Below are 288,358 nucleotides of genomic sequence, written 5' to 3' on the forward strand. Positions count from 1 at the left end.
GGTGTTGTTGGTAAGTCGATGAAACGCATGACAGTGTGTGGAGCTGTAGCCTAAGTGCTATAAATAAATAATAAACAAAGCATCATCACAACCCTTCAATTTAACTAAAACGCATTACTGTGTAAAGTCAGTGGTGAGATGACGTCCCTCACCAACTCGCTGACAAAGATTATGATTGCGCTGTCCGACCCCTTCTTATTCACTGCGCGTCGTCAAATAATTCAGAAACATTCTTCCTCTCCTGAAAGATTTGTGCATGTCTCTGTCTCCACAGTGCCATCACAAGCCCCTACTGGCAGCTCCTAACCACCTGAGAGACCTCTCGAGCTGTCTTAAATAACTGGTAGAGTAAGAGTGATTCTTAGCTTTGAGAAATTTGATAATTTGCTTTTATTCTTAAGTTTAAAAGTAGGATTAAATTTCATGAATTCTCAGCACTTAAGACTAAAATGGCACTTTGAGAAGCTTGATAAATACCGGCCCTGATCTCTCCACAGGAACATATCTGAGTGAACTGGGACAGCTGGTGGATTATTAACCCAGCATAAACAGTGACTTTAGCCCAGGAGTTGTGAAATGCCAGAAAATCAGTCCTGTTGGCACTTGCCCTTTGGTCCATGCTATTAACACAAATAAACTATTATCGATCAGATGATCAGCATTAGCGCCTGTTCAATATGATATTGACCCATGTCTGAAATAATTATTTGGTCAAAGTACAGTATATTAACTGCATTGTGATCAGTCAGTGGTTGGTTGTTTGGTAAACTGTGAAAAGGCAAACTTGTTTTTGAAATTCAGGAATTGATAGTATAATACCTCTCTAGATGTTACAAAGAAATACAGCATCAACAGAACTTCAGCTACAGAAAATATGCAAAGGCACCTGCACTTTCTACATCCATTCTCAGCATTTCTTAGCTTTCCACCAAGACATTATATTTAATATCTTACTAGTATGTTAAAGTACTAAAAGGACTTGATTATATGCATGTCAGGTTTAGGTTTTTAGGATAGGTTTAATATAACACTGTTTGTTCTGGGACTGCATGAGGAGACATGTTTAAATAACGAACTGCAAACCTGGAAGCCTTTATTTCTGAGGAAAGGCACATTTTAATATTTTAATATTCCAACTCCAACAGTGTTCATGTTCATCTCAAATTAACCCTCCAATTTGGTTAGGATTAGCTTTTACATTCTTTGTTTTAAACACAGCTCATTTCATTTTAAAACAGATACAGTATACCTATTTTTATTGTAAATGTCTATTTTATTAATATTTTATGTGTAAGATTCTGGACTTGCAGTATCTGTTTCATTTTCTTTTTTTCTGCTATGTTTATTGTGACCTTTATGCACCAAAGTACCAATGGGAAATCTTTTGCATACGAAACCTACTTGGTATAGGCTACTTGTATCTTATCTAATCTCTTAATTAGTATTAAGAAAGATAGGTGTTTAATGTAAGAAAGTGCAAAGCAAGGAACTTCTGTCCACAAAACTGAATGTATTAAATGAATAAATTAATCTGTTGATGTATTCATCCCACTTTCTTCTGTAAAGTTTACCTTGTCTACGGAATTCAGAATATATATATATCTTGTAACAAAACAGAAGAAAACCAACATTTCTTTACAGAAAAAAATAAGAAATTACTTTAAAAATAATCTCAACCCATTGATAGTTTTTAACCCTATTTATTATAGATGTTAGGAAGGGATTTAATATCAGTGATTTATGTAACATATGGAGGCCATACTGTAATTGACCAGAACTGTTCATTTATTGATATCAAACATATTTAATAGGAAGTTGTTGTTTTCTTTACATTGACAAAATACTGATGCTAACATAGGATTTATAAAAATAAAATAAAACTTTTTTTATTTTCTGATGTCTTTATTGCACTTTTTCACATTGTTTTCTTCAAAGAGATTACGCACAAATGAAAACAAACATCTCCTTAAAATGAGGAGGCAATGTAAGCATTGTGTCTGGTCAGCAGAGTAATGTGTCATGTGACATATCAGCAACCCAACATGAGAGAGTGAAGAGGTCAGAGGTGGTGATGGTGGTGGTAGGCACAGGTCTACTTGTTTACTGGGTGCCTTCTCCGAACTTGTTCCTCAGCTTCTCAATTTGCTCCTGGAACCAGTTCCTGAGGAGGAGAGTAAAACCGTTACAAATGCGTTTCAATGAGTTACAAAGGGTCAAAGTGTGCGTGTGAATATATTCGCATATACTATTTTTGGTGAGTGCGCGCGCCTACCTTGAGCTCACTGCAAAGTCGCTGTTTTGGATCTGTGTAATGGCAGCCTTGGTTTTCTCAGCCAGGTCATCGCCAAACTGGGTCATCTGTTCGCCAAACTTAGAGAACCTCTGCTCTATGGTCTCCTCCTGAGCCTCTGCGATGGACAGTGACAGAGAGTTACACGACATGTAAGAAGGAATAAAAACATAGCCGGCGCGTTTTAAGTGCGTAATTAACACAAAACGTAGCCTACCTGTGTATGCGACAAAAGCCAGCACCAGCACGGCAACCGCAAGGTACAGTCTCATCTTGGCTGTGACTCTGTGAGGAAGAAGGACGGAGAGTTAATTTGCGCTAAATGTCATGCACACAAGTGAGAGCAATAAAAAATCTATTAGTCTTCAAAAATACCGCCACTGCACGTCAGCACCACAGCGACTGGACAGCTCCCTTAACGTCCAGTTACAATCAATAACTAACAGCTAAAAGCGCCGTTTCCAACTAAGTTCGTCATTTAATTGTACAAATTATGTTTTTTGTTGTTTGTTTTGTTTTTTGCATATTTACTACTTTTAACACAGCAGGTGTCGCCATTACATCACTATTAATAGATAAGCAACTTTATGTTAACTAACTATGGATAAATACAGTACTTCCCTTTTCAGCTTTTTCAGTTCTAGGAGTGATGCAAATGAAATGTGAAACATACCTGTTTTCGTCTAGAGAAGAAAAAAAATTCGACTGTGTTTGAGTGCTGACGTGTTTTCCTTTTTATAAGCCTGGAGGGTGACGCAAAACGTCAAGTCAACATGTACACGTGGTGACCTTGAGGTGTCACTGTCCCCTTTATTGATGCAGTTCTATCAAAAGATAAAGACACCACTGTAACAAACCTCCTGAACAAATAAGTAACTAATTGCATTAAAAGTGTGTGATATGCAGCACATTGAAGGGGTGTCTAATTATTCCATATAATTTACAAAGAAGAGGGTGTCAATGGAGAGGAGCAGATGGGCAATTTTAATATCAGAAGTGGGGTCCTGTTAGACTTTTAGTAAAAAAAAACAATCTTACAACAGATCCCAGCTTGGTGATGGTGTTAAGAGATGTGGGGTTTTTTTTAAATCAGAGTTTGTCCCTCAGCAACAATGGTCTTAATAAGGTGAGATGTAGAATGAACAAAATTCAGCACTGATTATTACCAGTAGACCTAAGCTATTTGGAAGCTCCTTTGAACCTGAAGTATTGGCCAAGCATGGACTCTTTGTCAAACAGGCTGGCATTTATTGGTGATGGGTTATCAAGATTTTGATGTTAAGCAACTGGACTGCTGCAGGGTCAGATTTGACTGCTCTAGGCCTGACTGTTCAGGTTTTTGGGCATGATGCACATTCTACTGTTTCCCCCTTTCTTATGGGGCTTAACTAATGTAACAAGGAAAGGTAAGACAGGTCAAGTCATTAGCTGAGCCTACAAGTGTTCACTGACCTTCCAGCTCTAGTTATTTCTCACATGTAAATATCATTGTTAGAGAGACAACAGTTAGACTGATGAGGTAGAGACAGTAGCTCAGGCATCAGGCTAGTAGATATCGGTGTTCTCTGGGAATCTTACAAGGCTGAGTCTTACAATAATGTTTACAAGAACTTACTGACTTCACAGATTAGTGTACAATTCATGGATAGTCATAGATTCCAATATGACATAGCATTGCAGTATAAACATCAGATAGATTTGTTCTTCTAGATCAAGGCCGGCTAAAGATGACCTAATAGGGAAACATACAGGGACAAGGGAGAAGATAGAATCCTAAAATCGACCAAAAGATGTTCTCCTTCAGATTTGGTGTTGGCATTTGATGTGTACACATGTTGTATGCTGGCACTGTATCTCCTCAGCCGGGCTCAATAAACCATGCTATGTTAGTCTTCATCAGTCTCCGAAACTTCTTCACACTTGAACCTTGCTCACAACATTTCTTCAGCACTTACCCTTGTGTAGATTTTCCATTTAATTACATTTGTTTTTTCACTTCCATGTCCTCATTTGTTACATATCAATACTGATATTTATGTGTTTTGGCCTATTGTATACTTCATCTTCAGCAGTGTTTTGAGAAATATTCAGATCCTTTAGTAAAGCAGCACAGCCACATTATAAAAGTCCTGTCATACAAATGAAAGTCCTGCATTCAAAATGTTATTTAATTAGCAAAAGTGAAAGTAAGCATTATGCACAATGGCCAGTGACAGAGCAATGTAATTATATTATTATTATTGATGTGTTAACATGTAAGCAATATTTAAAAATTGTATTTGGTCAAGGTGGAGTGAATTTAACTGCTTTATATGCTGCAGGATAGTTTAATCCAGTGGTTCTCAAACTTTTTTCACATATAGGACCGCTTAAATGACACAAATTAGACCACGGACCCCCATTTGATGAAGTGTTGTTCTCGCATCACCCATCAGATAGGATTTCAGCTTTTAGATATTTTATTACAAAAAGTGTGACCAAAATAGTCATATATTCTGCCACTGTGTTACTTATGGATGCAATTATAGTAAAAAATAAATAATTCCCCTTCCCTGAGAACCACTGGTTTAATCTATAACAATGCATTAAAATAAGACATTTTTGTATTTAAAATATCAATCAGAAAAGTAACTATGGCAGTAAAAGGAATTTAGTAAAGTAAGAAGTACAACACATAATATGATATGTAGTGGAGTAGAAGTATAAATTAGCACAAGTACTGAATTCCCACACAGTAAATTTATACTTAAGTTCAGAACTTTAGTAAATGTACATACTTTCCACCACTGTCCCATTTCTAGTAATTCTTTACTCTTTTGGCCAGCTGCTGAATATATATTACCCCTGATATCCTATGACCTACATTTCTAAATGCTGCCTTGTGTGTTTTGTTTAAGCAGCAGAAGTCACTGATGGCTTGCAGCAGACACGTCTGTTTTACTAAGAATTTCATTGCCTGATTTGATGTCTATTTTATCCACACCTTCCCTTTTCCCTTTCTTAAAAGGGAAGTGAGTCAGACAAAGCCATGTGGTCCATCTTGTAAGTTAGCATGCAACAGAAAAACAGTACAGTAACCCCTCATTACAATTGTGACCTCAGTTAGAGACAGGAAGTCTGTGTCTGACTGTTTGAAGGCTTCATCGCTGCTTAACATGTCTGTTTTCACACCAAACAGTCTGCTGCAAACAGCCGAATGCCCATTTGTTGCTGATGGCTAAGGTGCTATTGCTATGATGAATAGCCTACAATTGAGTTAAATGAGCCTTCACATGCCTCAACACTCACACATTGCCTCTGAAAGACCAAATCTCCTTCCTTTTTGTCATGAAGTGACCAGGGGGGTTATGCATGAGCTTGTGTTTGAGTGCACAAAAACTCCTCCTGAATAATTGTAGGAGACATAGGGAGTGAAAGTGCGTGCCTTGCGTGCTCCCAATTTGCAATAACAAGCTTACAAAAGGCTGTTTTTGTGTTTGACCAAGGGCCCCTGTGGTGACTGATGTTGTGTGCCAGTTCTGAAGGGAGGGAAAGGATGAAAAGAAGAGAGGGGGTTGTAATAGGAGGTAAATTCTCTGCAGGGGTGTTTTTGGAGGGGTTACTAGCAGTCATAGGCTAGCTAGCACCTGCTAGTTTGCTGGGACTTTTTTTGTTGTTGTTGCTGGGCAGTGCTCCGAGTGCAGACACCCTATAGGAGTAGACGGAGCAGAAGTGCTGATCTGGCAGGATGCTTGTGGTTTTCCTGTTTTCACAATCCATGACTGATCCTGGCAACAACGGACAGTTCAATTTAGGAGTTCCACTTGTCTGTTAATAGGGGAGAGGGAGGTTCTAAATGAACACTGGTTCCTGAAAGGAGTGATATCATAAACATCTAGTCATGGTGTTAGTCATTCTTTTACTTCACATGCAATGCCCTTTAACACAGATAGAAAGGGTAAACATACTTTTGTGACACAATGAGGTTGTATTGTGGAGAAAAGAAACACCTTGAATTAACAAATAATTGGTTTTCATGACATTCACTAAATGTACTGATATTTAAACTTCAAAACCAAATTTAAAAAAATATTATTTTATGGGCATTTGGCATTTGTTTCTGTACTTTAGAGAGTAAAACATGCAACAAAGGACTCCAGTCTGATTCCAACAATGGTTATGGTTGTGTGATAAAGATGTCTTAGACCGCTAAGGCCACCATGACACCCCAAACAAAGAAATCACTATTACGGCATACTGTGAACATGACTAGTATTACATTGATTCTCGAGTTGTCAATTTATTTTTATTTATAATTTTTTCTTAATTATACCCACCTCCAGGTGATTCTTAAGCAAGTGAATTAGCCATTAATTAAACTGAATCTCAGAGAACGTGTGTTTTGTTCTTGAAAGTCACAGAGTTTGTGTTTCTTTACGAGTTCAATGTAGTTTATCTTCGAACAAAGAAAACACAGCTGCATCTTCGTGCTACATGGATTCAGGTGAAGGGTTCATAGGAGAGGAGATGAACAAGGGACAAATGGTGTCCTCTACTGGCCTCTGCTTTGCACTTCAAAGGAAAGATCCTGCTGAGTTTAATAAGCATAACTATTTAAACTTTTTTTTATTGGAAGAGTGAGTGATCTCTTTTGAGGACATTTGTCACCATATTTTCCCCTTAGGCAGGTCCAGATGTGTAGCAAATCACAACTTCTTACTTACATCCTCTGCATCTATTGTAACTGAAACCAATATAGTGTAATGTGTTTTCAGTTTGTGGTGCAAATATGTTTCCTATGGTTGTAAGACATGTCAGAAAGATAGTCAGTTTTTTTGTCCTTTGTTTTTTACATTTTTGCTTTCATTTACAGCTGATAGTGTAGAGACAGACAGGAAACCCAGGGAGAAAGAGAGGGGTAAGACATGAAACAAACAGTATAGTTTAATGATATGCATCTTAACCACTAGGCCACCCATATATATACATGCTTGCTGACATATATGTGCAAGTGGACACACTATCTACAAACAATATTTGTGCATGTATGAATGTAGATGCACTGATAAATGCCTTCAAATATGATCTGAGCCAAAATAAAGGTAGAAAAGGTAGGGTGTTTCCATAAAGAGAATTCAATCAGGGGCACAGCATGTTCCCAAACACCCACTGGGATCAAGGGAAAGAAATCTGGGAACAGATCTTAACAAGTCTGGACTAGAATAACAGTAGGCCAAGAGTTGTGTGAGTGGCTATGAGGAGAGCAAATGGGAGAAATAAGAGGATTGGGGTGGAGTACATGCACAGAGAAAAGAAGCAAAGAATAACTTTTTTTCAAACTATTAGTTCAGTTAATTACCTCAGAGGGACGGTCAATTTAAGACACAATTCAGCAAAGAAGGAATGTGACTGTGGCAGGGAGGTGTTGAGAAAGTGTTCAGAGGGGCCTTTATATAATTAGCCCCTGAAGCCTTATGTAATAACTGCTAAATGTAAGCATGTAAACATGATGGGTGACTTTTCAGGGTTGAAGCACTAGGGAGCTTTAAATATATTAGAAGTTTTAAGTATATTAGATGTTGTGGGATGAAACTCTCAGTACATTTGGTGAGAGTCATTCTTCTAGAATATTTTAGATGTTTTCAACATTATATTCAAACTGCTATAGAGACTAAAAGTACAGTGGGGATCACAAATAGCTTTGTGAAGTTTCCACTTGCTAGCGTAACTGAGGCTCATCTTAAATAATAGATTACCTTATAATGTTTGATCAGAAAAGCAAACCAGTGGAAACAGAGAATTTTTTATAGGTTGTTTATTCACTCAGCACTGTTCAGCACACTGCAGCCACAGGCAGTGCACTAACAGTGAGCAGCATGGTGGGCATATCACACAAGGGACACTCTATGGTCAGACCGAAGAACAGACAGGCAGCATTACACTTTACTCACTGATTGTCATAACTGCATCAAGTAATTTTACATTCCATTTATGTGTGAAGCACAACAACAAGAAATGCAGACAATACAGAAGTGCACTTGGTGGTTCACTGTCACCTCTAGAAAAAATCAGTGCATTTATTGAAATGAAAGACACTTGTGTTTGGTGCATTTAGGGATGATACGGGCTGGAATCCCCAACCAAACTCAGCAGTTATATTTATGACCAAACAATGTAGGAAACTCAAGACAAAAACTCAGGGAGGTTGGGGGCAGCTAGAACAGTTCTATAAATGTAGAAAAGCTAAGCATATTACAAATAATTGTCTCCTGCTGTTATCAACTAGGGTGCTTATGTTCAGTGATCAAGGGAGTCAATAAGAGAAGGAAGAACCCAAACAGACATTTATCTGCTTATTGCTGTAAAAAAAAAACACACCCCATCTTCCCGTCTACATTTCATCAACCCCCTTACCCTGAACAATAGAGTACCCAAGTGATATCATCTGTAACTCAACTCGCCCCTTTGCCAGGGTATTAAGAAATCAGTGGTTTACACATCCCTCCTGCTATAAACAGTGGACCACTAACCATCTAAAACCCTTAAAAAAAAAAACCTGAGTCTTTCTTTATGCGGTGGCAGTCTCCTTAACCTTGTCCATGATGTTCTCAACCTGCTCACGGAACTGGGCGGCATAGGGGGAGAAAATCTCGGTCAGCTCGTCAATCTTGCCTTCCAGGGAGGTGCGCAGGTCCTGGGCGGTGGACTCCAACTGGGTCTTGAGGCCCTCGGCCTGAGTCTCCAGCTGCTGGCCCAAGCCCTCAGCCTGTGTCTTCAGGATGGAGGAGATGTCACTCAGCTTCTTGGTGGCGGAGTCGCTGGCCTGTTGGACATAGGGCTCAACATGGTCCTTCACAGTGTCCAGGTTCTGGGAGGTGCGGGATTGGAGCTCACCAAGGTAGGTGGCCACAGTGCTTGGGGTGAAGAAGAAAGAGACATTTAGGTTTCACTGTAACAAAGAGAGTCTGGTAAGTGTCTAGTAAGAAAGTAATTCATGTGTGAAAGCCTCCACCCCACTTACTTGCGAATTTCCTCTGTGTCCTTGTTCAGGCGCTTCTTCAGCTTGTGGGTGTAGGCATTGATGCGGCTGTGGACATCATCGGCATTCTGCTCCACCATGGTCTTGAGCTCACCCACATACTGAGTGCTGCGCTCCTTGGCATCCAGCATATCCTGCTGGAGTTTGTTGGCCAGAAGCTGCAGGTCCTGAGTGAGCTGGCCAGTGGAGCTCTCAGTGTAGGGGCTCAGCTTGGTCTGGATGTCATCTCTGTACGTTGCCAGCTCTGCCATGGTGTCAGTGATCAGTGTGCTAAAAGCAGAAGAACAGGGTCATGGTCAGATATGAGGACAAATTTGAATTGAAAGCATAGTGCAAGGATGAGAGGTTAGAAAGATGTAAGTACTGGAACTAGGGAAACTATGAGTGGACTAGTTTCTGAAGTTCACTTACTCTAGCTCCCTGCTGAGCTGTGAGGCCTTGATGTCCTGCACGACCCCATCGGCTTTTTGGTTCAGTTCAGAGATATACTGCCAGAAACGATCCACAGTGTCCTCCCAGCGGGCTGGGGTGGCATCAGCCTGACGCACAGCACGAGCATTGCAGCCTATTATGGGCACATGTGGAAAGCTTGGATAAATATAAAAACATTAAACCCAATAAAAAATGATGTTGGTAAATCCTAGACCAGCAGTGAACTTACCAGTGATGACTGCCAGAGCAAGGATCAGAGCTACAGCCTTCATTGTTGGTAGAGACAGATACCTGTCAAATTAAAGGGGGGAAAGAGTAAGCAATCCACAATATAATGCAAACATATCTAGCAAAATTTCACACGAGATTTTAGGTATTTTAGAGACTAGGAACGTTTTTAAGACGAAACTCATAAATGTGAATAGCCTACATAGGCTACAGTCACAGCCAATAACTGAGCATTCAAAGTAGATAAAATTGAATACAGATGGAATAAGCAGTAAGTAGTTTCTGTATGCTGGTATTAAATAAGGAGGCACGCCTGCGCGGTCCTTTCACTCACCTGGGGTTGAGCTTCCTCCGTGCTCCCCGAGCGGTGACTGAGGGCTTTTATACAGTCCCGGGAGAGTGCTGCTGCGCGTGTCGCGGGGGAGGAGAGGGAGTAATTGCTCGCGCGCCCGCGTTCACATGATGGTGATGGGGATATTTGTCTGAACGGATCCCTCCACGCAACGTGGGGACACCGCGTCCGAAGTTCTCGCAGGTTTGCATTGTGTGAGCGAGTGATTGCGCAATCTGCCTTTCACAAGAATAACATGCTGAACGTTTCACCTTCAGTGAAAAATATGTATATGTTTATTCTGTTTGCATATTGTTCCCACATTTGAGTTTTTGGGTGTATGCTTCTTTATTCTTATACTGAAATAGTAGGCTATATAATAGAAATAGTGGGAAATCAGATATTTTCTTTCAGTAAAAGTTGCCCTATTACAATGTAAACCATTCAATTACAAGTAAAAGCTGGTAGAGACGAAGATTTCTAGGTTACTGTTAATTAGACCTACTACCCAACATTATATAGGGCTTAACCCTATATACTAAATTATTTTCTATTATTTTTCTAAGTTGTTTTCATGTTTTATTTGTAAAACCTGCATCTGTGAACTCATAGCTATGGCTGGCAAATAAAGATAGTGGAGTATAAAGCACATGTTTCCCTCTGAAATGTAGTGAGTTATAAAGAAAGAGAAAGTATAAAGAAATATAAAGTTTGTACTTGAGTAATTGTACTTAATTACATTCTAGCACTGCTTGTATTCCACTACATTTCTCAGATGGCTGAGTTAGCAGTTTAGTTAGTTTAGTTAGTTAGCATGTACTTCTATGCCTATACAACAATATATTATGCAACATCTCGACAGTGTGTAATAATAATTGTAATTTAACAAGAGAAATTGGTGCTTTTGATACTTGGGTTTATTTTGCTGCTAATTTCGTGCTTTTACTGTACTTTAACTTTACTTTTTATGTGGTGGTATTGTTACATTTACTCAGGTAATCATTCTTCCACTGCTGATTATTGCAGGTTTGGTGTTAACTGGCCACAACTTTGCAGATTTTTCTCTGATCTTTATCATCAAGTGGTCGTATTTGAATATAAATCCTCATGGCGCCAGGATGTAAATTAGCCTTTCACACATTTGAATCTACATGGTCTGCCAGTGCTGACCCCCCACCCCCACCCCATTGACCCCTACAGCCACATAGCCTCCAACACATATGGCATTTTTGCTTGGCAATCCGGCTCTAATAATCCAAATGGTGAATATACCACGAGTGACTTTCTGTATGCACACCAAATTTCATTTTCTATTTCCTGTACTTGCTGCACTGTACTGCTGCACCCCATAGAACTATAAATTACCAGTACATGCCTGTTGTGTAAATAAGGTGTCAGCATTACAGGACGGGCATGCTCAGGCTTGGGGACACTCAGGTGCAGCAAGCCCACTGTACAAAAGAAGGATTACAGGTAATACAAAACAGAGAACATAGACTATTTTATTACATGTAAAAAAAGAAAGCATAGCAGAACAAAGCTGGAATAATATCTGGTTTTATTTTGAAGGTTTTCAGGACAGTTATTTCCAAGAAATTTACAGGATTTCGAAATTGGCATGGGAAAGGGGAAATTTTGATGCAGAAAGAAAACAGTATACAACAGCTTACTTATCACAAGCCCTGGTTCATATTTATGTTGGACCACCGCCCACATCACACACAGATACATACTTGCCCTCTCCATTCTGTTCCTATTATGATTTAGGTTTTAAAAGATCATTGCACTAGCAGTGAATCATACACATACTTCCCTATTATCAATAAAAGCTTCACCACTGAACCACAAATGATACCAATCCCAACAACTGGGAATTAAATCCCAAATCCTGAGTAAAAGCTATTTTTTAAGCATAATAAAAAAAACCTGTGAATTTAACTTAATAATGCACCCCACTACTTAAACTTTGGTGATTTAATTTCATCCTGTGTTGAAGTTTGTAGGCATCATGTTGTATAAAAGCTGGTGTTTTATTGCAAAACAGGGGCTCATCATGCTGTTACATGGAGACACCTCTCTGTAAATGTAGAGTATTTTACCAGCATTAGACAGACAACAGCTTAGGCCTCTTGTTAGTAGCCTACCTATATTGAAAGTAGGAACAATACTACCACAGTTGTTTTGAAATTTGGTAAGGTGGTAAGAGAGCTTACAACATGTTTATTTTAACACCCTCATTTTACAAGTCACATATAAATAATTAAGCCATACCCCACTAGCGATGACATGGGTGTTTGTTTTTGGTAGCATTAGTTACGATAAAACAAAACTCTGATTCCATCACTGACCATGTGTAATGACCTTTACCCTTTAGGACTTGGTCTCTTTGTTGTCAACTGAACAGATTTCTCTGTTCTGTCATTTGTCACAGAAACCAAACTTTACACAGGAACAAAGTTTAAATGGGTTGGTCTGATCAGGTGTGAGAACATGATAACATTGGCGTGTGATAAGCCAAAGAGGTCAACTGTGTGGTAAGTGATTGGAAGACTGTGTCTACCGCACATGGTCTTTTCTCTGTTAAGTTGGCAATTAATCAACAACGAAATGAAAGCAATATCTCAGTATCTTGGTGTCACTTTTCTGTTTAAACCAAAAGACCTTTCACCTCGGTATTATACGACAGTAGTGAGTAGTGTGTGTCACTGCTGGAGGTGTGTCGCAGAAGACTTTATGTTCAGCTAGATACGCTCCAGTTCAAACACACAAACAAATCAAGGACAATAATTTAATCCCATCATTCTGCATAGAACATTGTCACACAGTGATTTATTTGTGTTTACACATAAGGATGTTCTTTTTCCGTCTTTTTTCACATTTCTAGAAAAATGTTGATGGATTTCCATTATGGAGATTACAGGCTACATATTTTGTATTATGCAGAATTTATGGACCAGAGAGACCAAACTACACACACGTGTAACAACACAAGTCACAGGCCAGACCACTCAAACCCACAATGTTGTGCCTTCCTTTGCTGAGACACCAGCATAAAGGGACAAACGGAGAAGCGAAACAGAAAGAATTAAGAAGAACCGTGAGGTAATACAGTAAAATATCTGACACGGTCATCTAAATTACAGCTGCTTCTCCTTTTGTTTCTCAATAATAAAGGCAACGTCCAATTTTCATCAGGGGAGGGTGTGTGAGAGTGCATTTTTAGATGGTGTGAACAAAAGTAACCCCAGCCTGATGATGTTGTTCTCTGGAAGCTGGTTTGAAGAATTATGGTTTTCGGTTAGGTCTGGACGATCTCACCCCTCCAAACAGGCAAATGTTTCTTTAGACGAGTCAGCAAGGTTACTGCAGTTAACGCCTGTGGGTTAAAAGTCAACTGAGTTTTTTTTTCTTGCAATAATATACCATCATCTGGTTCTGAGTCAGAGTGCTATCAGCTGATGGTGACAAGTGCCGGCAGAGCCAAATGTCTAAGTAGAGTTTAAAGCACCGTCACTCTGTAATGAATGAGTCACAGGTTTGATGCATGCTGCATCTACTGTGTGTCCATCAACAAAAGTAACCTTAAGTCAGATCACTGCCTTCTGTCAGTCGCTGTGTGACTCTCAGGGTGAGATGCAAGCTGATTCTGTTGTTATCCTTTTGGGCTAAAGTACAAAAGCCTTATGGCTACTAAGGTTCACACTGTGCACAAACTTGGTTGGTTGGCAACATGTGTCTTTTTGGTAACACATCTTTTATTTGGCCAAGAATTATTTTAAATCAGTGTAAATGGCGTCTCATTAAAGGATTAGCTTGACATTTTAGGAACAATGCAGATTCACTTTCTTGCCAAGAGTTAGATAGTAAGTCCAAGGAAAATTAAAATCAAATGCAAATGGACTTGGTTAAAAATATTCGAAAACGTTTCGTCTCTCATCCAGGAGACTTCTTAGATAGTAAGATACCAATACCAATCTCATGCCTGAATGTTAAAATGAAGCTGCAGCCAGGAGTCAATTAGCTTAGCACAAACACTGAAAGCAGGGGCAAAACACTAGCCTGGCTCTGTCTAAAATTAAAAATTACGTGTTGAAATTTTCCTTTAATGTATTTCCCTTGCAGGTGAAAAAATGAGATGAAACTTCACTGAATCAGATGCAGTCTTAGGTTGATTATGACAGTTTGTAACATCAAAACATGTAAAAGCCCTTTAAAAGTCACGATCTTGCCAATTTTGCCACTCTGCTCCAACAATTAAAGACATGAATTTCTTACTTTGAGATGCACACTGCGAGGTGCAGTCCAGTGTGAGCTTTGATCCAAGTCCATCAACATGAAACACATTCTTTACCATGCATTATTCACTAAACATTTTCATCTGTCTTGTCTTCACAAGTAGTTATACATAATTTACAGTAAATACATGTAAATCAGTGTAGCTCATAGTTTGTTTTCGGTCCATTATCTCTTGTCTAAACAGTGTAAAATATTAAGTAAAAATAATATTTTGTTTTTGCTTTTCAGGATCTATGAAGATAAGGTAACTTTTTATACATTGTTATTAATTTACTTTGATAAATAGCCTATAACTGTGTTCATAACCCATCAACCATGTTTTCTAAATGTAGGTACAAAAGCGCAAACTCTAATCATTAAAAAATTGTGATAGAGTAGAACAAGAAAAGTAAAAGAAAAGGGGAGAAGATGGGTCTTTAATCCAGCGAAACGCAGTAAGCATTCATATAAATAAATTGGAAACGGTATTACAACTACTTCATTTAAAACATGGAGATTAAAAATATAACCAAAAACCTTCACATGATCAGACATAATAAGAAATCAGAGCTGTGTGTGCATGGAGGGTTAATGGTAAGCATAGTCTGTGACAGCTGGGGGCAGAACAGAGGAATGTTGTTTGCCACTGGGTAAGGTAGCGTGGGAGCGATCTGGCATCAGGCATGGAGGCACAAGGGAAAACTAAAAAACAAGGTGGAAACGGGATGCGCTTCCAGACCTGCAGAGACAAACCTGAACATGCCCTATCCAAGACCCACAACTGAATCGTACGGGGGCGTGGAGGAGATGGGGTGGGATTTTGCAACCAGAAACAGAACAAACAACAACTGCTTTATTCTCCACTTTTTTGTGTGCCACTAATATAAAAAGTTTCTTGCTTTCTCATAACTCTCATAACTTTAACGCATGCATTGAAAATGGCTTGTCAGTATGGTGGTACATGAATAATTACGATGAAGTGACTTCATATGTTCACCAGGTGGCACTAATTCTTTTCAAAGATTCTTGTTGCATCCATTCAAGTCCAAAAAGAAAACCAGTGCTTTTATGTTTTTATTTATGGGACATTTGTGAAGTGCTTATGATTTATAAAATTATGATTTATTGAACAGCTAATTTAAATGATTAAACCATTTAATTATGTAGGCGTGAGTAACCACGCTAAAGACTATTACCACATTTAGGTAATGATGTGTGTAATTATTGTTTTCACTTTTATTTATTTATTTATTTAGTTTTCATTTAATTAAAAAAATAAACAATATACTGTAATCTCTAAGTGTGCAAGAAAAACATTTGGCATCCTCAAACCTTACCAGCACTCAAAAGAAAAACAGACTCCCAAGTTTATGTTTTGCTTTTACTTTATTGCCATAATATAGAAAAAGAACACAGTGCGTGGTCACAGACCAACACTTAATAATTTTTTTTTTTTAATACTTTAAATATACTGTATCTAAAGACATCCTCAGCTTTCAAAACTGGTGAGCTTGTGTTGTCATACTGTTATTAACATGAACTTGTTGATGAGAGAGGTTAGCATGAGGTGGAGGTTGGCTTATTTGGCTTTGACAAAGGACTCGAAGAGCGAGGTGAGACGAGTCTGGAGGTCCTGGGCGTAGGGGTCCAGCTTTTCCCTCAGCTCATCAACGTAGGGGGTGGCCAGTTCTTTCACCTGCTGGGCTCTCTGGGACAGCTCACTCTGAACCTTCTCAGTCACAGGCACCATACGCTCCTTGAAGTCCTGCAGGTGCTGGTCCACCTTCTGCTTCAGGTCATCAGTGTAGGGCCCCAGCTGAGCCTGCAGATCCATCACACTCTGATCCAGGTTGGTCTTCAGCTCCTCGCTCTTCTGCAGCAGGGTGGTCCTCAGGGCCTCAGCGTCCAGGGTGTCTGCGTAGGTGGCCAGCTCCTGTTTGAGCTGTTCCACTCTCTGCTGGATCTGGGCCTTCATGTCCTCGGTGTAGGGCTCCAGTTTGTCCTTGACAGTGCTGAGATCCTGGTTCAAACGCTCTCTCAGCACGTCAGCCTCTGTGGTGACTTTGGTGATCAGGTCCTGGGCTGCAAGGGGAAGCTGCTCCTGGAGGGTGACTGCATACTTGCTGGCCACGTCTGCGCTCTCAGTCAGACGAGCACTACACAAGAGAGTGAACAATGAAATAAAGTTTTGTCTTTATTTCATATTCTAGTTAGGAGGAATTGCATGTCAGTTACCACTATCGATTTTTTCCTCCACATTATTTGTGTGTCACTAGTGGTCACAATGGTATTGTCTGACCCACCTGACGTCCTGTCCAAACTGAGATTTCCTGATCATCTGAACCGTCTCATCAGCTGTCTGGGTGGCTTTGGAAACATAGTCCCAGAATGCATCAGTCAGCACTTCCAGCTGTGGCTTGGGTGCATCAGCGTAGAAGAGATTGGCATGACAGCCTGTTGAATAGACACAGGAACAATTTTCAGCCATGCATGACAGTCTGATTTGAGATATTAAGACATTTATACTAGTGCAAATTTACCCCCTAGCAAGGCTTGCTATACTTTATCTTGAGCATACCAGTATACTTTTTCATGCTCCAAAAATGATGAAAGGATTTTTTGCCATCAAACTCACCGCTGAAAACAGCTAGGACGAGCACAACAATGACCTTCATGGCTGTTCGACCTTAAAACAAGGAGATACAAGCTGTTTAGCACAGCATATTCGCCAAGAAGTATTTTTTTGATATGGAAAGCTCAGCTGCTAGACTGAGCCAGCCCTTTGTCCTCTTACCTGAGTTTGCAAGTGTATCTGCAAGTCCACTTGGCAGCGCTTGTGTTCAGCTGGTGAGGTTCTGCAGCTTAAATAGCAAACCAGAAAATTATGATCCCAAAGTCCAGGTGCTAGTGCCTTGCTGTCACCTTGCCTCACCCTGTTATCATCACTGACGTTGTGTGCCAGAGAATCCATGCAGCACACACGTACAAGGCAATACTGTTACACCAATGCACAAACCCGCTGAGTTCATGACCCATTTCTTTTCATATATATCCATATATCAATTTAATTATAAGGTGAGTAATAATTTACCAGATACTAATTACAGTTTGCATTCATTGATGGCCTTGCTAGATATTATTACATAAATGCATAAATGTATATATGATTCATCTGTGTTAGAGAGTGACAAAAAGTTTTAACCGTAAATGAACTCTGTCCTCACAAGCCTTTCTGTAATCACTGAGCCCCAGATAACTCTCTGCCAAAACAGACAAAACCTCTTAATTTCATTGATGTCCAGCTTTGATTAGATATACAGTGGGTGTTTAATTGTCTCTATTAGCTTGAATTTTTTCAAGCTCACATCACACCAACTCATGGTCTAAGAGTCATGCCAATGTTCAACGACTGTGTGTCACTCTGGACAAGGGTTAGCAGCACTGTCAGCTTCTGTAGGACAAAGCAGCTGCTGTTTCACATCGGAGTTACCATAGTTCACTTTTAAAGAGTAGCATTTCAGTTTCATTTATTTTTCTGCCAGTTGTGATAACCTTTTCCTCTTACAGAAGGAAAGTATGTACACAGACTTGAAACTAGAACATTGTATTGAAAAGATTTAGACTATTTTGCCCTGAGAGTCCTTGAAGACATCTAAGTGCATGGAAGAACAATTTGATATGTTCTTATGTCCTTCTTCTTTTGGTATTAAAAAATTGCATTATCAGAAATAGTTTGGCAAATTTATGCCAACCTACTTACAGTTTGAACATTAAAGCAGTTTTCAGAAGACCACTATTTGATTTAATGCTGACATGAAACACCTAAAAAGTGCTGAATATTGACATTACCATGACTTAAAATATTTTGGCTACTCTGTTGACCTCACTATTCACTCAGTAAAGGTTTAAGACAGAGCCTGGCCTTTGCTTATGTTTCTAGAAGCAAACAGTATTGGGCAACAAATTAAATTATAGCGATTATAAATCAGAAAGAAAAGATGGGTTACCATAAACAATAGTCAGACCAAAGGTGTTGACAAGGAATCTGCTACACATGGAGTCCAGAAGAGTAAAAGGAAATAAAATATATGACAGCTACTCAATAATAAATTATTGATAACATTGTATTATGCTGGGTTCATGTCATATTGTTTAAACTGTTATTACAAGCAGACTCCAACTTGACAGTGACAATATCTCCCACCTGGTGAAGTGTCAACAGCCCATTGGCAAAATGGCAGCAAAGCCACCATCATTGGCAGTTACATTTAAATAATATCCAACATTGACACTAACACAATTTTCTCCTCTAATTTAAAAGGAGCAAAACAAAGTTTGTCTGGTTCCACTTGTTAACGGTCCAAATATGTAAATGTAGCAAATTTAGACTATTTCAAATGATATGACTAAAAGGCTAGCAGTGGGGGAAAACAACGGAATAATGTGACGACACTCCCAAGTCCGTAAAATGAGAGATTTTCTTCCTATTCTGCCAAGATTGTGTGAATTCAGCATTAGCAACAAATTAGCCTCAACAAGAATCGTTGTGGAAGTGTGGTTTTAGCAGCAAACTGAAAAAACAGATAATAAATTACAAAGCATCAATAACAAAATCTCACAAAGCTACAATAAAAAAGAGTGCCTTATATATATGAGATGCAAATTAAATATGTTTGTCAATATTTGCTTGGTTACAGATCAGAGCATGAGTTCCAGTATGAATATTATCGTCTGAAACAAATCATACCTGCTGGATACTGAGCCCTTTTCAATAAAAAAAACAATCATGTTGCTTGACTCTAATACAAAGTCCACAAGTGTTAGAATACCAAGGTTATCTGGAGTTATCAACAGGCTGTTAGCACTACACTATGTGGACAGTTAATTACTATATCTTAAATACCTTTTAGGGATATATCAGAGGAGAACTGCTGCCATATTTAGTTTGAAGTAAGATATGTTTTATTGTTAGGACATTCCTATAAGCCCCATAACCTTAGTATACTGTAAAGATTGTCTGCATTATAACCCAAACTGTCATGTGAGAGTAGCCAATAGAATCAGCAGAAACAGGAAGAGAACCATTATGACAACATGGCAGGGACTCCTGGACTTTGGGCTTATGACTACAACTGTCCCCTGGCTTCAGTATATATACATGGAAGCACCAGTCTGACACACTTACACATACGCCAAACACTCAGCGATACACAAGCCAAAAGCAGGTGAGAATTACACTGCATTTCATAAACAAAACATTAGGAGCTAAATATAAATGTTCTGACATTAAAAACGCAGCTTGAAAGTAAACTAGATCATAATTGTTTTTCAGCTTGACGCAGTCATGAAGGTGTTCGTGGTACTAGCCGTTGCAGTGCTGTCTGGTAAGTTGCAAGCTTTTTGTTTTTCACTTGTGTTATTTCTATATAGCTTAGTAGAGGCTACAACATGCAAAAATGTTTCAGAAACTAAGAGCAATCAAAATGAACTGGTTGTCTGAAAATCTGCACTGTTCTCAAGCTGTTTTTGTGTGCATCCAACAGGCTGTCATGCCAATCTCTTTTATGCTGATGCACCCAAGCCACAGCTGGAAGTGCTGACTGATGCTTTCTGGGACTACATTGCCAAAGCCACCCAGACAGCTGACGACACCCTCCAGATGATCAGGAAATCACAGTTTGGACAGGATGTAAAGTAAGTTGTGTGACACACAGGACCTTGGTAACTTGGTCAATATTAGGGGCATGTGTCACATGGTGATGGTATTCATACACACAACTCTGATGGTCTAATCATTACTTTGTCTGTCTTCTAGTGCCCGTCTAACAGAGAGTGCCGACTTGGCCAGCAAGTATGCAGTCACCCTCCAGGAGCAGCTTCCCCCTGCAGCCCAGGACCTGATCACCAAAGTCACCACAGAGGCTGACGTGCTGAGAGAGCGTGTGACCCAGGAGCTCAGCACTGTCAGGGACAAACTGGAGCCCTACACCGAGGACATGAAGGCCCAGATCCAGCAGAGAGTGGAGCAGCTCAAACAGGAGCTGGCCCCCTACGCAGACACCCTGGACTCTGAGGCCCTGAGGACCACCCTGCTGCAGAAGAGCGAGGAGCTGAAGACCAACCTGGAGCAGAGTGTGAAGGATCTGCAGGCTCAGCTGGGGCCCTACACTGATGACCTGAAGCAGAAGGTGGACCAGCACCTGCAGGACTTCCAGAATAGCGTGGCCCCCATGACCGACAAAGTCCAGGTTGAGCTAAGTCAGAGAGCCAATCTGGTGAAATCAATGGTGGCCCCCTACGCTGAGGACCTGAGGGAAAAGCTGGACCCCTACGCCCAGGACCTCCAGGCCCAGCTCATGTCCCTGTACCAATCTTTTGTCAGCGCCATCTAAGTCAACATCCACACCTGCACCATCAGTCAATATGTCAACCCTGTTTGGTCTACCTCTGTTTGAAGCGTGAAATATAATAATTTAAACATCTGAATTGTACTGTAAACCAAACTGGGTGTATACCCACAACATTATATTTATTGCAAGGTGCAAATATTGCAAAGCAAACCACTGCACTTGTCAAACATGTATATACTTTTATTGTGTGTTGTGAAGTTGGAAACTGTAGCTTTTTTGTAATTTCTGTAAGTTATCAAAATAAATATATGAATCTGAAAAATATGAATTTGACCAATGGTTGTATTCTTTGAAGCATAAATCTACAAGAAATCTAATCACAAGAAATAATTTCACAAGAAACATCTATTTCTACAGCATAGCCTATTTTACAGCATACAAAATATTCACATGCCATCTTGAAGGTACACAGCAATGACAAAGTGCTTACTACATAAACATATAAACATACAAAGGGACCACTATGGTCATGGACGTGCTGCTTTTATCCCAGAAGGGCAACAAGTATTTTCGCTTCATCTCCCGTGTCTTAACATGTCCTGGCTCCTGTCACAGTTTTGTTTCCTACTTTTTCCAGAAGCAAACTGTTGTTCTTATTCTTGTACTTGTCGACGCTTGCCGTGAAACGGCACCTTCCTGGTTTCTACACTAAATGGCTGTGAGAAATGTGCATGACCAATGTGATGCCTAGACAAGTCATTTATAGATTTATTTATTGATTCTATTTAAAATGACTTATTTGTTTTGAAGAAATTCTTTCTGTCATAATAAACTAAGATTTTGCAACCACTAATTGTTGTAAATATACAACACAAAACCTCAACCTCCCCCTGTTGACAGTGCCAGCATCCAACGTGGAGGGTTAGAGTCCAAAGACAATACTGCACACACACTCCCATGCACACACACACACACAATGCATATTTGTTTCCTGGTTTCATCAAAACAGACACTGCTAAAACTGATATGAAAAATATGTATATGGGTCATTCTTGAGATATGTCTCAAATAAAGCTCTTTTTTGAGAAGACCAATGTATTAACAGAGAAAAGATAATAACCTTTGTTATTGACTGATTCTTCATAAAGTTGTAGTGAGTAACCCACTAGCTGAGATGCAACGGCATAAGTTATTTTATAGATATCAGCAGTTCATTCAAATGTATCTGGGATTCATACACTTGAAGGACATAGCCTGGGTTTGTACTTTTTATCTTAATTGTAATACCCTAAAAGTCAATCTGCCCTTTACATATGCACAGCAGTTTGAAGTGCTATGTTCAGGGAGACACAAACTAGTCAAACTGCTGCAAAGCTCCATGAGACTCTACAGATGCAAATCTGATCTCACACTTTCAGGCCCCAGCCTGTTTTATACCTGATTAGCACTTGTGTGGGCACCCAGAAGAACTATTCATACTGCATTATGAGTCAAAACAGCCAAAAGGCATCGTTAAGGCCTTGATCCCATTGTCCACTTTTCTAATACTGGAGGCTAGATTGATGTCAGCCCCATTCAAAATGAAGACACAGACCCCTGAGAGGAGGGAGTTGTTTGGCACACACTAGTTCCTTTGTACAAGACACATCTTGCCTTAATCACTGTAGTAACAAACAGATTTAGTGTTGTTTTGATGTAGATAAGTTGTTACCAGACTATTGCTGCTGGTTTGATAAGCAGATCAGTGCCTGTGGAGATGAGAAGATGGCCAAGCTGTTCCATGTCAATGCCTTATTGTCAATGCTCTCAGGCTATGTTGTTTGCTCAGCCTTACTGTACTGGTTGAAGCAGTAAACTATTGCAATAATATCATCAAGTGGTGGAGTGGTTCTCCTTTAATTATAGGAAGTGGTGGAAAGATACTATATAAATTAATTAAAATATTTGGTAACACTTTCTATGAAGTTCATTGTTATAATGACTTATGCATATATTTATAACATGATATAATGCGTCCATAACACATTATAACAATTGTTATAATCACATGCATTAGGCACTATAGCAAAGTTCATAACGTATTATGACCTTTCGATTTAATGTTTTATAACTAATAGTAATACCAGTTTATATCGTTGTGCGGCAAGAATCTCCGACCATGTTCCATAACACATTATAACCACTGACTCTGCCTCGTTATGAATACACTTTAGTCACAATTTAGAATTAGTGATATAAAATGCAATAATAGCCTATAGTAATGTTTAAAGTTATATAGCACGTCTTTGTTTGCTTTAATTAAATTGTTAAAATGTCCATCCCTGTATAATATATTACAGGTGGACATAATACCATATGAACTAATTATAAGACCTTATAACACGTAATTGTTGTAAAGTGACACACATTTTTCGAAGGAAAACAACTTTTATTTATGTTTCTTCACTTTATGAACAATCTGTATGGATTTTGAACATTTTGCAGTTTAGCACAAAAACACAACATAATTACATCAAGGAAACTCATTCTCTGGGTAGTGAGAGATCGCTCAAGAGGAGACCTGTTGCCCACCAACATCATGTAAGAAGAGGCTCAGATGTTTTCACAGAGGAATGGCGAGCCTATGGACAGGCCCTAACAGATAAAGACAGTTAAAGACAACCACTTCACAAAACGTATTAAAGGACATTTAAAAGTAATTGAATGGGAATACTGTTTGGGCAGTAGGGATGAGAATCTCTTGGCACCGAACGACTATTTGATTACGAATCAGAGGGCAGCGATCCATTTTGATGCATCTTTTTTTTCTATGTGATTTCTGGATAATTACTAAGCATTTCATTTGCACATTAAAATCTAAAAGAAACGTCTCCTCAATTGCTTAGTGTCCTTCCGGCCAGTGTCTTTCCTTTAACAATCAGCAGTCAGACTCATCTGAAAGCTAAAATATAGTTTAAATAACAGGATGTACTGTATGTGAACTGGACACCAGTTTAGCTCGAACCCGATGTTCTCATTCCTCGACAAGTTAGGTAGTAATGAATAATTAGGCTACTAATTTAGCTAATGTCACATTGCAGCCAAAAAATAGAACAAAGTGCTTTACAGGGCAGATAAGATACAGACTTAATGGACACACTGTGACCTACACTGCACATGTTCTGCCAAACTGACAACTTACTAAGAAAATTAAATATTTTCCCCCGCTAACTTTCACCGTCAGTTGTCCCCGTTCTGCACACACACTGCCTTTGCACACACAGGAAGCCAAAACAGCGATGAGTATATTGCTGCACGGTGTGCCAGTGAAAATCAATAGTGTCGCGGTCACATTGATGAGTGTGTGAAATTTTAGTAGCGTGGTCATTCTTCCGGCACATAGACCGTATATAAAAGTCCGGCAGCGGCGGAATGCGTCGAATACAGGGGCAACACTGGTCTCAGACCAGTAACAGAGATCACGGGTCTCTGTTATGTGCACACCCCCGACTGTCCGGGCGCTGCACTTCCGCAGTTCCGCCATCTACATTATCAATGAGTAAAGCGATGCGGACGAGGAAGGTTACTCTGTTGTACTTTTACGTTGTCAGTCTGCGAAACAGGAAAATTCCTGCGAAAAATGTGTTACAACAATTATGTTATAAGGTCTTATAATTAGTTCATATGGTATTATGTCCACCTGTAATATATTATACAGGGATGGACATTTTAACACTTTAATTAAAGCAAACAAAGACGTGCTATATAACTTTAAACATTACTATAGGCTATTATTGCATTTTATATCACTAATTCTAAATTGTGACTAAAGTGTATTCATAACGAGGCAGAGTCGGTGGTTATAATGTGTTATGGAACATGGTCGGAGATTCTTGCCGCACAACGATATAAACTGGTATTACTATTAGTTATAAAACATTAAATCGAAAGGTCATAATACGTTATGAACTTTGCTATAGTGCCTAATGCTTGTTTGTAAGTGATTATAACAATTTGTTATAATGTGTTATGGACGCATTATATCGTGTTATAAATATATGCATAAGTCATTATAGCGATGACCTTCATAGAAAGTGTTACCAAATATTTTTCTTAAATACAACTTTGAGGTGCTTGTAGTTTACTTGATTACTTCCATTTCATGCTACTTTCATATTTCATACTACTTCACTACATTTCAGAGGGACATATTGTATTTTGTAAGTCACTACATCTTATTACTTTTCAGATTAAGATTGTATATACCAAATATAAATGATCAGTTTATAAAACATTTTACATTACAATAAATGACCCAACAGTATGAGTATTGGTGATGATGGCGCAATGGATAAGAAACATGCCTTTGGTGTGAGGGACTCGGGTTCAATTCCCCTAGTTGCTCCAGAGGTGTGCGACATCTGAAAATTGTAAGTCGTCAGCTAAATGAATAAATATAAATGTAACCAACATCACTAAACCCAAATTGAACGTCAGTGTTCCCTGAGCAAATACAAGAAGCGAGACTACCACCCAGCGGTGAAACTGTGACACAGCCGTGTGAATAAAATAGTGTATCGTCATGAAGGCACGTGTAGAACGAATGAGCAGGTGGAGTTCCAGTTGTCCTGCTTGTCCATTTCAACGAGTCACGCGACTAGAGTTTATTTACAATAACATTAACCATGTGACCATTCAAAATCACTTTTTGTTGAAAATATGTTGTCGGACTGCAGTTCGGACAAATTAGCACAATTCTGTTGTTCATTGTTGTCTGCAAATACGTCATACGTGGAAGCAGGGAAATAGATTAAACAATAATTAAGTTTTTACTCTGGGTTGTTAACTTATGTCTCTTCCTCATTTAGTCAACGTTTTTTGTATTACCCTACTTACTGAACTGGAAAAGTGAGAATATTAGTTACATAAATTTTACTACTTTAAGATTGATGAAAACTTTTTCATGCTTTTTTTAACTGTACATTCCTATGATAAGAGAATTCTTTGTTGAGTGTAATTTACTTTCATCTTTGTACCAAATATAATATTAAAGCTAGGGTAGGCAACGTTGGAGAATTAGCAAGAGACAGCTAGATTTTGAAAGGATCTAACCGAAGAAAAAAAACATCCCCTCTCTCTAGGCCTCTCTCCAAAGCCACTTCCCCAAAACACATTTTCATGTTCAGTGAGTGCATGGGCAGACAGCCAGTAGGTAGGCCTTGCTTATTACAGACCTGCATCAGCCACAGTATTTTAGTCAGAGTGTATGATCTTTTGTGATGTAAAGACAACGTCAACATATATACAAAAATGCTTCTGAAATCGATTGCCTACCCCAGCTTTACAATGAGCCTTAAGAAATTATTTCATTATAAAGAATACACAGATTTTAGAGTCATGTTAATCATTCATTCTGCTGACTTATTGCACTGATGTTGACTTGGAAAGAAACATTAAACTGAATCTGCTAATTTTTTGTTGACTGTTTATATCTTGTTCACACTTAAAGGGATCAGAACCATCTAACCCTAACTGATTGTGCTCTCTGGCTTACACAACACATGGTAACATATTGCATGACATTGTATAAAGGCTAAAAACAGCTTCTTACTATGAGTGTTATGGTCCTGCATGAATATAAACACATGATCTCCCAAAGCTTGAATCGTTTTACTTACTTCACATTTTGTCTGTGCTCTTCTCACAGTTTTGAGGCAGGCAGGGCCCATCCACACAGACCTGATGAAGCAGACTGGCTGACTTGACCCCCTGAAAAGGGACTAGTCGAAATATCACCACTACTACTTGTAAATTAGTAGTTTACAGTGTTGGTCAGTGTTCAGAGCAAATGAACGTCCTCCCTTCTACTCATTCGCATACCCTGTTCTGTCAGCTAAAGTTAAGATGGCATTTGTCCAATTTTGGATTAACCATCTATCTATCTATCTATATTTGATATGGGCCCCTCAACAAATAATTTCTCATTTACGGTACAGCTGCTGTGTATTATATCCTTTAATTGTAATCTCAAACTCAATTATCCCCTGTTCAGTTATACATTGTCCTAACGGATGTGTCTGTGTCCCTGTGGACAGCAAGGCAGTGTGATGGATTCACTGTAATACTGTACAGTGCTGTGCTGTTATCACATCATCTGGTTTCGAGTTTTTCACAGATGTGCCATATCGTTCAGTTTTTCATCAGTGTTGGTTTCCATTGTCATTTCTGCACAAAAATGTGTTTGCTACATGTTTACCAATTGCAAGATCACTTTAGTATTTAATTGTGTGTTGGTGGAGGCTTCTTCATGCGCTGCAGCACAGCTTCTGGAAAAGAGGGGGATGGTGTCAAAATGCTGAACAGGAGAGCGGATCCAACGAGACAGGTTCAGTGCCTCCAGTTTGTCTATTTTCACTGTGGGAGTGATGAAGACCAACTCAACATCTATGAGATAATATGACAGGGAAACAATGGAAAACATCTAATGACCTACATCACAGGTGGACTGCATCTATCTGTGAGGAACTGTATGTCAATACCATTGTAAATGACACAGACCCTGAGTCACAAATACTTATTACAATTTCTAAACACAAAACATGATCTACAAATAGATTTGAAATCCACAAACTCTTCATGATCTGCAAAGACAAAAAGTGATTTACAAATAGATTGAAAATCTTCAAACAAACTCTTCATGATCCAGAAATATAAAATATGATCTGCAGATTGATTCAAAATACACAGATAAACACATCATGATTCACAAACAGCAAATTGTGACTTGTACTTGAAAACCAGAATATGAATGAATGCAAGTTGATTTGTCGTGGGTGAGGCTCATATTCTATTTGTAGATTATTTCACATTTGTTTTCAAAATTTTTCGCTGTTTTACGAATAAAAAAATATCTACAGATGCACTCTTTACAATTAGTACAGTTTAACTTGTATCAAACCACTGTTTCGAGACGTGTACAAATTCTGTGCAAAGCTGCAAAATGTCAAATCTATGTTTGCAAATAACAGTGCATTTGCAGATTGCTTTGTATGTTTCCAAATTATTTTTGACACTGATTTACTGCTAATATATGAAGGTAAATCGATGTCAGTGTCTTTGTAAATGCACAGACTATGAGTCACAAATACATATTACAATTTGTAAACACTAAACACTTACTCTAATCAGATTTATTATTAAGGAAATATTATTTTTAGCACACAATGTATTAAAATGTATGTACTGGGTGTATTTCTTGTTATATTTATTTTGCATAATGTTCATTTTCTTGTTAAAATTCCCTTTAAATTAATATGCATTGTTTCTAGATATCTCCAGTCTGCAGCATAAAAGCTCTCTGCCATGTCCAAATATTCCAAGCAAATTTACAACCTCCTACCCAAACGACTATGACAAAGACCCATGTGACAAAGCATTCAAGTCTTTATGAAATATTCAATAAGTGGACATGTACAGTAGATTGGTGTCCATCTAACGAGCATCAGTGAGGTGTCTATGCACAGGGTACTAAAACACAGCACCCGCCACAGCCTGTTCACCCTGTTCTTTTCTGTATATAAATTTATAATTTTTGTATATAATGTTTTTTAAGTATGTAGTATAAAGGATGACTTTATCAGTTGTTTCTTTTTACCAATCAAAGCAGTGTGTGTCCAAATCTATCCACATTAGACATTTTTTCCACCAAAGCTGCACTATAGGATTGCCATGATATTTTGTACAGACATCGGTGGTCCTCAAAGGGTGAATCTAATTGAGTTTGGCGATCCCCTGACCTTTCTCCATCACCAGGTCAACATTTAAACATTTCATACAATACTTCAAATACCTGCAAAGCTAATGACATTTCCATTAGCCTCATCTGTACTTTGTGTTTAGTGCTAAAAAGGTTAACATTCTAAACTAACATGTGACAATTTATTTGACAAAGAATTGTCACAACATGATTTTTATCTTGACAGCATTACAACCAAGACAGCAATTGTTCAAACATTTGAGAGGACTTTAAACACTGCATAATTTACAGCCAAAGCTTACTAAATGAAATTGCAATGTAGAGTAGCTTTATTACATTTCAGTAATAACGTATCTTTGAAATGTTCATGCTCAAGGGCGTCACTTTGTAATGAAATGTGGTGGGGACATAAGGGCTTAGATTAGAGGTGTCATGACGTGAGGATACACGAGAACAAGACGAGAGGATTTTTAACACTATTATGAAGAAATATGCAATGCTGAAATATATAAGTTTGGGGGTCCTCCCCCAGAAAATTGGAGCATTTTACACTTCCACTTCAATTCCTGCATTCTGGAGACAATTTCTGCTACAATTTCTGGTGGAAATATCTGTATCTATATAAAGGGAAACTCAGCTGGTAGGTGACAATTCATAAATATAAAAAAACAACAGAATATAATGCAGTAATCATCGGTTTGTTTTTTTAGCTTAAGTTACTTTTTTTGGACATTGCACATTTGTTTCTTCTATATTTAAAATGCATTGCATGTTTTCTTATTGTGCAAATAAACTTTTCTCAAAGCATTTTCATTTGTTAGTTGATATTTTTTGGCACGAGGTATTTTCAGAACCTTTTAACAAATGCTTTCAAAAAGTCATAGGGACAAAATCCGCCATTTTAAAATATAGTGGGTCCATGTCCCCAGTGTAAATGACACCTATGTTCATGCTTCTTCATATAATCTCTGTAGTATGATTTCAGTTTAGTCCAAGACACAGTAAAAGGATGAAAGGCTTTATTGTCCTTGCTGTGAGCTGGGCAGTTTTATCACTCCCCCTAAATCCAGAATGACTTTATTCATGGTTGTACTTGCTGCTATTCTCACAATAAACGTACATTGACTTTCTAATGAGTTTCCATACCAATTGCTTAATTAACGGAGGATTTATTCTGATGGAAATTTGGACTTTACACTATTAAGAAAGATCTGAAATACTGTGGAATCGTGAGCACAGATACTGTAGCAACCTCCTACTTATTGAAATTGTTTATTTTTGAAAGGCTTGTTACCTTTTATTTGGAAAATAAAGCCTCTTACATGGCCCCTGGTAAGCTTCTGTTAATGCCTGGACTTTGTTTTGAAAAACGGCATACTGCCAGGTCCCCTGTGAGCTCCTGTTACATCATTGAGATTCTTAATTTTTCAAAGGTAAACCCAGCGACTGGAAAATGTGGGTGAGTGTCAGTATGCGTGTCTCCCTACAGAGGTAGTTTTGAATTCAGAATTAAACATAAAACAAAGGTGGTCCCAATATGTTAATGATAATAAAAATTAAAAAAGGAAGGAACAGTTAAAGATGTGGAAGTTAAAAGGGTTATAGTCAGTATGTTTGAAACAGCAGAAGATAATCATTTGGCTCTGCCTACTGCTTTATATATTCCATATTTTTAAATTGTGTTTATATACTGTAACTCCAGGAATGGAAAAAACAACATCATTCAGTTTTACAAAAAGTAATCACATTTATTTCAATCCATCATACATGATCACCATATATTATTTCTAACCACTTACTTAGATTTTCACATCACATGTTCTCATGCGTCACTGATGCCCTCTGATATACATCTCTCTAGCCTCTGGGTATATCCAATACACCAAAAAGGAAAGACATTTGTGCTACAGAATGTAGGCATGGCTTGGCCAGTCCTGGCTCCTTGGTAGTTGTCTTTGTCTCTCTGTCTGTCCCAGAAATCACAGTTGAAAGAGAGTCTCTGAATCCAATTTCTAAGTCTTAGTCCAGGTTTCCTGTGTGTCTCTGTGCCGGTCCAAGCTGTGGCCTGCGAGCTGACTCCAGGCAGCCCCCGCACCTCTAACCAATGGTGACACCGAAGCCACACTGGAACTTGTTCTTGCGATGGTTGAGGAAAGCCCCTAAGGCCAGTGTGAGAGGCAGTGGCAGCAGTTTTTTTTCAATGGTTGCCCCAACCACCCAATTACTATCAACTGTGCCTGTGGAGAAGAAAGGTGAACAAGTGGGTGACCACTTTTGAAGAAGAAAATCTAAGTTTATTTTGTAATGTTCAAATGAATAGTCACTTCATTTCAGTGGTGGAAGAATTATTCAGATATCTTACGTAAGTAAAGTAGCAATACCACAGTATAGAAATAATCTGTTAAAAGTTTTACTTAAGTAAAAGTACATTTGTATTCGCCAAGCGAGAAGCTTCCGGTCAGAGACGTGAATCAGCGACTCTTCTGGTTGCAAAAAGAAGTCCAGTTCCATTTGAAATAATAGTAAAATGACCCTACTTCTCACCAGATTTATTACCTCAGTAAACACTTTCCTAATGAGTTTTTACAATACATTCATTTTTACATCACTTTAATGATGCAGCCAGAAAAGGTGATTACCATTTTCATATACATCATAATGTACTAGTTGGTTACATTTTGTCAAATAAATGTAGTATTGTAAAAGTACAAATTTCCCTCTGAAATACAAATGACTACAAGTATAAAGTAGCAAAGGATGGAATTACTCAAGTTATTTACAAGTACCTCAAAATTGTACTTCAGTACAGTATTTAGTTAATTTTCATCACTGCTCAATTTATGTGGCTGTGGTTGTTTTTTTACCTTTGAAGAGCAAGTTTGCTTTGGGAAGATCCAACTGGTAACCAAAGGATGTTGTGGTGTCTTGCATCCTTGTGCTGGCTTCAAATTCAACTCCTAACTGCAACTTTAATAGAAGACAGGAGTGAAACGTTTTTTCCGAGTCCATCTTAATACACTACTTACATGACAATATGCACATGGAAAGATATTTGTGGTTGTTATTTTTCTACTGTCTGTGTAAGAGAAGGGGGGTAAAAACCCACAGGCCTGCCTCAGTACAAAGATGTATTCAAAGTCTAGCTAAAACAAATATAAGATTCCAGCAGTCAGACATTTGAAGTGGCTACCTTCCAATGTTTTGGTACTTTGTAGTACAAGATTCCCTCTTCGTGTTTCTCTGGACAGCGGCCATGCAGTGGAGGTATAGTAAAACAAAGAAGGAACTTTGTACTAAAAATAGTTTAACTTGATGGACAATATGGCCAGGGCGAACAATTACAATGACCAAAAACTGTTTTAATGTACATTTGAGCATTAGGGCTGACCCCGAATAGTTGAAGATTCTATGCTTTGATGGGCGTAGCCTGATTCGACTATTAATCTCACAGTCGAAGCTTCGCAGCAAAACAAGGATCATGCCATTTTGGTGATATAGAGGTTCTCAACTTCTGATTTTACATAGAACTTTCTCCCAATAACTTAATATACAGCCTATTACAATATACATTTCAACGTTTAATGCTGTAAATAACCATGCAAAAGGAAAAAAAAAAAACTTTCAATAAATGTTTTTAAAGTGTGTAAATAAATCCAAAATTGTAACTAATCCTGGGGCGTCAGTGCGCATGTGTAGGCGTAGCGTGTATGTGTGTAGGGGCAGAAGAGGAACACTTGCTGAAGAGACAGAGCCACAGCTTCACTGGTGTTGTGCAGAGTTGTCCACACCTCACGGGACTTTCGGATAATTTATCACCGTTGATGAACCACGCAAAGAATATTATATCGTTTCTAAATAGCCGGCTACTTGAAATAGATCCGCGAGGAACCGAGTAGTGCATGCAGTTGTTGGCAGCACAGCATGCACGCAAACTGCATAAACAAGACCGATGAATGACAGGTGCATGCGAGCGAGCGAAAAGGTTCAACAATAAGCCTTTCCTAGCTGGAAATTTACAGTGTAAGTTAAATGAATAGAGACTGCAGCTCTGCAGCTTCTCAAGAATAAAATGGAGCCACCATGTGTCCCCCCCAACCCGGCTCGCAATTGCTGTGCACAAACACACGTGATTCAACTATAGGAAGGACTTGATGATTCTGATTCGACTATGTAAATCCTTAGTCGGGGACAGCCCTAATGAGAATGTGATTATTGTTTTAAGAAAGACTTCAGAAAAAAACAACTATCCTTTACGCTAATATGCAGAATTTGAACTACAATTCTTCCTTTGAACATTTTTGGGAGACAAATAATGACCAACACACAGAAATATATATACACACACACACACTCTTTTACTAATGTTAGCTACCTGATCATTGGCTTTGTGGTAGTATGTAGCATGAGCTCCTGCTCCTCCTAAAGTCAATGTAGCCACATAGTTTTCACCTGAGGAGAAAAAGAACAATGAGATGGAATTAGGCAGCACTTTATCTTTAGATAACTGGTCACACTACAGAAAAGTGAATTCAATACTTTGCCCTAATGAATAAACACTTTGGAAAATGGTAGCTAAATATATTTTTAAAAAAGCAAGATTGTGGACAAGACAGAGTGGATTTTACCTGTGTATCTGCCCAAGAGAGAGGTGACCGCTCCTTCCTCCCCTGGTCTCCTGTGGTACACTAGCTCACCACCCATAGCCAGTCCTGGTGTGATAGACTGGAGATAGTGGGCAACTATAATGCCTGAAGACAAAACAGTATAAGAGGTTACATTATACACACTGTATAGCCCTGTTTCATCCCCTAGTATTTCTCCAGCTTTTCAAACTCCTCTTCACTTCTTGATGTTAATGTCAAATGAAGTGCTACATATGGCACCACTGCTGTATTTCGATTAAACCTCAATATTTTCTTGGTACATCAAGTATCGAAAACGGCCATACCAACCGATTAGCACTGAGTTGTCTGGCCAGATAAATTTTTTAAAATGTATTCTTTGATCAGAAATGTCCTTAGTTAAATTCTAAATTTGATCCAATTTAAACTATTTAGGAATATTTCTTGTACGGCTTTCTTGGTTTAGACAACATTTAATATTTCAACATTCTTTTGTTAAATTTAAACAAAATATGTTGTATTATTTGGTCTATAAAATAAAAGTACATTGTTTCTATAATGATAAACTGAATGATCCAAAGAATTGTGGAGTTGGAACTAGTTATGTTATGCAGTTTTCTTTAAAAATGACATTATTAAATCAAAAAATTATTTTCTGATGTTCATAACTTAAGCTTATAAATTAGGACCTTCAGTATTTGGATTAAGTAGCCTGTGGGGGAAAAAGCGGTGTCAGATTTAGTGGGTTCCAGCTGTAATTTCCAGAACCTCCTGTTCCACAACTGATCCTCCCCTCACTCACAAAACCCTTCACCACCAAGCCAACCTCACTACTACACTTCTTCCCGAAACCTCTGCTCTTCTGACACCAACCTCCTGTCTCTGCCACTCAGGACCAACTCATGGCGATAAGAGCCTTTTCCATAGCTGCCCTCTCCCTCTGTAACTCTGCCCACACACATCCAAGACTTTTCTGATCAGATTACTTTTTTAAATTATCATCATTTCCATGTGTTCGATACATATTTAATCAACACTGACATAGGCCTTAGTAAGTATCGGACTTTGTATCAACAGATACCAAAAGGACTGGGACCAAAAAACCCTGATCCTTATATCTAATAATCTATTATTGTTGCGACGTCTCTTAAACCCCTTAGTTGAATTTGTTATTGTTAACGCATACAACAAAACCTCCACTACTCGTGAAAATCATCATACCAGATCCAACAAGTATGTCTGGATTTCCGAGCGTCACAGCAGAGGTGAAGTTTTCGCCCCGATACTCCAGGTCACACTGCCAATTCACAAACTTATGCTGCTGAGTCTACAACACACAAAAAGTAGAAACTGGAATGAAAATGACTGGCACTACAAAGCTGAGAAAAAGTATGTTCCAGCCACAACTCTACATACCTGGATAGCTATTTTGGAGCGCACAGCAGTCGTGAGCTGGTGGATGATCTGGGCATTCAGACTGCCAGTGTTGTCCATATCTCCAACCAGGACTGGGAATGACTAAAAGGAAGAAAACACAGTTTCGTCAGCTCTAAAGTCTTTTGGAACTTTTCTATCTGTACTAAAAATGTAGCCTAGAGCAATGTTATAGAGCCATGGGCTGAATAGCTTCCTGCGTATAAGTGTAAATGTTGTTGAATTGTATTTATCAGTTGTTTATGTGCTCTTTGTGTGCAAAGTGTTGAACCCCGATGAAAACAAAACAAGCCATTAAAAAATTATCTAGCTGAACTAACTATAACTAATAAAAATGCGTAATACTATATCCATGGCATTTTCTTGCTATTTATGCAGGTTCCTGCAGTTCCCACAGTCAAATAAATATATTTTTATAACTGTCCAATGGCAAACACACTTCCTTCCTTATCTTGATACAAATTTCCAAACTGTAAGACAACATAAAGAAAGCAATTTTACATTCCAAATAATTAACAGGCTGGGAAAATACAGTTTTAAATCATAAATGATCACATGAAAAAAGCCTTCATTTATGAGTCAACCTTGTGACCAGTTAGTTGGCTGTGCAATTAAAAATGGAATTGATTTTTTTTTTTTTTCCCCCTTCATGGACTGAACAAGCAACTAAATGTATACATCAGACAATATTCAGACTCCTGCCATGACCAAGAAGATTTACAACCAAAGCTCAAAATGTGTGTGATTCATTTTAGTGGATTGTTGAAGTGATGGGAAAATGATCATTACCTCTGCTGGTCCAGTCTGTTTACTGCCTACGTAGGTGGAACCAAATCGATAACCAGAATCACTCAGGGTACTGAGGGTAACAGTATGGCTGACCTGGAAGTGGTTACTCAGGCCCTTGTTGACCACTAACCGCACTCCTTCCATCTGCAGTGGAAACACATCTAAAAAGAAAAAGTGCAAAACAATATCCATGTAATTCAACAACAAACAAACATTTAAACCCCTGCCAATATGACAATACTGACACTGTTATAACAATAACTTTTATTATTTACAAATTGAAAAAATGTCATGTGTGAGATGTGCATCAAATAATTTAACAGCATGTTTTCTAACCTTTACATTTACGGTGGCACTCCTCATATGTGCCTGGGTTTGGAAGCGGGGACTCTGCATCTGCTGTCTGCTGGTCAGATCCAGATGTCGCAGGGACGGAAGACACTGAGGGCATGGTGAACCCTGGAGGCACGGACACCAACCCTGGGACCCCTTGACTACCTCCAGCTGCAGCTGGGGCAGGACTGGGGGACGCGGCAGCCAACACACTGCCCATACTCTGAGACTGTAACAGACTGAGAAAGAAAGTCTTTCTTGAGTCTGTCTTGAGAAAAGACAGTGGATGAAAAATGTATCTAATTCATTAGATTACATCCATCAATGTAATGTTATCATACAGATGCCGGATAGTGACCGTTAACTCACACAGAAGTGCCTTACTGTTTGTTTATATTTTCGGGATTTGTGGACGCATAAATATTTTTATGCTTGGAGCTTGATTGATATTGTTGCACTCTACAGTGCATCTCCACTGTTTCCTACTTTGTAACTGCACAACAATTCTCTCAGGATAAAGTTGTATATTAATCCCTGACAAGGAGCCAAAATTGGTATTGGTGTCATTTAGCACACATTGGCTTGCATGACTTGCAATGTTTGATATAGACAAAGTATTACCCTTAGCGTATATTAATACACTCTTCACATAGTATATCCAATGCACTTGGCCTCAGTTAGCTCACTTACATGAATTTAGCTATCATTAACTTGCCTAGCTACAATGAGTAATTTGTCCTACTAACGTTACCCCGGCAGCGACAGTAACGTTACAAACGGGTTGGTTATGGCTAAGGCCCATGTTTGTCACACTCTTGACATGTATAATACCTCACAATAACAGCTGGTAACTACACGATATATCCAACTGTAGCTTGTGGTTCGCTACAAGGCCACATTTGGAGATAAGCCAGCAGCGGCTATCCGCTAGCAACATTTAATGTGTGAAGGCTACTGCAAGGTAGCAGGGTTGGTTGGTTGGTTGGTTGTTAGCTGGGAGGCTAGGTAACGTTAGCCATGTGGAGTCGACCACGAGATCTGTTCGTCTTCACGTGGAAATCACCGCAATTAAGAAAACAATGATTTGGTGAATTGACGCCATCAGCTACCCGTCGCTTACAAAAGTAATCGTGTAATTGTGTGGGTTGGTTACTCACGCTGACGGTATGGGTCCAGGGGTAGTTGTACACCGGCAAAGTTCACGACAACGTCCGTGACCGTAGTCGAAAATTGCCCGCCTATTTCCTGTAACTCCATCATGGATTGGTTAATGAAGATCTCACTTCAACCGCCATTGGCTGAAATCAGAACTGGGGCAGCCTCCTCCTGATGACGACTCACGGGCTTCATTCGCTCAACATTCGTTTACTGAATGACATTCCAAGGGTACTCCTACTCGAGAGGTCGTAGCGCGATTACAGTTACAAAATATACCGTCATATTTTATGTAATTAAACCTAAGTATGCATGTACATTGTGGAGGACCTATTCATTTTTGTATATACACACACCAAATGTAATGTAATTGGTTGTATAAGTCATAAAAATGCTACATTAAAATGCATGCAAATAACTCCTCCAAGATCTGTGGCTTTAACTCAGTCCTGTTATCACAAAGCAATAATAGTTAGATGGTTAAGGACTATGTGGAAAATCTTCACCACTCCCAAATCTGAAACATGAATCCAACTACAAATGCTTTTTGGCTGCCTCTGTGAGAGAATAACGAAATCACTATTTAAAAATTATAATAATAAAACAATATTCCACAAAGTGTACACAAATAACAACTTAAACAGACTAAAAAGATAGTTAGGCAGTTGGACTTTAATTTGATTGTGGCGCTGGCATTAACACACACAGAAAATTCTTGCCTGTCTGTCTTTCTGCTCAACAGAGAATCTGGTCATGAAGTCATTTCTTTCTCCAGAATACTGTGATGGGACAAAATAGTCTCAAGTCACCAACTCACTCAGAAAATGCTCCAAATGTTTGTTTGACATGCATTGATTGAAGTGTTTCCTGCACTGAAGCTAAAGAACTGGGGAACCAAAATCTATCATCAAAAAGGGCACTCCTGAGTCAGACCTAATTACTACTATAGATGCTTCAGAAGAGAGCAAACACACACACAATGATTCCTTTCCCTGGTGGTGCTAGACAGTAATGTATTGGTCAGCTAAAGAAACAAAAAAAAGTTGGCTGGAAATTTCACAGTGTTAATATTTTAAATTTGAGATACACATCTTTTGTGACATTGTGCTGAAGTCAACAAGGCTGTAATACATTCAGACAAGAGCAGTTTTAGCTGGTCATATTTACAATTTGTTATAAGAAATGCATTTGTTACAAATAAGGAAAAAGTGCAATTCCTTTCTGACGGTAACTGTGCTTTCAAAACAGATTACCTAACAATGGATTGTTTGCCATTTTACCTAAACCACAAAGTTGGAACAAGGGCCTTGGCAAAGTAGAGGTCTGACGTCAGACTAAGGCACTTGGAGGAAGATGTGACATAGAAACTACATTAAGATGACAGAACAAGTTGGCCGGTTTCAACATAATCTTAACTAAGCCCCTCTCATCCTGTCATGTTAATGACTGATAACCTCAAGACCTGAGAAAACGCTGCCCATTGCTATGGCTTTAAAGGGATGAAAGGGAATTTCACAAAAACTGACTTATTATTGTTTTTTGCATCTGTGTCTCTGACATTACACTCATATACCACCACCACCCCCCCTAGCAAATTCATTGTCAGAAACACCTTTTTTTTTGTAGTCTGTGCCAGAGCACCACAGCAGCCCTCTTTAAAATATTGTTCAGAGCAAATTGGTCACATTTGTTTCTAAAGCAATCTATATTCTCTGCAATAAAGTTTGTGGCCAAAATGTTTTTTATAACCAACAGGAACGATGGCCAAAGCTTAAAAAATAACTACACTTAGTGGGCACATTATTGGGTACAGCAGAGGTGTGCAAAGACAACTGGGGAAAGGTGATACAGGCTCCTTAAAACTGCACAGCAGTTAACGGGAAAAATGGTAGTGGTGGCAGTTTAAATATTTTAAGAATATCTTTTTGGCACACTTTTGGTCATTTAACATTAACTGAGCATTGTGTAAATGCCAGAGCCTGAGTACTGCTGTGCATCCCTTTATAGCCACAGTCATTTCTTTGCAAAATACCATGTCACATCACAGAGCACACGTCATCTCAAACATGACTGACTCCCCTACAATGTTCTCCATGGCTACCAGATCTCTGTCCAACATAGCAACTTTGAGATGAGGTTAAACACAAAATCCACAGCATGAAGTGGCAGCTGATAAATCTGCAGCAACGGCATGAGGCTATCACGTTAACATGAACCAGTTAGGAATGTTTCCAGCACCTTGTTAAAATCAATTCCATAAGGGAATTCAGGCTGTTTTGGGGGCAAGGCAGAAGAGAGGTCTGTTTCAGTACAAAAAAGTTTATCAATTAAAGTAGCCACTGAGTGTAGATTTGTTTTCCTTTAACGCATCTGCTGAAAAGGCATGTCAGCAGGATGTGAACATAGCCATATGTAGTTCATCTGCACAGCAAGCATGCAAGCTGGTCTCTATCCTCCAAGTCTATCTTTGGTTTCACATTTTCATTGTTACAGCAAGGTAAAAAAAGAAAAGCTAACAACGTTCATCTATTGTCGAAAGCGGGTGAGTTCAACAACTTGACCAATAGCCCAAATCACACTTGCAGTGACCATTTCTAGCAGTGTGGCAGTAATTTAATGTGGTTTAAGTGGTGGTTTTCTGTGGGGTAAATAACACTATACTAGCTTATGCACATACAGACTGCTGTAAAAACTGGAAATGAAAACAAATGTAAAATAGACCATTTCGGTGGCAAAGTGGGGAACAGAAATCTTCATTGGAGTCTTGTGTCCTGCGCTGCTAATATTGTGTGATGAATGCCAGGCGTCATGATTCTCCTGAAAAAAACCCACAAAAGCAAAGTTAGAATTTCTTAAAAAAAACAAAACAAAACAAAAACCTGAATCGGTCACAGCTTTAGCAAACCCGTAGAGCAGACAGCTGGTTGTGTGTGCTGATTAGCTCTGTCCAAATCTATGTTGACTACTGCTGTTCAGCCTGAGGATGGCAACCCTCAACCTTTAAATCCTATAAAACTTCAGTTAATCTTCTTGATAAACAGGATTTTATTCATTAACAAGGTTGCTAGTATTCGCTCTCCTTCAAGGAAGAGTGCTCGGATGTTTCCAGGGTTATGAATACATCAGGTACTAGGGTTGGGTATCGTTTAAAATTTTACGAGACCAGTACCAAAATCAATTATCTATTTTTTTTTTTTCTTGTTTCAAATAACTAATTAACAAGTAATTGTTACATAAAAGTATTGGGAAATTGTATCAGATTGCCCCTCATCCTAATTAGTTCATCCTCACGGGTAGTATCATAAGCAGAAAGACTGCAGCTTGAGAGTTTTTTGAATGAGAGAGGAGCGAAATAGTTTAGTGACCAAATAGGTTGTGGGAAACAAATTGAAGGAATTTTTGATAGATGTTGAAAGTAAACTTTCGTTCAATAAACTTAATTGAAAGATCTCTGCGAGTGCTTTTTTCCTTTATCGGTGAGTCGCAAACCTCCTTCAAAAACGACATTCACAAGTATAACGAGTAAGGAGTCAGTTTAACCAAGTCACTTAACTACACTAAAAGAGAGGAAAAGAGAATCTGCATGTCCAGCCAATCAAACCAACTACATCTGAAGCAGCTGCAGCCGGAGGCTCCGTGAGTAAAATCAGCTGATTGCTGCTGCGCCACAAAAGCGTTTAATTGATGTGATGGAACGCAGCGATTGATCGGCGACATGGTATGTGAACAGCAAATAAAAATGTACAGAGAAGTGTTAAATGATACTAGAAGATGAAACCAACTGAAAGCCAAGCTTGTAGAGAAAAACTTGCAACAGTGACGAACATGTCAGCAGCCAAAGGTAGGTGGCTATTAAAATCAAACAGACATTCTTTATTTATTTTTTTCAATAAAAAAAACAAACAAAAACAGTTTATAATGCAGGCATATAAGGGAAAAAAGGCGTGTTCTTCTCTTTCTTTGGTGTGCTTCTTTTGTGTTGCTTGCGTGTTTGGCTGCAAGCAAAACCATAAATTTTTTTGCACAATCTGGCTACAAAAAGTATCGAATGAAGTACTGGTTTGACTGGAGACATTTCGAGTCTACTCGATACTGGGCTGTTTCGATAAAATGCTTCGATAAAAGGAGTCTAATTCGACTGCCAATCTTAGTTTGATCTTTGCAGATGCATTATGACACGAGGATCATGCCATTTTGGCTATATGGCAGTGCTGAATCTCTGATTTTTAAAAAGTTAATATACAGTCTAATATAAATAAAAATAATGCTGTAAATAAAATAAAAATGTGAAAAATAAGATCTTAATACATTTTTAATGTGCATTAATAAATCCTCAATGGTTACCCTAAGCCCCTTAAGTGGGTGGGTGGTGAAGGGTGTGGGGGGGTAGACAGAAGAGGAAGTGAGACAGAGCACCAGCTACGCCAGTGTTGTGCGTGCACCGCACGGGACGTTGAAATCATTTATCACAATTGATGAACCACAAAAAGAAAATATCGTTTTTAAACAGTAATTGGAAAAAAACCTGCGAGGTGCGTGCATACAATTGTCAGCGGGTGTGCACAACTCTGCACAAGACCAGTGAATGGCAGGCAAGAAGAGCGAAAAGGGTCAATAAGCATAATTTTATCTGTCATTGTACAGTGCGTTTCAGTGACTAACGAACAGAGACTACAGCTCCGCAGCTTTTCAAGATTAAAGCGGAGCCAACGTCCCCCCCCAGTCGACTATAGGCAAGACTTGACAATTCTGATTACTGTTTTCTCTTAGTCGGGAAACCCCTAATACACCCAAACTCAATCTGAAACAGAATGTGGAAATTAACAGTTTTCTCTAAATGTTATCTTCACAAATATTCACCCATTTATCAAATAAAGTACTTTTAACTTGTAAGTGTGATTATAAAGAAACTTCATCTTAACAGTTTATTTTCAGTCATGGCTGGTTTTCAAGATGCTCAAAGAACTCACCATTCATTCAGGCTGCTTCCAGTTCTTCGTTTCCATTGTTCCCATCATCATCATCATCTGGGTCAACTGAGTGAAACTCTGCCACGTATAGGCTCTTATCAATGCTTCCAGGGATGGGCTTAATGTCAGTAACCAGTTGATCCTCAATATTCTTCAGGTTGTAGCGGTCCTCTGAAGTTATCAGATTGATGGCCAGACCCAGGTGACCAAAACGCCCTGACACAGAAGAGACGTTATATATTAGTACCATTATGTGCTGTTAGTGGTAGTGTTATGAAGTGCCTCTTGTTGAGTGTGTGAGACTATATAAATAGGCCAGTCTTCACCTGATCTGCCAATGCGGTGGAGGTAGGTCTCTGCACTTTTGGGGAAGTCAAAATTAATGACCACATTTACTGCCTGGATGTCAATTCCCCGAGTGAATAGGTCTAAGGGAAAATGTGTTTATTAGTTTACCTGCTGACCATTCAAATATATTCTTTACATTTTAAAATGCAGAACTCGCTTCACCTACCTGTGCAGACCAGGTTTCTGCACAATCCATTCCTGAAGTCATGGAACACACGGTTCCTGTATTCCTGCATCATCTTTGCGTGAATGTAGAAGCACGAATAGCCCAACTGGGTGATTTTCTTGGCCAGAAGCTCAACCCTCTGGGTGGAGTTACAGAAGATGATTGACTGATTGATCTGAAGCTGTAATACAAATATATAGACTTATTATTATTGATCACCAAAGAAAATACCTTGTAAATGATTTAGGCTCTTTGATATCCTACCCTAAGCAGCAGATTCTCTTATTTTTAATGATTAATGAAACAAAACTGCACACTTCAGTGGAACAACCACATGCCTTATAGCTAGGGATGCAGTGTTTCCCCACAGGATTTTAAGAGACTATGGTGGGTGGGCTTGAACTCTTGCCCCCACCCCCAGAAGAAAATTGTGTACATTTTAAAGTTAAATGCATTAATTTGGTGCAAAATTAAGAGGTTATCTATAAAGAACTTTGCATTCTTGTAACAATGTTGTGCTACAGTAAACTATTTGATCATAAACCCATTGTATAGCTATAAACCGTGATGAAACAGCAACAAAAGTCAACAAATTTATTTAATGTTCTTCTAGCAACCCTAAATCAAAGAATAGAATAAGTAATTTCCCTAACATTTTATTGTTGTTGGGTTTTTTTTACTTTTAATGTACACATGTAATACGTTTTAGACTTTCTGTGAATATAATCCAGTTAATCTTATTTCCATACTGTATAAACACCTTATTTTGAAAACTGGATGTTGTCACATGTGTATCCTCGCGCTAAATTCATCAAGTCTGACCCAATTTGATAAATTATGTTATATGTTGTTCTCGTATCACGTAACATGAAGACTTCACAGCCTCTTTTCAGGTAGGACTCAAATACCGCAACACTTGTCTTTGTAAAGACTGGTCAAGGGTAAAAAAGGTGAGAAGGGTACGCAAGCAGAGAAACGCACAGAGACAGTGTAAGAGGCGTCTGGTTTTAAGCCTACATGTTTTATAGATAACGTGCATTAGTCTACCGCAACAAGAGAAAGACACCGACATGCAAGTCATCACTTTGTGTTGAAAAGTAGTGGGAACATAAGGGCTCAGATAAGGGGAGTGAAGATACACTTAGCTTACGAGACGTGGCGATGGCACCTTATTGCTGTCACAAGAACAAGATATGACAATTATTTAACACAATTTAATAGAAGTCATCAATGCTGAAATGCATGAATTTGGGGGTCTGGGGGTCCTCCCCCAGAAATTTTGGGCATAAAACACTTCATTTGATAGGGATCGAGACCCGGTTCCAAAATTTCTCAAAACCCAAAAATCAATAAGGTTCAAGCTTATCGATACTGCTATCTAGACTTGCGGGTCCTATGATGTAACGTTATGTCTCGAGTGTCAAATCTGATTTAATCTGAAACGCAATGGATAAGAAAATCATCAGGATGCAGTCTCTGCCTGCTCTCTGTCGGCTCCCACACACACACACACACACACACGCGGCAGCAGAGCGAGAGGCTTCGCCGTCGCGGTGAAATACGGTGAGGGTTAATTTAGCTCCAAACTACTGTAACGTTAGTTGATGACAGCTACGCTTGTTACTGTAAGTACGTGCAATAAAACCTTCCTATAAGCGCCACTATAATAGAGAGCATTCTGAAGGACTGCTTAGGCTGTGTGTTATCAACAACGCAAAGACTTTAACAGCCAGTGACAGTTTCAGGTGGGAAAGGGCGTCACTCTGGGGCTCAGATTAGAATTGTGACAAAACACTTAGCATATTCGATGTGACAATCCAGAATATTGGGGTCACGAGATCAAGACTAGAAGATATTGTAATAGTATTTAAAGAAATATTCATTGATGAGTATGCCATTGGAGGGTCTGGGGGTCCTCCCCCGGAAGATTTTGAGCATTAAACACTTAATTTCCTGCATTCTGGAAACATTTATGGTGGAAATGTCTAATGTTAATCACCATCTAACTCAGCCAGTTAAGAGCTACATTTAGCCTTAGATGTTATGAGTCTGGTTTTATCAGCTGGCAATTTTCAATGCACATTTCAGAGTGCAAGTTGCAACTATTAACAATAATGGAAAGCTGAGGCTTTTCAGTAGTAGTAATAATAATGAACATAGGCCTATGTGCGGTGAGTTTACATACAAAGTCAATGCAAAGACGTGCAGAGCCGCGTTTTCCTGTCCGGCGGCGTGAAGAAATTCGCATGACACTGTGTTGCGATAGCCTATCAACGTTGAGATTGTCCGTACGTCACCGACAGTTTCAGAGCGTTGCGTGGAGAGGGCCAGGCAGAGCGGGGCGATTGAAAATCTGCAGCCCGGCTGACAGCTGCTAAACTTTCTAAATGCTTTCTAAACGTCACTCACTACTTGTGATGTCAGATAAAGTTATTGAGTTACTTTACTGTTGTAAAAATTAATGTTGCTGCTCTAGAAACAACAGTTAGCTGTATTTAAAAAATAAAAAACCAGGCAGTTAATATGTACACTTCAATATATGTTTATCGCAAGTGATATGTCATCTCGATATATAATGTTATCGCACATTAAATATTTTCCTCATACCTTGCAGGCCTACCTCATGCCTGTTGGGTCTGGTCTTACTAAATAACCACCACTAAATAATAGTAAAGTATCGATAAAGAATCGGATCATTAAGCAGTCTCAATAAGGGTATCAATATCAATAAAAATTAACGATCCTCAACCCTACTTAGTTTCCTGCATTCTGGTGAATTTTCTGTTCTGCCTTTCCTACATAAATTTATCAAATGTTTTTATTTATGTAAAGGGAAACATTCTGCCTAAATCTGTCAGTTGTTACCGATATTAAGTGACATTATTATGTTAGGAAAAGCCTAAATAATAAGCTATTATAGTTTTACCGGCAATAACAATAGTTTTAATGAAAACAATAATATATAACCTAATCATTTTATTTAGCCTAAATATAGGCTATAACTTTTTTATAGCAATAGCAACATTTTAGAAGAAAAGATTTCTTTATTTCAGCACAAACACGATTATGAATGCCTTGGCTGTAAATGACTTCAAGGTCTTGACAATAGCTCAGTGCAATGAGTGGCTGAGCTTGAGAACATCTACTGAGACAGACATGGGTATGGGTTCAAAAACCCATGAGTTCTCTATTTATCTTTGTTATAATGGCAACAAAAGCTCTCAAAGATTTATTCATTACAGTACTTTCATCAGGCATGTGATTGGTAAAAAAGCAGGGAAAATATACTGAGACCACCCGACACCCCAATTAAACTGGCGGCAGCTCTGACATGGAAGTTAAAGCAGGACCCATGACAATAAGTTATTTAATGGATGTGGGAGTCAAAGACAAGGGTCTAATCCACTGCACCATCGAAACCTCTCTATAATTCTTGTTATTTTGTATTAATTTTTACCAAACTTCAACAGCTAAATGTGCAACATGAAACAATTGAGTCTATAACTAAATAATGTAACTACTAACTTTCAAATTAGTTCAGTTGAAGTTAATAGATTATTTTTAATGAATAAGAGACAGCAGCAAAGGTTGTTGCCCGTTTAAGACCTGGTGGCCTGACCAGGAAACTCAAACAGCTGATCAGTCTCTATCTGTTGGAAACTGTAGGAAAAAGTTTGACATTTCAGCTCTAGCAGCGGGCGGGCGTGAGACGAGAACGACCGCGACAGTTTAACGGGATCGCGCCAGTCACACAGAAGCCGTTGCCATAGTTACCTCGCGGAGCGCTTGTTTGATGAGGAGCGCGGAGCGACCCGTGTGAAAAGGCCTTATATATAAGGCCTAAACCTTGTCACAAGCATTCACAAGAAATTAATTAATAATGTGCCAAAACCTTTAACATAAGGACGACTTAAAAAGCAACCATTCACACAGCAAAGTGTATAGGCTACATGAGCGATCAATAGACAAAGTCAAAGTAAACATTAGACATAGCCTCCAATAAGCAATAATCAAAACATTCCCAATTTATCTGATCCTTATTGTCAACTCAGTGTTAGGCAAGTTACTCAGAAATAATATTACCTACTAGTTACTTAGCATAGGCCAGTGTTTCCCCAACCCTCTCCTGGAGGCACACTAGTCCTGCATTTTTTAGATCTCTCCCTGCTCCCACACAGCTGATTCAAATGATCATCTCGTTATGAACTGCTAAAGCTGTTAAATCAGCATTGTGGGAGCAGGGACAGCTCTAAAACCTGCAGGACTAGTGTGCCCCCAGGAGAAGGTTGGGAAACACTGGCATAGGCTATAGACCTACTCCTTAAAAAGTAATATTAGCTACTCTACTTAGGCCCACTACTGGGTGATAGCCTATTATAACACAAGAGCCACTCTCTCCCGATGAGTCCAAGCATCACTGGCAGCAGCGGGCGGAGTTTCTCTCTGAGTTTCACATTGCTGTGTTGCTTTAGCTGTTGCTTCAATTAGCCTGAGTATAAATGTAGAACTGTTCGTGGTTGAAAACTTTTTGCTGGTCACACAAAGTTTACAACGGACGACAATGTTCTTTGCATCTTAGACTGTGACACAGTAATGGCAATAACATTACTTACAGCTGTCAAATACCTCTCTCTCCCTGTTCTCTGTGGTACACACTGCGCAGGTGTGGAATTGGCAGCTGAGCGTAAACGAACATTCTTGATACTTTACACACGTCAACCTAGATCCTTTCCATTTCGTCCTGTACCCCCCCCCCCTTCCTTTTTTTATTACAGATCTGCATGATTCACGTGCATCACATTTTCAGGTCGGAAAATCAGGAATTCCGGATTAATCCAGAGAAATCACATCCCTGTTTCATAGATTTCATTCTGTCCCTTTTTATATTTATGTTTGTAATGAAGACTAGTGAACTTTTTTTTCCTTTCACCTTTGTTCTGGGTGACTAATATTAAATAAAGTTATTGTGAAGAGAAGGTTAATCTGTGAGAAAAACACCTGCTGTTTGTAGATGGTCTACGCCGAATGACTTAGTACTTAATTAATGCAACCCTACCCATGACCCAACAAATACATTTAAAAGTACTTTTACAACTACATTTTTTAAAAAAAACTTCACCTTAAATATTTGTTTGTACAGCAAGATTATCAAACATCAACCTGCTTAAGCCTTGTTCACACTACACGATTTTTAGCCCGCAACCGTTGGGCTGTGATATGGGGTAAATAAGTGATCGATCGGCGGTCGCCAGTCGCTGTGTGAACTACTCAACAACGCATCAAAACGGCTCCCTGACACATTGGCAACGCTTGACAGATATCTAGCATGTCAAATATCTGGAAGAGTTGCCCGACTTGACATCCACATCCTGCCAATGACAGCAGGCAGCTGGCAGAGCAGGCAGTTATTTCTGTAGCTCAGACAATCCCTGCTACCTGCGCGTGTTAATCCATTCTTTCACCCATATTCTTTGTCTTTATATTTGCTAGGTTTGCGCACAGCCAGTGGTAAAGTCGCAAAGCTCGTGCTAGACAGGAGGACTCGGTAGATGCCTTAAATGCTGTCTTAGCAACGACCGACTTCAGGTCATTTTTAAACTATGGCGGAGCAAATTGGACTGTGGCCGGCCGCCATGGTCTCGTTAATTAATGGGAGACACTGAGGGATGCCACGAGAACCGATAATTCAGTCGCAAGTCGATGCCCTAATTCTGAAACCATGTCTGTACTTGTTTTTCTGTCTTGCTAATGTAATGTAAACATAGCTCGTAGCAGAAGGCTGCTGTCCTTACCATTTCATAGGTCATCTGTTTGTCACCATGTCAGTTACTTTAAACTACTGCTTGCACTCCAAGTAGAGGTGGGTGTGTGTAGCCTCTGCTGGTTGTTTTTTTTTTTATAGTTATTGAGCTACACCTAATAATTATATAAGAAGTGTATGTTGGAGTACATGGGATTTATTATTTAGTTTTAGAGCGTGGTATCGAATATCGTGGAATTTCACTAGTATTGGTATCGACTGCTAAATTTGTGGTCCTGTGACATCCCTACTTATAGCTAAACAAACATTTCCTTATATTTTCCAAGTATGATTATAAGTCAAATCCTCGATTACAATGTATATTTACCATTACTATAGCTGTATCAGGTTACTCTGCAGTAGGCAGTAACACACTCACCCTAGAAAAGAGTGTGTTGAGACAGTGGACCTTCTGTCTTTCAGTCACGTAGGCATAGTACTGAGTGATTCCCTTCAAAGTCAGTTCCTCCATCAGGTTGATCTCATAAGGCTTCTGCAGGTGCTTGTTCTGGACAAGACATTCACAGTGTTTTATGAAGTGCAAACAAGATTTTTACCTCTTTAGAGAATAAAATTGCTGTTTGAGTTACTTACCATGAATGTTTGCACACTGATGGGGAAAGTGGCAGAGTAAAGCAAGATCTGACGACCCTTTGGCAAGAAGCTGATAATTTCTTCAATCAGGACCACAAAGTCCTGGGACAGCAGCTTATCTGCCTGAATAAAAAAAAAAAAGAAAAAAAGATATTTAAAGAAAGCCTGTTCATAAAGCAGTCAACACTGAAAAGGAAATTCAGAAATGAATAGCCAAACCCACCTCATCCATGACCATCATTTGGGCCTTATCCATTTTTGCCACACCCTTCTTCATCAGGTCTAGTATCCTGCCTGGAGTAGCAATGACTACATGCACTATTACGAGAGGAGGAGGCAAAATCACAACAAGTTCCACTGAGAACAGCTGCACAAATACATTCCTAAACTGAGGTAAACAGAAGTGTTTAGAAACTCTAGTTTAGAAACTATCATCTTTTAATTTAATCAAGGCTGGCATTGACCTGATGCGCATCAGTCGTCACTTCAGAGTGACAAGATAAAAACCTCACATGAAACACTGAACAGTAGCTTCTAGGAAAGCGTTATCATAATCTGCATTCTTCTTTATGGAAACATCCCTTTGTTATCTTGAATATTAACGGCACAACAAATACCCGTCTCATCAAGACGCATGATGTCATCCCTCAAGTTGGTGCCACCCGTGGTAGCCATGACCTTGACTCCTCCTAGGTGCTTGCTGAGCTGAATGCTGATCTGGCTCACCTGCAGGGCCAACTCTCTTGTTGGCACCATTACTATAGCTGATTGAGACAGAAATGGCAAGGGCTGATGAAATGCAAGGGTTGATGAGATGCATGGAGAAAACTAAATAAAGTGATGCCCACAAAAAAATTTAACTTTACATATTCAGAGCAAAAACCATGTTCACCAACAGTAGAAAGTCCATGTGCTTCAGAGACTGTGACCCAAAAATATAAATCTGTGTCAAACATAAGCCAGACTATTACTTCTTCATGGCACTACACGTCTGGAGACATCTATCTGGAATTATTTGTGAAAAGCAGCAAAATCTGCAATTGACAAACCTGTACAGCAAACTTCTCCTTCAAATTCTGTCTGTTTAAAACTGGGTTTATTGTTTGTTAAACATTATAAAATGTTTAATCTAAAACTCCACTATTGTTTTATAATAATAAAACCTTCATAGTTGAGTTCTTCATAGATGTGTGTCACACTGCAACGGTTTCAAAATTAGCACTAAAAGAGGCAGCAGCAACTCACCCTGGATGTGATCCTTCTTCAGGTCTATCCTCTCCAGAAGAGGGATGAGGTACGCTCCACTTTTTCCAGTGCCATTCTTCGCCCGAGCCAAAATATCTCTGCCCGACAGAGCGATGGGGATGCTTTCCTCCTTTTGGCAGACAGACAAGTCCAAACAGTACAATGGTTAAGGTCTTTTTTTGGAAATAAATAATCATGAACAACGACATACTTGACTATTTAAAATCTGCAATCTTACAACAATATAATATGGGTGGGTGGGAGTGGTGAGAATGATTAAAAATTCAATAATCTGACATTTCTGCCCTGTAAAAACATGCGCAAGGTGCAGAAACAGAGTCTCACGATGGAGCCTTACTGATTTTCTCTTCCTTATTGAAAATGTGCCATTATTTGAGTGCCTTAAAAGACTGAAGTAACACAGCACTGTTATAGGTGAGTGTAGTTATGCAGCTCATCTTATAATTCGGAGTAAATGTGGTTTACAAAAAAAGGCTCGCTTTACATATTCAAGAGGACATGGGAAGTTCTAACAGCTGTATTTACCTGGATTGGAGAGGGTTTCTCCCATCCCATTTCAAAGATTCCCATTAGAAGTTCCCGCTTTAGACAGTAGTCTTCAAATTCATTTCCCTTTGTTGACGTCACATCCTGGGAGACCAGAGAAGAGATTACTGTTTAACTGAACATGGCAGTTGATGTGACTAAATTAAAAGACAACATACATTCAGTAAGTCTAACACATTTAAATTCTCTGTTAGTTAAGAACAGTGAATCTGAATGTCCGCTATAACTAATAGTTACCTTACCGAAGTTTTCATCCTGTTGTCTTTTGGAGGAAGCTCCAGGCACTTCTTCCAGTCATCGCCAAACCTTTGTATATGTTAAAATTTGCATTAGGACAAGTTTAAATAAACAAAAAAATAAACTCTGACAAAGGGCTGTGAAATAAATCTATGTTTTTGTCACCCCAAAAGCAATTTTTCCATGTAAATTACTGGGGTGCTGGCTGGGAAAATAATATTATTTTTATTCACAAGTAATGGGATTTTCTAGAAGTACTAGCCATGTCAAATAAAGTTCACATCCTTACACACTTGTCTTCTTTTACCATTGTTAACACAGGTTTGTGGTCAACATTGTGAAAGAACTAACATTTACATTTTTACAGATTACTGTACCTAGGTAACATTTCTTTCAACACAGAAGTTAGAGAATATGTAGAACTGGTAGCTTACTTGATGCCCCCACTGCTTTGAGGAATACTGGTCCATTTCTGGGGGGCACTGGGTTGTTGGGCACTTGAAAGGAGTAGTGACTGTTGTCCAGCTGGCTTTGCCTGTCCTCTGAACTGCCCATTTGCAGGTTTGTTTAATCCAATCATTGTTGCTGGGTTTGCTGTTCTTGCTGTAGCCATGGGTTCAACAACTTAAGTGGCAATATTCCTCAGACTGTTATATTTGCCTCTTTTTCACTGATCTGTTTTGCTTAATGCACCGGTGTGTAAAAAAGAAAACTAAAAGATGAAAAAATAAAATATTTTCCTCAAATCTTTCCTTTTTAAAGAATGTATTGTGTACACAATCTGACATTCAGACCTCTTGAAAAGAAGAGGCCTATGTATGAATTATGTCTATTTACATGCCAACTCTCCAAAAAAGAGAGAAATTTACATTCATATGAATAAATAAATCAAATGTGTGACCAAAACAAACTCTTAACCTTGCTGCAACGATGATCCAGAATTTTCTTTTCTATGTTCTTCGAGTATCTTGGCTTTTTATATCCAAGTGCTGTGCGTATACATTCAAAATGGTAAGTAGCAAAATATGATCTGCTTGGTCATGTCTCAGATTATCCTTGTGATTTGTTCCTCTGACACCAAATGTCTTCAAAACATCTTTGCTGGGGCTTAATACTGGCTCAAAAAAAGCAATCTGTGCTTAAACATGGAAAGTCCACTTTAAATGTCTGTGATAATCTTGTTCCAGTTTACTTCTGCAGTAAAGGTTGAGGTGGCAGTCTGCAAAGTGCTTCAGAAATTGCCGATCAACAAAACATCCAGGTTACCTGCCAGGCAATAAACAATCGTGGGTGGTTATTTTAACGTTAGATGATTAACAAGTGAGCAGAAAACAGCACCCTCAACTGTGAGAAACCCAAACTTACATTACACAAAAGCACTGGAAATCAATAACATACATATTATTTCTTCAATGTTAGCAAAATCAATTATTTGAAAGCAACAGCTTAATTTGGACGTGAAATGGCAATTAATATAAACTTTGCTTGTGCGGCTTTGTTATGATGCTATCGGGACGCGCTAACATAAAGCTAACTTAAGCTAACGTAATAACAGTTGCAAGCTAACATAATTCAACTAACATGCTAAGTTGAAGTAAGCCAACTTAGTTAGCCACTGGACATTTTGCTTTGTTTAACAAAACATAAAGTAAGCAAACCGTCAGGGTATTGCCCTGTGGGTCTCTTCTTTCATGAACACTTATCGATAGCAAAGTTAGCTTGAAAGAAGTTAGTAGCGCGCCTGTGTAAGCAGCGTTAAAAATGTATGTATAGCAACGTGGCTTTGACTGTCCAGTTAACAGCAAGCTAACGTTACTTCTTGTTCCTGTTGGTAAATGTGACCTTGTTTCCCGTTCGTCGGGACACGATGTGTAAAGAAAACCCGACTATCTTCTCAGTTTGCACATGTTACTCCAACACTTTTATTCAACATGATCAAAAACTACGTTAGCATGCTAGTGTTAGCTTAATGTAGCAAGTATGTGCTAGCATCAACGGCACTGTCAATCAATATGCTTGAGAAATGACTCTTTACCCAGTCGGAGACAGACGCTACATCCACCCAAAGCCTTCCCCGTTGTGCCGTTGCTTAAAGTTATATCGACAGTTTAATTAAGTTTGGAAAATACTCGCTGTTTCGAGAACTCCACCGAGTTATGACTCTTTTGTCTCCTCTTTTAGAATCTCAGCAATTCAACATGGCCGCGCGCTCGTTTTGGGGCTGGTTGTTGACCTCACACCGACCAATCACAACACCGCTTTCAAATTCGCCAAGGCTACTGTGGGGTAGGCTGATAAAACAAGACTCCACTGAATCTTCTGGACAAATTTTATATAAAAATATCTACAACTTTTGACAAAAAGTGATAAAAAAAAAACACGCGCACAGCCACATAATGCACACAAACAGACCTGAAATGTACTGTGAACATAGATTATTAAAATGGCAGAAGAAGGAATTTTGCAATATTAATCAGGTCATGTACATTGTCTAGCCTTACAATAAGCAGACTGAATACATTTACTTAGGGTGTCAAAACATCCCCACTTCAAGTCCAAGTGGGGACATTTGTTAAATTTAATCCCTACCTCCCCTTCATTTGCTGTTATCTCTACTGTCCTCTATTTAACGCTAAAATACTTTAAAAAGGGAGTTGTGAGTTCACTAAACTTAGGTTCATGTCCATCATTTACTGACATATCTTTTTATACAGTTCTTTAAGTTCACTCTTGATTGCATGCAGTGACACATTTCTGTTGCTGCATAGAAATCCAGCTGATCCCTGCAGCAGCTTGTAGGTCACCAGTTTGCTCCCAGTCATAAGGGGAGTTCCCACAACAGCAGCTGGATGAGCAGAGATGTTGCAGTCAGTGTGTCCAGGCATCATAGCCCAAGGAGGGATGCCAACTATGAGTCTGTCATGGAGTCCAGGAAAATAAGGCCAGCTTGTCTTACTTCAGGTGCAGTCTTTTGCTGGTCTGCTATCCTGTTTGCTGAACGTTCTCCTGGATGACATTTTGGCAGCTCTTTGTTGGTTGGCTGCGTGGAGGTAGTTAAAAGTTGCACTGGACAATAACTCTGAGCTAGTAAAATGGAAATACAAGCGTAGATGGAGTCTTTGGAGAGTGGGAGGTGCTATGGTGAGGGGTGTGTGGTGTAGTCAAAGGCGAACATCCACGACTGTGGTTGGGAGATGGGGACCCTAAAGCAGAGGCAAAGAGTACAAATGAAACACTGTGATTTCATGACTGTGTGTATGTGTGTGAACTTGACACCTGTTCTTACCATTTTCCGCTAAGTTGTTCCCATGTGGTGAGACAGACACACAGTGTTGATCTTGAACTTTAATCTGGTTTGAGCCTCTCCCTCGTAACACATCTGCTATCTGAAAAAGATTTACACTCTGTTACCACTTTGTCTGCTTGACCTTACGTGAGTTTCACAGTGATCTACAAAAAATGAGTCAAACAACAATATAATAATGGTGGGGAAACATTGCACCATTCAGGTCTGACCTCTAGAGGGAAGGATACACACACACTTTCACTTTGCATTTCTGGCTCCAATCCAGTCTTCCTACTATTCTAACCAGAGCTAAGTCAAGTAGAATTTGCAATTGTTTGCATTCGTTCTCACATAACTCAATTAGCAAATAGTTTAGAATTTTCCATTAATACATTACAAAGAGCCCCGTACGCAGGATAAGCGGTTGACGATGGATGGACATTACAGAGAGTGATTTCAAATTTGGACAACTACAAGGAAGTAGTTCACTGTCAATTTGATTTGGTTAACATTTGTCTTGACACAATCTGACCAGAAGCAGCAACTCACAACCATAAAAAGGCTACAATAAACAACACAGTAAGAATGGAATTTCAGCAAGGTCTGTGTTATTATGCATATTTTCTTTTAATGTCATGTCCTTGCTCACTTTCTTGTTCTTGGCTACCATCACAGGTGTGTCATTGTGGTAGTTCTTGAGGCTGCTGTCAGATCCACTCTTCAGCAGCAGCCGCACTGTATCCACCTGCCCTCGTCCACAGGCGCTGTGCAGGGCTGTGTTACCACTGTATGATTGGCTGTTGACATCACAGCCACTCTGCAAGAGAACAGAAGAAGTTGACACAGATGTGATTCATAAAGAAAGCCAGACACAGATGCAGTTCAGCATGGAAAGTGAAACAAAAGATAGATCCACGGAGAAGGTGAGTTAGATCAGATAGGAGAGATGAAGAAGAAAAAAAATGCTTTTAAAGGAGAGGTGAAGGAAGGAGAAAAGTTAATTCTGCCCATGTACATAACATTTGCTAAGCTCTGATAATAAAGATTAACTATGAACATTTTGCTCCAGTTCTTTGAAGGTCTTATCTATGGGCTAGAAAAGAATAGAAAAGTCAGTATGCAGCTTATGAGCTGGAAAGAGAAAACCAAACTTATCAAATACAGCTGAGTCACCGCCCTTCCCTCCCTACCCACACACATCCATTACCTCAATGAGGAAGTGGACCATGTCTGTGTTATTGCTCTCCACCGCGTGCATGAGAGGACTCTGACCACTTTTGATGTCCTGATTAGAAAAAAAGCACCATGGGAAAAGTCAGGGGATGCAGAGACGGTAAATGTGAACTTTGTGATGTTGTGAAATAGCACAGGGACTGACCATAGCGTTGATGTCAGCTCCTGCATCAAGCAGCATTCTGGCCAAACCTTTATGGCCACGCAGCACAGCCAGATGGAGAGGGCTCAAACCTGAGAACAGGGACAAAGCAGAACCGGAGCTTTACAGTGAGCAAATACATATAAACACATACAGTATGCACAAATCCAGGTGAATTCCTATATCTAGGTATATTCCTATATTGCCTATATTCTCAAAGACATAGGCAATGAAATATATAGCACATTTTCTACATAAAGACAAATTAGTGTTTACATAGTATTAAAGTATCACAGCTTGTGCTGCCTGAGTCGCCATAAGCTACTTTGGAAACCAGATCTCTTCAGCTCTATCTAGCCTACTTGTTCCTTTAGCCAAACCTCACCAGCCTCCATCATCCTTGCACCTTTTAGTTGATTAAAAAAGCCTGTAAACGTTTATCTGTTTCCTGTGCTCTGTGTCCGCCCTTGGGTCACCCATAAGAGCCATAACATAAAGGATGTTATATGAGTATAAGTACAGCATAAGACATAAAGAAAATTGAAATACATTTAAAACACATTTAAATTATTGTCAAATTTTAAAGCGATTAAAAAGATGAAATCGCAGGCAGTGCAGGATGCTAGTGCAAGTCATCTTCTGGAAGTGTTTTTCCTGTTATGCGAAGCAAAATTAGTAAGCTGCTTCTCTGTGTTTTGTTGGGACTGATTAGCAGACTGCTACTAGATGACATGAGAGACCAAGATGTTTCTTTCACTTAAAGCATTTTAAACGGACAAACCAGAAGCCAGTACAGAAGCCTGAGAATTTGTATGATATGTTCACTTTTCTTAATCTTTGTTAGGACTCTTGAAGCAGTGTTGTTAATGAGCTCAGTTGCCCAAAACTCTTGGACATAAAAGTCCCCCAAACCCATGAATGACATGAATCCTCTGATTCTATGCCAATAAAATCATAGTAGGCAGACTTTGCTTTCACTTGAGGTGGCTCTTGTGTTATTATCTGAACCCTACATACAAACTCAGCTCCACTAAGATAATACCCATTGTAGAAAGAGGAGACTGTGTGTATTTTGGGGGCGTTCACCTGTACCCAGACTTGTTACTTTCATACTACAGTATATGTCTACTGTATGGTGACATGACACACAGGCGTACTGTGGAGATCTGGCAACGTGTCACTACACCAGAGGAATATATAACACTTTGAGTGGTCTGGTTACCATGCTTCACTTATTTTACCATTTTACTGTTTGCACATAGTGCCAATTACTCTTACTTATAAATGTGTCACAAACACAGGGGGTTTAAAAAGGCAACTGATAACAGTGCCCAAAAAGTTTTTTTTATATTGAAACAAAGTTTAATTTATTCATCCAAATGATGTCAAATACTCTTAATTTCATAATAGCTTTGTATGTTTTCATTAATTGAATCTCAGGGAAAACACTGAGCAGGAAATGGTTACCAACAATCACAGGGCTTTATCATATTAAATGACTTAATGAGAAGAGCTAATGGGTCATACTTGGTCTTTCTTCATCAAGAATATCTTCAGTGCAGTACCAACGAGCTTACTTGGTAGACCGCAACTTACCCTCATAGTTTCTGATCTCCAGGCATGTGGAGGATGAGGAGCAAGAGAGCGCAACAGACAGACAATCAAGCTGGTCGTATTCGCAGCAGAGGTGGAGCGCTGTTTGGCCGTTACGGTCCAAGGCAGCAGGGTCGGCCCCGGCTCTCAACAAAGCCTCCACCATGTTTGCCTGCTGGGTTATCACTGCCAAATGGAGGGGAGTCTGAGGGGGAGGATGAGAGCAAAAATGACAGTTTAGACAAACCAGTGTATTCAGGACTGTAACCACAAAAGGCAATACACTGTCTTTTGAAAAACGTTTTCATTTTTCACACTGTAGCACACACTGGGTGGCATTCAGAATGTGAACTCTCCACTAATGCTGCACAATGCTCCCACTCTCTGCTATCCTCAAAGACATCATTCTTAAATAGGGAAATACACTTAATTGCTTTCTGGTGGAGAGTTAAATGAGAAATTTATACCACTAATGTCTGTATGGTGAATATGAAGCAAAAGCCAGGAGACAGTTAGCTTAGCTTTGTACAGAGACTGAGCTGGGAAACAGCTAGCATGGCTCTGTCTGCAGGTAACAAAATCCTTCCAGCAGCAACTCCAAAGCTCACCAATTAACATGTTATATCTTGTTTGTTTAAGCAGGACATTTCTTGGTGGTGCTGGTAGGCAGATTTTGTTACCTTTGGACAGAACATTCCTAGCTATTCCTCACTGTTTCCAACATGTATGCTAATGCTAATTCCTGTAATCTTTTTTTTGAATATTCTGCTGCTAGATTGGTAGGCAGACAAATTAAGAGTTACAAAATCATAAGCTCCTTTGTGGAATCTTGGATAATTGACTAGGTATACATTTACAAAATCTTAAAATACCCACATTCTAGTAAGTGAGGTTGGAGGAAGAGTGTTACTTCTAGTAAAGGCCTCTTTTTATTTCTAACCTGTTCTTCAGGTTAAAGGTCGGAGACAATATAACAACACCCTTAAGCTCAGGCCAACGCCTAAAATAAACAAACAAGGAACTATGTCTGTAAGATTATCTGTATTACACATCAGAAAATCATGGGATACAGGCATGAGTATTACGTGCCTATTCTCACATAAACACAAAAGTACCTTGCATTTGCACACACACAATGCCAAAATTCCTAGTTGTCACATCAAAGTGACTAGGTGAGACCTTTGCACCATATATCACGGAGCAAACATTAACAACCCTAGCATGGAACTGTGTGATTAATTCAAAACGAGGGAGGGCCGGTTCTGAGACACAAACGGTCTGCAAGGACAGGAAACACAAAAATTTCACATAGTCCAGGGGCTTATCGGGATGAATCAACTAAGTACTGAATGAAATCATTTGAGCAATCTAAGATGTTCCTTTGGGTTAGGTCAGCATGTATCATCCTGTTGATAATTACATCAACTATGGCAAGGGAGGGCACTGACAACCTGCTGTTTAAACTAAGCATTACAAAAGTTCAGTCATAAAGGGAAGTCTTTTAACCTGGAGTTTTTAGCTGCTATTCAAGTCATACAATAAGGAACAGATTGTTGCTCCAAGTTTCACTTTTGCTATATTACTATTGCGTTTGTGTGTGTGTGTGTGTGTGTGTGTGTGTGTGTGTGTGTGTGTGTGTGTGTAAGCTGGGGGTTTGTTCCAGTAAAGACTATAAAAAAACTAGTCTAGCAGTGGGAGAGCGTCTTTGTGGAATTCCTCCACTGTGTCAATGCCAGTGTTCCTCCCTTCAGCCCCTGTTTCCCTGAATCCTGTGACTCACACACACACTTACGGACAAAAAACACACACAAATATCCACACACACACACACACACACACACACAATCATATTCACTTGTAAAATGTACGTTCTTTGAACCTATAATCAGAATTAACTTTTGAACAAACATTGTGAAAAGCAGCCATGTTACTATTTTATAGCACTTATGGAACTTCGGTCATTTCCAGAAACTTTCACGACTTTCAGGGCCTTCATAATAGACTTCTCAGAGTTGGCAGAGTCTAGCTGTGTCTTCCTGTAAAGGATTTCAAAGTGACTTAAAAACAAATCCAGAGCAAAGATAAGAGGAAGGGAGTGAGGGGATCAGGGTGGAAAGACGGAGGAATGAGGAAGAAACGGAAGCGGTGGAGGGGAGTCCAGGGGAAAGACAGGATACCAAGGGAAAATCCCTTTTCTTTCCCCTGGGTCTGTCCTTGCACACTTGCATTCCTGCAAAACGAGCGGATCAACATGAGGGAGGTGAAAAGATGAAAGGAGAAGAGAAGAGGTTTCTTGGCATGAAGAACAGCCCCTGGCTATAAGCAGTGCCAAACACAAAGAAAGGTAGAAGGCAACACTAAGAGACAGAGACACTACAAGGTAAAGTCAGACCTGTTGCACAAATAAACACCAAACTCTCTTACGTCAGTGTTGTTGACAGTTACACTGATAGCATCAGTCAGTTCATCAGTTATGGTTAGAAACACCTTTATGCTCTTAAGATATATGCAGCGAGATATATGAAAAAAGAAACAGCAGTGAGAGAGCGAGACAGATAGAGAGACAGCATGACAGAGAGCGAGATAGAGAGAGAGAGAGAGAGACACGCGCAGGAAGGGAAAGTCCCAGTAAACTACCCTCTGAACCTCAGTGCAAGGTATGTTGAGAAACAGCCCAAAGCAAAGGGGGGGGGGGGTCATGTGACTTCTCGGAACAAGGATGCTAAAGCACACACAAACACACACAGATGTCTCGCTCATGCTCACACATGCACACACACTCACACTAAAAAGAAAAAATGGCATGCTACCAGCATCAGTATGCACATATACAAAATGAAGTAAAGTAAAATGAATTGACATGAATCTCAATAAAAAGATTTCAACAGTACAGCGAGTGTGACTATTTAAAGAAACGTCTTTAAGGAAGGTAATATTGAAATGCTGATCATATGCATACTGCTTTGCAGTAGTAACACATGCACTTCGGAGGATGTCTTTAACCTAAAGCACATGACCATTAGTGCATGTTTTAGTGTGGGTGGCCCCTGGGGATTCAGTCCCCAAACCCCACTAGTGTCAGTGCCACGCGCCCATCAGATGGGGCAAGAGCAGCAAAAGACAACAATAGTGTGTGTTTGTGTAGCTGCAATGATAGCAAGACCAGTGTAGGAGTATCAAACAGCTGTCTCTACCATCTCAGTAGTGCACTGTTGTTCAGCTACAGCGCTGATAGTAACACTCTGTCAAAAAGTTACATATGCAAAACCACAGAAACTCAGGATTTGTCATCAATATTGGAAAAGATGTATTGATTTTTTCTTTGTCTCTGGGAAGTTGGCCAGTGCCAGAAAATGAGTTCAGGTCTGTGTCGTAAACTTTATGTTTTGAAAAATAAAAAGTTCCCTCGCCTCATTTTAATAAGTCTGTAATTTATGCCCGGTATTCAGCTAAAACCACTAAATCTGGTAGGCAAATGACTGTGACGGGACCTGTGCTTGAAAATCTCCCCTTTTGGTTATACCTGCATATGGCATGATGTACGTGAGTGTGTGAAAAGAGAGTTTGTCTATATGTGTCGCGTGCATGCATTTTCATACACAGGGCAGACACAGGATATCACAAAACCTATGCTGTCAAGCCTCAGCAATGAGGAAAGACAACAACCGGTGATAGCACCAGCGTTATTTCTGGTAAGCGGGCCCGTGGTGTCCTGTGTGGTATGAAACCCCAGCCTTGAGAACTAAAGCTCTGCACGGCTCAGGTGCTTTCTCTGCTGAAGGATGAAAGAGAGAAAGCTGGCAGAATGCAGAGCATACGAGCGAGGAGGTGGAGACAACAGAGGAGAAGAGAACATGGAAATGTTTACTTAACGCCAGTGGTTGGGACAGCCCTGGATTGGGAAACACTCAAAGGCAATTTCTTGTACACATTCCAGTTAAGTACACTGTAGTGTGTCCCTTATGTTGAGGTTACTATGTAAGGAGTTAAAGGGCACAGTAACAATTTTCATTAGAAAGACACTTCAGCAAAAGTTTATTGGGTCAATTTGTCCATTCATATCATTGTAAAAGCCAAAGTTGCCCTGGACAAAGAGTGTCAGTCAGATTCTTTAAATGCAAGGAAAAAGCGACATGTGCCATGCCATTTTCAAGCATGTTCATGTTTTTTTTAGTCAAGGCCAAGACCTGAGATTTTGAGTGCAGGGTTCATGAGAGTTTGTGGGAGTGACACATTGCTCCACTTAATCATCTTGGCTCTCTCCACTGAATTTCACAACATGGCAAATCCAAAATGCAAACCCTGAAAAATCCCATCCTATAGAGAAACTTAGCACCACACAAACTGTGTACAAAATAAAACAGAATGCTGGAAAGCACACTTTGTCCTTCCCAGCATGTGCATGGCTTTGGCTTGCGGCAAGTACAGGTGGAGAAACCAGGAAGGGTGAATTCCACTGCATAACCATCAACCGCCATGACTGTATGAGCATGCGATAAAGCAGAGTAAGGCAAGGAGGAAACCAAGGCACTTCCTCTTTCATTCTTTTCCATGCTACTGTTATCAGAAGGGTCTGGCAGGGGAATGTGTTTTACGTGTGCCTGTCAGGGCAGAAGTCTCCCATTTTGCTTCTATTTTATGGCTATCTCTCATCATGTTAAACTGATTAACGCTGAGACCTCTTTATAAAATATAACTGGATCTGGAAAAAATATCTGTGTATTAGATGGCTGCCAAATTTGAAAGGAAGACAAAATTCTGCCTCAAATGTCAATTCTGCATTTAATGGACAGAAATGTTACGTGTATTTAAAGTGTATTTGTTTTACCTGCCAGAGGTTGTTGTAGATATCAATGTCTCTGTGAGCCCATATCAGAAGTTGGATCAGTTTGTAGACGACGGCCAACTCCCCCTGCACCACAGCTATATGCAGAGCTCTGTAATGAATACAAAAAAACAAAACAGACACATAAAGATTTTAACACTAAAGTTGAAAGAGAAATATTGCAAGGTTAGTGGTTAGTCCTAGGTTTTATTGACACTGTGACCCACTGACACTATACCTCTGGGAAATGACTGATCTGACAACTCATCAGAACTTACATGTGTATAGTAATGTGTGTACTATATATAGATAGAGATAATATATATGTACAGTAAATGCAAAATATATAGGTATTCGAACTGCAATAATCTCTACCTGGCATTAATTTCAGCACTCTTTAGTGATGTGAATATGAGGATGTGCTGCATGACTAATTGTTATTTTGAGGTTTTGTTCAAAATTTAAGCATGTGAACTATTAAGCCCAGTGCACTACAAGTCACTTTCCCACATGGTAGCAATAGTTAGTCAATTTTAGGAAATGCACTTATTTGCTCTATTGCTGATAATTACATCTTCATGTCTGTCCATTAAATATAAAGCTACACCCAGCAGCCAGTTACCTTAGCTAAGCATTGAGACCGTAAAACTGGTTCTCACCCTTTTTTGGGCCTGTGTCCCCCCATCCATTATCTAGGTCCCCATCAAATAAAATGTAAGCTAATTGTCTTCCTTGAATATTAATGTTGATCATTCTAATGCCAAATAAATTATTTGATTTAAGTGAACAGTTTCATCATTCACTCTATAGCTCGCTCAACCACTGCTACTGCTCTCTCCATCTCGTTCAGTGAGCTGGGGAGGTGGGGGCAACTTTGAATGATGTGTTTACAAACAGAAACTGACAAATCCTACTCATTCTGCCTTAAAACAAACGCCCCCGAGACCACCTAACCTTACAAAAATATTACTTCCTACTCCCCTGCCAGCACCTCTAAAGCTCACATTATATCTCATTGTTTTATCTGTGAAAAGAAAGTCTAAAAACAACATGTTGTGCTTTATGGGTTATGTGCTGCAAATCACTAATTTGGGATGAAAAATCACACATTCTCTTCATGGCCTATAAATTTAACCTTGAAGGGCTTTTATTGTGATCAGAAACAGCAAATTCTACATGATCACTTGATCTAAATGATCCCACTGACAGTTGAACTGAGGAGCTCTACAGATGTACAGGCATGACTCACATTACTTTTATCACACCCTTATCAAGACTAAAGGGGAAACCTCTATCTGTGGTCTTTACATGAAGCGAAAGAACAAACGCAGGCCAAAGTTTAGGAAAGGTAGAAAACAAATACTGTAGAAAACAGTATAGCAGTTTTCACATTATGCTCTTTTATTCTGTCAGAAGAAGCAGCTTCCAGTAAGAGCCAGACTGGTTTTATGTCACTTCCTGTTGTCAGTAACAATGGCAGCATTCTTTATCTTGCTCGGTGTGCTGTGAAATCCAGCCATTAAGCTATATGGTTTCTGACAGGGGCTTTCTGTAGGTTAACTCAGTCAGCTTCATCCAATGGATAAGTCATAATAAGACATACAGAACAATTGTACAACAGGAAACAGGGACGCTTCTTGAGAAGTTAAAAGTACGCTTGCACAGAATTTGAGGTCAGAAAATAAGTTCTTACAATGAGAAAAGCACTTGCAACACTTCCTCTCAGCAGTGTGTCCCACTGACACGGAGTCATTAATAACAGTAATTTCCTTCCTGAAAAAATATTGTTTGAAGACCTCTCAAACAAATCAAATAACAGACGCTCTGACGTACAGTGTCAAGTGCAAGAACTACACCTTCTTGCCCATTTTAGCAAAACTGGTATGCAGTTCAAGGAAAGGTTCTTTGGTTATGTATGTATGTACTCGCCTATCTATCTATCTACCCAGTGTCTCATTACTCTAATGATCTCTTCCAATCACATTAAAAGCAAACATCTTACATAATCTCTACATTCAGTAGAAACATTCTGATTCTTTGATGACTTGATAAAGGCAAGTATGAACAGTATAATGCCTGTGGCCTGTTAAACTGAAGCCTAAGCATGTGCTAGCCTTCACTTGGTGGTAGCAGGGGGAAAAAACAAAGTCATGCTCTACTATGTCTGTGTATATAATTAAATGATTTACCAAAAAAGAAATGCAAATCGTGGATAAACTGTGTGTACATGTGTATGCAGTATACTACATACATAATTCTTGCACATAGTGCATGAGTAAGCATACAGTAGATATCACTCTACAGTGTGAGTACAAAACTAAAAATGTATGTGCAAGAGTAGGTTGGAACTGCAACTAAAATAAAATCAGATGATTTGCTCCTGACATCAGATTGAACAGCAGAAAAAGCAGAACTGTATGTTGGAACAGGAGTGAGCATGGTTGTTCTTTCCTCAGCTGGTCCCTGTTCCTGTAACTGAAGTCAGCCCAGTGCATAAATCAGTATCAAAAAAGATGATGTAGTAATCATACTGTACATGCCATCAGCTAACCATATTTGCCTTAAAAAGCCCCTGCAGTGTCTCAACAATAAATCATACAGTGATTGGAGTGACCGATCATTCTACAGTATTTCCACAGTCAAATACAGTATACTGTATACAAATACTGTTCAGGTATGGTTTGTGTAGTATTTTGTCATTGAGCTCTGACGAAACTAATAACTAAATGTATAACCAAATGTCTCTTATGCAGTTTTAGAGTGAATTTCTATCTTGATATAATCTATTATACCTTCATCCATCTCTCTCTTTTTCTCTTAAGATGAAACTATACAGTTTCTAGTTCCTGGAAGTGGGGCAGACCACAGCCCCAGATAACCTCAGGCATCAGCGGCATTGACGCAGACAGGAGTCCCAAGCTTGCTGCATTAACACAGACAGTCCCAGTGCAAGTGTGTGTGTGTGTGTGTGTGTGTGTGTGTGTGTGTGTGTGTGTGTGTGTGTGTGTGTGTGTGTGTCTGTGAAAAAGAGAGAGAGAGAGAGAGTGTCAAAAACACAGTGTGAGAAAAGAGAAAAAAAGAGAACGCAGAGAGCGATGGGACCATTGTGCAGTATCCTTTTTGGTATGGAGAGTGAGGGTGCAGCCAAACTGAATGATCAGCCTAACATATGCTGTGGTCTGCCGACCAGCTGAGCAGTGATGAGGTGTTGTGTCAGTGTGTGTGAATAGTAAACAAAAGAGACACAGAGACGCACCACAGTCCAGTTAACAAGAAATGATGACTTCACATCACATTGTATAATCTGCTGTGCTCGTTACAAAGAATGATGGGGTTGGAATGTGTCTGAGCAAAACTGGATGAGCAAGCAGTTTATTGTTTTGTGGAATAATTTTTTTCTACAGCATTTCTACAGTCATCATAAGGGTAACATGATGTCACTCAGTCAGTCAGTCAGTTCACCACTTTGGTCCAGACTGAAATATCGTAATAATTGGATGGATTGCCGTGAAATTCGGCATTCAGATATCAATGGCACCCAAGGATATATCATAATGACTTTGGTGATCCTCTGAATTTTCCCCCAGTGCCACCATTAGATCAGCCAATGTTTGTCCGATTCTTTGGTTTATGCCCAAATACCTCAAACCCAATGACATTTCCATCTTCCTTAACTGTACTTTGTGTTTAGTGCCAACTAGCAAATGTGAGCATGCTAACACGCTAAACTAATATGGTATACATGATAAATATTCCCGGCTAAACATTTGCATGTTAGCTCTGTAATTGAGAGCATATTGCCAAGTTGGAGTTAACACTTAGTTCAAAGTATGCACCCCTGTGTATAGCCTCATAGACCAACTAGTATGGCTGTAAACTATTAGTCTCGTTTTCTATTCTTTACATAAACAAAACATTTAATGTTTACATCTGGTTCAGTGCATGTGCAAAAGTACTGGGTCTACATACTGTAGTAATTTTAAATGGTTCAAGTTCAATAATCAGAGTTTTGCCAAAATCTGCATATGTTGGTGTGTAAATGCACAGACAGCATGTACAAATTAGTAGGAGCAGTAAGAAAATATGCACATTACACATCTAGTGTGGCTAAGCAAGTGACACATAAAACAGAAATGGAGAGAGAGAGAGTGAGAGAGAGAGAGAGAGATAAAGCTGATAGAAAGAAAGCGGTAAATGAGGAAGTTAAGAGCGGATGTTTGGGTTTTTTGAGCCCATTCATTTAAAAACACAGAGAAGAAAAGAGAGACAGAAACACCTGAGAAAAACCGCAATCGTGTTTAAAAACTGAGCAACCACTGGTTTTCCCGAAACTAAGGGGCTCAGAGGCGCTGAGAACAGAGGATGATCACCACCGTTGACGTAAGAGAAGGCGCATGCTCGCATCTCTTGACAATGTGCATACATACACACACTCATGTACATACAAACAGTGTGAAATGGACAGGGGGGCTGAGAATGTTTCTGCAGAATTCACACAAAGTTTTATATAACCACAAAACAACAAGTAGGTACTACGTAAGCTAGTCGAGTTCTGAAGTTCATTACAAAGGGCCTAGATTTTGTGAAAACTCCGACACTGCAGCTTTGTTGCATTAAGTCAATGCTAATTAGACAATGTTCATGTCAGTTTTTCATTTTGTCTTTGTGTTATGGATAACATAATTGCAAGACGCTCCAGAGAGGAGTGTCAACAATATATACAGCAAGAGAAGATAAAAAATAAAATCAGGTTTTAGGGCGCCGATGTTAAAAAATATAGAGACTCATAACTTTGCATGTATAACAAAGAAAAAGTACTTTTTATGTCTATTCTGAGAGTCAACATCCGTTGCATTCTTCTTATTTCTTTGCCATTATCTGTTTATAGCAGACATGTCATAGTGATTATGAGCCTCTGAAGCAGATGTGGGACAATACACAGCTGTGACATATCACGGGACTTACGGCTCCGCTAAATGTTGGTCATCACGAGTTTATTTCAAATGAATGCAAATATTGCTGATACTTTTTGAAACCACAACATCAAAGTGGCATTTAATTCTTGGACATGCTATGTTTTCACTCACATGACTTTGTGTGTGAGTGTGCATGTGTGTGTGTGTTTGCGTGTGTGTGTGTGTGTTCTTGTATCAGTTTGACATTTCAGTTAGTGTGTGGGTGGGCGTTAAACCTTTACACAAAGTAAAGTAACCATGCGTTAAAGTTTAATATTTGCATTCATGTGGTCTATGAAAACTCCTCTAGTTTCTTGTGTACAGTATTCTCATTCCCAACCCCCCCGATCCTACACCCTGAGAGGCTAGTCAACTTAAAATTATAGGTTGCTCAACACACATACACTAACACATACCTGCTCATGCAATGCTCATTTAATCCAGCAGCTCAGAGTCAATTGCTACAGTTTCCAGGCTAGTGTGTTAGAACAAAGTCTCCATTGCCACTTAGTAAATCATTCCTGATCTACGCTAAACCACTTTCCCTTATAGAAAGTAAAAAAAAAAATTGGTTGGATACGAGAGGGGCACTGACTGTACCTCTTCAATATGCAGAATCACTTGAGTCGTGGAGATTATAACAAATAAACAGAGATGATACAGACATGACACAAACCACATCCAGGTTGTGGAACGCCAAAAGTTTTGTTAATGAGGTCACTTGGTGAGACTTGTTTGGGTCCAGCCCAGCGAATCCCTTGTATTCACTTTTTTATTTATGTGACCAATTCAGTTTCACTTTTTTTCATTGGCTGGCGAGGAACTATGAGACAGACTAATATGTCATAGGACTTTTTCATGCACAACATTTTAACATTACATGACATATTATGCATGCTGGCTCACTGTCACACTGGGACATTTGAATTTGCTAATCCCACAAGTCAAAATGTCTACTGTGAAAAAGGCCTATTGGTTCATGCAAAGACAAATTTGAGAATGCAACTCAAGAGACAGAAATGCAAGATCCATGAATGGGCAAAAACACAAAGATTGTATGTGAAAGCCTTCTAAGTAGGTGGATAATTAAAAAACTGCTGGAAAACAGCTGGGTTGGATTATTGATATTTTGTATCATCTGTTTACATGTTGCTGGAGGTTAAGATATCAATTACTTATATCAATTACTTCTTGCCACCATAGAGGGCATCAAAGTACATAAAGGTATGTACAGTACTGTGCAAAAGTTTTAGGCAGGTGTGGAAATAATGCTCCAAAGTAACAAAGCTGCCAAAAATAGACATGTTAATCGATTATATTTATCAATTTACAAAATACAAAGGGAGTGAACATAAGAAAAATCTAAATCAAATCAATATGTGGTGTAACTACCCTTTGCCTTCAAAACAGCATTAATTCGTCTAGGCATATCATCAGGTGTATGATTAAACAATCATACCAAACAAGTGCTAAAGATCCCCAGTGCAGTGTGTAGGTTGTAACATAATTATTAGCTTAAACAGCTGCGTAGTAGGAATACAACTGGGTGAGGTTGCTGAAGACAGTTTACTGTCTTATGTCATACAGCATGGCAAGACTGAGCAACAAGACACATGGTAGTTAGACTGCCTCAGCAAGGTCTCTCCCAGGCAGATATTTCAAGGTAGATGAGGGTTTCTATATGTGCTGTCCAAGCTCTTTTGAAGAAGCACAAAGAAACAGGCAACGCTGAGGACCGTAGACATAGTGGACGGCCCAAGAAACTTACTGCAGCAGATGCATCATGTTTACCTCCCTTCGCAGTCTGAATATGTCCAGCAGTGCCATCAGCACAGAACTATCAGAAAACAGTGGTACCCTGATACACACAAACACTGTCTGGAGAAGTCTGGTCAGAAGTGGCCGTCATGGAAGACTTAAGGCTAAAAAGCCATACCTCCGACATGGAAACAAGGCCAAGTGACTCGACTATAGACAGAAACACAGAAACTGGGGTGAATAAAAATAGCAGCAGTTGCTTGGGTCTGATCAAAATACTACAGTCAAAATTTTAAATGTTTGGCTCTATCAGAGAAGTTTCTTTGCCGAAGGGCTGTAGAGCGGTACAAGATACATGGTACATGAATGTCTGCAGGCAACAGTGAAGCATGGTGGAGGTTCCTGGCAAGTTTGGGGTTGCATTTCTGCAAACAGAGTTGGGGATTTGGTCAGAATTAATGCTGAAAAGTACAGGCAGATATGTATTCATCATGCAATACCATCAGGGACGCATCTGATGTGCATGACAATGACTCCAAACATACATCAAAAGTCCTTAAGAGCTTCTTCAGCATAAAGAAGAACAAGGAGTTCTGGAAGTGATGGTGTGGCCCCCACAGAGCTCAACATCATCAAGTCTGGGATTACATGAAGAGAGAGAAGCAACAGACACTGCCTAAATTCACAGAAGAACTGTGGGTAGTTCTTTAAGATGTCTGTTTTGAAGGCCAAGAGTGGTGACACCAAATATCAATTTGCATTCTTACTTTACAGCATTTTCCACACCTATTTAAAACCTTTGCACAGTACAGTATTTCAGTTTTAAGCAAAAGAATATTAATTTTTTGAATCTTTTAGAATAAAAACAATGTAAAGAAACACAAAATGAATCCAATTTGTTCTTACTGTGAAGCATTTAGTTTTTTTGGACAGTTCAAATTAAGTGCAACTTTGGAAAGTTTGCAACAAATGAGTCACCACTTCCAAGAAAATAGGAATTTTTCCATATTAAACTGTTAATCTCGGGCCCATTATGTAAGTGGATCACTAGTTCAAACTCGTGGTCTGTACAGGTAAAGATGTGATGTCTACTCAATCCAAAAAAATGAAATAAAATACTCAATCTGCCGGGAATCTCATGAATATTTATGAATGTGGTAAGATTTCAGATCTGTGAATTGTGCCAAGTTTCAACTGGCAACACACCCGTCTGACTGAAATGTGATGACTATGAAAATGCCTGGATGAATCATAGTAATCTTTTAAGTTTAATGAATGCATCAGTGGCTTGGATATATGTGTAGTGGATGGATGGATATGAGTGATTAAATCATACACAAAGGAAGTGGCAGACTATCTTCCACTGTAAGCCATTTTAAATACATCAACATACGTGTCTCCATCTTCATCTTGACGTGTAGCCAGAGCGACACCAGACAGCAGGTGTCCAGGGTGGGCCAGAGGGTTTGGCTCTGGGGCAGCAGCCACACAGTACAGTCGGCAGGAACCTGAGCACGAATGACACAGAAAGAGAGGCAGAGACAGTACAAGAGAGAGAGAGAGAAAAAGACATAGAGATCCAGGAAGATTTCAATAGAAAGTAATGGAGAAACATACAATAAAGAGGCTGGCCTGGTAAAGTCATTTTTGGTAATAAGGAAGTGTGCAACTGTGCATGTGTGTGTGTGTGTGTGTGCGCGCGCGTGTGTGTGTGTGTGTGTGTAAGAGTAGTATTCAGTTATGAGTTGACCCACTAAGCAACTTTTGTTAGTGCAAGAGTCTGACTGAAGAGGATAGCTGCAGAATCAGAATGGCTGACTGGACATTTTCTCATTGATTCAGCAGCAGCTGTACCATCAACTGTGAAGCCACTGTCTTTCCTTCCACCTGTAATACATAGTGACTAAAAATATTGAAGGGGGTGGGGGAGCTGTGTAGTGTGTTGCTACTGTTTTAAAAACCAAAATCGTCCATGTAACAGGCTATAGCCTATACCAATTTATTGTGCCATGCTCTGTCTTTGAACCCTAAATTGTGTGTCTAATAGTCTTACTGAGTGTACAGACAGATGCACTAATGCAACACCCAGCTTGATTGTTTTGGCCATAATTGTTCCCTTGGAACTACTTCAGATGAGAACTTTATAGAAGCAAAACTTTGGCGTGTAACTAAGTTTATATAGGCTATTATCATTTTATTATTATCAATATTAATATTAATGTAAAATAAAGAAAGAACGCTTACCGTAATCAAATGGGTACATGAAGCTTATAGGATATCCATCTTGGCTCTGTCCTGCCTCTTCAACCTGCCTGGGAGTCACCTGTGCTGCAACGACCCTGCTTTCGTCTGTGGCTTGTCCCAATCTACCGGCAAAACTTTCCCGAATTGTGATGTCCGTATCTACCGCAGGGGAAAAGCGGTCTACACTTTCTGGTGGCGCCGGTGACTGCGTTTGGGTCTCCGGCTCGACAAGAATCGGGCGTTTCCTAAAAGGAAGCCTTAAGGAAGATTTGTCCGCTGGTCGTTTGCGAGCAGCGCCGGATTCTGAGCCCGGTGTGCCTCTGACCGAGGGGCAGCGTATTTCCAAACTATCCGTTCCTGTGCACGCAGGGGGTGCAGGTGAGCCGCCTGTTACCCGAGCGTCCCTGACACGACCTTTGCAGTCCGGGATCCTTGACCCGGCGCTCCCACGCTCTCGGTTAGTGGTGCGCAGATCCAGCGGCGCTGTGGCAACCGACTGGTGGTCACCGTTCATGGTCATGATCCTCGGCATCAACTGTGGGCGAGGCGCTCAGGATCTGAAGAAGTTTCAGGTGTGTGCGCGTGAAGACAACTTCTCGACGTTCAGTGACAGTTTAGTGGGATCGGTCCATCCAAAGTGGCCAATAGTGCGCTATTCCCATCCCCATGAAATCAAATGGGCAGCGATCAAATCATCACTCTGTTTCCTTTTGTGTCACTGGTGTATTTCAGGCCGAGCGACAAAATTCATTGACTCGGAATGCAAATTTGTTTTTGAAGAAGAGTTACTACAAGTTTAGTGCAGATAGTGTGTATCCTTGCGTACCTAGGCTAACAACTGCAGGTGAGCTACAGTGCTTCACACAGTGCATCTGCTTTTAATGAACGTACTCACTGTGACACAAGCGGTGCTTTCCCTTTAAATCGAAAGAAAGCGAGTGTAGCATTTAAGGGCAAATTATACTGAGTGAGAGAGGGAAAGAGAAAACACTGCCTTGAATTCACAATAATTTCTGCATTTCCGAACTCTTTGACATCTGTCTGTTTTGCATGCAAGTTCAAAACATCTAATGGGTCTACTGAATTTCTCAAGAAGTTCACGGATCGGTGCTTTTGACGCGGTTCTTGCAGGGCAAATCTATGTGCAAAATGTGCAAGCAGGTCAGAGAAAGGGGACTCCCTCTAGCTATTGGCTGCACTGTAGCTGGCTACCCCAAATGTATTTCAATGCACGCTCAACTGTTAACTTAGAACACGCTTACAAACCGAACATTTTTTACGAACATATTTTCATTGTAATTGTCCTTTCTTCCATTTTTTGCGTGCAATCTTGTTAATAATAAAGGCTTCAATATTAGATTTAGACTCAGGATGCTATTTCCGAACTTGAGTAGCCTAGCAGTTAACATACAACTGAATACCGCGTGAAGAGAATGGATAAAGGTTCAGAATCAGTTTAAAGTAGCAATAAAGAGCTGTGTCTTTTATTTCCTTTATTCTAAAAGCTTAACGGACTGTCCCACTGTATCGATCAGAATGCTGCAAGGAAAGACTGACTTCAACAACTTGCAATGTGCAAATTATATAGGGTAGGCTACTTTTAATTAATTACCATTTTGAGGTGACTTCCTTTTTGAACTTTCCTGTACCCTCTTAATGATGTCATGGAAGGGATTTGTTTGTTTGTTATTTTGATCACATGTTTCAGTGCCTCAGGTCAGCAGACATAATTTTTTATTTTCAGTCCATAAAGTTACACAATGTCCCACTTTTGTTGATCTCATTACAGTATAGACGACAATTTTGTTCCAGTTCTGGTTCATTACAGCTGATTGTTGTATGACAGCTTTCTGGCACTACTAGCACGCTGGACTCACAAAATCACATGTGATTTTTGTATTCTGCAAATATGTGAACTTATAACATTTTAAATACACAAGACATGACAGCTCCAGTAATCCTGATGCTTATTTCTAGATTGTTTATCCCTCTGGTGTTGTTTTGCAAGTTGCAGTCCATCACATGCACAGTTAGTCCCTTCATCTGTCGCCAGAGCTGAGCTTGCACTGCCTAAAAGGAGTAAGGAGAATAAAGGAAGAATTGAGACAGAAGTTGCTCTATTCAGACTGACCTGTTTTTACCATGTCACAGATGCCCTGCGTGTCGCCAGGTGACCTGTTCACAAACATATGTATACCAACCATAACTGTGCATACACAAGCATGCACGCGCGCACACACACACACACACACACACACACACACACACACACACACACACACACACACATCCGCTCCAAGTGCTTATGGTGGGAATTGTTCGGTCTTTGTAAATAATATTACAGAGTACGGTCTAGACCTGCTCTATATGAAAAGAGCAATAAGAAAATTTTTGTTGTGAATTGGCACTATATAAATAGAATTGAGTTGAACACACACAAATCACACCTCATCTCCGTGTCTTTCATCTTATCCTACTCCACCCTCAGACCATAGGCTCTGATTACCAGGGTCAATTTGGGACTTTCCTCTTTCCACTGAAGTGTGGCGCTGGCAACGGAAAGTCAAGCTTGGTGTCTAAAGTCCCTAAAAGACCCTGACACTACACAAACATGCTCTGCAGCTGTCAAAGCACTCAACCATTATGGGCTGCTCTAACATTAGGTATCATTGTTTATGAACACAGGCTTACCTCTTTTATGGCCAGTCTCATCCTGAATACACACAAGACATAGCTTATTGTTTAAAGAATGAGACATTGACTGAGGTTCTGTGATCTTTAAGAGCATGCACATAAATGTAAACAGAAAACATCACATAACCCTTAATTTTGGGGCTCAGTATTCTGAGACTGCATGGTAAATGCAGAGAGCAGTCCTCAGTGGCACAGACCATGAGGTGACATATCCAGATACAAGCCAATGAGACCAATAAAATGAGGCCCCCTTGTGCCAGGAGAGCAAAGGTGCCACCAAACACTCAAAAAACGGTCAAGGAAAACTCTAAGCATTTGAAATCTCCAAACAATTAACATATTTGGTGAATACAGTACAAACTAACGCAATCTTTGGATGCTGAGTAAGTGGCTTTGACATGTGTCTTTTGCAGCAGGAAGTAGGGCTACTACATCATGCACAACTGCTATGTTAAATATGTTTAAAGCATATATATACTCTTCAGTTAAGGTAAACCAGAAAGGCTTCAGTTAAGGTAAATTAAGCTGGAAACTGACATTTAAATGGTTAAAATAATCAGCTTTCAGTGACAACACTAAACTGACTGTCCAGTGCAGTGTCTCCCTCTTGTGGATATTAAAGCAGAGGTTGTCAGTATTGTCATTGTAATAGTGCAAATTGTGTGCCAACAAGCAATACGTGTGAGAAATGTTTCCTCTCACTCAGAGTATTAAGAAATAAATAATTTATCCATTGTTGACAACTCCTGATGAATACATATATATACAAGTCCTGGACACAAAACATGTAGGCTAATATTATACTGAATATATTATTTTATATGAAATGTGCCATTATTAATTATGTTAATATGTCAGGTATTTATTTCCAATATATTTGTAGTAAATACATTTTTAGTGTCATCTCTTATTACCATTTTGTAATATTCTATTTGGCTGGAGTGAACGGTATGGGCTTCTAATAGTGTTGGCTTGGCTGTCAGTGGTAGAAAGTAAAGTTGTAAGTACATTTACTCAAGTACTGTAACAATTTGAGGTACTTAAATATTCAAAAATCACATTATGATGTAGCCTATTATAGAGTAAGAAAAAACTTTGTTGATCCCAGGGAGGATTTACAAGCTTGAAGCTACCCAGCAGATACAAGCAAGTAGTTAAAATTAGGCTATTCTGCATAATGAGTTTTACTTTGGATAGTTGAGGTATATTTTGATGCCATTACGTTATTACTTTTACTTATTTGAATGGATGACTTGTACCATAGTAACATAGTATGTCTACACTGTGTTTTTGCTAACTTACTCCTATTTTTCCAAGAACTGAGTAACGTTTTGGGCGTATGTAACAAGTTAAGCTACTTCTGAGTAGAGACATATCCTTCTTTCTTCAAACTGAGATAGACACATCAAATAGTTCTTGCACACGTACTAAATAACTGATTAAACAAAATCACATTTTTGTTTTAAGTCACCTCCATGCTAGCAGCTGTCAGGGCTGCACCCACAAAGTTAACGTGAGCTTGCTAACATGCACACAATGACAATGCTAACGCACAGATGCTACACTGATAACTTAGTAACAGTTAGCTAAAATGTGTACCATGGTCACCATTTTATCATAGTTTAGTGCACTAGCCTGCTAGCTAACTAGTTAGCATGCTAGCTAACTAGTTAGCATAAACACAAAGGCTGATAGGGCTGATGGCAACATCGTTCGTTTTAGTTACTTTGATAAAAACAAACATATTGGACAAACTGAAATATTGGACCTGATGACGCTGCTAAAGATAAATAATCTTGTAGTACCCCAGGGTCCATGTCAGACACCTGCAGGGCCGTTCTGCTGAGGGGAGAGGAGACATCCAGCAGGTGAGGGAACCCATGGCTGACATCTAGTTACATCTATACACATGAGAAGGACCTGTTAGTGTGAAAATTGTTTTTGAAACAGATATTTGCTTTAAAGATATTCATAACAAACCTTACAGAAAGCCACATTAATTTCCCGTGTTTTTCCACATGTGGTAGTGCACAGGCGGTGACATGTAAGCAATGTGTTACCATGTAGAATATATGGGGAGCGCATCAGTTTCACATGTCATCACATAGGTTCCACACATCATGCAACGAAAATGTTCTAAAACCACATTTGCCATGTAAAAAGTACATTTCTAACATGTGCAAAGCACCTGTTTCACATATTTCACATTGTGATGTGACATGCTTTTTATAGGTGCAAAACCACATGTAGGCCTACATGTTGTCATGTGATTTTTCCAGCCAGCTTTATTTAGCTTTTTAACTTTAGGTGTGTCACTCAAAATGCAATAGGCCTACATACAAAAAAGGCTGTTATGAATCCTTTCATAACTATGTTCTTTGTATTCATAAAAATAACTCTTTTACAAATTCTGGTGAAATTTCAACTAAATCCATTTAATTAAATATTGTTCTTTGTTGACAGTCAGGTGAAGATGATGATTTGTCTTATATGCCAGGAGCTGCTGGACTTATTTTGACCTTTGAGCATCCTGTCTTTTAGTAAGCAGCCATACCTGTCTGGATACTAAATGTTACTCAGGTCTTGCAGCTTTCATTCTTAGTAAATGTTGAATTCTGAGTGCACATCTCTCTGTCTCCCTCCCTCCCATTTCTCTCTCTCTTTCTTTGTCTCTCTCTCTCTCTCTCTGCTTGCCTGAGCAATAGAGCAAAGAAAACAAACCTGTTTGGCTGGCTGTAACCAACCAGGAAACTAATCAAAGGGTGAGAAAGCAAGTGAGAGGGTGACATCAAGAAAGAGAGAAAAAGAAGAAGCAGCAGCTTTTCAGCCAATGACAGAACATTTTTCCGCTGTGCTGTGAATACATCTCAGCTCTGTTGATCCGGAGAACGTGTGACTGCTGTGCTCCTGAAATGTGCTCCTGAAATGTGCGCATGAAGATTGGTAAGCATTGCACTGTGCTTAACAGGGGGCAAGAAAGGCTGAATGTTTAAAGAGTTCTCTGTGGGAGTGGGGTAGTAGAAGTTGAAACTGTTTCATAGCATGTCTCAAACCTTCCTTTCTTTATTTATTTAGTTCACGCTTTCTCATGGTTAGCCTCTTGTGTTGTATTGTATTGTTGTATTATTGCTGTTGTGGAAATCTTAAAAAATCAACCTTTTTATATAACTGATCTTGTATTTTTGTATTTTTCCGAAGATCTGACAGGAGGGAGACTACAAACGAACAGGAGTGGCTGTTTTGGGAGGAAATGCTTAGCCTAGTGCATTTTTAGAAATCCTGTAACTGAACGTGCTATCCTTTATTGGATAATGTAATGCTGTTGGATTCATATATGGATCAAGGGTGGATGCTGTTTGACGAGGCTAAGATGTGTGCTTTTCAGATGAAGCTGAGAACTCACAAAAATCATTTTAAGGACAATAAACACCAGCTTAAACACTCAAAAACTTGAGCCTGTATTAATAGCTGTTCCTATTTCTTCTCATAAACTTTCACACGTTCAAAAATTAATTCAGCTTTCACATCACAAACAGGAGCATAATAATTGATTGTAACGCCCCCACACATGCAGACAGACTGACATTTAAGGCCGTTTTTGATTTGCATCGCTTTCAAACACAGCCAAACAATGGCGGCAGCAGGTTCAGGAGCCTCCAGGAGCCCGAAATTGAGCTTCCAGACCCCTAGCAGTGGAGACTTGCGGCTAGTGAACAAGGCCATCAAAAGACTGGATAAGCTCCACGAGCTGTGCACTAACCCCCGGCTGGGCCTGAGGAACAGTCCGCCATACCTACCAGACCTGGTATCTGAGAGCACAAGGCTGCTCGTGCAGGTTTGGGAGCCCTACAGAGGCTCAAGGCCGGCAGGCGGTCAGGTACCCCATGGAGACCAGGCCAAGTACCTTAGAGTCCATGTCAGAAATCTGCTGGATAAGACGGACAGGGCCTTGCTGTTGTTTAAAGAGGGACGGGAGAAGATATTTGAGGAAACATCAAGCTACAGGTAAGAAGGGCACTGGCTGACCTCTACATCTATACACAAGAGCACGTCTTAGTGGATGCCATACTTACATGGTTACTTCAAAAAAGGTTCATATAAATCCTCATGCTTGATTCATTCATTCAGGATTATGTCCTCTGTCCTATTTTAAAATAGCTGAGTGACCAGTCATTTCATCATGTTCAGTCACATACTGTCACATGTTTCTCAGTTTGGAGTACAAATCAAAAAGCTATTCATATATTAGTTGCTTGAGAGAAAATTTATCAGCAACAAGTTTGATAATTAACCATTCAGTCATTTGTGTAACCGGAAATGCCGAAATGTGCTAGTTCTCACTTCTTAAATGTGAGATGTAGTTGTTTGGTTGTGTTTTGTATCATTGTAAATTGAATATTTTTGCGTTTTGCACTGTTGGCCGGAAAATAACAAGACACCTGAAGACATCACGTGAGGCTCTCAGAACTTGTGTTGGGCATTTTTATTATTTTTGATTACTGATGAATCTAATAGATAATCTACAGATTAATCAACAATGAAAATAATTGTTTGTTGCAACCAACATAGTTTCTCAATTTCCTGTAATGCTATCTTGTTTTATTTGCCCAGGTTTTAAATAATGTCCGTCTGTGATTTCTGCCGCATCCTCACTGTACTACATGGACAGTTTGAATGGAACTGCTAATGGGAAAACTTTTTTCTAGCAATATATGTTGCGTTCGAATTTCTACAATTCTGTGAGCACCACAAATTCAATTCCGTTCAAACTTATTTAAACAAACTGAATGTCAGAGATCTCACAACCTGAACAAATAAAACCAAAACTATCTGCATGACCAGGTACCACCCGAGGTAACCGGCCATTTAAGGATGGGTTCATATTGTGTTCGCCATTTTCTTTACAATTCAACTAGATCATGTTCTCAGACTGAAAATATGATTTTTTTCCAGGCAAACTCATCTCAGTAACCCGCCCTTCTGTAAGACAAATAAACTAGGTGGCCTCAGAAAGAGGCCACATATCCCTTAAATCTTTATTAAGTACCATGGGACCGGGGCTTGGTCTCTTACAAGAATCCAAAAATAGTAGTCTTAGTATTTGCATGGCTAGAAGAAAGATTCTTAACTTAATACTTGACAGTTACGATAGAGACTTTGACGCCTCCTTGAACACTAAATTAAATTAACTGAAATAACTGTTTTATACCATCTATAGCTGGTATAAACTGCAGTAAAATAAAACTTCCCCGGGTCCCACAAGCCAAATATAGACTTATTATGTACCAGGGGGAAAACTGAGTTTGCTGTTTTGCTAAAGTGGATATTTTAGAACAGCTAAAAAGAGTGACTTTTTTGGGGGGAGTTTGGGCTGCGTCCCCTACTCCTGTTGAGACTACTAATGATGGGCATGGAAAAAGGGCCAAACCTGCATCTTTGTCATGCTAATGTGGGGGAACTAGGCAAAAACAATTACAACCTCAGTATGTGAGCATTGAACAGACATCCATCCATTTTGTCCCCAGGCCAGGGTATACACAGATATCCTCTGCTTTTATTTTACTGCATCTTTTAACCTGCATGCAGCCTAAATGCAGGACTGGATGAGCATTGTGTCTAATGCAAATGTATTGCGACAATATACAACATACAGGAGGGATCTGGAGCACATTGTCATGAGTAAAGTTGTTTACTATCTATCTATCTATCTATCTATCTTCTATCTATCTATCTATCTTCTAATTATCTTCTATCTATCTATCTAATTGATATCTATCTATCACAATTCGAAATATATCGATAAAGTAGATATCAATTCAATAGATGGATCCATCTATTGAATTGATATCTACTTTATCTATCGAATCGGGAGAATTTAGTTATATCATATTATCATTCTCCACAATATGTTTTGAAATTGAATCTAAAAACAAACAGTTATTTGGTTTTTAAATTGCACGCATGTAGGGCTTTTTGATTTATTGCACTCAGTACACTGCATTAAAAAAATTAATAGGTGACATCACTTACATTTGCCGTATTTTTAATATATCAATAATAGAAGATATATTCTTACGCAGTAATATTGTGGTATTACTGTAATTTCAGCTACATCACCCAGCCCTACTCAATCTTTTGAGGCAACGCTGAGCTCCAATCTGGCCGATGCATATAGATCCCTCTCCACTACACTGTACAATCTACTCATTGTATTAAATTCGTTACAGACTCCAGCTTATATCAGACATTTTTATTTCAGCGGAATCTGAAAATCACATAAGCCATATTTGAAGATGTATTGCGTCATCTTCAAGAATCTTTTGCACACAAGTTAACAGATGGCCTTGTCACCGCAGCTGAATCTGCATGGGCAATCATGTGGAAAATTCATATTGTGTTATGTGTAATGCGGCTAAGATGTCAAATTGAGTAAATATCCTCTTTTGTGTATTTAGAATGTTGCTTCTGTAATTTCTCTTTTTTGCAGCTTGTTGTCACAGACTATTTCTAATAACATTGATGTCTATTTCTAATAACATTGATGTTGGATGGTTAAAACAATAATCTCCCTTTGTAAGTGACATTTATGGCTGGCTATCATGTGAATCTAAAAACAGAACTGAGATCTGATAGGCAACAGAAACAGACAGAGGAAAGTTTAACAGCTGGAAGATTGACACTAATGTCTTTGACCTCTTCTGACACAAATGCAAATGTTCAGATTCTGATAATTATATGGTACATAGTCAATACCGGTAAATTAATAACATTAAATATATAAATTTTGCGTATTTATACCAAGATTTCACCTAAACAAAATATTAAACTGGTTATGCCCTAGAGTACTCTTAGCGACTCATTGTGTTCAGGGTTAGGGTTAGAGACTGAATGTAAATTTCAATTAAAGATTGTAGCACAGACTTATCCTAGATGTCAGTGTATTTTAGGATGCAGAATTGATCTGTATTTAGAGAATATGAGTATAATGTTTAAAGGCAGGGGCACTCAGAGATAGCTTCAGGTTCTGGGTGTTGATATTTAAAAGTAAAAAATAATTATCACATTCTGCTTAGTGTCATTCACCACTCCCTACCCCCTATGTAGGGAGGTGAATGTAGAGCACTATATAGTGAGCTCACTGACATTATTAAAACACTTTCGGACACTACTCCAAACGTTATTTCGGCACCGCTAGTTACGTCATTGCCGTTGGACAATCAGTTTTTCTATCAACGCAATGCATGATGGTATATGCGGCTTGGTTAGTGACCATCTGCTGTACACTACTTTTCAAAATGCATTCTGGGATAAATTGAGTGGACTATATAAGGTATAATAATCATCACTATACATTTGGACAGCACTACAAAATGGCGAGCTCACTATTTAGTCCACCATATAGTGAGTAGTGGGTGATTTCAGACACAGCCTGACTCTTGATGTGTGAAAGTGATACATACGTATCTATATGTTAAGATATATGTCAAGGACCAGCCAGAGCGAGACATGTGGCTTAAACATTTCTACGCACATTAATCTCTCCTCCTCAACACCATAGAGGTGTTCTTTTTTCACAATGAGGTGGAAAGTCTATGACCATCACCCACAGAGTCTGCTGGACAGATGTGCAGAAGATTTCCATCGATGCATCGAAAATGTCTTGCAAAAGAGGAAAATTCAAATTCAATAGATATGACTGACTAGTAATGGTATACTCTATATTCAGTATCAGTATATTTTAGGCCAAAAATATTTGCATATCAATATATTCTGTTTTTTTTTATAGAAGTAGTAGATGTGCTGGAATATTTTCTACTTTTGTGGGAAGACAAATTAGACATATTTAGTTTTTCCATAATGCAAAAGCGTTATTGTTGTCAGCGAGTGTCTTCTGCTGGTGTTATAGTAGATTAAACTGGTGAATGTAGTGCAGTCCACCAAGCTGCATGTTGGCAAAGAGACATGTGTATAGACAATTTAAAAAAGTAAACTCTCAAGTTGAGAAATATATAATTGTCAAAAAACCTACAAATGCAATTTACAAATGACCCCAGAAGAGCCTAGAAAGAGAGTAAAGACTGGTAACGACTGGCCTAAGGTGACACACTGGCCAATGGAACGTTTTGTGGTATTTACAGATGCATGCAACAGAGAGCATCCTGTTTGCTAGCTGGACTACCTGTTGTGTGTGTGTGTTTGCATGTGTTTATGTGTATGTTTGTGTATCTATGGAAAGTATCAGCATTGCTTCAGCAATGCTTGTTTCAACTGAACAAAGCAGTGGCATATCAAATGTAGAACACTTAAAGTGATGGTTATAGATTTGATTATTTCATTTGATTTCCACACAGCCTATTCATAGCCAACCCCCAGTGTAAACCACATTTGTCACTGCTGAACATGCTTACCTAGTTTGACACCCATGATTTCACACACCTACACTGCAGTTGGAGTCTTTCCTCTTAGCTTGCAAAAGCCCTAATGATAAACGTGAGATGAAAAGATTAATGGGTTTTTTGCAGGAACAAATGTCCCTGGCCTTTGAAAACTTTGAGCTTAAGAAAATTATAAGGCAGAGTGTGAGATGAGGGTTATTCATTTAAGGCAAATGAGTTATTGGCTCACCAGATGGGTTTATATGCATTAGATCACAAATAGTTGTCACAAGCAAACTTTCACTCCTTCCTTTGTGCATGTTTGTATATTTTGTAGTTGTTTCTACACTACGGTGCCAAAACATTGAATATAGAGCAATGTATACCCGTTTCTATTTCTGCAACCAGAACTGAAAGTCTGCTGTGTTTTTCATTCTCAGGAGGAACCTGACCAAACTGTCCTTGCTGTTCAGCCACATGCTCTGGGAGCTGAAGGCCATGTTTTCAGGGGAATTTTTTCAGGGTGACACCTACAGGCTGACTAAGACAGAGGCTGAGGAGTTTTGGAGGAATTCATTTGGCAACAAGTGAGTGTGGAAAAAGTGTCATCATTTTGTGATTTCATTTTGTTGGGGAGTTTTTTGTGTGTCCGCATTCGCTACATGTTAATAATGTGTCTTGACAGGTGTATAGTGCAGTGGAATAGTTTTAAACAGCAGCTGCAGAGCGTACATCCATTTGAGGAAGGGATGGAGTCCATGGCTCTGAAGTCAACTATAGATCTCACCTGTAATGACCACATCTCCGTGTTCGAGTTTGACATCTTCACTAGACTGTTTCAGGTAAGGTGAAATTTTCAAATCAAAGGTAATAAGTGATCACTTAAAGGAATAGTTTGACATGTGCTGTGAAAATTCAACTATAACCAGGCTAAAGTTTTGCCTCTGTTTCTAGCTAAGCTAAGCTAACTGACTGTAGCTTTAGCATGAAAGTGGTATCTTTATCATCCATAGTAACCCCTATCAAGACAGCGAAAATGTGCACTTCCCAAAATCTCATTTAGTGATGAAACATGATGAAGATGAGTGCACATCCTGATTCTCTTTCCTCTCATTTTAGCCCTGGAGGTCACTCATAAGGAACTGGAACCAGCTAGCAGTGACTCATCCAGGCTACATGGCCTTCCTCACCTATGACCAGGTTATAGCTCGCCTGGAACACTACCTGCATAGACCTGGGAGGTGAGGATGAACACAGCAACAAACTCTGACTGAACTAAGAAAAGCAAAGCTGATTTATGTCACACATATCTCAAAACTCTAACAATCACTAAATAGGTTGTTGTACTTGAGCTACATCAAATCTGGCAATTGATCTCAGTTGTAAGAAATTGGGTCCTTAAGCAACAGCACTCCAATAATTTTAAGTGCCTGGCTATTCATGATGAAAGGGGAAAATGGCTTCATTTATTACTTTTTAATCTAATTTGAAGTACCTTGATTTCTTTGCCGCTTGGGTTTTTGGCATATTAGCACTTTATTCCAGCTTTCCATCTCATGTTCAAGAGATGATGTTGTTGTGTTAGTACAGCTTAATGACATTATGTAGATGAGAAATTAGCATGGCCCAAAGTGTCATACAGTGAGTTACTTGTACTGTAGCATCAATTTTGCACCTGTAAATGAGAGGATTAATTGCACTGATACAAATATAGAACCAAATATAGACCAAATCAAATGATTTGCAAGAGATGACAACTCAAAAACAAATAATATTCAAGTGACTTATCTGTAAACTTTAATGTATAAACTTTCTCAAAGTTTATTTCAGTGTTGATTTTCTGTCTTGTACAACAAATGTGATTTGCAAGGATCTCTTTCCCTCCCAGCTATATCTTTCGCCTGAGCTGCACAAGAATGGGCCAGTGGGCTATTGGCCATGTGACAAAAGAAGGTAGCATCGTCCAGACCATCCCCCAGAATACACCTCTCTACCAGGCACTCATTCAGGGCTTCAAGGAAGGCTGGTTAGGACAAAAACACACAGGCATCTGGTTTATTTTTTCTATTTTTGTTCCTTTTCTCTATTTGTGTGTTTCTGTGCCTGCAGTTACCTCTACCCAGATGGCCGCGATGTAAACCTCGACCTGACAAGTTTGTGTGAACCGGCCGAGAGGGGCAAAGTCAAAGTAACAGAAGTATGTGGATGCACTTTATATATTTTTATCAATTCACTGCCAGTAGCATCCTGAAGCTTTACCAAGACAAACATAGATCATATCCTGAGATGTTCTCTTATCATTTTCTCTTGTTTCTCTGTGGACCCACCAAAACCGCCACTGTAACAGGAGCAGTATGAGCTTTATTGTGAGATTGGCAGCACCTTCCAGCTGTGTAAGATCTGTGCAGAGAGGGATAAGGACACTCGTATCCAGCCCTGTGGGCATCTCCTGTGCAAACCCTGCCTCAGAGGCTGGCAGGTATGAACCCCTATGCACATTGTAGCCTACTGGACAGTATATCCACCTTTATTTCAAAACACATGCTAATCTCCAGCCTACTGACATGGTGATGACTTTTACCGTAACAGTTGGTCTGTGTTCAATGGAGTGAAACAGTTTGGGCTGACTAATCTAGACAACCTGAAAATCAGCGCTGCCCTGATTTGGTTGTTGGTTATAGCCCCACCATACTGTAACAATGCTTGGTATTTGAATGTGGTTTTTGGGTTGATGCCAAAAATATGCTCTGTGTTCCCTCCGGGCCACAAAAATACTCCACACTTAAACCCTCTTGAACCGATTCTTTGCATGAGAAAATCATTTGATATCTTACTGGAGAGACAAGGGCAAAGCTTGGCTCAATGGTTCAAAAAGAAAAAGGCTGTGAAATTCACAATATCAATGACAGATGCTGTCAGTATGTAAACTGACAACTGTATAAATGTAGATGCCTGATCACATCTACATAATGTCAGAGGAAGATACACAGAATGTCATACAGTGGTCTTTCAAAAATCATTATATTTGACCACTTTATATGGCACACAAGTCACAAAAGTCATTAAATAATAATGCTGTCGTCATGTGGACAGCATGCCCTGTGTGCAACGGGACAGCCCCAACTTCCTACTTCCTCTTTTATTCACAGTTGTGACATTAAAGACGAAGTAAAGCTGCTGCTGGCAAACTACAGCTTCATATTCTACTACTATTTCTTTCAGCCAACAGTAGCCTCCCATCTGTTCACGAGGGGTCTTTACAAAGGTGCATAGCTAAGTCCTGGCATTTGGCTGAGGATTCCTGTGTGAGTTCAGACTAACATCCTCCTCAAACTGTTTTGTTCACATTCACTTTGAGCAAAAGTTTGAGTGAGAGAGTGAGAAGGAAAGACAGACAGACAGGAAAAGAAAATTAGATATGCTTTGTGGACGTCAGACCGCAATGGAAAAGTTGTAAGTTAGTCTAGATTGCGGTCAAGCAAACTCCCTCATCAGCAGTAAGTTTACAATACAGCATAATGACCTTTGTAAATGTAAAGAAAAACATTTGCAGCTGAAAACAGATAACAGGATGCGTCAGCTTAAATAAAGGTTTAATTTTCATGATTTTCAAAGCAGTTTGTGCAAGTAAAGAGTTTGAAATAGGCCTAATAGTTGTCCAAATTATATACTGTATATCAGTCAGACAAGCTACAAATTTAGACAAGGGGAGCAATCTGAAAAATCGTGTCAACAACAACGACTGCAAAGAGGATGACCGGAATCTACAAAATGCATGATATGAGTATCAGAAAACCTTGAGAAACTCAAAGCGTGTATACTAGAGCAATGAAAGAAAATGTAACATCTTCATCATCTTCATCTGGTTTACATTTGTGAAAACCCGCAATTTACAATCTGTTCATAGTGGTATTTTCCACCTCCTTCATCTTTCAAAAAGCCTAAAAAGCTAGTGGCTTTTTTCTTTGAAGATGTTCCACTACATGCAGTTCAAAAGAAATGAAGCTGTTCTCATGACAATGGCTGATAATGGGCCTTTACATTCATAAAGTGTTTCCATTGCTTGCCCGTGACCTGTCATCGATAATTATCTAGCAGAAGTCAGCTGGCCACACCTGCCCATACTGTCGTTGCGACATCAGAGGAACAGAGTCCATCTTCGTCGAGCCCTACCTGCCAGGCAGCGGTCAGTGGGAGGAGGACGTTGAGGATGACACAGAGGAGGAGGACCATGAGGACATTGAACTGATAATAAAGGAAATGGCTGCCTTGAGGAAGGTGTGTGAATACATTTCTCTAAATATGCCCATTTGTTTTGTATATTTTTAGCCGTGCTAGCCAATAGAAATTCGGTTATCATTCGATCCTCCACTTTGATCCAGACTGAAGTAGCTCAACAGCTGTTGGTTGGATAATTAGACATTTAGTACACACAATCATTTCCCCGCCAAGTGAATTGCTATAACTTTGGTGATCCCTCATCTTTTCCACTAATGCCATCAGCTGGACAAAATTTTAAGTTATCTTTGGTTTGGACAGAGCAATAGCTATAACTATGTTAATTTGCTAAACTACGATGGTGAACATGGTTAACATTATACCTACTTAGAATCAGAATGTTAGCATTGTCAATGTGAGCATGTTAACATGCTGACTTTAGAATTTGGCAAACTTTGAATATTCAAACAGAATGACCCTTAAGTCGGATTTCCTACTTGAAAAGTCGGGAGAACCTCAACCCCCACCTCAAAATGTTACTCCAAGCTCCAACAGTAGTGAAAGCTTTAGTAATCAACTGTTTATCGCACTTCTGTCTTATTTGTGTCTCATTAAAAGAGTCGTACACACAGTACTGTCCAGTTTATATCTGTGGACATGTTGCTTCGGTGTTTGTATGCGCAAAATAATGTTTAATGCGTTGTCATCAACTGGTACACTAACAATGGCTAGAGGGTCAGTCTTGGTTTTCTGACTTAAATCTGTTGTTGTACTGGAATGGGGTCAACTCGGTGTGACGTCATTCTCAGCTCTGAAATTCTGAGGTAAATGGAACCCAGCATTAAAGCACCACGAAGTGCAACTAATTCAGTCATCAAATGCTTGTAGTTCAGTGATTTAGCTGGAAATTTATCTTAAATTCTGGGCTCCTCATTTGCATCGTGCATCCTCATGCTCATAGTAACTTTTTTGTTGTTTGCCAATGAAGAAGACAAAATCCCCACTGACTGCCTACAGTCTCTCTCAACAGTTCTCAAGTTTGGATTACCAGGTTCCCAGCTCCCACATCAGCGCTCCACCTCTGCCCCCTAAAAACAGCACAGCCCCACCATGTCCATCTATCTCCAGCCAATCACAGACATCAGAAACAAGGACACCACCTAAACACTCTCACTTGGTAAGTTGCCACCAACACTCAAGCAATTTGCATATTGTTGGTGTGACCCTCCACAGACACTTAAGTTATTTCATGGTCAGTATTGCAGAGACTCTCCAGTTATAGTGTGAACATCTGTAGTAGGTGACGCCTGCACAATCATTGTGGCCTTTTTTCTTCTTCAGCAGGCTCACAGTGGTAATGAAGCACATAGAAGACACAAACAACACACAAACAGGTGGGACACTGTTTAAAGGTAAAGGGGAAAATGCAGTTGTTGTCTACATGTATACTAGAAACCTTCAGAAGTCTAATTTGAGCATGCTGCTAATGCTCTACAGAGTGACTTCTTTTTACTGAGATAAGGAACTTGATATTGCAGCTTTATTTATACTCTACTGATAAAATAAGTTCAAAAGGAAACTAAGAAAATACTGAAACCGTAACAAGTGTTCAACATAATTCTGGGAACACACAAAATGACTTTAAATATCTGGATCAACAATGCAAAGATCAGCATTTCATATGAAATAACTGCACTGGTTGTGCAGTTTGTTTTGTGGTGGTTATGTCTTTTTGGTTAATTTTGTAATGTATATGTTTCTATGCACCTCTGTTTATTGATGTATTTGTCTGTACAATAAAAACCTAACCCTTCTAATAATCAGACATTTAACTGTTAAGGTCAGGATTCATATTATTGTTAACAGCTACTGCAAATAGACACAAATATTTGTATTTATATATTAATTATTCTCTGTGCTAGCTGATTAAAGGGGTAATCCCTAATTTGTTCTCTATTTGTTGTATTGTGCTAGTGACATATATACAGTGGGTACGGAAAGTATTCAGACCCCTTTAAATTTTCACTCTTGTTTCATTGCAGCCATTTTCCAAAAATCAAAAAGTTCATTTTATTTCTCAGTAATGTACACTCAGCACCCCATCTTGACAGAAAAAAACAGAAATGTAGAAATTTTTGCAAATTTATTAAAAAAGAAAAACTCAAATATCACATGGTCATAAGTATTCAGACCCTTTGCCGTGACACTCATATTTAACTCAGGTGCTGTCTATTTCTTCTGATCATCCTTGAGATGGTTCTACACCTTCATTTGAGTCCAGCTGTGTTTGATTATACTGATTGGACTTGATTAGGAAAGCCACACACCTGTCTATATAAGACCTTACAGCTCACAGTGCATGTCAGAGCAAATGAGTATCATGAGGTCAAAGGAACTGCCTGAAGAGCTCAGAGACAGAATTGTGGCAAGGCACAGATCTGGCCAAGGTTACAAAAACATTCTGCTGCACTTAAGGTTCCTAAGAGCACAGTGGCCTCCATAATCCTCAAATGGAAGACGTTTGGGACGACCAGAACCCTTCCTAGAGCTGGCCGTCCGGCCAAACTGAGCTATCGGGGGAGAAGAGCCTTGGTGAGAGAGGTAAAGAAGAACCCAAAGGTCACTGTGGCTGAGCTCCAGAGATGCAGTCGGGAGATGGGAGAAAGTTGTAGTAAGTCAACCATCACTGCAGCAATCCACCAGTCGGGGCTTTATGGCAGAACGGCCCGACGGAAGCCTCTCCTCAGTGCAAGACGCATGAAAGCCCGCATGGAGTTTGCTAAAAAACACCTGAAGGACTCCAAGATGGTGATAAATAAGATCCTCTGGTCTGATGAGACCAAGATAGAACTTTTTGGCCTTAATTCTAAGCGGTATGTGTGGAGAACACCAGGCACTGCTCATCACCTGTCCAATACAGTCTCAACAGTGAAGCATGGTGGTGGCAGCATCATGCTGTGGGGGTGTTTTTCAGCTGCAGGGACAGGACGACTGGTTGCAATCGAGGGAAAGATGAATGCGGCCAAGTACAGGGATATCCTGGCCGAAAACCTTTTCCAGAGTGCTCTGGACCTCAGACTGGGCCGAAGGTTTACCTTCCAACAAGACAATGACCCTAAGCGCACCGCTAAAATAACGAAGGAGTGGCTTCACAACAACTCCGTGGCTGTTCTTGAATGGCCCAGCCAGAGCCCTGACTTAAACCCAATTGAGCATCTCTGGAGAGACCTGAAAATGGCTGTCCACCAACGTTTACCATCCAACCTGACAGAACTGGAGAGGATCTGCAAGGAGGAATGGCAGAGGATACCCAAATCCAGATGTGAAAAACTTGTTGCATCTTTCCCAAAACGACTCATGGCTGTATTAGATCAAAAGGGTGCTTCTACTAAATACTGAGCAAAGGGTCTGAATACTTATGACCATGTGATATTTGAGTTTTTCTTTTTTAATAAATTTGCAAAAATTTCTACATTTCTGTTTTTTTCTGTCAAGATGGGGTGCTGAGTGTACATTACTGAGAAATAAAATGAACTTTTTTGATTTTTGGAAAATGGCTGCAATGAAACAAAGAGTGAAAAATTTAAAGGGGTCTGAATACTTTCCGTACCCACTGTACATGGGACAAGGTCCATACATTAACAGTTATTTTAGAAGAACACATAACATGGGGAATATAAAAATATGGTGTGCCCTTTCAATTTAGGTGTCAGGGAGAGGAGTCATATAGCAGTGAGGAGGAGAACTCTGGTGGGCTGCCTCCGTCATACCAACTCTCCCACAGGTGAACGACAGCTGTCTCCATTTAGACTTACTACAATAAACAAGTCTTTTTCACCAGACCCTGGATGCATGCAGTGTTAATGATAATCAGAAAAAAGGCTATGATGTCACAGCCGTATAGTGGAACGCTGACTCACATGTTCTTACTCAGTAGCTAATTCACCTATATTTCCAATTTATGTTTTAAACAGTGCTGAATTCCTCACAGAAGCAATGTTTTCTTCTTCCTCTCAGAAGGATGGCAACAGTAAGTAGTTGCATGTTGTAAGCTTGTATTCTGAACTGTACACATACATTGATGAAACTAAATAAAAGTGAGATTGTTCTACACCATGCAGAGGATCATATCCTAAAACATGTTAAGAAGCCTGGGGTTCCCAAATCATAGCAGACGTGTCATTACAGAAAAGTGGATGGTAATGTTAACGATGGCTCACTTCCAGCAGTTATTGCAGTGTGATGCAGCAATTAATACTGTTATTAGTGACCCCTTTGTTGACAGGTCAAAGTGTTTGCTGTGTAAAAAGTATATTCATCATTGGATTCACTCCAGTTCTTACCCCTCTGATCATGCCCACCCTGCACTGGCTCACTCTACTTTGAGAGCTACTTATGTAGCTTAGGATTCAGCCTTTAGTCTTAATTCTGCTCAACTCCTGTAAAGTTACCACTCAAAACTTCATTGGTAACTCACAATCTAATACTAGTCTCATGCATTTATCAAAACATCATTTTTTTTTTATTAAAAGTATCTTACAGAGTTCTCTCAGAGGTCAGGGAACATGATTAAGTATCTTATATTTCCTTAGACCTTTACACTTTTCTTGTGAATTGTGTATTTTAGTATGACCTCTTCTTGTGTTTGTGTGTAGGAGCAGCATGGCTCGGACCTTCCAGCCCAGTCAGACAGAGACGAAGATATAAAGAGAGGGAGGAGAGGAGAAAAGAAAAATATGGCCTGGCAGAGATGACAAGAACAATGTCGTCCTGACAGGGGGAAAAAAATGTCATCTAAAGACTCTTTAAATGAAGTGAGAAATACCTGTGTGACTAAAATATCTTCATTCCAGAAATCAGCCCTCGATGTAAAAATAGTTTTTGTTGTCATGGCTAACTGTAAATGACCGTGTGTCAGCTGCACTGCTGAGTTGAGGTGAGTGGGCGGGACTGACAGGAAAATTGCTCACTGACGCCTCCTACTGTTCAATAATTATGCTGCCATTTTCTCCACAGCAGCTTCAGTACTGATTCCCAAGTCTAGTAGTCTAGTGCAATAGTCTTGCACACCATCATTATCATTTAAGCCTTTTTTGAGCCTCCAAGAAATAATAGAAATGAATGAAAGGCTTGATATTTGAAAATATAATTATGGACAAATGAAGAGGGGCAATCACATCTTTGGGGTGAATTTATGAAACAATAGAGATAAGCAACCTTTTCATTTAACACACACAAGCTTGTTCTTATAAAGAAGTTATCTAACTCCATCAGACAGTCTTATATGGTATTAAAATCAAACAAATAAACCTGTAACTAACATATACATAGCTTCCAAGTAGTTTCATTTGGTGTTTTTTCTTTCACCCATTGTGGATATGAAAATGAGCAGACAAATGAAAAATGAAGATATCCTGTGTTGGTTTTATTTTTGTTTTCTATATTCTTGGGACATGCATGTTGAGTCTGGATGGGGGGGGGGGCACTAGAGAAGGAAAGAAAAATAAATGTTTGGGAGTGGGAGAGAATAGAGGGGGTGAAGTGAAGGAAAAATGGGTAATTTCTTCAGGGGTTGGCTGCCAGGGTGTCCTCAATCCAGTAGAGGAACTCGCACACTTTGACGTAGACTCCGGGGTAGTTAGGCATGGCACATCCCTGACCCCATGACACCAGCCCGTGGACCTCTCCAGCACACACCAGAGGGCTGCCGGAGTCACCCTGACAAACACAGAGGGATTGAGTGTGAGCAGGTAGGCAATGATTCATGGTAGGCAAAGATTCATTCTTTCATGGATACAGAGATTGAGAAATTTACTGAAAACTCACATTGCATGCATCTCTGCCCCCATCCATGTATCCGGCACACACCATCCTGCGTGTGATCATGCCAGGATAAGCGTTTTCACAGTCCTGGTCGTGAACTATGGGCACGTTCAGACACTGCAGACGGGTGGGCAAGTAGACTGTATAAGGTAGAACAGAGATATACATATAAGCTTCTGAGACTAAGCAGATAAATTATTTTATAGGATAAGGTTTAATTTTGTAACTGTCAACACATTCCATGAAAACATAAAACCAATTAAAGCTGAAAGCAGCATTTGACAGGCCCTCGCACTGTGAGGCACTTTGGGGTGTGACATATATAGCTGTAGCAAAGTGGCCGGAGGTTGGGAGACATGACTCTGAATTATCATGCATTTTGGACTGAGAGGTTAAACGTCACTTCCTGCGTCCCCTATGTGGGGTTAGAGACAACCTCTAACTTTATGTTATTGTACCATACTGCTATGTTGCAGGGTCACTTCCTGTTGCCAGTAGGTGGCACTGTGAGTATGAGTGAATATTGGCCTGGAGACATGTTCAGGGCATGTCTCTTATCAAACAACTGAAATTTGGTACATGGTGCATGTACAGTGAAGAAACAACTTCCTGTTTCATGGCAAAGCATCGAACTTCACCGCCACGCCACGGACAAGCCGTTACATGAAAACTCACAAGCTTCACAACATAGCATCATTAATGTCTTATGGCTCTTCTGAGACTGTTTTAAGGCAGGTGTGGCTAACCTGCTAGGAGTAGGAGGCGTCATCACAGCGTAAAATATGACACTTTCTTTTTGCCAGTAGGTGGCACTCTGACTTTGAGAGAAATTTGGTACATGGATGTGTTCAAGGCGGTACTGTCATCAAATCTGTACAATTTGGTTCGGATTTAAGCATGTATAGTGAAGTTACAGCAACTGTTTCCTGGAGAATTACCAATTTTTGATGCCGTGCCACAGGCACACCCATCAACGAAAACTCACAGATAAAACAACTTTTCATCATCAATGCCATTAGATGGCAACGTGAAAATTTGAAGTTGATCCCAGTGCTTTAAAGTAAGTCACGTTGGGTTTACGGCATCGCTCCCTGAGGCTTTTTTGTAGTTCTGGACCTAATATATCTGCCACAAACATTTCATACAAATTAGTGAAATGTGGCCCAAGGTGAACCTTTAATCAGGGAATCTTAACAAACAGGTCTATAAAAACAGGTCTCAAATATATACCAGTACATAATTCCCTATAACAGCTGGACACTGTTGTAATTTCGGCAAAAGTAAATCAGACACTTTGTTGGAGACTATCTTCAGGATAATTCACAGTGGCTGCACAGGCAATACTTGTTTGTAGGATCAACTCACAGCTTTTTTGGAGCTTTTCATAGGATTTGTTGACCCTACCCTGCCCAGCTTGGATCGGGGGACTAGTTTGAAAGCAACATATTAACTACACCAGTTTCAATGGGTTGGGATTTTTACAGAACATCTGCCACATTTGTGCACTGTAGCTGTATAATTTAAATCACTGTTATTAACCCACCCTCGCCATTCATGGCCGTGTTACCCCAGCCAGACACAGAGCAGGGGAGCCCCCCCATTGGGCAAGCTCTCTGGGCAATGGGATGGGTGCGACTGCCGCAGTCACCTCTACTGGGTGGAAGAGCTTGATCAGCATGATGTCATAATCCAGAGTCTGGTAGTCGTAACTGCACACAGAGAAATATAAAAGAAGCTTTAGAGTTGTCTCTGCACTGTATGAACGGATCAGATGATCATGAAACCGTACAACGGGAACAGGATTCCCAGACGGCATGGTTCTTTTCTTTAACTTACCTAGGGTGCCAGATGATGTTTTCAGTCTTCATGAGCTGCTCTGTACCCTCAAACACTCGCACGTCGTGTTCTCCCAACATGATCTGCATGGCATAGGGACTGAGAGAGGAGGAGAATTATTCTAGAAAAATATGAATGCAGAAAAAGCTTCCAGCAATTTAGTACTAATAATTCTAAATAAGTCTTAATCTCTCCATTGTCTTTGCTTTGCAAATACTGCAATACTTAGATAGATTTAACAGATGTCCCCCACATATGGTGTAGATTGAAAAGCATTAGTCTTCCACCTACAGATGTTTTTTTTTGCATTTACTTGTATTTCAAAGTGGGGAAAATGCATAAATGCATGCTTACTTGTACCAACAGTGGGCAACAGAGAGAACCCACTGACTGTTGATGAGAACCCCACCGCAGAAGTGGTAACCATAGTTAAGGGAGGCCATGTATGGACGAGAGTGAGGTTCACAGTCCTGCCCACCAATGATTCTGCCATCTTCGCGGGGAACTGCAGCTGTCACACAATCACAGAAAGAGATAAAGGGTAACAACAACTTTCAAATCGCTGACTTTACAGTACACATATGTGGCTGTATGTATGTGTGTGCGTGCATGCATGCATGCGTGTGTGTTTGTGTATGTATTTTTGTAAATATGTATGTATGTGTGTATGTATTCTTGTGCCTGTGTGTATTTCTGTGTTTTTACCAGCAGCTCCAACCATCAGCAACAGAGCCAGCAGTCCCATGGTGAATAGAAAACACCTGGACACACCCCAGCTCATATTTATATGCTACCAACCCCACTGCTGTGCTCAGCTAAATCCCCCCACCTCTTCTTGTTGACCCATCTGTGTCCTCACACTCTGTGTAAAAGTGTAAACTCAAATGTACTCTCTTATCATGCTCCTATTTCCATGTTTTCCCACTTCTGCCCCATCTGTGCACCTCATTTACAAATGTGGATCAAGGTCTCCACACATTTAACACCTGCTCATGGTTCTCTCATGGGTCACTCATTGTTGGCTAGCTACAACTGTGAAAACAGTTATACAACCTTCCTTTAGGCTTGAACCAATAGGAAAGAAATGTTTGTTGCTTTTAACAAACAGACTCAATTGGCAGACATTTAACGAATCATAGTTTACATAGTCGATTAAAAAAAAGAAGTCCACGGGTCCACTTTTGGTTGCCCTTGAATAAAAGCCAAGAGACGTGAGAAAGAAATCATCTGTTGTCTCTGAAGCAGAAAACTAAAACATGCTGTATGGTGTTTTTCCGTGCTGTGCCGTGTCAGACAGCAATCAATAGCATTTTAGCACCAATAAGTGCGGATAAATCCATTCTGTTCTATTGCATTCAATGAATATGTAATAACACAAAATGGCTCGTTACAATAACTCACTGAGGTGTCTGCCAAAAGGGGAGTTGGAAATGTGTTTCCCATAAAAAGAATAGACACATGTATTTAGGTGACAGGTGCAGAAAATCTACAAAATAATCAGTTAAAAACCGATCGCACAAAAAACTCCCCAAGGCAACAAATATGTAAGACATGGCTCACTTATTAACTGAAAGGATGAATGTACCACATACGATAAGGTTATTTTTCAGGGTAGGGAATGGAGAAGGAGGAGTGGACAGAGAATCAGGGGTGGGTGGGTAGAATTGGGTGGATGGAGATGTGGGGGGTGGGTTGCATGGAAAGACACAGAGGAGTTTAGGTATAAATGCAGTGAGTGACGGATTATTCTCCTCCAGTCTGGTCTTAGGAAGGCTTGAGTCAGCCACGAGATGATTGGCCTGATTGTTCTCACACTCCTGGGTGCTGCAGGTAAATCACATCTGCAGTATGTACAGCAGTTTAAGGGTAAAATAATAATAAATAACTATAACTCTGATAAATATGTATTTCCTTTACACAACAGCTGCAGCCCCTGTGGATGACAGGATTGTGGGTGGCTACCAGTGTGAAGCCCACTCAAAACCCTGGCAGGTGTCTCTAAATATCGGCTATCACTTCTGCGGCGGTTCCCTAATCAACAACCAGTGGATCATCTCTGCTGCACACTGCTGGCAAAAGTATTACATTTGTATTACGTGAGAGTGTTCAAAAGTCTCCGTATGAACTCTAAGAGAATTATAAATTTTGAATGAAGTTTATGAATTTTGTTCTTTGTCTCTATTTCAGCCCATTTTCACAGATTGCTGTCTTGGGTGACAACCACATCTGGATGAACGAGGGCACAGAGCAGTACATGTCAGTGGATGCCATCTACTGGCATCAGAGTTATGATTACCAGACCCTAGACTACGATATCATGCTGATGAAACTTGCACACCCTGTCACCGTGAATCAGTATGTCAAGCCTATCGCCTTGCCCAAAGCCTGCCCCACACCTGGGGACATGTGCACAGTGTCAGGATGGGGGAACATCTATACTGATCAAGGTGAGGTGCACCTGATCTTGATATTAACCCGCTGGAAACTGACAGCTATTTGCCCCATAACAAACGCCTAAAATAACATACCCAAAATGAATCAGGAATAACTTCTCAACCATTTGGCCTAGAGTCATACTTCTGGTCTCCTTTGAAAGGTCAGAAGCTAAGGAATATAATTCCCTGGTAAATTAACATATTTATTTTACCATTACAGACTAAATGGAGATGCAATAAAGAAAAAATAGGATATTTTCATCCTTGCCAGGTAAAGCTTTGCTAAGCCCCATCACCCTTAATTACTGTCTACTTGCCACTTTCCACTGTCCACTTTACAATGATAGCAGTGACAGATTCACCACTTGACCTTTTTTAGTAATTTAAAAAAAATAAAATAAAGGGTCTTACATACACATGATAGACAACCAGGTATCTCATTTCAAGCTGACAACAGTGGATCTGCTAAAATGATGCTTGCTAGCAGATTTTATCAGCTCTAGCTAAGCTAATGTAGCATCAAAGCAAACAGTCTCCAGACGACTTAAATGTTGTCAGCTCGTTCTTTTTAAAAAGTGAAGCCAGTAAAATGATTTTTTAAATTCCTTTGATGGCTATATATTTGATATAATGCTTAAAAAGGCTTAGAAATAAATATATAATGATAATGTCATTTGTTCTAACATAACCCTGAAAACAGCATGCTTTACTAACACAGGGGGAAAGCGAGTATGATGAGTTTAGCAAACGTAACACTATTATCACCATTTAACTCCTTCCTTATATCTTTGCTCTTGTGTTTTTGGTTTTGGAAAGGTGATAACAAAAGACTCCACCCTCCAAATTCTTAACAGTCCCATGCACAACATGCGGAAAAATACAAAGCTTGCCAGGCTTGTCAATCACTATTCGAGAGTGGGGTTTTAGCAAACTGTCAGTTATGGCAAATAGCTGTTGTTTCTTAGCTCCATAAAGATGGACATTTTGGAGAGCCACTGAGGTCTGATACACTATGGTGATGGTTTTTTTATCTTTCTTTCTTTGTTTCCTTCTTTGTTTCTTTCTTTCTTTATGTTATCTGCAGTGTTCAATCCTTTTTACCTTCAGTGTGTGGAAGTCCCCATTCTGTCTAACAAGGACTGTCAAGGTTCCTACCCTGGCATGATTACTGATCGCATGGTGTGCGCTGGATACCTGGAGGGAGGCAAGGATTCTTGTCAGGTATTTCCACAGAATTTTACAGCACATAGAATAAGGCTTGGTGCTCTATGAACATGTAAATAAAACATTTAATGGGATGAGGTGATTTAAGGAATTAACGCTTTCTCTTTATCTTCCCTGCTCAGGGTGACTCTGGTGGTCCTCTGGTGTGTAATGGGCAGCTGCAGGGTATTGTCTCTTGGGGCCAGGGCTGCGCTCAGCCTAACTACCCGGGCGTTTACACCAAAGTATGTTCTCTGATGCCCTGGATCAACGACATTCTCTCCAGATACAGCTAGGCAGGGATCTCCCATCACAGAACTATGTGAGAGTGGGGAAACCGGAGAAAGATTGAAATTAAAGGAGACAGAAACAGGAGGTGGTGGTGGGTAGTGTCAGAAAGAAAAGCAGCAGGAGACTGGCTGAGAGAGAGAGAAAAAGAGATATGAAATGTGTTTAGTCCGGGAAACAATCAATAAAATTTATCATTCCGTGATACATCAGTGTGTTTATTATTGTTGGCAATACTGTAGTCCTGAATCTGCTCTCCACCACTATGTTACAGTAAGACATTTCTGAATACTCTATTTCAAACAATTACAGTCAGTGCACTGTAAACATTCACAAGTTTGCATCAGCTTGTGAGAAAATCCAACGTGTGTGTGTGTGTGTGTGTGTGTGTGAATAGTGTTAATAAGGTTTTGTCAGTCTTTTCATTTGTAGTACATGAACACTGGCCCCATTGTGATTTTCTGTCTCCTGAGTGCAGAATGCTTTATGCACCTGGAAAGGAAGGGCATATATGTTTCAACGGCCCATTGATCAATGTCAGTATACGACAAGAATCTGAAAAGGAGTTCAACTTCCGTTTCCAACTAATCCAATGATTTAATAAGAACTGAGAGGTTGGTGTGAGTCCTTTCTTTTACAAAAATCTAGTAGCAGTTATATTCAAAGAAAAGAACAATTTTATTTTCCGTCAGAATAATAATAATAATCCTTATTTGTAGAGCACTTTTCAAAAACAAGTTACAAAGTGCTTTAACAAGCGTAAAGAATAATACAAAAAAAAGATAAGAGCATGAAAATTTAATATAAAATTAGTAAAATACAATAAAATAAAAGGGATAAAATAAAGTCAAATAAGATCGGGAAAAGCTCTCCTATAAAAGTATGTTTTAAGAAGGGACTTAAAAGAGTTCACTGACTCAGCCGACCTGATTTCCTCGGGCAGGCTGTTCCAGAGCCTCGGGGCCCTGACAGCAAACGCTCTGTCCCCTTTAGTTTTCAGTCGAGACTCTGGAACAGACAGCAGACCTCTGCCCGAGGATCTCAAGGTACGTGCTGGTGCGTATGGGACTAAAAGGTCAGAAATATAACAAGGCGAGAGGCCATGAAGAGCTTTAAAAGTGATCAATAGAATTTTAAAGTCAATTCTAAAACATACTGGGAGCCAGTGTAATGAAGCTAAAATAGGAGTAATGTGGTCATATTTCTTTGTTCTGGTTAAAAGCCTGGCAGCTGAGTTCTGGACAGTCTGGAGTCGATCAATAGATTTTTGGGTTAAACAGGTGAAAAGGCTGTTGCAATAATCCAGGCGTGATGAGATGAAGGCGTGTAAAATGGTCTCGGTGTCCTTAAAAGTTAACATAGATCGAATTTTAGCTATATTTCTAAGTTGATAAAAACATGATTGAACAAGCTTTGTGGTGTGCTGCTCGAAATTTAAATTACTATCAAACCAAACACCAAGGTTCTTTGCCACAGGCTTAATGTGATTTACTAGGGAACCAGCAGATGGCAGTATTTGATTTGCCATCTGCTGGGACCCGATGACCAGGATTTCTGTTTTGTCTGAGTTCAGCTGGAGGAAATTATTTGACATCCATTTTTTAACTTCACAAAGGCAGTTGTTAAGTGAACTCAGCATTCCAGGGTCTGTGGATCTGACGGGCAAGTATATTTGTGTGTCATCAGCATAAATATGAAAAGAAATGCCATGTTTATGGATAATATGTCCAAGGGGAAGCAGATACAAGGAAAACAAAATGGGTCCTAAGACCGACCCCTGAGGCACACCATATTTAACTGGACAGAATGAAGAGACATAGTTGTTTACAGACACACAAAACTTCCTATTTGACAGGTAGGATGAAAACCATTCTAGGCAGTACCAGAGATCCCCACCCAGTGCCTCAGTCTGTCTAACATGATGTTGTGATCAATGGTGTCAAAAGCAGCGCTAAGGTCCAGGAGTACAAGGACTGAGCACATACCTTCATCAGCAGACATTAAAAGGTCATTGGTGACTTTAAGCAGGGCAGTCTCAGTGCTGTGGTACTTCCTAAAACCAGACTGAAACTTTTCAAATATTTTGTTATTTTCCAGCACAGTGAGCAGCTGTTTGGACACAATTCTTTCTAGAATCTTTGCAATAAAAGGCAGTTTTGAAATTGGTCTAAAATTTTGTGGGAGGGAGGGATCTAAACCAGGTTTCTTTAAAAGTGGGTTCACGCAAGCCGTTTTAAAATAATCAGGACACAACCAGTAGATAGGGAGCTGTTGAAAACAGAGATCAAATGGGGGCCAACAGAATCTATTACTTTCAGTAAAAATTTTGTAGGTATTATATCAAGTGGGCTGGAGGACACTTCATTTGTGATATTGTTTTTAAAAGCTCAGACAAGTCGATGGGATAAAACTGGTTAAAACTCTGTTGTTGCTGGTGAGGGACCTCTGAGTAAGAGGCCACGGGGGTAATAGAGGCTCTGATTGACACCACCTTATTGGTAAAATAAGATAAAAACAATTCACAGTCATCATTACTTCCAGCTGAGGCACAAGGAGGGGTTGGGTTTACCAGCTGATCCACAGTCTTAAACAGAAACCTGGGATTGTGTTTATGTGTAGTAATGAGTTCAGAGAAATAGTGTGTTCTCGCATCCTTAACCAAGTTATTGTAGTTAATTAATAAATCCTTCAGACTGAGGTAATGGACTTGGAGATTGGATTTTTTCCATCTGCGCTCTGCTTTCCTGCATTCCCTTTTGAGGCTGCGAATGCTGTCATTTATCCAGGGTTGTTTACTAGCTTTAGACGTAGGCCTAACCTTTAGAGGAGCAGTAATATTTAGTGACGACAAGCAGATATGATTGAAGTGATCAACCAGATTGTTGGTGTTGGAATCAGACAGGTGTTGGCTTTGGCTCTGAAAGACTGCGCAAAACTTTGAAACACTTTGTTCATTAAAGATGCGAGAACACACGGAGCTTGGTGAGGCGGCATGAGTAACAGACGAATCGCAGCTAAAAACAATACATCTGTGGTCAGATATGGTCATTTCCACTAATTCCACAGAGGAAATGCTGACACCCAGGGTAAAAACCAAGTCCAGTGTATGACCACGGTTATGTGTTTGCCCATGTCTCCCTTGTAATCTTTGTCGTAGGTTTTGTGGCTCAAAAGTCATGTTACAGGACAGATTCACTCTTTTTTTCCATCATGTCATTAGATTTTTTTGACAAGATCTTCCTTTATTCTGACAAAGTCTAAAATGATTAACATGATTTAAAGGTCTAAGTCAGATTTCTTAAAAATTCAATGTTGCTTTTGGATATGAACAAAAGTGTGCCTGGAAGATCTTAACTCTTAACTTTGGGATGCTGGCATAGTTTCGGCTCAACCGTGCATCCTCTGTCATTATCATGGTTCAGTCCAAGCAGAACATTAAAACCAAGGACCAATTCCGGACTCTTTTAAGAGCAATATCCAGTCTGAAATGAAACGAACGTGACATTTTTTTCATAGTTTGCTAAGGGGAGTTTTTTGGTGCTCTACTGTACTTCATGAGAATGGGGGAAAAGAACATAAGCTCTTCAAGTCACTTAAGGCGTCAGTCAGTAGGAAAAAACTCAATTTCATCACCCATAACTATTGTCACACATTATGATGCTCAAAAACTGCAATTATGTTTACTCTTCAGATTATTCCTCTTCACGAGTGACGAAAGACACAAGAGATAAGATGATGAAATGGAATATGACAGGAAAACAGATTAGTAAATGAATCACTACATGTAAAATTTAAAGCCCCTTTTAAAACTCATTTTGCATATCCATTTATAATTAAGTTATTCATAATTCAAATGCTGGGAAATAAATTTGGATTATTAAACGGCATCCACCACAGCAGGCATCCCTTCTCTAGTTGACGAGCTCTCTGACTTCTAGTACTGTATAACGCTGAAGTACCTGCCGTCTATCCAGGTCTATTGACCTGCATTATAAAGCCACTCAAATACTGTCAAAGATTGCTAAAACAAGTTGAGTTAAAATCCTAATGTGGAAGGGTTTTCAACAAAATAGGGGATGTTTTTTACACAAGACCCCAGAAGAGCAATATTATTTACTTAGGCAAACCATTTAGTAGTGTATAAACATTTTTTTAGGAGGAGGGGTTGCTTTGGAAACATGTTGCAGCAATGGGCGTAGCATTTGCCACCAACATGCAAAAAGAAACCCAACAATACTTCTGATTCTAAATTTATCAGCATGATCTAAATAAATTGTCAATGTCTGATTCAATTTATGATATTTATGATTTAATTCAATGTTCAACGTAATTTAACGTTTTAGATTGGGGCATGAGTTAAATCTGAGGCGACATCAATCAACATTATGTCATAGTCAGCCAATAGTAGACAGTGGGTGTGACACCCATTTGATATGCTCTACTCTTTTCTTTACCTGTAAATGAATTATTTTGATATATATTAACAAAAAGAAAAATACTTGATGAATTTAGTTTGAATATAAACTTATTATTGTTGGGTAAACTAATATTATTAATAAACAATGTAAGGAACACTATAAGCAACAAATAATGCTATTAATAATGTTATATAAAGTTTATTCGATGTACATTTATAGCTTTAGCAGCCACTATTGCAAAGCCTTGTTAAACATGTTATTTCAACCAAAGTCTTAAATAAAGATTAAATAAAATATTTTAAAAAAGAGTCACCTTTCTTGAACTACACACTAGACACACTAGAATCTGTTCTTTGAAATAGGTTCACATAAAGTAGACCCAAATTATGTGCTTTAAATGGTTTATTTGTCACATTGTCCAGTACAAAAGATGGAACACAAAAAGCAATTGTTGTTAAGCTGCTTGACTGGACTTGTTGTTTGGATCACTTAATAGCTGGCCATGGTGCTCTCCAGCCAGTCACTGAAGATGCAGACCTAAAAATGGAAATAGACCTGAGTTAGAACTGTGAATCAGCATAGCATTGCAGCTCAGTCCAACAGAACAAACTGGACACAGCGTGTTGATTAAATAATGTTTTTTAAAAGTTACCTTTGTGTAGACACCAGGGTTGTTCTTCTGAGCACATCCATAGCCCCAGGACACAACACCCTGCAGCTCTCCGTTGCAAACGACGGGGCCACCAGAGTCACCCTGAGAACACAGAGTGTGAAATTACTTGAATGACTGACCATACCAGGGATTTCATGCAGTTATTGCTGGATTCTTGCCTGAACATTGAATTACATACCTGGCAAGAGTCCTTGCCTCCCTCCAGGTATCCAGCACAGAACATGGAATCAGTGATCATGCCAGGGTAGGAATTGTTACAATCGGCAGAAGACAGGATCGGGATGTTCAGGCACTGCAGCTTGTTCTTGTCAGCAGCTGGAGATCAATAGAGTAAAAAAGAGATTTAACTGGAACTATACTGCAGTGAAAACATTCTGAGAGCGCAATGCAAAAGTTAAAACTCACTGGAGCTCATGGTGTTGCCCCAGCCAGAGACTTTGCACATGGTGCCAGCGGGGGCACAGGCGGTTGGAAGAGCCACAGGCTGCACAGACTTGGTGAGGGTGGCGGGCTTGCTCAGCTTGATCAGCATGATGTCATTGTCGATGGTGTAGGAGTTGTACTTGGGGTGGCGGATAATACGAGACGAACTGATGAACTGCTCATTTCCCTCGGTGACCTTGATGTTGTGCTCTCCAAGACGCACCTCAATGCGACTTGAGAGGAATGAGAGGATTAGTGGCAGCTGAGTTTCATGATGTCTTTTTAAGCAGATACATTCCTGCATGCAAACCTTTTGTCTTATTATCAAGGAGTGACATACGATTGGTAGCAGTGAGCAGCAGACACGACCCAGTCCTGGCTGACCAGGGAGCCCCCACAGAAGTGGTAGCCAACGTTCAGAGACACCTGATGGGGCTGGGAGTTGGCCTCGCACTCATGCCCTCCGACGATCTTGTCGTCCTCCGTCGCAACTACAACACACACGTTAGCAACAAGTTAGTAGTTTGCTTAACCCCTTAATGCCTGAATTTTTTTTACAATCAAAAAGTAAAAAAAATTATTTGTGTTTTCATTTGCTTTCAAGCTGATGTTGAATTAAGTGAAGATTGTTAATTTGTCTATAGAACACTACAACACCAGTAAAACATTTCAACTAAGCAGACATCTCTGAATATAGAATGTCCTTTTGTGTGTTTTTACTTAAACCCCAAAGTGTGCGTTATTCATTTGAGTGCTGAGGATGGTTAGAGATCAATCAGCCATTCTCAAATTCAAAACCCTCACTTTAGGTAAATGCCAGTGGTGGACAAAATACACAAATCCTGTAGGCCTACTTGAGTAAAAGTACAGATACTCTCGCTAAATATTTCTCCACTACAAGTAGAAGTCTTCAGTTTAAAGTTCTACTTGAGTCAAAGTGGCCTACAAAGCACATTTTTTAAAGTATTTTTAAAAAAGTAATTTTTTTAAAAGTACTTTTAGCATGGTTATGTTTGTCAGGAGTTTTTTTTTTTTTACAGTATAGGCAAACTTTCCTATTTATTAAACAATGGCATTAATTTTACATATGTTTCCCTTTCAATAATAATTCAAGTTACTCAGTTTTATATGTATATGTGTGTGTGTGTGTGTGTGTGTGTGTGTGTGTGTGTGTGTGTGTGGTGGACGAGATATTCAGATCCTTGACTTAAATAATAGTACTAATAGCTCACTGTAAAAATACTCTATTACAAGTAAAAGTCCTGCATTGAAAATCATAAATGTATGTAAATATAATCAGGAAAATGTACTTAAAGTATTAAAAGTAAAAGTACTCAATGCAGAAAGAAAAATGTCCTGTGACGGTTATACTATTATTATTATTATTATTATTATTATTATTCATTAAATTAATGTAAAAGCAGCATTTTGTTAATCTTAAGCTAATTTTTAACTACTTTGTATCACAGTGCAACTAAAGATTATTTTCACTACGGATTAATCTGCTGATTATTTTCTCCATTAATCGATTTTCAAAATTCTGAAAATAGTGTGAATTGCTGCCACAATTATCCCAAAGTGACACCTTCACAATGCTTGCATTGTCTAACTAACAAAGCTCAAAGTTTTCACAAATAAATTAAAATAATTAAAAGAAAAAGCAACAAATCTTCACTTTTGTTAAGGTTTAACATAAAGTGACTAGTAAAGCTGTCAGATAAATGTAGTGAAGTAACAAGTAAAATGTCTCCGTCTAAGATGTAGCGGAGTAGAAGTAGAAAGTGTCATGAAAAGAAAATACTCTTGTTCAGTGCAAGCACCTCAAATTTGTACTTTAGTACTGTACTTGAGTAAAAGTACTTAATCATAACCACTGGGAGATGCTATGGTTATTCTGGACAATGTTCTGGCATAAAGGCCAACAGACTGTTAGCAGAAAGGAAGGCGATCTGCAAGAAAAGAACTTGACACTCACAAGCAGCTCCGATGAGCAGAACGAAGACCAGAGACCTCATGGTTGCTGTGTGATCCTGTTGATGGAAGGACCTCACCTGGAGCCCTGGTTTATATCTACAGTCAGGAGCGCTGCCCTGCTGTCCGGCCTTCCCCATTGGTCAGTGAGGACCCAATTGCAGGCATTGGGGTTAGGTGATTCATTTCCAAAGTTACATGAAAAAACACTTTTTTTTGTAAAAGTAAGGATGGCTTTCCTGTCAGCAAATTCTTGATAATCATACAGGAAAGTGTAAATACAGATCATATTGGCTCCTGTATTATGTATTTATTTTATTATTACACTAAAAGTAAAACTAATTCTTCTATTATCCATAATATTTAAACAATGTGTATTTGTTATGGTCTCTAACTCAAATAAATCATTTGTGTCAAATTAAAATTTTCCTAACTAAATTAGATCAATTAATTATCAGGAGTGGCTTTTATCATGACTGCTATGATGACAGAGAGGTTGAACATTTCCTTATTCTTTTAAGAAATCTCCTGGTTAGACCTGAGAATTAGTACATTGTAATTCAGAGGTAACTTTTGTTGTTTTTAAATCAACTTCATCCGTCTATCAGCTGTAGATACTGTGTAGATTCAAAATAAATGACAAGCTCTAACATGTGATTTATTGCAATTTAGCAGTATATGTAGCACCACTTTACTCGATATAACATATAATGTACATCAGGGGTTAAACAGTCTATAACAGTCTCACAATGACTACCACTTTTTTACTTTTACTTAAAGATTTGAATGCAGTATTGCTACTTTTATTTTAGTAAAGATTTGAATCCACCTTTTATTGAAATAGGTTTGGCATGTGTTTTTTCTCGTCAAGTTACTCAGGTACACAAGTCACATTTATATTTAGACGTGTGTAAATACAGTATCTTACAGCTGTGAGTTTCTCAGCAACTGTTACCTAAAAACCAAATTCAGATAAGAGGAGTGAGGCTGCCTTCAAGAAATAAATGATAACATCAGTGGTGGATGAAGTACTTACATCCGTTACAGGTAAAAGTCCTGCCTTCAAAATGTTTTATTTGTATTAGTATCACCAGATGTATATACTTAAAGTATCAAAAGAAAAATCAGAAGGTTCATTTTGGAATATTAAATTATGGAGCCCACAGGCCCTAAAAGATCATACTTCTCTAATGTTTTGCACACAAATTTCATTGTAGGACAAGTCACAATTGTATCGCTTGATAATAAATGGTGACCTCATGTAAATCCCAGAAGAGGTATTTGGGTATGCATAGCCTTATGTATAATAATGCATCATAGTCATCTAGTTAATTTTGCGTGTAAAATGAAAGTAACTAGTATCTACACCTGTCAAATACTTTTCCTTCAAATCTCTCATTAAGACTTATTGGCTTTTTCTCAACTGATGGTATTTGTTGTAATTGTTTAAATAAATCATGTCAATTCTGGATCTTATTTGCTTTCATTATATTTTATTTTGAAGCACTTTGTAACTTTTTTATTAATTTTTAAAGGTGCTGTATAATTAGAGTTTAAATTATTACAAATAAAAAAGTATATATATATAGTAAATATATATAGTAATATAATAAAGTAGGTAAGAAAGTTAATGGCACAGTCTAGTGCCATCAGCACAAAACAACATGAGTTAATATTGGAAAGAAGAGACAAAAAGCAACAAAAACAAAATGTGTGAACAGTTTTTAAAAAAAGACGATTATAGAAACACCTGTTCTGGGGAGATCACTAATGATTGTCTCACATTTATAAGGTTAAATATATTGCACCATTGCTCTACTGGTCTCAATATCAACTCATGACCAATGGATAAACAGTACTGGCCTGTAACCTACTAAACCCTTTTAATTGATTGTCTAAATGAGCTATTTATGTTACAGTTGCATTAATCAGACAATAATTTTTTGATAGAAACAATAATTGTGCAGAAGAACCAACCATTAATTTCAAACACTTTATTTGTTTTACTTCAAAAACAAAGTTGTTAATTGGACAGTCAGTAGTGTCAGATTTGATGTGGAGGTTGGATGGCGGAGTTAATAGCTGGCCATTGTGCTGTGCAGCCACTCAGTCTGCACACAGACCTGAAAATGGAAAGATAATAGTCAGTTTGTTGCAGTGAAACTACATTAAGGAGGGTAATAGTTATATTTTTGATGCAGTGAAACATTGCCTTGGAGTAGACACCAGGGTGGTTCTTCTCAGCACATCCGTAGCCCCAAGACACAACCCCCTGCAGCTCACCGTTACACACAACGGGACCACCAGAGTCACCCTTAGAAAGAGAAAGAGAACTATTACACTCACATTGATTCTGTGGATTCTTTGAAAAGGCAGTTGCCTGTTTAGGCGTTGAGTAACCTGTATGCACCAGGTCTGCATCTTATTGCATCTTGTCTGACTCTTGTCTGTGAAAAGTGCTATACAAATAAAGTTTACTTACTTCCATAGCAATATTATACTTAATTATGGCATGTCATGGCAGGGGAGTGAAAAACTGAAGTCCATTTTGAAAAAAAGTCAGAAATACACAGAGATACACACCTGGCAGGAGTCCTTGCCTCCCTCCAGGTATCCGGCACAGAACATGCTGTTGTCGATCATACTGGGGTAGGAACTGTTACAGTCCTTATCAGACAGGATGGGGACGTCCACACACTGCAGCCTGTTGCTGTCATCAGCTGCAGCAAGAAGACCAAATGGAAGCGTGCAGTAGGGATGGATTGTTGGGGATTGCAGGCAAATTATTTTCACATGTTCATTTACACACACAGTTTGTATGTAATAAATGTTTTCTACTCACTGGAGCTCATGGTGTTGCCCCAGCCAGAGACTTTGCACATGGTGCCAGCGGGGGCACAGCTGGTGGGCAGAGCCACAGGCTGCACATACTTGTTGAGGGTGGCGGGCTTGCTCAGTTTGAGCAGCATGATGTCATTCTCAAGGGTGTTGCGGTTGAAGGAGGGGTGTTGGATGATATGGGAAGCACTAATGAACTGCTCGCTACCTTCGGTGACTCCGATGTGGTGCTCTCCCATACGCACTTGAATATGACTGAAAGTGATAAAAGATGGTAGAATATGGATGCATGTTTATTTCCCCATCAGATGAATAAATGAAAAATATCTTGAGTGTGCTTACGACATGTAGCAGTGAGCAGCAGACACAACCCAGTTCTCACTGACCAGGGAGCCACCGCAGAAGTGGAACCCAGAATTCAAAGACACCTGGTGGGGCTGGGAGTGGGACTGGCACTCGTACCCACCGACGATCTTGTCGTCCTCCGTGGCATCTGAAAACAGATGGAAGACACGCATAAATAGTTATTAGTTTGCAACTGTGTAGTAAATATAGACATGTGTACAATGCATGAAAGGCAACCTGCTCAACAAGTACTGTATTACAAGCAGCTCCAATGAGAAGAACAAAGACCAGCGACCTCATGGCTGCAGTGTGTGATCCTGCCAGTTCACCTGAGTCACTGTTTTGTGTCTATTCCAAGCTGCCTGATTGGTTCAAAAACTGCCAGTCAAAAGACAAAACACAAACCTTGATAGTGAAGCCATGTGATCCAATAACATTCAACCCAATATAGCTGACACATCTGGATTATTCACACAGGCCTTTACTCAAGGCTGAGTTACTGAACTAGAAGAGTCAGCCACGGTGCATGACACTTTACTTATAATGAGTCATAGAATTGGTGTATATCTTATAATGAAACTAAACAATTCAGAGACCTTTATTTTCATGTTCATCTCTTGCTGTTTGACAATCTATTTAATTGCTATTTTTCATTTTTGATGTCATTTAAGTACATCTATAAAAGTGAGGAAAACTATTAAAAGTCCTGTTAACTAAGAAAATACTATATATTGTGGATTCTATCTCCTTCTAAACACTGAATCTTGTGATTCAGTGTGACTCATTTGAGGAATCAGCACCTGTTCTTAGTCATTTTAATAATAATTAATAAATGTCATTTAGCTAACACTTTTATCCAGAGCAACTGACAATTGCTGACAATTGTCTTATCCACTACACCATCGCCACTTATATCCATGAGATGCATGCGTATTTGTCATACTAAATTGCAGGAGCTCCAATATAACAACTAAAAACTTGAATGTACTGCAGGCTGACTCAAACTTCACCAACAGCAGATTTGCATTTTAACCCAGATATCAGGGTTATGTCATAGTTTTTGATTACTTATAATTCTTTCTCTTAGTTCTTTCAAATTACCTTCCATTGTTGCAATTTTATAAAATTATCATCAGATTACTTTTAAAGGAAAAAAGAAGTTAAACAGTCACTTGACAATGACACTCAAACCCAACAATCATGTACAATCCCATTTAAAGTGTATTCACTGAGAAGTGTACTTACGGGTGATTACATACAGTAATAGTGTCATTTTGTTTCTGGGTGTTTGTCTATTGTCACTTCACTGAATTGATGTTTTGAAGTGTTCTATCTAAAGACACGTGGGATGGTTTTCCTGTGAAAGCCACATTGAACAACTGTGGTTGTGAACCAGGCCATCTGCAGAGCTGCAACCATGTCTTCACAGCACAACACACATCTTCTTCAAGGTTTAACAATTACCGAACAGAACCTGTGCTAAAATTAAATGCAATCCCATAAATAAAGTGTACAAAAATGTCACATGGAATGTTCAGTTTAGAAAAAATAAACAGCAGAAATACAAGAGAAATTGTAGTTTTTGTTCCTTAGATAAGTGGGGTTTTTTTAAAGGACATACACGCATCATGCACTCAGATCAATCTATCCATGTCTTATGAATGATGTTTTTTCATATACAAATTTGTTACATTGAATTTCATGCATAAAGATTTACAAATAATACAATTTCACCCATGCAGCATGTCGGTGCACCCAACCCCACGGCCAACAAAATATTTGCTTCTCCAATACCCAGAATGATTTTTGCAAGACCCTCATTGATCAAAAACAGCCTTGGGGGTATGTTCAGCTGGGAACCATTCCATATAAACCACAGCTCCAAGAAAATTCTCACAATGACAGAATCACACAGCAACCATTAGATCTATGGTCTTCGTTCTGCTCATTGGTGCTGCTTGTAAGCATGTCTTTCTGTTTGTATTCATTAGTGTGTTCTCAGTTGCCAAGGAGGATGACAAGTTCTACGGGTGTATGTGCGAGGCCTATGTCCAGCCCCTTCAGGTGTCTCTGAACTCTGTCTACAACTTCTATGGTGGCTCCATGGTCAACAACAACTTGGATGTGTCTGCTGCACACTGCTACAAGTTTTATGTCACTCCTTAATATTATAAAGACAACATTTGCATGCAGGAATTAATCTGCTTTAAACAGGCATCATGAAACTGAGCTGTCACTAATCTTCTTTCCTCTCCAGCCATGTTGAGGCTTGGTAAGCACAACATCATGGTCACTGAGGGAACTTGGTAGTCCATCGGCTTCTCCTGTGTCATCTGCCACCCCCAGTAAAGCTCCTACAACATTGACAATGGCATCATGCTGATCAAGCCCACCACCCTCAACCAGTTTATGCAGCATGTGACTCTGCCCACCAGCTGTGTCACGGTTGAGAGTACAAGCAGCAGGGGAAGGACCCAAATGAAGATGAAACAGGCAGACTGGTGCAGATCAATGATTCATTTTACATAAATGAGCTTGCAGGCAGGTACAGATAGGCAAGTTCCAGTACTGGCGACTGGCAGGCAAATTCAGGTCAAGGACCAGTGTCAGAGTGTGGTTCAGGTTGCTCAAAAGCCAAAGTACAAAGCACATGGCAACTAGTATGTACTGGCAATGAAGAAAGGAAGTGAGCTGCTGGTGTGTATATGTGTGTGGGTGTGTATATACATATATATATATATATATATATATATGTATGTATATCAGCAGCAACCTGTGTATATAAACTGCCTTTATAAAATGGCAGTGAAGTGCAGTGCGCCTGCATACGGAACATGGTTCAAGGCTTTTTTCAAATTTTTTACATAAGTTAAATAAAAGTTCATCCTTTAAGAGATACAGTATGTGACTTAAATGCTTAAAGTGCTACAGCTGGTGTTCAAATTGGTTTAAAAGCCTCATGTGAACAGACTGAATGCAGAATGTCCTTTATGATATATGTTGGGGGCACCTGGAGCTGAATGTTCCACAATTCCACAATTTCTTTTACTGAATTTTGGATGTATTAATTTTTTTTGTTAAATGATGAATTCTCATACTGAAATAACTTATGACTTAGTTTATAATTATTTTAGTCTGAATTACTTCATCAGCTCTGCAAACAGCCCGTTATCTTGACAGTCATGTCAAGTCAATTTATTTAAAGAGCAAACAACAACCCCTGCAGAGAAAGAAAATAAACAAATGCAACAGACAAAATAAAAGCACTGTAGTTAATAACTGTGAGAGAATATGATGTAGCAGAACATGCTTTCACTGATAACAGTCTGAACAAGACAAGATGACACAAGCAGTCCAGGAAACCCAAAAAGGAAACAAACATGCTATTTCTTTTCAAATGTGACAAGTAGCCTATGATTATATTGTAGTAGAATGTCGTAGAAATTTAATTTGGTAGCATGTCTAGCGGCACAATAATTGATTGTATGTCATAAACTGAGTCAAAGTAAGTGAGAACATCCCACTGAATGTGACAAATAATGCTGCCTCAGTGTGCTGTGTTCAGTGACAATTACTGTTGTGGTTTATTTTACCTTTTACCGCCATTTTTGATTTAACTCATTCTTCCCTTTGGAACTTTGACAATATTGTTCTCATGACATGATACATTATCATGCCATTAAAGTCGCTGAACTGCATTGTATGGAACTAAATATATACATTTTGAAGTAGATGCTCTGGAGAGCTTTCCCTGCAGTTTTTATTTGCGTAGGCCAGAGCCAGTGAGTCAGTCTGTGGGAGAAGCTCCACCTGGCACAGCATCTGGAGCCAAATCAACTTCAGGATGCAGATTACAACCTGTATACTCAAAGAAGGCCAGAGCAACAACGGATCAAACAAAATTAATTCACACGGTTTCAGAATAAAGCCCCATAATGGCCACATTTGTATGGTAACATTTTCCCATCAACACATTTTGAGGGTTTTAATTAGTCAGCAGCAGATGATGCCAACTAGCTGTCATAGGCTAAAGCATTCAATAAAAACCCGGCATGGGTCTAGGAAAGTCTTTCCATCTCCATCTACCATCAACCCATCATGAGGAGAGTAACATTTTTGTATAGATACCATTCATCTTTGTTTTCAGTTGCCACAGAGGATAACAAAATTGTTGGAGGGCGAGAGTGCACGCCCCATTCTCAGCTCAGTCAGGTGTCTCTGAACTCTGGCTACCATTTCTGTGGTGGCCCCCTGGTTAATGAGTACTGGGTGGTGTCCGCTGCTCACTGCTACAAATCGTGGGTGCTGTGCTCCACAGACATCATCTCCAAAATAACAAAAAGCACTTGTCTCTTAAAAGTAATCTCTCATGTTCTCTGTTCTCTCTGTGTCAATCACAACTTGTACCTGTCTTTCAGCAAAATAGACATTGTCCTTGGTGATCACAATCATTGGTTCATGGATGGCAATGAGCAGATCCTTCTTGCTGCTCTCGTGATCCCTCATCCCAAGTACGAGTCCTGGCTGGTAAACAATGACATCATGCTGATCAAGCTTAGCAAACCTGCAACCATCGGCCTGTGGCTCTGCCAACTGGTTGTGCCCCTGCTGGCACCATGTGTATAGTCTCTGGATGGGGTGTGACCATGAGCTCCTCAGAGTATCCAAAGTATACAGGGCTTCTGTTCTTCACTCTACATGTGTCCATCCGTAATTTGTCCTTGTGTCTCTGGTTCTGCATCTCCACAGCTGCTGATAGTAGCAGGCTGCAGTGCCTCGATATCCCTATCCTGTCTGATGAGGACTGTGACAACTCCTTGCATGATCACTGAGGCCATATTCTGTGCTGGATACCTGAAGGGAGGCAAGGACTCCTGCCAGGTGTGTGTCTCTGCTGTTGCACAAAGGGCAACAATGTATTTTTGACTTGTTTAGTATCTTCAGCACTTTGTTGAGACTTTTGTATATGTTTAGCTTTGTTTGCCCCACTCTCAGGGTGACTCTGGTGGTCCAGTTGTGTGTAACGGTGAGCTGCAGGGTGCTGTGTCCTGGGGCTTTGGGTGTGCACAGAAGAACCACCCCGTTTTCTATGCCAAGGTAAAAAAAAAAAAAAAAGGTTTCTCACAGCATTATAATCTATTTCTCTTTCATGACACAAAAAGGTTCTCAATGCCTGACATAAAGTTTTCAATATGGCGTTTCCATTTCCCTCTCTTTTGCATCAGACCTGCATTTTCACAGACTGGCTTCAGAGCACCATGGCCACTTACTAAGTATGTACGACCAGGCTGGGGCAGTTAGGCCTGGTCCCCACCTTCACCAACTTAATAAAACTTTGTCAAAAAATACTCTATTAAATCTCCACAATAGTCAAAAAACTTGCAGACAAGAACTTCTCTGGAGACGGTCAAGAGTCGGTGCAAAAGAGTTTATTCCAAAACAGGACACATAAACCTGTACAACATCCCAGCAGGCTGGAAGATGAAGTCCATCCTATGGTCTGCAGACAGTCTTATATATATCTCTTCTGGGCTGGTTTGCCCCCTCCTTTCCTCATGATGAACTTCTTTTCCTCTGTTATTGTGTTGTTTTTACCAATTAACACTGTTCCCCAGCTGTCATTTATAACTGTATTGTAGACTTTCTACATCTTTATACTACTGGATAAGAAGTTCATCATTTACATTTCAACTTCAGTCTCACCGTGTTTTTTAAAGGTTACGCATGCTTAATTTGACACATAATTGTATTTTTTAAACAATTAATATAAGAATAAGATAAGTAAAGTTGCATTTTCCATTAATGCTTGGGTTCTTACAGCATTCTTGATGTTACGCTGGCTGCTTTCTGCTTTCTGCCGGTTTTTTGGTCATCCTCTGTCGTGTTTTTGCAAAGCATGAATTCCTTGAGCAAGTTCACTCAAAGTTCACACAAGTCATAAGAAAATTCACTCAAAGCTCATACTGGCTATAATAACCAGAGGTTGGAAGTTGACAATCAAACCCTCTTAATCAGTAATTAAGCATGTAGTCTTAATGTTAGCAGATTAACACCTTAGCAGTTCCTCATGTAATCACAACAACAGTAGATAACAGTAGACCAAAGCATGCACTGTCACAGTGTCTGCAGATCTTGCACACCTGCAGCCTCTCCTACGGTCATAATCTACAGTAGATGACAGTTGGACAAGGTAAACCACCTGCAGCCACTTCCTGCAGTCATTCCTCCCACTCAAGGATCTAACCACAGTGAGCTTGTTTCTGTGTTCATGACTACAGTTCACTACTTATAAGTAAAACCCAAAGCATATCTAGGTAAAAAGAAAATGATTAAGAATGATTAATACTAATAAAATGGTTTAAAAATTATGATACAAGAATGATTACTTACTGATTAATGAAAATAAAACTGATTAAAATGATTAATAATGATTATTAATATTGATTTAGGATAATCACTGATGACTGTTTCTTGCCTGATTTCCAACTTTTTGTCTGCAATGCTCCCCCTCTCTGTGTCTTAGGCATGCCCTCTGCTGATCACGCTATTTTAACCAAAACCCTGACTTTGTGGAATAAGCTGGTGTCTCTTATGCTGTGTGCTATAGACAGGATATTCTTACTGTATTGATGTCTGTTTTGTAACACAATTTTCACTAATTCTGCTTCTACATTTTCCTCTGCTGGGGTTTTTGATGATGCCTTGCTGTGCTACTGTTACTGCCGCAGCTAGACACAGAGAGGACCACACACTCTCAGAGCTATAGAGTTTCAGCGATGTGATCTTAACTTTACCCTATAAAATAACTCTTTAACTGGTGACAAGAGCTTTAGAGTTTTGACACTGTGATCCTAACTTCTACCCTCTAAAATAATACCTTAAACGATGAACGCTGTACGTAATGGAATGATGGCAATACAATTAATAACAACAATTCAGGCTGTAATGTTCTAAACTAATTTGTGACCCATCACAATCTGCTACAGCTGTTTCTGCAAACTCCTGTGTCAATGAAACTGCTTATTGTAATAGAGAATGCAATAAAACAAGTGTAACACCTAGATTATGTTTTTATTTTCTATCCCTCTATCTGTCTCTTTCTTTGTCCTTCTGGTCTGCCTTGCAAGCCTACATAGTGAACGAAATTAGGTAAAATTAAAAAGACATTAGATTACTTAAAACCTTTGTTATGTTTTACATTTTATAATTAAAAATCATATAATACAACATTGAAGTCAATACCAGACAACAAATACCAGATTAAACAGAACAATACCATGACGAAATAGTTTTAAAGTAATGAAAAAGTCTGTAGAAATTAGGAAACACTGAAATAAAAATAACTCACCTATATAAATACCTTTGTAATAATTAAATAAGGATCCAACCAAACAGTGTAACAAATATATATACAGACACCAAAGTGTTCTCTATCACTTCTTTTTAAGAATGAGAATAAAGTCTTGATATTTTTGCTGTGGTTCTTGGTTTTTATCATCTCTGGTGGTGGTTCCTGTGTGTTTAGCGGAACTGTCCTCCCCATCCCCATGACCAAGTCGGACACAATTGACGACGCACCACCAATGTCAAACCCAACCCAGAAAACTTCACATTGACTCAACTGACCTCACGTTATGTTTTTACATTGAGGTAACAGCCCTACAATCTGGATAGAGGACGGTTTGAAGAGAGTAAACGCTTAACTCGGAAACATTTCCCTTTGTGTAGTTTTGTTGTCTTTTTGTGTGTCGCGGTTATTTGCAGGCGAATCTAACCAGACAAGATGCGTCTCACGTTGCAAATGTTGATCTCCCACGGCCGGGTGGCCCGGAAGATGGGCATGGGTCCACAGTCTCGAATCAACATGCTGCGGAACATATTGACAGGACTGGTCCGACACGAGAGGATAGAAACCACGCTGGCCCGAGCAGATGAAGTCCGCTTCTACGCCGAAAAGGTAACGACGACCTGGTGGTGCTGCTAGCTAGCTAGCAACAAAACGTTAGCTGGTAATTAAGCTAACTTAACGTTATACAGTATTAGACGAGTCCTGGGGTGAAGCCAGTTATTCCACACTGGAATATTTATCTGCACAGAAGGTCCTTTCTCAGTCTTAAATTTACAGTATCATTAAGTTAATTAACAGGATAAACATTTTTTAGTGGAAAGCCCATATTATAAATACACAGTGTTTTGTACTGTACAGACTTGCCCCACGCACATGTTCCTTACTGTGAGTAAATTTTGTTTCAATCTCTTAAAATACTGAATACTGAGAATTTTTGTAACCCCTGGCAAAAAAAGTCAGAATATGAAAAATTATTTATATTTAATAAGAATTAAAAGAACAGAAAGACCCAACAGGACTGCAGCACTCTGCATGAACTTGTAAACCAGTACAATAAATACACACATGTACATTTTAATGGTTGATTAAAATATAAATTACACACACAGGTAAGACATAAGGCAGTAAAAAAAAAAGAAAAAGATAAGAATAGACCTAAATATATATTTAAAAAATTATGTGGTCGAGATGGGGCAGTGGATGAGACAAATGCCTTTGTCTCACCACTAGTTGCTCTGCCCTCTGACATATATTACAATTGTAAGTCACTTTAGATGAAAGCGTCAGCTAAATTACTACTAATACTAATACAACTACTAATAATAATTATATTATTATAATTATTATCTGTACCACCTATCACAGATGTCACAGCCAATGTGAAAATTCAAAATGCACATTAAAGTTTAATAATACCAGCATTTATTCACTTCCTTTTTTACTGTGTGCATTACTACCACCACACTACTAGAATGCTATGTTACACACCCAAGGGTCAAACACTGTCGCTAGCTCGTATTTTGTGCTGTTATGACTTGACATTAAGAATTTCATACATTTAACACTCACCTGGTCTAAGAAAGGAAGGGATGCAAATCTCGGCAGTTATTGAATCAGTATTTTCAGACACGTGAGTGTCAAACACTGTTACAAGCTCATATTTAGGGCCATTTTGACATTAAGCGTTTCATACATCGAACTCATATATGCTGAGAAAACAGGTGGATGCAAATCTCGGCAGGTACAGAATCAGTATTGCCGAATAATACATCCACCTCCTAAGTTTGTTTTCAGATGCTTAAGGATCAAACACAGTTACCAGCTCATACTTTGGGCTGCTTTGACTTGACATTGAGAATTTCATATATATGATTGTCTTCCTGGCTGAAAATATTGGCAGGTAGAAATCCAGTTTTGCTGAATAATGCATCCACCCCTTAAGTTTGTTTTCAGACACGTAAAGGTCAAATACTGTTACCAGCGCATATTTTAGGCCGTGACTAAAAATTTGACTTAACATTAAGAATTTCATACATGAAACACAATAATGCTCAGTACAGGACACTTAACTGTGACAGGAATCTGATGGTGTTACTGGTACTGACAAAGTTAATTTCCTTCATTGAATCTGTTATCCTGCATCTAGACTAAGAATTTAACATGATGTGCACACACATTAAGTCCAGAAGTCCGCTCTAGATGTTTTATATGAGCATTACAAAACCATGGGAATTAAAATACTGCTTTAACCGCCTTCACTCTTCTGGAAAGACTGGATTTATTTCCCATTCAGCCACAAGAGCATTAGTTATTTCAGGCACTCAAGTTGAACTTTAAGGCATGGCTTTCAGTCTGCTCTCCCGTTAATTCCGAAGGTGTTGGGGTCGAGGTCAGGATTCTGTGCTGGCCAGTCTTGTTTTCCATATCAAACTGAGAAAACTATTACTTTATGAACCTTTTTTGCATGAGGTCATTGTTAGGTGGAAACAGAAAAAGGACCGATTGCTACAATGTTTGAAGCACAGTATTGAGTAAAATATCAAAGCATGCTGTAGCGTAGCAGGATTTCCTTTAGTTTTGAACTAAGAGCCTAATCACAAAAACAGCCCCGGACCAAATGTACCAAAAAAATGGGTGGACAGGGGTGTCTAGATACTTTTGGCCATATAGTGCATATACTACCTTTCATCACAATATAGTTGGATCACTATTCGATACTATAAATGTTTTGCATATGCAAACTGCTAGTGGTTGTAATGAAAGGAAAGCTGACACTTTAGGATCCCCGTACTTAGTGTAACAATCACTGCATCACATGCCAACTTTAATTTGCTTTGTCGCTAAAATTTACAGCCCACAATGTCTAACTTCATGTATTTGCACTCACCAAATCATTTTAATGTAAAGACAGTCTAACAGCATATTCTGATTTAAATTTCTCTTTCTTCCACACACAGGGCTCTGACTGTATGTTTTCTTATTTCTTTTAACCCAGCTAGTTGACTACGCCAAAAAGGGAGACACTGATGAGAAGGCAATGAAAATGGCTAGCTTTTGGCTCACGGTACGTGTCTGCAGTGCTTCTCAACTGTGTGAAGTTTCACGCTGTGTCCCTCTGAATGTAAAACAGTCAAAGTCATTGTTTAGTTTGTGTCTGCTTCTTCTTCTCCAGGAAAAGGATCTGATCCCAAAGCTCTTCAAGGTCCTTGCGCCACGGTTTGAGACTCAGTCAAAGGACTACACACGGATAGCACGCCTCCCAAACAGACAGAACCTGGACAGAGCTAAGATGGCTGTCCTGGAGTACAAAGGCAACCCCTTCCCACCTCTCTATCCTGTGAAAAAAGAGAATGAACTCACTCTCATCAACCAGCTGCTCAAAGGCTACAGAGAAGAGAGGGCACAACAGTTAGCTGCAAAAAATTAATTAACACTATCTTAGTGTTGGATCAGTGATTGTGGTCACTGAAGGATGATGTTTGGGTGCTGAAATGCTTCTGAAGAGTCACTTGCAGATTCTGCAGATTGTGACTTATAGACTGATACAATTCATCACCAGAAGAACAGTTCCAGCTCCAGAGTCAACTGAGGGCAAGGAAATAGCTGTAAAAGGACAATCCAGAATGATTTTGTGTTAATAAATGTAATTTCTAAACAGAAGTAACAGCTATTAGCTTTATTTCTTTGAACACTTTGTTAGCAGGTTTGCCCTGTTGACCAAGGGAGACAGCAGCACACAAAATTAAAATAAAACATGCTTTTGTGGTACATATTAAAGGAGTACTTTATTGAGTATTTCACTTTCATAAAGTTGGGGAGCTTATGAGGCAGATAAATATAAAACAAAGACTGTAGAATGGCGCAGTTTAACTAGATCCTACATTTCTCATAATGCAGCTGCATAGCATCTCTCATTAGTGTGTAACATGTTCTTTATATGCCTACTTCATTCAAACTCCACACCTCCAGTTTGGGGTGCAGTGATTCTGTCTGTAATCTTTGATCACAAGTGATGACATCACTGACATCTGTTTTTTTTCAATTCTAATCTTTGGAAAGCTCCCTGCGGTCACAGAAGACAACTGTTTACCACTACTCCTCGTGACGAGTAACAAGTGCATTTGAAAAATTGGTGGAGTACCCCAATTAAATAGTGATTTCTTTGGATTGATAGCAAATAACTGGACAGATAAGAATGTGAATCTGTTTCTTACACAATTGAAAAGCCTCCCCTCACCTTTTTCAGAAAGAATTTTACGAGTGTGGCATTTCAACTCTTGTGTTTTCAGGCCACATTTTTTGGTTCAGTTTGTACAGGATAAAAAAAAACTAACGCCTTACTACAATACTACTTCACAGCAGACATTTTGGCTTGTAGGAGGAGAAGCACAGGTGTAATTGATACCATTCGGGACGCCTCCAGTCCAAATACATAAATGGAATTGAACCATCATTAAAGTTATTAATTATACCTGTGCTGTTCATGCTATGGCAGGTTATCTGAAGGCCTTGAAGTCTTAAAAAGCATTCAATTCAGTTCTCTCAAAAGAAAGGCCATAGAAAGTATTACAAAGAATATTTCTTCTTGCCTGCTGTAGACATTAACTTTTTTTGTATGTGCTTGCAGGCAGTCATGAGACGTTACACATCTAAAAACTTAAAGTGATTGCTGCGACAGTGGATTGTGCTCGCAGGAGGCTGTTAATCCTGTGAGCACAATCAGTCTGCCATCAGACCTGCAGCAAACAGTGTTACTGCTACTACAAGCCACAGTAGCTCAACGACTCTTAGTGAGTGATCATTTTAGCAAAAATGTTAATGAATTATTTTTTAGTTTATCAATCTATCCATCAATTTCTAACTCTTATTTAAGTTTAGGTCATGTTAACTTATTAATTAGATTATTATACTAGTAGGAACTATTGTTAGATACAGCTGGGAAGTGTTGACAAAAATGTGATATAAATGTCAATACATTTGTGTTCTTAATAATTGTAGGCCTAATTGTCCTGACTGGTTTTCTGACATTCCCAAAAGGTAATAAATTGTGTTCTACTTGGGACTGAAAAAAAGGCATTAGAAAGTTTCACATTTAAGTTGGTGTACACTGAAGAGACTTTATGACAAGTCAATGTTGCTATATATTTTTTTTTGTCATCCTGGTAGACTAACACAACATATGAAATTGTAATATTTTATGATTCGAAAGCACGAGCCATGTCTCAGCAAAGTTGAACTGGAACAGATTAGCAAAGACCGTTTTTACATGTTATGTTAGACTATTGTATTGGGTTGAATTCAAATGTATAGGCAGATGTACACAGTTGAAAAGGAGTTAGATTTTTATTTTCTTCATCAGAAATTAACTCCTGAACTCAACACTACAAAATGCTGCCAAAAAATGTAATTTAGACCCTTTCTGGAGATCGGACTGGCACATGGACATAATTAGGCTAGCCTACATCAGATTGTGACCAGCCTGGAGTGTGTCCCTGTGGTGTTTTACTTTAATAGACTCTTGTAATGAGAACAGTTTCTAAATATGATTTACAGATATTAGATTGACTCCTTTGGACCCATGCCCTTGTCCTAACTAGAACACAGACACAGTAGCCAAATAAAACACACGCTCAGACAAGGCCTCTAATAAAACCTTTTTTTTTTATTTTGGCAAAAAGTGTATATGTACAGCGTATTTAGAATTGACACCATTAAAATGCATTAGATCAGTGCTCTGGTGATGTGCTCTTAACCAGATCTCTCTGAGTCGCCTAAAAGCTGTGCTGTTTTCTGTCATGCATACATAATCTCTTTTCTTTAAGTTCTGTCCCTTAAGAGTGTGTCTCAGTCCTGTAATTGTATGTCAGTATACACAAGGTTGAAGCTTTGATACAGTGTCAGTAAGCTTGTCTGTTAGTCGAGTTACCCAGCGTCTATTCAGTCAAGTCATGGCAACCGTAACAATAGGCAACAGCAGACAAAATGGCAGACATGCCTAATATAAACCAGACATGTAATCAGAAATCGTTCTGTTTCACAGACTAAGTTACACCTCTGATAAACTCTCACAAGTTATACACCACAGTGCTAACATCTTAAAGTACTCCATTACTGCAGGATTGCCATAGATAAATCTATTAGCTGAGTACCACCATTTTTAGAAATCAATGAAGGCTCAAGATTGTTTTCAGTTTCTGAACTGCAGTGAGCTGGTGGAGAACTCACATGACTTATCATTATGACTTTTCAGTAATTCAATGTTAAATTACGCTAATAAGCATGATACGTTCCCTAAAGTGTCCGATCAGTTGACGACATTTTCAGACTGTATTTACAGGTGTATGCATCTGGAATAGATGACATCTCGATGTGGTGTGAATACAGGTTTCAAAGCAGTCTTATAAGGTGACATCATCACAAATAAACAGACTAAGACCAGGAACATTAAAGTGCTCCATGCAGGACAGACAAAATGTACAGTTGTGTTGCCGTTTTCACAGTTCAGCTACAACGCTCTTTTTTTTTTTTTTGTCATCGATCAATGTCAAAGCTTAGGGATACAAAACCACTAATATTTGTTCAGCTTTTCGCACACTTTAAACATTAAAGTGAGATAAAGCTAACGAATACTCATGTTTCAGGTACTAGACAGGGGTGAGGATAAAGTTACTTGTTTTTGGGAAAAGGCAGCCTCCTGCACTTAAATCATGGATGTGTTGGAGCTGGAAGCCAAAAAGAAAGAAAAGAGAGTTTGACAAAAGGTATTGTTCTAGTTATTCCAGTAACTTTAAAATCACCCCTGTCCTTGTGCTGTATTGCATCAGTACATTCACCAACGTCTACATACACAGAAATGACATTTTTGAGCAGGTATATTCTGCACTCTTCAATTAAAACCAATATAGTGTGATATTGGTTTGACATTGTGTTTCAGACAGCGCAAGAGGGTTTTGATTGGAATAACAAATAACAGAATTTATCCAGTCAAAAATATACTAAAGCCTATTGTATGTATTTACAAAAGTATAGATTTCAATACACACAATAAGCGAATATTGTATGGTCACATGAAGTACATTTATCAACTTTTTGGACGGGAAATACAATACAAACATGCGTGTTTTACGAGTACCTAGAAGTGCCCACAGTAAACGTGACATTTTACATTTACACATCAGCATATCAATCCAGAATAACCAGCTGCAATGAAGGCATATAAGAATATAAATTAACCCAACAAACTCCATATAGAGTAAATATCTATACTTTATCAAAATGTGTCAAACATAAAAAAAAGTTTTTGTTTTTTTTAAATGAATTGGATAAATGTAATGGCATGAGATTATTTTGATGGTCACAGCACCAACTGGAATTTACTAATGTGGAGAAAGAAAAAGCATGAAAACTTTTTTTTTTTAAATAAAACTATATAGATTTGTAGCTCTCTCCAGTTTTAGCTATTTACAAACTCTTCCAGGCACACCATCAATGCCTCATGAATTTTTGAATAAAAGTATTTCAAGAATTGTGTTCATTTCCGCATCGTGCACAGCTATCATTCTATTGCTCTGGCTACATCCACTTTGTCATCTTTCTCCCTGTGTGCCTTTTACTGGTCAGAATCAAATATTTATTGCTTCTTTATTCTTTAACAAGCTCAGCACTCCTATCTTACAGCCATTTCCCCCTCAACTCCTCCATTCGGGTTATTTCCATTCACAGGTGAAAAGGGACCGTTTAGGGATTCACTTTTCTAGTGATTTCTCCACTTCGTCCATCCAAACTTCTTACGCCCGTCCCTTTGGTCTTTAAACAGTAACACCTTGATTCCACTCTTTACTTTGTACTGTCATTCTCTCCCTCTGTGCTGCCCTCTGCTCCGTCTTTCTCTCCGTCTTATGCTTTTGTTCCGAACCCCCCTCCTCCTCCGCCCTGCATGCTGAAATACTCGGTGAAGGAAGGGAGCCGGGGCGGCTGCGGGGGCGAGCGTGCGGCCGGACGTGGTGGTATCGGGGGCGGAGGTGGGGGCAATATCGACGTCAAGTCAGCAGCAGTGGTGATAATCTTCTGCTCGCTGTTCCTTGGCACTTCGGGTCCTTTACGGGCCACCGTCTCCTCCACCGTCTTCACCGGATCCTGGAAGGAAGAAGATGATGGATTTACACTTATGACCTGCTCCGGCTGTGGGTTCCAGAAATGTGCTGCCCTGGTCAGAAAGTGACCATGCAGACACTGCGCCAGTACCACCATACTATTAATCACATTTTGACAGCCTCCTCCACAGCTCATTGATGCTCTGGTGGTTGTACAGGACAGGGTAAATTACACATGCACTGGGTTTCATGACCTCCAGTTCAGTTACTTTACTCTCCACAAGCTACAGTTTATCAAACCTGACCCTGATGTACACGAGTGTTTAATGTATGGCTGAGCTTTTATGTGGACATGGCAAATATGGTTCAAATCATTTTCAAGATATTATGGACACTTTTTTTAGATACACATACGTATCACAATATGTTAAATGTATGCAAAATCCAGCGCTGAAAGTAATGATTATTTTTATTATTGATTAATATGTCTGGTCTGATAAACATAAGAAGAACAGTGTAAAATGTCCGTCAAAATTTCCTAGAGCCCAATGTTACGTCATCAAATATCTTGTTTAGTCTGATCAACAGTCCAAAAAAACAAATATATGAACTTAGTGTACTATATGACATGGAAAAGAAGAACATTCTCACATTGTAAAGTACTGGGTACTGGGTTTCACTGTTATGCATTACAGTGAATTAGGCCAGACTTTTCACATATGTAAACCCAACATGTTAGGAACTAGTTTTAGTCAACAAACATTTGCTAAAAATATAACACAAGATCACTTAATTGTGGTTTGATTCTGCTGAAATTTGGTAAACAGTCATTTAAATATTGTCCAGCCTTACCTTTGTGTTGTCTATGTAAACATGTTAACAAAGTATCAGAAATACCTTCCTGATGACTTGGATTGTTCAGCACAATTCATCTCTCACTTGTCTTTATTGTCATTTGATTCTTTGTTTTCAGTTACATATACATTACTTAGCATTTCATGTGCTGCAACCTATGAATGGCTCATCACGCATTTCACCAAATGTACTGAAACCCATGGTTACAGAATTTAGCCCCTTAATCCAAAGAATCAATATATGCTTTCAAAACAAAACACAGTATTTAATAGTTTAAAAAAAATCTTGCCTATCTTGGGATGACTAACGGCCAATTTGTTTTATCTGTAAGTGGTTTTCTAGACAATTTTCAATCTGGCTTCCAACCACATTATAGCACAGAGACTGCTTCAATAACCTCAAAATTCACCCTTTAGGCCAAATACTGTAAACAATAAGATTGCCTGCCATATTGTATACAGCTACGGAGACAACACTCAGATTGACTTTGCACTTTGACCAAATCACCCCGGTCCAAGACACTCACTGTGTCAATGCAAGTAATCATGTGCAACTACATTTTCTTCACTTAAAAAAGAGTGAGTGCATTCTATCTGGCAACAATGAAGAGAGACTCTTATTGCCCACCTTTATACTACAGAATAAAGACTAATGGCGGAGTTGGAAATCGTGGTGTTTTATTGGTGGTGTCTTCAATCAGAAGTCTGCAGCAAATGCAGCAATTCTGGTGTTATATTTCTAACCTAAGAACCAGGGGAACTAACTTTACACTGGCTTCCAGGAAGATAGACAATTAATTCCTAAGTGCTAGTACTAGATTGTAAAACACATAATGGCTTACATCAGAACATCACAAACAACTTCATCTTAAGACACTTTTAAAACTTGTAAACTTGTCTTTCCTTGTCATGACTTTGTGTCACTTGTCATACATTTTGTTAACTTTAACTGTGTATTTGGGTTGCCTCTTTGTGTTGTATTATTCGTGCTACTGCCTGCAAATTGTATGAGTGTAGTTGAAGATTCAGAGCTCATCTTCTGTCACTCATTTCTGCATTGTATGAAAAAGCAACTTCCATAGATATGCAAGTTCCCCAAGCTAGACAATTCATCACTGCAAACACAATGCCTTAATTTGGTCTTGTCAGACTTTTTATTTAATCATTATTTCCTTGTGCCCAAGTGTTTTCATATCAGTGCGTGTGCTATGTTAGGCTGTGCTTACTGTCATTCACCTGAAGCCCACAGGAAGAGATGGTGGTTTCCGCCAAGAAATAATCCTTAAAAACACAGTGTTACAAACTGTGTTGTTACGCTGATGCCTTCTCATTTGAGGCATCTTTGTTAGATGAGACAGCAGATCATTACATGGTCTATAATTCTCATTCTGATGCTTATATTTACCTTTTACCTGTTTCTGCACCTCATTTACTTCTCTTGTTCATGAATGTGGCAGTGTGCATTGAAAAACATGTAAAGTTAGACTCACTGATTGGATGGAGAAGAGTTCAGTGAAGTTGGGTTGAGAGTCTCCCAGGAAGGAGCTATTTCCGTAGGCATGATGGGGGAAGCTCTCCGCTCCCTCGCCTGCTTTCGGACTAGACAGCAGGATCCCAATCTGGGACGTCCGAACATGATATGGGAAGTTCTTATTGGCTGCTGAAGGTCGTGTGATAACCTAAGGACAAAAGGATGAAAAGATATGTATGGTGATTACATGCATACTCTGTACAAACAGTATATATAGTAGCTAACACATAGCCAGATCATGTAAGGGCCAAGTGAGAAATGAGAATTGCAATGCATGAAGTGAGCATGAATATAAAAGGAAATTTGCAGGAGCAGTATGGCCCATTAGTAAAGAACAATGTGTCGAAGGTGAGGAAGAGGTAGATAATGATGTGTGGAGGAGACAATCAGCATGAGGCAGTTATAACTCAAGGATAGTGAATAATGTATGACAGACAGTGGAAATAATGACTCTTGAATAATGTGAACTACGTAGACGTGCAAGTGTCTGCATGAGCGTGTGTGTGTGTGTGTGGTACGAACGAGGAAGACGATGTGAGCGTAGAGGTGGATGCCGAGCTGAATGCCGTTGACGATCTTCTCCCGGGCCCAACGTGGAATCCCAAAGTTGGCGATCAGAGCCATCACTGGCACTGCAAAAAACCTGAGGAAGACAAGTGAGTAGATTTAGGATAATGGTGTGGAGAAAACACATTAAAAGAAAAGATGAGAACAGAGTTTGATGATGAGAGAAAGAGAGAGTAGAAATAGATGTAAAGCACTGAGAAAGATAAAGATGGGGGAGAGGAGAGGCGTAGATAATGAGGCGAGAGATAGTGACAGCAATGACAAAGAATTGTGGAGATAATGTTAGTCTTTGTAATCTACCCTTCATTTCAAGCTTGTGCTATTATATACAGTGAGTGAAGGCCAGAGAAGCTGAGCAGAGTATGTTGAAGGTTTTTTTCAGGATTGTGTAAATGAAAAATATTACTTTCCAGTACAAAGCTTTAAACTATCTACACACATATATGGGCGCATAAATTATTCTAATAGAAGAGACCTTATCAACTTAGCAAAAACAGATATTTTCCTCTAGCCATCATTCGTTCAAGCTCTACAGTGCTAGTAGAGCACAGAGGTTGGGCACACAATGTTGTAGAAGGGTGGTGTAAAATAAACAACTTTTCATTCTCGGACCGCTGCAGCATCAGCTATCTCATGCACATTTTTACAGAGCGGCATAAATTATTCAAATTGAAGAGACCTCAAACAGACAAATGTGCATTTTCGTACTCCTGCAATCTCTCACTCAGGTGCTATTATCCGCAGCGAGAGCAGAGTGGGGGAAGCTGTGCAGGTCTCACCATAGTGTGTACGTGGTGAAGAAAGGGACGTAGAAGGGCTGTTTCTCAGGGTAGTGTTTTAGAGAGACCAGCACGGCGTAGCAGAACCACACGTAGGCCAGCAGCTGCAAGCCCATCAGTCCGTAGCCTGCAGGGCTGTCGTAAGCGTATAGCACTTCACCTGGGTCAAAGAACTGGCACGGGAACATAAGAAGTTACACCAAAATGAAGACACACACTCTTAGCAAGCTAAACTTTTATACAAAGCAGATTAGAAGCATCTATTGGCTTGACTACACTTTGTAGCCTGTGCCCTAATTACTAAGATGGATTGCTCATGGTTCAGCATGCGCTGTGTTGACAGAGCCAAGAACTTTGCTTGTAGCATTCTGTCTTTGACATTGGCGCTTGTTCTCCACAACTAGGTCGTCAGAGTGTGTGTGCACTTTTGTGGGTGTGTGTGGGGCGTGTGTGCTTGCATCTGCGGATACTAGATTGCATGTCACAGTCCAGTGACTAGATGGCGTCGGCCATACAGGGTTACCCTTGCTACATAATGCATACGTCTGACGGCTCGGTGTGGAGCTTCTTGGGATCCAGCCAGTCAACTAGAGCCTGTCAGATTTCCTAACTGCAGGCCCAGTACCAGGAACACTCTTCATGTCTTCATTTCAGTTCCAATTGTAACCTAGTTTGAGGTATTTTTAGCAGGAGCTCCCCTGAGTTCTGAGCTCTTTAATAGCAGGGACCATGCAAGAGGGCAGCTAGCAGATAAATTACACTTCTTCAGATCCACATATTGGAGCGGGAGAGATGGCTATAGGCTCCAGCATTAAATATAACATGAATACTTCCACTGCACTATTCCCACTGGGTCATTACCACACTGCATTCAAAGACTGTAATCCAAATGTACCATCATTACATCTGACTGTGCTGAAGCCTCTGCAGTACGCAGAGATGTATGTAGCTCATTAGCGTGTTATTAATTCATAACTCATTGGTCAAATTCACATACAGAACACAGTATAATTAATGAGAGTGGAGAGCTCACAGTGTGCTGATACTAGTTAGTAAATCCCAGGAAACCTTAAAGAAACAGTCAGTGATCTAAGATTCATGATCTCAAATACAGTACTAAGTACTGCAAATCTCTTTAGTTGTGTTTGTAGCTGGGAAATGTCTGGTTGTTTCTGTCAGGATCCATAATTTGTAACTCATCCAGGAATGTATTTTTCCCCCTTAACAATCAACATGATACATATTCATAATAAGCAGTGTATTGATTTAATGAGAAACTTGGCAGAAAAGGCCATTACAGCACATGTTGATCTGTGGGCCCAACTCTTCTATGAATCTTAATGAGGTTATTCAAAAAGCTAAAGAGAGCAATAATACAAGTGCAGATACTGAGTCAAGCATTGTCACGTCACACTTACGAGTGTCCAGTGATCTAAATTTAAAATGAAAATAACCTAATTGTTCCAGACTTTGCCTGTAGTAACTACAGACAATTTCATTAGTGGGAAAATACAAAAGAGCATTTTCACTGCTGATTATTTGGTCATTTGTCAATTAATTGATAAATCTTTGGCTTTGAAATGTCAGAAAGTATCCTAAACAAATCTTCATATTGTTTGCTCTGTCAACACACTCCAAATTTACATAAAATAGGCAGATGATGGTATGATGGTATAATAGATGGAAAAGCAACAAATCTTCACATTTGAGAAGCTGAAACCACTGAATACTTGGAATTAAACTCAAAACGGCTGTTAATTAATTTTCAGCTCTAGTGAAATTTTCCCAGTTGGCAGCTCATATTTACAGAAAACCCAACTAAACATGAATGTGGGACAATTCTTTTCCATCTAGCTGTTGGTGTGGAAAGTGGAGGATGGAGTTCAATCTTGACGAGTGCTGAAACAGTTAGTCAATTGATATATTTGAAATTAATCGACAATCATTTTGATAATAAATCAATGATCCTAGTTGGCTTTGAAGGTGTCAGCTTGAGCTGTTGGAATATGTGATGGACATTTTTTTTTTACATACAAGATTAAATAATAATTGATTTAATGAAGGAAAATCCATAGATTAAACAATAACTAATTATTAGTTGTAGCCCCAGTGTTGACTATAGGGCAGTGTAGGTAATGTGTGTGTGTGTGTGTGTAATACTATACCTCTGCCTCGTAGATGAAGAGGATGACATAGGTGATTGTGTAGACTGTCATGTAGATGCTCAACTTAACCGACCCACTGTGACTGATCCTTGCCCTGACACACATTTAACACACCAAGCATACACAAAAAGTGTGTAAGAGATCGCACAGAAGTTAGCAGAAGATAAGAAACAAATACACACACACACTCATGTATTATGATATACCACACAACACAAAGGACTGTGCTGAACTTTATAAATATAAAATGGCTAGAGAGTCATGGCCGTGAAAAAGTCTGTCTGAACTCACAAAAGCAGAAATCTTTAGTTTCACAGCAGCAGTCAACATATAGAAGCATTTCAGCATTAAGCCATCATCAGCACTTCAAACACACTTTCGCTCAGACTAAGTCAACACCACACACACCAGAAAAAACATATCAAAAGTTGTTGGGTAGTTATCTCCAGACTGTTAACTTATCAGTTACTGTAGATAAACCACGTTTTTAGCTTGATGGCGTTGCAGTTTTAAGTTTATTCACTGGGGTTTTAAGAGGGTTTAATAAGTGAGTGAGATCACAGAATCTTCTGAACCCAGAGGAGGATGTAATCCTAAAGTCAAAAAAGCCAGCTCATATCTTGCAAGCTCAGTTTTTGCTAGAAGAGTTTGGAGAGTCTGGAAAAAAACATCCACAGAGATTCAACTGAGCCTGAAGCAAGATCAATCTTCAAACTATGAGCTGTAGTTTAGATGATGATTCACCACGAATCAAAACTCAAAACCTCATGAACGGCCAGTTATTTTAGCTGTTTAAAAAGCATGATTGGGTCCTTTCTCACATAAAACTGCTGGGGATAGAAAACAGAAAACATTTCAGCTGGCATTTTTATTAACTGGATTTGGAATGGAAAATGGGAATTGGACAACTGGAAAGACTACTGACAGTTGGGCATTTGTCCAGTCAGGTGTGAGATAGATACATGCTGATGTTCCAGTAAATCATCTATTGTGCATGTTACCTGAAATGACGGCTGTCCTAAGCAAATGTCACTTAAGCCTTGCCAGACAACAAAAGCAAGAGCAAACCAAAAATGTATAAAAGAAACACAAAAACAACATCAAATTCACAACCCAGCAGCATCAGTCTGTCACATTCCCCAGATGTAGCAGTTCATCCACACATCAGACCCAGTGTACTAACTGACTTTTTGACTGACACCTAACATTGTCATATATTGAGATAGTGACTGTCACAGTGTGGGCCTCACACTGAGAGACAGTGGTGGCATAAACATACACACAAGGTGACAGGCTTCATAAACGCAGAAACACATAGGCTTGAGGAAATACATGTATACACACACACACACACACAAGCTGCAAAAAAGTTCAAACCCCTACCTGGTGACAGTGAAACCTTTGCCCAGCAATATGAGCATCAGAAGGAACACCAAGAAACTGACGGAGAATAGTAATTTCCCTGGAGAGAGACAGAAAGTGAGAAAGAGATGACAGAGAGGATAATTAGGTTGTGGTTGCTGAATATCAGAGGGGAAAGAAAAAATCAGGTCGCCACACACAATTCTGTAACCATTCTAAATACTGTCACCATACCAAAATATTTGAATGTATTGCACGAAAGGCCTAGTTGGGGCATAATTTGGTAATTGTGGATGAATTTTATCTGAATTGGCTGAATAATACATCTTATTTATCTCAAGGTCAGTAGTAACCTCAATTTATCCCAGGTGATTACAGAGCCCACTAGGCCAAATTTGATAGACTACTCATCGTCTAGACTAATTGATTTCATCTTTCCCAATAGGATTAACAACATTATGGCCTGCGGTGTCTGTGGCCTAGGAGCAACATACACTATACATCTGAAATCCCAGATGTTTAACACAAAGACCCCCCTCCCAGTCATTAACAAACATGCACCATTCAAAAAGCTTAGAATAAAAGATAGATTAACTCCTTGCTTTTCACCCAAATGATCTGCTTTATTTAAAGAAAGGAACAGAGCCTGGTCACTTGCCAGACGCTCCATCCAATTGGTCATCATTTGGACGGCTTAGAAATGCACATCATTTGTGAGAACCAGTAAATCTAATTATTATTTTGACTTAAAACGCTGCAGCATTTTGGAAAGCAGTAAACTCAAACAAAATCCTGCACATATTAATTGTGGCTTGATATCTGAACGGAAAGACATTTGCCTTGTTCTTAATAGACATTTTGCCGATGCTGGGCATTTATTTAAAAAGGATTACACGGGGCCCTTATTAATGATTATGTTTGTACCATTAACCACGTTTCTCATTTTACATTTCAGCCCCTCTCTCCAAGTATATCTCCTAAAAGTATTACAAGCCATTGATACCAGGAGTTCAGCTGGAGAGCATATACTGGATCCTTTTTTATTTTTTTCCACTCCATTTAGACACAGAGCAATTAACACATATTTTTAATCTTTCTATCACAACAGGCACATTTCCTAATGTTTGGAAGTTTGCCCATGTAATTCCATTACATAAAAGGAGGTGATAAAAATGATCTTTAATTACACACCAATCTGCAAATTAACTTGTCTAGCAAAAATCCTAGAAATAACCAACTCAAGAAGACATTTCTTTGAAGTCACTTTGTTTTAACTCTGAACCAAACCAGATTTAGAACCACTATTTCAAGTATTACATTAGTTACAAATAATATATAGTATCCACTTTAGAAAGTAAGACAAACGCATTTGATACAGTTGATCATACTTTGCTCTTACAAAGATTATGCAGTACTGGCTTTGATGGAAAGGCTTGTGATTGGTTCTAGAATTATTTGTTTGATAGACTGCAATGTGTGAAGTTGGGGCATGTCTGATTTCTTGCTGCTAACAAAAGGCAAGGTTCAATTTTAGGTCCTCTTCATCATTTATATTAATGATACAGTCTCTCCACTAAGTGGCTGGTAAGTCCATCTTTATGCAGATGACACTATTGTCCACTATATTGCTGATTCTGTACACCTAGCCATTTAGAACCTAGAACTTTCCTTTAATGCCCTTCATGACACTCATAATATGAATTTGGAAAATCAGCCTTTTATTTTAGTGCCTCAAATTCCTGGAATGATCTTCAACGCACACTAAAAATCAATATTCTACTAGCCTACGGACAATGTATAACAATGATCACAAACCTCCCTGCCTCAACCCTGCCTCAACTGTTTGACTCATTTTTCTTTATTCTCATCTGTGTTTGTCCTATTTACTTTAACTTGTATGTAACTTGACATCATTACAAATTAAGGCAAAGTCAATGGTTCTTCAAAATCATTTATGGTCTTGCACATGCTCATCAAACCAACTGTTGCACTTTTTCACGTGCACACACGTGCATCATAGTCCACTGATTCATTCTGCTCAGGCAGCATGGGATTTTCCAGTGCAGAGGCAGTTTCAGTCAGTCAGTCAGTCAGTGGCTGATGCAGGAAAAGAACTCACCAAGTATTTTCAGGCTGCCGTTGCCGACTCCATCTCTAGCATACAGGCCCCAGTAGACACAATGGAACAACAGGCTGAGCACTGCCAAATGGAAAGGATGCAGGGAAGAGAGAAATGGGAATAAAATCAGAGAGAAAGGGAGAAGGAGGGCGAGGAGAAGAGAGAAAGGTGGAAAGATATGGCAGAGCAGTAGAATGGGTTTTTGGGGAAAAAAAGAGGAGAACAGGTAGAAAAGAAGATGTAAGAGAGAAGAAGTAAAGAAAAGATAAGGAAGACAGTGAGATGAGAACGAGTAAAGAGAAAGGGGGAGGTGGTAGGAGAAAGGGAGAGAAATGGAGAGAAGAGAAAAGAGACAGAAAATAATTGATAAAAAGAGATGAAAAAGGAGCAGCAGGCTTGAAAGAAGTGGGAGGAAAGGGATATAATTTAGAGGTGGCAGGAGAATAGAGAAGGGATTTGAAGAGGGGACAAGCAAGCGAGAAGGAAAAATGCGAGATAAGACGAGGGAAGAAAAAGGAGAGGATAGGGTGAGAAGAGTGAGGGGGTGTTCGTCAATAACAGCATGCTCCACTGAACACTGTAACGCAGCACGGCTGTTTGCAATAGTTCCTATTCACAGGCTAATAAGGGCGATAATATCTTGGCTCTTGAAGTTGGGATTAAGGTATGAGATGGTGCGGCTGTGCAAGAGTCTCATTGTCATCCTGATTGTGTGTGTGTGTGTTCGGGACAGAAGCTCTCACCCTCCACACCTGCCGCTGTCATAAACATTTTGTAGGTTGTGTGAAGAAGCTGTCTTCCCTTCAGATTGTCTGCAGGGAGAAAACAAAACACAAAAATGAAATAGAGGTGATGGATGGGATGTGCGTGTGTTGGTGGGAATAGAGATAAAAAGGATGGAGATATGCTAACAGATGGCGAAGGAGAGCAAGAGTGAGATACAGAGTGAGAGACAGAGAGAAGAGAAAAAAGAACCAGGGAATGGGCCAGATAAATAGGGAGGGGTGAGACCATTAGTATGCATCCATCTTGTGATGCGGGTCTCTAGATGAGACGTTATACATCTTCTCTATCCTCTCTCCTTAATCTGGGAGGAAATACTTTTAATGCGTATTTAAGCAGGCAATTTTACTACCAAAATACTCCTACAAACAACAGTGGCCTGGGGGGGGGGAATTTACAGGGGGAGGAAGGGTCATAAACGTTCACGCATGCACTCACAGCTGCCCTGTATAACGACAGGCTTGGCAAGCCAAACGCTGCTGGATCCTCCTGTGATTTCCTCAAAGGCACTCGGGTGATGGCTGTCAAAGGAACATTCCTCCCAAGAATGAAAATACGGTCATCTTCTCCGGACTTCAATTTTTTATAACCTTTCAAATCTTTCTTTCTCTTTCATAATCTGCATAAATCTGTGACAATGTGAATATTGTTTTCAATTAGGTAGACGTTATGAATATGTCCGTTTAGGCCTTTTCTCCTCCATTTCTACAACATTGTCATTTTTTTGTCTTTTGCTTGATTTGAACTCTTGCAAATTTATAAAACTCAAACTCAATTAAAATCAAGCCTCTACGTGAGTGAATATTCCAGTATACATACACATGGTGAATAAGATACAACAGTTCATTCAAGGCCTTCTCCTAATCTGCATAAAATCATAAAATAAGTTTCAGCAGAATCCAAGCGTCAAAAGGTGAATTTGCGCCTCATTATGTAGCCTTGCTCTGCAATATGGCAAGGAATAAACTTCCCCCAACCCCCTGTATTTAAAGTCAATACAGGTCCACTTTCATTTCCAAATATTATATGCACTTTTGGATACATTTGACTCTAAAACACTTAAATGAAATTGCAGTTTTTTAAGGTTATTTTATGCAAATTTTGGAGCTTAATATTTGTAAGTGTGTTGATAAGGACCCGTGAATTAGACAGTTTTCACTTTTATTTTGAGACATTCCTGTCAGAGACTTCTAACCTTCATGGTACTCACAGCAGTAAAAACGTACATTTTCATTCCTCATTACTCTGTATAATCACAGACCAAATAAATAGTCCCAATAAAAATTGAGTGTGATCTGTTGATTATCCAGAGAATCTGTTTCTTTTTTAATTGTAATATTTTATAGCCGTGGGCACAAAAACAAATTCAATTCACCTCCATTGTATGTGGGTGGCTGCAGAAATCTCAGGGACACATTTCTCAAAATCTTGGCAAATAAAACCAAAACTATCTGTACGGCTAGAAATTGCTAGGACAGATATCATCCCTCCATGGGTTCTCAAGATGAGGATGAGAAAATTTTTTTCTTGTTAATACTGGAAACTTTCACCTCATCAGGCAATCCTTAAAATTTTGAGGAGGGAAAACTAGACTTAAGCTGAGCTGCTAATAATACAAGTTAAGGCCATAATCTGTGATGTTTAGTTACAAGCAGACACTGCTTCATTTTAAGGGGGCTACAAGCCAAAGAGATAGGGAACCACTGCACAAGAAAATAGGGAACCACTGCACTAGAAAATATGTTTTTTGTAATTTAGGTGAATCAGCCCTCTACTAGTTTGGAAAAAGGAAGATACGTGGCTGCACATGATAACCTTACGTGACGAAAGCAGGGAATGAAGAGTTTTCATCCAGTGGGTAAGTCATTCCTTGGAGCTTTTGTTCTCAGCTGCTTCGGGTTATGTGAGCTGTGACCTTCGTGTGACTAACTCGCTTCAATAACCTTAAGTCTATACCTTCTCCATTCAACCGTTAACCTTTACACGAAAACCAAACCCCGCTCTTGCCATCCTCTCACCCCTGCTTTTTATGTTGCTCATTCTCTGTTCTGACAAACTCCAGGCCCCAAGAAAAAATAGGCACATGCTCCACCTTTACTTATCAGAGGAAACATGAAGACTTACTCCTAGCCCATCAAGAAAGCATGTAGATTTTTATAACAGATCTGAGGAAAAGGGCACTTAATGACTGCTGCAGACTTAGAAATTCAGAATTGGTTTGTTCATAGAAGAGGGAGAAAGAGAGATACAATAAGTGGAAAAGACAGTACTTACAGGCAAAGTAGCAGGAGAGGAGGAACACCATGGAGAAGATGACCAGGAACGTAATGTCTGTCTCCAAGATTCCTGTGAATAGGAGATGGAGAATGTAGAGGAAACAGAATAATTGATGAGAATGAAATATGGGGGGAAAAAGGTAGGAAAGGGAAAAATGAAGATGCAAGAGAGGTGGTTGAATCAAAACCAGAAAGTAAAGCAGTCAATGAGGTTCACAGAATATCAAGGTGAAGAAGACACGTGGAAGGTAGAAAAATAAAGGGATGAAAAATCGGAGAGGCAGGTACGTGATGAGGATATTGGATTAGTTAAGAAACAGAGAGAGAGAGTTCCAGTAGAAGGAGAGTGGGAGAGAGACAGAACATTGAAGATGTAGGAATAATTCATTTAGGAGGTACTTGGGCCTCTTCTTCTTTTCATCCCTTACTCTCAGTTCATCTATCATCATTAATTCATTCAGCCGTTTCTTCATTATTGTAATTTGTTCAGTTCAGTGTGCTTTATTGGCCGTGCTAAGTGGTGTTGGCGTGTGCCATCAGCGATTCGTTCCATAATCTCTCTCTTTCTGTCTAATCACTCTTACCGAACTCATCTGCAGAAAAATGCTGCGTCCAGAATGACTGGCCATTGGTCAGTTTCATCTCATACTCCAGCCGCAAGCCATCGCCCTGCGAGAGACGGGAGAGGAGCAAACGTCAACAGAGGGAAAGAAAGAGCAAGGAGGCAGGTGAGATTAAAAGTGTATTCTCTTGCAGTGTTACAGGCTTTATGATCTTTACACTGCAGGTTGAAATGTCAGTGAAAGGTAACTCTTTAAATATATTTTTGAAAATTATTCCTTTGACATTTTACTTTTTCATTATAAATTTGATGATGGAGACCTACAGAACCTTTTGGGAGAGAAAAAAAGGTGTTAGCTGGACTTGAATTTTGTGTTTTGGAAACTGTATGAACCTCAGAGTGCTGTGTCACCCAGACATGATTTAAATCCAAATGAAATTAAATTACAGATTTTTTCTGCTACAGCATATGTATCTGCTCTGTAAAGCACGTGCTGCATTCGTTTTTGAAAAATAAAATCATAAACCAAAAGGGAGAAATTAATATTATATATTTTTTCATTTCATGATGGTACTTCATTAAACTGTCAACAATCTCCTTCCAGGCTTGAGGTAGAATTTCTTGGTTTTCTTTGACATGTTTTGGTATGAGTTCCAATACAATTGCAATACCTTACTTTATCATCTTTTTTTGTTATTTAACAAAAAATGCCAACATTCTTAAAAGTTAAATATTGTCTAAGCAGCCACACAAGACTGCTAACTCAGTTGGTACTAAAAATGCACACTAAGCAAGTAGAAATCATTACTCAGAAAGATCACATACAATCAGCAATGCAGCCTTTAAAGAGGCCAGAATGTTTGTTTAAAACATAAAAAAATGAAAGAACATTATCAACAGAATGTGAATAAGTAACAGTTCTGACGTCATGTTAGACATCATTGTATTGTGTTGCAAATATATCTACTGAAGCTTCTGAACTCATAGCACTGTGCTAAGTTAGCTCCATAGCTAACTGAGCTAACTAACTAACAGCAGTTAGCAGCATTTTGGAATATGTCCCGCTATCTCATATCACAATGTCAACACCCTGCTTTAACTTCTACAATCAGAAACCATAACTGCACAATCATGGTGAAAAACATCTTACATTGCTGCTGATCATTAGACAGGTTTGTGTTTTGTACTGTAAGATCGCTGATTATTCATTTCCTGCAGCACAAATTTTCCACTGATGCCCATTCTTCACACCAGACTGTCAAGTGATTGAACAGGGCGAATGTACCGCATGTGACTTCAGTGGATGGGCTGTTCTTCTCTGTTGCAGCTTTGGGATTTAGTTTGATGAGTTGAGCGTGTTTTAGCATAAAATTCATTCCAACCACAGCTTGAAGTTTAAATAACTGCCCAGATATCCTCAAACTTTGTCCTGATACAAGAGAAGGAAAACATCCACATCCTCCTTGGTGAGGGACATATAGTCAGTCAGCCCCAAAGCTGGCCTGAAAGTGCCTCGGGATCCCCCAGGTGTGTGGAGGAAGTTAAAGGATAAATAAAATGAATCTAGGCTGCTCTGCCTGCTGTACTTCCAATGAGAAGATGACCCAGATTAACAGGAAGCAAGGATGGATGGATCACATCCATAGCGGTTTCCTCTGATTTACTGAGTATTCTTGTTTTTCCATTATTGATAGTTAGTGTCTGATATAATTGTTCTGCATTGCAATGTCATGAAAGAAAGCACAGAAAGAGAATATTTGGGTACTATAGGTAAGTGTGCAGGAAAGGAGAAATACCATGGAGAAAATGAACGTACCTGTGTGGTAAACCACAGTCTGAATGATGTTAATTTTTGGCAGTCACACTAATAAAAAAGTGTCTTTGGGAGGTGAGAAAAAAGAGGGATGGGGAGCAAGAACAAGAGAGGGGGGGGACAGAGATGGGTTGACAATCAGAGCACAGAGAGCTCATTTCACACACACAAGTTCAAAGCCGATAGAGTTTGCGCATGTTGCGGTGGAGCGAAGGAGAAGAGAGGAGGAGGAAAAAAAGACTTTGATTTCATTTGGCAGCCTGAGACTCCATCTCACTCCCTCTATCAAAAAGGGCGAGAAGCGTGGAGCGTGCACTGCCACAAAATCAATACAGACACAAAGAGCAAGGAGACAGAGATAAAGACTGATAGGTAGAGAGAGAGAAAGTTAAAAGGAAAAAAACAGTTAAGGAGAATGGCAGAATGAAGAAAAAAGAGCAAATGCAAAGAGGGAAAGAGGGATGGATGCAGGAGAGTAAGGATAGATAAGGGGTGTGATGAAAGTACTACTTCACACAACAGGGATTCTCCCTCTGTGGGACTGACAGGGAGTCACAGGATGATTTTAGGGGGTTGCTTGTTGGTTTCACTTATAAAAGGCATCCATTTCTGATATACTGTACTGATGTATCCCACGCTGATGGTGTTCTCACCCAAACACCCCTTGTCTGTTGTTTTGTAAGGGTGGATCTCATCTCTGGAACATTAAGTGTTTGGTTCTAACTTACAATTTAGGGCACCTACCTAAGTGTTTCTCAGAAAACTGACCGTGGACAATTAGTTATGCACACTGGATATCTAAACAAAGTATATGGACACCCAAACATTACATCCATATGTTATTGTTTAATATGTCATTCCAAAACCATGGGCATTTAATGCATAATTTACTAAATAATGGTCAAAACTGAAGCAGCAGCAATCCTCACTTTTAGTCACACTGGATCCTACATTTACAAGAATGCCTTAAAGTGTAGAGCTGACAATAATCTGAAAAATAAATTCATTGAGAAAATCACCAGATAGATGATAACTGTAGCGGATAATAAAAATAATTCTTGCAGCCCTGACAAAGTGTATTTTAGAATAATACACGGTACAAATATTGTAGCAGAATCACACTCTTAAGTATTGCCCTGTATTCACACTGTGAGTAACACAATCTACAAATCATCAGGTCTGTTTATTTCTTAGAAAAGGTGGGTATCTCTCCCAAAAGACTCACAACAGTGTCAAATACTCCTGTTATTATGTCTTATTTATTACATTAAAAGAGCGCAATGTTTCAAGGCCAACCTGACTCCCCATCTGGCAAAGAAAAATATAATAATGATCCATCTTCAGTATGTGACTGTCAAGCCTTAATGAGAGATATAATATACAATTTTAAAAATCAGAACTGGAGAAAATACAGCAGATGCGGGCATGTTTCAACACTGTTTGGATGAGTCACCTGGGCAAGTAGACAGCGGAGAAATTTTGGCCATTTTAGTTGCCTGTGTCCATTAACAGCCAGTTTAATTTTTTCAGTGCTTCCTTGGCTCCCTACTGAGGTAATTTTGTTTCATTAACAGCAGTTCAGCTCAACATAATAAAGCAGAGGTTGATTACACCCATTCAAAGCTTTCCATTTCTCCACTTCTGTTTCAAGGATAAATGCCTCATAAACTGTTTATTTTTAATTAATGGTACGACTAGTTATACCTAACGAGTTATATTACTGCAAATTCTCAAAACTTTGTGGCTGTACAGTGCTGCACAGGTGCAATTAGAGCTGGACTGTACAGTGTGATGTATGTCTGTAAAGAAAGCTTTTAAAAGTTTTGAGACTTTAAATGATCAAATTATTATTCATGCAAAGGCATGTGCTGGAGAAAAAAATAACATTCAAGCCTGCTAATTTTAGTGCACTTTGGTTACTCTGACAATTTACTAGTCTGAATATCCTTCATCCTGGCTGCCAGAGGTCCCCTGCTCTGTAATTTGTGATGACCTGAATTTTATTTATAATGACTGTCTTTTTTCTCCTGATGAAATAATGATTATTTGCAGCCTTGAGGTTTCCTGCTATAATTAATCAAGTGAAATTGCCTGGAAATGTTGAATAATGCTCAACCTCACATTTTACCATTTTGTGCAGGCAAGTCTAAATCTGGGGAGTGAGAGTAGTCATCCTCTGGTTTTAAGAGCTTATGAGCCGATATAGATTTAGACCCACTTCAGCACAGGTAAAGACTGAGATGGAAAGCACATGAAAGGAGCGCTGGATAAGAGAGAAACAGGGACAAGGAGAGGAAAATATGTAGTAGCACATAAAAGTGTTTAGAAAAATGCATGGAATGAGCGAGAAGCAGAGAAGAAATGAGACCAGTGAGATGGCAAGATGGAGGGGAAAAATGCAATTAGAGACAGGCTGACAGAGAGGAGCAGAAGACGGAGAGGTAAATAGATATGAAATGGCATGGAGTGCGTCATAGCTTGGTGACAGAGAGTTGAAAGAGAGCGGGGACGTAGCCAAAGATTGTGAGCGACAGAGGTAGAAAAGACAGATAGGTGTGAAAGCAAAAGGCAGGCAAGGGGTGGAAATTGGATGCGGGGAGAAGCGTGCATATGTCCCCGGGAGTGGAGAAGAGCTTTTATACTTTAGTTCAACAGCATTAGGCAGCGTGTCTATCAGCGGATGCTGGCGTGACACTAAACCACACTCTGCGGGAAGCATCCGTTCTAATCATATCCTTCTTCAGCCAGCGCTCTCAACCGACAGCACAAAAACAAACCCACAAAAAACAATTCTCTCACACACACGCAGAATCATGTCCAGGAGCATGACACTGATGTAACCCAGAGAATGACACTGACAGGCAGGCAGACATTCAGTTTCCACATTCAACAGGAATCTTACTTATTCATTATTTTCCTCCTCCACTTTCACAAACATGAAAACACTGCAAACATAAAAAAAACAACACACACACACACACACATATTCCTGGGATTTCGTCCTTGACTGAAGCCCTCGGTGTAGGAGGATGCATCATCACTAAGCAGAGCTATCATTACACATGGTCATGATTTCTTCACCGAGTGCCCCAGTCCAGACTCACATCAACAAACAACACACTGTAGCTACCACTTCGCTCTTTTTTCTCCTGGTACACCATTAGCACAATACTGAGTCCCATTATAAAACAACACACTGCTTAAAAGTCCCTGAAGCTAGCTAATCAATAGGCTTCAGTGGAATCCTTGTAAGGCATGTTTAGCACAGTTTAAGCAGAGAGTCACATATTAAGAGTCTTTGTTGCACAAAGCCCTGTAGCATGGGAGAGAGATAAAACGCTTCATGGTGTTCAGAGGCAATTCATAGAGAGATGCACAGATTCAGGGTCAGCTGTAACAGATGAAGTGAGTAGGGCATGGGGATGTGAGGGGCATTTTGGAAAAGAAAGCATTACTATTAGCTATACTACATTTAGAATTGAGTCTGGTGGTCTGTAACATGCAGCAGCATTTCAAATTCTTTAGCAGAATATCAATATTTTCTAAATTGGAATCTTTACTATCTATCTATCCATCCATCTCATTTAATTACTGTAAATCACATGGTTAAATTTCCTTATTTTGCCTACTTAGATTACTTTATTTCTAGAATTTAAAATGTAGCCTGTGCAAACTGCTCAAATGGGAAAGCACATACTGGGACAAAAATTATGTTCAAGTTGATTTAAAATTTAAAAGGGAGGCAGCACAAAAAGTAGCCTTAAAACATCCAGGGTTTCACAGAGCCTTCCTCGGGGTATTCTTGGTATATTTTTGCCTGAGCTTTTAAGCTAATATGCTTTTAAGATGCTGCAGCTTGCACCTGAAATCTGTTTTTTTGCTTGACTGCAAAAACTTAAATGTTAAAATAACTCTTCAAAAAATCTGCATTGCAATATATTTATAAATATCTAAGAAAGTACACAACTCTCTTATCTCTTATCAATTATCCTCCTAAAGAACAATCTGTCTTTAATTTTGAATGATTTTTGGATAGATGATGATGCTGACGATGGGGATGTTTGTTTTCTTCTGATCTTCAGATAAACAAACAGTGACTACACGGGTCTGTTTGCACAAGAGCCCTCTGAGTCTGTGTGTGCGTCACCATGGAAACCGCCTGTTAGTACACCTGCCCTCATATAGAGGAAGAGTCAGGGTGGTCAGGGAAGTTACAGGTCAGTGCTTACCCCACACTTGCTGAGAGCGATGTACCACCATCTTTCCCTCACAGAGCGAAAACTACGGCCGCCCACGCAGCTCAGAACCTCCTCGTTCCCGTCTCCCTCAACCTGAGAGAAAGATAAAAGAAATGCATGGGGAGGGGGTGAACAGCGGATGTCATTAACCAAAACATCAGCGTGTTTTACCTAAGAGACAGACTGAATTATCACAGTAGAATGGGAGCCTGATACATCAAGATATAAACACATTTCACACCTCAATATAGACTAAAATGTGGGAACAAGATCACAACAACAGAGTCACGCTGGCACTGACACTTCCTAATGTGTTAAACACACACGTTGTGTTGTTTATTGAAAAAAGTTTTTCTGTTTTTTTAAAAAGGTGTTACAGGAGAGAAATATCTTTTGGACCTTTTCTGGCTGACTTGGATGCATCATCAAGAGTGGAAATGTGTGAATCAGTAAAATGTTACAAAAACACATTACAGGCCATTAGCGCTCTCTCTCTCGCTCGCTCTGTTTACATCTCTTACATATTAATGTTCCTTTTTTGCATTACAAAAGAATATGCAACAGGAAAGATGAAAATAAGTTCAACTGTCTGGTGATAAAAGGAATAATGTGATAGTCTGTAATGCGCACCTCTCACAACACAGAGAGGTCAGAGGTCAACTTGAGTTACAGAGCAGCATCCCTGCATTAGATTCTGTAGGATTCTCAGCGACACACAAGTGTTTGTATAAATTTGTGCGTGTGCTCTTACCACACAGCCCGACCAAGTGTAGCGTGTTGTGAGGTTGATGACCTGGTTGTTCTCAGGCCTCAGCACCGCTTCCTTCTGGTAGCAGTTCTGATGGCAGAAAACACAGTAAAATCAAAATAGGAACAACATTTAAAACATTCAAAACGGCCCTAATTGAAATTTCTGCTGTATTTTCTTACCCTCAGCCACTCTCATCTATTTCCATTTTCACACATTTCACAAAATATTTTTCAATAAAGCTCAGAAGAAGTGCACAGACTTGTTGCATGCAGCTGCAGGTTATACCTAGAATATGTAATGTAAATGTAAAGTAATAACAGAGCAGGAGTAAAAGCATAAGAGAACATTTTTCCAGTCTGGAAAATGCAATGTGTGTTTAATCAAAATGTAATTTAAATTATGGCTACATTGCCTTCTGGTCCATTGCAGCTGCTGTGATTGGAATTAAAATTGATATTTTTTGTCTCTTCTGTGATGGATTTCTCCCTGTGTCCAATGTGCTGAATATTAGTGTGAAATGGTGAGTGTAGAATAAAGGCATCGCTATTTGTTTCTAGGAAACTGACACAAACTCTCTTTGTAACTGTGCTGAAAATATCTTAACATAGTGTCACATTTGGGTGTCAAAAGACATCCGCAAGAAGAATACACCACCAAATCATCAAATGGGCCAAGAAATTCAAGGTTTTTGGTCAATGTTGTTCTTTATTTTTTAACTCTGCTAGACCATACCATGGATTTTCCTATATAGTTCACAAAACACATCATAACCCTAACTGTATTTGTAATAACTTACAGCTACATCAAATGTCATGTGTTGATAAAACAACACAAGGCTGTTTAAGCACAACTTTTAAAATGAGTGAGTGTAGGGTACCAACATATGGCTATAGTAAATGGTCGCATCATACATTATTCATGGTTGTGGAAGCAATTTAATGTTGGTTTTATTGACTGTATCATGTTATATCTTATAGTACCAGCTGACTGTGGCATATAAGACACAGATTAACGATTCATGAATGGGCCAATGGGGCCAATATTACATGAATCCACACTCTATAAAAAACAAAAATCTCAGACCTAAGACTTAAAATTATGCAATCAACCTTACGTTAAATGTACACTGCAGAGATTGTGGATGGGAGAATAAGTTTGCCAGCTCACCAAAATAGGAATTACTCAAAATGCATACAGTGCAGCCGGCATGGAAAAAGACGCATTTTCTATTGTTTTGGCTCTGTATTCAAGCAGACTGGATTTGAAATAAAACAATGACAATGAGGCTGAAGTGCTGACTTTCAGTTTTAAGGATGTTCAATTATTGTTAACCTAATGATATTGTTGGGTGAACAATATCAATATTATTCATAGCACATCGAATCCCCTTCTTTTGAACAGTGCAGCTGTACAAAGACAGGGATGTATTTCCTAAAATGTTCACCCAATAGGGATATAATTATCTTTAAATAAAGGCACATTACCCTGTATTGTTTTTAGGGCTGGGTATCGAGTTCAATACTTTTTAGGAAACCGACCAAATTGCCTCAATACCATCGAGCATCAAAAACTGTCTTTCGGTACCAAATTCCATACCTAAAGGTTCTTGGTAACGTCAATGAGCCAATAAGCATGCAGTATGCTTGATGGCTGTGGTCATGTAAACACTAGTTCAGGCCAGTTATGCACAGAGACGTTGCTCGTGGATGTATAAGACGTGGAGAAAATCAAAAGTGTGGCTACATTGCACCAGGCTTGATGCAACAGCGCAATGCAATATTTGTGACGTAAGATAATTGCTGCCAAGAGCGGCCACAAGACCTGGTGAAGCCCTTGACTGAGCATGGAATAAACTTAAGAGCAGAAAATTACTCCATCTTTGATGTCTCCAACAAGACAGAGCTTGCTTCAACATGCTACAAGTAGCGCCATTACTAGTTTCCATCCATCCATCCATCGTCAACCGCTTATCCTGTGTACAGGGTCGCGGGGGGCTGGAGCCTATCCCAGCTGACATTGGGCGAAAGGCGGGGTACACCCTGGACAGGTCGCCAGTCCATCGCAGGGCCCCCTTACTAGATTAACTACCGTAAAACTTTGAATAATAGCCCGGGCTTTTATTTGCTAAAATCACTGAATTGACCCTGCCTATATTTGGGACAGGCGTCCATATGGGACAGGCCTTTAATTATTTTTGCACAAAACTGAAACTACTATGAAACCGTTTTTATTTCAAACAGAATAATACTTATGTAAAAATTATCAAATATTATGAAATACACGTCATTCGATCTAGCTCCCACAGACGGCTTTTGCGCTTTTATTTTGAAGGCAGCAACCTATCGAAAACAACAACACGGTGCAGGATGAGAGAAGTTAGCAGACAGAGAGCGATGGACTTCACATGACAGGATTCACAACTTGGATAAATTTTTCTGAAAAGCTGTTTTGATTCTTTTGATCGGTGGACCCTTACAGACTAAAGGAATATATTAAATAATAAGAATTAGACTTTGGGTCTTGTTGTTTCCGTTAAATACCACTTAGTGAGTGGTATTGTGGAGAATCTAACTTCTATAAAAACCAGACCAAGGTTTGTCAAAATGTGTTCCCACACCAGGCCAGTAAAGGAGGTAGGTGGCTATTTGGGACTCGGCTATTAATTGAAGTTTTATGGTACATTTCTCAGTAGCTTGGTGGTGGCGTCGCTGTTTCGTGAATCAAATCAAAACAAAGGTCTTTTATTGACCGAGTAGCGTCCACACACGCTACATTTTCCCGAGCATTTCTGAAGGATCAGTAGGTGACGCCACCGCGACACACGCACCTGTATGTGCAGCAGGCGGAAGCGCTTCTGTGTGAGGGTGACATCACGTACCGATCCTGTGACTTTGCTGCAGTGGAATGAAGACACGCGATTGAGTTTACTTTCTATTGTGATAGTTGTTGCCTGGCCACCTCTTCCTCTAGTGAGGAGGAAACGTTGATATGTTGTGGCATAAACTTGTTTCCATGAGATGAGAGATTTCTCTCTCTCTTTCTCTCACGCCTATTGCCATGAATGTTTAGGTTACAATGTTGCCAGAGCACAAATTCACATTTAAACAATAAAAATATATAATTAATAAACAATAAAATTACATTATAAAAACTACAGAAAGAGGAATAAAAACAACAAAAACACAATATAGGCATATACACTGAAAATATGTCTTGCTTTTTGACAAGCAGTAGAATTTTTCAAAAGGAACAATTATTAAAATAACAAACAATATTAATGATAATAATGTGATAATTAAGTTACTTTATACAAACAACAATGGTTCTCAGTTTGTTGAGTATAAAATTGGTATCCAAAAAAGTATCGTTTAGGACCCGGTATTGAAGTTGAGGTATTGCATCGATATCAAAAATCTTTGAACGAAACCCAGCCCTAATTGTTTTATTTAGGATGTAATGTGTTCGAGTACTGGGCCAAAACCAAAAAAATGTATGACTGTCCAAAAACTTTTCTATAAATGGCAGTAAAACAGCTTCCGAAGCAGAACATAGACATCTATCTGCAGAAAATCTTCCCACTGTCATTTTCTAAAGAGCAGCGTCAGTTCAAGCAGAACTCTCTGCTGTCTCAAGACGTGTTCATAAGTATGGATTGTACCATCCTTGATCACTGCATGTATCATCAATAATAAATCATTGCCTGTGTGTGAAAAGCCTTTCAGGAACTGTGAAAGACAGCTTTGTTTTATTCTGAGCAGCATGAGCAGCGTGTGATCCTTTAGTTCAAGTTAAAATGGGAAAATTAACTAAATTGGAGTCACAGGGCTTTTTCATTACAACAGTGACATGCAAATTAGTAAATGAAGCTGTGTGTCTCTTTAATTTAATGGCTTGGCAAAAGACATGATCCAGACGGTGTCAGTATCTCACCTTTTCAGGCCTCTTGTACACAGCTGGCCACTGAGAACTGTCATCAAAGTAGAGCAATATGTTCTGACAGCAACGAGACTGCATAGAGGAGAGACAGAGAGAGAAAACAGAGAGTGCATAGATCCGAGAGGAGGCAGTGAGACAGTTTGAGATTTATACGACAAAAACTGTTTCCAAAGTCTGCAGGCTACAACAGTAAAGCAAGACACGGGTAAAAGAAGACAGAGCGGAAGAACAAAACAGACGAGTAGAAAGATAGAGCGGGGGAGAGAAAAAGGAGTAGGGGATAGAAAAAGAGGACGAGGTGGGTACAGCAGGAACAGCCGGAGGAAGGAGAGCAGAGAGAAAGAGCGATGACATCAGTTTAGATGTGGTAAGAGGAAGGAAAGAAAGAAAGAAAGACAGAGAGGTAGTTGAGAGGAAAGATAGAAAAGTAGAGAAAGAAAGGATGGAGAAAGAAGAAAAGTAAAATGCTTATGTTGCCAGAGAAGATAGGGTGACAAGCTGAGGCAATGTGGAACATTTATTGAAAATTATAGATGTAAAACATTCACAAACAAACACAGCACAGCTAACAGTAAGTTATCCTACCTTTGGATAGCGGAACCGGAAGTCCAGACGTCCAAAGTCGGTGAGAAAGCAGAAGCGAGTGAGGAAAACCCAGTCCTGGAGTTAAAAACGGAAGAGAGAGGGAAAAAAGTGAAACAAAAAAACAATTAACATGGATGAAGCAAAAACATTTGTCACCTTATACCCAGGCTAACTCAAGTCCCATGTTTCCATGGTAATAATCAGTATTACATGCTGACCAATGGCACCAACTGACAAAAAAAGAGCAAAACATGGCTCATAATTTGTGGTTTACTTACAATGTGGAGCAAAGCAAAGACATTGCAGTAACAAACTGGAAATATACTGTGCCTGACTGGTGAGTAAGTGGAAGAACTCAGCTCTGCTACAGGTCTGCACTGCGTTAAGATTTTATGCTACTGGATGTTTTTGGCATTGTTTCACTCTTTAATGAATTTTCTCATTAAAATGTCCTTGTAACGGTTGAACTTATCCAAAAGCCGAACATTTTCTGAACATTTCTGAACTGAGAGGTTTGGCGCGGTTGCTTGGTCAGACATGTGTTTTAGTATGGAATAAAGTCTTAATTTACCCAGAATTCATTAAATTATTCTTACTTACAATAGTCATGAAAGAAACAGCTTTGTGCAATGAATTAATGTACAGTCTGACTATTTCAATCAGAAGAGAGTTAATTTGGTGAGTGGTCTTTGGCAATTAGACTCAGTCATGACATCATCATATTTTTAAGGGGTTAGTAAAGCCATGAGTAGTATAGGATCCACCCCTGATGGAGTCTAGATACTGGTGGAGTTGGTAATGGGATGTGTGACAGCAACAATATGATTAGCTGAAGGAGATCATGACAAAATCTAGTTGATTAAAGAGTACCAATAGTAAGCTGATTACAAAGAAAGCCAGAGATGAGGGACAAAGACAGAGAGAGAGAGTAGCATAGTTAGTTTTCACTGAGGTTCATTAGTTAGATCGGTAGTAAGCCATTCGCAGTCAAAGTCTGTCTTTCTGAAACCACCCCCTGAAGATGGTGTTAGGTGAAAAGTCAAGGGATGACAAAAGTTATATCAGTTCATCCTGAGAGGCTGTCTGTACCAAATTTCACACCAATGCATCCAAGTTGTTGAGACATTTCACTCAAAACCACAAATGTCAGCCTCGTGGTGGCGACAGAGCAAAAGCCAGGGGATTACCAAAGTCAGTATCAATTAATGTCTGAGGAGCATGATGGTCTCTCCAAATGTTTGTGCAAATCCATCGAGTAGATGTTGAGATATTGCACATGATAAGTGAGAACTTTGACTTGCTGGAGCTAAAGGAAAGGTCAGGGGAGCAACAAAGTTATTATTTTTTGGGCATCGTGGTTATCTGTACCAAAACTGAACATGAATCTATCCAATAGATGTTGAGATATTTCAGTCTGGACCAGAGTGGTGAAGTGAATGACAGACCAACATTGACATCCCGAAAGGCACAGCACTTGTGGCTAAAAAAAGGTGGTTGGGAAGCATACGGAGGTTAAAGATGTAGAAGAGGGAAGGGGAGCAATAAGGAAGAGAAGAAATAAACATTGGAGAGGACATAAACATGGCAATAAGGAAGTGAAAGAGAGGAGAGGGGGAAGGGATGAGTAGAGTTTCAGAAAAGTTAAAGAAGAGGTGGAGGAGAAATAAAAGAACAAGGTTTGGAGAGAAGAGAAAAAGAAGGGAGGTAGTGCCAAGAGGGTAAACCTCTAGTAAGGGTGAACACTTTAATAAGGGAGACAGAACTATCCTTTCTTAATATTATTCAGCCATAAGCTTGGCAGCGTGGGACCAGATAATAGTGCTGATGGTGTACTTCACTGAGCTTACATAAGGCACTGCAGCAGCATGGTGGTCTGTGTATATATATATATATATATATATATATATATATATATATTTTATATTCTATACAGCTGTGGGCAGACACATTCTGTAGATATGGATCATAGTGCTGAACACAGCACTAACACCACATCACTTGTGCTGTTTACACACACTATCTGAACTGGACTGCCTGGTATGAGTAGGCCCTACAGAGGCAGCTAGAATAAATGAAAAGTTTTCACGAGAATGAGAATCTTACAAAAGTACAACAAATGACAGAAGACTTATTTAGACAAATGACACTAGAGTTTAGAGTTGGGTTTAAACCAAAAACACTACAGATTTGCCTTTTAGTAAAGAGGAATCATCTCCTTTTATCTCTGCAGAGGATTAATTCTATTAACCATTTTGCTACTTAATTAATATTTGTTATTTTTCAAGGTCAAAATGCCAAAATTCCAGCTTCTCAAAAGGTGTAAATTTACTGTTCTTCTTAGTAGAGTTTGATAGTAAACAGAACATCTTTTGTACTGTTGGTCAGATTTAAGCAATAGGAATATGTCATGGACTAAATGATTAATAAATTAATCCAGTAAGAAAAATCAGCAGAATAATCTATAATGAAAATATCATTAGTTGCAGTCCTAATTAAATATCCCAAAACTCCTACTGTAATAGAATAAAATTCATGTTATCAACCCTAATTTTAAAATCTTTCTTTATGCATAGTTCGGATTTTCTGAATTCAATTAGGAAATATCATAGAACAAGTAAACAATATTAAGAATGTGTTCAGGCATTCAACGCCAACTTTCAATACTTTTTTTACTTACTATTTTTGCTACAGACACAATTTTGTTGGTACTCAAATAATGAGGTATGTTTTCTTTCAATACAGATGTCAATTCTACGTACAGCATACAACAACATACAGTGTTTTGGTACCATTACTGAAACAATATTTTTTCCAATAACGTTAAAAAAATAAACACAAAATGCCTTTATTTAAGATAACATTTTGGGGCTTTTGAGCTTTATTTGATAGGAGCAGTTGAAGAGAGGCACTGAAATGTGGGAGTGAGAGAGGGTATGACACGCAGCACCTCATACTGTTGGGAGACCATACTTTCTCTGCTCTGTCTTTCTATTGCAGATGAAATTAAACAAGCCTATTCAGTGCCAATTTGACTCTAGAGCCAAATCAATCAGTCAATAAACCATTTAGTCAATCGATGAAAAAACAATATATAAAATATTTTGATATGTGATTTATCATTTAAGTTATTTCTCAAGCAAGAATGCCAAATATGCTTCTCAAATGAGATAATGTGCTTTTTCTTGTCTATATGACAGTAAACTGAATATCTTATCTTTTTGACATTTGCTTTGACAAAAAAAAGACATATTAAGACTTTCCCCTGGGTTTTAGGAAATGGCGATGGGCATTTATTGAAATTTTTAAATACTGATAATTAAAATAATCATTAGATGGCGCAGTGCCTTTAATAATAATGATAAGACGCATGCCTTTGGTGTGAGAGACCCTGGTTCGAATGCACTGTGAGACACCATTGTGCAACCATAGTTGCTCCAGAGGTGTGTGACCCCTGACATATATAGCAATTGTAAGTCGCTTTGGATAACGTTGTATGTAAATGTAAATCTAAGGCTGATCCCCAATAGTCAAGATTCGATGGGCCGAGCCTGACTCGACTGTCAATCTCATAGTCGAAGCTTCGCAGCAAAACAAGTATAATGCCATTTTGGCGATATGGGGGTGTTCCCCCCCCCCCGCTCGCTATCGCCGCCCACAAAAACACACATGATTCGACTATCAGTCGACTATAGGCAGGACTTGACGATTCTGATTCGTGACAGCCCTAGATGCATCTTATCAGAATGAGTAAACACTTAGATTTTTTTTTTATTTGATACCCTATACAGCAGACAACTCAAAAAGTACTGAGCTTCAATATTCAGCACTACCCTGAATGATTTGATGTATGACTTCCCAGGCTTTCCCAATCCTAACTGGAGTTATCCGTTGTAAGTTATCTGGATATAATGACAAAACAGGTATTCATTCATTCACTTGTGAGTGTAGCTTTTTTCAGACCAGAAAATCCCAATTGCACAGTGTATCTCATCTAAGGATATGATATTAAATAATAAGGTAATATTTATCAACCCTAAAATCAATTGTACGCTTAAAATAAGCAGATCTAAAACATGGCCACAACTGCATTCACACACTATGTTTTGACTTGTACACAAGAATCTTTTGCACATTTCAGCCTCTTCAAGTACTCGAGCACAGTTCTCCTCTTCCTTACCAAAACCAGCCTTCAGGTTGGTTGTTATGAACTCTTGATCTCCACCCAACCAGCTAAACTCCCCATGCACCATTATACTGTAATTACCTCTGTCCTGCATTCTCCCTGCATAAACAAACAGTAATTTCTGTGGTGAGAAATAAAGTGCGACCAGAGCAGTGTAGCGTGGCTTGCACTGCTGCCTCCATATATCACAGCAAACAAAACCGCAACCATATTTCAGCCGCTGCCAGCCTGCTTCATCCCCCAGAGCCTCTGGGTTATAATTCATGGCAGACTCCAGAGACTTGCACCTCTGTGTGCTGTCCCCTGTGACGCTTAAGGTTGCAACCATGACAACCAGGGCAGCAGAGGGAAGCACTGACCCAACGATGACTCCCTGGGGAGAGGAGAGAGACATGGTGTGGTTGGGATGGTAGGGTTTATCATTTAACTGACCATAGGCTCGGACTGTGAAAGACCCCCTTGTTGGGCAAACGCACCACACAGAATTACCCACGAGCATCTGCCACACACTCTTACACACACTCTTACAGCATTCCATGGCAGGTCTGAAACAAACATGCATACCCGAACTCATCCACACCACTCCCCCCCCACCCCATTGTCATAGCAACCACAGCATGCCTTAGTTTGCAGCTGCCATAGAAACATCAAAAGGCCAGGCTGTTCATTCAAGCACACATAAACACTTATATTTTGTCCAGCTCTCGTACGCTTGTCCTTTTACATTGCTTTCTCTAAAATCAAGTTACAATTTTCAATAAATGTCTATATTCAGCCAGTGACATCTAGCCAGAAGTTAAACCAACCAATTGGCCAGCAGCCCTGTATCTTTAACTGGTTGTATACTGTGATTATACAAGACGAATATATCAGAAGCCAGCCAACATGATGATACATGCCAAAAAGTATGTAGTCCCAGAAACAGTATACCCATATGAGAACATTTCATTTCAAAGCCATGGACATTAATATGCTGCAGCCTTCACTCTTAAAGACAGGCTTTCCACAAGATTTTGGATCCCAGGGATTTTCTCCCTTTCAACCACAAGAGCATTAGTGAGGTTGGGTACTGATGTTGGGTGATAAGTCTCGGCTCACAGTTGGCATTACAGTTCATCCAAAAGGTGTTTGATGGAGTTGAGATCAGATCAACAAACCTAGAGAACACAGAATTTCTTTATGGACCTGGCTTTGTGCATGGGGGTATTGTCATGTTGAAATAGGACAAGGTCTTCCAAACGGCTGCCACGAAGTTCATTATATCATTGTGTGCAGTAACAATATCCCATAAATGGATCTCCACTGGAGCTGAAAAGATTAGTTGATATACCAATTAGTCGATCGACAGAAAAATAGTCGGCAGTTATTGTGATGACTGATAAGTAATTTTTCAAGTTAAAATGTCACACATTAATGGGTTTCTCAAAAGTGAGTTTTTAAGAAGGGAAATTTCAATGCACATTTTTCACAATCTGACATTTGATACACTAATCAGCTAATTGTTTTAATAAATAATTGCTGACAAATTCTTGATGAAAATAATCATTATTTGCAGCCCTAATCTAAACCACAAAAACAGCCTCAGTGCACAAATACTGTCCACATATTTTTGGTCATATAAATTATTTTAAGGTAAAACTGTTGATATAGATTTTCATATAACCCAGCCCTATTCATTTACAACAATTTTAATAATCAATGAATCATTAATCATAAGTCATTTTTAAGCAAAATTTTAAACATTCAGCCTTATCATTAGTTTCTGCACAATAGGGACTTTAGGTCAGTGGCATGTTTAGCTTAAACACATAACTCAAATTACATCATTTCAATTTTATTTATATAGTGCCAAATCACAACAACAGTTATCTCACAGCGCTTTTCATAAAAGAGCAGGTCTAGACCGTACTCTGTGATGTTATTTACAGAAACCCAACAATTCCCACCAAGAGCAAGCACTAGGCGACAGAGGCAAAGAAAAACTTCCTTTTAAGAGGCAGAAACCTCGAGCAGAACCATGGCTCAGGGTGGGCGGTCATCTGCCTTGACCGGTTGGGGGTGAAGGAGAGAGAGGGAGAGAGAGAGAGAGAGAGGGGAGGGAGGCAGCCTACACAATATACACACAGAGGTACAGACAAGGTAATGTTGCTATAGACTGAATGAAAATTGGTACAGATATTTACAGTAGTGTTAATGATAATAATCGTAATGTTAATGATTATAATAACAATAATAACAATAGGACTAGTAACAATAGTTGTAGCAGAGAGTGTCGAGCAGGAACACGGGGGGCAGCAGGTGACTCGCAACCACAGATCCAGACTACACAGCTCCAGAGCCAGAAACACCTGCAGGAAGTGATAGGAGGAGAGAGGAGAGGGACGAGAAAGCACAAGACTACGGGAAAGGGGAGAAGTTGAGTTAGTAACATGCATTAATGGGATGAGGTTGCGTAGAGAGGGAGAGAAAGTAGAGGAGAGAGGACCTCAGTGCATCATGGGAAGTCCCCTGGCAGTCTAGGCCTATAGCAGCATAACTGGTTCAGGTCTCACCTGAGCCAGCCCTAACTATAAGCTTTATCAAAGAGGAAAGTCTTAAGCCTACTCTTAAATGTAGAGATGGTGTCTGCTTCCTGAACCCAAACTGGAACCTGGTTCCACAGGAGAGGAGCTTGATAGCTGAACGCTCTGGCTCCTAGTCTACTTTTGGAGACTCTATGAACCACAAGTAACCCTGCATTCTGGGAGCGCAGTGCTCTGGTGGGGTAGTAAGGTACTATGAGATCTTTAAGATAAGATGGTGCCTGATGATTAAGAGCTTTGTAGGTGAGAAGAATGATTTGAGGCAGATTTCACACGGCTCCCTCTGGAGCCACAGAAGGTTTTATACAATTTTTTTTCACATATGCAGTAGTATCCCAAGACCTGTAAACATACTTTAATGTGTAAAGTCGGTGGAGCTCCCCTTTAAAGGCAGACCACTGAGTCTAACAACAAGGCCAAGACGGTGTCAACAAGCCAGCATGGAGCTCAGATAGCTGTTAGCACAATTCACCACCTGACTCAAGCTATTCCATTGACATCAACAACTAAGCCAAGCGGAATCTAGTTAGCCCAGTGCAGCTTGGTGTGTGTATGTGTGCATGCAAGTGTGTGCATCAGTGGAGAGTAGAAAAGAAACTGAGCGCTGCAGAACACCAACAGTGGATGAGGTGTCTACCTTAATCCCCTTTTAGTCTTCTTATTTCCCCATGGCCACTGCATTGTGATGCAGAATCACTCAGCCTCCTCCCCAAGCTTGTGTGCGTGCTTGCACATGCGCGTGCGTGTGTGCATGTACACCCCATTAATCAAGTGCTATGCCTTGATGCAGTATCCGGTCAATTCAGCATCTCTCCGTCTCATTCCCTCTTTTTGTCTTTCTTTCTTCCTCCCTCATAGTCTGTCCTTTCATCTCTAGTAGCTTTCTGTCTTTTTCCTCTTTCTCTCCAGATCTCTGTTTGCTTGCTAAGCCTCATTAACAATTAATTACCAATCAGCTAGTCAAGTCACCCCTGGACCGCTGGGCTTCTCAATGATTCATTAGTCAGGGTTACACAACACTGCGACGCATAAACACACTCACGCATCGACACACACAAACACACTCAAGCACTGTCCCTCTCTGTCTCTGTGGGTGTTTCAGACATGCAAACACACACACACACACACACAAACACACACACACACACACAAAAGCAAGCATATGGACCCATGAAAAACACTCTCTCACATGCGCACACACCTGCACACATACATGGTGCCTGTATCTAATCACAATGTCCTCATTAAAAAGAGATGCAGGAAAACTGATTGAGTTGGAAATTCTATGCATACGGGGTTTCCAAAACTTACTTCAATGTCAACTTTAAAGATTCTTCACTGACTTTCAAAGTCTTGTTTGTTGAAATTGAAGAATTTAGAACTGGCATATTTTAAGATAAGACATGACATTAATTAAAATAAGACACCACATACTAGGCCTCTTAACTTCATGATCCCATTAAGTCTAGAAATCCTGGTGAAATCCTTCATTTCAGAACTGCTGCTATGCCAACCCCGACATCCATCATAGTGTTTTTCCTCAGGATGTGAGATGTTGATTTTAGGATGGAGAAAGGCCCACAGAGCTGAGGCACGCTGATGAATATGGGAGCTAGATTTTTAAATTAGAAACAGAACTTTCAAGGGCATCTGTTCATTTTCATTAATTTTCAAAAGACTAAAGTTTAAAGACCTTTCTGGTCTAATCCACAAATTTTCATTAACTTTGGAAACCAAAGACCAATAACATTTTAACCTGTCTATAGACACATTTCACAACATGAATATTCAGTGATGAATCTCTAAACCCCCCACCCTCAATTCCCAAGAGAATGCAGAATACTACGGCTGAATGATTGATTATTTTTAATATAAAAATTACAATTTGAAAGAGCTGCAAGTTTGACAATATGTTTAATGCTCAAAAGCATCTTAACAAGCCGTAGGAACCAAGTTTAAGCTGGCTAATGTTGTCTTAACTACTTTTAATCAACTTAATTCTTGCGTTGGCCAAAAACAAAAGGAAACTCATCTGTTTCATGGTTAATAAACTCTCTGCATGAGGGTGTCTTTTTAAGTTGGACTGAATGTGGGCTACTTCTGTATGTGTTCTATAGTCTTCTTTGCATCATTAGCCAAGTTCACTTTTCTCTGACTAGTTTGAAAAAAGAAAATTCTGGGACAACCTCTACAACAAGCAACTGCATTAATTATTATTTTTATATGATTCTATCCATGAAGAAAAAAAATAAGCTTGGTACAAATAAGGTACAAATTGTACCTCAATTAACACTATGTAGACCACAAGTACAGGCCTTATAGAAAATCATCCCAATTTAAATTGCAATCACAATATTGGTCAGAATATATCAGAATTATTATTATTGCATATTTTCCCCAAATCATGCAGCCTTATTGGAAACTGAGGTTGGACCCCTGTAACAGCAAGTAGATGCTGTCAAAATGTAACTGAGCAACACCTCAGCCCGACCTCAGGTCAGAGGAGGACTATGCTTTTGTTGAATTTTAACATTGGTCTGCTGCAAACTGCTACAGCTTTATGGACACCGACACAGAGGATTTACTGCCTTGCTCAGGGGTCCTGCTGTTGGCTGCTGAAAAGGCGCAAGATTTTTTTCTTTCCCAGATTTTCCCAGCTGGATTCAAAACAGCAACCTTCCTTTGACCTCAAAGCTCCTGCCCCTCAAAGGGACATTTTTATCAGTGCCTCCACACGCCATGAGCCGCTAAAGCTAATTGTGCACATCAACCAGCCTGAATAAAGCTGTTGACCAGTCTACCACGCCGATGCCTTTGGATAACTTTGGTGGCGTTTCTCTTTATTTCTCCAGCCCCTCCACAGGTTTCAACAGTTCATCCCTCCCAGTGTGGTAAATTACATTTATCAATTTACAGCTCTGCACAAACTCTGCCTTCACCTCTGCAAACATTGATACAGCTATAGCATCATGTTGCTGTGTGTGAGTGCTGGGATGTATTTTGTGTTTGTGTGTAGGTGTAAATCTGAGAGAGAGGGGAAGTGGAATGGAGTTAGTAGGTGACCTTGGGGCAAGAATGCACAAGCAAGACTGATGATGTGTTAAACTGTATACACACACACACACACACACACACACACACACACACACAATATCAATATGTCACGGCTGGTCATGCCTGATGTTATTCAGAGTGCTCTGTTGTTTTGCTTAGGTTGTCAAATGATCCCTGAACTGTTTAGAAGCACAAGAGTGAGACGAGTAAACCAACCACAAGGTTCAAGATAAATTCTGAAAAGCAAGAAATAAAGCACACATCTCCATTTTATTAAATTTTTTTATTTACATTTTAGTAACTTAATATCTTAGGATTTTTGAGCGTTGTTCAAAGACATCACCTTCGGCTCTAGGAAATTGTCAAAATTCACTTTTTCCTGAAATTTCATAGATCAACCGATTCTTCAAGAAATAATCAGATTGATCAATAATGAAAATAATTGTTAGTTATAGCCCACAATGCACTTTAAGTTCAGAATGTACTTTTCATTTTTATTTACTGTTTATTAGTTTTCCTTTACTAGTACAGATGACAAGGACAAACAATGCTTCCCCTCACCCCAATTCCCCAGATCCTTCCCAATAACACAAAAACAAAACCTTAAGCTACCAATAATGTACTGTATAGCTTACAAAAAAAGAAAGAAACAACACAGCAGTACCAAAATAAATATACTAACAAAAACAAAAAATATATGTATTAAAATTATTTCTGCACTCTAGGTAGTACACACAATGCCATGCGGTGATCATTTTTAGGAAACTATAAGATTGTTGCTTTATGTTAGAGGATCTCTAAAGCTTGCTGATTAGAGAGGGATATAATAAAAGGTTTCCAGATTTCCTCAGACAAATTTTGTCTATTTTTCAATCTTAAAGTTGCATGATGCCATTTCATTGATCTATTTATTTATCTATTCTATCTGTCATATTTGTTTTCTTCCAATTAACATCAATAAGCAGTTTGGCTTTGCAAGATCCACGTCTTTTGGTGTATATTCCTTCCTCCTTAGTTTTAAGCTTGAAGGGTATAAATTCAAAATGAAAATCTTAAGTTCGAGAAGACCCACATAGGTCATTCTGACTTCTTTCAAAAAAATCCATTATTTTACAATATTCCCTAAAACAATGATGCAGAGTTACTTTACATTCATTACACTTAGTGCATGTGTCTGGCATGTTGTTGTCAAAATTGTGTAATTTTATGGTGTTACATATATACGCACGAGCCAATTATAATGCAACAGCAGGCATATTAGATGATTTTTATAGTTTCTGTGCATCTTCACAAACCATGTTCCAATCCTCCCACATTATTTCCTCAATCAAATCCTTCTGAATTTACTTATTTATGTAAAACCTCTTTTATTTGTGGTCTTACATAACAAGACAGGTTGAATAAATCTATATTCTTGTTTACTGCAGAGGACTACAAAAGTAGTCAAGAGGTGAATTGTCTCTCTCTCACACTTCGAAGTTGCCCAGTGCAACCTATTGCAGTCCACTGAGCAGCTCCAGTGGAGCAGGTGCAGATTCAGCGTCACGTTCAAGGGCATCTCAACAGCAGTGATGGATGGATGAGTGCCTCTGGTTCAATTTATCCATTCAGATCCCCTTCGTCATCCCGGGGATTCAAGCGGGTGACTTCAGTCTCTCAGTTCATGACGCATTTTTTTTAATTGACTGTAGTCAGATTTCAGGGAATGTGAGCACAACAAATCAGCAAGCTAGAGTGAGAATTAAAGCTTGTTGGCTCAAGCTGCCTGGTGTCTGACAGATTCAGTTCTTTGTTTTTTGGGGGGGAGCCAAGTAAGGTGATATACAAGTAAGGTTATATACTGGTGCTCGGTAGCAAAGTATTTCAACGTCTGTTTGCTGCCAAGTCACATTTTGGCAACACATGAAAATCTGTGGTACGTGAAACACCTGAGTACACATGGTTGGTGCAAAATATTTATACTGTGTTTCAATGGAGGGATATTTCTGAACATGCTGGCTCTCTTTTCTCTTTTTTACAGTAACACCTTCCATCACCTTGTGACCTGAGCTGAACAGTGCAACAACACAGTCCTCTCCCCTGCTACTGATCACTAGGCAGGATTTCAACTGCTGACTGTGCTCATGTTAAAGATGAAACAATTCAACAAATGATAAGAATCTTATTTATCAAGCAAAAACATTTGCTGGTTGTAGCTTCTCAAATGTGAGCAATCGCGCTTTTTTTATTGGTTATATCATTGTAGGCTGAATTGTCTGGCAAAACAATAATACTGATAATGAGTACTTTATCTTTCCCCTTAAGGAAATTCATTTTTGTCACTCTGTTATTTTTTTTACACACACACACACACCTGAAATACACACACGCACACACCAGACTTATAGACATGTCTTAATGCGGAGAGATGCCACAATAATTGAGCTGCCCATAGCATAGCACCTATAGCAGTTAGGGCTTTGGTGCCTTGCTCAAGGGCACCTCAGCAGTGCCCAGGAGGTGAATTGGCACCTCTTCCTGTTTTCAAGCCAAGTGCCTACATAATGAGTTACTACCACCCAAACAAAAAAACCTTGGGCTCTGGGAAATTGTTTCATATATATTCTCTTAATGTTTGCATGATTCATGAGGCATGTTTGTAAAACATTAATTTTCTTTACCTCTGGTTAGACTCTCCAGGCATACAGCTGCTCTCACAGACTGAAAGGTCAAGTGTGTCCTCTGTTGTTTAAGAGATAAATACTGTGGCATCCACAGCACAGGTTTTGCAGAAACAGAATTACCACAAACGACCATGAATAATTTGAATTAAGTCTTATTTGCCAGTGTTGTTATAGATGCTACTTGTCTGCATAGTGGCCTGTCTTGTGGTCGACAGCCGCTGAACAACTCATGTATGTCCAACTTGATCCGCAAACTCGTGAGAATACCAACTAGAGATGTTGAACAGCAGGTGGTAGCCTCCTGAATTACAAATGGCCCAGAGCTACATCTTCCCAGCTGTACATTAAACAATTCAACTCGCAGATCCTGTCAGGGCAGCGATGATGTCGATGCTGACATGTTTGAAAACAGACCAAAACCCTGAGCAGAATGGACTGAGGCCAGTTTCTCGAGGAGCATCACAAATCCAGCGCTGCGCGCCAGAAGCCATATGACGCACACCTGTAACGAGTCCTCTAATCATAAACAGAAATCCCGCTGATAATTCACATTTACGCGTGGCAACAAAACAATGCACGTTAAGCTGCATGTGATTTAAAGAGGAGTAACCACTACAGGAGGCTCGGTTGGCGTTAGCTGTGGAACCGGAGAGGTGCCGCTTACTGGGGCTACAATGATGCCAAAGACTCATAATGGGGGTAAAATATACGCCACAGATGACACACACGCAGATGCCGCGCAACAGCAAGGCAAAATAGAGGCGAGTGTGTTTCATATGGCAGCATGTACATATCCAAGGCAACTTAGAGGTGAATTGGTGATAGCCTCGTGGTCTATCTGCGGTACAGCCCACCACAGATACACCTGCGTGCGGATACGCAGTTGAGTCCCCACTCCTCTCAGTCTGTGGCGGTGTCATTGTCGAAGTGGCAACTAATTTAAAAGAAAAAAACAGCGCTCACCTCTTTGGTGTTCACGATGCCTTTGACGTATTTCCCTAGGACTGAATCCACGCAGAAGACGCTGGACAGCACAGCCAGGCACAAGAGTCTCTCCCCGACCCTCACCTCCATCTTTCTCTCTCCCCCGCTGTCGCTCGTCTGCTCTCCGGGCTCTCTGAAGCCTGTCTCTGAGTGGGAGCGCGCGCGGAGGAACGGCTCGAGTGCGAGCGACGGTGAAAGAAGAACCAGGCGCGTTCACGTTGGTCCCTTCAATGCATGTGGGCCCCCCTCCAGCAGTGGAAGCTGGATGGTGGATTCTGTGTGTGGTTGTTTGGGAGGAGGACGGGAAGGGGGGACAGAGTGCGCGCTCCCGGTTCCGCTCGTGCTTTGAGAATGCGACACGTCCACACAGTAAAAATGCCATCGCCGATTGCAATCATGTTTTCATTAGAGGTCACACACCTCTAATGAAGTAGCACTAAGACAGATGATGCCTGGCCTCCTGGCTCAAATTATTATATCACTAATCAGCAGGATGTATATCAACAGGAACAGGATCTAATTGGCGTTATTACTACTGAATTCCCTTGAAAAAATACTTTAACAGCTTCTGTAATTCTGTGTCCAATTTAAAAACAACAGTGGAGGAAGTAGGCAGAGCCCTTGATCAAGCAAAAGTAGAAGGCATTGTAAAATGCAAGTATAATCCCTTCATTTGAGTCGAAGATGAGCCAACTATTACTAATTTATATGCAGTTTAATTCATACAAAAATATCACATTTTATAAGACCTTGTATAATCCAAGAGATACATCTTTAACATTATCTGTCAGAGGAGTGAAGAGTACATTGTTTTCCTCTTAAATGTGGAAGAATAGAAGTATAAACTCGCATCAAATGGAAAAACAAGTACCTCAAAAGTGTACTAACAGTACATGGTTACTTTCAGACTATATAGAGAAATGATAAATGAATAATATCACAGAGAGCTCTCTGCATTTTGTATTTTTGGGATGTCATCCGACACTTTTTATGTTTACAAAAGGTCAACCTTGTAATTGACCTTTCCCCTCGTTCTGACTCACTGAACTCAAGATGTTAGTAAAAATTCAATTACGATTTTTTTTTGGTATTCCCAAATTCAATCATAAATCATAATCAAACAAAGAAAATCCAAAGCCACCAAATATACTGACAATATCTATCCAGGTAGATTGAATTATAATCTCTATTTTTTTTAATCTACGTGACTTTCAGTTAACCTTTAGGTCGATCAATGCAAAGAAAAGGTTAATTGATGGGCTTGAACACAACAGCAGGTTCATGGGAGAATATATTTATTTAGATAATAATCATCAAAGGAAGAAAACAGCCTACTCATGGTGTGCCAAATACAATGTTCTTAGGAAACCTGCAAAGAAAATGCAGTCAAATCAATCAGCAATCAATCTGATTAACAAATCTGAAAGTAAAAATATCTACATGAATCATATAATGTTTAATACAGGTACATTCTTTTTTTTATTCACAGGTTTGCACTTGTGGTGTTTTGGATGAAAGAAAAAAAAAAAAGACTTAAAAAACAAGTAAACTTTTAACAGTTGTGTTTCCAGTCTATGGCTTCTTTCTTTTAAAAGGATAATCATATTCTACATCAGAATTGCTTTTTTCAGTGCAGAGCAGTTTGCATATGGAGTGCAGACAGACTATGACACTGGCTAGCACCTGCATTTTCAACGATACCAGTTAACACAGCAAAAACTAAACAGCAAGTACAGTACATCTATTACAAGACTGTCTGCAGTCTTTGGTTTTGCTCAAAACTTTAACCATACATACATACATGTAACTGATTGACCAAATGAGTATTTCTCACAAGAAAACACTTCTGAGGAGTGGTTGAGGTCAGTCTAATGCACTGATGCATTTGTGAAAGAATTAGCTTTCCAGGAATCTTGTTAGATATACCTTAAAACATTTGGTGTGGTATTTGGATGTGTATACCAACTATGAAATCCAACCTTGAGGTGATTCAAACGCATTGCACAACAACAAACACCACAGCTCCGACTGAGAAAACGGAGAAAAATGATGTGATGTCAGTGTGCAACTGCATAACTTTACTGTCAATGGTGACCTAATCGTTGAAGCAGCTAGTGTTTATAGCAGCATTTCACTTTGCATTGCACCTCACCAAAATCTGCCTGGGGGAAAGAAAATCTCAAGTGAGAAGAGCTTTCAAAGAGTAAAACTAGAGGTATGCTGTACAATCTGATAAAAAAGCAGCAAACTAATACAGCTAGTTTGTACTCACAAGGACAATTTATGATTATAAAGTTGGTCTGTGGATCATCAACAATTAGACACTATATGAAGCAGCTTCTCTAATTGAAACTGAAACGAACATTTCAGCTCTTTATTGCAGGCAGCATATAAGTCTCAGTGGAACCCCCAAAATAAAGAAGTGGAGAAGCTAAAAGGTAACAGACCATCCCTGTAAACTCATCTGTTCAAAATACCAGATGGCCTCTCTGGTCCATCACCTGCACTCAGGTTGGCCTGATGCATGAGTGGTCTTCAAGGGTAAGAGCCATACGATGGCCAATAAACAGCAAATGGGTGAATTTGACACTTTTTTTTGTTTTCTAGTAGCTCGCATCATTTATACAACAAAGTGCCAATGAGCAGTCAGTATTGCTGGGCTTCACAGGCGGTGGTGTTTTCAGTACTGATGAAGTCAATGTATCTATCACAGACAGAGTGTTGTCCCATACAGGCTTGACTACATCAAACAGGTTGCTCCCAACAACAGATGATTAATACTATGAATAATCTCCTGACTATAAAGTGGCGTTTGCCTTTATGTGAACACACGACACAAACAAAGAGGACGTGCCCACACTTGAGCTCATGTTTCTCACACACCAAAGGAACTACTCAGGTCGCGCGAATGCGCACACGCAGACACTGGAGCCACACATACAGGCACCAAGGGGGGAAAAAAAAAAGAACACTGACATGTATACAAGCTCAAGCTTAAAATACACTTGAACGGATCAACTACCACAAAAGTGCAGCGTGAGCATAAACAGCAGCTAGTAAAGCAAGTACAAACTTCAGCCCAGTATCTCCGAGGGGATGAGTGTATTACTTTCTTCCTCTTCACGGCCCTGGCCCTCCATCAATCTGACTAAAATATTGCAGTAAGTACTCCAAGCTGACAGAACTGAGCATGGTCTAATCCTGTAGCATGACTTTGCAGTTGAAAATCCTGCTCTTCTACAAGGTGGAGGATTTTGGAGAACGGAGCTTCAACTAAATCCTATTCATCACACAGCATCCCTCTCTACAGACCTGGCAACTCTAGCTGGTAACAGACCAGGCAAGGGCAGGACAGTGCCAGCATTGTTGGCATCTATATTTAGTTGTGGGAATGACCCCACGAAGGACATTTTTGTGTACTTCAAAGTGCTTTGGTAGCAACACATTCAGAGCAGAGTCCTCAGGTTATCGAAAACACAGTCAACCCCAATGTTATGATGGGGAGCCAAACAATCTGGAACTCGAGCCACTTTTAGTTGGCCAAATGCAAGTTCATTGGCATTTACACAGCACACTCACAATCTCTGTTCTTGGTCAGGCCACTCAAGCTTGATAGTGGAGGGTTGGGCTTCTAGCTGCCCCTTCCTCTCTTATTTGTACAAAAGGATGTCAAGCAACGGTTTCTAGCCTTAAAATAATAATAAAAAAGACATCTGACAGCTATGATTGTTCATAAGATGTATCAAGATGGGACCCAAGTTTTTAAGCAAGTGCTTGTCCTCAAAATAATGCATCTTCAGTGCATCTCCACAGATTTCACCGTAGCAATCAATAAAATGCAGTCTTTGCATTAGTAATATCAGCACTAAGAAAAGCACCAGGCAGCATCTAGATAGGACACTGTGTCCTTGTGTAAAATTCTACATTTACTCTATCCTATCAGTATGCATTACTGAGAATATGATACATGTTTAATTGGAAAGGCCAGGGATGTCAGAGCAGCGGTGCCCAAGGAGGAGAGGTAAATATTGAGCACATAAACATGGAACAAACAGCATAATATTACATTAAACAAATAATACAGCATACAAATCAACATAATAACCTGTAATGATTCAGGGATTAAAATATAGCAATAGAAAAAAGATAAATAAAAGTAATACTACTGCATAGTGTTAATAATATGATTAAAATCTGTCAAAAAATCTCAAAAAACAAGTAAATCAACTCGTCCAGTTTAGAGCCTTTCAGTCTGTTGCGTTTCAGCTCTGTAATTCTATTGGAGAGAGAGTCAACAGAGTTACTATACACAAAGTGAGCTGTATTGACTGCCAAACTGGCATAATGGAGAGCACAATGTAGAGTTATTAAGGGTGATTTAGAGTGGCTCCCTAAAGGACAAGTGGCCATTTTGATGGGATGACTCTATACAGAAGCACATAGTGTGCCTACCACTATCTGATTAGGCCCTCAAATGCCTGCCTTGGCCTAGATGAATCACCCATTCAGGCCTCGTGTCAAGTATCACTGTGCAGCTTTATGTTCTAGCCTCCGCTGCCTAACGGCAACTCTTTTAAGTATGTGTGCCACATGTGTGGGTGAGTGCTGGTCTTTGATCTAAGTAGCTGCTAAATTACCATTTTATTCTAATACATGACTGTCTTTTGTGGGTGTGCTCGTTTTGTCTGCCAGATTTGCGTCGGTGCATGATGGTGCACAGACAAATGGTAAGAATTGTAAAGCAGAGGAAGTTGTATTTCAATGCTCCTCTTAATTTTTAGTTTCTTAAAAGCTGGGCAATCTCATTTTCTGTTTCTTTTTAGGATGCTTTCTCTCTTCCTTTTAGGCATTGCACTGCCTTACTTTGTCTGACTTTCATTTACTTTCTTTCTCCCTTGGGTGAATTGCTGTCCTTTTTTAATCTAACCTTATTTAAGGCCCGATACCACCAGTGTCAGAGTTATTCTGGGCTGCCACAGCAACTAAGCCCTCCTCATCACCACTTTTAGCACCTCTCCCAACAGTTCGGTCCGCTCCCTGAATGGGACTGACGAAAAGAGAACCGACTTCACCAGAAGAGGCAGACACACCCCTATCGGTCCGCTCCAGCTTGCGGTGCTTGCGTGGCTCCGGAGGTGTGTCCTTCTGGTTGAAGACGGCGCGAATTCTCTCCACGCAGACATTGGCTGCCTCCCTCGTCTCCTTGGAGAGCTGAGATAGGCTGAGGAAGCCGTGGGGGAGGTCGTCCACCACGCACAGAGTGACAGGCTGGTCTATGTTCCGCAAACGCTTGGCAAACATCACAGAGTCATCCAGCATGGGGTCTAATGCACAAGCCTGAGAGGGGAGAGAGAGAGAGAAGAAGCAAGAGGGAGGGAAAGGGGTGGGAATGGTGAAAGCAAATTAGGATTCCCTTCACACATGTCAAGAATCTTAATTAAGGGATGAAGAAAAGGAAACCAAGCGCCCCAGTCTCTTTTGTCCCTGCTTTCTTTACATTCTCGCTGACTCACTCTAGCCACTTTAAAATCTGCACAAATTTCTTCATTTTCCTATTAAAACCCTTCTCACAAGTGAGAGCAGGCTTCAACCTCCGCCTTATCTGCCATCACACGCTGTCTCACTCTGAAACAATAATGTCTCACTCTGATACAACAATGTAAGCAGTGAGTCCTTGGTACTCTATCTCTTGACATTTTGAGGCTGCCTAGTTCTAAGGTCTCAAACCACCTTTCTGGTCCTCCCCTCTCTTCACTATCATAAGCAAACAATCCTAGTCCTGGGGCCTATACTATGAAGCGGGATTTGAGGTTAGCAAGGTAACTTCATGTTTAACCCTGGGTTTTCAGTCAACGGTGCTTTAACTTGTGCTGAATGGCTAACCTGCTCCAGAGCAGGTAATGTGGGTGAGTTTTCAGTAAATGGTGGGAACTGAAGCCATGGTTGCAATACAGACAAACACCGCCCCTTTTATGTGAACGCTCATGGCTGGATTGGGAAACCCTGGGTTGACTTACGAAGTTGATAACCAGAGTTGTGTGACTGCTTAGCCTGATTGCGATTGTTAGGGTTAGTAAAGCCAGATAATGAAATGACATCCTGGGATTGTTGGGCTTGCCTCATAGTTTAGGCCCCTGGTCTGCTCCTGCATGCTAACAATATCATATCTGCCAAGTTTAAAAGATGTTGAAGAAACATAACGGTCAGCTGTCTCACAGAGGATCATACATGCAACCAAATGCAGACAGTTGTACGGACTCAAAGGCTTGACCTATGTGTATTTAATTGTATAAATGCCCCCCTTTCCTATTTCCCTACTGCCCTACATTATCCTGCAAATTCCTCCAACAGCTGCTGCTTCTTCTTACCACTATATGCACAGGTGGCAGCCCTTTCAGCATGCTATCAGGAGCCAGCAGAGGAGAGCAGAAAGGATCCTTGACAACTGGAGAGCTCTCCACCTTCATCTCAGCCAGCTGCTCTGAGCGCAGTGGCTCAAACCCCAGGGGAAACTCCCTAGGGTGCTCCAGCTCTGATCCCTCCTCGCCAGCAGGGGGTGGTATGGCCACTGAAGACAGGTCGCTGGACATGGTGGGATCGGTATCCTTGGAGAGGAAGAAATTCACATCTTCTGGCTACATAAAAAAAAAAGAATAAAAAAAGGGAATAATTCAGGTGAGGTGAGACAGCACTGACTTGTTGAAGGAGATGGTAAAGTAAAAAAATATTTAACGAGGCAAAATTGATAAGAAATACACACACAACTCTGTTCTTGTGAATTTCTTCTAAAAACCTCAGCTGTGTGTGAGAGTCTTGGCTGAACAATCCCCATTTCAAGGAGGAAAAGCATATTTAAAATCTTACGTCACCTCTGCTTGCCCCCCCCCCCCCCAAGCCAGCCACTAATCCAGTCTGCCTGTGTGAAAATACATGTGAGGATAATCTGCAATACCTAGATAGTTCTCACACAACCAATAAGTTTTGATATTCTGTCAGCATTTTACAGCCAAATCTGTTTGAGGCACGGGTGAGATAATCTCAGCGGAGTTTGTCGAGATGATACATGCACATCACTGCAGGGTATACTGCATTGTATGACAGAGGGCCAAAATATCTCCATGCTTATAAACTGATCAACCTTTTAAAAAGGCTAGAACTGTATGCTAAATCTCCTTAATGCAAGCTGTAGGAAAGCAGAGATAATCTGATCATAAAGAGGAGGCTTGTGTGATCTCTTGCACTGCAATGGTGAAATAATAATCATCAAATTACAGACCTTTCCATAGCCACAGTATTTAATTCCCACAACAACCCCCACAAACAGCCCAGTGTTCTTTTAAGCAACAACACTTGTTGTTTAATACTGTTAAAGCTAGGGAAGGCAAAGTTGGAGAACTAGCAAGAGACGGCTAGATTTTGAAAGTATCTTACTGGGAAAATCCTCCTTGTCAAGCCACTCCCTCAAAACACATTTTAATGTGCAGTGAGTGCGTAAGCAGGTAGGTAGGCAGATAGACAGCGAGGTAGGCCTGCTTTTTACAGTTCTGAGACAGCCATAGATAGATATTTTTTTTGTGCCAGAGCATTTGATTTATTAACTGCTGTTGGGGTGTAAAGAGAATTTCAACAAATACAACAACAACGACAAAAAATGCTTGCGAAATAAATTGCCTACCCTAGCTTTTAACTTCTTATGGATAAGAGCATAAACTGAGAGCATGCTAATCTCAGTGTAAACATGTTCAAGCGTGACATACAGTGCACTCAGAGAGCAGCGGTGGACTCTGGGAAGAACAATTGCTATGGGATCCCAAGTCCTGGCAAGTCTGGCTCTTCACAGATAATTTCCTGGTGGGAAACTCTGAGGGATCGGAGGGTACAGGGGGGTCGGCGTGAGGAGACGAGATGGACGCCTCTGAAATGCTCTTCCTCACTGTATCTAAGAAATGAGATTGAGAAAGGGGCAAAGAGTGACGAATGACACACTTTGCAAAACAAAATTCTAAATGTTTGAGACAGATAACGATTAATCACACAAAGTACAGTATATGGGGTATAAGGGATACAGACAGGCCACTCAAATTTACATGGGTTCAATATCAGCTGGAGGACACAGGAAAAAAAATACACCAATAGTAGTACACAACCACTTTCACTTAATTCCACAGTTTCCACTTATCATATGTCCTCTGGTTGACAGCCAACTGTTAAAAGCCTAAAATGCAAATTGGGATATATCAGGAAGAGAGGAGAAGTGGGTGGAGGAAATTCAAATAGTGCTGTCATGGCGATATCATCCGCCCGCCCCGAGCCGTCAAAACACAGCTATAAGAGTCATCATGGCTGGTCTCTTCACAAAGCGCTTTCGATCTCCCATCTTTTTAATAATGAACCATCTTAGCACCATGATGGCCTTTTAATAATGCACACCCACCAATGACACTCTCATTAGTTTGGGATTGCAGCTGTGGGGGTGTCACCTAGCTAAGGGGACACCAGGGAAATTACGATTCGCCACCAGATTTACAGTGGCTACAATTAACAATTACTGTCGAAGCCCTGCTGCTCTAAAGAGGTGAATTGATATGAATGGGGCTACAGGAGTGTTACGCAACAGGGTGGAATAAGGCAATAATTGGTCATCTGAATGCTGAATAAAGGGGATCCATGTCAATAATCTCCTCCATATGGGATGTAAACAAACTTTGGACCAGTTGATGTTGTTGCACTCATAACACTTAAATAAATTGGCTTACTGAACACACTGAAAACGTGGGCGGTACATACACACATGCGCACACACGTACCTTCAGCAAATAGATGTGATCAAAGACATGAGCAGAATGCACCTATAATAAAAAAAACTTTGAAGACAATAGGCTGCCAAAAAACACAACCACATCCATGCCACCCACATCTCGTCTAATGTTCCAACCTGACCGTGCATATGCACGCACAAACACACCCATACACACAGTGATAGTTGCTGGTATACCAGTGGCTGCTGGTGGTGCTACTGCAGGAGCACTGGGGTAGGCGGAGGTTCTGTTGGGATCCAGCAGAGAGTGGATCCAGTTGGAGGCTCCTTGTCGGAAATCTCTTAGCAGCAGGGCTGTGTCTCTCCTCACCAGACTCAGTGTGCTCACTTTCTCTACCCGCGTCTCTGTCTGCGGCGCGTTGCCTGGAGAAGGAGATGCGGAGGACAGGTTAGTATGGAAAGATGGATGTACAAGAGAGATGAACGTGTTTTTGTTATTCTTGAAGAAGCACGGATGAGTAACAACACAATAATATACAGATTAAAGAAAACCACCGACAGACTGGGTTCAATACAACTACAAATAGTAATACATAGTGATGACAGTAGGAGCGAATAGAAAATGATAAGTGTTTTAGTGTTGCCCTCTTCCTCTTCTACATTAATTAATGAAACATATGAAAAACAATCCATATGCTAATAAGTTTAGTTGTTGTTAGTCAAGGTTTTCCAGACATGATGCAACACGGCTATACTTTCCACTGGAGCAAGTATTTTGGAAAATTAGTATTTTCGTAATGTTTCTTCAGTCTATTGTTAAACATACCACTGAAAGCTTATTTGTAATCGATAAAGATTTATGATTACAATTGTTGTATTATGCACTCTGTGTCCTACATAAAGGAATATAGACAGTGAGATCCAAGATGAGAGCAAAAAGAGTTTTATGATTAATATAAACATTATTACTGTTATAAGACTAAAAGATGGGCTGTGCAGACATTAGCTGAATAATTGATTAGTCGACACAAAATCTATAAAAAATTGTGATAATCAGTTGTTCTAGCTGTTGTCAAGGCTGCTTTCTTTTTTTATCAAATTGAATACTGATACTTAGCTGCTGGTCAGACTTGTTTGAAAACATCACTTTGTGCTTTTTTTTTTTTTTTTTTTAAATAGTGAATATCGTTATGTTAGTTGATCAAATGAAATTATGATAAGGAAAATAACTGTTATAGCCTTGAAAGAAAAAAAAACATCTTTACCTAATAAGTTGATAATTTATGCCACACAAGCAGTTGTCAGCATCATTACTCTGAACAAACCTACAACTACAGTCCAGACCATTTTATTAAGAGTTGAGTATGAATGATGCGAAGCAGCAGACGGCAGAGAAAATCAATCTAAACTAAATTCACAACTTCACACCAAAAAAACCAGACACTCATTCCTACCTGCGTAGGCGCTGAGACACTTTGAGAGCACACTGAGCGGCAGCAGGGGATCCATAAGTGTTAGCAGACGGGAGGGTGATGCGTAGGCGGTCAGCAGGGTAGCCGGGTAGGCTGCCACAATGCCATCTGGCATTCGCACACCAAAGGCAGCAGCGCGCATCGATGTAGTCACACTCAAGTTGCCTCCCGCGCTGTCACCAGCCAGACACACTTTCTCCCCAGTCCAACCTGGAGAGACAAAAATAGGACAGTGTTGATAGAGGTGAAGGAAAAGAGGGGGAAAAAAAAAAAAAAAATCAGTGGGGGAACATAGGGAAGTGGAACACAAAATAAAAAGGAGATACGAAAAAAATAAATCCACTGAGGTAGCAAAAAGCAGTGTGTGACAAGCATCAAGTAACAGTATCCATTGCAGTGCAGTGATGCACTGCTGTATATGTGGCTGCTGTGACTGTCTGCCTCATGGCCGTGATATTGTCTTCTTGTACTACAACACTAGCATATTACACTGCAATCACTGTTAATTTGACACAGTGTGCTTCAGCAGTCGGATGAAACCCAAACCGACCAGATGTCTTTTGTTTTCTGCCTGAATACTGAGCATTACAATTTGTGTGATATTGCCCAACAACGGGTACAGTGCAAGACATCGTGCTGCAGCATAATTACTTTCAAAGTGATGAATGAATCCCTTTGAGAGGTACAGGGAACGTAGCTCACCTACGTTCCCTGACCTACGTTCCCTGGACTTACTGAAGCAGTCTTCAGGACACTTTCACTCTGAAAGGAGTGAGTTTTACCCCTTGTTGTTGTGCCTGCTTGTTAATTCTAATAAACCACATTCTTTTACCTGCCTACTGTTTATATAATTTCACCTGTATATACATTTTCCATGACATTGAAAAGTAAACAGAAAAAGTACAAAGGAGTGAAAAAGCCAGCACTCCGCTATAAATAATGCTGTGTGGTGTGTGTGTACCTAGTAAGTGGTGGTTTCTCAGAGCCCAGCAGTAAGCGTAGAAACACTCCTCCAGGGCTCTTGGGAAGGGAGCTTCAGGGGCCAGAGAATAGTCTACTGACAGGATGGGGACACCAAGGTCCTGGGACCAGCTCTTTAGATAGGGCTGCACATGACAGAAGACAGGGGTATGGAGGGGGTGAATTTATGAATGGAAAAACCCTCAGTTTCACATTGAATATATTATAGGTTGTTAAATTTATGAGAAACAACAGCAGCCACAATAAAACACAGAGGCAGGGAGACAGAGAGATTAAAAAAATGTGTTGAAAGGGATGCGTGGGGGTGAACATTAAGGATAAAAAGTTATGAAAATGATGTGTCCTTCTGATGTCATCTGTCTGCTTTCTGGCTTACTGTCTAGACAAAGGGAGAATGAGCATTGCCCTCACATTCACCTCCATTTCCTTTCTTTTCATACAGTAATAGCAAAGGTGCCCACATGTCCTAGTTTGCTGGGTATAAAAGGAAAAAGACCAAGATAATGGGACAGTGTGGATTTACAGGGATTGTCTACAAAAAACAAACTCAGAATACTCCTAGAATACTGAGTTTTTCTCTTTTTCTAGTTCCTATCAGGTTAAGTTATGGCAACTTAAGGCAAGTACTTTACTTCACAACTGCAATGCGGTGACCTTGAAATGGGAGAGACATCAAAACTTGTCATGCCAAAATATTCTTTCCACAAAGCATTTGTCATGTCCTCCTCCTGTTTATCTTCTCCCAACACGTTTTAGACTAGCTATGACAGGGCTGGCACTGAAAGAGACAGCTCTCCATTCACAATGCTAGGAAAAGCATGTGTGCGTGTGTGCGTGCGCGCACACTTGCATGTATGTCACTTCACCGACCAGTGATTCAGTATGAAAAAAAAAAACAGTAAGCAGCAAAAGTAGCAGCTCCAGCAGTCAGGTGTCTTAACGCCTTCCCTGTCACAATAAATCTTAAGAGTGAGAGCGCTGACAAGTGAGTGTGCATGCAGTTCAAACGCTGTTCAGGTCAGCGTGGGTTTGGACAAATCAGAGGTGTGTTTGTGTGTTTGCAACTGTGTGTGAACAACAGCCATTGCTGACAGGGTACAATGAGTGTCAACATATGCTAGAGTCCGTGTGCAGGTCTGTCAGTCAGACAGTTCATCATCTGCCTGCAAAAAAAAGGAGCAGAGAACTCACAACAAATGGCCCACTGGGCAGAGAAGAGGTACGTGTGTGTGTTTGTGTGTTTTTGATGGGCTGGGACCAAGGCTGGTTAATTTTACATGACTCAGGAAACTCTTTTCGTACACAAAAAAAAAAAATGCCCACACGTATCAATTCATAAGGTCCCAGAACTGGTCTCAAAGCAGGAATTAATGGGAGATGCAGTCCCACTCAATTTTAGACAGACAGAGCAGTTAATCTGCAAGCTTATACCTCTACTGGCAAAACATTTTGTGTGTGTGTGTGTGTGTGTGTGTGTGTGTGTGTGTGTGTGTGTGTGTGTGTGTGTGTGTGTGTGTGTGTGTGTGTGTGTGTGTGTGTTCATGTGATCTTTGCATCATTGGGCACTGAAAGCACCAAAGGCCCCTGCCACTGAAGTACAGACACTTAAGTGAACAAAACAGATTTTTTGAGATATTCGAAAGATTCAGGGAGGATATAATAATAAAAAAGAAGAGCCCAGAAGAAGGAGAGAAGGATAGTCTGACACGTCTTCCATTAGTGCCCGGGGTAATCTTTCTCTGCGGGGTTGTACAGTTCTCCGCTAATTCAACATGACAGCCCTGTTCACCCCCTTCTCTGATTGCTCCCTCACATCCTCTGGTTACTACTCAGCTGCAGATCAAGGATGCCCATGTCCTTGGCGATTTCACAGAGCCCTGTCTTGCAGTTGCTATAAGTAGCCTGAAGCCACATAAAGACTGCACACAGCTACATATGACCAGATCAGTGTACAATGAACAGGGAGAGGTGGGATCACAAAGCTTGTTTAAATAAGCTTTGACATTATGATGAACTAAGCAGGTTGAATGCTTAGTTCATCATAAGGTTGCTTCATTTCATGTACTGTCACTTGTAAACTTAAAATAAAAGAGCAGATTTTCCAGAGCACTGACAAGAAAGATGTGTGTGTGCGCGCTGGTGTCGTGTCTATTTTTCTATGACAGTGATCTAGAAATTAAATCTAGGACACTGGCTCCTCCTCTCTAAGAAAAGATTCTGCTTTGTGTGCATCTTATCAGTAAAGAAGGCATGGAGGGAGGGCTAAGTGTCTCGATTAAGTTTTCAGGGATTAATTACAAAATAAATATCTTAACGTCTCATTACGTGCCATACGATTAGCATAGGAAGGGACTGACAGGTAGCCCCTCTGCTTCTACGCTGTCAACTAGTGTCCTTCTCCTCAACACTTTAATTAGCTGGGGTTCAATTACAATTAGTTTGAGAAAACACAGCCAGAAGTTGATGCATTGAAGGGATGAGAAGGTGAACTTGACCGCTGTGGCGATACTGGCTCAAATCCTGGAAAAACATCATCTGAGCCAGGCGTCTAATGGTGGAGGTGTAGTGTTGTCAGTAGGGCTGGGCGATATGGCCCAACATGTTATCATGATAAAAAATTTCATATAATTTGATATCGATAATTATCACAATAAATGCCAAATCATTATTTGGCTCAAGTTTAAAGGTTCAGTGTGTAATATTTCTGAGGCTCTATCGACAGAAATGCTATATAAAGATCCATTACTATGTTTTCAGCGCTGTGTAAAGACCTTACATAATAAACCATTATGTTGAATATGTACGTTAGAAGAAGATGATGTAGGAATAATATACTGCAGGGGTCGGCAAATAAGTTTTGCATTGGAGCAATATTTTCAACCATTAGATGATGTATGAGAATGTAAGTCATAATATTGACTTGCATTAATATGTTGTTCAGTTAGCTCAGTCACTAAGGACTTGCAGGACTTGTAACCCAACGGTTGAGTCTTCAGTCCCTCCTCAGGGTAACTCCCCCCCCCTCTTCAACAAATGGATTCTGCAGTGAATGTTTCTCACATCACAGCATCTACTGCACTGTTTTTGTTTCGGTGTTTGATCCACATCCATCATCCTACGGACGGTTTTTCATATACCCCAATATCTCCAGGCAGAGAACATTTTAGGGAATCCCGTTTTCTGATGGCTCTTTCAGAGGTATGTCAAGCAGGCTACAGACTCTTTTAATGTCGTTCAGAATTTTTCAAAGTAAAAGCTTAGTTCAACTCCATATAAAGTATTAGAGTAAACAAGCTTCTTGCACTTTTATTTTGTAGGAAAAACCATTAAAGAGGAAGTGATTATGTGAGTAACCGTTGCTGCCATGCTGATCTATTTCAGCACCGCTATCACAGCATAGATTTTTTTTTACTAGGCCTATTTAAAATTATATTTGATTGCAGAGCGCCATAGCGTGCAATCAAATACAATTTTAACAACATCCAACAACATCCTCTTGCTCGTCCCTCTCGCTCTCTCCCTCTCCCTCATAAACACAGCTGCTCGCTGTCAATGTCAGACACCTAGCTTAAAAAAAAAAAAAGTTATTAGCAAGCATGTAAGGAGCCCAGCTAATAAGGAGAGCTAAGTTAATGTTAGAAAACACCGCGGGCCAGATATTATTGTCAATGTTTTAACTTAATTTGTGTGGTTTATAATGTGGTGTAGAAACAATGACAATGATTCACACTCTTGGCTTACATTTTCCATGTTGTCTGTCAGTGGACAAGTCACAACAACATGGTTTTACTGAATAACTAAACTAATAACTAAATATAATTTCTTAATAAATATACCTGAAGAAACCTCATTTCTTACTGGTCACTCTCTGCGGTCTCAGAAGAGACACCTTGTGCGCTGTGTCAGCCACCGTAGCTGTCCTACGCTCTTTGAAAGGTTAGGGGGCAGTGGTAGACTGGACATATGGTTGCAATTCACAACCTTCACCACTAGATGCCACTAAATCTTACACACTGAATCTTTAAAGGCTGACTTTTGTTCCTGAGTGAAAGTGTAATTGTGGTTTTAAACTATTTTTTATGGTCAGACATGACCAACACTTGATGCCAAACAGTGAACCACTTAACAAATCTGAGGTAGAACATTCAAAGCAATTATGATAAAATCTTTTTTCAGTCCCTTTTCCTCAACAAAATAAATATCTTAATAGAAAAAGTGCTAATCTGTCCGTGATTCAAATGAATTAAATCAAACATTTATTGAACATTTATTATATTGTTAATGAGGAAAATTATCATTATTGTTTTATTGCCAAGCTCTAATTGTCAATACTTGGGATATGTAGGTAAAACATAACATATTATACTAACTTTTTCTGCATTTTTGACCATTTATGTCCTGAAAAAGAAAGAAACTACTGGTGTACTGAGCAACAGATGTCGAACAAGTCAGCCAAGGAAAACAACAGTAGTGGATGACAGAAATATTGAGAGAGCTGTGAAGAAAACCCCCAAAACATCAGTAAGTGACATCACCAATGACCTCCACAGTGCAGGGGTGAAGGTATCACAATCCACTGTTCGAAGAAGACTCAGAGAGCAGAAATATAGAGGCCACACCACAAGATGCAAACCACTCATCAGCAGGAAGAATCAGAAGGCTAGACTGAAATTTGCAAAGAAGTACAGAAATGAGCCGCAGAAGTTCTGTACCACAATCTTATGGACTGATGAGACCAAGATTAATCTCTACCAAAGTGATGGAAAGGCCAAAGTGTGGAGAAAGAAAGGAACTGCTTATGATCTGAAGCATACAAGCTCAATTGTGAAGCATGGTGGAGGTAATGTCATGGCTTGGGCGTGCATGGCTGCTTCTGGAACACACTCATTAATATTTATTGATGATGTAACTGATGATAGTAGCAGCAGAATGAATTCAGAAGTGGACAGAAACATTTTGTCTGCCAATTTACGGAGAAATGCATCGAAGCTAATCGGGAGGAAGTTTATTATGCAGCAGGACAATGACCCAAAGCACACTGCCAACAAAACAAAGGACTTCATCAGGGGGAAAAGTGGAAGGTTTTAGACTGGCCAAGTCAATCACCTGACCTTAACCAAGTAGAGCTGCATTTCACCTCTTTAAGAGGAGACTGAAGTGAGAAACACCACAAAACAAACAAGAACTGAAAGAAGCTACGGTAAAAGCCTGGAATAGCATCACAAATGAAGAATGCAACAGTTTGGTGATGTCGATGGGTCGCAGGCTTGAGGTAGTTATTGCAAGCAAAGGTTTATGGCACAAAATATCAAATGTTATTTACTTTAAGATTATTTGTTCCATTACTTTTGCTCACCTAAGAATGCTGTGGTCTAATACAAACAGTGATATGTCAGTTGTTGATGTGAATACTGGGAAATGAGAGCTGAATTTCTGAACTATTGTCACATACTCATCTTTTGATCCTAAACCCAAATGTCTTCAGTGAACAACAAAGGAATTTGCCTTACCGTTCCAATACTTTTGGAGGGGACTGTAGGTCACATACAGACATGAGTCAAAATACTATATGACAAACAATTGTCTTTTGGATTCAGCTTTTCTTGCAAAATATAACTAATCACATTGCTTTTCTGGTCAGAGTAGGAAAAACTTCAGTTGGAGAGCACCATCTCACCTCATGGGACTTGGAGGTCTGGGCCACAAAGCCTCCCCCATGGAAGTGGATTAGGAGGCAGGGAGACGAAGGGAGGCACCTCGTCTTCAGCCCCAGCGATAGTGAGATGGCTCCCCCCTCAGAGCGGGAGAGAGATAGCAGAGCCTCGCTGTCCTGGAGAGAGTGAGACAGACAGGTGGACAAAAAGGAATGAATGATCAAAAGGAGAGAAAAGTTCACAGACAAATAATCACGATCAGCTGTTTTTGTCTAACAGCTCAAAAAAAATTGTTTAAATGACATGATGTAATGAGAGGTTTGCATCACTCCAATAGCTGTCCACAGACTATACATTGCAAACAAAGCCTTGTTTTCATTGTAAATATATTTTCTTGCCAATGTTTGCAACAGGGTTCCATTGAGAGAGGGATTAACTAGCTGTTCTGCAGCAGCTTGCTGCCAGCCTTTCCTGCGCCTGCATGAACGCACACTAATTCCCATTCATTAACAGAAACATGGTGGGGGTAGGGGGGGGGAGTGCTGAGAGGGAGGGTTTCCGCTGATGCAGGCTTGTATTTTGTGACATTAAAAAGGACAATGTTGTTTTGTTGGAGGGTGATTAATGGCTGAAAGTGTTTGTTGATAGCATGTCTGGTTAGATGCCAGGCTACAAAGAAAGGAGGAAAACAAGCTCGGATGGAGAGATTGAGTCTCCTGAGAGAATTAGGAGGGGAAGGCAGAGTAGAAAAGGTGACAGTGATACCTATGACAGAGAAATGGAGAGAGAGATAATGAAGGGGATTAAGTCTATGATGATGAGTCGAAGCTGTCGTTTACTCAAGCAGTTGAGAGAAATAGCAGATATGGTATTACATATTGTTAGAATATTTTAAGAATTTGTATGACCGGTATATGCAAGGTGGTATAAAAAGAGCCAGTGGAGAAAAAACATCAAAAACTAGGTTAAATAATAAACACTAATACTCAGACAGACTACAAGGATGTAGCGTGAGACAAGTAAACACCAAAAATAAGATCTAGTCTAGTTTCGCATTACGTTTGAGATTTTGAAGCTTTTATTTTGCATCCATTGTGCCACTATGGTATAAACAGAACAAGGATGCAAGTACCTGTCCTTCACGTAAGTCATAAGAGATGAGCCTCATCTGAACAGGTGCGGTGCCGATGTGCGCTGATGGTGGAGCTATAGTTACAGATGTCCTGTGGTTGGCCGCCAGGGGAAGGTCAAAGGCCACGGAGGGTACGGAAAGAGCCCGGTTCACCTTAACTTGAGTGGATGTCATACTGGCAAGACTCTGGAGGATGAGAGGTGATGGAGAAAAAGAGAGAAAGAGATTGGCATAGAGAGAGCAAGAATTGAGACAGAAAGGCATAGAGAGAAGAGTGCAAGTTACAGAGCGAGTCAGGTCACTGGAGAGAAAGAGAAACTGGATGAATAAATCATGAACCCCATTGAATAAATCGAATTCCACTCTATTATTACTAGCGGCCTGTAGGCCAAAATGCATAATGATAGAAAGGTACTTTTACCAAAGGAAAGTAAAATATCACTGATACAGTTTTAAAATTAAAAACAGGACAGCACATTTATCTGTGCGCATGGGTTAGTGGTGACAACATGGGTAGATTACAGATGTCAGGAGTGTTTGTGTGTGTGTGTGTGTGTGTGTGTGTGTGTGTGTGTGTGTGTGTGTGTGTGTGGTGTGTGTGTGTGTATAAAATGAAGCATTCACAGTCTACTCACCGACAGGACTTCAGTCTCAGTGATGTTCCAGAAGGCCTTCCAGAAATGGACGTCCAGGTTCTGGGTGATGCGTTCAAATTCTGCCCCCCTTAATTCTGGGTCAATGGCGTACTTCCCTGAAGTAAAGAAAGAGCTGGCTGCTACACCTGTGGAGAGGAGGAAGGACGACACAATGAGGAGGGTATAATAATGCGAAGGAGACACCAGAGATGGGGAAATGCAAGAAAAGGAAGGAAAAGAAGAACATGTATGGTTGAGGAAGAAGTGTAAATGGAGTAGACAAGTTATTGACACACAAAAGACAAAAGCTCAGGAATGAAAACAGTTATTTCATAAAGACAGAAACAGTAGGAAGGAGGACAGGAATGAGGGAATATTAAAATTGAAGTAAGAGACTGGAACCTAGCACATAAAACAACACTAGAAAAGGCAAAAGAAGGGAGTTGGAAAGAAAAAAGGGGAAGAATGAAATAGAGGGCTAACCTCTATTTCGTTCTTCACCTTTTTTCTTTCACAGCAAACCTCAGAGATGTGGCTACAATTGAACGTCAAACTCAGGGTGAATTGGCTTTTATGTACTCACAGCACTATAATCTTATTGCCACACAGCTGTTTCATGTGTACTGTGCTAGTGCTATGTTGAAAAAGAAGCATTTCATTATATTGCATTCCATTTCCACAGTGAATTCAATGTTCTGCAAGAAGTCAGGGATAGACAGTTAAGAAAAGGGGAAGTAACTGCATTTTCAGATAATATTACTACCTCAGACTTAAATCTCTAAACCAAATAACAGACACATGACAGCTAATTCAGCTAACAGTGCTGTGTGTAGAACCATTTAAGATGATAGGAGCTGTAGGACAGAAGCAACTTCTTTATATTGGCTTATAGCCTCGCTACAGAGGACTATGATGAAGGGGTCCTAGTACACTCACCATATGGTGCAATACCTCCTGCCTCCACTGTGGTGCAGCACAGAGCACAAAAAACCACAAGCGTCAAACAGTTTTTTGGAATGTTAAATATTTACATATTTAGGAGTTGTGCTTGTGTGCAATGTGAAAATGTGTATATGATGGTGCATGTTCTTCTATCTCTGCCTCTGTACATAACTGTGTGCATGTTCAAAACATTCTGAAATATGGAAGCACACCAGCTAGCCCTCGAGATTCCAGAGGATGAAAGAGCATCTACAATCCAAACACACAACATCAAAAGGTACACAGTCAGGGGCCAAGGAGCAATGTAGAAGACACGTGGGGATGAGTACAATCTATGAATGAGAATCAAGTGGCTGGATGATGAGAGGGCACAGCTGCAGACAAGACGATGCTGACCTATTCCTGACTGATGCCGTTTGTAGTTTTCTCCAAAGGCCACAAGGCCGATAGCGATGGTCTGGAGACAGGGCCGAATGCCTGGAGTGAACTGGAGGGCGGAGGGAGGAAAGGACAAAAACAAGAGACAGGCTTCATATCCATTATCCCTGGTCCATTTAAAACAAGAAATAAACTACAATTAAAACTGCAACCATTCAACTAGAGAAAGTGCAACATAGATGATAGATATCAGAATAGCAAATGAGTCTTAGCCATTATAAATTGATGCAGACAGTCATCATTTTTTCCCTTTAGTTTGATTTTGCTCTCTGTCCGCTGAGGGTTCAGCCTCTCTAATGAAGCTCAACTAAGAACAGAGACTATGGCTGTAAAAAGGAGCATTCTCTCTGCCCACCCAAACCCTTTACTTGCTTTATTTAATCTGCAGAGTTGAGCAGCAGGAACAGTTTGTAGCTCTGTATTTCTTTCCTGGCTTTTACATACTACATTTCTCACTGCTATTGCTCTCTTTTCATAGTCAGTGCCTCTAGTCGGAGATATCAGTAGTTTGATTGATAGGCTATGGGAGACTTATGTGGGGAGCTTATTCTGTACATGATATGTCCTAATTTAATAACAAATATAAAGAAATGTAGCTAGAAGCTGTAAAATGTAACATGGACAGGAACAAGTAAGAGTACCTTTGCCAGAAGTGTAGATGTGCGTACATTCAGTTGATTGTATGTGTCGAGTGAGGATTGGTGCGTTTGAGGTTGTTTTTTTAATTACCTTTTCTCTGTATTGCAGTGAGATGTTTTATTGTAGGACATCAATATCCTTCTAACACCCTGATTACCTACAACAGGTATTTCCCATTCTTTCTTCCGGTGCAGCTACTTCTAACCCTACCCTTTCTTCACTTTTCCTATATTTTATCTTTCGCACTGCTTATACCTGTGCCACGCAGCTCATCTCACCTGAAAGCCAAGGCATCGGCCATAGAAGCACCCCTTGTGCATGGATGAGTATTCGCGGACAAAGCTCTCGCTGAGGCCATTTTCATCCTGGAAAAAAAGGTTGCCATGGCTGTTGTCATGAAGCATGCGCTGAGCCAGATAGAGCAGGGCGCGCAACTGGCACAGAGCGCTGCAGTAGGCCTCCATCTCCCCCGCATTGTGTGCTACTCGAAAGAAGATGCTGCGACGGTTGGCAGTGATGTAGCGCCCCTTCTGGATGATGTGAAGAAGACAGCAGCGTACCACCTAGAAAAGTAAAAGGAATGTCTCAAGAAAAGTTTTGGGGGAAATAGATGTGTCTTATTTCAAATTGTGATATCTACCACGCCACCTTCTCCATACACCATATTAAAATCAGCGTACCTGCCTAAAAAGCAAGGTCTATTAAATTAATTTTTTTTGGGGTAATTACAGATGTTTTACAAAATGATGTGTGAACTTTGGGCTATTTCTACTATAAAAAAAATGGTAGAAATAGCATTTTGCGTTATAACAAATCAATTTATTTTTCCTATAATTGTGCAATCATTAAAAGGTACATGTCTTTTCGGTATGCTTAAATTGTAATTGAAATTTGCGTGGTAAGCTGAAGGGGGGAAAGCAATGAATTGTAGCATTTCTGAATGCTAACATGTGAAAAGCTTGCTGCTTCACTGGGGTGTTACAGATTAGTTGGAGTAGCACTGTGGGAACAAGACGGATTATAAATGTGGAAATCGAGAGGCTAGAAAACAGAGCAGCATTAAAGTGTTCCTCTGCTAGACTCATTCAGTTGTGGTGGGCTGCAGCCACTGAAGGTCATGAAGTTTCATCAATAACTGTGGGAGATAAAGTACAGTGGGTATAGTAGGCGTAGATAATCTGCAGCTGGAGGAATTTATCTAACCTGATTTGCAACATAAAATCAATCTGTAAAACAAATGGACTGACCTTGAAACAAAGCAATTTCAAGGCAAAGAGGGGCTGGTGAGCAGTTTCTCACAGTGTGGAGAGAATATTGATAAGAATGTATTACGGTAGGTGGGCTTATTATTCTCCAAGCTGCACTGGGTTGAAAGGAGAACACGGACACAGATCTATGACTTCACTCATATACAAAGACTTCAAAACATCACACAGCCTACCTTGACCAGTGAGCGATAGCCATTAGCAGGTATGTGTGGGTCAAAGTCAAAATGATGGTAAACTGAAGCAAAGCCGGAAATAACAGGCTCAAGACCACGGGCGTGTTCCTTGATCAACTTCATGGCATCCACCAACCGCCGCGCAGCATCACCCTGTGGCCCCTTTGCTCCTCCTGAATAGAAAGTGGCATTCTCCTCGCACACGCTGTACACGGCCGCAAACACTGCCTTGGTGTCCATCACTAGGAGCAGCGAGACAGAGAAACAAGAAACAGAAATCAGTTGTATGTAGGCAACGGTGCTTGTGCATACTAATATTTCCAACAATTATTAATGTAATTTGTTCTGTATTCTAGTGGGGAAATTCTCTTTTCATTAGGCAGATGATAAATGACATACAGGCGTATATCCTAATACCAATCAGTGATCTCCATATTAATTGTGCCACCTAGCTGACCCCAGTGCATACTTCATTTGTAAAGAAAAAAATATTGTACCATTATTTTCTGTAGTTGTTAAAACTTGACTGTCTGCTGGTGTCTGGTCCTGCAAGAATAAAAAGAAGCACCCTGATTCCTATTCTGCGTCGGCCCACTCTTGTTATCAGCATGTAGACACTGTACCAGGTGAGGTATCATTGGATATATCCTACATAATGTTCTCTTACTCGTATTAACTAATACCCCATAGTTTGGCGCATAGGAGCCCATTGATTGAAACGTGTTAAGGAGCCTTAAAATTAAATGATGTAAATCCAGGCTAAGCAGCCATAATCCACCGAGATCTGGGCAGACATGCGTTGAACAGGAGGAGAAGGCAGAGGCCCTTTGCTAACGTCATGCTGCTGGGAACAAACGCAGATTAGTCAGATACTGAAAACAACACATAAACACACTCACATAAGAGTCCCAAAGGGAGGTATACAGCGGACACCACACAGCTGAGTGTGTTTATCAAGCGTGCCCATGTCCCTGCCCTAATGCAGCATAACAAAGATCCAGCGCTATGTCCCTGTTGGATTCCCACTGTTGGTCTGTGCACTTCTCCAAAGTCACCTGAGAACAGTTTCCACAACACCTAAGTCTGGGAACTAGCTGGTACTTCATGTATAAGGTGACTGGCATGCTGAGAGACAGGGGAAAGAGGAGACGGCACTCTGGACACACAGAGAATAAAACAAAAGGAACAGAGCCAGCAGTGCTTCCCTGACAGATAGAATAATTTCTTTGTAACGGATGGGTGTTAACCAGTTACCTTGCAGGACTGAAGCACATTTAGCGGTTACAAATAATGATGAGTTCAAAATTACTCTTCAAGAAAGACTACGCTGTATTAAATCATCTTTATTTAAATCATGTATACCGAATTAACATCCCAAAAGACATCGGCCGCCCCTGGAATTGCCACAAACCCATCCTCAAACTTTTGCAATTAAAATTTCACCAAAGGCTAGTGCAATAAAGCAATCCAGAAAAATAATTCCTCACAGATCCCCGAAGCAACATTGTGGGATGTGGCGCGGAGGTTGCCTATGCATGTTATAATGTGAAATATTGTTTTAAGGGTCAAAGAAAAAAATGGAGTCCTCATTGCACAATTATTCTGCTATTCCCTGCCATTCAGGAGGAGTAATGGGACAGGCGATTTCAGTTTGCAGGGAGGAATCGCAACCCTCTGACATCTGGGAAGAGACATTTATCAGCTGGATGACTTCTAGCACACACATACACTGCATGAAACATCTCTTCAGCCTTCTCTTTTTCTTGTCTTCTTCTTTGCCTCTCCTTTCTTTTTCAGGGAGAGCATGACGGCCCTCTATAGGCAAATTTTTTACATATTGGATGCCAAGTTTAGCAAGGGATAATCGCATCCTGTCACAAAGATTTCCTCCAAAATGTTTTGGACATGACTAAACTTAACACTGTCCACTTTGGCATTTAGCGCTTTGCTTACTGGCTTAGATTATGCTAAAAATGAATGGGACATATAACCTTACCCTATCGGCTTCTTCCATCCAGCACTGAAAAACATACCTCATCTGAATACACCCAACTTCAAATGCAAATGTTACAGAGCTGGGCCTTGTGACATTCCAGATATCAATGACCTATCAGAAATATAAAAATACACTTATATATATCCCCCATTTGTTTATGCCACAAGCCAAATTGTTATAATTATCTGCAAAGCAGAAACCCTATGTGTAAACTGTGTTTAATGTTACCATCAAGCCCATGGTGAATGTTCCATTGAATTTAGGAGATATTTGTTGGCCCCTGGGGTTTAGAGATAGACTGAAACAAATCTGCAGAGCCAAATGAGCAGACTACATGGAGCAGCACTGCAGAGGGTATCTGTTTTTCATTACAATATCATGTTCTATGTATTCCAGCTAAGCTTAATAACGTAGCTAGGGGCCTAATTTCACATCGATTCAATGTGAAAGGAATTCCTTCCATGACTACAAGGGAAACTCCACAATAAAACAAAATCTGCATTGTGCTACTGATATTAGACAGTGAGGTTATGATCTACAAATATAGCCAACTGTCTTAAACTGCCTCTGAGCATCAAGACTTAAATTTGTGATCTCTGGGGACACTTTTTTCCATTTTATTAATTGACATCAACACCCTGGGCTGGGCTCAATTATTTTTTCCACATCCAAATTACATTTCTTGGAATTCAGAGCTTATAACTGTAAAAATTTACAAAAAAATTACATTGTAATTGTATTTCCTTAATTTAATGTCTTTGGAAGAACTTTAGGATTTGTCACTGCATGACAACATCCCTATAGTTTGTATTTCAGCAGTTCACCTTAGAGAGACTTCCCAACAAAACAGAGCTGCACAGGATTATGGTGAATAATGAGAATTACATTTTTGGGTGGATGTTATCTTTCCTCAAGTCTCAAAGGTTGCAGAGGTGGGGCAGAAGAGAAGGATCAGGGAGTCAGAAAACATGAGTAAATTTGACACACACACACATATGTAATTCTTGGAGTGTTGTTCCATGTTAGGATTTGGATAAGAACAAGCGGAGTCTGCAACAATTGCAAATTTTCTGAACCTGACAACATCGGAAACAGTTACTTCATGTGAAACAACTCATTACATCAGCAGAAAACTGGAAACACCAGTTGTCAAGAGATGCACACAAAGAACATCTGAAAATACACTATCACAACCACAATCAGCAGTGTGGCCTTAGGTGAACACAAGCAGTCTCCAGAATGCCGAGCTGCAGGACCAGTTGAAGCAGTCAAACCAGTCTGGGCGAGGAGCCAAAATTAAAATTACGTTTCTTAATTACAGCAGGGGATACGACTCTCTCAACTGGGCAAGCCAATAGGCCGACTGAGTAAGCTAGGCGTGAACTTTACGCACACCTGGTTCAGAATAAGCTGCTCTAAGACTTGCTTAATGATAATGAAGTCAGCGCACATTACACCCCACGATAACTGCAGGGAGTATATCCTATGCAAATACAACGCAAATGAACACAGTTATGTGCACCAGTACAACCTTACTGAGAGCTCACTCAAAACGTGCCATGGCCCAGTGAAGACTTTATCTGACATAATGCCTCAAACTGAGAAACAATTAAGCTGCCACTACACTAACGCCAGGATAGCTGTCAATCTATCATCTATGGGAGTCACTAGAGGAAAAACATGACTCACCTGCTTGCTTTATCGCTTCCGCCTTTGGTGCATCAGCAAATATTCTACATATCTAAGATACTCTAGCTATGTCAGTAACAATGTTAACTATGTTTCAGCATTATCACATTCTGTGTTACTGACACTTGTGGCCACTCTAAGCCCACTGCAGCCATTAAGTTGCACCTGTTCTCTCCACATTAAAGATGGATGAGAGTGAGCATTAATAAATCATGTAGAACAACCAACACCATTGACTTTACAGACATACAAAGACTCCTGCTGGGCCCACATTCATTGTGAATTGAGTGTATACTAAATACAGGCTGCTTCTGGTATAGCACACAACTGATGGTATAAACTGCTGAAAAGCTGGAAGAGAAAAAAGTTTTTTTTTACCGGTGTCTGAGTTCAAGGCTCTGTCTCTGTTTGCCTCCTCTCTTCCACGAAAGCAATGGGAAAAAGAGAGAGATAGGATGAGATAAAGAGAGGGAGGGAGGTGTGGCAAAGAGGAAAGAGATAGGGTTTTTTTTCGATTGGTTTTGTTCTCGCTCTTGCTGTCTGTCGCTCTCTGGTCTTTACGATGTGGCTCTTCCCTCGTCAGCCTCTGTACGTCAGCCTGTCACAATCAATTCTACTCACATGCAATGTGTTGTCCTTTCTTCTCTGCTCATCCCTCCCATGCTTCTTTTTAAAAAAAAAAAAGGGTAGGGAAGCTACAGACAACCCCGGCCCAGTTAACTTTCTCCCTGTGACAGTGTGAGGCTATTTTGCTATTGGCTATTCAGCTTGCAACTCCCTGTGACCTTCAACCTAATTGGCAGGTAGACAGATAATGTCAGGAAGATGATAACAATACTGTTATACATCATATTATTCCATCTTGAGTGCTTCATTCCATAGTTAATAAGGTCAAAAAACACAGGTAAACAAACAGAAGTAAATGAATAAATCATCAATTAATCTACTCATTGAAAGTTGATCAAATATAGTAAAATATAAAATCATCAACGCATTAGTTATCAGAGCCCACAATGTCTTAAAATTCCTTATTTTGCCTGAACAACAGTCAAAAAACAAAAAAAGGTTTGTAAATAATAATAAACTAAGAACTACGAATAGAAATTCTATCCTCACGTACTGCTGTATCCAGTCCAGCAGATGTGTGGAAAATCCATTTAATATTAGATAATCAAAATTGCCACTGTTCAATCAACTAATTGTTTCATTGCTAATCACTATGTTTATATTTTTCCATCCATCAAGGTCGGTTATCTTTTGTGTTTTCAACAGCATTTACGTAGCACCTTTGAACATATATTTGTTGTTTGTGTATGCAGCAGAAATGTGCTGTATGTGCCAACTGTTGAGAAATATTAATGTTTGGCAGGCAATGAACATGGACAACACGTGCACAACCAAATAGATGGGTGAAGATGTAATACGGGGAAAATCTATTCCAGGAGAAAATATGACCTTAGCTTTGCCTTCTTGCCTGAAATCAGAGATGACAGTTCCATGACTCAAAGGAACTCAGACATGATCCCTCACCCACAGAGACACACAACATACCCAGAAACACTGACACAGAGGGAAATGTTTGTGGTTTTGGTTGTTTTTGTTATTAAATACACCAAGAGGGTTTATTTCAGGAATGACATTTTGACATGTCACAATAGGAAATGCACAGGGGGAAATAATAAAATGAACGATGGCTGACTTACTTCAGTTTCAGGGTCATGGTAGGCCTGGACCATAAAACAATAACTATCGCAATATAATTTTTTTCAAATGTTCAATAAATGTTTGACTTTATTCACTTGAATCATACAAAAATTAGGACTTAATTTTTTTATTAAAGATGTTTATTTTGTTGAGGAAATAGGACCGAAAAAAGCGTTTACTTAATTTTTGTCGTGGATATTTGTTGAGAAAGATTTTATCGTAATTGTTTTGAATGTTCTACCTCAGATTTGTGAAGTCATTCGCTGTTTGGCCTCAATTGTTGACCGAAAAGAACAGTTTAAACCATGTGGTTTCTTCAACTTTTACTCAAGAGAAAACTATCAGCCTTTAAACTCGAAAGAAATATGATTTCAAACTTATTGTGATAATTATCAATATCGTAAAATATGAAACTTTTTATCATGATAACATTTTTGGCCATATCGTCCAGCCGTAGATCATGGTAATCTGCATGCTTGCTCACAGTGAGACTATCATGATTTACTAGGACACTTTAAAGAACAGTGCCATCGTTAATGTTATCAGTGACACCTGTGGTTTTCCTGTTGTGACAAATCAAACCATCGGCTAGTGAACTGAAGAGAAGTATTTTCTGCAAAATAAAACCTTTTAATAAAACTTCGTAAAATGTTAGGCAATTATCTATTAATCCACCATTATCTGTAAATAACTGGTCACCCAGTGTTTCCCATTAATTAACGAGTCTCAAAATTAACCGAAAATGGTTTTACACATCTCATAATAACGTTTCAGACGTCTAACATTGTGTTTTTTGGGTGCTGCTGTAAACTCGCACGCTCTGGCATCCGACTCGAGACAACCACTTTTCTTTTGAGGTAACGTTAACGGCCTGTTTCTGTCACTCGTTTGTGAGACGGCAATTAAGCCAGCCGCGCCTACATTTGGAGTGCACACGTATTTATGCTAAATCCACTGTAACGGCCCAGTGCGAGCTGACGGGCAGGTTAGCGAATTTATCTTGTCAGTTTCTCTCTTTACAAAGACAAGTGTTGCAGTATGAGAGTCCTACCTGAAGAGAGGCTGTAAAGTCTTCATGTTACGCGATACGAGAATCACATTCAACATTATTTATCAAATTGGGTCGGACTTGATGACTTTAGCGCGACGACAACACATATATATATATATATAAAATTGGATCATATTCACAGAAAGTATAAAACATATTACATGTGTCCATAAATAGTAAAACAACAACAACAATTAAATGTTAGGGAAGTTACTTATTATATTTTCTATTTTTGATTTAGTGTTTTTGGAAAAACATAATAAATTTGTTGACTTTTGTTGCTGTTTCATCACTATTTATAGCTATACAATGGGTTTATGGTTAAATTTATTAGAGCAAAACATTGTTTACAAGTGTACATTTAATTTTGCACCAAATTAATGCATTAACTTTAAAATTCAGAAAATTTTTGTTCTGAAGGGGCATGCCCCCCTGACCCCCCAACAGGGCCCGAGTCCCACCCACCATAGTCTCTTAAGATCCTGTGGGAAACACTGGGTCACCTGTATCAAATTATCATCTATCAGTATGTATATTTTGGTGCAGACCTATACCCCCTCTCAGATTGGATAAAAACAATCTCTATCAAGAAATTAGAGTTGAGCTTTCCTTCCACACAGAAACCTTACAGGCGCTGCTCTAGCGGTCTAGTTTGATTAACTGTGGTGATCTTGTCTAGGCTGTTTCTAACACATGACTCTTGTGTTTCTCTTTATCCAGCCGATACAGATCCACTCTGGGGAAATGTGAAGTTTGGGTAAATGTAGGTTTCTTAAAGTGGAACTTCCACAATGTCCTTATCCATCTATGCAAGTAGTCATCATCAGTCATGCCAAATCCAGGCAGTGTTAAAAGGTAAAATTATTTTATGTTTTCATTCGAAAAGATAGAGTATCTGGTCAGTCTTTTTGGACTTTCTCAGATGTCTGATACTCTACAAAATGGCATGTCTATAGGAAGCAGGCTTTAAATATAGCAATCTTGTGCTGTGCACAGGGAAAAGGAAGTGCCAGCAGAAGGGGCTGTGTATTGTTGCCTTTAGGAGGCTTTGACCCTTCTCCCAAACTGAGCTCCTTTACACAAGGCCAAACCGAACAACAGGAAACTAGCAACAATGAGGCTCCACACCCCCTCCAAATGTAACACATGAGGCTTCCCTTCAATTTTATAATGCAATGCCTTTACTGAACACAGAAAATAAATAATCTGATCCTTATGTCTGATGAAAACTAAGCATGTTAGTAACCTCGTGTAACAAGTAGGATTAGGTTAAAACTCTTATTCTCTTAACTCTTATTATCTCATTACAAAAAGGACCACTTCTATTATAAAACACACCATTCATAAACAGAAACGTAAACGTATTTTATTTTTATAGCAAAGACACAGACACTGTCCCTTATTGTTAGGCTCCTGACAAAGCTAAAGAAATATTTTGAAAGTAGTGGTGGTTTTGGACTGATTGGATTGTTCCAGTTACAGTGAGAGTGGCCTAGTTAACAGGTGAATAGAGCAACAGAGGGGGTTTGTTTGGTCAGAACAGCTGATCCACAGTGCCCGCAGGCAGCATCCTGTTAAATCTGCTACCTTCTTTCCCAGACATTCGTCACCATGGGTCAGCCTGCACCCATGTCACAGGAGCGTCACCAGTTACCCTATCTATTCGCTTAATCGATTTATGCAGTTACAGGGAGTGACACACTAGGTTAATCTAGTTTAACTCCATCCCCTCCCTTCCCCTCTTGTTATGACTGAAGTACCTGTTCAGGTTGGTCCTGTCAGTGTCAGCGGCTGAGATTGTTAGGGGGTACAGAACGTCATGAGGTGAATATAAATACAGCGTGGAGAAATGTGTTAGTAGTTAAAGTCTACTACAGCGATAGCATTACTACGACAGCTACAACAAACTGTAAGTTACAAATAACGTTATTGTAACTACCACCGGGTGATGCTCTGAACTATGGCTATGACAGCAGCGGAGGAGGTTGACAGGGGACACTTATTTCTATGCTTTCAAACTGTTCAACGTCACGTATAGATTTTCTCAGTGCCTCCTCGTTTTGATGCCACACAACAATCACAGGACCGAAGCAGCTGAGGCAGAACCAGAGGCTTAAATTCTAGCTCTTCATTTTGACTACATGAGGCCAGCTAACGTAGCTGCTAACTGATGCTAGCGGGAGGTGACAGTTCGGTGCGCGTAAAAAAAAAACAAAAAAGGAGGGGACGTTATTAAAGGGGAAAGCGACAGGGAGGCTGTGACGAGGTTGGCACGGCACCGACAGACTCACCCACTGGACCCTCTTTGTGTTTCGATGAGCGCCTTCCATTCACACCTTTCTCATATCTGCTATTCCCACCACTCTTCTTGTTCGACGCCATCTTCGCCCACTCTGTTTACGCACCGCCTCTCACATCTCTCCTACATACCTGCCTGGGACGGCCAAGGCCCCGCCCACGACAAATACGAAAGCCAATGAACGACTGCGTCGCGGTCCAGTAGCCAATCACGACACTGGAAAATTGACAAGCGCCCGCCCGGAAAGGCGAGTACAGATTAGAGGGGCATTAAGGTCTTTAGAGAATGTATGGCGCAATTTGTAGGATTTATTACACAACTTTATTCTTTGAGCACACAAGCAAATACACTGTAATACACAAGAAAATCATCCAATAAAATGCAAGACATTCTTTCTATATTTTTAAATGAATATTAAAGGAGCCGACAACTAAACAGTCTCACCACCAGGTCCACTCATGAGCAGTTCTGGAGCTTTCAATCACATCACACGACCTTCCTTAGAAGATGGATTTTTCATGATGTTAAAAAGAAATGGACTCAGACCAGCTACTGAGTGCAGGCCTCTAGCTACTGTTGAAGCCACAGAGTGCATATCCTCTGTTTATTTAGGGACGTGAAGGATAGTTTCATTTTCATCATTTCAGGATAAAACACAGACATTTTGGAGTTGACCACACTGTTTTTAAATGCATACACAAAATAAAATACACATCTGAATGTAACAGACATGACCTGGGGTGGAGGGGCTTGTTTCAATTCTGGCTACTGCCCTGAATGAAGAGGCAAGACTGTTTTGTCATTTGCTGTTTCCAAGGTCAAAAATAAATGTTTAATCTCAAATTAAAGAAGCTGATAAAACAATGTGTGGTCAGATGCTAAAACTATAACTGCAGGCTATGTACACAACTCAAAAGTCCAATGTGTGAGCTAAAGAATGAACCTGATATTCAGATATCACACACTTAAACTTCAGCTCTTGACATAGGACTTAGTACTCTCCCTTTCTTCCTTCCCTTTTTATCTCTTCTCCTTTCTTTCAAGGTTTCTCCAGCTGAATCTCCTCCTCTTCCTCTATGATGTTGCAAACATCCTGGTATGGGCCATGTGCCTGGGAACGTTCGATTTGATCATATGTGGTGCAACAGTCGTCCAGATTTAGCCCCTGGTGTATGAGATAAGGAAGATGGAAATCAGATAGACACACAAAAATCAATGAAACATTCATGTTAAATTGATTAGTAGCACAAGATAACATGTTCATACACATGTTTCTTCCTGCTGTTTCTTATATGCATGCCATGACATGTGTTTGACTCTGAGAAGATGTGACTCATTTCAAGTTCACCTGGTAAATGTTTTCCTCTTCCTTCGTCACTTTCTTCTTCTCCAGTTCACTAAGTCTCTTTGACTGTGAGGGGAAAACAAAAGTTGGTAAAGCTATGAAATGGTGCAACATCCCAAGATACAATAAGAAAACTAGAACTGCAAGCAGTTATAAGCGGGGTCCAAGCCTCCTGGTACAAGCCGCCCCTAATTCCCAGAGAAGTTGCGAGTCGGCCCGGGCCCGCCATGATTAATTGTCCCATAATCACAGGCCCCCGAGCCACGGCGGGGCCCGTGGAGAATAAATGACCAGACTTATAAATGAAAGGAGTTTGCAGCCGGTTACGGAGATGTGAAATGAATGTATGTCTATGGGAGTGTTATTTCATTTCCAATTAATAGCGCCACCTAGAGGTCGCTTGACGTCAAATTTCACACAGCCCCTCTGCAGGGTGTGATAGATAAGGTCCCCAAGTTTGGTGTAGGTCGGCCATTGCAAACGTAAGACCTGACATGACATCCTGTTTTACCGTTTGCGCAAACATTTGTTATCTTATAATTCGGACGTTTTTTAGCGTATCAAAATTCCATCTACAAACTTTTATTGGCTTGGTCCAGAGATGGTCTCTGCCAAGTTTCGTGCCGATCGGAGTTGCGGCTTCGGAGGAGTAAATTAAAATAGGTTTTTCAGTTTTGGCAATTTAGTGAAATGAAAACGTCATCGCACAGAGGCGTGTCCTATACCATAGGAATCGGCAGCCTCCCCAAAACACGGAGACATACCTTTTGGCTGAATTCCACCAAATTTTTGAGGTGTCATCAGGGGTCAATGAGGAACATTTGTCCCAAATTCGGTGTTAATCGGACTTGTGGTTATGGAGATATAAAATGCATGTAAGTCAATGGGATTTTTTTTGACATCTTTAATCTGCAAAAACAGCGCCACCTATGGGCATATTTGGGTCAACTTTGGTGCCTGTAGTAAGGGGACCATGCTGAACAATTCGGCTCAGGTTTCATGTGAATGTGCCTTGTGGTTTTAGACGAACAATTTTTTTTGTATAAATAGTGCCACCAAGGGGCAAGTTGCACCAAATTTTGCACAGGACCTCAGGGGGGCGTCCCACATTATTACTGCAAATTTGGTGTGGATTGGCCTTTCCAAAGCGAAGATATTACATCATTTCCTGTTTTTAGCTTTTTTGCAAATATTTTCTAGCATATAATTGCGACATTTTTAGTTGAATCAACAAGTTCCCAGCTCCGCTGATACTGGGAACCGAGATTGCAAGGCATCGTGGTTCCCATTTGAGAATAACCATTTGAGAAACTTATAGCTGCATGTGATACAGTCAAAGTAATTTCTGGTGTGTTGACATGAGTGAAAAGGCAATACCACTATTGAGACATTTTGGAAATTAACCATGGCTTCAACATCAATGCTATGGGTCTGAGGTAGTTGATAGATCAGTGTATGATACATGGACAGTCAGTCATAATAATGTGACCTTCTGACCTGGAAGATAAGGCTGGCAGAAGGCACAATCACACACAGCAACAGTAAGATTCCCTCGGCTGTCAGGATCTTGTTTTTGGTACTTTCTCTGAGGCTTATTGTCTTCTCCAGTGGTTCTAGGCATATAGTCAGGGTGAAACAAACAAAGGTGAAACAAACAAAACAACAGTTGTGCATTGTAGATGCTAGAGTGTTTAAAATACATTTAAAAAAAGAATCAGGCTAACTAAATGTTTTTTCCTGTTTTGTTATATAACTGTACTATTTAGTGTAAAGAACACTGTCTAACATATACGTGACTGATAGTATTGTTAGGTAAGGGTAAAGGTGTTCTTGTAAACAAATGCAAGTTATCTCACACATAATCCTCAGAGGTGTTTAGTGACATTTCCGCATCTGCCATCCGTATTTAATGAGATAGTGATGCAAAATGGCATTTCAGTATGTCAATGCCTCCACACGTTAGCTTGATTGCAACTTGACTTAATCTTGGTGCTATTTAAAGGAAATGTCTGGGCAGCAGACTGTAATGAGACCACACTGATGTGCACACAGCTCTTTGGATAGACTGTTAACAGGATTTATGGCTTATTAGGTGTTAGCAGTGCTTAGAGCTACCTTGACTCCTATCTCTCCATATTAAGCACACATACACTAGCATTTCCATTTGGTTTGCACTGCAATTAGGGTCCCTGCCACCACCACACACACAAAACACTCACCATAGACCTGCAGGTAGGTGCCATGCGTGTAGTCGAGGATGCTACCGTCAATCAGCACACACCAGTAGAACCCAGTGTCATTTAAACGGGCTGATTTTAAGGTTAGGATGCCACAAAATATGCCATTGTCCTCTGTGTTATTTGTAGTCACACTGTCTGACAATGGCAAAATAGGAATGCTTTCGTTACGTTTGTGTTTGGCCCAAGTCACGTTCTTCACATTGGACTTGTAGCAGCATTTCAGGATAGCGGTCTCAAAGAGCTTCACCCTCAGAAAGGGCCTGTCCGCCTCTAAACTCACCTCTCCCTGAGCAATAACCACTGTGGAGGAAGCAACAATTAGCATCATGTTATTTTGTGCATTTATTATATGTGTACCCCTATTTGATATTAACCCAACATTTTTCAAATGATTTAATTATGATCACATTGCATAACCTGTATTTACAATGTGGTCTTAAAAGCTGAATAACATAAGCAGATCAAATGAGCTTTAAATGTATAGCATAATTAACCAAAATGAATACAGCAAAAATGCAACATGATAAGCACAGCCATCTGCTTTGACAGGAGATATGGTTCACTGGAGCAGAACTCAAAATAGCCAAAAGTTTTTATGTAAAAACATGTAGGAATCCCTATTTCCTACAAAATACAGAAGATAATTACACAGAAAATTTAAAACAAATTGTTCTTGTTAGTATTTATACACTATACAATAAGTTTAGATATTATGGTATACTTAAAATAATTTGATCTGACTCACCAACAATGCTGCAGAGAATAAAGTTCACAACTGTTCCCATTGTGTTTACAAAGGTTTAATCCAGAGATCAAAAAATGGACTAAAATAATGTAGATACAATTATTTATACAACACTGGTCGCAGTCCTCACTGTTTCTGTACTAACACACGGGTGTTCACACACACGGCTTTTCTCTCAGTCAGGATTTCCGCTTCAATGAATTTGGACCATCTCACATTTGCATAAAAGTTATATCTGCAGGCATTTATACAATATATTTCAACATGCAAAGGATCCCAGAACAATCCATCTAAACCCTTTGTTTACCCATGAAGAGTCACACCCAGCTAACGTTGAACCCCAAACCTTTTACATTTTAATAACACAGCATTTTCAAAATGACAAAACAGGCATTTGTTTCCTCAATTTATTTAAAAAATGAAGAATTAAAAAACAGAACGTACCACAATTTTCCTGAAGTATACATCATTAAAAGAGCCTCTTACAAAAAAATAAAAAGCCAAATACACAGTATAGTTCTTGCATATTTCTTGTTTATAGATAGAAAGATGGCAGATGCCTTGTAACAAAGAGCAGTGTCTTTTCTATACAGGGCGCTGGCTGGCTAAGTTGGTGGAGGGCTCAAACCCTATTGCTAAAAACAGAATCCTGGGATGATCTCTCAATGCTTATTAGTGACTGGGTCATTGTCTCTCACTCTCAAAGGTCAATTTCACAGTCCTCCATGAAAGACAACCAAACAACAGTGATTGTATTGCAGACTTTAGAGCCCTTTATGACAAAAACAACTTGATCATCAGAACAAGGCACCACTCTATAAATACATTTTCTATGCATCTAGATATTTGTATAAAGAATGCAAGAGGAAAAGCATCTGGAGGAGAGAGAGAGAGAGAGAGAGAGAGAGAGAGAGAGAGAGAGAGAGAGAGAGAGAGAGAGAGAGAGAGAGAGAGAGAGAGAGAGAGAGAGAGAGAGAGAGAGAAGTGCCTGTAGTAGTCATTCAGCCAGTGAGTGAAGGGATCACCATAAGCTGGTGTTAACTGAGTGTCACCTGCTGACTATTGCAGTCTTACAGTTAAAAATCCCTGGTTGAGATGATCTGAATCTGTATCCCATTGTTTAACTGGATAGCCACAGTGCAGAGCAGATTTTACTCTTTAACATGCACGCCACAAAAATACAGATACAATATTTGCATAGTTGTTAAATTCACTTATGCATTGACAAGTTACAGACAAGTCCTGTCTCTCTCACCGTTATGGCCAAATGCATATACATAATTACAAAAGCTTGTTTGGGGAAAAAAAACCCAAACCGTAACAAAAACCTCCCCGACCCGTTTAAGAAAATTAAATGAAATACACAACAACATATAGTAAAACTGCGGTAGGAAAAGGTGATCATGCTATGGAAAGTGAGGGTGTTTATCAAGAAGTTCATGTGGCTAATAAGCATAATAAACACAAAGAGTGGGGTTAATTTATGCTTTCTCTACTTTTTTTCCCCTTCAAGCTAACATCTATGTACAATGTCTAGGAGGGATGACAGAATTGTTCAAACACAAACTTATATAATTTAGCAACTTGTGACATTTGAATGACTAATGAAACCATCATTTGCATAATTTCATACTAAGGTTTTAATAGGGTCAGAGGGGGCATTTGTTGTTGTGGCAACAACAATGAGAATGCAAATCAGGAAGCGTTCATGATTACAGTACTGGGAGAGAGACGTTGGAATGAGACTGCAGTCTTCCTTCCTCCAAACCTTCAATGTTTCCTTTGTATCCTCATCTGGCTCCTCTGTCTTGTTGTCCTTTTTCTGCTTGCTGAAACAGGTCCCATGTGTTCAATTTAGCACCAGAGGTGTTAACAGTCCTCTATCCAGGTCAGAACAGTACAGCTTATGGCAGTCACACTGGCTTTTACACTTATTGACCCAGACAGACACTGAAGTCACTGAAGTGTATGCAAGAAATCGCTCATCTACAGATTCTGTTTGGGTTCGCTCACAAGGCTAGAGCAGTCCGACATTCTTTGCCTCAGTATTTACTTGTACATTTACGAGACAATTGAGACCAGGTATTTTTATGACAACTAGTGCTTTTGAAATCCCTTCACTTAAGTAGCCAGACACGTGTTGGAGTTTCTCCAACACGTGTCTCCGTCTCTCCTGCATCAGCATTAAGTGACATGCAAATATACAGATGAAGCGTGTCGTTAAGAAAATTACAGCTCATGTTGAGGATCTAACGGTGCTTTGTCTTTGGTCCTGTGTGCAAGGCCACAGTTATGCCACTACTCAGAAATTATATCATCATAATTATAATTACAGTCAACTGCTGAATAAAATACACAGACAGAGCTCAATTTTGATACAAATATTTCTACCAGGGAAGAATATAATCTTTTACTAACAACATGTGAATCTGATGTCCTATAATACAATTTATAACCTCACACTGCCAAAATGATGCTGGCACTGAAAAACCTTTGTGAACACTTCTGTAGCACTGGGCTCTCAGTGTTTGTAGGTTTGTACATGTGTATGTGTGTCTATATTTTTCTACAGTACAGTGAGCGCAAATTCTAATCTCATGTTGTCCCCCCCCCAAATCTCCTGATGACCGTCTGGTTCAAGCTTGCTTCAAATAAACCAAAAGCAACAGCCTCTAACTCTCTCCCCGACCCTACATTTCTCTTCTTCACCTCTACCTTGATCTTTCTTACACATTCCAGGTTTGCCTTCTTATGATTTTTTTCTCTCTAACACATTGCTTCATCTCTTTTTGGCCCAGTGCTGTAACAGTTTCACTCAGGTGAGGCAACTCACTGACCCAGCAGAACTCAGTGGAATAAATAAAAGCGGTAAATACAAACAAGTCTCCATTATTAACAGCATGATTACCTATGGTGCCACTATTTGTAAATGTTTCTTTGTGACCTAATGACAGTAAGGACCCTCCAAACAAGCACGTCCTTAATTAAAAACTTTGTGTAACACACATACACACACTTTCTTGCATGCAGTATTTTCAGTAATGAGGGCTGCCTACATGAAGCCCAACAGTTAAAAAACTGTACTGAATAGAAAAACAACGTAATACATTTTGCAAAAGACAATGTTGGTTTCACTTGTTTTGATTAGAAAAAGTGCATCTCTGTGGTACTTTGGCATAGACTAGAAATAACACTATATATCAGCAGTAGTATCTCAATACATCTTCAAACCCTATACATTGGCCCTTTAAGGCTTCCACCTGGTTATAGCTAACTTGGCAGGCAAACATAGGATTTCTCCTTTACTGTGCATCTGCTACTGGCAATAATGTAAATTATTTTCTAGCGTGCATGTCTCTGGTGTGCGTATGTGTGTTACAGCAGATCGCACTCACTACATTTTGTTAGGCAGCATCTCTCTCAGCAAATATATTGCATAATTTTTTTGGCACCTCTCTACAAAAACGAGCTCCCACTCTAAAGTAGGATGTCTCATTTTTTTCTTTTCTTTGTATACCTCTCTACCAAGCACGCACGCAAACAGACACACATACACATGCACATATGTCCCATCCCATGTTTCATCACTGAACCACTGCACTGTGCACTCCAATGCAGCAAAGGGTCCAGACATGACTTATGAGTGTAGGAATTTCCAGGGAAGCCTCCGAAAGTCACTCTTGCACTCCAAACCAGCACCAGTAAAAATCTAAACAGAAGAGAAGACGAGGGAAAGGTTGAATGAGACAACTACATGTCAAGTTAATGAGATTGACGATGAACAAGGACGTCATTTCCACTGGGGATGGGACAGGCATTTCCCCTCACTTTACAAAATCCTATTCCTTTCCTTTTACAGTTTCAGTTCAATTTTGTCACTAAAATCTCTCTAAACACTGTCCTACCTCTTCACAGCAGCAAAGAAACAAAAACAAAAAACGCCTATGAGAAGAGCTGAAAAAATAAAATTGATTTGCTTATCAGTGTTGTCTTCAGTTATTACATCTACAAGTGTTTTGGGGACCTTTTTGCCTTGACCTTCGCCTTCCAGGCTACATACAAGCTGAGTGTTGTTTTTGTCCTTTAAAGCCTGGCAGGAGGACTGCAGATAATTCTCAAAGCTGAAAAAGGTGCTTCTGCTTCTTTTTCATGTTTTCTGTGTAGAAAAATCATCTTAAAACATTATTTTAATTTACAGATGATTTTCTCTTAAATGATGCAAAAAGTGACTATCATGTCTCTATAAAGTAAACTAAATATGATTTTAAGAAGGTTTAGCACATTAATAATCCATTACATTAATATGCACGTTAACTTGATCTCCACATTTAAAGCACTTTGTAACTCTGTTTTGAAAAGTGCTTTAGAGATAAAGTTTATTATATTTATTATTATAGAAAGCCTGATAACCAATTTCTTTTTTGGCTAGATTGATGCTGGAAATAAGAAAAACATATTAGCTCCACTTCTGAAACTAAACCTATGACCTTGATGATGATTGATGAAACTTCAGAAACATTAATTTAAATTATACTTGATTGTCACTTCGAGTAGCTAGTTCTCACCAAGTGGCCAGCAGGTGGCGTGGTCTCACTGGAAGTTACCCCCCCCAAGCGAGAACTTGGAAAGGGCCTCCTGCAGCCTGTGGTGCTCCTCTTCTACAGTCTGCAAAACACAAAATCAATTTTCACGTTAGTAACTGAGGACAGACACACACACACACGCACACACACACACACACACACACACACACACACACCCCCCCTCCACCTCTTAACATCCTCTCTTCGTCTCCCTCACCGCTTCTCTGACACATCCCATTCAAAGTGCTGGACATAATAGCCATTTTCTGAGAAGTCCAATTTCACAAGGCAATTTTCAGCCAAGCAATAACAGCAGTGGTTAAATGGTTTTCTATTCTCTAGTTTCTCTTTTGTGCCATTTTGGCCCCATTTGTCTAAAGTATACCACAGCTCACTCCTTACTTAAGTTATCCTCAGTGAAATCCTTGATGTCCAACTATGTTTCTTATTCCAGTCGGCTCCCATCTTTTGTTCTGTCTCTCATCTTTATCTACCCCCGTCACACTACCTGCTCGCAGTTTCTCTCCCTCTCGGTCCACCTCACCTGTAGTATCTTTAGTTGTTCCTCCAGACTGTGAAGCCTCCTGCACACTTCCTCCATCCTCTCCTGGGACAGCACCAGGGGCGCGCTGATGCTCCTCTTCTCCTCTCCCTTCGCCCCTGCACCTTCTTTTTCGTTCTCCTCCCACGCTCCCCTGTCTGTGGTCTGGCTTTCTTCTGTGGACGAAAAGACTCAATTTGAATGTGTCATGAGTCAGCTTTGCTTTGAATTTCAGTAAAATTCAAACTATAATAACAAAATCTTGGATTGTAAAGCTCCCTGGTCATAATGGAACTCCTAATATTGTTGACTTTCTATGTAATGTCATTTTAAGCTTTCAAAGTCTGACTTACAAGAAGAAAATGGATTCTGCCATTATACCAAATAATTATTTTGGGAAATGTACGCTATTCATGTTTAATAACCCTTTTGAATATAAAAGGACAGGCTTGACAAGAAAATGGTACATGTACAAAATATGTGAAAGAGAAACGTGTTTTTTCATATTTTGATGAGAGAGGAGAAAATGTTTTCCATTCATGAAGCATTGAAGCAAAATATTTGGATCAGAAGCTTCCCTTAACTAAAATTAAACGTGATGTTTAAAGGAATAGTTAGAACATTTTTAGAAACACATTAGATCCATACAACTCTCATATCCCTCCATTAAATATGATCAAAGAGCCAGGAGACAGTTAGCTTAGCTTAGCGTTGAGACTGGAAAGAGGCAGAAACAGCTTTCCTGGATACATCCAAAGTGCCTTTAGCACCTCTGAAGGTCACTAATTAACACGTTATATCTTGTTTGTTTTGTCAGTCCAAAAAACAAGGAGGAAAAGCAAGTTGGAGTTTTACAGAGATTATATGCTAGACAACTTCTTGGTTGTGAGCCATGTCTGGTAACGTTAACCTCACGGCAGATGATAAGACTTCAGGAAGTCACTACTCAATCTGGCATATTACCTCCATAAAACTGCAACATGGCATTTTCACACTTTATTACTTTAACATGTAGAGATAAAAACAAACAAGATAAAATGTGTTTACCTTTTAGCAGTTTCCCCTATCTTACGATCTTTACGCTAAGCTAAACTAACGGCCTGCTGGCTCTAGCTTTATATTTAGGTTAATAGTTTTCTCTATCTGCTGATGTACCTCTCTCTCTTTTTAAAAAAATAAAAACAATAAAAACAAAAAACACAATAAAAAATAAAAACAAAAAACACAAAAGCCTACCTGTCGACTGACAGCTCTCTATTTCCTGACTGGGCCTCTCTGATGGCTCTTCTCCATTTTCTTCATCAGGCTGCGAGTCTTCCGATAGACTGATGCTGCCGACCAACAGTCTTTTCAGCGAAATGACTAACACAGGAGACACGTTCAGTGGTTTTGTTAGAAGGTTAAAAGCTAATATGAAAGAAAGACAATTGTATAAAAAATTATCTATAGAAGTACAAGAAAGACCCTCATTCACCTTCATCCAAAGCACTGTTGGCCACCTTCTCCTGATAGCTGTTGGAATGGCCTATCAAGTCGAAGCCTTTGTCTGACAGGAAATCAATCAGCCTGTGCCTGGGGTCTGAAGACTTGTCATCCATCAAGCTGTCCTTATCGCGATCTACAGACAGACACAAGGCTTAACTTTGGCTGGAGCTTTCAGAAATGTGTAACAGTAACAAATTTGTACAATTTATTAAGTGTTGAGGTGATCAAGGACTGCGTTCTCACCACTGCTGCTTTTCAAACCTCCATTCTCAGTCGGGCTCAAAGGGGCAGACAGCCTGACAGAGATAAAATGACAAAAGAAATTAGATTTTGAGATGAGTGAACTCTGGCAGGCGATGAATATGTCTTGCTCTTTCAACAGACGTGTATGCACACACGCACGTGTACACACACACAAACTTTGACACATACGCAGTAGGACTGAAGGGAGCTCCTCCAACAAGAGGCAGCGGCAACTTAAGGGGTGCTCCACTCTTCTTCAGATCATCCACAGCTGATTTTATCACATCAGTCCAGCTGTGAAGACACACAAATCACATTACAATTCATCCTATAAATTACCTTCTGATAACAAACATGATATTTATGTATTTCTCTCTGATACTTACATTTTCCTCTCTCCAACAGACTGAGCCACCAGTTCATAGATCTGAGCACCGCTGTCCCAGGTAAATATCACATAGAAGGCCTTTCGATCTGACAGAACAGATAAAAAACAAAAACAACTGGTCAGCTGAATGATTAATCTCATGATGAAGTTACTGTACTTGTCTGTAAAACAACTGTGTGCGGCTAACCTGTGGCCACTTCCCGTAGGAAGACCGAGTCCAGCTTGATAATAGGGCTCAGCATCTGCTTGCCCTCCTGCACGGCAATGTTACTCTTGCTCTGGCATTTGAGGACCATCTTATCATCCTGCCTCTGGAGGAGCACCAGCAGGTCTCCAAGCAATACACACTGCACCTCTGAGAGGCAGGGAGGAGAAGGGTCGGGACAATGAGGTGGAAGAAAGCTAGATAGAGAGGTCGTCTGCTATCTGTTTTCTACACAGGGAATGTTTTATGCATATGGTTTCATTACTTTTTTATCATTATATACTATTATACCAATTCCACAAATCGTTATATTAATACTTATGGCCTTGATTGTTTTGTGATAAACAGCAGTTTTGATTTCTTCTCATTTCTATTGTGTGTGCATCTGTTGATCCAGGCAGTAAACTGCTGCATACAATTGCCCATATAGGAATAAATAACGTTGAACGTTATGTTATTGTACTGAACTGGATGTAAAAAAGGGAAGTCAATGGGGCAAATGAGATCTTAAAAAAAAAAAAAAAAAAAAGCACCTACACTGCAGCTGGGTTTCATTTTGTAGCAAATTTAATATACAAATTTGAAAACGGGAAATGAAAATAGAAAAATCTGATAGCGATTTTCTCAATATCCCAAAACAAACCTGCATTTGCCTTTTGGAAACAGATAAAATGCAATCTAAGGTTTTTTATATTTATAAATTATATTTATTTATCAGATAAAGGAATAACCGTCCAAAAATGAACCAGCAAACGTCTAAAATGTCAAAATGTTTGTCCTTGTTTCTGCAGCAGAACAAGTAGGACTAATCCCTGGCACTTTTCATGCATGTGATGTACAAGCAAGCATATATTTACCAATTGCCTTTTCCTTTGTGACTTTCCAGGTCAGAGGACCTTCATATAGCATCTTCTTCTGAGTCAGGTCGATGTTCTAGGAAAGACAGAGGCAGAATAATGAGAACATGTCTTAAATGTCCATAAAAATCTTGAAGAACTAAAGTCTGTAGATTGCAGAACTTACACCCACCTTATATTCAGTATAAAGCTCAATACTGGGTTTGAGCCCTGATGTGTCCAATCTACGCTGGTAGTCCTTCAGATTCTGGGAATAGAGAGAAAGGTCATGGTCAGACAGAGGACAGACAGCACGGCTCTGAAGTATAAGTAGTCTAACAAGCAGAGACCTTCAGAGGTCTCAAAATGAATTTGCTAGAGTCCAATTGGTGCTCAATCACAACAAAACAGTGTGTTGAGTGATGGATTGTGTGTTTCTCACCAATAGGTTCTCCATCACTTTGACCTCCTCATTGACATGGTTGAGGATCTTTCTGCAGCACTCTGCGCTCTGCTGGATCCTCTCCCTCTCTGTCGGGTCCTCTGTGGAGAGACAGAAAACACAGAGTTGAGGAAAATACAGCTTTCACAGCAGAGCCCAAACAAAAGCCATAAATCATGGGTGTACACAAAAATCTGGGACAAACTGCAATGCATTGTTTAAAAGTTTTGCTGGAGTGCTTAAGTTAGTTGTACAAATATTGTCCACATTTATCCTGTGTCATGATATAGATTGGCACATATGGCTTAAAACATTAGCATAATAATAGTTTGCATTTTGATTTAAAAATGTGTCACTGACTCATAATTTACATACTTACACAAACACATGGATTATCATATGGCTGCCATATGCCATAAAACATTTAAGTCCATGTCTCAGCATGCAAAATCTATATAAACACCGGATGTGGAGACATTAGTGGATTATGCACCTTTCCCTTTGCCTTTTTACACAAACCCAGATTTATAGGAAATATGATGATATATACCATGTAACAATATATAACAATATTGTTTATACTGTAGTTGATATCCCTTAAACATCAGTGGATGTATAATACTGCTGTGGGCAATGCTGCAAATTGATGAGCAGGACTGCTTTAAGGTAATATTGGATATTTATATGATTTTTGCATCAAATATGTAATAGTGGTGGCTTGATTGGTCAAGTATTTAATTTGCTGAAATATCAGCTATATCCCTTTTACTCATTGATCCATTAACAAATTAGCCAAAGGTTTTGTAAAAAAAATGATTATATCACAGTATTCATTATAACAATACCATGAAATAAAATTAAGCATAAGAGGATATTGCACTTTATACATTTTAATAATCAGCAATAATTAAGTCACCTGTCATCAGTAAAACACATGATCTCATGTTTACAATTCTGCCAGGGCCATAGTGAGCCACAAATAGGCATAAGACACACACACACACCTGTGCTCTTGGCAATATTCTCCAGCAGTAATGGATATTTGGTCAGTCTCTGCATCTCTATGGGAATTATGTCTTTAAGCTGCAGCCTGCGGCACTGGGGCTTACTCTCTGCCTCCTGGGATTAAAAGACACGCACAAAGTCAGAATGAGAGCACATGATTATGACCACTTTTGTGTCTTCTTGCATGTCCATGCATATGTGAATGTATCCATGAGCATCTTTCTGTTTTTATATATATATATATAAACTCTAGATCGTACCAGTATGAAGGAGTTGAAGCGTGGCTCTCTCCTCTGTCTGCTCTTGATCTGGTCCAAGGCCCACGACTGGTGACTGCAGAACCGGGCTGTCAATTTCTGAAACCACTCCCCCTCTGTACCTCCAAACTAGCGCACGCATGCACACACACAGACAGACACAGAGACACACACACACACAAAATAACAGTGTTGTGCTGGCCAGAAATAAAGACCAAGAGGAATAAAAAAAGGGCACATGGAGATATAGTTGGAAAGACAGACTAATATAATGGTCTAGCTCTTATAGCATTTATATAGATAAAAAGCTTTCAGCATTTGTTAAAGCAATCTGATTTTGGCAAAATTACTGCCAAATTATGTTGAATTTAATTGTCAGCACATATCAGTTGGAGATTTCCTAAAAGCAAAACAAATACAGGGAGAAAAGAGAAACAGGATGCTATAAAGAGAAAAATTATGATGACTCACTCTGTTGAGCACTGTGGTACTGATGGATTTGACTATGAATTTATCTTCCAAACGCAGTTTCTTCAGGTTCTCGTAGAAGTTATCTGGATTCACAGCCAGAGACAAACAAATAAACATTTCACTTTTAAAATACAGTCAGCTCTTCTTCATACAAAGGTCACCAACCACTAAAACACTGTTCTCTGTCATGGGCAATTTTAAAAAAGGATATTTTTGTGAGTGATGTAACTGTTGTTGACTTCTGTATTATTCTCGACTGTGCACCAATTTATATCCTGTTCAAAGAGACAGGTCGTCCTTTATCTCTGGCAACTAAGCAGCTTCATATTATCTGCCCAAATGGATTTCAGATTACAAATTTGGATTCACTGCATAAACGTTTACTTGTTGTGTGTAAGAAGAGCATTAGCTTCCCAGATCATCTGTCTTACTCTGGGAGCATTCAAAAACATGAGTAAGAAAACGTCTCTTTGCAGCAGTGCTCACAGTGCATTTCGATTATCTCATCCAGGTTGGGGAAGATGGCGGACAGCTCAGTGGAGGTCAGGAGCTCCTCTCTCTCCAAAGGCTTGGAGAAGACCATCTGAAGGACACTTAGCATCCGCACATGGGCATGCTCAGTTGCAAACAACTCTGCGAGGGGAAAGGGAGTAGAAACGGAATAAGAAATGCCCAAAATATCTTCACAACAGGATGACCTGCAACCTCATTTTATCTGCACATCTGTTTCCTTTTCATCATGTGCTGCTTCATCTCTCTACTCACCATTGATGACCTCCTGCCTCTTGGTCTCTTTCTTGCTGAGACTGGACAGGCTTTCAGAGGAGGCCAACTCTCTCCAGTTGGGCGGGTCCTGCTCAAACTCCAGGAGGCGTGGCTCTATCTCCTCCAGCTGTGGGGAGGGGCTGGTGGGGGAGTGGCCAGGCCCTTCAGGAAATAAAACCGGTCCATCGGAACTGAAGAATGAAAGAAGCGGCAGAGCGATTAATCTAGACTGGTTACTATGACATAATTTAAGTATGACCCACGACGTAATTCAAGTACAATCCAGGGGGCTATCAAGTGATGTGACACACACTGTGGCGGCACTAGTGGAGGTTGTTGACTATGGAACAACAGAAGCTGAGAACAGCTGGCTGTCTTAATTATTGTCTCAACATTGTCTTACCATTAGATAATGGAAGGATGTTAAATAGCTAGCTAGAGGGTATAGTGGATAAGCTATCGATCAATGTCCTGTTTTTATTTCTGCAGCTTAGATACATTATCAAAGTAGAGCCTCACATGAGCAGCAAGTAGTTACATGTTAAGATTGTTCCTCAAAATCAGCCAACTAACTCGCTATTGATAGCTTACAAAACAAATAACAGTTAATGGTTTAGTTTTCTGTTGCATAGTAACCATCACATGATGGTAGCTCTAATCCACCCCACTAAAACTTTGTGTTTATTTTGTCCTGTTATTTTGCCTTGTTAATCTACCAGTCTTGTACTTTGGAAAGCTTCTCTCCACTGGGCCTACATGATGATAGCAGCTGCCATTGCAAGGATTGCTCAAGAAAAAATACAAAGAAATGTATTGAAATCTTTGAATGAACTTGACTTCTGTTGGCTTACACAGAATCCTTTACTGTTTTAACTTCTGAGTCCTGACAAAGTCCAGCTAACTATTAGTATTAGTATTTATACTTATCTAACAGCAAACTAACCCTTGATAAAGGGTAAGCTGATGCTTACCCAGTGGTTAGCCCCCTAAAGAGCTAAATGTCTGACATTTAACTGAAAATGGAGAGTGCTGTTTAACTGTTAGTCGATCCCTGTCGGTCACAGCACAGTTCAACTTTTACAGACAGTGTCTGAGTCAGTAAACCTGTCGGTCAGATTGATTGATTTAGTTCGTCTACAGGAGACAATGCACAACTGCCCGTTAAAAATAAATCGCTTACACAAAGATTAATTGAAATATACAAGTGATCTACCAAATGGTTCCGAATAAGCCAGGTTTGTTTGATCCATCTATCAATATTCTCATTACTGTCTTACCAATTATTTTGTTTAACTGCCTTCTGCTTAATTCAGGACTGCTGCACTCATTCTGTTTTATCCTGTCAGTGTTTGACAGCCTGTCTTTCCCTGCTGTGCACCTCTCCAATCAGAGAGCCATTAAGAGGGGGTTTGTCCATCTTACGGATGGAGAAGCTGGGGGATGAGCGGGGCAGGTGCTGTTGTCAGAGTAGACGGCGGCTGCAGGTCCACATCACTACGGGAGCGAGACTGTTTGGCCCGGGCAGAGCCACGGCGCCGAGAGGAGTGCCGGTCCACACGGGCACTCTCGCTACGCGCCACTTTCCTACTGCAGGGAGGGAAGGTGGGAGAGGATGGGGGAGGGATGAGAAGATATAGGGACAGAAGAGAAGCAAGGAGGAATTGGAATAGGAAAAAGAAGGTGGGAAAAAGGAAGGACAGATGGATGGGGGGAAAATGAGGCCACAGGGGGGAGAAGAAAACAAGAATAAAAGTATAAAAGGAGGAAATAAAGAGATGCCACAGAATGAAAAGATGAGATACCAAAAGGCAATGAAAATAACACCAGTCATATGCAGTCAGCATGCACAGACATTGGTGTTATATATGAGGGTAAAGAGGAGGATTAATAATTTAAGGTACAGCAGTACAGGATGTATACAAAAAAAGAAGTTGATCAAAAAGGAAAAAGATGGAGAAAGAGAGTAAATGAGTGACTATGCAAAGTGAATATGCATGACATACATACTAGTTAGACAATGAAACATATGCTTCGTATACTGTAGACATGACAACAGTATGTTAAGAAAGAAGCCATGCAATGTTTCTACATGATGTCTGTTTTAAGTTTGGCAACTTTAATGGTAATTTATGTCAACAGTTCTCCAAATCCACACAAGTTGCATTCACATCAACTATAAATAATCCAACTGACCTCAACAATCAAACGTATTCTACTTCCTTCACAAGCAGGTATGATACTTAGCCACATACTGTTTGTGTTATGCATCAGGATAGCAGGGCTCAGTGTGAGGGGTGTATGCGTGTATGTGTGTGTGTTGTGTGATCAGTATATGGCCTGAAGCATGTCCATGACTCTGTCAAGGCGCTGACACCCACCTTGTCTTCCGTCTGTAAAAACACGGGACACCACAGCGTTACACACTCGCCTTTAAACAACTATTGTAAGCCACAGTAGCAACCATAACATGCAAAATACAAATCCCAACACGATATACTAAAGATGTTTTCAGAACCACTGTCAGAGTAGCATGCCCAATACGATGCCAAAGCCCCTGGTACGACGTGTAACCGCACACACTGTGGAGACAAGCAGGACAAAGGACGGGCCGTCGCCATAATAGACACAGACACCTTGAAAAGCACACGGGGCGAGCAACAAAAACAAATTAAAACTCATAGTTCACCTTTGACTAAGTAAATAGCAGCACAATGTGAAGATAAGCTACTTTGTAAAACTTAGCTGTAGACTAAGTTGCTAATCTTCACATTTTTTTAAAGCTTTGCCAAATTTCAGATGAAATATTAACATTTTTTAGTAAGCTAAAATTGCTGACTTAAATGCCAAACCTGTTTACTGGGTAGAAAGTTGCAGCATAGAAAGGCTCATCTGTACTCAGTGCCATATAACCGTTAACAATTACAAATGTCTCAGTGTAGGAGAAATCGCCAGTGTACTGAGCTACATGTACCTGAATCCAATACAAAAACAAGATAGTCAGAACTGCACAAACAATGCCTATATGCAACAAAAACTGCAATGAAGCTCTGTTGTAAACATTACGAGATGCACAACAGGACACACACAAAAGAACACGAACGGGACAGAATGATATAGGAATATATTAGGAAGAGAGCACACATGCCGTTGTGAGAAGAAAAAGGAGAGGGGGCATGAGGGAGAGGGAAGGCAGAGGGCTGGACGGGAAGACTAGGTCGGAGTTCACCTGGTGAGGGTCCTTCTCAAAACTGCAGGCTCTGTTAGCTAGCGAGCAACGGGCAGCATGACAAAAGCTTGCACACAGCAGGGACAGACTGCTGGGGGAGTTTTACCACGCTCCCTCAGCCTGAGCACTACAGACACGTTTCACTTCCCCCTTTCCCCTGGCTGTTTGGTCTACACAGTCTTTACACTGAACACCTCCCATCCAGTCTAATTATAATCCCATTACAATCTCTAATCCTGTCATTTCTTACTCTCTCTTACTGTGTCACCTCCTGGATGCAGTCGTATTTATTACCACCTCACCTCTCTTTCTCTAGATTTTCCTCTGTGGTAGTGTCGCTGGGTGAGAGGGGCTCCCCGACGGTCACTCCTCCTCCCAGCCCGACAGGGGACACATCACCCCCGTCTGACAGGGTTGGAGGCTCTAAACGATTGCTTGAGAGGTCTGGAAAATTAGGAAAGGGGGCGAGAGATGAAATGTATTGTAATTTTTCAGCTGAAACATCATTAGTTGGTGCTTTTATGCAGTAAATTAACAAATGTAATAAAGGTAATAAACTAACACATTTAAAAGAGCAATTATTAATTGCTTATTCAATATTACATTAAATTATGCATTTGAAAAAAATCAAGAAGATCATTCTATTTCTATTTTCCTAATCTGTGTTTAAATGATAAATTAAAGATGAAATTTTTGAAATGGAAATGCACCATTACTTTTGAGGAGACGTTGAAAATGTTACTTTATTTAAGTACCAGTACATAAGTAAAGAGAGTGATGGGGAACGACATGCAAAAAGGTCTACAGCCTCATGTGAACCGATAAGCCTTTAATTATACTCCTTAACCAATCAGAGTTCCTAATGCCTCTGTCTAAAATTCTGAATGTATAACCTCAATAGAGGCAAGGCTCTACTGATGACAAAACCGGTTAATCCACCACTTTGGTCCAGACTGAAATATCTTAATAACTCTTAGATGGACTGTCATGAACTTCTGTCCAAACAATCATGTCTCCAGATGAAGAATTCTACTCTACTCTTTGGAGACAGTGAACATGGTAGACATTATAACTGCTACACATCAAAGTGTTAGCATTGTCATTGTGAGAAAGTTAGCACGCTGACCCCAGTACAGCCTCACAGAACCTTTAGCATGGCTACACTCTTGTTTGATTCATCAATTTATCAACTGATTATAATTAACACACACACACACACACACACACACACACACACACACACGTAGCACAGTCTAGTCAATAAACAGGCTTACTATCAGTGTGTGAAGTCTCTGGGATGTTGGGGATGCTGATGTTGTTGCCTGAGCCGTCACAGATCTCTAACCCAGGTACGGAGGCAGGGGCTCCACTGGGACCAGACTTCTTGCTGGGGAGGGAAGGGGCCGCAGGCTCAGTCAAGGAGCCTCTTCCGGAAGCTAGACCCTTACGCTCAGGATTTACTTTCTCCTTTTCCACTGAAGAGGGTTGGGGGAGAGTGTGACAAGTTTACCCAAGCTGAACTATAGGCAAAACAGGTGCAGAAAAAAATGACCCAAAAGCACTTTAGACAGTGAAAAAGGTGCAGAGACTTTGTGAGATAGACGAAGAGACAGGATGATTATGGTGCAATCAGGGCATCTGTAGTAAATGAGAGGGTTAGTTTGGTACAAGAGGACACCACAACCCTGCAGATGAGATGAGTGCGCAATGTGTGAGGTTTTGTGGTGATTATAAAATATACAGTACCACTAGATCTAACCACCCTGGGACATAGAATTGACTAAACAATGCTCCACCCCACATCCCCTCCCAGTTTGATTTTGGACATGCAGACATGCTTATGGGTTGATTAGTAGGGATGGGACCATTCTATAGATAAAAGGGGGGGGTTGGAAACTCTGGATGACTAGTACCTTCAGCCTCCGTTTTAGGTTTGACCTCAGCTGTAACAGGAAAGAAGGGCAGGACATGTTCTCATATGCAGACCATTCATGGGCATCAATATCTAAAGATACTACATATAGTTTTTTAAATATCACTATAATACATAATTAATATGATCTAAAGTAAAATTAGAGATTATAAATGCTTTCTAAGATATTATAATATGTGTTCATGTGTGATGTTTGCTAAGACACAAAAGTAGATACATACTGTTGCCTGCAATCCAGCTGTGGATCCCCGGAAATCCTCTGGGTTTGGCCTTTGTGGGTTCATCCTTCTTACTCTGGAAAGATAACACGTAGGGAGTAAGAGAGAAGGACAAATGAAAAAGAAGTCAACTAGTCAACAACTGCAAAAAGTACAAATGCTTCCCCACAAAGGTTTGGCTACAGTGCCCTACCACTAACTCATTTGTTGACTTGTCTTGATTACGGATATATTTGTTTGTTTGGTTTCCCTAACAGGAAGGGGTGTCTTCCCTCTATATAGGCGAGGGTAGCTTACCTTTACTAGTTGTCTCCTGAAGAAGCCTCCTCTGGACTTCTTACTGTCAACTGCCCTGGTTTTAACACCAAGGTGCTTCATGTAGAAGGCCACTGCTGAAAAGATGGATTGGCTATGGGAGAAGTTCAAGAAAGGTATGAATTAATAATATCAAAAATCGTTTTTGTTAATTCTTTTTTTTTTTTCATGATTTTTTTATTCAACTTAAATTTGTGGTAATGGTTGAGCCAAATGAATCTTTTCTTTTTTATAGATGCATCTGTCCTTAGCATATTTCACATTAAAGGCTGCAATAATGTATAAAAATTGGTTAGACTTGTTTACAGAGTCTCTGGTGTCGCTGATGATAATGCTGAGAGACTGAGAGACAAAATGGACGGTGCAAATGAGGGAATGACAATAAGGATGGGCAGGCGCAGGGAAGTGGTAAGAGGAGGTGGAGAGTTGAAGATGTCCAGAAAGAGAAGGGGAGGGAGCAGAGAAAAATAGGACACAAAAAGAAAAGGAGGAGTTGAAAATAAGAGTTGGAAAAAAGACTAAAGGGAGGAGCATCTGGGGATGTGCACACAACAAAAGCTTAAGTGTCTTGCATCTCCAGTCACAGTTTTACAGATCATGCAGTCTGAATACATTGAATGCAACATAAAGAACTTTAATCAGACCAAGGACCAGAACAGAAAAGTATAAAAACCCATGTTGTGAATGACAGAGTTTAATAACTAACTGTATGTGCAACAAATTAATCAAGAAATACAAATTTAAGAATGCATTTCAGTCACATTACAAGATAATGTTATAGAGGAAAGTGACACTTGAAATAAAGTACAAAAATATACTTGTACACAAAGTATGCAAAAATCTTGGGGTTTGACCACACCCAGGCTTGAAGAAGACATGCAGAGATCAAATCAGCTCCATGTTCACAAATAACCACTCAAACATAACACGCATGCAAATAATTAAACTTCATTTAAAAAAAAAACTCTAAAACTCACCATTTGTCCTCGTCAGAAACAATTGAAAGTCTGGTGAAAAAAAAGAGACAGGTGTCAGTGATGTAACTGTTGGAAAGAGACAAAAGCATAAACAGACTTGCTCATCTTGCAGCATCAGGCTCACCTCTTCTTTTTAAGTAGCATTTTTCCTTTCTCTTGTTCGACTGATTATTAAGTGTGTTTTGGGCCGGTGGAATCTGAAGCGACTAAGCTTTTCCTGATCCAACTCAAAGCTGACTGACTGTGTGTTGTTGTGTTCAGAGCAGAAGCTATTGAACATATTCTAAAATTTCCACAAAAAAGAAAGTAAAAAACAAAACAAAACAAAAAAATCAACAAAGTAAAAGATGCATCAAAAGATGCACCTCTGCCCAATTTAACAACAATTTTAAAATCAACTTGCACTGTGAGTCAAAGTATTGTCTCCAGACTGTCTAAAACTCTTTCTGCTCTGGTTTGTCTCTCCAGTAAGCTGCCTGTAAAGGGAAATGGTCCAGCACAGCGGAAATGTCTATTTAACCCTGTTTTTGTCTGATGCAACATGCAGGCAAGATCGTGGAAATTGGATACTCATGTTTTGCTATGAACATAAAGAGTGGGAGGGTTTCCCCGGGATTTCCCTGCATAATCCAATCAAATGGTCCCATTGCCTCATTCTCATCACCGGGGAGGCCAATAAGAAATAGCTGGGGCGAGGTCACTGTGTTGTGGTCGTGTGTGTGTGTGTGTGTGGGGGGGGGCACTGGATGGGGGTGACTGGGTGCAAGAGTGTGGGAGAGAGCAAGAGTGAAGGGAATAGAGAGATGATTGTCAGGGGGAACGAATAGAGTGAAACTGAATGTATCCTTTGTGCATTGGAGATAGAGATCCAACTGTGTGATAGAAACTGAGTGAGTCAAAAGCTGGATCATGTCTTTGATACAGACTGCTTTGCAGGCTGTGTGCGTCTCCACTGACAGCGTAGTTATATCCACAGGACGAGTGCATCTCCCTTCATTTCTGTTGTTCATTTTTTCCTTCTGACAAGATGAAGTTAGACAGTCTTCTGCCCTCTCCCTGGCCTCCTCTCCCTCTCTGTCTGACTCGCTTCTTGTAGAGGATAACACAGTGTAGTTTGCCATGGGGTCAAGGATAGATTAACTTTACCCAGATCTCTTGCTTTCTTTGTTTAACCGTGTCCAGGGCAGGAGCTATCCAGCATCGATAACCCTCTGGCCCTCTCTCTCCCCTTTACTCTTCCACGGTGTAACACCCCTCCCCTCCCTTCGGTTGGCAAAATGCCAGGGGAGAGCCTTCCTGCCAGCGTGGCACTGCTGACTCCATCTTTTCCTCTCTGCCTCTTCATTTCCTTGTTGCTCTATTGTACTCTCTTCCAATCACTGTTCCCTCTCCGGCTTTCTAGTCCAGTGAGCTTGTATTTCATCTCCTGCTGTATTTGTCTCTGTGTGCTTTGCACTAGATTGGTTATGTGCACACAGCGTATGTTGAATATACCCACTATGGAGCTTTGTAAAAAAGTGTAGTGCCAACTTTAGAGGGAACAGATCCAAAAAAGAACGCTTTTCCAACTTATCTGACCGACCAATCATCTTCTCAGGTTAAAGAGTAGTGTGTGATAGAGAGACTGTATTTTCCCTACTGTGCAATTAATATTTCAAAAAGTCTTCTTTTAATAATATCCTCACTCATAAAATCCCTGTTTTTTCTTGTGTGTGAAAATTGCATTTAATTTTTTAATCAGTCATCTGTCTTTGCGCCTAATATCAACAGTTGCTCTGATGCAGTGGAAATTAAAACAGGAATACGCAAAATAGGGGTGGGGGCAAAACTGATACTTAGATGCATCATGATTCTATCTGGAAAGATTATGTCTCGATGCAGAAAAGTCAGTAATCAGAACTGAATCTCCCACCCCCCTTTAACCTGCTGCTTTAATAAACTTTAGATTGTAGATCACAAGAAAACCACTGCACATATGCACCGTACCACAGCAATATGCAATAGAGTGTTAACAAATTAAAGCATATGGTCAAAAGTTGTCTGTGAAGATTCTCAGTCATCCCGGTGATGGTAATCCAATGTGGGTTAAAATCAAGGGCAACTGGACTCGGCTGAAGATACATGAAGACGTTTCGTCTCTCATACAAGAGGATTCTTCAATTTTGACTGACTACTAGGGAATCCCAGCTATTTAACCTCTGTGGGTCATTATCAAGCTGATGGATACCCCGTGGTTCATTAGTGCTCCTGGCTGTTGTAATGGCAGTCATTATGGTCACTGGAGTCACCTGAGGTCAAGTCTGAACGACCGTCATTGGCATTGTCACATGTGGCCAAATGTGAGCATTTACTCAATCTCCTGTGTCCTCTTTATGCTCCCCAGGGAGGACAAATGGTTTGAAAGGAGTGAAAGAGGCCATTTACACCAAAGTAGAGAAACCACCTCTCAACATGGGGAGGAGGTCTGCGACTACTTAAAATGCTGTCCTTTCATCCCTTCCCAGGAGATTGAACAAACGCTCACATTTGGCCTCATAAAACTGTCTTAAAACACATCTGTTAATTTTATTTATGCATCTCTACAAATACGCTGTTTTAATAGCAGCAAGAAGTCACTCAGTGAGAAAAAATAAATAATGCATATAAATCAGATATTCTGATGCATCAAAATGCATCGATAATTGTTATACAATCGCATCTTAGCCCTCTGAATAAGAATCAGATTGCGACGTGAGAGATTCACATCCCTAATGCAAAAGGGACCAAAGTCAACCTTGATGGAGTGTCCTGGATAATTTGATAATACAATAGGTTTATGTAATGCTAAACAGTTTTAATTATTTCAGCTTCATTTCAGAGAAATCATCTTTGTTTTTTGTCAGTTAGGTATGGCAAATTGCAGTAAATGGCACCTTATTTACTACAGTCATCCAAACACTGACCCACATTCCAAACCCATTTATACTGCTGAATGTATCAGGTTTCTACAAAGTGTAATCTTCTGCTTTAAATAAGCGTTGTCAGTACATACACAAAAAATGCTCCTTGGGAGTCGCAGCTGACCTCTCTCTTTGTGTCTTTATGTACACAGGCTAGCACATTAATGCCTTTTTTCAAATAACCACATATTTTCTAAAACAGTTACTGTACTGAGGATTCAACTGGGTGAGTTTCATGTCCATTCAAGGTTTTGAAGTTCTCCAACTGCCAGTCACCTAACAATGTCTATGACGAAAATGAATGTGACTCATACTTCAGGAACCCTGGTCACCCAAAATAACTCCTTCCTTGTTGCTATTCTGTGGAAGGTACACAATAATAGTACTCATGTCTACAACAGCTCCTAACAGCTCCATTTTAATGCATATTTTTAGTGCTGTAAGAAGCAGTAGAAGAGAGAAATTCTCACTGTGTCTCAGACATCTTGTCCAGCAGGTTCTCAGCTACAGACTTCTCCTTCATCTCCATCGGGATGCGGTCGGTGGGATAGTGGCTCTCCACGTCAATAAGCTCAGCCTCGTTGGGTGTCATACCCATCATCCTCTTCTGCCTGTGCAAGAGAAAGCACAAGGAGGCAGGAGTTTAGCAAGATTAATACTGAAAACAAAGGACTGATACGGTATGCTGATGAATGTTTTCAGTGAGCAGACCCATAATGTAGATTAAGAGGGCTGCTCAGTGCAGTACCGTGCCTAAAATATGGCCATTCATAACAGTTCCAAGTGGCTGCTGAAAAGAAACTTTTTAAATTCATGAAACAAATTTTTATTATCCTCTCCGTGATGTCCATATTTGCTCATTTTGTGTCTTTTTAGGTTTGATTTACTAAAAACATTGCTCCTGAAAAATCAGCTCACTCTGAAATCTCAGATAAGGTCATTTTCCTGTGCGTCTAAATCCAAGGCAGCCCATCTAAGTTATTTTGTTCAGGTTAAAAAACAAACCTAAGCCAAAGCCTAAGCACCATGGAGAATGCTATTATACAGAAAGTGAGAAAGAGATAGAGCGGAACTCACTGCGTTTTCACCAAAGGGACCAGGGTCTAAATTTAGTACTAGGGTCTTTATTTTATGCCCCAAAAAGTCCCTGCTCGGGGGGTAGTAGTTTCCGAAAGTACCGGTACTTTGGGATGGTGGGGCTTGCCTTGGAGTGACATTCTGAATGAATGAGTAGAGGCTACTGGCTTTAACTGGAGAATGTTGGGTGTTCTTCTATGACTGCTCCTCTCTTTCCCACCTTGTTTGCAAACCAATAAATCACAATCAATAGTCAGATTGCACACAAGTCTCGCCGATGTCCGTCTGAGATTGTACGTCAGCTTTAAATGTATTGCTCGGAAATAGCAGCCAGCGTGCAGTGGTGGGTTTACAGCAAACAGCTGATAGAGGTAGCCTATGCTAAATACTGGGTCCAAAGTTGTTGTTTTAAGTTTTCATCAACCAGGAAGGTTTTATACAGAGCCAAAGTCGGTTTCCTCTTCTCCAAAACAAATGGAACAGCTGATTACAGCAGGTAATAAGCATGTTAAAAATCCTGTTCCTCCGACACTCAGGCGGACACAGATGTGAGTCTGGCCAGTTAATCTGCAGCTCTTGTCGGCTGGAAATGTTTTAATAACCTTCCAAACTGTCATGATTTTATTTTTGGGTTGCATTCTCTGTGCTGTAGTTATTTTAAGAACTTTATGGCTTCATCCAGTTTGGTTAAACGTGTAACAAACTTTATCGTGTGTCTCTCCATTATACTCCCACACAAAAAATCAGTTTTTAATGGTCAAGCACTGCCTGTAGTTTTTCATTATATTCCAACCAAATCTGATGTTTCATTTATGAATTTTGCTCATGGATAGTGGTTACTAAATAATGAAGCCTCTGCATTACTTTGTACGGCGTACAGGCCTATGTCACCTGGTTAATTTGCCAAATCTTTGCAGGTCTTAAGACCACAGTGGAAACACACACAACAGTGGGCTGAAGGAACCTTTTAGTTCCTTGAAAAGAGATCCAGGGACTTAAAAGTCCCAGGTAGTTGTGGTCGAAACGCGGCTCTAGTCTCGAGTCATCAGTCACTGGCATCAGCTTAAGGCTCATGCAGACTACATGACTTTCAATGTCGGCAGATCGGCATGCTGTTCAGACTACACAACTTGCTGTCTTGTGACGGGAGTCTTGAAGTCACTGTGGTGTTCACATTACGTGACTGATTGGTGAGAGGGGGTCACACACAATGTGAGCTGAAAACGTCTGTGTCACCTGATGGCTGTTATCCAAACCACGTTTTGTCAAGAAAACATGTGAAATGTGAAACGGGAAATGACACGAACCTACACACAAAACAGCTGTTGTTTGTTATTATAAAGATAGCAGTTATAAAGACAAAGCACAAGCGGGCTGCAGGGATTGCTACAAAGATCACAGCCTGATGGTTGCCGAGCTTACAGGCTGGCAAATCAGGCTTAAAATCGTGTAAGGTGAACTGGGCTTTAGTGTAGTAAACAGGTTAGGTGAGAAGCTGGATGGTCTTAGTGCAATTTGGATGTAATTTTAATTGGTAATATATCATAACATGAATGTAATCAAAGCATGCAATGCTTTTTAATTAAGCTTAAAGATTAAATTATATGATCAAAAAACTGCTTCCTCCGGGATAAATTACTCATTAAGTTTATTTTGACATTAACAAGCATAAGGTGGAGCCAAAATTGCAAAATGGTGCGTTGTATTGTTGAATGGTTAAAAACTTGTAGTTAGCGGGTTACTGCATGCAAAAAAAAAAAAAACTAAAACAAACAACTGACATAGGTCATTTAAATTAGCTGTAAGTCATGAAACCTTACATCATTACTCCCTCATTGGGTTTTCTGACTTTCCTCCAACCATAATTCAAAACAAAGTGACCTTGCTGGTTAACTGACCATCTTTTTAAATCTCAGAAGAGCATTAATTTCAGTAGTTCTGAGGAGCACGAAAAATAACGATACACACCTATTCTCTTTAGGTCTGAGCACAGTTTATACAGCAGAGACATTCCTAAGTGACATTACAGCGTACTCACTTCATGATTAAACCTTACATCATAAGGTCCATCAAAACATGTCAATCATTAGTCCTAAAGCAGAGTGCTGTGGTCAAGACCAGAGGCAAATATTGTGGATCTACAAGTATTTGGAATTAAGACTTTGCTAGAGTTCAGAATGTGGATTCTCACTTAAAATCTTCGAGCTGTTTCGCCACTTCAGCGGCCTGCAGGACCTGAATCTCGTGAGCATAACGCCTTTGGGTGTCATCAGAGAGCAGATCTGGACGGGTTCGGTCTATGGGAAGTGGGGACAGGAGAAGTGAGTGAATGAGAAGTTGTGATACAGGGAAGAAGACTCAGATATGTGTATATGGCAAAGAATATAAAATTACTTTTGATGAATGCAATACAGGAAAATAACTTACCCAATTCATAGGATATAAGCTGTGGTGTTGCCACTCTGAGAATCTAGTTTGGGGAGCAAAAGAGAATTTATTAAGATTTATCAGTCTGGCTCTAATGTTAAGTATTTTTAACTGAGGAACGAATATTTTTTACTTAGTTGCCAGTTTATTAGGTACACCTAGCTAAAACTAATGCAGTCTAATACAATAGTCCTGTAGTAAACCTTAATGATAGATATAATGTGCAGTTTTTGTTGAAGTTGATACAACTTCCAAATTTAATTAAAGTCCCCCTCTCTAAAACATTTGTTTCATTGGTTTTAGCTAGGTGTACCTAATAAACTGGCATATGATATGGATAATTGTTTCTTTGTTATGTGTTAACCCAAGGAAAGATCTGTGTGCTATCAACTGACTAGAATCCAAATAAAGGCTGCAGTACCTACATATCCCCACAAGGGGTCATTTAAACATTAGAAATAAAAATAAAAAACAACTGAGACACATATTCCAAATGGGAGATACATAAGGTCAGTGACATTAAAATAACCACATGGGTCGACTTTAAGTCAATGGGCTTATAAAAGAAATGGGGTTTAAAAAAAAAAGGGCTTTCCCACGATCCTGACAGGAAGCTGTGGGCTCGGACAGACGGAGAGACAAACAGGGAGCCAGTAACAGACATGCACGTTGCATGAACTTTGAGGAGGAAATAAAACAGAGAAGTGACAGAGGCCAGGTGTGCAGGGAGGAGTGATGAAAAAAGACTGAAACTGAAGGATGCTACACAGACACAGAGTATAGACAGAGCAAACAGAGCCAGCACACATCCGCGAACAGACTCCAGCTGCACAGTATATCAAATTCCTATTGATACAACACAATATGAAAAGCTATAATGTCTCTACTGCAATAGGTGCTATTTTTCTAAATTGATTTTATATAATACACACCACCAAAGAACAAGAATTTGTGACTAACCGACATCCAGGGAGGATTAATTCAAGGTGAACTGGACTTGATTGATTGAAAGTACTTACTATCGAATATCTTCAATCAACTCCAGTTGCCCTTGATTTATCACTTCCTCAGATAACCATGACCAGGATGACAGAGAATCTTCATACCCTAACTATCTGACTAACTAACACAACTCCCCAAAGCTAAAAATCACAGACATAGAAAAAAAACAACCAGCAGCCATAAAAGTCTAAAGGGAGATTTAATCCTAAAGTCCATAATTATAGAACTACAGTCATATAGCATCTGCAACATCTGCTAAGGTAATCACAATAAGGTACTGGATCCAAAGAAGAGTGACACATAAATTACTGCTTATTGCTTGCTCTGTCACAGTGTGTGTATAAAGCAAAATACAGTAATAACATCCATAAACTTAGGCTAGATAGGTTGCACGACAAATATTTCATGTTATCAGTGAGAAGTCCTCCTCTCTGTCTGCCATAGACAAGGCTTTGTGTTTTTGTTTGCACACATCACACACTACATTCATTACTGTCTTTCTTGACTATCATAATTATCCTTATTTAACCTAAAGTTTACAGTAAATTGAATTTGTTTCAACTGCAGTCATGTGGGTGTAACAATCAGACAATATCTTACGCAGTGTGCTACTTACTGCACCCTTGTCCAAGAAAGTGTTGTAGAACTCCACAAATTGCTTCTTGGTCTCTTTGGCACTGAGGTTTTTGAAGAGGTCAGCGTGGAGGTAACAAAGCTGAGAGAGGGGAAACAGACAGAAGATCAGTGAGTGCTGAGGATTTTCAATAGCCTTTAATCTCCTCTATGCTGTGTTAATGTATCCCTAAATTTCTGTGCCATTTAGGTCACACACTCATATGATATACTGGCATATCATAATGTATAAAAACTCACTTAGTTTCACCTGATGTAGTACAAAGATGCTGCCATAAAATGAATAAACGTTGCATCAAATCACTGTGACTAATTTGGTAGTTTAATCATAATGACATTATCTAATAAAATAATAGTCAGTGTAATTTCAGCCATAATCATGCACATACCTCAATCTCAATAATTAATTAAAGGTGATATTTTTCAACCTGGCCCCTATTTTCCCATGTTTTTGTGTCTTTGTGACAAATGGGGACAACTTTTTTTAGAAATTGGTCCAGTATTGAGCAAGCACACTGCAGTCGGCAGCAGCGAAACAGGCCTGCAATGTAATCCTCTTCAACGATCAACATTTTTTGAAGAGTAATTTTTGTTTAAAAAAAAGAAAGCTGCTATAGGGTTCTATTTAAAGCCACTAGACTCCCTTGACAAAAACAGTCATTTTACCTCACAGAACATGGGAGTTACTGCCTCAAAAGGTTAGTTAGTGAATTTGTGAATTTGTGTGATTTTGGTGTTTTAAAGGGTTAAAAAAAAAAAAAGTCACACAATAACACAGATAAACAAACCTATTGAGGCCAGTGGTAGACCAGAAAGGTTAAATGACTGTTTTTGTCAATGGAATGCTTTGAACGGAGCAATGTAGCAACTGTTCAAGGTTAAACAAAAAAGGGATCCTTTCAATAATGGTGTCAGACACTTTATAATAAACAATCTGAGCTTTTCAGTGGCAAAAACAAGCACTTTAGTGGTCGTACTTTGACAGTGCACAATTGCCTGCATGGATTACATTGCAGCTCTGTTTTGCTGCTGCCGACTGCTTGCCCAATGCTGTACCAATTTCAAATAATGTTGTCCCCATTAGTCACTTAGATACATAAGCATGGGGTCCAGTTTGAAAAATACCTAAGTTACCATTAAACACCATAATAACTGTCTTCTATGTGGGGTAGTGCGCTCACACCACTATCCCACAGATTCAACAACAACGATTCTAGTTTTTTAAAACTATGATGAATTAACATGCTTGTCTATAGACACACTACACTTCTGATTGACCTTTATTCTCTACATGGACCTCCATGAGTTAAAGGGGTAATAACGGACAGTGTGAGGGAAAGAGGGTGTCATTGACTGTGGGAGGCAACAGTACCTGAGTGGGTCACGGTGTCTGCATGCAGAACAAAGTGGAAAGGACAGGCATGCTTTATATTAGCACCGACACACATGTAGTCAGACACACACACACAAGGGGGAAAGTCTTTTAATCCACACTTCAGTAAAAACTCATAGGGAATATGTGCTGTTTCATACAAGCTATGGCTGCAAAATAAATCATTTAATTAATCCTTAATCATGTTTGCATGACTTTTAAATCAAGCACTCTTTATTTACATGTAAACTGTCTGATCTTTTGTTTTGAGGACGCTGTGATTTTCTGTGTCCCAAACTTAGCTGGCTGCAGACCAAGTTTTGTCACCACACAGAAAATCTGCAGTGCTCGTTCTGCTTCCCTTAATGTGGAGATGCCACACAACTCAGTTTGTGAACAAAATGTTGTCATAGCCAATGAAGATTACAGCCAAACCAACAAAAAATAAGACCCAGTTTGTAATAACAAAAGGAATGTTTAAGTGCAATAACATTATATTCTATTGTTAATTGAGTAATCATCACCAACTGAATCATTAAGATTCAGCAGATTCATTTTAATGATTATTTTAGCCACAATCGTGCAGTTCTATCAAGTTCCAGCTGGAGGAGACATCTGGGTGGCCTAGGGGTAAAGACTCTGTATCTCTCTGTCCTCATTTCCTGTCTGTATTTGTACCGACACTATCCAAAAAAAACCCCAAACACTATATTTTATATATATATATATAGTGTAAGCTAATGTAATGAATATTTTCAATGATTTTAATGTCCATCAAAACCCGGCTGAAACGCACTCTGTGTAGACAGTTTGTTGCATTATAGGACTTGTAGTTCTCACCAGGGGTGCAGGGTCAAACTGTAGAATGACATGTTGTATGAAGACCAGCAGGTGGGTAGGATGCTCCCTCAGCTGGTCTATATTGTTGAAATGCGCGCACTGGTCATCCACCACCTTAGAGGGGGAGAACACACATATAGAGAGCATAGACACAAGAGGAAATAGAAATAAGGACAACAAAAAAAATGAAGCTGAGAGGTGGTAATAACACGACGTTTAGCTGTCACATGCCACTATTTTATTCACTCACGTCAGTCAGATCATTCTCGAAATCCTCATCCTCAGCCCCAATGATGCTCATGGCTGGGATAGAGCACTGAGCCCCAAACACACCCTGCTATGGAGAGAGAGGGAGGGAGGGAGGGAGGAAGAAAACAAGACAATTAACAAGCATTATGTGCTATACTTTGAACTGGTAGGCTACCTCTTTGACATCCTGAGCTCCCGCTGAGCAGAGCCAGACATAAAACCAGATCAGGGTTTGGACACAGTGAACTCTCCCAGAGAAAAATAAGTGGAAAGAGAGAAAACGCCTCAGCATCCAATCCCACCTCTGAGAGAGTGAGACACGACACGTCAGACTGAGTATGGTCCTTGAAGAAAGTAGGATCCCATTTATAACCCAAGCAATGCAAAGAAATATAAAGCACTTGCCACAGGTAAAGCTCATAGATCATATATTACAATGGGCTTTTAATGACAACTAACCATATAATAATAACCATATGGGAAACCAGTGCCAAAACATGAAATATTTACAGTATTTACTTGTGTTCAGTAAAGCCTCTTCTCTCTTGAATCCTAAGTCTACTGGGAATGGGACATTGATGATAATGAACTTATAATGAAGCAATTAAAAAGGTTTTAACTTAATAATTTTGAGTATTATATTAAGATGGGGGGAGTTCTATGACATCCCTCTTCCCCCCAGGCCACACTAAAACATTCAGTGTTTAACATGCATTGCAAAACAGCACTTTTAATTTGAGCTTTAGCTGAAGTTTGTCCAAATCTTGCCACTGGAAATAGTTTTTCAGACCAATACACTCGTTCCCCTAGTTGCCATGATGTAAACCTAAGTCTAAAGTCTAAAAATGTTACTAAACTAATCTGATATTAAAGGTTTATGTCTTTGAAATCCATGAATGGGAAATAAAATGCATCGGAAGGGGTGACCAATTTACCCCCACCCTTTACACCTCACACCACTTCCCCTGCACGCATACACACCCAAATAACACATAGCTCATGTATTCAGTCTTCTGAAGCCCACAGACCTAGAGCCGCTACAAGGGAACACCCTAACACACAGACATACACAGACACACACAAAACCAACAGCTACAATGAACAACATTCACCATTGTCCACTGCTACGTGTGTACAGAGTCAAAGGGGTGTAAGAATGAGTCAAAAGAAAAATCGTGTCCAACAGTCCCTGTAGGGAAAAAAACCTTGAGAATCTGTGTAAGTAGCATTTTTCATCACAAGTTATTTTATGGAGTTCATAACTTGACATATCATAACTTCATATCTGCTTTGTATGGTGGTATTGAATGACAGTACCTAAAGGTTATCATTCAGTACAGGGTTGGGCAATATGATGATACAAACCTTCATGTAACCTGAGATCCTTGAGCAGAGGCGAAGCTAAAGACTAGGGGTGATCGAACCGTTTCTGTAAAGGCTTCAAATATCTGGAATGCCTGAGAAGATGCACCGAGTCTGTGTCCATTTTTACATGACTTATAAGGCTCACCCTGTTTTCACTTTTATCCTGTAATTTTTAACTTGTCTTGTTTTATTCTTATTTTATTGCACTATTGTGAGACTACTACTGTCTGACGAACTAACTAACTACTGTCTTTCTTGTAACTTTTGTTTGGAAAAGTGCTGTATAAGTAAAGTTTTTTTTTTAAATCACTGAAACAAAAAACATTTGTCAGCTGTCAGAGATGTGGTGAAGTCTCAGAGCAGAACAGCTTTATGGCAATTATAGATTCACATTGTTGCATCAAAGTGATAAAATAACTTCATTTGTCAGATATTTGATTAATTTTATTAAGCAAAAGCTAGAAAAGCATTGCCAGATCTAAGTACACACTGTTTTAGCACTGTGGCAGCGCTGGAGAAAGGTCTGGCTGAACCCATCATCACTCTGGTATAGGGGGAAAAACTCTGGTTTGTTTGCATTTCTTTAAGCCAATCACAATCGTCTTGGCGGCACTAAGCCCAGGATGAAGCAACCCTTGCAAAAAAGTGTCAAAAGATTGTGGAAGTGGAGGAGAATTAGAATTAGAAATAGTAGAATTAAAAAATTTGTCTTTGTTAAAAAATATAATACAAACCATAGCCATAAGTCACTTAAAGCATGTCTGGTACATGTTCACAGAACATTACTAATTATACAACTGAATGTGCGATTATTCACACTGTCTAAGTGTTATTAAATAGGAACTGAAAAACCACTTAGTGGTTAGAGTTTATAAGGAAATGTAACTGTGTACACGACCAGCATGCGATTCAAGGCCTGAATCCAGTTCAGTGTGTGCAGTTGTACAGTGGCTGGCAGGAGAGCCAACAAATCCTTTGGGGTCAAGGTGAGTTCTTGTAAAGAGACAGAGAGAGAAGCAGAGCTGTTGGTCAGGGAGACAGAGAGAGAGAAACTGAGAGACAGACGGGGAGAGAGAGACAAAATGTGTTCATTCATGGCCATATCGAGTGGGCTGCGGGTTGAGAAAGGCCAGCATTGGAGCAACATGCGTAGGAGGGGTTAGCCAAACAGAGAGACACAGGCCTGTCAGAGCCATGCATGCACATCTGCATTGACGTAAACACACACAGACATAACCACACACACACCTCCTCTTTTTCACACACACAGCACCTTACCAAAACGAAACCGCCAACGCCACCTCACCCAGACAAAGACAAAGTTATGTCACCATGACAACAGCAGCTGTAACTGACTAATGCTGCTAAAGCACATCAAGCCATTTCCTGGTGGAGAGATAAAATGTTTTCACCGTTACAGCTCAACTGTTTTCTTGCACAACTTGCAGTCTTAATGACAGGTGCATAGGACCAATAACTCTGTTAGGAGGAACTTGTCACTTATATTCACATAATTTACATACCACATTTTGGTTGGTATATATTACATTAATTTGTCAGTTGGCACACCTACTTGGTTTATCCTACGTTATCTGTAAACATATGTAATGAAGGCCTTTAAACAACAACCCCCAACCCAACAATGAAAAAACAAAACCAAAAAAAAAACAACTTTAACAAGTCATGTACTGTGCTTGTTTAAACACAAGACAAGTGACATATTGGGCCACATTTTATGTGCTGATGGTGGTGAAGAGCGCTGTGTAAACAGTTGCTCCAGTATCTCCCATGGGTGTTCTGGTGTGGTGACTGCAAAAGCCATAGCATATTAATCACATCAGGGCTACGGCTAAAAAATATATTTTCATTACCAATTAATCTGCTGATTATTTTCTTGATTAATTGATATTAATTTAGTTGAGAAGCTGAAACTACTCCTAGAGGGTGGCATTTTTGCCTGAATGAATTAAGCCACCATCAAAATAGTTGGACCAACTAACCATCTTTGTGCCCTGTATGGAAGAATGTGCATTTGTTCTTTTCTCCAATTAATTTATTCCGGCTTATCCTTTTGTCACATTGTATACGGTCCAACGTGAGGGTCAACTGAAGTGTCAGTACTAAATAAAAGTGAGTAGGGCAGCAACTAATGATAATGTTCATTATTGATTAATCTGCTGATCATTTTCTCAGTTAATCACTGTTTTTTGTTGTTTCACAATATCCTAAAGCTCAAACTGACCCATTAATTGTCTTGTTTTGTCTGACCAACAGACAAAATATTAGATTTACAATAACGTAAGACCAGAAAGAGCAATTACAATTTACTCTTAGCTGATGCTTTTTTTATCCAAAGCAACTTATTGCTATATATCTATCTATCTATCTATATATATATACACACACACACACGTCAGAGGTCAGAGAAGTGTCTTGTTCCGGGACACATTGGTGGATGTGTCGCAGTGGGAATCGAACCCGGATCTCTCACGCCACAGGCATGTGTCTTATCCACTGCTCCATCACCACCACAGAGCAGGAAATTCTTTCATTTTAAAACTTGGAACCATCAAATGTTTGGCACTGAAAAATTACTTTAATGATTAATCAATCATCAAAATAGCTGTGGATGATTTTTTCCCCTCAATCGACTAATTGTTGCAGCTCTAAAAGTGAGCACACATAAATGATTTCTGTTTGCATCTCATCTGACAGTTAAACTTGATTTAAGATGCAAAGGCAGAGGTTGCTTGTAAAACCTTGGGGAAAGCTGACTCTTATAAAAACATTGCTAGTTTTTAAACAACTAGCGATCAAAGCATTTCAGCCTGATGCTGAAGCCAATCCCTTGTTATTGTTATGTCTTGGTTGATATCAGAGTGACTGTAATACATGTTCATACTCCGAGAGACAAATTAGAGTAGTCAGGGGAAAGCTAATTGCGGTTACTCAGAGGGAGGTAGGGAAGGTCAACTCTGCTCTGCATTTAAAGAGCACAAGATTGTAAAGGGGAAGGAGTGGGAGCCTCCTCTGCCCAAAAGGAGTCAAGTGGTACATTCCAGCATATGGCACAGTTCAGACAACAGATGGAGAAGGCCTGTGAGTTTCAACAGTAACCAGACCCTCTTCCCTTCACCTCCATTAGTACGTGATAGCTGGCATAAGCTCCAAACTACGAGGGTCTTTTACTGGCTGATACAGACGTGGCTGAGGGAGAAAGAAAAGACCACGAGTACGCAGCACTCGAACAAAACGTCCCAGGAGTGCCGAAATCATTTCTGGTGCTCCTGAGAGGCGGCAGCTGCCCCCCCACCCTGCCCTCCCCTCCCTCCCATCACATTCCAGTACTAACTAAGTGTCAGGTGGCATCAATCCAATGATAGCCATCAAGCGTACGTGCCTTTGTGTGTGTGTATGTATGTGTGTGTGGGTTAAGGCTGAGCACGTATGTGGGAGGGGGCCATTCCTATTTGATTGTGGGGAGCTGCGAGTGTATGTGTGTATGTGTATGTTATATGACAACTGGTCTTTACAACAACATTCCTCTTCATCTCTGGGGCGATCAGGCTGAGCTCTAATACTGTACATAAGCAAAAGAAAAAAACAGCACCTGTGTAATGAGGCCTGAAGAATGATGAGATGAAGTAGCAGCATTTCGTATTTCGACTAAGAAGTTACACCACAACCTAATTATAACTGAGCCACTGTTGCGTCAGCTCTTGTGCAAACCCCATGTCCACTGTGTAACCGCTAGCAGTTACCTAAAAATTAGCTGTTTTAGTAAAACCCCACAGACCAAGAAGACGGGAGTCAAACAGTCACCTCACGGTGAAATGGGTATCTTCAGAGTCCATATCACAAGCGGCCCACACCTTTCGATCGATGACTGTCATAGGGGTGTGATAAGTGTAGCGGACCAGGACCAGGTCAAATGATACAGTGCTTATCAATGCAGGCATGGCACCACAAAGTGTTATGAGTAGTAGTGTGACGATATCATGGTTTTCAGGACCAACCACAGAACAAAGTTCATCACTAAGTGGATTGGCAAACAGCTTATTGTTGCACTCTGTGTTTTTATCATCTTCATTCAGTACAAAAGAATCTCCACAACACAGATGTTTAACCCCACAGCTGAAATGTTACTTCAAAGCATGTCATTAACAGTGGTCTCTAAAACTGAGAAATCATTAAAGAGAAACACAGACTGGTGCTATAGATAGTATTGGTGCACCTTTAGCAATAAGCTTGCACAAACTTAGATCGAAAGTATAGTACACAGTGACATAACAAACAATGTTAGATTTGATCTAAAAGTTTTTCTCACTATAAGGTTCTTTCCACATGATCACATGGCGTGAGCTGCACTCACCACTGGAGTGAGCAGAGAGTAATACATAAAAATACTCTGCATTGATATGTCTGAAGGTTTTTCACACAAAATTCTTAAAATTACATCTATTCCTTCTTGCTTATGAAAAAATGAACATGAATGAGCAAATACTTTTCACCTCAAAAGTTGTCTCCTGCTTCACTGACATGTCACTTCTTAGTGGTTGACACACTTGTTGCAGTGATGTACAGATTTACACTGTAACATCAAGGGTGGTTGTGGGTACAAGTAGGGCTGTGTAATATGACGATATATATCGTTTAAAATTATGCTCATTCGTGTATTTTGTTGCGTCGCAAATTTTACGGCACAAACTTAACAGTAATATTTTTCGCAATTTGGACGACGCTTTGCATTCTTCCCCATCCCAGATGCGGGAAAGAATTTTGAATCCGGAATAAAACAAAGATGGAGGAGTTTACTCAGAGTATTACTGAACAGAAGGACTTAGACCATGCCAAATATAAATGAGGAGCTCATACCTAAGAGAGGGGCTAAGTCTGTATGGTTTGGGTACCGAAAATGTGACACGGACCAAAAAAAAAAAACGTAGTTTGCAAAATATGCTGCAATCTTGTCCCTACCACAGACTCAAACACTACTAACCTCTTATCACCGGCGTAAAACTCATGTTAAACAGTACGGAGAGAGTTTACAGATGAGAACCATAATAGTACATATGAGTGCTCAAAACAAATCAAATATGATTAAGTAGGATATATATATATATATATATATATATATATATATATATATATATATATATATATATATATATATATATATATATATATATATATATATATATATCTTCATGTGGTCATTTCATATAAACTACTTATTCAGTGGATTGACAGAAAATGTTCCATATCAGGGTATGTGTCTTTATCGGGATGTGAAATGAGCTATATCGGGATATGATATGATGGTCATAACACACAGCCCTAGTTACAGGTGCTAAGCACTAGGGGGAAAAAAATAGTATTGTGATATTTGCCATGGCAATACTGTATCCATACACGGACGCCAAGTATCGATATTTTATTATATAAATTGCAGATGGGACTTTTAACTTTTTGGTACTAGAATAATAAAATCCATTTCTTTTTTAGTCCACTAGAAAACTTACCAGGACCATATAGAGGACTGAAAAAGTGATATGAACAAACAGAAATGTATCTTTTTAGATAAACAGATGTTGACAAAGTTTGACTTTAGGGACCTAATTGGAAGTTGGAAAAAGGTAATAAATTGCAATATATCTCAATATATTTAAATCGCAATAAAATCGAATCGCAACATGAATATCGTGATAATATCGTATCGTGGGGCCTCTGGTGATTCCCACCCCTACAAAACAAACTTCAGATCACACCTGACTACACTAGTAAAAGGTGAACCGGGTTTTCAGCCAGAGAGGGCTATAAAACTCTGCTTTTCACCTTGGTGTTTTAAGTTACTTGACTAGGTTTACAATTTGAAAATCTCTGATTTTGGCATCCCGGACGTCTTGAATCAAAAAACGAGACTGTGATAGGAAGCAAAGCTTAGGCTTCCACTACTGTCACTACTCCCCAGGGAGCCGATCTGGGGACTGAGATGAATCTGCCGAAAACAACAACAAACAACAGATTATCTCAATTTTGGCTAAAACATGTTATGATGACGTAAGGCTAACAATTGTAAACATAGATGCTTTATATTGGACAAATATGTCAACAAACTCATACAAGCTTCTTGGTCAGTGTTAACCCGATTAACCTAGACATGCTTTTCTAAAAAGTCAGCAGCACAGAGTGTAAAAGTTAAAATTATTCGAACTTGGAATACAGTGACGAGGTGTAAAATTCGTTGAATCCCAAGCAAGAAAAAAACAAAAAAAAACAAAAAAAAAACACAGGCCTATATCTTCCTGTACTGAAAACACTAAAATTAGAGCTTCACTCATTTACAATTACTAGATGCACCTGGCCAAAGAATCCATTGTATAAGCATAGGTCACTGTTCTGTTCTTACACTAAGTCACAATAAGCTCTGTCCTGTCCTCCATATGGTATGAGGGCAGTGTCCAAATATAGGCCTGCAGCTAATGGCTATAGCTTGCTGTGTTTGTACTGCTGTTTATCTGGCTCTCTCATCAGGCCACAGCCTCATTAGCAGTGAGTGACCAGGGGGGTTCCTACCAGCACCACCACTGTTCCTCCAGCGGCTGCTCCCTGAGGCGCCTGAGCAAAGCAGAGGGGGAAAAAAACTGGGGGAGTGGAAGGTGGCAAATGGGAAGGCACACAGACAGGAAGTGGGTGTAATTTCCTCAGGAAGCATTCAGAGCCATTACTAGTGTGACCTATCAGACGAGAAGAGGGAGAGAGAAAGAGAAAGAGAAAGAAAGGCAGAGGGAAGGAGAGAACGACAGACAGAGAGAGTGAGAAAAGGTGAAAAGTAAGAGCCCACAAGCGTTTCCGCAAGAAACATGGCAGTAAAAAGTGCACCTAGTTGGTTCTAGTTGGTTCACATGGGAACCAACTAGAATAGGAAGTTTACTGCATGGCATGAACGAAGGCCAGTGATGAACAAATGAGGAACAGTGAGCTCCTGAGAAATGAGTGTAAACAGGAGAGGATGGCCTTAAATTGCAGGGATTGCAAACTTTTGAATTCTGAATGGCTTTTTGTCACCAAAGAGATGTGTTTTTGGCAATGTGATGGCTTTGACACTCATACACCACAACAAATAGAAATGAAATAAAAGTAGGAACATGAAAAGTGTGGTCATACTTGTTGTATCTCAACAATTATTTCCTCACATTTGTTAAGGCCTTTACATGACTTGTTAAGTGTTTCAACACCAGGAAATTGACTAATTCACGTTTTGTACTTTTACTGACTTCAAGGCTTTTTGTGCATTCACAAACTGGTGGGACTAACTAGGACCAGTAAACATGACAGCACTAGCCTATATGACCCCTATAGACTAAACAGACAAAAAAAAGGCAAGGGGCCTATTAAGGAGGGAGGAGGAGGAGAGAGAGCGTGGAGAAGAAATTAAAAGAGGAGACAAACTGCAGCAGGAAATGAAGTACAAGGCAGTAACAGTGGAAAGAAAAAAAAAAATACAGGCAATGGAAACATAAGTGAAGAAGGTCTGGGAAGTGTAGAAGCATTCAGAAACTGTGTTTGAGCAAAGACCTACACCTGAAAGTTTACAACCTGGACCAAATGGTTTCAACTGCAGCTGATAGAGTTGACAGTGAGTTAGCACCTCAGTGAAATCTTTCAGTACATTAACATTTAAAATGTCACAATTGTAGGTCAAATCATACCCAATGCTGTACACGCTAGAGAGCAAATATGCAAATGTAACTAGTAAATACGCAAAAACAGCAAGTAATCTCACATGATGTTGCTGTAAATGCAAAAAAATATTCTGACCTTTGTCTGGCTGCACGACTCCCTAACTGTTGGAGTTTCAATGATTTTGTGACCTAAAAAATGAAGTCACAGGTGAGAAAAGGCAGACAAATGCTGTCATAATGGGACACTCCCCTGCCTTTACACAAAGTTCTTTTTACGTGTCATGGTGGGGAGTACTACTCAGCCTGTGAAAACAATTGTATAATGTGGCTTCGGGGACGCAGCTTTTATATAGCCGGAGAAAATAACCCTAATGATGGCATCAGATTATTATGATGAATTGGGCATGAGACTTTAAAATCGTAAGAAAAAGCCTGCTTTTCACACTGGGGATGTAGAATTTAAAAAAGCGTGGGCCTTTACCAGACACAGAGGACCTGTTGAAAGACACTATGGAGTTGCATTAAGTTCTTGACCCACACTGTAAGTCAGGACATCTCAACCTTGGCTGCCTTGAAGTATTTCTAATGTCTTTAGTAAGCCTCTGAACCTATTACTAAGCATTACTTCTGAACAGATTAGGCCAACAGACAACACAAGCATCTTAAATTATTCCACAAACACAGATTTGATTAAAAGATAAGACTCTTATCAATTCACGGAGATAAGACATTTCAAGATAACAGGGCCTAATGTGACGGAATGTCTGCCTGTTGGTTCAACGAGGTAAAAAGGGCAACACGACAGTTGTCTGAACATTACAGAGGGCAAAGTTATCCCAGAAATCTCGTCACTGCACTCACAGTGAGCAAACAACAGCGGTGAGGGTGAAAGGTAAGATACTGAAGCGAAGCACTGCACAGCAGGCGTACAAGGGAAGTGACATGTGTATGCATGAGAGGCTCGTCAGAAGTGAAGGTGTGAGAATATACCATCTCAAACATATTTTCCTTTCTCTTTTTGACAACCACATCCTTCTTTTTCTACCATCCTTCCTTTCTGTAGTTTTCATCTCTCTACATCTTCTGTCTGATCGCTCTCTCTCTCTCTCAGCCTCCCTCCTTCGTCTCCTCCACCTTTAGCCTATTATAAAGCGGCTCCTTGTACGATCGCTCCAAGACAGCCAATGCATTCATGGCCGGCAGACAAGGGCCAATTATGTAATTTAACAACCATTACGTAGCAGCTAAAATAAGATTATGGCCAACAGCACAGGGAAAACACAGGCAGGTCTTTTCATTGCTTCACTGGATCCTACTTTACATGTTAATCTTTTTTTCTCTCTGCTACAACTTTATCCATTGTGAATCTGACAGTGTTACAGAATAAAGTACTCTTATTACTTGAATATTTTGGCTGTAGACTCAAACGTGGAAGTTATCAGTTCTACTGGTTGCCTTATCTTGAGTGTTAGCAAACCAAAGTTGGAGTCATTATTTCATTGTAGATATGGATTTAAATGTGAGGTAAAACATTGATGATGTTAGTCAGTATGGAGAAGTGTCTGGGATAAAGACAGAATTATCCCTCGATGCCTTATTAATAGGCCTTTCCTGATGGAGAGAAGAATGTTATATAACAGTACCACTTTTACTGCATTGACTTTCTTGTCTTGATTTGATATTATTTGGATACAACTGCTGAAGAGAATCATTGACCTTCTCCTCATATGATTGCAGTTGAATCAAGGCTCTCAGTGGTTTTTAAATGATGATGCTGAACCCCCCCCCCCCGTTTTGAGGATAATGTTAAATGATGATGGTATGCCAAATGGCAAGCTACTGCTGAAACTCCTTCCTTTTTCATGCCATGCATATTCACCTTCTCTTAATTTTCTCTCGTCTATGCTTAGAGCCAAAGTACACTTCACTCTCCTGCTCCAACAAACTTCCACCCCCACCCAAACTCACCCCCTCCATCCTCTCTCTCAATCTCTCTTTCTCCCTGTCCCCATATAGAGGTCACTGGCTTCATGGAAACAGTTGATAGGCCGGGGCCAATCGACTGGCATGGATTGGCAGTTTATAGTGAACCTCCAGCTTCCGAGTGTGTGGGTGTGTGTAGCAGTAATTGTTGAGGCCAAACATGGAGACCTCTGACTCTGTGGGAAAAAAAAATTCTCCTTGTTCATTCACAAGTTTGTTATTGCGTATTTGTGTGTCCAGTGTTCATTAGCTGCTGATTTAAAAATGTTACCAAACAAAGCAGGAACAGCACGCTGATACTGAATATTTCTGGAAGGAATTTAGCCTGCCGAGATTCAAAAGTCTCCGGAGCCAAAAATGCCTCTGTACTTGCACACAATTACACCTTGGTTCACCTCATGCCACTAGCATGCAATCCAGATATGCAACATTTTTCTCTCACTGAGGAAAGGCCTATTAATAAGGCATCAAGGGATAATTCAGTCTTTATCCCAGACAGTTCTCTGCACTGACTACATCATCAATGTTTTACCTTACATTTAAATGCATATCTACAATTAAATAACTACACCTTTGGTTAGCTAAGACTAAAGCGTCCTTGGTTCTTGTGAAACGCACTATATAAAGTTATTATTATTATCAAGATAAGGCAACAAATAGAGCTGATAACTTCCATATCTGACTACAGCCAAAACATTCAAGTTATAGCTAAGATTACTTTATACTGGGGCTGGACGATATGGCCGAAACTTTTATCACGATAAAAACATTTCATACCATTCGATAGATAATTATCACAATAAATGTCAAATCATTACTTAGTTCAAATTTAAAGACTGCTTTTTCCTCCTGAGTGAAAGTTGAAGAAATTCAATGGTTAAATGTGGTTTTAAACTAAACCTTATGTCTAGAACATGACAAACACTTGATGCCAAACAGTGGATCACTTAACAAATTTGAGGTAGAACATTCAAAAGGATTCTGATAAAAATCTTCTTTTAACAAATATGAATAAATTTTCAGTCCTGTTTCCTCAAAAAAAATTTGAGAAAAGTGCAAATTCATTTGTGTTTCAAATGAATTAAGTCAAACATTTATTGACGATATATTGAACATTTGTTATATTGTTAGAGAAAAATTGCATTGCGATAATGATCATTATTGTTTTATTCCCCAGCCCTACTTTATACTAATACTGTACTTACACTAACACTGTCAGACTTACAATGGGTAGTTTTCAAAAAAAGATCAAAATCGATGCAGCAGATATGTGCTTTTTTAGTCCACGCATTCTTCTTCCCTGTCAAAACCTGCTGCCTACATTACCCACAATGCAACTTGACCACAGACACGCTGGTGTGTTACGCTAGTAGCGGCTAAAATTGCATAGAATTAAGCGTTATTGCACAATGCAGTGGTGCAATAACAATCATTTAAGTAATTATGCAAAATTGCCAAATATTCACTGGCTCTGGGTTTTGGACTGCTGGTCGGGTGTTGTATGTTCTACAGATTGTATATAACCCAAACTAGTGACTTATGGCTATATATAAAATTGACTTGACTTGCCGTATCAGTTGAAATAATTAGGGCTGCAACTAACAACAATTTTCATTATCGATTTATCTGTTGATTATTTTTATCCATTATTTGGTTTATTAAATGACAGAAAGTAGCAAGAAAATGCCAGTTACAATTTCCAGAAAAAAAAAAAGTTCAACACCCGAGGACAGTCAATTTACTATCATGTAAGAGAAAGAAATGTTTTACCTAACAATAATTGAAACGATTAATGGATTATCAAAAAGCAAAGCACTTGAACTTTATTAAATTCAGATACTAGGTCAACTTTAGCAGTGGAAACTAAGTGGAGGTATTGTAAACTTGGCATTATTCAGTGGCAATGGAAATTGTGAATTATTGCATACCTGTAAGTGTGCTTTTCATGTATCTGCAGTGTTGCGCCATTTATTACAATATAACAAATACAAGATTCCTTTTTGTTCTTAAAGGCCTTATTGCCAACATATAGCCAGTACATTATTTGTACACACACACTTACTCAGATTGGAGGACCTTTCACCACACCATACCCCCCCCAATCCTTCACTCCTCAAGAGTAAACATCATCTATGGAGTCTAGTCTCGCTTTTTCCACCCTGATCCTCAAATGAAAGAGCTCATTCTGTTTCCTCCCTCTCTCGCTCACACACTCTCCATCACATCAGCTTTCCAGCCATCTCTCTGACTCACACTTGGACAGACGGATGTAGCTCTTTCCATTTTCTGCCCCCTTTTTCAAAGTGCGAGGAACAAGTCGCTGCAGCACAGGTTATACTTTCACTAAATCCTCCTATCATCAAGACTGAAAGCACGTAATCACTCCCTCTGAGATTGGCTGCATTTATTTTGGCCCCTGAAGGGACCCTTCAGATGTGGGGCGGGGCACAGCTGTACACACACACACACACGACTCACATGCCTCACACATGCACACACTTTGACCACACATACTGCAAGCAGGGAGCCTTGTCTAGTTTGACTGCAGCGTGTGAATGACAGCAGACAGATGACGGAGATTGGCGGGTGAATACACTGAGCAGCCTGTGTGAGTTACTTTAACTTAAAAATCATTGTCCTTTGAATGAGCTGATATTATACGACTACTGAACAGTGGCACTTGTGTTTTAGCTTTACAATGAGTGCTCTGAAACTAACTCGTGAAAACAATAATGTTTTGTCTACATTAAAAGAGTTTGTCAGCTCAGACAAGCAGCAGAACCAGTCAGCACAGAGGAGTGGGATTCTGTTTGGCCAAAAGAGCTGCAATGCCCTAATAATAACAACAACAATATGTTACCTTCTTATAGGGGTCATCCACAAACTGTAAACAAATAGGTCAAGTTAGTCCACATGGGTAGTACTACTCTTCCTGTGAAAACAGCTATAACTTTAGACATCTGAGAAAATAACCCTGATGATGTCATAGTGATGTCATCAGGGTTATCTGGGCTTGGAGTTAGAGACTAAAAAACTATAACAGAATATGTGTGTTAGAAACTATGGGTGTGGGGTTTTAAAAGTGGGTATTTACCATGGAGAGAGAATGAATGAAAGACACTATTGAGTTGCATTATGGAAATTGTAGGATCAGCTGTTTTTGGAGCTCGAGCCATATTAATTAAGTCAGGATATCTTGGCCTCTGCCGCTTTAATTTTGACCAATCAGTTTTGAATCTGTCAAAGTGACAGAAAGAAATCTAGAAAGTGCAATATTAAATCACCTCTCTAGCCCTACAACTAATCAGAGAAACAAAACGTGTGATGTAGCGTAGTTGGTAAATTAAACTTACCAAATCCAGTTGGAAGAACAGCAAACACATTTTTTTTTTTTTAAATCAACAAAAGCTTTAAGTGCAGTGTTTTTTTTTCTTTTTTACAGAGAAATATACCGTCCAGTTCGTTTCATACTGACTTGATAGCTGATTTGTTACACGTCTGCGGCAGCCATCTTGGATGTTCATGAAAATGCCTCAACAGCCAACAATGAAACAATGACTGTACAGAGGAGCGTGATTCTGTACAGTCTTCGTTTCAACCCTACCCCATATTAGATTAACGGTTGTGATTGGCCCTACCAGATCCAGGACGGGTGGAAATTCATCTGAATGGGAGAGGGGCCGGATGCATCTGCAAATACAACATGAGCTTGCAAATTTGGCTCATTCCCAGGCTAGTAAATCCCTGAGTTACCCTTTAAAGTTATTTGGACAACCCCCTACCATTACATCAACACATACTAGTGATGAGCAATATGGCTCATATTGTGTGTGTCAAAATAACGGAGTGAATGATGGAGTAATTTCAGATACATCCTTTGCCTTTTTCAGTAAATGTCTTTTTCACAGCAAACATTTTTACTCATCATAGTAGAAAAAGCAGAGGTGTTACTAATAACACCAACAATAGCTCTGTTCTATTCAAGTGCCCCAGTAAGTAATGACAGTGTGACAGTGATCCAACATGCACAATACCAGGACACTGAAGTTGAAGCAGCTAAATGGAATTCAGCCATCGTTCAATTTATTATTTACTGTGCTTTTCTTAGTGAAAAAGGCCTATTGTTGTCTGTTTATTTTAGTATGGTTTGGTCTTTAATGCTTCCGTCTTCAAAGTATTCTCTGACAATTCAACTGAGGAACCATTTATAGATCAAATACCCAGATGGGAATGTCTTTTTGTGCCTAATCCAGTTAGTAATCAGTTAAATACCAGACAAATCAAAGTACATCCCCACTCATTTACAACATTACCTGCAAATGCACCACAACAACCACAGATATATTACTGCTGCAAAGTCCTGGAACTTGCCAACTGATCACTTGAAATTTGCATCAAACTTCACCGCTTTAAAGAATGCTACATAATCCTGGTTAATTCAGCAACAAACCTGTACTCGTGTCTAGCTTTGAAATGTAATGCTTTTAAATATGTGCTTTATTGTATCTTGCTTTACTCAGTTTGCCTTCATTTTACCTCACTGTTTTGATCTACAATATGATATGATTATACTTGCATCGGATATCTGTTTTCAGATTGTCTATGTATACTGTATCTCCCTATCAAATAAGCCATAACTTACTGTCTCACCTAAGTAGTGATATTAGCTGTGGTTTCAGGTATAGCTGGGTCACAAAAATAACCACCTTCCCGTGCGCGTGCACAAACACACTTTTCTAACTTCACTCCACCTCACCCACTGAGCTCATTCAGGAGGAATCAGTAGATTTCACTGCTGACTCGGAGAGAAGAAGAGCAGCCCAGTGTGCTCTGTCTCTCATTATCTGCTGCCTGTGCGTCAATCTAACTGTAGCCAGAGAAGAATACCTGTGTTCCCTTTGAAGTCCGAGCCTGACTACAGTAAATTATTAGCTTGCCTGGAACACAGCTCAAGGCCCTTAGGACACCCTCTGGCTGTTCCACTGGGTGCCATTACCTTTCATTCCAGTTGTTGGGTATCTCTCATAGAGGCTAACGACCGTTACACCTCGCTGTAGCCCTATCTGAGTTTATCTTCCTACGTTCTGAAAGACAGTGGATGTGGGTGAGTTTACGTAGGTCTATGATGACAATAGAGAGTGAGAGGCAGGGAGGGAGAGAGCGGCACAGCAACTCAGATTATAGCCAACATTCCTTTAAAAGGAAGAGAAGGTAGCCTTTGGGCTTCAGACAAGCCTGAACTTGTAATACGTGGAGAGAGAGACAGAGAAAGAAAGAGTTGACAAGTGCAGTGCTCCTCTAGTCTAGCAGAGCGTAACAGGAAGTGGCAGGGCCTGCTTCACATGGGGCCTCTGGGGTGCAGCGTCTGGCCGGGAACGCGTCACAGTCTCTGAAACCGCCGCCTGCAACGCCCTTCACACACACATGGAACTGTCTAAAAATTAGCAAACTTAACTGTTATTAACATTCACAGTTTGCTTAAACAGAACTTGTGCTTGCAGACCAAAACCCCGCAGGAGTGAAAACCATAGAGGCAAAAATATGACAAACTGGCCTGGCAACTTGGCTTAAAAAAACAACAAAAAACAAGCTTTTGTCCTTTGAGGAGTGATTAATGAAAACATAACGGCTTACTGGCAAGCACAACCCACACTGTTCCAGCCTCCTATCTTTAGTTAATGACTGCAGCGAGATAATGAAGCCGCAGTACATGTACAGTAATTGCAGTTTCCTGTGAGTGCAGGAAGCTCTCGCCTATTCTGCACCACCGATGTCCTCTGTTTCACAAGGCAAAATCATCATGGGCAATCAATTATATTCAGACACTAATTACTTAACACTGTCTGCACTGAAACCCCCACTACATATAGGCTGATCAGATGAGTGAGTGCTATAGGGAAAAAACTGGGAGGGACTGTGTCACACTGTGCAGCAAGTTTGCAGCCTCCTTTTCTTGTTTGACAAAAACAATGTTTACAAATAAATAAAAGAGGAAAGGAAAGAGCTAGCTCCGGCACTGACTACCCAAGTCTCTGCTATGGCACTGCTTTGATTCAAATGGACAGAGCAGAAAACAACAACAAAAAAGCAATCATTTAAGAAGAAATATATAAAAGCAGGTTCATATTCTACAGCTGTATTTCCCTGATGAGAAATAACCACACTGCTCCTGTGATAAATGTCAGAAGGATAGTCTTGCAAAGAAGATAATACATAAAATTTCCCAAGGTCACCAGCTATAAACTCCCCACTGACTACAAATGACACAGCATGACTACCTCCGCAAATATTAAAGTGATTTGTTGTTTGTGGGATAAAACCCAAACGGGTCGAGCATTAAACCCTTAGATGGCTTTGCCAGAAAATACAAACGGTCCAACTCTGCTACCTGAAGTTGTTAGAACTGCTACTTCCATGCGTCTAACCTATGCTTCTACCGCACACTTCGAGTTTTCTAATAAGAGTCATTGTTGTTCCAGTGCTACATTCATTAACCGAAATGTTAAATAAACCTGTTATCAGCAGTTATCCAGAGCAGGCGATATAAGTAGTGCAGCAGACAGCCGAGCACAACATTCCTGTATGTGGACGCTACGGTCAGCAGCTCGGGCTATAGGAGGAGGGTGGAGGGAGGGGGGTAAGCGATTTCTCTCGGTAAAACAAATATCCATGACGGCTTTAAATTCACAACTCAGAGCCGCAAAAGTTCAAGATCTTCATAACGTTTGTCAGCATACTGTTAAAATAATATACTCACCCGTAAATACAGAGAAAGCGACAGTCGAAGCGTCTAATAGGTTTCCTGTTCGAAAGTTGTCGTGTGTCAGTTGGAAAAAAATATTGTACGCGGAAGTACACATCCAAAAAAAAAAAAAAAAAAAAAAGAAAAGAAGCACAGGGTCGACCAGGCGGCGAATACAAAATAGCCTAAATATTTGACGTTTTTTAAATTATCGACCACAGTGTGTCCGATAAAACGTTGTTAAAAAAAACTTGCACTAATGTCGCTGCTTATGTGTCTTTTACAAGCTCGACTACTGGGGAAAAAAAGTCAACAGTTTAAACTGCTTGTTTCCGCACTGTGTTACACAGTAACCCGTCCCCATTGGGTCCCCACTCTGACCAGAAGTATTTTGTAAGCGTGACATTCACGTGTTTAGACTATTTGTATTTTGTGAAAACGACATATTTGACCAAGATATGACAAAGAGTTGTGCACGTTATTTGCACTTCACAGAACAACACTGCTCTCAATGACCAACATTTTACTAATTACTAAGATAACTTTAGGGAAGCCTTTCGCATAAATCTGATTTCTCTGTTATCAGCGATGACGCAAATCCTAAGGTGAACTGAAAAGTTGTTTTCTTCCTAAATGAATCTCTTGAATGCACCTAAACAAACAAGATCTACTGTAGTAAGCATACACTGGCCTATTTACTTTTCGCAGCTGATCTACTATAATATCTAGCCCATATATACCCATAATTGTATAATAATTATTAATAATAATTGCACACACTTCTGTGAAGCCAGTCTGAGCAGATTGCAGATGTTTTGAGCCCCATAAAAAACATCTGTCTGTTGTGAAATCAAAGCAACTGTTCAATTGCTCAAATCATAATTCACTCCCTGCTTGGTCACCTTTAATGTAGTTTCATTGCGCCACCTTGTGGAGAAATAAAGGCATGAGACCTTTCCCATCCACAGTTGTACTGTCCTGACCTAATAATTTGATCTGTGCTCTCAAGCTAATATGACCAATACCTACATAAAAGTACATGTCTCGCTAGTAAATCCAAATCCTTAAGGTTTTGTCTCAATAAATAAAATCTGAGGCTCAAAAGTTCATTCAAAATCTTGGAAACAGCAATCTGCTCCCAAGGAACAAGCTCTTGACTTGGCTTGGCACTTGGCTTGAAATAAAGTCTATATTGGGCTCTACATATTAATCTCGCTATTTAAACACAGGCATATAGTAAGGACCCAAACCTTACATCATATCAAGATTGGTGGTGAAAGGTGAAAAGTGAAAGGTGCTGTTCTGTGTTTGCAGTCACTGGCTATTATAAACATAATCAAATAAAAATGAGTTCAACAGAGTTTGCACCAGTCAGTATTTAAGCATTAATGTGTGTGTGTGTGTGTGTGTGTGTGTGTGTGTGTGTGTGTGTGTGTGTGTGTGTGTGTGTGTGTGTGAATGGTCATGGCATATAACATTAACACTAACAATGAACTGCAAAATAACCTTATGAGGACTTTGTCATTTCCTACTGTGGTCCTTCCTTCTTGACTCTCTGTCTTCTTTTCCATCAGGTTTGCTCCTCATTGTTTGTATCATGGTCATAACCTTGATTTAAACATTCTGAGTGGCAGCTTTGTAGAGATTTAAGATTGTTGATGTGATAAGGTTGTTTCCTCCAGTGCTTTGCCATTTATGTTCAAACGGTGCAAATTTACCTTTAAGACCTCACACATTGTGTCAGAGCTGCAGAGAAGTGTCTGCGTTGGAAGTAAGGTTTTGAGGGATGTATTCCTCACTCAGGTTATGGCTTACCAAACCTTCCTGATTGGTTACGAGCGGTTTGCAGATGAGATAGATGTTGAAGAAACATACGCTGTTTTGTGTCTGCATTTTTCAGAACTGTTATTTATACCCTTCATTGGAATTATGGCATAGGCTGGTTATAAAATGTAAAAGTGATTAACATACAAACCCCCAAAAATAACAGTTAGGGTGTAAGTATTAAAATTTGTGTCTGAATGGTCTTGACCCAATCTAGAGGTATTCTGGTAGATTGTATTAATATTATTATTTTTTAATATTATAATTATTGTATATATTACTATAGAAATTTATATAATAGTATAATGTAGTGTGTGTGTGTATATTTACACCAGATTATTGTACCAGGAGTGAAAGTCAAACAGTAAAACAATAATTAATAACTTTAGTACACCAAATTAGGAACAAGTTGTAAAAATACACTGCACCATTACCATTATAGACTTATGTTAGAATACTCTGATTATTCAATGAATGCTTTCATTAATTTAATTAAGTTAATACAAAATATGGGCTGTTTTAACAGAAATCCATATTAGTGTGCTATCAAGAAATCAAACTTTGTTATTAGAAGAATTACATCATCTTTTTTTAGTAACATGTGAATCTGAATTGTTTGTTATAATTGGGGGATATAACATGATCAGATATGAAAATGTAGTTTAATTCTTAATATTTAAATATACTGTGGTGTCCAAAAGAACAAGGGTTGTTCACTTGCAAATAAGTAGGTGATGAAAAACCTGCAATACATTTCAAACATTATGACAGACATTTGAGCTACTCTTCGTTCCTCGATGTCACACAATGAATCCATTCAACAAACTCAGTCAACAACAGTCCACTATCCAGAATAATGTTTATTGCTTTTGAAGATATTAATCTTTTTCTTCTTTTTCTTCTTTCCATTTTTCCTCTTTACAGTAAAACAGAGAGAGGTGACAGGTAAAACCACTGCATTGTCATTTTTGGATGTGTACACACACATACACACACAAAGGAAACGGTATTTACAGCTGTTAGTTAGTGTACTCCACATGGAGGTGACTGGAGGCCTTTCCCGTAGCAACTTAACGAACATAGAGCTTTACATTAACTTTACAATAGAGCTTTCACAACTAATCATATGTCGCCACTGTTTGACAAACCATAGGTTATAAAGGCTTTGAAGCTGTACAATATGGTTTAGTGTTCACTCTGTGCTGAGAAACTGGGCCGCAGAAAGGGGCTTTTTTTCCTGTTAGATCTGGGTAAAGCAAAGATAAACAGTCCCCCCCCTACACACACACACTGTTTAATGTCCTCAAGAAAACCCAATTGCCCTGCTGCTGGCATGGACAAAAAGCACTGATTGAAAAATAATCAAAACAGATTTTGGGGGGAGGATTTAAAAAAAGAAAATGAAAAGACCAATATTATTCACATTAGACTAATTACAGTACAGTTACACTGGGTGAATGCTTAACTATAAAAATAAGTCTACCGGCATATTTTTGAACCCAAAGGGTTTGTACGTTGGGCATCTGGCAAAAATGACCAAAGGGCACAATTAATTGGGGTTGAGAAAATCAGAGACAATTCCCAGTGTGAACTCTGTCCTCATCATAGAAAAACATCTTCAGAGTGCAGATCGTCTGCCATTAATAATTTAAACTTTGATACACCTAAGCTTATAATTTTCCAACATGTTTAAATACTGAATTAAATCACAACAATACAGCTAAATCTTATCATAGTGAATAATAATTAAATGTAATGTACAAAATATATACACAGAAATATTCATACAAATTTCTAGATTGGTCTAGCTCCCTCTGCTCTCTTTTTCTTTCCTTTAAGAAAATGTGCAGGAAATACTTGAACCACAGGACAAAATAAATATTCACAGACTATCACAGTTAACACTATTAGAAATATGGATTTTAACATTTAAATTAAACCCGCAAGAAACAATATCATATAAAGGTGCAAAATAAACTTAGGAACAACAATTTTACTCACAAGATTACAGAGATGATGTCATTGAAGGACACATTGACTTAAAGGACCACTAGGTGGTAGTATTTGACTAGGTCTCAAAAGTCATAGTGACTATATATAGTCCAAAGCTCAAGAATTACAGGACAAATCTGTAAAATTGGATCAATCGGAGCATTATTTGTTGTTCTGTTCTGTTAGTATAGGGATGTTGATTGTTAATGTTTGTCAAGGCAGGCATTCCTGTGTTGTAATTTACCACCTCACTGCCTTCTATCATAGCTCGACCGCAGACAGCAAATTGTAGAGTACTGCTGGCAACGCTTAAAACAAGTGTACATACCACGGAGCGATCATTTGGTGTGAGAGATCAGAACAGAAAGGACAAGATGGTGATACAGACAGCCGATAAAAACTGTACGCCCCATATATTCTAAGACGGACAAGTCAGTAGTGTAATGGACTGTAGGGAAGTTAAAAACTTACACAGCAAACAGGGAAACAGTAATTTTAGAAGTAAAGAACATAACTGTCTTTCCTGGAAAAAGTATCTATGAAGATTGATTGGGGAGTTGACAATTTAAAGCAGAAAAGTGTCTCTGAGAAAAGAAAGGAGAGAAAAAGAGAGTTATCAGAGCACAGAGTGGCAAGATGTTAGACGCAGGAGAGAATGTATTAGCTGTGTATCATTTTAAGAGTCTCTGTCTCCCTGTGTCTTTCATGCAGAGCCATGGAAGGGGAAAGCGACGGAGGCAGGGACGGAGGTGGGGGACTGATGGGCATCAGGCTCTTCAGAGGATGTGGGGACACTGGCGGGGGGAGAGAGGAGATGGGTGGCAGCCCGCTCCCTTTCTTTCCATCCAACACTATCTGTGATCGGTTCGCCAGGCTTGTTTCCTTCCCGATGCTGAATTCATGCTCGTTTTCATTCTCCGAGCTGCAGTCGCTCAAATCTGTGATCTCCAGGTCTGAGTCTGACTCAGGGTCCTGCTTCACCCCTCCTCTCCTCTCTGAGGGGCTCTGCTGGCCTGTCCCAGTCCCTGCTCCTAGGGCGACCGCTCCCAGTCCCAGACTTAACCCCGTGCCAGGAGGATTGGCCTCCACCCTCTCCCTTTCCCCCAATGACACCCCGTTGCCAATGTCCGTCCGACCCATTGAGAGGCTCCCCTGGTAGGGTGGCAGGAAGAGTCTGACTGGCTGGCCACCCGCCGTGCCATTTGTCCCTCCAGTTTGCCCCGCTGCTCCCCTCTCACCCCCGCCTGCCTCCCCTGGGGGCAGCAGGGAGGAAAAGGGGTGAGGCAGCTGGGAAAGGCTGCTCTGCAAAGGGTTGGGGTAGAACTGGGAGGGGTAGAGGGAGCCAGGGGGCACTTTGGGGCAGTTATTGAGAGAGAAGGCCCCTGGGAGGTAGGGGTTGAAGCCCCAGGGGTAGTCAAAGGGTGGGTTGCGCGGGTACGGGCCCAGCAGGGATGGGGGTTTGGAGTAGCACGGGGCACCTAGGATGAAGAAAATCCAGAGATGGAGGTTAGCTCTCAAAAGGGCCAAAGGTTTCTTGACATACAACATCCAAGAATGTTCACTAATTATGCTCAGCGGTATTAGCAATTCTAATCAGAAGCCACAGGGGCCAATTCTGGTACAGTTGCTTTCAACAAAAAAACCTGATGGTTCATTTGTGCATGCCAATACTGTGTAGTACACCCACATCACTGTTAAAAACCAGATGTGAACACCAAGGTGCTACACTGCAGTAAAAAAAACAAAAAAACAACTAATCAAGCAGAGTTTACAACTTGCAAATGGCTTATTATTCCTGTATGCTAAAAGGGAAATATTTGTAACATGCTGCCTTATGTTTTGGCTGCACATCATCACAGTGGTGACAGTGACCTGGTTGAAACATTCTAGCTGAGAAATAATAATGAATGCATCAGCACCCTAGTGTGTGTACTTCCAGAGGTTAAGTGACAGAAAGGAAACTTGCAAACTGTCGATCTCTTTCCCCTCCACCCCCCAAATGTATTGAAACATCACCGTATCATTTCAGATTAAGCAAAAAAGATGTAGCAAATTAAATATTGCACCATATTTGAATTCAGTTCCTTGTAAGCAACACTTGATAACAGAAAAACAGGGTAAATTTGAGGTGATGCTGGTATTCAATTTTAATGAACAAACAAAAGCATTGCCTCTCAACCTACTGTACTTCCTTCCAACTGACAACCAACTCAAAGATTCTCTCTTGGCTGCACCCTCCATCTCTCTCAGTCTTCCTCACTCGCTCTCTCTCTCTTTCACTTCGTTATTTACTATGCAGGGCTAATTTGACAGTGGTGAAGTCTCTGCGTGCTGGGCCAGGAGTAGCTGGCAGACACATGAATATTGAATCAGTCAGGCAGGCCTCACTTGCTTATGAAAACACAGTAATGGGCGCCCACAGGCCACAAACTGAAGCCTGCACCCTCAATTAGGGCCTTCCTGCCTGGGAAGGGATTAGGACAGCAGGGACACATGGGAGGGAGAGGAGGGTGAGAAGGGAAGAAGGGGGGAATAGGACCTGAGGACAAACAGAATGGGGAGGGAAGGGGGGCAGGTTGTGTGATGAGGAGTGCATGTGTGTGAGTACATCTGTTTACACACTACCTCTCAGGCTCTGCACATTCGCACGCATTCTGATGCACGTATAGAGTGTGCAGAAATAAAAACAAAGGCAGATGCATTAATGCACGTGTACTTTCAAGCAAACAAACATACACAGATCCCTGCTGCGTTTGTTGACGCTCGCATGCAGAGAAAGAAGAGGACAAATACGAGCAATCATGCCGAAAAGATGGATGATTTCTCCAGCCTTCAACTTGTTTCTTACCACTGCTGATATGCATAATTCACAAGCAAATCTGGCCTCTCTCACCTGAAACACTGCGGGCTGCAATGGGACCGACATCTCTCTTATTTCCTTTAACAATAAATGTTCATGCCTCCCCATATCCTCATTTCTTTCTCTGCTCTCCTCTTTCCTTCTACCTTCTCCTTCTCCTCCGCTTTTAAGCAGGTCTGTTTTCTGTGTATACACTGCCTATACGCCTCATACACAAGGTGTATTTTTCCTCATGAAGAAGACTTTGTCTCTGAGATACTGAAATGTTCCTACTTTTGCACGGGCACCAAAAGTTTCTCCATCTATTAGCTCACCTGAACTGAGGAAGGGGAATGCGTCCAGTCTCAGCTTGTCTCCTTCAGGCCCTGGTGCCGTGGTCCCTCGATCAAACAGGGACGTTCCCCTGCCAGAGTCTGGCAAACGAGGAAACAGGGACTGTATGGCCTGAGCATCAAGGAGGGGGAGAAAAAAAGAAAGTGGAAAAAGATTAAATTCAGCTTGTGTACTTCCCAAAATAAAGCACATGCATTGCTACAAGTCTGCCATTATGGTGCTGCTGCACTGTGCAGGGTGAAGTCATGTGTTGACAGCAGCACCCTGCAGAGTGTGATGCAAACAGTGACAGAGTCGCAGCAAGGACAGGATAAAAAGGGGTGTCATGGGACTCGCCGTAAAAAGAGAGGTAGGAGGACGCAGAGGCTCAGTGACTCAAAGGCAGGAAGAGTACAGAGTCAAATGGAGACCAGCGATTAAGATTGTGGGCACAAAGGATAAATGACGAGGAGAGAGAGGGATTGTGGGCCAGTTTGTGTGAAAGGACACAGGACAAATAAGGCTGAGATCTGAGAGAATGACATCTATTCAGGATGTAGGGCAGCTGTGTGTGTATGTGTGTTGATGTGTGCATGCATTTTTTTTCTGTGTAAAATATGTGAAGGAGAGGGAGGCAAGGTAAAATGAATGGAACAGTTGAATCTCAGGAATCAAGGGGACAAAGGGAGGATTTTCCCCCCCCTAGCAGGACTTTGGATCAATAGTATCTGTCACCCTGCAGCCCCAAGTTTGAAAGGCGAGACTGTACTCCCAAGCTGCAAGATCTACGTTGCTTAACAAACCGCATTAATGACCCGCCATTGATCTGATCTGACGCGACCCCTTTGCTTTCTATTTCTTTCATTTTCAATCGATGACAGATGGATACACCATTGGAGACAGGGATGAGAGAAAGAGAGGATAATGTCTTCTTTTGTTTTAAGGACAAGTTAAAACCGTCCTGTCGCCCCCTCCACTGCCTCCTTCAGAGTCTTTGTCTCCTTATCCCATCTTAAGGATAGCATAGACAAATGATGGATGATTCTCTCCTACTGTACTTTGCAAGTTATGTGCACTTTCTAGGACATTAATTGTTTAAAATAAAATGATCTGCACACTGGCAAGTTAGAAAATACAGTACTTCAAATATTTGTGTGGCGATGTCCCGAATATAGTTTAGAATTTATTATTTCATTCTTTTATTTTCTCTTAATATCTTTAATAGACCCACAAGTAAAGTCATAGCATTATTTCAAAACTAAATTAGAACATTTTTGTTAATGCATCCCTCTTGCTGTGTTCTGATAAAAGTTATCTCTGTACAAATTTTACAATCTCCCAGGGCAAACAATAAGTATTCTATCATGATCACCATTAGAGAGTGAATAAAAGATACGGAGAATACCACCCATTCTCACAGCAGGGGCCTGAGAGATAGAACAGCAAAATCACAAGAGTGAAATGGATTTCAGTTACCTGAATTAAATCACTATTAATAAAAAATTAAGGAGTAGAGAACAGTCTTGCTATTTCTCCACAGTCTTGTCTGCTTTGTTCCAGTTTTCTCTTTTTAAAATTCTCTGTGTATTTTAATGCCGTTTTTATTACTTGCTATAGAGACATACTGTAGAATCAAGGAGTACAATCAAATATGGTTCTCATTTTGATTTCACTCTGTGTGGGTCTCATTTCTCAAATGTTTCAGACTGTAATTTTTTTATATGATAGACAATTGCATCTTTATCTTACAAAATATATCCCTCTACTGATCCCACCCTCTCCCAATCCCTTCATCCTACCCTTCGTACCTCTGGGCTGCAGTCTGGTGTGGTGGAGCCCCCGTTGAAGTGGTTCTGGGCCAGAAAGAAGGGAGAGTTGGCCATGTCCAGGATGGGGTAGTTCACCAACACCACCTTACTGAAGTTAAACTTGTAGGTGAAACGCTTTCCTTTGGTTTTGTGCAAAATGCGCTTGTTGTAGTAATACCTGCGAAGAAGGGATGGAGGGAGAGGATCAAGCAAAAAGGAAGAGGAAAAGGAAAAGAGAGAGGAAGGATTAATATAATGCTCACATCAAGGTTTTGTGTTTCTTTGCTAACAGAGAAGAATAAGTAAACAACTTCAGCGCTGTAGGGCGAGAGCTATGCTGATTTCCAACTGTTTTTATTCATCTCCTCCTTCCTCGAATCAATTCATGTCGGACTGCCTTGATTCAAAACAATATGCTTCTTTATAGGGAAATATTATTCAACTGTTAACAGACAAAAAGCCAAAAATCCTGAGAGGCCCTTTAAAATACAGTGAATATATACTGAAGAACATATAAGAAAACAAAATACTACTTTCATCATGCACTAGACTATTTATCAATTGAAAAATAATATGGGTATTAGATTAGGATCTCTGTCTATATATTATGAGATTAAAATAAATGAAAATCATAATCCTCAAAACTTTGTCTTAAAATAAGAAACCAAACCAAAGTAAATGCACTTTTTTTATTCACAAAAACAAAAATTTGTCACAGTTAAATTGAAAATTATTTACAAACTTTTAGGATGGACGTGGTATTTAATTTGAATCAGCAGAAGCAGTTTGGACTATCCAGCCTAGGTGTAAATGTAAATGACGCCAAGAAGCTGTCACTGTTTCCAACAGCATAGCACATTTACAAAGAGGTGGGACATCAAGTGAAGTCTCCATGGTAACGACCTCAGGTGTCTCCCGCTGGGCATGTCGAGTCGCTGTCATGCCAGTTTCCTGTGCCACCCACTGAGGTGTCACAATGTGCTGCCAGGATGCCAGGCTGATCAGCAGCAAAGGCAAAACATGAAGCCATCTGGCTCAGGTAAAGGGGCTTAGAGCTCAGGTGGGGGAGAGTGGGATGCTGCAAATTGAAAAACCTTCAAATTTGTTATCGCGAGATAGAAGTTTGAATCTCGGACGCCATTTGTTTGAGCGCTAGATTGCTTTGTTTTAAAGTGACCACAGTTAAGTGTACCAAATAAAGAATGCATTAGACCACCTCAGCATTAAATACTGGTGAGCAATGCTTCGTTATGCAGGCGCACTATATCAAAAAACACAGCACCATGTAAGTATCAGCATGTATCCACAGTGGCTGCGCCCAGTGCAATGATGTGTACGTGTTTTGCTTTGCGTGGCAATTGTGCCGTGGCCCTTAATTGAGCAATTAAGTGAGGCTAATTAAGAAGGCTAATTGTGGCCCCAGCCAATTCATAACAATTAGACTCTGAAGACAGCCCCCATTAACAAGAGGCTAAAGGAAAGCAGAGGGAGGGGGTGGGGCAGGGGAACAAGTCGGGGTAGTGTGTATTTGCATAAGAAGACTGTGTGTGCGGTTGGGGGTGCAAACTGCTGAAGGTATGAAGTGTGAACTGTATTGTTTTAATCACCTTCGGCAAGTTTGGTGCTGAGCAGTTTCCCTGTTCTCCACTCTGAAGAAGAAGTCCAAGCAATTTCAGACTGGGGTTTAATTTTGAAATCCCTATTGAATTTTTTATTTGGCAGCTCAATGGTGAACTTTCCATTAGGATGTCCACAGATAAGGAGAAATTGAGGGTATTGACGTTCCCCAGGAAAAGCCCCACCTTTATCTTTCCATTAAACCAACATGAAAAAAAGAGACATAAGTGAAGATTCAGTCCAACAAGAGTAAACAACTTATGTAAACTGTGGTATGTGATAAACATCTTGAGTTATCTGATACCAACAATGTTATTACTTGACATTCAACACATCATGTCCAAACAAATACCTCAGTGCCCTGCTCAGCTTGTCATAGTTCATGTGAGGCTTGCATTTCCTTATCCCCCACAGCCGAGCCACCTCATCTGGATCCTTGATGACAAACTCTCCGTAGTCCCCCTGCCAGGCGATCACCCCCTGATACTCCTCCTTCTGCAACAGCTCCAGGATGAAGTGCCACAGCTGGATCTGTCTGGACCCGGGGCTCGACTCAGGCTTGTAGGCCCAGTCTGGGAAGGCGAACCCTTGACAGAGGGAGCAGGAAAGAGAGGAGGATGAGGTCAAGGCCTGTCATTTGTCCCACTGCTTGCCGGAGGAGGGCTGTCTGAATGACTGATGAGAGATGGAGGTGAGGGATGATGTGTTTAATATCACAGCACGTGCCTTGAGCAATGTTAGTCTGCGCTAATGCCCTCTAGCCTCAACAGATTGGTCAGTGGGATGATGACAGCTCGCTGGGAGAAATCTGATTGATGCCACTCGAGCCTGAATTCTAAAGCCGACTGTATGCACATCATAGATGGAGTTAAGCAGCTTTCTGGCTCATCCCAATGTGAATCTGGCACTAACTAGCCTCGTAAAAACATTAGACATACAACCAATTACTACCAGAGACTGAATTTGTTTACCTATGTGTGGTAAATTCTAATGTGAATTTTAACATGTATCATGTTGATGATTTTGATGATGTTGGTTATGTTTTATCATAACTGAAGTTGCTTGTGTTGGCTAGTTACAGCCAAATTATATACACGTGAGCTGGGCCTGGATTTAGAGATATGTTTGAAGATGTCTGCACATGCGTGAGTATTTTCATTTTACAAAATACATGTCATAATGGCAAACAGAAACAATGTGCATGAGCATGGGGAAGAGACTGACCTGGCGTCCAGAGTGCGGGCACCGGGGGGAGCAGCAGATCACTGACGCAGTTACAGTCCATGCCTCCACAACACCTGAAACAAAGACAATGTCAGTCAACAATGATTTCTTGACTTTGCATATGAATTTGAACATTCAGAAAAATGAAAAACACAGGAAAGACATTTCACTGAAACATTTTTGCCAAAGCCAGAGTCAGCTACCCAGCAGGTTTATTTCAGTGAGTTGAAGTTGAAGTTGAAGAGTATATAAACTTTGTTGAAAATGGAGTATTGCATAAGGGTCTATGGGCGCAATATGAGTTCAAAAACATACCTTAAATCAATCTGAAATATGGCAAGGTTATGTTTCATATGTCTTTGGTAGAGATCAGGTGTTTGATGGATGTTATCTTGTGTGGCCACCAGAGGCTGTGTCTGATGCAACACGGTGGACATCCCTATAGTGCATTTATGAACAGGAGGAATTAAATAAACCTTTGAAAACCAAGTTAAAGTGGAGCAATATTACATATTTAAAAAAGGACTTTTTAATATATAATGGCTTGGCTATTCCTTGGTGGAGTTTTTTAAAGTTAAAAACTGCCCATTAACTCAACAACCTCTATATACAAAGTTATGCTCAGGTACAAGACCATTAGCTATAGAAACTGGGTTTCATGGTCTAAAAGATGGGCAAGGAAACGTCTGGTATGTGATTTAATTTGAAGATAAAGTCAATTTTCTATTTTTTCTTTCATTATATGATACTATATTTTTGTCCTTTACTGACTAACGTTTCAGTACTCAAACAGTATATTTGATGTCTTAAGTCCATGTTGGCTAGGTACTTGACACAAATGTACAACACTTACTACTACAGTGGTATGAAGTGAAGTGAAGTAGTATGAGTGTAAAATATGCAATTATCAGTGGTGAAAGAAGTAATCATTACATTTATTCATTTAGCTGACGCTTTTATCCAAAGCAACTTACAATTGCTATACATGTCAGAGGTCGCACACCTCTGGAGACACTAGGGGTTAAGTGTCTTGCTCAGGGACACAATGGTGGATGGGTCACAGTGGGAATCAAACCCAGGTCTCCTACACCAAAGGCAAGCATCTTATCTATGTGCCATCACCACCCCATTCAGACTCATCCAAACAATATGACTATGTAAATATCCTGCCAAAAGTGCAAAGGTACCACCAGATAAGTTATGCAGGAAATGGTCCCTGTATGTTTTATATATTTTATAATTATTATTATTGATGCATTAATGTGTAAGTAGCATATTATATTTGTACTTGAGGTGAAGCTAATTTGAATTGCTTTACATACTGTTGGACAGTTAATTTATAACAATGCATCATGCTTCATAAGCTCATTATTTGCTTTGAACATAAAATCTTACTGGCAACCCTTGTTGTCTGATAAATGTGGTGGATTAAAAAGTACAATATTTACCTCTGAATGTAGTGGAGTAGAAGTACACTCAGTTGCCATAATAACCATTATGAAGGTAGGATTTATTTTTTTGGCTGTTTCATTAAGCTTCATTGGTTTTACCCTGCTGTGCCTAATACACTGGCAATGGAGTATATAGAAGCATGAAATGAAAATACTCAGTAAGTATACAAACACCTCAGACTTTACTTAAGTACAATGTACTTTTTAAAGTATTTTTTAAATAATATTTGAAAAGAAAGAAATCAGCTCCAGGTTATATTACAAGACCATTTGAAAGTACAAAAGTAAGTAAAAATATGTCCAGGTAACAATTCCATGTCTGATATCCCAAACGACCAAAATATACAGCAGCATTAAACAACAGCAATTAAAATGTCTCTCTAAAACAACAACTGACTCAAATCTGGACAGTGGCACCTTTTTAACTTTTCTTTTTAATATCTCAACTGCCATTTTGCACCATTCGTTTTTGACAAACACAACTGAGTGCTCCTGAGCGAAAGCGCCACAGGTGTGCATAAAAGCCTTTAACAAACTGTTGATTTCCAATCCATCACGTTGCATCATGCTCCTTTTATACGCCAGCTGGTGATGCAAACACGTGACAAACAATAATGCGTCCATGTGTGAGTGAGGTTGCTTTATTAAATGACAGCTAATGATGCAAAGTCTCCTAAATATAATGCATTTAGACATCTGCTGACAGGAGAAGGTAAGAAAATTTCAGTGTTTTCATGACGAGCGAGGGGACCATGAGATGGGATCTAGTTTGGATATCACAGTTTCATCAGGGTTGTTTTACAAAGCTCTGATGGAAGAGATGCCCTGCTGCTACACTGGTATCTTTAATGCTGGCCTCTCTATCTCTCCCTTCACTCTGTGCCTCTATTTAATTATGCTCTGTGAATTTTGGATTTTCCCTCCAGCATTGAAATGGAACTTGAATTATTAAGGTGTGTTTGTATAAATTATTATTGCTAACTCCAGGCATTTCTCTCTCTCCCGCTCTCTGACCGACTCGTTCTATTTTATCCATCTCTCGCTCGCTTTCACCCTGCTTCTAGCCTTTGGATTGTGGCCCCCTCTCCCTCTCTTCTTCCCCTCTTCATCTTTCTTGTCTTCAAGCCGCTCCTTGTCTTCAGATATAGAGTTGGCATTCATCCTATCTCGCTCGCGTATTTTCCCCCCTATCATTCAGGCTAACATTTCTTAATTTTCACCTTTTTCTCTCTCCGTCTTGCGTCTCTGCCTGCCCTCGCGTTCCCATAATAAGTCAAAGTTACAATGTGGGTTCAAATAACAGAGTTATCTCCTCACCAAAAGCTCCTCGTTTTCATGTGGGATTTTCCCACAAAACTATACTACAGGTAGCCTGCAACCGATTATTTTGTATTCAGTGTGCCAGTAAGATTTCCAAACACTCATCGGCATGTGTTAGGCGGCACGATTAGAAACCACTGTCTCTCAATACGCATGTCTTTCCAATAAAATGCTGGTATCTAACCTGCACATCTGACTGAAGGCCTCAGCAGAGATTGGTATGAGTCTTTAAAAAATAAGATATTCTTTGTGTTCGAGGTAGTAATCTATAAGTTTCCTCTTCCCTGTGGGCTACAGGTCATTAATACTGTATCATCTCTTTTATTTGCCATATTCTAGTGGTCCACTGCAGGTATAAGCTTGTGTCCTCTGAGGATGACATATATGTGCACTCCTATCTGTCAGGGTCTCTCCAGCTACCTCTTTATACTACCTACGCACCACCTATATCTATTTCCACCCTCCCTTTTCCCATCCAACAGCGTTATCTATACAGGTGAATCCTTTTCCTCTTTCCCACCTCCTTTCTATTCACACACACCTATCCACTGTCTTCTCCCTCCCGCCCCACCCATCCATTTCTCTCCCTCTCTCCTGCTCTGTGTGTTTTGCTTCAGCGCAGTAATTTTCCGTTTGATTTCGGAGGTAATGCATTTTTTACAAATCAAAGAGGAAGCCAGGCTGCCCCCCCTCTCCCTTCCTTCTCCTCCTCCTCTCCCTCCTCCGCCTCCATCCCTGCCTCCCCAGTCTCCCGTTCTCGCCCCCCTCGGCCCCCCAGGCCAGAGAGGAGATAAAGGAGCCCCCATCATTTCCTTGTTAGTTTTGATTTGGGCAGCGCAGGGCTTTCAAGTTCCCCCCATCACCCCCAGAAACATTATAACTAGCAGCCCAGGGAATACTGTTCCTCATACGCACACACTCTTACACACACATGCGTGCACAGACTGTCAGATACAGACGCTCACAGATTGTAATGGATTGTACATGCACAGTATACACACTGTCTCTAGCAGATACGCCACAAATACACAGGTATTCAGGTAGCCGACACACACACACAGTGAGAAGCAGCACACAAAATAAGACATGGAGCCCATAGATATTGACTGAATCAATATAGACACACTAACACACATCTCACCGAGCTGGAAGACAGAATGCACTTTGTTTACTAAAGATGCTGTGGTACTGATCTAGCACAGAGATATGCGCAGACAAAAACCCACATGCATTTTATTTGCGACTGTGGACACAACAGTCCAAACAAAGGACCTCTATCCCACAAAAGGCCACCTATGAAACCCAGGTTGGATGACGGATCACACAGTTTTACCAGTGACAATGGTAAATGCATACAATAGGGCCACCTAGTTACTGTACACAGTCACATCTTGACAATAGCATCTTGACCACTCAAAGGAAACCTCACTTGTGCTCCTCCACATATTGTGGAGTGTAAGTCAACACTAGGTTTTAGCAAACACACATTTCTGCTGCAAACCCACTGGTGTGTTGATTAGCCAGAGGCTTATGATAATCCTGTCGAAAGAGTGTGCTGGTTTTAGGGACAGTTTTTCCTGGGTCAAGGCAGGAAGGTCATTGTGCTTTTGCTGTTATTGCTGCTCGACTTTCAAACAACTGCACACAAACTCTCATAAAGGCCACATCAGCGCACATCTTTTAAAAAATCATCTTTAGACCTGCAATATATGAATGTTTCGGCACTTGGGAGCAATGGAAAAAAGCTGTAAACACATTATTGAAATATTATCACCATCAACTTTCTATAGTGGAGGTGTTAGCTCACAGTTGCTTATGTACACATCCAGCAGACACAGAGCAACATTAGCATTCATTAGGAGTTGTATTTCTGTCAATGTAAGTCCAATATTCACTCCCTTTTAGCTCTGTTTTTGCTCCACCAACTCCTGAGCAAAGTATATAGCTATTTAGCACTTTCTTCACAAGCTTGTTGCTGTACAGTGGGGTTTTACACTGCTGCGTCTAGAAATGACACTGATAAGAGTGGTGAGAGCAAACCAAAACAGTAAAGCTGGGACCATAAAACCTAAACAATGAGCTGAAAGACACTAGAATGTTTCAGTGGGCTGAGGGGAACTGCAGAGTCAAGTGACAATTCTCTCTGGGTTCATCATGACACGACCCATTTCACATTATGTATAGTCATTTGAACATTTCTTAATATAAAAATATTGATTACAGCAGCTTTAGTTGTCTTTTCTAAAATATTTTGGCCTATAAAGCACTTTGTAACTATTTTGAAACTTGCTGTAGAAATACAGATTGTCGGCATGCTAGTTTTATTAGTCTTATAATATCAACTTATATTTTGGGTGATTTGATTGGAATAAACTTGCTGTGGTAAAAAAAAATAAAATAAAATAGGAAGCCTTACAAAGAAAGCTCATAATTAGGACAAACTCAGGGTTAAGGGTCTCATAAAGTCATATGAAATTAAGGTCATTACGCAACAATAGGCTCCGTCCTGTGTTGGTTTGTGTGTTTTGGTTTCTAGCACAACTAAATATTGACCAATAAAAAGATGTATTAAAACTAATTAAAATTATAAGTACAATTCAAATTCAAAAGAGTCAGAATTTGTTTCAGGTGTTTGGAAGAGGCCAAGGATGGATGTGTATTTTAGAACATAACATCTTCCTCCCAAACAGGACTGATTGATCCACATTGATGCAAGTTTGCAACAAGGCTGGTAGTTCATAGCACCGGGCCCGTCAGCAGAACTGGGATACTTATGGCGCCAAGGTTAGTAGTCCACTGACGGGAGTGAAAATGAAACAGTGTAAGGCGCATACTGTAGTACCAACTATGTTTTGAAATTCTGCAGAGTGACTGGGGTAGAGGAAGGAAGGGGGGCAGCCTGACATTCAGGCAACATTATGTCTCCAGTGTTGTCTAAAGAAGGAAAGAGTGATGGGTCACGATATAAAAAGATAGAGAAATATGAGAGGCATGAGGAGTCTGGCCTCTCCCGCTTTCTTTTTCCACTAGATAAAACAAGCTCTGTACATCTGTCTCATCTTCCTTTTTTCGGTTGCCCCTGAAAAAGGCCCAACTGAACCCTCTCTCTCCCTTTCTCTCTACTTGCTCCTCTCCCGCTATGTCTGTCTCTCCCTCTCTCTCTGTTCCTCTCCCTGGTTAGCTCTGACACACTGGTCAGCCTCAGGGTGGAAGAACAGAGGGACTCTGCTATGGGTTTGTTAGAGGAGATGGAAAGAAGGAGAGAGGAGAAATGAGGAGGGGAGAGAGACAGAGAGAGAGAGAGGAGAAAAGGAGGAGGAGGAGCGGGAGGGTTGGCCAGGAAGAGGGAAAAAGAACCTGTCTAACCAAATGTTAAATAGAAAAGTGAATTAAATGTTATCACTGCGGTGGCCTGTAATTCTTCTGATGCTAAATATCTTGTCTAAATTATTAAATAACATTTCTAATAGGTCATACATACATACATAATGAATTATAAATTATTTCAATTTACATGTCAAATCATACAGCGCAATACAGAAAATAATTAACTGTATACTAATATATGTATTTTGTACAAATAAATAAGAATGGCTCTCCAATGATGAGTACGAGATATAAGTGATTAAGTGATAAGTTTGTATATAAATGTTTAGACACGTTTGACATTTCATTAAACTAAGAAAAACAATGATGAATAAATACCCTAACCTTATAGCCTGATCGTCAACCAAATTAAACCTCCCCTAAACTTTATGAATATAAATTCCCCCCCCCCCCCCCCCCCAAAAAAAAAAAAACCTCACCCAAAGAACTTAACCAATTACTTGTCCTTGTAATTAACTGATTTGCGTAAATATGTCACTTTTTCTGAAATATATCACAGCTTTATGTAGGATATTATACAAACTACAATGGAATGGGAATACACTGGATTAAATACAGGGCATTAATGGCCACTGATGTAGTTTCAGTTTAAATGTTCTGTTTCATGTTATTACGTGTCTGTCTTTTAACATCTTTATGGACTATGTTAGTAACAAGTGTTCTCACTTTTTATAATTTGAATTAGTGTGTTTTGTAGATTCATAAATAAATCAAATCGCTCAAAATTACATTAAAATTGTGATTGCTGATAGCACTATTATAAAACTATTTTGTACAGTGTGCTGACCAATATGATTCTGGCCATATTGCAACTTTTGTCGCAGCTAAATTTCCATGTTTGCTCCTTTGTACCTTGAATTCTGTATACCCACCTTACTGTCATATGAAAGAGTGAGAAATCAGTACAAACGTGTAATAGGAACAGACAGCAGTGCAGTACTGTCAGCGTATTTAACCAAGATATATAGTGTCAGGAGTACTGAGGCTCTGTGACTCTGCTTGTTCCCCCACAGAGCACCCATTACTCCACACTGCAGGGGCAAAGCTAATACTGAGTCCTTCACAACGAGACACAGGCTATCACCTGACAGAACTGCCAAACCAGAATATCATTCAGTGAAATTCGTGTTTGAAACATACACTACATGTATCAACGGGTATTGTGATTGTGAGGCCAGTGTAATGTTTAACATCACGAGATCAAGGACAAAGATAATGGGTCCCAAAAAAATGCTTTTAAAAACTCAGCCATATGACAAGAGATAATTAAGTCCATAATTGATATAGCTGAAATATTAAGAAACAATTTTCCACAATAAACTAAATTGATCCCATAACAGACCTCAAGTTCAAGGCTTAAATCATAGCCTAAGGCTGCCATTATTTTGCTTCTTGACAACAAATCCTGTGAAAAGACCAAAACTGACAATGCGTTAGTCTGTCTGAATAGTTTTCCTAATTCCCTACCCTTCCCTAACACATTTGTCTCTACTGAATTTGTAATCCTTTAAAACTGAGTCACAAATATACAGTTTCATTTATTAAACTCAGGCTCACTTATCACTCTAGTTTTTAGCAAATGTTACCCATACATGAGCAAGTTGCATATGTTTGGGGACTATATTCAGCTGCAAATTAATGAACATTATGTCACAGTGAGTGTTTATTGCACCAGGAGGGTGCATGAGGGAGTGATTCAAAATAAACTACAGTCACTCATTGAACCAGTGTGGTTCATTTAGCCTATGTGTTTTAATAGTTTTTGGACTACAGGCCCACAGACTTATGTGTCAAAATGATCAAGTCATCTTTTGGTTGGATTTGTTGATAACATGAAAAATATAGAATAGCTACAACCCGGCTTATCCTTTAAAGGTTTCATTCAAAGAAACTTTAGAGCTCTAATGATTCCTACAGTCAGGTGAAGTTGAGACTGCTGCTGGGGTCATAAATAGACTACTGTAGCTTTTGATAAATAAGGAAACTTGTTTTTTTAGACTTTCATGAAAGGTGGAGAACTCCAACAAGTTTAAGAAGAGGTGAGTGGAGATGAGGATGTGAGCGGGTGAAACGGTATTAGTATGGTATGAAACGCCGGCCTTAAGAAAATAAGGAAAAGAAGGGGAAAAGGATGAAGAAAAAAGTATCAATCGATAGGGTTAAATTATTCATCGTCATTAATTATCGATCGCTCTCCGCTGCCGGCTCGTCCGCCTCGCGCCAGAGTTGAAAGGAGGGAAAGCGCGCTTTATTAAAACCGGCTCGAGCCTCATTGTTTCATGTCCCGCGGCAAAGAAAAAGCTCGAGTTTGGCTCTGCCCGCGCCAACAGAAAAATACGCACACACGCACACACGCACACACACACAGCTCCACCTCCCTCCTTTGCGTTCTCCTTCTCCCTCTCTCTCTCTCCCTCTCTCTCTCCGGACGCGCGGGAGGAGCTTTGGGGAGCCTCGCGCGGTGTTCACGGGGCGGCTGTGTCTCGCGTGGATCGATGAGGGATCAATGGCTCGCGCTGACTAATAGCCAGAGAGCGCCTTTGATCTCGCGGCTGAGAGATCAAAACCTGCGCGAGAGGGAAGAGAAATAGGAAAAGAAACTGCGCCGGCGAGCTGACCTTCACACACATACACACACACAAACACACACATTTACGCAAAACCCAGGTAGCCTACGCACGCGCGCAGCTTTTAGGAATATGACTGCAGGATATCCTACCACCAAACAAACTATGAACGATGTATTACTAACGAAACTAAAGGTGTATATGCATAGGACACATTTAGCATAATAACTGATCTATGGGCTTTAACAGAGATCTTCCACACTCTCACACCAACACCTATACACACACATGCACGAGCGCACACCACCTCGCTTCCTAGTCCAAGTTGTTGCTCTTGATTTTGACTTCCCCAGACAAGGTGATACAGTGAGAACAAGGAAACCATCTGTTGTTTCCAGTGAGCAGATGAGTGTCCTATGGGGTAGACTTCACACCTATAGAGAGGGAAGGGGTGTGTGTGTGAACTGTGTGAGAGTGCCTGTCTGTTTATGTGTGTGATGGAGAAAGCCAGAGTGAGAGACAGAGGAGGTAGTTGCAATGTCTAAAAAGGCAACAAAATTGTCTTAAAATGGAGTTAAAAATTGAGTTTATTTAGGATGTAAACGCAGGTTGCTTATACAACAATGGTTCTGTAATGCATCTCAAAAGGAAACTGTAAATGTATGCAAGTGACCTTATAATAATGACCCTTTGATAATAAAAGTGACACAGAGGTTCTGAAGTGACTATAATTTACTTCTAAACACTGAATAAATATTATAGCAATGTTATTTCTTTTTCCATTTTAATTTTCTGTTTAGGGTCCTGGAGACCCCGGGCCCCTTTACCAGCCCAAAAAACACACATAATATTGTGTTATTGTCTTGATACTTAATGACTTTTAGTAATTGTATGAGAATTGCTTATAAACATAATTTTGATCTGATAATATGTTTCAGAAGCTGGCTACAGAAAATTAGACATTGGTCCGATTTGGAGTCTCAGAGACCCCAGCTGTAAGACATGGCTAAATACAATAGATCTTCATATGTTCTGTGATTGTTGGTGATGGTACTAACCCTAACCTTGACCATCACTAATTCCCAATGCTTCGTGTTAGAATTTCCTTATTCAAGTTTTATTACAGTTTATTCAGGTCTAATAATGACTTCTCTGTGGTCTAATTTGCCCCAAACAGAAGTAACTATGTAGGATGACACACAAAGGGATATATATTTGTTCATGCATAGACCAAATAACAAATCACTCTTAAAATATTTCCTTATCAAGTGTAATAAAAATGCTTTTTGGTCACCTCCGTATTAAATCAACTTCATGTGCAAGCCTAGTTTGTAGCAATGAAAGGGATGCAATACATACATACATACATACAGCATTGGGGTCTGTGGAACCCCAAACAACAAAGAAACACAGCAAGTATGCATGTCAACAAACACAAGGGTCAATAGTGCCCTTATAAGTCACTATAAACCACATACATAAGATAAGTCCTTGCAAAATAGTCTCTTCTTTTCCACACTTTTACATGGGGAAATGCACTTATCTCTCTCTCTCTCTCTCTATCACTCACTCTACTCATCCTCATCACACTCTCTGTATCTCTCTCTCTACTCCCCACCCCCATTCACCCGCCCTCCCTTCTCTGGTCAGTAAGTTACTCTCTCTATCGCTCTCACTTCCCGAATTAACCACTCAAGAAGTCACCACCGACTCAATCAATAGCTCATACATAAACCCCGCTATAATCGCTCCCCCTGCCTGTCTGTCTGCCCCCTCCCTCTCGTCTCTCTCTCTCCTCACCCTTTACCTCCTTCTTCAGCTTCTAACTGACACTTTTCTTCCCATCCTCCTGTGTCCCACTATTTGTTTTTTCATGTCTTCATCGCGTCCTTCTCTAATTATTCTAAACGCTCTCTCCTCTCATATTAAACCATCAAACATCATCATAAACAGAAGTGGGGGATAATCAAGACTCTTCCCTTTAAAAATCAAAGTCCTCACACTTCTGCTCAAGCAGCCTGCGCAACTTCTCAAAGAGCCTGATCTCTGAACTTTTTGACCTGATTATATGAGAAGAAATCTTTTCTTTGAATGACAAAAGTTGCAGACCATGTGAGCACATGGCCAAGACCTATCCCTAGCCTTTACCAAAATAGTAAATACATGAACTTGTAAAATGGTTCTGCGTTTCTGCAGATGTCACACAACGTAGCACCACTTTTTGTACAATACTATAAGATTATATGCTTCAACAAATTTTCAAACTGCCTCTTTTGGTTTTGTTATGTTTGGTTTATAGACAAAATTATAACATATTTATAAAATACAACATGTATGTACATAGACCTTGTCAGGGGTAGAGCGATCAATTACTTATTTCCATTGTTATCCGTGTTGTTTACACAGTTCAACAACCTTGATCAAGACTGAGAAAGGCAATAATAATTACGTCCAATCTGGACTTGTTGTTTGTCTTGTGCTAAATACTCAGTCTGAAAGGCAACCTGATGCTACTTTGGGAGTATTTTGAACTGTTTCACTAAACCCACTGTATTCCTTTAGGGATGTGATATTTGTGTAGCATCCCTCTAAAATTTATTATATGATCACAGTAATTCTTTTAAGTGCAAGAGCACTATCGGCCCATGTTAGTGTGTCCAGCCAGAATGGGTCCAGTATTGCGTTATAGCAAAGACAAGGAGACATCAATATTGCATTATCTCATGTTTAACTGTGAGACACAGATAGTTGTTTTGGGGGCCTTAAAGATATTGTATTACCAAAGGAGATACAGGCAGACATCCAAACACACACACACACACACACACACACACACACATACACACACACACACGGGGAAAAAAAGAATAACACACAGAGAATTTTAAAATTATAAGGCCTCTGCTTGTACCCCTTCTCTCTCTCTTTCTCTCTCTTGCTCACTCTCTTCACTCACTTCTTCTCTTGCTCTCTCTCCTCTCTCCAAAGTCTTTGATTCGTCAGTATGGTTTGATCTGCGAGAGAGCGAGTTTTGTAAACACATTTTTCACGATCATATAGCCACAGGCAAGGGGAGCGTGAGGCGCGGAGGAAGAAGAAGAGGAGGGGAGAGAGGCTCAGAGAGAGAGAGAGAGAGAGAGAGAGAGAGAGTGTATGTGTGTGAGGGACGTTTAATGAGCATACAGGATGGAAAGACAGACTGACAGAAAATGCAAGGATAGAGCCTCAAATATGACTTAGTGCTATACTGCAAAAAGCAACAAAGACACACACTCACATTAAAAACCACATGCACACACACACACACACACACACACACACACACACCATGGAGCCCAGAATGATGGGTTTGGCACTAGTAAAGCATCACAGGGGTTGACGAAATGTGAAGCAACAACGAGAAAAGGCAAGTTATTCTATTTTCCTCATCTTGCAGTGGGGGGTGACACTCCAACACTGTATTTCCCGATATGACACTTCCTGACTGGTGCACCCATGTAGAGTCAGAGAGAGAGAGAGGGGACACACACACACACACACACACACACACACACACACACACAGATAAAGTGATGCATCTCGTTTGGGATGATGAACACAGAAAACAGAGAAACAGCGCCTGGAAAACAGATTATGGGGTGAGCCAATAAAACGCAGAGCACAGACGGTAAACACACCGTGGTGTAAAGCTGAACTAATAAAAGTGCGAAGCTCTCATTCCTTACATTTCTTGTTTTTTTCTCGACTTGGTTGGAACACTTTCTTTTTTCATCTGGCAGCTGCTAATCCGGTTAAGTTCGATTGGCCCCTGTAATGGCGCTAACCCGTCGCTTCTATACCGACTCGTCTCCACGGGACGCGGCGAAGGGGAGGCGAGAGTCAGACAGACACCGGCCACAGTGGGCTAATGACCAGATCCAGGGAAGAAGAAGAGGAAGATGATGATGACAGCAAAGAAGAAGAAAAATGTTGGGCACAGTCCACACTAAGTTCACGAATAATTAGCCCCTTCCCCAAACTCCCCTTCATATTTGCAGATATTTAAGAGAGTGAAAGGAAATATGTTTAAGGTGACACCACCACACAAAAGTAGTTAAAAATAAAACGATGGCCGTTTTTGCTTGATCTTACTGTTCACATCCCTTCAAAATAAAAGATACAATTTAGACTAGCCTAATGAATTACAACTCGTGTAATCATATGTATGATTTTTTATCACATAATAATAATAATAATAATAATAATAATAATAATAATAATAATAATAATAATAATAATAATAATTTGAATTTATATTGAGCCGCAGACGACTGTAACTTTTGATAAATTGGCTCCTTCGACTTTTGGCAATGCACGGGCTGGGGTGAAATGCAGGCCATCACATTTAAAGTGCTTTTCCACTTCGAGATTTGTTTGTTTTCCTAAAAGACGGGGAAACACTCCTCAACAATTCTGCAGAAATCCCTCGCGTCAGTCGTTAAAAAAATGATTTTCTTTTCATTTTTCCTTTCCTTCCATTCTTTCTTTTTTTTAGCCTATGCTTTTTAGAAAGAATAGCTGCAAGCAGAAGTCGGTTGTCAGAATATGTGTGTGTGTGTGTGTGTGTGTGTGTGTGTGTGTGCGTGGTGTGTGTGCGTGGTGTGTTTGTGTGCGTGCATAAAGTGCAGTGCAGTGTAGTGTAGCGTTTCCTCTTCCTCTCACTTTCTTCTCTCAGTCTTTTTCTGTCCGGGGAATTGTTCTCAACGTCCACAAACACATTGCAAATACCCGCCGGCCCAGCTGCATCGATTTCTAATTAGACGCCAGGATAATCGTTGGAGAGAGATGAAAAAAGGAGAGAGTGATAGCGAGACCGAGTAAATAAATATATAAACGAATTAGAGCCCAGATTAATTGAATGAATATGAGCATTAAAAAGAAACAAAGGTGATCTTGGCGGATAAACCTTGCATGGACTAAACGGGAAATAAGGCTTATATATATACACACAGAAGAGGGACACAGAAAGAGGAAGGGGATTTTATTTTATAGAGGCGGTTATGTTTGAGAAATTAGGGCCTATATTTGACAAAAAATGTTTTGCCATTACTGACAGATGCATACTGGTGTATCCTCTGATAAATAAATTTTAAAAAAGTGAATTTCCCTAAGTTGTCGGCTACATGATGTCACTGCAGCAGAGAGCTCAATGTTCTGCAAGGATGTTGGCTGTACAAGAAACTCACCCTGAAAGCAATTAAAACAAACAGGAATTTTAAACAGAAGTAAAGGAATATTATCACAAAAGTGATAATGTGACAAACTGGCGTGCACGCATACCTACTACAATACTTAACAATTTGACCCGCTGATAAATGCTGCATGCATGGGCTGCAGTCTGCAGACGCCTGTGCCTGAAACTATGACAGAAATCAACCTTGAACTAAAGCCACAGCTGGATTATCCAACTTCTCTCCTGTTCAGCCAAATTTCCACCCACCCTCTCCTCCTCCTTGTCTCCCTCCCTCTTTCTGTCTCCTGACAGAGTGTGACAGGGGGTTAGCCTGGGAGCTCAGGTAGCTCGTTTACTTTAATTAACGTTTCATCATCCTCGGAGCGGGACCGCGCACCGTATATACTCTTTCATGCTGCTCCGTCTCTCATCCCTGTTCTCCACCCATTCATCATCAGCCCTCCCCTCTCCATCTCTCTCCCTTTCTCTCCTCTCCTCCCACCTTCGGGCTCACCTCTCATCTTTTCTTCAACAACTCGCCATACCCATAACCCCCCCCGCTCTCTTTCTCGTGTCCACTCAGGCATATACAGGATAATAATTCAAACACTTTCCTTCCATCGTTCCTTCCTTACTTCCCCTCCTCTTCCTCCTCCTCCCTCTTTTTCCCAACTTTGTTTCTTCTTTCCCTCCCCTCAAATCTCTTCTCTCTCCTCCTTTGCCACCGTCTTCCTGCAATAATGTTATTAACCGCATAATTACAGGCTGGTTTAATCGACTGCCTCTGAGCGGGAAAGCAGCTTGCTGTGTGCTTGCCATCATTTTAGGATGATAGTACAAACAAACTCTTTAAAAAAGTCGAACTGGACGTGCCTATCGCTATAGGATCAATGGATCTTCAGACTATAAACATATTTAATCATTACATGCCTATAGGTTGTTCAGGATGGACACATTATAGCACTGAAGGAGGGAGGAGAGAGAGAGGAGGAGGAGTATTGAGCGGTATTGAGTGTCTCTGATCATATAATGGAAAATAAACCTCCAGTCGGTGATCATCATCAGGCCAGCAACCGCTATTGATAAAATCAATTTTAGTTCTCTTTCAGAAGACGCGAGTATCAAACAGTTTAAAATTCAGGGAGCCTAATTTCCATAAGCAGAACATCTTGATATTGTTATTTATGTTTTTGCTTTATGCTTGTGTGCAATAAGCCAACAAAATTTTCTTGAGGGCATGAAACAGTGTTTTAAGTTTCACAAAATTTCTTTGCAAGGCCTACAAAAGGTTCATTATGCTAAGTACATATGGAAATTATGTAATTACAAATAAGATAGAATTCAAGAGGAAGGCCTTTAGTCTAGGCAAAGGTATTATTCATTATTATGAATATTTTAAAAAATCCTATAATAATGATTTGGGCTATAATGCAACAACAGTCATTCAGAGGATTCTGATACACAAAAATCTAAATATTGAAAGTTACAGGATAATCAAATCACATAAAACTATCTTATATTTTGCTAACTTGGTAATGAAAAAAAGGAATAATGAAAATGAATCAATAAAACCAACAGTAAAAACTTGAGACTATTACAATGCAATAGTACTGAATCCCCTTGGAGTGTAGGTGCAGAGCTGAAGTTTGATAAACTGGTGGAAATGGCAGGTGTTATATGCTGCAAAAAGAAAAGAAAAAAGTAAAGTAAATGCAGTTAGACTCATATGGTTCTGTGTGGTCTGGGTGTGACTCGTACATGGCCTGGGACTCAGCATGGAGCATTTTGAAAGTTTAAACAGTTTAAAACACTTACAGTGGTAACCGGATTTGTAGCCTTGCAGGGTTAAGAACTTGATGAAATCCGCCGTGCCCACTGGGACTATAGAGGTGAGCGCTCACATACAAATTGCCATTGATAAAGAGAGAAGGGGAAGCCCCACCATCACAAACCTTTAAATCCACCCATCTTACACTGGTTCAGACAAAAAAAACTCTCTTACCCAGAGTGCAGTGCATCTGGCACCATCTGGGACCCTGTGGGAGGTGAGGTTCACATTATTGCCTAAAAGTGTTTTTGTTTGCAATTGTTTTCAGAGGAGCCATTTATTCATGACTGGGGATCACCCTACCATATGCAATCAATATTGTGTGACATGTGGGAACGTTTCAGCTTCGTTGAACCTCAAACCTACTAAGTGTTGACCTTTAGGAGTACAGTGCAGCCAGTGACTGCTACTGTTCGAAGGTGCCATCAATAACAGAGAACAAGCTACAAGCATGTCTGAATTTGCAAAAATGTATTATGATTATTTGTAAAAGTGTCAAACAGCAGGTGCACAAAAAGCATTTGCATGACAAATGACATAAAATGGAACAAATAATCATAGTGACACCAGGACAAGTAAATACCACTCAATAAAAACCACAAAATAAGTATGATTGACTAACTGAGGATGAAGTTATGATGTCCTAAATATAGACCTGTTACTGGTTTTGAGATTGGACAAAGGTGCTTGCTGGCAAAAGTCTTGGTAAAATAAAATTGGGTATTGGCCAGTCTTAGTTTGTTGTTAGCTTATATTTGTTCAAACAAACAAGATAGACCAACGATAAGCAGATAAAATAAATGCCTGCCTTCAGGGATTTGGCATTCTTACAATAGCCCTAACCGTAGCAAAGTCTACCTAACCTCACTATGTCCAAGTTGAACCTGCACACAACAATTTCTCATAGCTTCTTGTGATTTGTATCTAAACATAATCATTTTTAATCACACACTTAGTCACAAGATTTGGCTTTGATGGGCCTATCATAGCATTTCTACTCATAATAAACCAATATTCATGCAAGAGGACCACCAAAGATCTTTGAGACAGCTGTTCTTGATGGATCTCTATTCGTGGATAGGACCAGTTGGATAAAAACTTGCATGGTACCTACCTTTACGTTGTTGTTGTTGTTATAAACTGATGAGAGGGTACAGAGAGAAATGTTGGCTGACACCTGGCCAGTGAAACTTCCTGTTACATCCCTTAAAGCGATCTATTATTACTTTTCAAGTGACTTTCCTTGTAGTCGTTATTATTAATGTGGCAGAATGAGTCCATATGATCTGATAATAAAATGTGTCCAGGTAGCTTAAGGGTTTAAAATGCTGACCATATAAACGCAAGGTCCCTTTTTGTTGCGTGTCATTTCCTCTCTCTCTCTTAATTAAATGTGGCCCGAGAAGGCTGGCTGTTCAGTGAGATGTGAAAAGAGAATAAACTATTTGACAACAACAGATTTCCAAAGGCTAATTTCATAAATTAGATTGACTTGACGGTATTTTGGTTAATTAATTATAATTATAAGCTTCCATTAAAAACATATTTTAGTAATTTTTTATGAATTATTCGGTTCTTTTGACACTTTCTAAAATAAATAACAAGTTGATAACAAAAAAGTTTGTAAAACTATGATGCAGAAAAGCCTGCAGTCCAGAGAACTGAGTAAAAATTAACCACAAACGTCGAGAATCAATACAACTTGACACCACATTTAAAACAACCTTGTTTTGTATGGAAGATCGTATTATCGCCTTGTTTTCAGACAGTTTTATATTCCCTACTGGTTGTTGACTGGGTTACATGGACCTTAGGGTCATGAAACATATTCAGCACACAGATGAACACAAACTTTGAAGTGGAGAAAAATATTTCAGACACAAACAAGACACAGCAAACTCTGAGCTCAACGAGCACAGACTCAAAATGAATGGAGCCTCCATGATATACTTTACTTAAGGACATGCTTTTTAAAATGAATACAGTTCTGTTATGACTGTTTTCATATTTACTAGAATTTTCTAATGTCTTTTCTGTCTCAACTTTAGTACTATCTCTCTCTTTTCCCATTACCTCTTGGACTGTTGCATTTTTACTGAAGTCATATATCCGTGTGTATGCAAACACACACACACTCACAAAAATTCAATCTCTCTATCTTTCTATCAGTGTTTCCCTTTCCCACTCTCTCTTATATAGACACACACAAATGTAGATACACACTTTGTACACACATACACACACCGCCCGTCTGCCCCGGCCCCCGTCGGGCCTCTCGCCTGTGTGTGCGTGTCAAATCGAATCTCCACCTCAGTGCGTAGTACACCTGCTGTGCCGGCGTATAATGCGCTGCATACAGTGAGTGCACGATGACGGATTACTGAATTAGACCAATAATGACAAGTGACACTTCTGTTACCGCTCCCTGAGCCACTGCAGAGAGCAGGGGAGAGGTGTAAATAAAGAACACAGCGACAGAGAGAGAGGGAAGAGGGTGGGAAAAAAAACAATAGATCAGAGACGGAGGAAGTCATGGAGATATATTGGGAATTTTCAGCTTGTTCTGTAAAAATAAATAAGTTCTGTTTCATTCGAGTGCAACTTCTCTCTGCTGTATTTTTCCCCCTCTCTCTGTTTCCGCAGTGAGACTCCATTGTCATGGACTCGTGATGGCAGCTCAAAATAGATCTGTGTCAAAATCAGTAGTGAGAGCTTTTTTCATACCTTTATCCTTTTTTAGCTTATAGACAGTTTTCACTGTCTATAAGCAAGTCTTGAAATACAAATTTCAAGACCTTAAACTGGGCTTGGCAGTTACATGTGGTCAAGGCATCAGTATGAACTAAAATCTAAGCAGATAATAAAGGCAACATTGTAGCAACCTCACATTTGGCCAGACAGAACTGTTCTGAGAAGTTCTGATGTGCTGCCTTAATGAATATCCATGAAATGTAGAGCTGGGTAATTTGTGAGTGTCCACCAGTTGTAGACCAGGGCAGCATATCTGCAGGATGTCTGGCCCCCCCATGGACCTGGTCTCCGCAGGCCTGTGCTCAGGATACTAAACCATGCCAAATGAGGAAGAGGAGGTGCAATGCTCCCTGGGACCACATTAATAAATCAACCTACCACCCGGTGCTTCTGTACGGGGGCAACGACTGACTAGACGAGAACTCATACCGAGAGATGCACACAAACACATGCATTCATTCATACATGCAGACATGCAGAGGAGAAACTGAAAAACAGAAACTATGTAAGTGTGATAGGTGAGGCAGATTTCATGATATGAACATCAGTGAGAATATTTGTGTTGGCGCTCTGTCAATGATGTCAATTTAACTGCAATGCTCATCCTGCCTCTATTGTATCATAATGGAGAATCATTGGGGGATATAAGCCTGCCAAGTCCTCAAGTCATTGTGCCCCAGTCGTGTTTGGCTTGTGAGCCAATGCTCATAGGCACAAGCGACTTCCATACCTTCTCCATATCTGCACCCACTTGACAGAGAAAACAGGAACAAAGATGAACAAGGCCACTGTGAAGAAGAAGTGAGCACTTAACTGGGACAAACACACACGTAGAGGGGGAGTGGAGGCACAACTGGAGTTGGGGAAAGAGAGCACAGGAGCGATGGTGCAATAGTGGGAGCACAGAGGAAGGAAGACAGAAAGACATATTGACAAATCCTAGATATACACATAAGTCACCTGACACGACCCGCCTGCTCCCTGTATTTTATAGAGCTGCTCTGCGCTGGTGGAACAGCATGACAGGCCAGTTCCTTCAACGGAAAATATGGTCCCTCTCTACCCTCCTGCCTCTCGCTCCGCTATCACTCCTGTTTTCTGTCTATCCCACCTGATATCATTCTGTCACCTCTGCGCCCGGCTCTTTTTTCCATCATCCCCCTATTTCTTCCTTCCCCGTCTCTCGCGTTTTTATTGGTGCTCTACATTCCAGCCGTCATGTTTCACTCCTCTGTTTCTATCCATCTTGGTGTCGCTCTCTTAATCCCCTCTCATTTGCTCTCCTCGGCCCTCATCCCTCCCGTTTCTCTTCCTGCTCTCCTGAAGCCGTTTCCACGGGCTGTCCCATTTCCACCTACTCCTCTCCGTTTCCCCTCATTCTCCCTGATTCATTTCCTTTCCACTATCCGTTCCATTCATCCCTCTCCCCCATACATCGTAATCCTACTCTACCCCAGGCTTTTCCTATCTCCATCTTACACCTTTCCAACTATATTTCCTCTGACCTCCTTGGTGTCCAACATGTTTTTTTAGTTCATCTGTCTCTCTATCACCCCTGTAAACTTTATCCATCCACTTCTTTAAACTGATTACTTCAGTTTGGCCTTTTCACTTTTGCCCTTTCCATTCTCCTTCCTTATAAGATGTCTTTTATCTACCCTCTCCTTGAAATAAGCATATGCATTCACCAAATTTCCCCCTATTTTGATGTTTACACTGTTGCCTTATCCTCCTGTTTTGTTTTTGCTTAATTTCTTTCTTTTCTTCTTCAATCCTTTCTTTCTTTCTTTCTTTTCTTTTTCTTTTTTTTCTCTTCTCTCCCTCTGCATTCCAGCCGGCCCTCCCTCTCTCATCCACAGCCTGAGCACAGAGCCCCATGTGTCGGAATCAATTAGGGTTGAGAGCCGTCGCGGCCGCTCTTTCACGGAGGTAAATATTAAACTGCACCAAGCACCGAGGAGGAAGAGAGGGGGAGAGAGGTGGGGAGAGAGGGGGCCCTCCGTCCCTAATCCACCGCATCGATCAGGCGGGGATGAGGGTAATATATATTATTTTGACAAGATACGATTCTCCGACGCGCACCGCTATCCCCGGCGATCGATTTCTTTTTTCTCTCCTTTTTTCTTTCCTTTTCTCCCCCTCAGCGAGTGGGACAGAGTTTGTGTGTTACTGTGTGTGTATGCGTTAGATAGGGTGCTTATGTGTGTGCCTGTGCATGTGTGTGTTGTTGTCGGGCATCTTTGGTGTGTGCATGTGCACTGGAGTGTGGATGGGTGACAATAGGAACAGCATTAGGAAATGTGGGGAAGAGATGAGGATGGTGCTGCTAGTAGGTCTGCGCTTTTACAAACAAGCTCCTGTCTAAACAGCTAAATCACACGCTCGCCCAAAGATGGATCGTTGAGAATCTGAGAATTGTATTTCGAGTTTATTTTCTATGGTATATGCAGGGTGCAGCACACAAGGCAGGATGTCAGGGTTACAGTTAGTGAAATAGGCAGAGCTGACCTATTGTAAAGTTAAATGTCCTCCCCCGCACGGTCCCCTCTGCTCCTGGGCCTCCCCTCTATATCGCTTTGTAAACTGTGTCTAAATGCTAAATTCCCAGATCAATTTTTTTTATTCAACCTCTCCCCCCCATCAATGCGCTCCTTCTGCCCCCTGCCTCTGTCCTCCTCACACAGCTTCACGTCTTGCTGTCCTCCAGTGATGGAGGGTGTATTGCTGGTTGTCTGTATGTCTGAGTGTTTGTGTGCAACTTATTCTCGCAGCAGGTCATTACAATCCTACAAAATGCAGAGGTTCTCACATCCCTTCCTATGGAAATGAGGACAGACCTAGTTTTTGCTCTGCTGAATTTTGTAGTTTCATCAGAAAACTAAAAAATTGCTCTAATGTTGATATTAACATTGAATCAAAGTGAATTTGTAGTGTCACACCCACTGAAGACCGACGGCCAACTCAGAAGCTCTACGCAGCTTTTAGTCGCTCTTAGCCCATTGTTTTGTTTCTCTGACTAAACCCCAAATACCCCCAAAATAAAATCCTAAGCAGCCATTTCCATCTGATACACTTGGATCGGGTGAACGTGTACTACCTGGCTAGCATGATACTGCGAAAAAGTAAAACCAGTTGCTGAAGATGAAAGCTCAGCCATCTAGTAACCTAAAGAGCTAGATATTTGTGCTCAGCAGCTGGTGGAGACCAAAATGTAGCAAAAAGGCCTATGAATGTAGTCTGACGTTCATTGGGTGGTCAGAAACATAATTCCGCTGTGATGTTCAAGCTTCTCTGTGTGTAGTATATCCAAACCTATGACCAGACAAGAACGTTGATTGGATATGTCTGCAAAACCTTGGAATAAATTCAATGGCAGTATTTTTGTTTGTTTTTGTTTTTTTGCACCCAGTGCCAATGTTTTTTGAAAAGGATTGCTTTCTACAATATCTGGGCATGGCAACTATAGTCTGATACAGTTTGGTGAAAGATTGTGGTTACAGTTAATAAATAAGATGTCTGGCTGAAAGATGCACCTGAAATGCCTTCTGTAGTGTAGCCTTTGCTTTCATAGGGCACACTTCGACCTGTTGGCAATGAATGTTGGAACTGGATATAAACTGTTAGGTGTAGTATCATCCAATATGGACAAAATTCCTAGGATACATGGGTGATATCAGTTGCTCTGTTTCTATGAGGTCGTTTTGGATTGTGTTGTTCCCCCTAGCGGTCAGAAATTGCTTAATTCAGCTTTAAATTGTGTTTTCTTGGGTTAAGATGATTATGGTCAAGTTTAATTTAAAGCAGGGAATGCATACAGCCCATCCATCCATCCATCCATTGTCAACCTTATCCTGCGTACAGGGTCGCGGGGGCTGGAGCCAATCCCAATTGACATCGGGCGAAAGGTGGGGTACACCCTGGACAGGTCGCTAATTGCATAAAGCCCATATTGTTCAAATACATCATACAAATAAAATTAAACACAAAGGAGCCCCTACAAATGTCCCATGAGATCCAGCTTATGCATGATTGTCTGTGAGCATTTGTACATGCAGACACAATGAACGAGGCAAACAGCAAAAATACAACCCGTAGGACACTGTGTGTGGCAATACAGAGCACTAACTAACAAGGTCTACAGTCCCTGTGAGTGTATCAAGAGTGTGCACAATTATATTAACAATTTCTATATGCAAGTGTGAGTCTGTGCTCTTTACGGATGTAAGTTTGCCTGCATTGGTTTTGTGTGGAAGACATATTCCAGTTCCAACCTGACACTTTGAGTGTTGCGGTGAAATAAACACGCACGTCATGTCGGCATGCACACCCCCCAGCACCCAACCAGTTTCCTCTCCCAGAAAAGCTCTGTCCAAACAAGCACGACAACACCTGCTGGTGTCTCCTCCAACTCACTCCGCTCTCTCTTACTCCTAGTCTCCCACTTTCTCTGTTTTCTGCCTGCCGCGACTTAGTTTTCCTCTTTCTTTCTGTCCGCTTTTCCTTTTATTGTGCCATTTTCTGCCACTTTGGTCCGAGAAAGGGAGGCCGTAATGCAATCTCTCCCCCTCTCCGTCCCCTGCTGTGAGGGAGAGTAGCTTGGCCTGTGTGCTGGGCCGGGGAGAAGGGGGAGAGACGGGGTCAAGGTGAGCTCTAATACACTATTGATCCGCCCCAATTGAAAACCTGATGGAAATTTTACCCCCCTCCCCTCCCCTTTCTCCTCATCCTTCCCTTGCACCTCTCTCTCTCTCTCTGTTTTTCTCCCCCCCCTCCTTTCATCTAACCCCCCTTCTCCCTTCCTATCTCCCACTCTTCTCTTCCCTTATGTCTTTCTTTCCTGTGTGTATCCTCCCTGGTGTCTAGAGTCTTCCTCTTTTTCAGCGTCTATCCCCGTTCACTGCAATCTGTTTTCTCTCCCAGCTGAATGTCTCTTTCAACCACTGACCACTTTCTCTCCCTTGCTATCTATCTTGGTGCTGGGCAGCCTCCATGTCTTTTAAACCATGCCTCTAATCATTTCCTCTCTTCTCCTCCATTTGGTCTCACCATCTTCCCTTTTACAAGCCTGTTCCTCCCTTTTTCCTTTAAATTCGTCGCTAACCCACCCCTCCCCGCTGTTTCTGTCTCTCTCACTCTTTTTCCCTCATCCCCCTCTCTGAGTGTGCATCAGATGGTCCATTTCTCTCTAACCCAGTGCATATTGATCCCTATGGCAGTAGCATGCAGGGTGAGGGCTGTGAAGACCACTGCTACAGTGTATTAAACGCCACAAACGCTTTGGACGTGGGGCCTGAGACACGCCTCCCCGGCAGGGCCCTGTCAATAGCTGCTCCCTCCTGTCAACAGCAGCCAAATGGCCTCTCAATCTGGGACTTGTGATGGGCTACAGATTGGTACACATAAAAACTGCAATGAATGTGCCACAGAAAAATAGACAGAATCTGGATAAAAGAAAAGCCATGATAAAAAGTGAAATGACATCAGGAGACGTGTATATGGTAATTTTTGTCCTATAATGGTGAGCTGCTTTTAAAAAAACAGATGTATTCAGCACTGATGTAAGTCAATGAAGTCATGCAAAACAATTTCCATTCAGATGCTTAAAATGTTGCACAACAAAATCTGTGACCTCTGCTTTCAATTTGCTCTATTCTTTGCCTTAACAGGCTCATTCATATTGTTGATAATAACAAACTACTGTCCTGCAGTTATGTGGAACAGCAATTATGGACGCAGTCGAGTGTGCTATATACTGTTCAAGCACATCAAACAAAAGAGGCACAAATACTGGAAAGGCCTGAACAATAGAGACGGCAGCAACAGAAGTAAACCTTTTACAGCTACCCATTACTTTTCCACTTAACAAGACAGACCACAACCTCTCTCTGACTCTATGCAGAGTCGGCTGCTATCACCGCACTGCTTGAGTGGGAGATAAATGGAGCGAGTGCGTGTATGTGTGCGTTTGATTTATGTACTGTTGTGTACGTGTCAGACGGCCAAACTATCGGGACCACCATCTCCCAATAGACACAGAAATGCTACAGCAGTGGAGGGACCCCTCTGTCGACCCTGAGACCTCTGATACACATCTGGAACAACAGAGCACACCGAGCACGGATTGGAGGGTTTTGTTGGAGTGGGAGTACAAGTAGGAGGAGGAGGAGGATGAGGAGGGGAGCTACCTTTACTGCTTCTGTGCTTTTTTCATTTTCATTCAAAGGAGATTCGTCCACTCTGTCCCTCACTCGCCATATCTCTACCTCTGTCTTTTTCTCCTCTCTGCCACTTGACTTTCACCTTAAACTCAACTTTACAAGTTCTGTCCGCTCTCAGAGGAATAATCTCACAGGTAGCGGAGCTCTAACATGCAGACTGGAGGTCCTGGTTGGTTGCTTTCACATTAAGCTTCTGTCAACAGGGTCAGGAGTTGCTTGTGTATGATCCCGAACCTCATGGGAAATCCACAGTCTGATCAAAAATGGACGTCTGTTATGCAAAGGACATCAGTGTGTTAGAAAACCATGATTAAAACCTTATGTACTACCATTCTAAAAAAAGATTTCACCTCTCACAATAACCTCTGTTCGACCTTTAACCGTTTCAAACCTTTAAAGCCATATTTTGTGCATGTTTCTGTATAGATTGCATTGCTTCTTTGTCCACAAACAAGCATTCAGAGTTCAGACACCTGTTTTATTTTCCCACGTTTCTCTTTCAATCACTTTTTTTGTCTCTCCATCGCTGTTGCCCCCCCCTCCCAATTCACCCTCTCCATTTATTTCTTTCTCTCTAGGAAGGAATCAGTCTCACCTTAATTGCTCTTAAATCGGATTAATGACTGACCGGGGACAACTTGACTTAATCTCTCTTCTAGTAAATCTCTTCCTCTCCCCTCTTCTCGTACATCACTCTTAAACATTTTATCCTCTCTTTCTCCCTTTATCTCTTGTCCTCTGCTTTTCTGTCTTCAGCCCCTTCTCCCCACTCACTCCCTCACTCTCCTTCCATCACCTCCTCTCTCTCCCTCACTCTCCCTGTGAGTCAATCATTCTTTCATCTTTTTGGACGCACTCTGTCATGCTTCGGCTCGGCTCGTCATCCGGGTCCCTTCATAATTTTTTTCTCCTCTTCTTTTCACACTCTTTCGACAACTTTCTATCATTCGTTAACTTCGTCATCCTGAGATTTTGCCAAAACCTCTTTGACTTGGCTGTCACTCCATCTCCCCACTTTCTCTCTCTCTCTGTTTTTGTCTCTCTACAAGGTTGGCCAGTCACAGGGTGTTGTGTATGTGTTAGCACACGTCGATGTGGTCCTGTCATTGCCTCCTAAGTGCTTTGGCAATACTAGGGATCTGCTGTCATGCCAGTGCAACTAATCTCAATCGAATTACACTGAACTTGTATTGAGATGGAGATAAAGGACATGAGCGTCTGTCTGTGTGATTGCCCAAGCATCTCCCTGGCACCCATCTGAAAAAGCATTCGGACGGAAAGTGTACATGCGCACCCACACATTCAAGAAATCCCTTTTCGTGACGATGACAGCATTTTGACCGTTAACCTAAATTAAATTAACGCCAATAAAGCCACAACAAGAAATAAAGGGTGCATTACAATTCAATACAACAACTGCCACCATATCATACTGGGGTGATCCTTGTTAAGGGTATAAGGGCAAAGAAATTGAGCCACCTTCCAAAACCCTGCAGTTCAAAAAACTGAGGGAAAAAAGAGGCCAGCCTTGTGGACAAAAGCTCATTTTCCTCTTGGTTGCACACTGCTGCAGGCGGGCTAACATGCCACAGGAGAATTCAACCACTCATACACCTTTGTTTTCCTCAGGTTTTTCTCAACTTTACACACAGCGGCAGAGCCATAGCTGAGGGTGAACCAGGATTTCTATGTCAGCCCAGAAGGGATGTGCATGGCCTGTCCAGCCTGAGGCAAATTTTGATGATCTGAGAGCCCTGAAGTCGCCCGTTTTTTGTTGTTTTTTTGACTGTGACAGAGAAAAGGAGAATCTCTCATTTCCAAATGCGGCCACATTTATTCACCTTACAGTTTTTCTTTGAGCCACTTCCACGTCTCCTTTCTCCCATTTCTCTCTTCTCTCCACTCGCCAACTCTTTCAAAGCCCGCCGCCCCAACCTCCCAACCTCTTTGCATGTCAATCTGTTTCACAGTGCTCCTGTATCTGTCCTCTCTCTCTGTCTCTCTCTTTTCTCTCTCTCTCTCTCTCTCTCTCTCTCTCTCTCTCACAGTGCAGTCAGGATTAAGCATTTATCTCGGTGGTCCTCCTTTCGGCCCTAAACGCCCGTGAGGATGATAAGAGTCGCTGGGATTTGTCAAATTGTGCGCCATTGATTAACTGACCTTTCACGCCTGCAAGTCTCTCAGCCACTCCACTAACTGCCGACAGGCTAGATAGAGAGATAGATGATATATCTGGCTGTTATTATTGTGAACAAGTTTGTAGTTACCAGGTGTGGCAACAAGAGACAACAGGGGTAAGGGTGGGGGTGGGGGGGTTGCAGGACAGAGGCTTGGCGATGGGAAGATACAGAGGAGTCCTTCAATTGCCCTACAGGCTTGGAGTGTAACAGGTAGACGTGTGTCTACAACCAAACAGTAATGTGTGTTGAATAATGAATAATGAAACACAAATTTTAAGGTGCGCCAAGGGGCTAATATCAGACAGGAAGAATTAGAAGGGAGCGAAGGAGCCGGAGGAAGCGTTCAGACATTGGCTGGTTGGAGGAGAATCTTGCATGTGATCGGTAATGGCCAAGGGCTACTGCATGGCCCATTGGACGCCTTTGATTATTCACAGACAGGTCTGTGTTGCTTCATCGCTGACACATTTTCAAAAGCAATACAGGAAAAAAAGAAAAACTAAATCCAATGCTGATTAAAAAATATGACCAAGAAATTCCTGCAGCGGTCAAAATTGAAGCAACACATTAAATCACATTGTGATAATGTCTTTGTTCCTAATATGCGAAGTGAGTTCCTGAGTCATGAGGTATCACAGACTTCATACTGTGCTTTAATATATCTATAAAATATAGTTTTTAATAAAATTACTTTTCTAACTGCAAATGTCACACTTTCTATCTTCAAATGGACACACTAGACAGTTTTAAACAAATAACACATGACTCATCCTATGGTAAAACATATTGACCTTAAATGGCTTCAGGTCCCTATAATATGAAAATATTTTGTTTTTTGTGTTAATGAGCGTGATTATAATAGGCAAATGAAGGCTTGTAAAGAAAAGCAGCAAGGAAAGCAAAGGGAGACGGAGATATTAGGCAGGTTGAGGGTGAGGAGGAGGATGAAGTTCACTCACCTGGACTTCCGCGTCGCCCCGCCTCAGAGATGCACCTGAGGCCGAAGCCCGATCACCGTCTCTGGGACTGGAGGTTGTTCGCCGCCGCGCTTGTTCCGACCCAGGAGGCAGAAGGAGGCGAGAGGGGAAAAGTGCCGCCGTCGCACTGCACAAAGGCGTCACTGAAAAAACACCCATAACAAATAACACAGGCTAAATAAAAACTTTATTAACGGACAAGTCTCTGTGGATAAAACTTTCATTGAAATCATAATTTAAAATTAATTTTAAAAAATTAAATAAACTACGGGCCGGCGAGTGGAGCCGATCCTGGGGCTTGTGTTGTTTTGTTTTCCCACAGGACCCCATAGACTACAGATCAATCACCTTATTTACTCTTTACTGCTATACAGTAACGGAGACAGCGAGAGGGAGGAAGAGATACCACTGTGAGAAAAATTACTATAATAGGCCTATTCCTATGACGTATTCTTCACACTTAGGCTATTTATAAATGGCCTAATCGTACTTGATTGTATTTATTGTTGAGTTTATGACCGTACAAATCCAAACAAAATAACCAGAGTGACTTATAATTCTGCTGTATTTATATTAAAGCCTTCTGAGATGTAGCCCTATGTATATGGTTGTAGCTATTTTACGCAGGGGATGTTGCCTATCCGGGTTTATCGGCACACAGAGCGGATGCAGAGGCCCTGAATGCAGCTCAGCGAGAGGCTCTGCTGTCTTGTTATCGATATATGAGAAGCTTGCTGGAAAGGATATTGACCGCACTAACTAGCCGCACTTTGATCATACGAAATTGCTTTCCAGATGACAACACATTAAGGATGAGAGCATTTTTAAAAAATCAAACTCGCCTCTCGCACCTGTCAGAAGTTTCTTTTCCGAATAGGATGGAGATGGGGAGAGGTGAGAGCCCCCATAGGTCGAACTAGATGAATAAAAGAATGCCAATAGTCTATTTCCAAAAAGAGGAAAGAGGGGGTGAGGGGTGTAGAACAAAGAAAAGAAAAGAAAATTTAGGAAGGGAGATTGCATACAAAATATGAACTCCTCACCCAAGAATCACGATCATAACCTGAAAACTAAGGCTAGTTCTAAGCATATATATTGGACTTACAAACTCAGTTAACTTCTAGAAAAATAGGAATTTAATATAATATATTAGTTTTGACAATTCTCTAAAAATAAAGCGATGAATAGATCCACGGATAAATAAAAAAATAACAGCTATATTTATATATTTTTTTGTGGAAGTGACGGCGAGTGAATTATAAGTTAATTATGCACAGAACAGCAGTAAATTAGTTTTGGTGTATTTGATTCACAATAGTTCAATTAAATGTCTGAATCTGGCCAAATTAGATTATCAAATGATTATGATCTCGATTATGTTTATCTAATAACATAATCGAAAATAAAGTGGGAAAGGTGGAGTTTCAAGTTCAAACCGGGTTGCCTTGAGAAATATTCGTTCCACATAATAACAATAATAAAAACAATAACAAACATAATTTAATAGGCCCATTAGTTTGAAACGAAAACTTGTTATGTGAGAGCAGGTCTACAGTCGAGTTATTATTATTGTCCCTGTAAATAAATAGAGCAGAGGATCGGTGACAGGAGCGATCTGTGGTAAATAGCAGCCGCGTTAAAGCGCTGATATTATAACAAATGTAATTGGACGGGTTAACAAGTTCAAACCCGGCAGTGCAGAGGTGAAGGATGAAGGAGGGGAGGGCGAGTGACGTGGGGAGAAATTTCCACAAATGCCATTTAATGTCGGAAATATTTCCACCAAGTATTGACAGTACAGAGACGGATGAGGCGGCCTGCGAGAAGGAGCACAGAACCAGGGAAATTATCCAATCCAATTAAACGGCCCGAGCTCGAAGGGGAGACTGGAGGAGAGAGGTTCAACACGTTGGCCTGAAACTTCAATTCACACGCAGAAAATACAGGCAAGGTGATCTGTTTCAGGCCAAGAGGCTGAATCATAGGCTGTCTGGTTAGTAAAAAGTTGCAAAAACTAGCCACGACTTTTTCTTTTTTTTTTTTAAAGAAGCTATAAATCAGATAAAGACTGCAATTCAGTTTTATTTTATTTATTCCATGTGTTTCTTTAATAACCATTTCATTAAGAATGGATAGAAGGCATTACAATTATTATTATTATTATTATATTTTGGAAAATGAATATGTTGTGAACTGCAAATTAAATAAATTAACCGAAAGCTCCCTGTCTTTTAAATCCTCTGGATTTCAGTCAAAGACGCACGCTCTCTCTCACACACGCACACAAGCGCAGACACACGCTGCAAAACTTTGTTGAGACAGGCTGATGTTGTATAAAGTTAGATGTGAATAATTGACGCCAGAAAAACAACATTGGTTGGGGTTACGCGGATCCATTGATCGATCTTTTAATCTGCAATAGTTACATGCATGTATTGATTTACAAACACTGTTTATCTGGAAATATACTGGCACAAATAATTGATGGAGTACACCCACGGCGCGCATAAATATGCATCAAAGTTGTAAGGGGGTAAACACCTAAAAAGAAAAGGAAAATCAGAGGAGAAACCAGCGAATCCACATAAAGATTATTCCAAGTCTTTTTTTTCCCAAGTTTGGCTCCGCGCTGTATCGATGCGCCCACTTCTGAAACAAACTCCCATGCGAGTCTGAAAATACACGGCTTCACTCCTGACAGAGTAAACTTCGGCATTTTCCTTGGCTGAACACATTGACGGATGGTCACAGATAGTCCACCAGTGTTAGTTGATTGGTTGTTGTTTTTTGGGGAGGGAAATCTGGTTTAATGCTGCGATTATAAACTTGCAAAATAAAAATGTTTGGTGTATGGTCAGGAAATTCGTTGAAAACTCAGGCTCTTCGCGGCAGGTGGGTGAAATGACTCAGACTTCAGGCCGAGAAACAAAAACAAACAACTGAATAATTAATAATTAATTAATTAATTAATTAAAAATAAAGATTAGGCCTACCCAAAAAATTACCACGTGTAATTACATCCCTGAGCTGAGCACAGGGCACTAGCAGCATGACAAGAAAAAATAAATGCACCCAAGCTCAAACATCACACACATACACACTTTCAAACATATTATAAAGGTAAATTACACGGGGTCACTTTCTCACACACAGACACACACACACACACACACACACACACACACACACACACACACACACACACACACACACACACAGACGGACCAGAGAGAGAGAGAGACGCACCGGCTGAGGTCTCGTGCAGCTCGCCTCGTGTGAGTGGCTGTTTAATTGGCTGATTGATACGGCGGCGTGGAGGTGAGGGCTGGACGTTTTAACAAATAGAGACACTTAAAGGCTAATCCGGGCCAACGACTACAGCTGAACGCATCAAAGTGCTCCCGTATAGCTAAAACTTTCACACCTGCAAATACCAAAACCAGGATATTTATTTCCCTTTCCTACTGCGCGTGTGTGTGTTTACAAAAAGATGGAAACTTTCACGACGTTTCCGAAAAGAAAACGGGAGCTAAAAAAATAAATAAAAACAACAAAATCCAAGCTTCCAAGAGCCTGCGTAAAATACGCACTACTCAACTTTTTGTTGCAAGGCTACACTGCAATCCGCAAACTGACATGAATACGAGCAAAACAATTATTCTAGTGAAATCATAAAAATAATGGCCAATAATATCGCAAGCACAAACATTTTAAGAGATATTTGAAACACACTCACTTGTGCACAACAACCACAACTTTCTTTTCCACGAGAAAAAAACAATGTCACCCCCCCCCTCAAAAAATAAACATTATATGTAATAAAATGTACAACGAAGACGACATACCTGCAGTTTTTATTTTATTTTCAGGAAGTGGTGTTAAAGCTCTCGCCGGCTGAGGTGCGACCAGTCTATCCACACGCATTCACTCTGACGGCGCAGCGAGCCAGCGACCGGAGAGGCAGCACTACTACCAAGCTGAACCCGGGGAGGAGAGCAGAGGGAGGGAGGGAGGGGGTAGAAGGAAGAGGAGGGAGGAGAGGAGGTGTGCATCTCTCTCTCTCCCTCTCTGTCTCTCTGTTTTTCCCTCTGTGTGTGTGTGTGTAAGTAGTTAATTAGTAAATCCCCATTCGCTGTGCCTCGGGTCGGTTTGTTTTCCCCGGTCGACAAGCCGAGAGGAAAGAGAATTTGAAGTAGGATTCGACCCGTTTCCGCTCCTGTGTCTCATATATGAGGTTTGTGTGTGTGTGTGTGTGTGTGTGTGTGTGCGTGTGTGTGTAGTGTAATGGTGTGTGAGTGTGTTTTCTCATTCGGGGCTCTCTTTGCCACCACAAGAGGAGACTCTTCATCATCTCTGTCTCACTTCCTGGCCACCAAAGAGTCACTGTGTCCATCCACAAGTTGACCACAAAAGTTGCTCAACTAGAATCAAGCAGCAATTCCACAAACAAGCATTGAAAGTGGTCACTTTAAGGACATGCCTTGCCAGTGCGACTGGGATGAATTGTGCCTGACAGTGTTTTCTATGACAAACAACTTCCACCTAAACCCAAAGCTGGATTCAAATCCGAATGAGGTATAACTGCATAAAACATACCTATAACCACAACAATACGTGTTACAGGAATATAAAGGAAACTGGAAACCCCACTCACTACAGGTCGAGCCCTACCTGTCAGTCTGGCTTTAGTAGCCTACTAAGAAGAAATTCACTGTTGTTGTCAACATTTCCCCTGCTGTCCCTGCAGCAAAATCCACATTATGATGAAACACATTATCTTCAACTCAATACCATCATTTCTATCAACCGTCTGCATAAATGAAATCACATACATCTGTGCATGCACACAGACACAGACACACCGCACACAAACATACACTAGAGGAGAGCGTAGCCTGGCTCCCCTGCCAGTAAATCGACTCTGACCTTAACAAACTTTAATTATTTAATTGATCCCCAATCAGCAACTTAATAATCAATTAGGCAAACCTATGGAACTCACTTGAGTGCAGAGAGCCAGAGTCTATGACATGGGAAAGAGGAGAGGAGAGGAGGATGAGGTGAAGGGTCGAAGGATGGGAGAAGGGTGACTGAAGCGGGAAGGAAGAATGGGATGCTGTGTTCTCTGCTGGGTGTTCAGCTGAAGTTACTCTGATCTATAGTGACTCTGGCAGCGGAATAAGGTCAGATTCTTGTACTGCTAACACGCCATGGCCCCATGCACAGCTAAGGAGGGTAAGGGGTCATATCAGCAGTGACCAGATGCTGAAAGTAAAAAGTAACTTTTGGATCTCTCGTTTTAGTGCTGAGCAGCAGGCGTAACATGGCAGCAAGAATTATTTTCACTGGTGATAATGGGTTCACTGAAATGAGAGCTGAAATAACTGGTCATCTAATCAATTAGTCATAAAATCAACTATTTCATTTAAAATGACTGTTTCAAACTTATTAAGCAAAAAAGCCAAACATTCACTGGTTCCAGCATCTCTAATGTAAGGATTTGCTGTTTTTTTATGCTTTACAACATTTTAAACATAATTTCTTTCAAGCAATTTGAGCACTTTGTGCATTTCTCACTAATTTCTCACTCTTTACAGACCAAACATATGGTCAACTAATCAAGAAAATAATCAGCAGATTAATCAGTAATGAAAACAATCATTAGTTGCAACCCTAACTGAAAATGTCCTTTACATCCCTCATGTGTTTGAATTGGCCCCATGTCAAACAAAACAATTGGTA

The 288,358-nt window shown here is 40.0% G+C and overlaps 16 protein-coding genes and 1 pseudogene across 35 annotated transcripts; 5 read left to right on the forward strand and 12 right to left on the reverse strand.

Moving 5' to 3' along the window:
• Positions 1–1,870: 1,870 nt before the first annotated feature.
• On the reverse strand, positions 1,871–3,055 carry apoc1 (apolipoprotein C-I). The gene is made up of 4 exons (XM_038710949.1): positions 2,964–3,055; positions 2,508–2,575; positions 2,273–2,408; positions 1,871–2,161 (listed from the first exon to the last, which is right to left on the reverse strand). Exons 2-4 carry the CDS (start codon positions 2,560–2,562, stop codon positions 2,101–2,103), a joined length of 252 nt encoding a protein of 83 aa, XP_038566877.1. The 5' UTR covers positions 2,563–2,575; positions 2,964–3,055; the 3' UTR covers positions 1,871–2,100.
• Positions 3,056–8,837: 5,782 nt separating this feature from the next.
• Positions 8,838–17,478, reverse strand: LOC119898262 (apolipoprotein A-IV-like). The gene is made up of 9 exons (XM_038712450.1): positions 17,369–17,478; positions 17,210–17,260; positions 16,878–17,028; positions 16,156–16,730; positions 11,675–11,750; positions 9,970–10,031; positions 9,720–9,873; positions 9,291–9,578; positions 8,838–9,183 (listed from the first exon to the last, which is right to left on the reverse strand). The coding sequence occupies exons 2-9, from the start codon at positions 17,247–17,249 to the stop codon at positions 8,838–8,840; spliced, it is 1,692 nt and encodes a 563-aa protein (XP_038568378.1). The 5' UTR covers positions 17,250–17,260; positions 17,369–17,478.
• Positions 17,479–19,691: 2,213 nt separating this feature from the next.
• On the forward strand, positions 19,692–21,252 carry LOC119897329 (apolipoprotein A-IV-like). Its single transcript, XM_038710950.1, has 4 exons — positions 19,692–19,799; positions 19,907–19,958; positions 20,118–20,268; positions 20,390–21,252. The coding sequence occupies exons 2-4, from the start codon at positions 19,919–19,921 to the stop codon at positions 20,964–20,966; spliced, it is 768 nt and encodes a 255-aa protein (XP_038566878.1). The 5' UTR covers positions 19,692–19,799; positions 19,907–19,918; the 3' UTR covers positions 20,967–21,252.
• A 9,129-nt stretch (positions 21,253–30,381) lies between these two features.
• LOC119897330 (mitochondrial import receptor subunit TOM40 homolog) lies at positions 30,382–37,125 on the reverse strand. Of its 2 annotated transcripts, none has more exons than XM_038710951.1 (9): positions 36,995–37,125; positions 35,841–36,076; positions 35,505–35,665; positions 34,698–34,799; positions 34,503–34,608; positions 33,285–33,407; positions 33,032–33,108; positions 31,524–31,626; positions 30,382–30,896 (listed from the first exon to the last, which is right to left on the reverse strand). In XM_038710951.1, exons 2-9 carry the CDS (start codon positions 36,055–36,057, stop codon positions 30,757–30,759), a joined length of 1,029 nt encoding a protein of 342 aa, XP_038566879.1. In that variant the 5' UTR covers positions 36,058–36,076; positions 36,995–37,125; the 3' UTR covers positions 30,382–30,756. The 2 variants fall into 2 exon arrangements, with proteins under 2 accessions (XP_038566879.1, XP_038566880.1); XM_038710952.1 differs by lacking the exon at positions 36,995–37,125 and adding an exon at positions 36,669–36,763.
• An 850-nt stretch (positions 37,126–37,975) lies between these two features.
• LOC119897332 (probable ATP-dependent RNA helicase ddx6) lies at positions 37,976–71,870 on the reverse strand. Of its 2 annotated transcripts, XM_038710953.1 has the most exons (13): positions 52,955–53,997; positions 51,354–52,185; positions 50,925–50,988; positions 50,662–50,766; positions 50,116–50,245; positions 49,488–49,634; positions 49,094–49,188; positions 48,871–48,993; positions 48,656–48,784; positions 42,477–42,657; positions 42,289–42,390; positions 41,963–42,178; positions 37,976–39,809 (listed from the first exon to the last, which is right to left on the reverse strand). In XM_038710953.1, exons 2-12 carry the CDS (start codon positions 51,530–51,532, stop codon positions 41,970–41,972), a joined length of 1,464 nt encoding a protein of 487 aa, XP_038566881.1. In that variant the 5' UTR covers positions 51,533–52,185; positions 52,955–53,997; the 3' UTR covers positions 37,976–39,809; positions 41,963–41,969. The 2 variants fall into 2 exon arrangements, 1 of the variants encoding a protein (XP_038566881.1); XR_005443396.1 differs by lacking the exons at positions 37,976–39,809; positions 41,963–42,178; positions 42,289–42,390; ... (6 more) ...; positions 50,662–50,766; positions 50,925–50,988 and adding exons at positions 54,206–54,305; positions 54,855–55,022; positions 55,413–55,490; ... (3 more) ...; positions 70,105–70,219; positions 70,956–71,870 and having other exon boundaries at positions 51,668–52,185; positions 52,955–54,122.
• A 3,040-nt stretch (positions 71,871–74,910) lies between these two features.
• cblc (Cbl proto-oncogene C, E3 ubiquitin protein ligase) lies at positions 74,911–91,659 on the forward strand. 4 transcript variants are annotated; one of them, XM_038710956.1, is made up of 16 exons: positions 74,918–75,517; positions 76,113–76,189; positions 76,355–76,592; positions 76,848–77,654; positions 82,465–82,611; positions 82,710–82,866; positions 83,144–83,265; positions 83,913–84,050; positions 84,134–84,221; positions 84,372–84,503; positions 86,120–86,302; positions 87,273–87,419; positions 87,584–87,636; positions 89,949–90,026; positions 90,217–90,272; positions 90,898–91,659. In XM_038710956.1, the coding sequence occupies exons 4-16, from the start codon at positions 77,281–77,283 to the stop codon at positions 91,014–91,016; spliced, it is 1,794 nt and encodes a 597-aa protein (XP_038566884.1). In that variant the 5' UTR covers positions 74,918–75,517; positions 76,113–76,189; positions 76,355–76,592; positions 76,848–77,280; the 3' UTR covers positions 91,017–91,659. The 4 variants fall into 4 exon arrangements, with proteins under 4 accessions (XP_038566886.1, XP_038566884.1, XP_038566882.1 ...); XM_038710958.1 differs by lacking the exon at positions 76,113–76,189 and having other exon boundaries at positions 74,911–75,517; positions 87,587–87,636; XM_038710954.1 differs by lacking the exon at positions 76,113–76,189.
• A 115-nt stretch (positions 91,660–91,774) lies between these two features.
• LOC119897334 (trypsin-like) lies at positions 91,775–94,745 on the reverse strand. The gene is given in 7 exon segments (XM_038710959.1): positions 91,775–91,960; positions 92,069–92,205; positions 93,609–93,672; positions 93,675–93,774; positions 93,902–94,000; positions 94,256–94,412; positions 94,607–94,745. Coding segments are annotated over 7 exon segments (786 nt in total). The 5' UTR covers positions 94,683–94,745; the 3' UTR covers positions 91,775–91,807.
• An 846-nt stretch (positions 94,746–95,591) lies between these two features.
• LOC119897335 (trypsin-2-like) lies at positions 95,592–98,031 on the forward strand. The gene is made up of 5 exons (XM_038710960.1): positions 95,592–95,731; positions 95,826–95,979; positions 96,089–96,348; positions 97,421–97,557; positions 97,683–98,031. The coding sequence occupies exons 1-5, from the start codon at positions 95,692–95,694 to the stop codon at positions 97,833–97,835; spliced, it is 744 nt and encodes a 247-aa protein (XP_038566888.1). The 5' UTR covers positions 95,592–95,691; the 3' UTR covers positions 97,836–98,031.
• Positions 98,032–102,629: 4,598 nt separating this feature from the next.
• Positions 102,630–105,445, reverse strand: LOC119897336 (trypsin-2). The gene is made up of 6 exons (XM_038710961.1): positions 105,317–105,445; positions 103,682–103,832; positions 103,324–103,574; positions 103,097–103,233; positions 102,898–102,999; positions 102,630–102,782 (listed from the first exon to the last, which is right to left on the reverse strand). Exons 1-6 carry the CDS (start codon positions 105,354–105,356, stop codon positions 102,735–102,737), a joined length of 729 nt encoding a protein of 242 aa, XP_038566889.1. The 5' UTR covers positions 105,357–105,445; the 3' UTR covers positions 102,630–102,734.
• Positions 105,446–107,291: 1,846 nt separating this feature from the next.
• Positions 107,292–108,860, reverse strand: LOC119897340 (trypsin-1-like). 4 transcript variants are annotated; one of them, XM_038710967.1, is made up of 6 exons: positions 108,756–108,860; positions 108,493–108,643; positions 108,155–108,405; positions 107,896–108,032; positions 107,525–107,626; positions 107,292–107,435 (listed from the first exon to the last, which is right to left on the reverse strand). In XM_038710967.1, exons 1-6 carry the CDS (start codon positions 108,793–108,795, stop codon positions 107,388–107,390), a joined length of 729 nt encoding a protein of 242 aa, XP_038566895.1. In that variant the 5' UTR covers positions 108,796–108,860; the 3' UTR covers positions 107,292–107,387. The 4 variants fall into 4 exon arrangements, with proteins under 4 accessions (XP_038566895.1, XP_038566897.1, XP_038566896.1 ...); XM_038710969.1 differs by having other exon boundaries at positions 108,537–108,643; positions 108,733–108,823; XM_038710968.1 differs by having other exon boundaries at positions 108,733–108,823.
• A 1,509-nt stretch (positions 108,861–110,369) lies between these two features.
• LOC119897341 lies at positions 110,370–113,768 on the forward strand (annotated as a pseudogene).
• A 2,285-nt stretch (positions 113,769–116,053) lies between these two features.
• Positions 116,054–120,314, forward strand: mrpl17 (mitochondrial ribosomal protein L17). Of its 2 annotated transcripts, XM_038710972.1 has the most exons (4): positions 116,054–116,145; positions 116,260–116,452; positions 118,839–118,907; positions 119,016–120,314. In XM_038710972.1, the coding sequence occupies exons 2-4, from the start codon at positions 116,279–116,281 to the stop codon at positions 119,268–119,270; spliced, it is 498 nt and encodes a 165-aa protein (XP_038566900.1). In that variant the 5' UTR covers positions 116,054–116,145; positions 116,260–116,278; the 3' UTR covers positions 119,271–120,314. The 2 variants fall into 2 exon arrangements, with proteins under 2 accessions (XP_038566900.1, XP_038566899.1); XM_038710971.1 differs by having other exon boundaries at positions 116,070–116,452.
• Positions 120,315–121,485: 1,171 nt separating this feature from the next.
• Positions 121,486–162,655, reverse strand: tmem145 (transmembrane protein 145). The gene is made up of 15 exons (XM_038710966.1): positions 161,703–162,655; positions 148,258–148,332; positions 147,667–147,744; positions 143,737–143,823; positions 142,977–143,078; positions 136,957–137,041; positions 136,371–136,442; positions 134,057–134,125; positions 133,314–133,394; positions 131,216–131,294; positions 129,833–129,926; positions 127,668–127,840; positions 126,844–126,964; positions 126,281–126,469; positions 121,486–123,979 (listed from the first exon to the last, which is right to left on the reverse strand). Exons 1-15 carry the CDS (start codon positions 161,811–161,813, stop codon positions 123,740–123,742), a joined length of 1,656 nt encoding a protein of 551 aa, XP_038566894.1. The 5' UTR covers positions 161,814–162,655; the 3' UTR covers positions 121,486–123,739.
• A 346-nt stretch (positions 162,656–163,001) lies between these two features.
• On the reverse strand, positions 163,002–192,688 carry lipeb (lipase, hormone-sensitive b). 4 transcript variants are annotated; one of them, XM_038710963.1, is made up of 14 exons: positions 192,547–192,652; positions 184,313–184,361; positions 183,816–184,057; positions 182,653–182,937; positions 181,694–181,784; positions 180,356–180,501; positions 179,721–179,906; positions 178,612–178,764; positions 172,915–173,059; positions 171,936–172,163; positions 170,719–170,904; positions 169,481–169,662; positions 168,092–168,358; positions 163,002–167,060 (listed from the first exon to the last, which is right to left on the reverse strand). In XM_038710963.1, exons 1-14 carry the CDS (start codon positions 192,583–192,585, stop codon positions 166,656–166,658), a joined length of 2,604 nt encoding a protein of 867 aa, XP_038566891.1. In that variant the 5' UTR covers positions 192,586–192,652; the 3' UTR covers positions 163,002–166,655. The 4 variants fall into 4 exon arrangements, with proteins under 4 accessions (XP_038566891.1, XP_038566890.1, XP_038566892.1 ...); XM_038710962.1 differs by lacking the exon at positions 184,313–184,361 and having other exon boundaries at positions 192,547–192,688; XM_038710964.1 differs by lacking the exon at positions 184,313–184,361 and having other exon boundaries at positions 192,592–192,677.
• A 168-nt stretch (positions 192,689–192,856) lies between these two features.
• On the reverse strand, positions 192,857–197,129 carry cd79a (CD79a molecule, immunoglobulin-associated alpha). Its single transcript, XM_038710982.1, has 5 exons — positions 196,885–197,129; positions 196,119–196,439; positions 195,397–195,512; positions 193,903–193,965; positions 192,857–193,719 (listed from the first exon to the last, which is right to left on the reverse strand). The coding sequence occupies exons 1-5, from the start codon at positions 196,922–196,924 to the stop codon at positions 193,594–193,596; spliced, it is 666 nt and encodes a 221-aa protein (XP_038566910.1). The 5' UTR covers positions 196,925–197,129; the 3' UTR covers positions 192,857–193,593.
• A 506-nt stretch (positions 197,130–197,635) lies between these two features.
• arhgef1b (Rho guanine nucleotide exchange factor (GEF) 1b) lies at positions 197,636–243,399 on the reverse strand. 8 transcript variants are annotated; one of them, XM_038710976.1, is made up of 32 exons: positions 243,104–243,399; positions 225,315–225,401; positions 225,065–225,178; positions 222,836–222,934; positions 221,218–221,260; positions 220,982–221,087; positions 218,184–218,324; positions 214,775–214,804; positions 213,780–213,891; positions 213,486–213,558; positions 213,245–213,274; positions 212,606–212,806; positions 211,634–211,775; positions 210,484–210,495; positions 209,528–209,692; positions 208,106–208,296; positions 207,827–207,973; positions 207,341–207,423; positions 206,873–206,998; positions 206,612–206,726; positions 205,608–205,708; positions 205,359–205,433; positions 205,187–205,262; positions 204,312–204,479; positions 204,123–204,210; positions 203,926–204,030; positions 203,737–203,789; positions 203,483–203,626; positions 203,245–203,370; positions 202,012–202,181; positions 201,450–201,549; positions 197,636–200,593 (listed from the first exon to the last, which is right to left on the reverse strand). In XM_038710976.1, exons 2-31 carry the CDS (start codon positions 225,363–225,365, stop codon positions 201,475–201,477), a joined length of 3,162 nt encoding a protein of 1,053 aa, XP_038566904.1. In that variant the 5' UTR covers positions 225,366–225,401; positions 243,104–243,399; the 3' UTR covers positions 197,636–200,593; positions 201,450–201,474. The 8 variants fall into 8 exon arrangements, with proteins under 8 accessions (XP_038566904.1, XP_038566902.1, XP_038566901.1 ...); XM_038710974.1 differs by having other exon boundaries at positions 202,012–202,184; positions 225,315–225,398; positions 243,104–243,398; XM_038710973.1 differs by having other exon boundaries at positions 202,012–202,184; positions 243,104–243,398.
• A 3,491-nt stretch (positions 243,400–246,890) lies between these two features.
• erfl1 (Ets2 repressor factor like 1) lies at positions 246,891–254,792 on the reverse strand. Its single transcript, XM_038710983.1, has 5 exons — positions 254,726–254,792; positions 253,854–254,088; positions 251,885–252,062; positions 250,079–250,208; positions 246,891–248,382 (listed from the first exon to the last, which is right to left on the reverse strand). The coding sequence occupies exons 1-5, from the start codon at positions 254,784–254,786 to the stop codon at positions 247,565–247,567; spliced, it is 1,422 nt and encodes a 473-aa protein (XP_038566911.1). The 5' UTR covers positions 254,787–254,792; the 3' UTR covers positions 246,891–247,564.
• Between the last annotated feature and the right edge of the window lie 33,566 nt (positions 254,793–288,358).

This window comes from Micropterus salmoides, unplaced genomic scaffold (genome assembly GCF_014851395.1).
Source record: "Micropterus salmoides isolate LMB-PRFRI ecotype aquatic unplaced genomic scaffold, ASM1485139v1 Ms_hic_scaffold_11, whole genome shotgun sequence".
NCBI classification, from domain to species: Eukaryota; Metazoa; Chordata; class Actinopteri; order Centrarchiformes; family Centrarchidae; genus Micropterus; species Micropterus salmoides.

Bases quoted from the DNA above. Each gene is read 5' to 3' on its own strand.
- LOC119897330 (XM_038710951.1), bottom strand. From the start codon at position 36,057: ATGGGCAGTGTGTTGGCTGCCGCGTCCCCCAGTCCTGCCCCAGCTGCA. The intron at 34,609-34,697 runs GTATGTAGAGTT...TGTGTGTTGTAG, and splicing joins GCTCCAAAATAGCTATCCAG to ACTCAGCAGCATAAGTTTGT. The intron at 33,109-33,284 runs GTAAAATCCACT...TTTTCTCCTCAG, and splicing joins TCTCTTGGGCAGATACACAG to GTGAAAACTATGTGGCTACA.
- arhgef1b (XM_038710974.1), bottom strand. From the start codon at position 225,365: ATGAGCATCATTGGGGCTGAGGATGAGGATTTCGAGAATGATCTGACT. The intron at 214,805-218,183 runs GTGAGAATTTCT...TTTTTTCACCAG, and splicing joins GACAAGATGTCTGAGACACA to ACTTTCAATTGTTTCTGACG. The intron at 204,480-205,186 runs GTAAATATATGC...CCTGCCTCTCAG, and splicing joins CACAAAGGAAAAGGCAATTG to AGGTGCAGTGTGTATTGCTT.
- mrpl17 (XM_038710972.1), top strand. From the start codon at position 116,279: ATGCGTCTCACGTTGCAAATGTTGATCTCCCACGGCCGGGTGGCCCGG. The intron at 116,453-118,838 runs GTAACGACGACC...CTTTTAACCCAG, and splicing joins TCCGCTTCTACGCCGAAAAG to CTAGTTGACTACGCCAAAAA. The intron at 118,908-119,015 runs GTACGTGTCTGC...CTTCTTCTCCAG, and splicing joins TGGCTAGCTTTTGGCTCACG to GAAAAGGATCTGATCCCAAA.
- erfl1 (XM_038710983.1), bottom strand. From the start codon at position 254,786: ATGGACTGTAACTGCGTCAGTGATCTGCTGCTCCCCCCGGTGCCCGCA. The intron at 254,089-254,725 runs GTCAGTCTCTTC...CCCTCTGTCAAG, and splicing joins GCCCGCACTCTGGACGCCAG to GGTTCGCCTTCCCAGACTGG. The intron at 248,383-250,078 runs GTGAGCTAATAG...TCTTCATCCTAG, and splicing joins ATTCCCCTTCCTCAGTTCAG to GTGCCCCGTGCTACTCCAAA.
- lipeb (XM_038710962.1), bottom strand. From the start codon at position 192,637: ATGGCGTCGAACAAGAAGAGTGGTGGGAATAGCAGATATGAGAAAGGT. The intron at 170,905-171,935 runs GTAGGAATGAGT...CTCCTTCTCCAG, and splicing joins GTGTCTCAGCGCCTACGCAG to GCAACGCGCCGCAGACAGAG. The intron at 168,359-169,480 runs GTATGTCACGCT...TTTTTTATGTAG, and splicing joins CGCTGCTCTCTGAGTGCACT to CCAGAAGATGTGAATTTCTT.
- LOC119897332 (XM_038710953.1), bottom strand. From the start codon at position 51,532: ATGGCTACAGCAAGAACAGCAAACCCAGCAACAATGATTGGATTAAAC. The intron at 50,989-51,353 runs GTAAGCTACCAG...ACATATACAAAG, and splicing joins CAAAGCAGTGGGGGCATCAA to GTTTGGCGATGACTGGAAGA. The intron at 49,189-49,487 runs GTATTTGTTGTG...CTCTCGTAATAG, and splicing joins CATGCGTCTTGATGAGACGG to TGCATGTAGTCATTGCTACT.
- tmem145 (XM_038710966.1), bottom strand. From the start codon at position 161,813: ATGGAGGTGAGGGTCGGGGAGAGACTCTTGTGCCTGGCTGTGCTGTCC. The intron at 148,333-161,702 runs GTGAGCGCTGTT...TTTTAACTCCAG, and splicing joins GCATCGTGAACACCAAAGAG to GACTGGGTTTTCCTCACTCG. The intron at 129,927-131,215 runs GTAGGGGTTTGA...AATGTGTGTCAG, and splicing joins AAAGGTTTCACTGTCACCAG to GGCAAGGATCAGTCACAGTG.
- cd79a (XM_038710982.1), bottom strand. From the start codon at position 196,924: ATGGGAACAGTTGTGAACTTTATTCTCTGCAGCATTGTTG. The intron at 196,440-196,884 runs GTGAGTCAGATC...CTTCCTCCACAG, and splicing joins TATTCTCTGCAGCATTGTTG to TGGTTATTGCTCAGGGAGAG. The intron at 193,720-193,902 runs GTGAACTTGAAA...CTCATACACCAG, and splicing joins AAGAGGAAAACATTTACCAG to GGGCTAAATCTGGACGACTG.
- cblc (XM_038710956.1), top strand. From the start codon at position 77,281: ATGGCGGCAGCAGGTTCAGGAGCCTCCAGGAGCCCGAAATTGAGCTTC. The intron at 82,867-83,143 runs GTAAGGTGAAAT...CTCTCATTTTAG, and splicing joins TCTTCACTAGACTGTTTCAG to CCCTGGAGGTCACTCATAAG. The intron at 84,504-86,119 runs GTATGAACCCCT...ATAATTATCTAG, and splicing joins CCTGCCTCAGAGGCTGGCAG to CAGAAGTCAGCTGGCCACAC.
- LOC119897340 (XM_038710967.1), bottom strand. From the start codon at position 108,795: ATGAGGTCGCTGGTCTTTGTTCTTCTCATTGGAGCTGCTT. The intron at 107,627-107,895 runs GTGTGTATCTCT...TCTCTTTCTAAG, and splicing joins GAGGCAAGGACTCCTGCCAG to GGTGACTCTGGTGGTCCCGT. The intron at 107,436-107,524 runs GCAATGTTTCAC...TTCCATTTTCAG, and splicing joins ACCCTGGTGTCTACTCCAAG to GTCTGTGTGCAGACTGAGTG.
- apoc1 (XM_038710949.1), bottom strand. From the start codon at position 2,562: ATGAGACTGTACCTTGCGGTTGCCGTGCTGGTGCTGGCTTTTGTCGCA. The intron at 2,409-2,507 runs GTAGGCTACGTT...TGTCCATCGCAG, and splicing joins GGCTTTTGTCGCATACACAG to AGGCTCAGGAGGAGACCATA. The intron at 2,162-2,272 runs GTAGGCGCGCGC...TCTCCTCCTCAG, and splicing joins GACTTTGCAGTGAGCTCAAG to GAACTGGTTCCAGGAGCAAA.
- LOC119897335 (XM_038710960.1), top strand. From the start codon at position 95,692: ATGATTGGCCTGATTGTTCTCACACTCCTGGGTGCTGCAG. The intron at 95,980-96,088 runs GTATTACATTTG...TCTCTATTTCAG, and splicing joins GCTGCACACTGCTGGCAAAA to CCCATTTTCACAGATTGCTG. The intron at 97,558-97,682 runs GTATTTCCACAG...TTCCCTGCTCAG, and splicing joins GAGGCAAGGATTCTTGTCAG to GGTGACTCTGGTGGTCCTCT.
- LOC119897329 (XM_038710950.1), top strand. From the start codon at position 19,919: ATGAAGGTGTTCGTGGTACTAGCCGTTGCAGTGCTGTCTG. The intron at 19,959-20,117 runs GTAAGTTGCAAG...TGCATCCAACAG, and splicing joins AGCCGTTGCAGTGCTGTCTG to GCTGTCATGCCAATCTCTTT. The intron at 20,269-20,389 runs GTAAGTTGTGTG...TCTGTCTTCTAG, and splicing joins CAGTTTGGACAGGATGTAAA to TGCCCGTCTAACAGAGAGTG.
- LOC119898262 (XM_038712450.1), bottom strand. From the start codon at position 17,249: ATGAAGGTCATTGTTGTGCTCGTCCTAGCTGTTTTCAGCG. The intron at 16,731-16,877 runs GTGGGTCAGACA...TCTCTTGTGTAG, and splicing joins CAGTTTGGACAGGACGTCAG to TGCTCGTCTGACTGAGAGCG. The intron at 11,751-16,155 runs AAGCCAACCTCC...TCTTTTGTACAG, and splicing joins GTCCTTTGTCAAAGCCAAAT to TGGGCTTGCTGCACCTGAGT.
- LOC119897336 (XM_038710961.1), bottom strand. From the start codon at position 105,356: ATGAGGTCTCTGGTCTTCGTTCTGCTCATCGGAGCTGCTT. The intron at 103,234-103,323 runs GTGAGTTTTAAC...ATTGATCTCCAG, and splicing joins GGGCAACACCATGAGCTCCA to CTGCTGACAAGAACAAGCTG. The intron at 103,000-103,096 runs GTATGTAATTCA...CTGTGTTCTCAG, and splicing joins GAGGCAAGGACTCTTGCCAG to GGTGACTCTGGTGGCCCCGT.